Raw genomic sequence first — 288358 nt, 5'->3', positions numbered from 1 at the left:
ATCTAAATAAGCAATAGCTAATAATCTACTGTTGTTGTGCTAATAGACCACATTCTGAGCTTGTTAACAATTTGGTACAAATTGAATTGCAGAAAAGTTATGACAGAGTAAAAGAGAACAACCTAGTGCTCACAACCAAGCTTGAGCCAGCAAAGCTAGTAAATGATGAAAATCTTATGAACACCAAGGGTGGGTGAAAGGGTCAACTTTAACTTTCTGGTGTTAATTGGGAGATGTCTTTAATATTAGTGATGGTGACTCACACCATTAAAATGATGGGAAGAGATGCAGTGCATTAGATGCCTTCCAGGGTCAATCACTTTAGAAGGCAGAAAGCTGAGATAGACAAGGAAAGTGTGCTTTGTAAAAGCCATGTATTTCTGTCACTGGGTTTGCACTACCACAGATTTTTGATTTTGGGAGTCATTGTTCTTCTAAATGTTCATCTGGCTTTAAATGTAGCCAGACATATTCTGCTTCTCTAATTTCCCAATCTGCATCCAGTCATTCGAAATGCAGCAAAACCTGGCTCTAAATAGAGATATTGAAGAAATCATTGAATATCTACCTCTCCTTAAAAAAACTTTACTGTATCTTAAGATATTGATTTCTGCAATGAACAGACAAAGTTGTACAAGGCTGAATTCCCAAGTTCTCTCAGTCACATCCATCTTCTTGTACATTAGATTATTTCTGCCAAGCTGGTTATATTTTTTTCCAAGCAAATCCTAACTATCAGGGAGGTCTAACACACTGTTCCTTTACCATCAGTTTTGTTTTCAAACACACAATGGTTTGGCATGACTCCAATCACCACCAGGTGATTTTTGGCCCTTGCCCTTTTTATTATCTGGTATCTCTTAGGGAACCACAGATGAAACCAATAGAAAAGGAGAGAAAAAGAGAAAGCAGGAAAAAAGAAAGACCTTCTCCTTTGCTTTCCTGGTAATGTGACATCTTGCCCTCTTGCACTGTATATTTTTGTCCAGCTGATGCTTTGTCCTAGTGGAATCATGGTTCTAGTATTAGCTCCAAATGGTAGGCAGGCATTTTCATTAAAAACAATTACTATTTCCAAACAGGAGCTGGTTCCTCAGTTCCAGCCATTCTTGCTGTAAAACGTTCAGCTGAGAGGAGCAGATTGTTCCTGCTGAAAATGAATGGAATCTGGCAGGAAAACCTCATGTTTTTCCAATCCTAGTTTTTTACAAAGAAAACACTGGGATCTTGTTGAAAAATTACAATTGTTTTGGTGGGCACATTATTTTTCTCAATTGAATGCTTTCCAGTTCAGGAGACAAGTTTTGTGCATATATATGCACATGTGTGTTTGTGAATATATATGTATATATCTGCACATATACACAAGTTTTGTATCTAATTGCTATGTAAAAAAAGACTAATAAGTCAAGGAAGAGTAAACACTTTTTTTTGTTATTAAAAAGCATTTATGCAAATTGATTTTTTTAAACAGCATCAACATTATGAACCTTCTAAAGAAAGTCAATGAGTAAAATACTATATCATAATAACAGCTAGTCTCACTTTTAATACTAGGAGAAGAAAGAGGCCAAGGTGACTGAACTGTTTATCCCTTGGTTGTTCTCACTAACTTTAAAACATTGTCAGACTGAATTATTCTGATGAAAATGTCAAAGGAAAGAAAACAGAAAAGACTATTACATTCACAGAAGTAACAAGCTGCGGAGGTCCCCATATTGGTCACCTGTGTAGATGCTGCCATTTGGTAATAAGTGATTTTGTTTACCTCAGACAGAAGTAGATAACAGGTCAGGCTGACCTTGTGTTCATATGAGCATGGAAACACCTCCTTCTATTAGTAGTTTTTTTCCCTTCCATACAAAACATTCATCCCAGACAGGTGGGGTGCTGGTGCATCTTGTGCCTTGAGAGCACCCTCAGAGCTTAAGAGGACTTCCCAGGCAAAGCTCAGCTCACCATAATAGCAACAAGGCGTTGCAACCTTCCAGTCCACCTGCCCTGTCAGGTTCTGACCCTCTGCACCAACAAACAGTCAGGATCCTGACACTTCAGCTGTGGCATCTCCACCCAAAACCTTCAACACAATTCAAATGTCTTGACCTGCACCTGACAATCAAACCCAGAACTGGACAGGAAAGGGACAGCAATAAAACTTTCTCTACCAAAAATATGCAACGGCCTAGTACAATAGTAAAGAACAGCCCAAGAGCTGATCACTTCGAGGACGTGCTGCCAAACCCTCTGATGCAGTTCGATCACACCCGCAAATATAACAAGTCATACAAAGCCCCCCTGGATTTTCTGAGGCTGAGAAGTTGAGTCTCCAGTGAAGCCAACTGTAAACCACTGATTTTCACTAGCCTTTTAAGTCATCTTTTGACCAAACACCAATAAGTCACAAAGGTAACTATAATGGAAAGGATGACAGTACTACAGTAACTGCTCATTTTGAGTGATCACCTGCCAGAAAAAGGAAAAATGAGAAGCATTTCCTTTTTCTGTTATTGTCCAGCTAGGAGAATTTGTGTCCCTTGCAGTTGTTCTTGCCCCAGATTTCATCATTAGAACAATAAAATCAGGTAAGTTTACAGCCAAAAAGAACCTCAAGAGATCTGCTGGCCCAGCTTCTTGCAGCCAGGCAAGATGAACTACACTTAAACCTTGTCTGATGGATAGCTGTTGAATTTGGACTTAAAAACCTTCACAGAAGTGTCCAAAATGTCCCTTGTGAGTTTGCTGTTTCAATTGTTTGTCCTGGAAACAAGCCTGCATGATCTACCCACTCAGCACAAAAGCTACCACAAAATGAAGCGTAGCGTTGCTTCTGCATTCTCTGCCATCTTCTGGTCTCAGTACACTGCTCCATCAAAGCCCTAAGACCTCCCTGGGTGAACAGGGGTCAGCAGCTTCCCATTGTGGGTCTGTAGCACACTTACCACAATCCCAGCCTTAAGATCCCAGCTGCCTTGTGTTGCACAAGGTCCACAGTTACATTGCTCTGATAGGATAAGGCACTTCGCAGTCAGAATTTGAATGGCACAAAGTACATCGAACAAGTTCACTCTTCTTCTCATAATTTAAAATTAGTCACTAAATAAGGTGTCAGCAGGCTTCCCACAAGGATCCAGCTGTTAAGTCTTTACTGTTGTGTTTTCTTTGAAGTCAAGAGGAAAAAATTCTTGTTTGCCAACTTATAATTCAAAATATGCCAGAAGAATCTTCTTTCAAACAAACAAGATGCAAAAGAAATGCTGGCACTAAAGTGGTGCAGTCTTGTGAATTATGGAGTTATGGAATCATTTTGAAAGTAAATTTTATGATACATAAATGTTCATGTAAATAAGATTAGATTTCTTCCACAGAGGGGGCAATATAGATCAGAGGTATGAAATGCTGTTTATGGTCAGCCATCAGGACTGTTTACTTTGTACATAGATGTGCAGCACACAACAAAAAGAGGACATTCTAGTGTTGAAGAACTATCTAATAAAAATTAGGGGAAACCTTCTCTTTTTATTTAATATAGATGAGCCCAAAGTCCTGCAACTCCTACTGCATAACAAAATTATTTCTGTCACTTGCAAATTTAGACACCTGCCTTTGTCAGCCATTTGCACATGTAAGAGATCAGAGCAGGTATTGCTCAAATGAGTCAGTCATTTTCTTGGGAAATAAATTAAAGCTTGATCCCTGCTGAAGGAGTCCTTTTGCATTGTTCCAGCAATTTCTTTGTATTTTCTATTTGTTTTGGTTTTGTCTGTTTTATACCATTCTCCAATTATTTAGCCCAACAGCATCCATTTTAGAGATGAACAACATACTGCAGGGGCATTAAAATGGCACACATTACATACCAACCCATCAGTTTGGCTCCATACACCAGAGCATTCACCAGCACCTGAACACAGGTGTGACCACCAGGGCCTTGCAGTTACATGTGGAAAACACCTAATTGTAAGTCCTGGTTCTGTTTTCACTTTGTGTATGTAACCACACACACATATTTTTCTGTGAGCACCTAGTAGACCTAAGGGTGGCTCTTAAATATAAGTGCAGAGAGGCTGTATCGAAAGTTGGGAAGTTTCCTATTTGAAATGTCGTTCTGAGGCACTACCAAAAGCAAAGAAGACAACAAAAGCTACGCTAAGGTAGAAAAAGCCAGATGTGGCTGTTGCAACACGGCTGTTATGAGATACCTCCCACTCTCTGAAGGTACACTGAGCACGCAGCATAGGAACATATTCCTGGCTGACAACCCATCCCACCAGCAACCTCAGCCTGTGGCAGCAACTTTGTGGGAATGCCAGGACCAGCAAAGAAGGGGAACAAGGAAAAGCTTTTCCAACATGAATGTAAGACCCCAAAGTTTTCACTTAACCTTAAGAAAATATTTGGTTCAGGCAAGCTGTCAAACCCCATATAGCCTTCTATCCTTGCCAAGGTTCTTCCTGAGAGTAATTCGACTGTAGTACCTCCCTGTGCACAGAGCTCTGTTAAGTGGTGACCTTCAGCTCACAAAGGACCCACAAGGTGATGGCACTCTTCTAATGACCTAAACTATAGGCACGTGTCCTTCTAGTCACTCAGAGTTTAATGCTCACAGCCAACTCTACACCTCCTGTTTTTTGCTTTATCTTGATCTGTGGGCTATGTAGCACATGTGAGCACTCCCCAGTTCGCTCCAGGACAAATATCCCAGCTGAAACCACAATTTCCAGTTGTATAAACTAATCTGGCTAATTTTCCCTTTAACAGTTTAAAGAGTGAGGAAGCATAACCTGTGAAAAGGAGGGTAGTAATATCTTTTATGGACACATCTAGATTCAGAGCATGATAAACCCTCTGCCGCCATAAAGGTGAAAAATCTGCAAATCCATAGAGCTCTTCCATCCCCTGAGTGGAAGACTGAGTTGTTTTCCTGCAAGATATCTCCAGCCCTAAACTCGCAAGGAAAACAGACATCACCAGTCCTGACCCCACTGAAGTCAAAGGCAGTTTTGTCATTGACTTTAACAAAACTAGGATTCACCCTAGGGTAAGGGGCATTGTGTTTTTCAGCAGCCACTCATGTGGAAATTTTGCTTAGATGACTGACTGCCTGGAAGGTAGCGGTGCTAGGCCACAAAATACCAGAAATGTTTCTGTTAACCCACATACTTCAGCACTTGAAACTGCAGATATTGGAGTACACTCTTGTCCTCTAGAAAGAGTATGTTTCTATACCCTTGGCTCCTTTACTCCACCTGAAGCTGGTTATGCACCTGGTGTACCTAACCCGTTGTTCATCAGTGCTACTGGGTCTGACTGTTTATCAGGAAACATCAGAGAGTTTTTATGTTCTCACATTGTAAATAATGTGACAGACCTTGAAAACATAATGTGTCTTTTTATAGCTACCGTATGCATTGTGAATTATAAAAACTCCTGAAAATAGAGATGAAAATAGGCTATTGCATTCAAGTTTCATGTTGACTCAAATTCTGATTTAAAAATTCACTTATAATGTATGTCCAGAGCACAGGAAAATGGATAAAAATATAGGAAGTTGGAATCAAAAGATGAATCCAAAAGCATGCTTAGAAAATTCCTAAACTAATTTCAGGAATTCATCTGGTACTTAGGCTCCAGGCTGAATAATCGTCTGAGCTCAAAAGAACTAACATATTTGTGCAAGGGTATTTCAAAAATTTCTCTGAGCTGTGAGTCTGAACAAAAGTTCTTCTTATTTGTCATGGTTTAACCTCACTCAGCAATAGAAATGAGACAAAAGTCCTTGGGAAGATTGCCTGCTTGTGTATTGGCTTTTCAGTATAAGTCCCACACTTGGTAACATGCATATAAATTTGTACATATGAAGTATGGTTTGGCATTAAAACTGCCATGAAAATCCACACTGTGTAAAGGTAAAAACAGTATTGCAGTACAATAAAGCTTATGCTTAGCTGAGCTGATTTTACCTGCTCTAAATAGAGAGAGCCTCATGAAAATAAAAAATAAAAATGAGTGATGAAAGGTAAGTATCAGAAAATTCAGAGGAATTGTAAAAAAAAGAAGGAAAGACCAAGAGAGATCCAAATTTCAGGCTTTGCTTCTTGCGCTTCTTTCTAATTTTGAAGCATCCACAAAAGCTTCCACCAGCTTCTTTCTATTTCTTCAGTCTAAAAATTAGAGCTGGTGTCTATCCACAGGAGAAAGGGTTCCTCACAAAATTTCCACCATTTCCTGCTTCTCCCTTCTTTAATGGGATCTTTCAAAGCACTCTTGTGCTCCCTCTTTTGGGCCAAGCCATGATGGTTCAGCCATCTAAAAAATTAAACTTATTCTAGTAGCTAAAAATGAGAGGCCTGCCCCACATAAGATGTAGTGGATGCTGAATTCTATGGTTCTGAAGTGAGCCAAAAAGAAGCTTGAGGGTAGAAAATGAGTTGACCTCCTTTGCTGCAGCTGCCTATAGGCATTGCTTTGAAGGGTAGAATTTATGGCCATAATTGTTCCCATGGAATGGGAAACTTTCCATAGCTAAGCACTGACCAGTCACAGTCTTGTCCAGTGGAGCTGTCCTTGGCATCAATTATACCAACACCTTGCACTCCTCCAGCATCATCCATCAATGGATCTTAGAGACCATTAGAGTTCCCAGAGAATGAAGGGATGGAGAATGGCTCAATGTCTTCTTCAACAACAAAATGTTATTTTTGTTTTATGGTTGTAAAGCTGAGGGTAGAGGAACCTGAGTGACCTTGGCCCAGACAACAGGGCCAGAAAGAACCTCAAATTTCCTGAACACCATTCCCAAAGGACAGGAATGGCCACTTGGCTCCTTCGTGTTCCTGCCCTGTAAAGAATTTTTCCATCGCCATGCAAATCAGGGAAGATACTCAGACATCCCTATCCCCACTTACAAACTGCCTCTCTTTGAGGTATATTTTATTTCCACTTTCCCTCTTTAGCTGCCAAAGAGCTTTCTACCTCAGTAGTGGTGCCTTATAGAGCAACGACAAAATCCTGCAGTACAACAGAGCAGAGGTTCTATGGCTAAGACAACTGCTATTTTCATCAATTCTTCAGCAAACCAGCTGATCGTAAAAGCTATTCTTGACTAGCCTGCCTTTGTAACACCAGTCACCAGGAGAACACAGCACATACTATTGGCTGTGGCCCTCACTAAAAATACACTGCATTCTCACACAACAACAGAAACTCCCACCAGGGCCAATGGACAGCAGACTAAAAACAGTAACCAAAGGCTTTAAATTGCACAAATTACAAAGGTAGAAGAACTGAAAGCAGCATGCCACTAAAAGCCATCTGCCATCTTGGCCCGCCCATGTGTCCCTTCTCCCCAGCAGTGTTTTATATTAGTAATGATGTCTCTGTATTATGTATGACATAGTCTCTGCTGCTTTGAGCAAGCAGTAATATAGATGCTCCTTCAGTCTGGTGTTTTGCATATACACATTAGCTGCGGGAGCAGAAGATCTGCCTTCCAGTCTCTCTCTGGATATAATTCAATTGGAAGGTAATATTCACATGCATATATTCTCCAAATCACATGTACATGCTGTATTATCAGGACCCCCATGTACATTAATAATACACAAAAATACACAGAAATAAGCATGGATTCAGCCATGATGTAGATTAGATGAGACAAGAATGGACAACATAGAAATACAGGAAGAAAATCAGCAAATGGTTAGTCTGATTATGGGCCTGTTTCCAGAATACGAAACATGTTTTGTTTTCTTTATGAATTACTTTTATTAGTAGGTTAATTACTTTACCTGTCATTGAAGCTGTCATTTATAAGGGTCTTTGAAGCGAATTCTCAGAAGAGTTTTGAAGGAATAGAAATATGAAGCCAGCCATTGCAATTGTCTGAAAGAAGCTTCAGAGATGGATGTGGAGACGAGGATAGGGCACAGCAGTTCTGTAAGGAGAAATACTCAAGATAACTCTCAGTGATCAAATACAAGAGCAAGAAACAATCTCCCAGATTAACACACCCTGTGAAGGAAAAAAAAAGTGAGAGAGAATTTCTTATCCTAGGAACGGTAACATTCTTATCTGTAAAAACTGCTTTCACTTCCTGAGCTAACAGGCTAACTCAGGTATTTTCATGTAGCCCTGCAAATAACATCTGAGCCAACAGCCTGTACTGAGAAAAGACAATGACTGGGAACCAGAGAAAAGACAGAGGAAAAGGTGAGAACAACACAAGTGAATAGACAGACCAGATTATTAATCAGAGGAAAGAGTTTATCAGGAGCTGGTTCAAGTGAAATAACTACTTTTGCAGCTGACCTCGGAAACCACTGTAGGGAAATGAAGCGAGTTATTGGAAAGTTGGTGGAAAAGTTTATTTTCTCATTATACAAGTTCATTTATTCAGAGCATTTTGCAAAATATTCTGTGTAACCCACTTTCTCAGCTGCTGTACATTGGAAGTATGTGAATACAGAACAGTTTAGCTGGGGTTCAGCGAGTGTTCCCGTAAGATACAATGCTTGCAGCACTGCATTACCACATGACTGTAGATGTTAGTTAGCTGACCTCCAACTACCTGTTCATAGAGACCTCCCCCTGCTCCAGTAAATTCCTCAGCTTTCCCAAGGTCACTTGCAGACACCTTGACAGACATCTATGCAATTGTGAGGTTCTGTAAGGGATGTTCCATCACCACAATTCAGCCCTCCTCGGAAGACAGGTTGAAGACACTGGATGTCCAGGAGATATTCAGGGTGAAGGCAGGGAGAACAGCACATAGAAGAGGTGGAAAGATACAAAAGCAGAGGAAGGAGGAGACAAAGAAACTGTACAGAGAGAAAGAGAAACGGAGAGGAATTACGAGAGAAGAAGGAAAACAGAAAACCAAAGCCTGACAAGTAGATCAGATGTAACTGTGGGGAAGCAGCAGCTGAGGGAAGAACAATGTCTGCAAATAACAGGAGAAAGAGATGGCCCCATGGAATAGTTAAGCCTAGGAGGAACCAGAGAGTGGAATGAGCTGTCCAGGTTCAGAAAGACAACAGCAAAGAATATGTAGTAAATATATTATTTTTTTCTCCTTGTTAGAGTATTTATCACTGTTGGAGCAGACAGATGATAGCATACAAGAATTGTTCCACAGCTGAGTTGGGGATCCCAAGCCAGTGTAATCTGTATTTGAGCATAGGATGTTATATAGTAGCAGACATTCTGATTTTCAGAGGTCCTGAGCTAGTAATCATAAATCTCACACCATCAAAGGCAGCTGCTTTCCCCTGAAAAGCTGTCCTGCAACAATGAATGTTATTTTACTGAACTTTTACTCATTATTTGGATGCATCGGGCCTCATCTCAGAATACTGCTGGACAAGAACAGCTATTTGGCTAGCACACAGTATGGGAATAAGGAGAGGGGAATCTCTTCTTGGAGGTAACATTTTTCAGGTATTCTCCCAGGCAAGCTGCTCAACTGTGTGGTGCTTCATACTTGTGAGATGAGAACACCTAATTCTATAATTCCCAGGAATACTGGCCTAGGTGTACAAAGTGCAATGAGATCCCCAGAAGAAAGGACTAATTTTAACTCTGGAGGGTTGACATTTACTTATTTTTTCCAATCTGCTGTTTCTTAGAACTGCAAATCCAAAGGGATGGGATGGTGCAGGCAACTGGCGATATCATTGTCACAATAGTAACATCATGGCACAGACAGCCCCAGCTCATAAGGCAGTAGGAAGCACACGAGTTGGTACATAAAAAAGGACTGGCAGCACAATGCAGTGTGTGGATGCCAGATTCATTGCTCACTGAAAGCTGCATTTCCAAACCCAGCATTCGCCTCATGTCTGAGTTCAAGTTGACTGTAATAGGGGAAAAAAAATCAAAAAAAATTCTAAGCCTGAGAATTTTTGTTGCTCTTGATCCTTGCAGCACAAGGAGGAAAGTAGGATTTTTGCACTGAAATACCATTGAAGAGTTGGTCTGAACTGAACTTTCTCTTGGCATTCTGGCTGCTCCTGCCTTTGTGAAAACTATCAGGCAAGAGTTTGTTTCTTTGAGAGAGATTTAACAAAGCTGCAGACATCCATTTTAGCCAAAGTGATTTCATCTGTTTTTCCTCCAAGGCTGCCCAGCTGAAGAGTTATCATTAGAATTTTTCTCATCACAATTCCCAGTAACTGGTTGGTACCAACCTACTATTCACTTCTTCCAGTCCCTATCCAGACTTGCAAACATCAAACAATTCAGACATTGATCAGAAAAAAATAGTATAAATAAAAGCTAGCAGGGAAAATAAAAAGTCAAGCTACTCCTCAGAGATCTGTAAACTGAAGGTGTACACCTATTTTTCTTTGCACTGGAGGTATTTAAGATAGAGCCTGCAGGCTACTTCCTGACTCCTGGGGATGCTGAGATTCAGACTCATGGTTTGGCCTCATTTTTAGCCAGGATAGCACAACTACAGGACAGAAGAACTGCTTAAGGATCTAATTACAGGACTGAAAGCCAGGAAACTATGAATATCAACATCATCATCAGAATTTTCCCTTGTAAATCACTTAATTTCAATGCCTCCTCATTCCTATGTCTGCATGAAAACAAACAGACTCGCCTACTCTCAAATTAGTCTCAGAGTTACTGACAGAGAATCCCTTAGCCCAAAGTGCAAATTTGATTCTTGAGCATTTGTCAGGAGTTCAATATGTAAAGCACTGAGATTAGAAAGACGAATTTCAGGCAAAAGGGGACATCTTCTCAGGAACTGAAGAAGCTTCATGGAAGCCTGAATAAGTTCAAACTTGATCTTGTAGGAAGAGAAGTCCTTCTCTTACCAGCTTGAGATTTGTCTTCTTTAGGTATCAATGGACCAAATCCGGAAGAATTTTCTCTCTGCCATTTGAAAAGGCAAAAAAAATTTTATGGAAAATTGTTCATTCAACAGTCAAAACATTTTTTGTTGGCACTGAGAAAAGTAAGAAACATTTAGTAAAGATGACCCAAGAAACAGAAATATTTCACTTATGTACATAGGGCATTATTACTGACCTGAAAAACTACATGAGACACAGTATTGGACAATACACTCTTAGTCTTTAACTCTCATGGGGTATTACAAAGTGTTAATGAGTGGGCTGTGATATTACAAGCTGTGCAAGCTTAATTTGAGATAAAAAAAATTGCAGAATAAAAAGAAAAAGAAAAAGAAAAACAAATAATATTAATTTTTAAAAAAATGCAAGTTTTTCAACCACCATCCATTTTTATCTAGTGAAAGACTGGCCCAAAAGATGTGATGATACACCTGATGTGGAGAGTACAGAATGCCTCAATTGGTAATCAAAAGTAGGGAGAATCTTTGAAATTCTTAACGTAAATTTATTTGGCAAAATTCATCATTTTTAAGGGTACGTTGCAAAGTGACTTTACTTGAGGTAAAGTACAGTTATAAGCATATGTTTGAACAATGTAAAAACATAGATCATCAATCTACCAGCATCAGAGGCATCCTGATTTACCTAAACCAGTTGCACTTCCAAAAGAAGTGTCTTCAGGATGATTAGGTCCTGTCCATACGCAAGAGGAGCAGCCAACTGCAGTGTCATTAACACCCCTAAATGAAGCGGGAAAATCAGGATGATGATGCTGGAAATTGTGTACAGCTGATTTAAATCCTAGCAGCATTTGCTTAGGAGTGAAAATAACTGTAGAAGTCAATTTGAAACTAACTGAGAGTGTGTTTCAAAAATTTACTTTTCATCATGTAATGTTATATTTGCAAAGATACAAAGTATGGAATACCAGTGGAGTGTAAAAATCCCCTTGCACATTTGGAAAGGGATCCATCTTACATCAGTGTAATGTAAACAAATATAAAACACATAACAGTGCAGATCTCTTCCTTTTTTAAATGAGCTGTATTCCAAACCACAGAGAGGTAGTTAATAATTCCTTGAAGACATCCCAGAGAAGCAACAGAAGTAAACTTCAAAACAAGATATACTCATTACTTGTTGGAGAAGTGTTTGCTGAAAACAAAAGACTGATTCCTCTAGCAGTGTTGGAAAAAGACATGGGCATTAAAATAAAACACAATATTCAACATGGTGAAAAACATAAGCAAAAAGCAAGAGATTATGTTCTGGCCTGAGATTAAGTGTTTAGATAACGAACAAAATAGTATATTGTGATACACTTCATTGCTCCCAAAAAGCATAAGCAGAATGCAAGGTTACAAAATCCCCCCAGAAATGCAGACAGGCTAACAGGAGACACTGCCAAGCATGATAAAGTATTTGCAGTAATCACTACTCTTAAAAGCACAGAAAGAAAGAGTCCAAAACATTCACAATTTATTGGGGAAAACACCACTTGTTTTCCAGGCTTTCAGAGGGCCCCCAGTAGCTGCTACCTCAGCCAAACTCATGTAAAATTATTAAAGAAAGTGAAAAAAGATTAAACTGAAAATGAAAGGTGAGTTAAAGAGTCCTTAGAATAAATCAATAAATAAATAGTAACCAGTCACTTGGATTAGAAAATGCATATTCAAGAGCACTTAATCAAAGATGTTACTAAGTTACCTGTAACCAAGTCCTCAATTCTGCCTCAGTATCTGGAGGAACAAAAGGTGAAAAATGTGAAAGCATCTATGCTTCCTAAGGGCTCCATGGAAGACTAAGGGAATGACAGACCAGTAAACATGACCTCTGCAGCAGATAAATATATAGAAATCAAAATAAAGAATAAAATTAGTATACGCATATAAATATGATGTTCTGGGGAAGGATCCAACAATTTGTGCAAAAAGGAGTCCTACCTCACAAATTTATTAAACTATTCAATGAACATATGGCCTAGGACACTACTGGGTCAATACAGTGTCCGCTTGCAGTGAACCTAAGCATCCCTAGAATAAGTAAAGAGTAGCAGGAACAAAACTGTACAATTAGTTTTGCAGATGGAAAAAGGTTTCAAATATGTTGTTCACTATATTCATAAACAACCTGGGAAAGCAGTACAAGTGAGGTGACAAAGTTTGCTGATGATACAGCACTACTCAGAACAGCTTAAGTTGAAGCTAATTGTGGAGAGCTTCAGAAGAGTGTCGTGAACTAAGGTAAAACTCAGTGGTGATGAATGCCAGCTGATGCACGTGGGGGAAAATAACACTAGTTATAAGTACACAATGATCAGCACTGCACAGGAGAGAAATCTTGGAGTCACTTTGAATAATTAGAAAAGGTCATCTCAGTGTTCAACTGCTGCCAGAAATGCTCAGAGGGGCTTTTAGGAATCACCAGGAAAGAAGATGAGAGAAAAAAAAGAATGGGAAAAAGGAAATTACCATCTTGCTGGATAAGTCCACAATGCACCTGCATCTTCAATACTTCTAGTCTCTATCTCAGAGCACAGAGTGCATAGAAATGTTATAAAGAGGGGTGGAATAGCTGACCATAGGCACAGGAGAGATTTTTTTGCAGTGAGGAACAAAACTGTAGCTCATCAGACTGGAAGAAAGACAGCAAAAGAGGGATGTGATAGAGTTTACAAAAGCATGAACGGTATTAAGAAGGTGAATGGGGAATGATTATGTTAATATACAGAGCTGGAGGCACTCCGTGAAATTATCAGGTAGAAAAATTTTAAAAAATAATTATTCTTCATACAATACAAATTGTGATATTTGCTGTCATGAGATGCTGTGAAATCCAGAGGTATAAATGGGTAAAAAAAGGGATTAGAAAAATTAATGGAGAAATAAATCTATCAGGGACTACTAAATACAATGCAGAAAGTTTCTAAAGTCCTGATTGCTGAAAGCTTAGTGGGTAAATCTTTAGGATGCCTCCGAGTTTTGAGAAGGTGATGCTGTTATTGCTTCATATTATGGCTGCTTCTCAAAGGTCACAAGTAAACACAGGGTATCTCTTATGCTGATCATGTACTCACATAACAAAGAGATGTTCTCTGTCCTCAAAGATATATGCTGTGCTGTGACAAAAGCTCTAGAAGTCAGGATACTCAGCTCCAATTTGCTGCTGAATCAGAGAAAACACAATCTGAATTTATAAACACTTTGCACCTTGATTTTTTGCATTTACACTGTGGGAATTACAGTGTCTGAACACAAGCTCCAAATTAGTTGAAAGGTTTAAGTGAGCAGAGACTAAAAAGGGAAGGGGCTTTTATTTTGGCAACATTTTTTAGGGCCTGCCTGTAAAATACAAGTAAGGTACTACTCATTGGAAACTTCCCATAACTACTAAGACAGTCTAATGTCATCAGCCCTAGCTTTAAATGGCAATTTTAGTTATAATATTGTAAACAATCCCCTGTATGGACCAGCGAAAGTTAAACAATATTGCTCTATTACATAGGCTAATAATTTTCAGTGTGGTTCCTTGTACTAAGTAATCAGAAATTGTGGGATTGGACAAAGGATAGCAAGATCTTGTAAAGGGGATGACTCCCAAGAGTGTCAATAAGATGTATTTAGCTTGGACTTATTTTAAGAAATAAGAGAAAAGATCAACCATAAGAATACTTCACACAACAATAAAATCTGAAGTAGCAAATTTGTAGTTCAACTGTGTGAATGAAAGAACCATCTCAGGTGAGGACTGATGGTGAGTGAACTGTGGTTTAGTACATAGTGCACAAAGTAGGCTCAGCTGTGGTTAATACACCAGTGAGGACATTATGAAGTGACTTATATGCTAATTCTGCTAGGCACAGGAAAACCATGCAAAACTGTAAGCTCTCAGAGAGCAGCATCTGAGCACAGCAGCTTCCAAGAGGGACACTTCCACCATCAGCTGACACCAAACAGGCTTCATTGAGCGCAGGGATTTTCTGGCAGTGACCACACTCGAGTGCAGGGAGTGCTGATGAAGGATAGGAGCAGGCACTCTTTTCCAAGAGAGATATTGGAGCCAAGCTTGAGTGTACTCCCAGGCTGTAGGACCAGAGGTGCTTGCTACCCCAGGGCTGCAAACATGGCTGGACACAATGTGAATGGGAAGCAGTATAAGGACCTCTCTCATTGGCAGCTTGCCAATAGTAGCAGGCAGGACACCCACAGAAGTTTAAGTTAACATGAATGCCTGTTTCACTCATCATTCCTGGGTACTGCTGCTGCACATCCAGAGCTATGCTCTGTTCCCTGCTTCCAGGAAGAATTTTCGGGTTTTGTGGCCAGGAGTAAGAGCATTAGCAAGTTTCAAACAGACTGCAGGTGATGTATGGAGAAATAAGCAACTAAGGAACTGATCTAAAAGGAATAAAAACCGTGTAAGCTTCCTAGTGACAGATGGGGAAGTAAAAGAAGGAGCCTTCTGCTATATGTCACATCTTCTGTCACCTCTTGCTCTCCTCAACTGATGCACATCATTCTCTGTTTCCTTTTCCTGATATCACTTTTTTCTTCCTGACAGATAAACAGTCACCACCTTAGATTCCCCAGAGTGGATTCCAACAAACGACCTGGAGAAAAAGGTTTCCAAGCTTGTTAAAAATGCCTTATGCTGCTTTGCCCTTCCTCTATTTGGTTTGTCTGCCTTGCAAGGCAATACTTGTTCTATTTTCAAAGATGGAAATCATTAAAGGCAGCAAACAAATCAATAATGATAGAAGGCAATGGAGAAATCGGAATCTTCTTTCAGTCTCAGGACCATTTACATTTTCAAGAGAAACTTGAGTTCATGTGGATAAAAGCAATATATTGAGAGAAATTCCATCTGATGCAGAGCCTGAGCAATGAGTAGAACTTGTAGTGCCATGCTGCTTTTGATCTCCTATCAGAACAGAATGTCTCATAAGGGGGAAAAAAAAGATTTTCCATTTCACTGGTTCTGGGGTGGAGCACATAGTGGCCTCACATTTATCTGCAACAGCATTAGATAAAGGTTTTGATACAAAATGTGAAGAACCTCCATTCAGCTCAAATCTCAATTATCCTCCATTGACTTGGAGCAAAACATACCTATCATCTGTCATAAATGTCACATGGTCTGAAATAACTAGTGACAGCACCTTGAGTCTAAGAAAAGTCTTAGGTATATTGTGAGAAGGGAAAACAAAAGCTTTCTTCCATGGGAAGGAGCTATGTCCTGCAGTCTTGCAGTACCTCTCTCTCCATGATTCAGCCAGCACCTTGATGTCCTCTCTAGCTCCCTCTTTCACTCTGCTTCCTCATTTACCTCAAATACCACATCCATATGAAGTTTAACAAGGGCAAGTGCTGGATTCTGCACCTGGGATGGGGCAATCCCGAATGCCTGTTTGGCCTGGAGGAGACTGAGGGGAGACATCATTGCAGTCACAACTTCCTTGTGAGGGGGAGAGGAGGGGCAGACACTGATCTCTTCTCGGTGGTGCAGTGACAGGATCCGAGGGAACAACCTGAAGTTGCGTCAGGGGAGGTTTAGCTTCGATACTAGAAAAAATTTCTTCGCCCAAAGCGTGGTTGGGCACTGGAACAGGCTCCTTGGGGAAGTGGTCACAACACCAAGCCTGCCGGAGTTCAAGAAGCCTTTGGGCAAAGCTCTCAGGCACATGGTAGAATTCTTGGGGCTGTCCTGTGCAAGGCCAAGAGTTGGAATTTGTCGATCCTTGTGGGTTCCTTCCAACTCAGAATATTCTGGAATTCTGTGATTCCAGAGACTCTCTTTCTAATTCTCTCAAATATGGGTACATGGGAGGTATGTGTACATCTTTCTTGTGCATAAGCACAGCATTTAAAAATATTCATGCAGGACCAATCTAGGAATATTTACAATATAGATTTGAAGTACAGATATAGGCATTGTCATGCATTTTTCAATAGTTTCATCTGGACAACCCCTGCAAGCACATGAAGGTTTTGACTGGCAGTTTCAGAGTTGTGTATTAGCATTTGGGAAGCATACAGACAAATCACAGGCACAGCAGAGCTCAGAGCAGGCGAGAGAGTCCCAGCCGCAGCAGGAGAGAAGATAGAGATGAATGAGAGAATACTTCTTATTGCACACAGGAGTGGAGTTCCCAAATTTTGACCCTTGTATTTTTACACCCTTCAGGGCGAGCATCCCCACAAAATGCACTGGAAAAAAAAATGGCATTTTGGCAAAGAAAACCTAAAGAAGACAGATTTAGAGTGCTACATTTCAAAACCACATTTCATGTTGGAATAGGTCTGCTCTCATTAGGGAAAAGGAACCTATTTTACAAAGAAAAGCTCACAAGCCATGCCGGTGTATGTGGCAGAGAAAAAGAAAGAGGACCATTTTCAAGTTCAAAACATCATACAAAAGCAAGGTCATGTTTGCAGCAGTTCTGTTGGGGTTAGGTTGCATTTAGTTCCAACAATGCTATACATATCAGACATTAAAATAATACCTCACTTGATCTTACTCAATAGAAAAGACAAACCACACAAAACAGGTGCTAGACAGCGATGCAGCCTCCCCATAGTTATCTGGTTTACAAACAGCAAACTCTTTAGCCCTATTATTGTTCTCTCATTTACCACATTCTAGCTCCAAAAGGCACTCTAGTTCTCTAAATTGTTAGCAGCTTTTATAGCCAAAGATAAGTATCCATCACTTTTAATTTTCATCGTTGCATCTGTTTTGTCATTTAGCTGCAGCAGGTTGTATTACAATGATTAATGAGGAAATGGATACAAACATTTTTATTTCAAATAACAGCTCTCGGACAAGATCTGGAAAACAGAACCAAGCCATATGATTGTAAAAAACTAAATAAATACACACACACAAACCTAAACAAGTGGGCATTATGCCACCCTAGAAATACAAATATCTCTAACAAGAAAGAAAAAGGTATATTTTTCACGTTTTCCTGTGTGATGGTTTGTTTGCCTGTTTCTGATGCGGGAGGGAGGGGAGTGTTTTGTTTTACAATTAATTTGCCCCTTTTTATTTCACATAAATGTCCAGCTCAAGTGTGGCACATCAACAAATAGGTTCATTTATCTTTCAGGGAAAAGCCAAACACTGCATTTCTATTCAGAAAAAGCAGCATATATAAAATGTACTGCTAAGAGCAGAGGCCTTTAGCATGAAAAATAATAATTTTTATTGCTCTCTCTAGGACATTTTCTGTAAACATAGTTTATCTGTAATTATATTCAAAAAGAAGTATTATTTAGTGTTATAGTTACCTACAAACCTAGAAGTCCAAAAAATATTTTACAGTTCCTGCTGTATGCAGAAAAGAGTGTGAGTGTTTTTTGCAGAAAGCAGAAAAGTCTTTCAGATTAAACCCCCTTTAGAACAATCCTTCAATTAAGAAGAATTACTTTAGTTTCCTTAATACTGGTATTACATTCATTTAGTTGTAAGATTTTTCTAGGAAAATGAGAAAATTCATAAAAATACAGTCATATGAAACAAGTATTCATCTAATAAACAAAATGTGAAAAACGCAGATAAAGACTATAATATTAGACTGAGATAAATAATCTAGCTGGAGACCTCTTAGATTCTACACTTTCATGTCAATGAAGCATTTGGCCCACCGACGTATTTTTGCCTACTCTGCCAGGCAGGGCTCAGGCTCTGCAGGAGAATACAGCCGTGGATCTCTGCAGGAAGAGAAGACCTTTTTTTCCAAGTAAAATGTTCCCTAACTCTGCGAGGGAGGTTGGCAGTAGATCTCAAACTCTGGCCTGTCTTTTTAATACCCCTACAATAGCTCAGTTGGATTGAGACCAGCTGTTGGTGCATTACCATTTGTAAATGCTTAAAGCAACTACTCCTTGTTTTCTTGGCAACATGTACTGTGAAGGGGAAAAAAAAAAAAAAAAAAGCACTTTCATTCAGACATTAAGAATTGCTAGATGCCAGCTTTGGCTTACACAAGCTATTGTTTGCACAGCTCCCCTCAACAAGTTTTTACCAAAAAAAAAAAATCCTATAGAGATAAATCGAGCTCCTAAAATTCTGATTTACACCATCCGCTCAGCCTTCATTGGAAACGAGATTCCTTTTTTAATCCAACCATTTAAGGTCACAGTTCTTTCTGGGTTTCAACTTCCACAATACCCCCACAAAATCACCCAGATTGTCTTAGGAATGAAAATTATAACTTTCATACTGTTTAAAAATAAAAGTGATTTTTTTTTTCCTGCTAATATAAGCATAAGAAAGAGGTCTAAAATTAGTTTCAGCATGGAAACTGTGGAGAGTGGGAAGACGGGAGAAGAAACAAAAATTACATTGGGGTTATACTTAAGCATTGAGAAATACTGAGAGTCTCAAAATACCAGAAGGATCCTTGACTGGGTTGCCACAGTAAAAAGAGCCTAGTCATAGTAGAAAACATACACCAACATTTATTATTATCATTATCGAGATGGAAACAGCTCCAGTGACCTTTCATTGCCTCATCCTTTCCAACCACCCCTACTAGAGCTTGGTGTACTGGAAGTGTCTAAGCATGAATGCTAGCATCTTGGTGGTTGCAGCTGCTAGTACAATAGGATTAATTTGCCATCTACCAACTCTAATGCCCTTCTGTTTCATCTTCTTTCCCCACCAGGGGCAGTGGTGACAGCATCTGTTCCACTGTTATTTTAGTGGCGCCTTTCATGCTGTTATAGTTAAAGGTCTGTCAGCATTTCCATTACACACACACACACACACACACACACACACACACACACGCACGCACGCACACATTTCTTGAGGAAAAGGACAGCTCAAATCCACCTGAAGAGGAAAAAAAAAAATTAATGCATTGGGGTTGAAAATTGTATGAGCGCCTCAGAAGAAAGTATTTATGGTATTATTTGAGAAACAGAAATGGAAGTACAAGAAGTTCTAAGTAACCTATTTTGCATTTATTTGTGGGAAATAATGGTACAAGTTGATATGGATTGTTCCATAACCTTAGAGAAAGCAACCACGCCAAAAAGAACACAAGGGGAAAAAACCTAAACCAGGTTCCCTACTGAACACTTCTTTCAGGTAACTAATTCAGATAATAGAATATTACTTTAATAGCATCCCAGACAAGATTTAATGAGCAGACCATTGATTGTGGGTGATCACCTCTAAATAAATAACAGGAGTCTCAAATCTCTAAGTTGAGAGTTGCAATCACAGAATCATCGAATTGTTGGGGTTGGGAGGGACCTTAAAGATCATCTAGTTCCAACTCCACTGCTATGTACAGAGACATCTTTCACTAGACCAGGTTGTTCAGAGCTCCATCCAGCCTGGCCTTGAACACTTCCAGGGATGGGGCATCCACAATTTCTCTGGGAAACCTGTTGCAGTAGCTCACCACCCTCACAGCAAAGAAATTCCTCTTAAAATTTAACCTAAACCTTTCTAGCTTGAAAATGCATTCCCCCTTGTCTTGTCACTACATGCCCTTATAAAAAGCTTCTCCATCTTTCTTGTAGTTTCCCTTCTGGTACTGGAAGGCTGCAAATAGGTCACCCCTAAGCCATCTGTTTTCCGGGCTGAACAAACCGATTTCTCTCACCCTTTCCTCACAGGAGGGGTGCTCCATCCTTCTAATCATCTTGGTGGCCTCCTCTGGACTCTCTCCAACAGGTCCATGTCTTTCTTGTGCTGAGGATCCCAGAACTCCATATTCCAGGTGGGGTCTCACCAGAGCAGAGTAAAGGGGCAGAATGAGAAGAACACGTGCTTCTGCAGGCATGTCAGGAACACTGACAGGTAAAGCACAACTCCCACCACCAGAAGTGGTTTGAGAACCTACACGTGGGCTCTCCCAGCCCCTCTGATATGTGTGGTATATAAAGGGTAATGCTTCCTGCAGGCTTTAGGACACGGGCTCATGCCACTGTTGCTTTGAGGAAACTGTTGCTCACATGCACATCTAACTCATGAGCATTGTTTTTTACCCACAAAAGTGAATAGGAAAAAAGCAGTGCTGGGGCAATTAGAGAACAGGTCAGCTTATTTCAGCAAAGAAAGACCTCTGGAAAATTATATGTATCAGGTAAAGCAATGCAGGGCTTCTTCACAGACCCCACAGATGTTTTCTCTCCTCAAGCTATGCCAGAATTTCCACATGAGATTACTTCATCTGTGCAGGTTTCCACCTAGTCCAAGAGAACTTTGAACTAGCACATCTCATCTGAATTCTCAAAATAAACACCCTTTTCCTTGACATGCTTCACTACTGCAGAGTTATGACTTTTGCAACAGAAGATAGGAATTACATTTTTCCAGAGATCTCTTCTTACAGAGAGAAATTCACAGAAAATTTAGAGGGTCAGCACAAGTCTTCACTAGTACTCATCACAGTACTCAACACAGGATTGATATAATCTGTAGTGCCAGATGTGAGCCTCCTATGGGTGAATTAAAATTTGCTTCCAGTCCTACCAACACACTACCATTTACAGCACTTTCTGTAAATCTCTTCAACATTTTGAAGTAATAGTAATGATTTGTCTTCTTGCAAAATACACAAAGGAGATTCAGAACTACTTGTGGATTTTCAAACTTATAACATACTGGGGGGAATACAGTTAAGTAGAAAATTTGGAGGCAAAGCTTCGAAGTCCTGCAAATTTCTTTAGTCACATTGATGGTAAGCACAGTCCAGTCACTGTGATGCAAAGTGGATTAAGAACATGCTGTTTCTTTTTCAAGTTACATTATCAAATACCTAGGTGTCCTTTGTCACATCACTTAACTGCTCTGCATTTCAGCATCCTCATCTGTGAAATGGAATAGGTAATTAAACACTCATGAATGCTTTGGGACTCTTTGGTGGAAAGAATTATTATGGTGTCTTATTACTGTGAGACAACACGCAATTGTCTCAGGTCTCTGTAACAGCTGAGCCTAAACGGAAAAGGAAAAACAATCTAAAAGCTCAACTGAGATCTTCTGCTCTAGCCTCTGCAAGAAGCAACTACTACTTCAGACCATTTTCCATGCTGGAGAAATTGTTCTGAGGTTGATCACACTGCAGTACTTTCAAAACTAATCTGAGATAGGATAAAAGAAATATCTCCCAAAAACATTACATTCATGAATGGTCAGAATTATTTAAGAGATGACTGAAAAGAGGAAACTCAAAAGAAGACCACAAAATATAAAGCCTTCCCCTGAGAAGAAAAAGCACCCTAAAAACAGCAGAAACCCACCCCCCACAGTATAGACAATTTCCCAAAAGCTCACGGCAATGAAAAACATTTTATATTGCCCCAAAACTTGCCAGCAGAGAGATCTAGGTTGCTACTGCCCACCTCACAGCACTGAAAAGGCAAGTGCCCAGTGGGTATCATTCTCCATTATCTCTCAAACCTTTGCCACCAGTGTACAGATAGAAGCGACGGAAAAATGAAAAGTGTGTATATTGTAAGCGTTGGTTAAACAACCCCACAGTAATTCTTATTTGCTGGAGGTTTTAGAGAGCAGATGTAGGATTGGCAGGGGCTGGGAGCTGGCTATATTGTTCTAGCACATTTAGAGCCAACACAGAAAGAACACGGAAAGCTGCATTTTTTTGTGTGTGTTCATGTGAATGTGTGTGTGTGTACGTGCATGTGTGTGTGTTTGCCTTTTGCCATCAACTCATCTAAGGCTTCTTGGATTCACACTGACACATAACAAAAAAAAAAAACTAGGTTGGTTCTCTTCCAAAAGAAATATGACTTATATCAGCTGCTGCATGAGAGTCTCTCAATTGCCACTACTAAGCTGCCTATTTTGCAGTAGCAAGTGGCCATGTGCTGTAACACACTGATTGCCTGCTTTGGTGGTATCGGTTGCTAGAATAAGGGCAAACAAATGGGGAACCAAATATAAAAAGCAGCCAGCAGCACTGAAGAAGCATTACAGCTGCCAGGCAATAACTTAGATAGTTACAGCTGCCATCACCTAGTTCACGCAAGCTTTTTAATATCTTTTGGCAGTGCTTGGTGTCACAGCACAAAAGGAAAGTTGGCACTTCCTAGCATACTTTGTTTGACATAACTGTAGGCAGAACCCAGCTGATACCTTCATCAATGTGTATGTGTTTGCTCTTAAGGTACGTTTTAACAGATCAAACATTGTTTTTCTCTTTCTGTTTCACACACCACTGTTAAATCATAGGTTGGGAACTACACCAGATAAATGGGAAAGAGCTCACTAAGCTGGAGCACATGGCCAGTCCCAGCAGCACCTCAGATAAGGAACACAAAAAAATCCTGAAAAAAAAGAAAAATATAGTACAGCGGGAGGGGCTGTGGAGGGAGGTTTAAAAAAAATAAATATACTGCTTTGCCAAAATGTTCTCCTGCCTCGCCAGTAGCAGCAGCAGCCTCAGAGCCAGGCCAGATTCTCTTCTCCATTTACCGTACTTATAAAAAACCCACAAGCACAAACACATAGACCATCACATACACATAATTAAAGCATCGACATCCCTTACTGTGATTTACAATCCACACCACCAGAAGTACACAGGCGCTCCCAGGATTTCATCAGTGTCTCATCTGGTGCTCTTGGCAAACCCAACCTCTTCCTTAGACACAGTGCAAGCTGCACCTCGTTCTCTCAGAAATGGGGATGCAGAGCTTTTCCCCTAAAGTGAACTAGAGAAGACGGGCACTAAATGTGTCAGCACTGGGTGATTTGCTGCTGTAGGACCTCATTTTGCAGGAGATTAATAAAAGACTAGCCTGCAGCATCGACTCTTGAGACTGCTTTCTATCATCACAAGCTTTCTATGTGGCCCACGAATTTGGGTTACAATATTGTACAAGGAACTGGACAGCCTCTGCATAATTATATTATTTTACAGCTCTGAAAAGCAAATATACAGAGAGACAAGAATCTGGTCCAAGGTGCTTCCATTGGTCATGAACAAAGCAAGCCCATAAGTGTCTACCTGAAGTCAGCCCGGGGTTCTAATATTGTATTGAGTTAGTTTATTTGGAATTCACCCCATAAAAGGCATTTACGTTTTAGGCCTCTGGTACTTTAATGGCATTGAAAAGCTACAGTATTGAAACAAACAGTTTCACAAGATTTTTCAGGTGTAACATCACCAGGAAGAGCAGCAATTAAGCTGACAGGAAATAAAAAAGAGAGAGCAAATATCAATATCTTAATTTGAAAAATAGGGAACTCAGGCACATGGATGTGAGATGGTTGTTCCAAGCCTGATGCAGACAACAAGGACAGGGACAAGAAATGAATGTCGATCATCATGGCTTCACATTTAGCACCTCACCTCACAGGCCAATTGCACCACTGAACCACAGGATGAAGTAGGCTTCCCTTCAGGCATCCTGTCCCAAACTACCTGCAGCTCCATGGAAGCTGAGGGCTTGAGCTGAATGTGGTTGGCTGAATCCAATTCCAGAAGCACCAAAGGGATATTCAGGGGCATGTTTTCCTAGCACACAGTATCTATAATTGTCATTCTTTAGGTAAATCAGATATTGACAACTAAATGTAAAGACATGCCAAGAATCGCACCAATCTGAATTAATTATTGAAGCTGATCTAGGAGCAAACTGTTTAAATGGCAACATACAGTACAAGTGAACTGAATGTGGCTAGGAGTTGATAAAAATGCATATGTCAGGCCAAGATAAAAGGTGTCCTGTGGGAAGGACAAGAAGTTTTTCTCTGGGACCCCAGGTGATCCTTTTGCAGAGGCAGAAAAGTAAAGCTGATCCATAAAACACGCACGTGTCCCTCCAGAATGGTCCAAGCTATGAATACATTTTGGAAGCTCCTAATACACTGCATAAAGAAACAATCATTCATGTACATGCACACAAAAGGACAGTCCCAGATTTACAGCCACCCACCAAGGTAGAACAGGTGGCTGTAATGTAGTAAAAATGTATTGCAAGGAACTTGTCATGAATTTTAAAAGCAAAGACGCCTACAGACATAATAAAACTGATGTGACATTCAGTTAAAACTAAAGCTTTCACCTATCTTAATAAAATGACAATGCAGGGGAATTCAAGGAAAGGGACCATTCCCATCAGCCCTCACAGAACAAAGTGTTTCACTCAGTTTGTGCAAGTAATGTCATTGATCTCATCAATGGCATGGTGTACACCTGCCACACGGGTAGGAAATCAGGAGCAAAGACACCCAACAAAATCACCCCAGACAATTGCTGTAGAAAAGAAATGTTTCAAGGTCCTGGCAAAGAATGTGGAGTCCTTTCCTTCCTCTACCACAGGATATGACATCTTCTTTTCCTTGATTATTTTACACATTTAGGAGGTGCTAATTTCAACTGTTAGCCAAGAATTGCTTCCTCTTTCCTTCACTATGTTTTTAGAGACACAAATTTGGAAATACTAGAAAGTCCAACTCACTTCTCAGTATCATGGGCACAATAAACTGATGGATTTCTCTGATAGCCCCAAAAACTAAAGTGGGGAAAGAAAGAAAACCTAGATTTAAATTTTGCAGGCAAGATATATCCATCTCTATGAAGATGGGGATCAACAAGTTAGCCACTCTGACAGCAGTTTGTCATATCTTTTAACCGGGTTCAAAAAAAAAAAGCTCAGGTGCAATGGAATAGACAGCAGAAAGAAACTGAGATAAAGAATGAAACAATGATAGTCAATGATGATAAACTGGTTTCCTTGCTAACTATATTTGTAACTCCAACAATGGTGCTATTCTTTTCGTAATGAAGAAAAAGTTTGATAAAAAGTTATATAATTCAGGCATACAAACCAACATCTGTTCCATTGGTAAAACTGAATCCATGTCTTAATGGAAGATGACAAACATCAAAAGATTTGTAAATGCTTTTAAACAGCTTCTAAATGTTTATAAACTTTCTCCTAAGGACAGGTGAGCTCATAGTGATGAATTTCTATCCTCACATCTAGGCTTGGCTGTATGTAATTACCTAATAATCTTTGTGCCTGGAATAACACTTGGACTCAAGAGACAGAGGGCACAGGGGTAAAGGAAAGAAAAAAAAATATTATTAAACCTTGGGAATGATACTTGAGTCGTTGAGCACTTAAGTGCATGTGACCTTTGCCAAATGCATGTGCACAGTTGCCACAATTGTACATGCCATCCTGACTGCTTCCAAACATTATGTTGGTAAATAGCCCCTTCGTTTTGAAAGTTCACTTGAATGTCCTCTACTGGCACCTGAAAATTAGGTCTTCTGATACCTCTTGCTGCCATTTTAACCATTTTGGGGAGTCCATTGAAATTCCAGTATAAATTATGCTCCATCCTATAAAGGGTACCCACAAGGAGTCACTGTAAAGAAGTAACTGGGGTCAACACCTAAATGAAGGGTGTATGCACCCTGTCATTATGAATCTCTGATCCTGAGCAGGTCACGTACAGGAACTGGCTTCCTCCCTCCTCATACTCCCAGATTTTCTCCCAGTGAATTCCAGGATTTGAGGATGAGCATAGATGATGCTTCGTTTGCATTTGGAAGGAAATAATCCTTCTGATAAACCACTCTCTGAGATGGGGGCTGCCTGTTTGCCTGAGTGTGTGAAATGCAAGCCTTCCTTGCCTGACTGAGGCAGGCTTTTCAGTTGGTGCTCAGTACTGACTGATGGAAGCACTACAGCTATAGCACTATAATGCTCACAAATTTTCCCCTCTGCTGTCTCTTTAGGCCATTGCCCCAAAGGCTTTCATGTTCCTAAAGCTGTCATTTAAAACATTTGTGAATCAGGATGTGTGGACAATAGAAGAAGCTGGTAGAGCCAGGGAGTGCAGATGTGAAATAATTTAATCAACAGCAATTTTTCCATTTACTTCAATGGGCTTTGGATCACCCGCCTCATGAGTGGAACATGTATTGAGGAGGAAGCAACCCGAGCCAGATAAAGAGCCAAGATACCAAAGTAACAGAGTTCCACCAAACAAGAGAGTCCACAGCAGCTGCAGCTTGAGATGTATGATGTAAACACGGATCTAGACTCAGTTAGCAAACTGGGAAAAAGATTCAAGAGAAAATGGAAAACAAGCAAGGATTTAGCCATCAAAGGGCAGAGCCAAGAGTTACTACTAAGAAATTTTTTGTGGGAGGAAACATGTTATATAAAATACTAGTAATATTCAAAGAGCTTTTCAGAATGTATCTGAGGAGGAAATGAAGGCACAAAGAAACAAAGTGAAAACGTCAGAACACAGATTTTTTTGCCAAATCAGAAAAAAAAGCCTAAAGCTTTTTATTCCCTATATGACATAAGTATCAGGCTATGATACTCATTGTAATAGTTATATCACACTGTGGTGCTGAGATCATTGTGTGCTAGTTGACAATGCTTGCCCTAATTGGTGCCATTAAGTAATAAAATAATAATTGTACCTCAGATCATTGGCACTTCAGAAATGTCCATTTCCAAGCACAAATGGATGTGTGTCCCTGTGCACAGTTCAGTGCTGAAATGGTTAACACCATGTATTATGTGTCAGTAATGAAAACTAGCACTCAAGCAAGGAAATTCAAAGCTGAGGCTGACACATCATCGTTAACGCAGCCCTTTGTGCTTAGCTACCACAGGAGTCTTGGAGCAGCACATGGTGTTGTACCCCACACAATATGTGCTACTACAATACCGCATTCACAACACAATGAATTGAGGTCAAGTGAGTGACCTTAAAAAGAGCTTTCTTTTAATTCTTTAAAGAAACACCCCATGATATGTAGGAGCCCATTAAACAAAGCTGCAAGAAGATACAGTAAACTTTAATTAGCAGTGAAGGCAATAACCTCACTTTATACTTCATAATTTCTCCCACCATGTTTTATTACATGGAACAGTCATTTTAGTACCTTTGTACCTAAGGCAGCATCCATGTGGTGTGGAAAGGGATGTGTTGTTGGATATTTATTGTAATGGGGCTTCATGTGGTTGGAGGTCAAAGTGTAGGACTTTCATTTGTACATCACTGCTCTACTATCTGCTCATGTCTCTGGGTAACCTGATGTTCAAACCTTTTGTAAGGCAATTGCTGAGGAGGTTGTTCTTATTGTTACGAGAACTTGGAGAAAGGATGCTGGGCCCTGGCTTTGGCACAAGCCTACTGTGTGACATAGGGTACTCCGCCAAAATTTTTTATCACAGTGATCTCAGATGCTTCCATTTTTAGGGGACTCAGGTGCAGCTCCTAGGGTCTGGTCTCAGAAAGCCTGGAAATCAGTAGTTCCTTTTGGCTTCTCAGGACCACTCAGAACTAAGTTTGGAAAAATCGCAAATTTGTCTCCCCACAAATTACGTGCAATTTTTGAAATATTGCATTTTAGGTCCCTTCAAAACATCCCATATCAAGTTGGAATGATATTTTCCTAGCAGCTTGCAGGCTGAGGAACACTGTTAACCTTTCTTTGTCCTTTTTATGTTAGCTATTTATCTGATAATGGAGAATAATACCTGAACTTCTTGGGGAGATAAGGACATTATCTGCATTTTACTGGTGGAAAACTCCAATACACGGAGCTTCTGGGCCAGAACGACAGCAGGGCTTGGGAAGCTATATGCAGCCTGCATGGCGAAGATATAAGCTCAGAACACCCAGGAGTCTTTTGGCACATTAATCAATTCCATTACATTATACCCAGTTTCTACAATTTTGTTTCTGTGCATGCCTAGAATAGGCTGTCTTGAAAAGACTCAGTCACTCAACAGTGATCAAGTACTTTTGCCCTAGCAGGCATACACACACCTCCATCTATCTCAGAAGATCATCTTGCTCTTATAGATACCTTTGGAACATCTGCAGGAAGGGGCTTCTGTACAAAACCATCATTGCTCTCCACTTCTTATACTCCATGCTACAGGAGGTAGGCATGCCTAGCAGTGATGGCAGCACTGGATTTCTATTACCTGCTTCCCAGTCTTTGCTACACAACCTTCCTTTCCTAAATGGGTGTGCTAACTACTGTGTTACAGTTGGGCTACTTTTACATCCTTTTTCTATCTCCATTTATCCTGAGTTTTACAACAAGAATTGCTTCAAGAAGAAGCATGTAGGGTGTCAAAGAATCACAGAATCATAGAATATGAGTTGGAAGGAACCCACAAGGATCATTGAGTCCAATCCTTAGCCCTGCACAGGACCATCCCCAAGAGACACACCATGTGCCTGAGAATATTGTCCAAAGGCTTCTTGAACTCTGTCAGGCTTGGTGCTGTGACTCCCTGGGGAGCCTGTTTCAGTGCCCAACCACCCTCTGAGTGAAGAACCTTTTTCTAATATCCAACCTAAACTTTCCCTGACACAACTACAGGCCATTCCCTCGGGTCCTGTCACTGGTCACCACAGAGAAGTGTCTGCCTCTCCTCTTCCCCTCACAAGGAAGTTTTAACTACAGAGAGGTCTCCCCTCAGTCTCCTCCAGGCTGAACAGACCAAGTGACCTCAGTCACTCCTCATACGGCTTCCCATCAAGGCCCTTCACCATCTTCATTGCCCTCCTTTGGACGCTCTCTAAGAGCTTAATATCTTTCTGATATTGTGGTTACCAAAACTACACACAGAACTTTAGGTGAGGCCGCACCAGCGCAGAGCAGGACAATCCCCTCCCTCAATCAGAGTGCGATGCTTTGCCTGGTGGCCCCCAGGACGTGGTTGGCCCTCCTGGTTGCCAGGGCACTGCTGACTCATATTCAGCTTGCCATCACATCCTGCCTAAGACTAGCTGATAGCTTAATGTGTAGGACCTAATCCTGACAGAAAAGAGATGCAGGAATTAAGGTAAGAAAAAAGGAAAGTGAACTCAGATGTCTTGGATGAACGCATGAACCAACAAAGTATCAGATAAATTATTGCTGTCTTCTTGTTGGTTCTTGAGAGAAAAGTCAGACACTGAGCTAAGCCCAGGTACAGAGAGGTGACAAATAGCGCCAATTAAAGAATCTATGCCCGGAGGGGAGCACCTTGCAACAGCCAGCTTCCAAGCTCCATATGGATTTTATAACAAATCTGCGTACCTACCTTCAGGCTGCTAATTCCACTGTGGGCACTAGGCCACTGAAGATAGGTGTTGTGACACTTGGTATTGTGGCACTCAGTGTTGTCATATCTGTGCAGTGGGGCCAAAAGACCTTGCCAAAACTAGTGCAGAAAATGCGCCAGAGGGATAAAAGACACGAAACCCAACATCCCAGTACCATGACTGAGATTTATACACTGGATCAATCTTCTCTTCTTGGATCTTATTATTTTTTCTTGTACATACAGTTGCAAATAAAATTCTGCTCGTAAGAGTGGGAAGTGACTAATGCAATCTTCCCTAAACCTGTCTCCTTTTGATGGACTAGTTCCTGGTCCATTTAGTGCTTTCTCATTATATAACTACTTTTGCTAGGTGCTTTTCACACAACAAAGAAAGTAAAACTGTTTAAAGGCAAGAAGAGTTGGTAACCATAACACCCAAAAGCTACTGGGAGGCCTAAGAAGCAAGTCTAGGAACTGAGCCTGTTTTAATTCACTTGCTTATGTAGATTTCAAGGTGATGCTGCCATTTGGCATTCATTTCTGGTTTTAAGAAAATTAAGATTCCACCTAAACACAGAATGTCAATATTACTTTTTCAAAACATACATGTTTGATGTATTCTGAAGTTAAAGGTCTGCCCATTTCCTTACGTCTCTCTGAAAACGTTTGAAAACATCAACATATGCAGTATCAAATAACATACCATAACGCCTGATTCCCTTCCCCCACCTCTATCCTTGCTGCTTAGTACCTTATTTTAGGAGGATATCATCACAGTCTACAACTTCCTCATGAGGGAAAGAGGAGGTCCAGACACTGATCTCTTCTCTCTGGTGAGCAGTGACATGGCCCGAGGAATGGTCTGTAGTTGTGCCAGGGGAGGTTTAGGTTGGATATTAGAAAAAGGTTCTTCACTCAGAGGGTGGTTGGATGCTGGAACAGGCTCCCCAAGGAAGTGGTCACAGCACTAAGCCTGACAGAGTTCGAGAAGTGTTTGGACAGCGCTCTCAGGCACATGGTGTGACTCTTGGAGTGTCCTGTGCAGGACCAGGAGTTTGACTCAATGATCCTTGTGGGTTCCTTCCAACTCAGCATATTCTGTGATTCTGTGATATCACAGAAAGACTCATTTGCTGAGATGGCCTGAGAACTTAAAAGATAGACAGGTACTTACCACCCTTCTTTTGAGTTTGCTGATGTTTTGCCCTTTGTGGAAGAGAACTTGTCCTGTCCAGATCATAGCAATCAGGATCCAGCTATATTCACAGTCCCTTAGGAAGAGTTTAGAAGACCACAGTCCTCATGAAATAACAGGATATGGGTATACTTGTTCATCTTCTACATCGGCTGAAGGCCAAACTCATCATAGCTCAAGCATGGACACATCTGGTTCTACACAGGAACATGTCAGGAGCTTCAGCCAGCTGCTAGCCACACACACACAAGGAGGCATATACACACACACAGCCTGCAGAATTTCAAGAGACATGATGCAGGTGGTTGGAAATGGGACAGAGAGGTTTCTGGATTCAGAGCCCCTCTAAAGACTGTTTGCTCTAAGCAGGACTGACATCACTGAATCCACTCACAGGTCTGCCCTGGCACAGAAGTTTGAGTGATACCTTGCAGTCTCAGGTATCTGCATGCATTCAAAATAACATGTTTAGGAGAATATTATGATGTGTAAGGAAATCAGAAAGGCACTTTTAATAATGTCTTGTCCACCACTCCAGCTGGTATTACTTAGCAAGAATGCAGTAACATACCACAAACTGTGATATATACCCACCAGTCTTGCACTGAAAAGAAGAATGTCTCCCAGAGTGCTATGATTAATTACACAAAAGGCAAAGACAGCATTATAAGCAGGGAGCTTTGAGGTTAGAGAAGAATACAAGAAATGTAACCTGTAGATGCTATATACATCTCTTACTTCATTTTTAGAATTACTCAAATCTTTCTGCTGTAAGCCATTCAAGGATTAAAATGAGTAAGGGAGGAGAAAATAGGAAAATATATATGCTGCTCCTTTCCCTATTTTTTATTCCTCCTGACAAAATATAGTTGAAACCCTCAGTAATAATAATGGATGAAATATTAATAGTCTTTTTTTCAGTTCCAGCAATTTTAGGGCTGTGGTGCTGTTTGGCTCCACCTGACAAAAATATTGGAAAGCAGCACCTAGAATAAAACTGGAAGGTCTATACAATTTTTCTTAAGACACTCCTTTAAGAGGTGAGGCATCCTCACCTCCCTCTGACTTAGAAAAGCAGAACTCCTGAGCATCTGGGAGGCTACACACCACAACTAGCACATCAACAGCATGTAGACTTGCCTTAACAGCAGACAGAAGAGGTGCAGCGTGCTCTCACTGACATGCCCTCACTGAAGGCTGAGCAGGATGCTCTGTTCTGGCACAGGCTTCTGAATGGCCTTTGTAAAGTGGCTCTTGTTTGAGTATGTTACATCAGCCTGGCTACGCAGTGACTAACACACAGATAATTGTCACAACTTTATGACAGAGGAAAGGGCAAAATCTAGACAACCCAACACAGACACAAAAGGTGTGTTGATACAGAAGCAAACGAGAATATTCAGCAAAATCAACACAAGGTGTGTTAGCATTTCTTTCGTAGGTTAGACCAAAGGGATAGCAATGACTAATTTTATTTAGTTTTATTTATCTATTTATCTATTTTGCCCACTTAATGAAAGGCACTACAGTGACTCACTAGGTGCCAAGTGAGAGTCCTATTGGGATGAACTTTTTAAGATCTGTGTTATGTGCCTTAATCTTTGTTGCAGTCTCAGCAGGCCAAGTACCCAGATAGTAGTTATCTCACTGTACAAAAAAATATTTGTAGGACTCTACAAGAGTTGCAAAAACACCAAACAAATTCCACTATAAAACAGCATCATCAATAACTCCCTTTCACACAGCACTTTCATTCCTAGAAATTATTAAAATATACTCATTTTGGTACATCCTTGATGCAACGCTACCAAATCTAGCTGCAGCAAATTTACATCAGGTATGATTTTGGCCCTAGGGCAGCATTCAAGAAAAATTCAATGCTTAAATACACCAAGAGGAGAAACAACCAATCAGCTCCAGAAATTCCAGGAATGCCTTCCTCTCTGTGTTTTCCCTGTGTTTTTATAGTATATTGTTGCGTATGAGTTACAAATATGGGAAAACACTAAAGTTGAGCCAACTACAAAATAAGCTAATATCTTGTGTTTTCTAAAAAATGCAAGCCTAATTAGAGTTTACGTAATTAAAGCTTTCACAGTTATAAAAAATACAATACATTCATTTATGCAAATCTGCCACTGAGTGCGATTTCAGTAAAATACCATGTAATGCGCATAACGTCAGAATTCTGCTTACAATTGAAGCGTCTGCAAAGCAAGTTCTCCTCCTAAATTTCAGACACATGCACTGTAATTCTCTTGCATTATGGATTTAAAACTCAGATTGCTTTGTCTTCATTTTAAAATGATTAGCAGTTTACATTGGATTTATGTGCTGGCATAGCCTTTGTATCATTGAACAACTACAAGCTGATTTACAAAAGCCCAGATACACTATGTGTATATCTATGTAACTACAAAGTAATATGTGATGGCAGGCATACCCAGCAGACATAATTTATAATTAAGTGATTAGCAATATAAGCCACTATTATTAATTAATGTGTAATGCTGACATTGTGCTTGGGGCTGTATAAACTACAAGTGTAAGGCAATCTCTGCCTTGGAGTGGCAAGAGGCTAAAATGACAGGCACTGTCTCCCAGTCCCACAGCTTCTGGGGAGCTGGGAGAAGAAAGCATCCAGTGGGAGTCCTGAAGCCAGTTCAGCACAGCCAGAGTGGCCCAGCCAGGCACAGGCCACTGCAGCCTGCCACAGCTGCTGACACCTCTGAAATAACAGCAGTGGCAAAAGCTAAGGCTCCTCTTCTCTAGTTCAAAAACAACCAAGAGCAATATATATACATAAAGGTTTTCCAGCCTCTATAACCCTGAGGCAAAGACCGAGGCAAAAACTTAATACAGAGGAAGGTAGACCTAGCCGTTGCCCCTTGCTTGTTGGGGAGCAAGTGGGGACAAGCCTCTTTGGTGGCTGCACAGATGACTTTTTTGCTCCACTCTGTCACTCCACAGAGTTGAGATTAGCTCTTGGGAGCAAAAACCTGACTGTACTTCCCAAAAGATCGAGAAGGATTCAGAGCATACAAGGCCCCCCAATACCAGGACAGACAGATCTCATGAAACAGCACCTAATGTACATTTGGACAGGACAACAGAAGGTGGTTCAGAAATATTGCCCAGAAAGTGAGATGTCACAAACAGAGCAGTTAAATAATCAGGATATTTAGGAGCACAGGAACAGCTACTAAATGTTGGAGACTAGGACTGTCCACATAGAGTACACATTTGAGTTTAGTCCTTTCTTTTCGATGTAGATTGGGACTTGAGCAGAAGAACATAACAGAACTACTTCTAGTTCACAGCACTCACACTGTTGCTCTCTCAGTAGTCATATTTCCTTGAATATGCAGAAGAACAAGAGGTGTGAAACTTCTTGCCATGAAACCAGTACAGCTCCACCAATGGCTAACACCCAAGAAAGAATAAATATCCATTTCCATATAAAGAAGGGTGGAGAGAATTTTTAATACCTACCCTATGAATTACCCAGGTGAAGCAAATACTACTGAGTTTAAATTTTTGGGGGGGTAATCAGGCTTTGAAAAACAAGTCTAACAGATATCATCATTAGTTTTGAAAATCCTCTGCTTCTTCCATGCTCAGCAGTCTAAATGGGAAAAAATCCAGCCTGGAAGTGTCCTTCATCATTATTTACATAGAGCCTTACCTGCTCTTTTGTTGATAAATCGAAAAGCTGTATTTGCAGCAAAATAATGATAATATACAGCTGCATGGACAGATTACGAAAAGCAAAGCAACCAGACAATTATTTACTGTGCCTCTGTAAGACAGGCACTAACTTTCTTTACATCAACAACTTTTAAAACTGTCACGCAGCTTTTAATTGCCATTAATAAGGTAGAGATAAAGCCCTCTGGGTCTTAATCCCATCATCATGGTGTCGCAAGTTAATGATATGTTAGCCAGTGCTTTGTATCACTAGCTTACAGAAGGGTCAGAATGAACATTTCATCCTAGGCCATCAAGACTGTATTCCATGGGTAACCTCTAACCTGTTGGGGCTGTCAATCAACGAGCAGTATGCATGAACACCATGCTTCTGGTAAATCTCCTTTCACACCTATGAGTTTTGTCAATTGTCATCCACTATTAACAGCTCTTTCAGTTGCTACGACTAGACTAAGTTACTAGATCTTTTTAGGACAGCAGAGGGTGACTGGCTATTGATCTTATCTCAGAGAATTAGTGATCTACTCATGGGTTTGGATACATGATGGCTCTGTGAAAGGTAGAAGATTGTTTGGCTTGCTTTGAAGGACCTCAGAAGATTACAAGAATACAAGAACTGTAAGAAACCTGTAAAATATTAAAGGGGTTATCAAGGAAACAGCTTCAGATGGATTTAACTAAGAGATGAACTGGGATCATAAAAGTCAAGTCATGGAAAGTAGCTGGGCCCCAGTAATGAGCAGGACCTCTGAAAGGTATTGTCACACAGATAATAGAGATCTGCATCCAACCTACCACGAGATTCATTGGCACTTTGATCGGATCTATGTCTCCTGTATAGGTAAGGGCAAACAAAGAATCCAAAGGAAAGGCCATTTTCCCTGCTTGCTATTGAAGTCTTTTTACAGAAAAAGTACTCTGGAGACCAGGGGCTCTGTTGAATAGTTTTACATGGGAAATAGGACTGGAAGAGTCCTCCCAGGTCATCCCCTGCTACGTCTGACACATCATATCTCATTGATATCACAACATCACAATCTCATTGATAAATTTCTCAAGCTTTTTCTTGAAACCACGTAGTTTTCTTGCCCCTGTGACTCCCAATGGAAAACTGCTCCAAAACTTCACATTATTAAAACCTTCATCTCTTTTCCAAAGAACATTTATTCAGTTGGCTACTATCAATTGTTCCTATGGCATTCAATACACCCCTAAGTTAACCAGTTCTCTCTCACCACTTACTCTGATGATACATTCATAGGAAGCAGTATACCCATACTCAGTTTTTGTTTTGCTAAACTAAAGACACAGTTTTTTATTCCCCATTTCCTATCTCAATTTAATATCCCTTTTTCTATACTCTGTCTTTTTCTGGATGTCCCCAGTGTCTTGTACAAAAGTAGTCAGGAATCCCACGTTTCCTGGATATGCTTCCCCTGATGCAACATCCAGGGGAACATCTCAGGGAATACTTCCCTTCCCTGCTGTTGTAGAGAGCCAGCATTTGTCAATCACTGTGAGATTCAGCAAAACACTTCTCTGTTACTTCCAGCTGATGAGCCTCCTGCTCAGAGCAAAAAAACATCTGCATGACCTTGTGGTTTATTAGTACTTAATTTTATCTGTTTTTCATTTCTCCCATTGTCAGGGTCAGTCCTTCTCTGAACTGTCAAGGCCTCTTAGTTTTCTGTCCTTTACAGACTTTGTATTTGCACAGAATTTCTGCTGTGGCTACAAATAAAAATGTTCAGACAGGTCAAAAGACTATCATTAATAAAATTGGCTAGTTACTATTCTTTTCCCTTGGCAGTTCTTTCAGCTCAGTTCTCGGCAATATTTCCATAGTCATTTCTTTACATTTATTGTGCCATATGTTCTCCAATCCAAATTATTTTCTTTCACAGACCACTGTGTTAAACATTTTACAGAAATCTTGATGAATTAGAGCAACTATATTTCTCTTGGTCTCAAACTCAGAGAAAGGTATCACAGGAATCTGACACAATTTATCTTTGGTAGGCTATCTAGTGCTATAGTATTTGTTAATTAATCTTTCTTCCAACAGATCTACACAAAGTTCAATGTCCATGTATTATAATGCCAACAAAGGTCAACTCCCCCTAATCTCACTCTGCTAGAAATTAAGAGCTTAAAAAGTTAGTGACATTAGTACAAAAAAAAAAGAAAAAAGAACTGATCGGCCTTGGAACATGAGTCATAATGTAAAACCCTTTACAGTAAGATCATTTATAGAGATTCAAAGGATTTTCCATCTCAAAATTATAATACTATTTATCTAGAATCAAAATCATTTGAAAGGTCCCACCAGCCTTTGACATGTTTTGAAGTTTATGGCAGGAAGTATCATTGGTCACTGTTGTTGAGCTAAGAAAATATGGTTCAGTTGCATTCAGCTTCTTGCCCTGAAGTCTGCAATGAGAGTATAGCAAAATTTACTATGTCATCCTAAATCATCTTTAACTTTGCCTCAGTATTTATACCTTAGAGTAAATATCTTAATGGAAAGGAGACTTAGCAAGGAAAGAATTGCCCTCATTATTTCTTTTGTACATCATCAGAAATCCCAGATGCCAGCCCCGCTCTAGTTATGACCTTGTTCTGCAGGACATTACAAACATCCACAGAGCCCATGCTGCTGTGGGCCCTTTCAGACAGCTAGTCATGATGTCAATGGAAGCATAATAATATGGACAACTGGCTAAAAATTACATTCCTTTGTGAACTCCACTGTCTCACCAGGTCAATTTAATTATTCAGATAAGATTAACAAAGAGAGAAAAGTGTACTGTCATTAGACACCAAACCATGCACCACATCCCTCTGGCAGGAGAGAGGATGACTTTGACTAAAACAGAGCAGAGAGACTTACAGTAGGACTCTGGATGTTCTTCATGACACCAAACAAGTCACTCAAGTTCTTTGTGCCTCAGTTTCCTCACCTGTAGTCTCCATCACGATAGTTCACAAAATCACAGACTCATTCTGAGACCCTTTTAGATCCTTAGATGAGAGTTGTTAGAAACTATCATTGATTCAGCAAGTATGGTTGGAAGTAACAATTTTGTATTTCAGCTGAGTCAGTAAGGCTGCACCTCATATAAAGTTCTCAGCATAGTAGTTCTTAAGTTTTTAGGGAACCTGAGTTAGAGTCTTGTTGAGGTAGCTTGGAAAAAAGATAGCAACGTGCACAGCACATTAAGTGTTGCCACATATTGGAAACTAGTATATTTAGGTGAACATGAAGCTGACCACAGACAGATACCCCAAACCCTGACAGAACCAAATGGTGAGAAATACAAGCATTTGCTAGTTGCCCGTAGGCCCAACACTATGAAACGCAGGGCTCAGTTTCTACAGCATCCATTCATCTAACTCTCAGTACTGATTCACTCAAAGCTGCCTAAAAAGTCTAAAACACTATCTTTACAGCTATACAATTTCTTTATTAATTTCTCAGACCTGGGCTTGTGTGAAATCCAAGGGCAGCCACTGAAAACTCAGCATGTAACTTGTAGACATGTGGAGTATGTTTGACTGTCTTCCTGCTAGGTGTGCATAACTCCTGTTATCCAGTCTTCTCTAGAGAAAGAGAACAAGAGGAAAGTTCATTGTTTCCTCAACAATTTGCAAGAATATCTGAATTAAAAATTGAAGTTTTGTCATTTGCATGGCAAAGAGAGCAGGGAAAGAGAGGAAGTATTGTTAGGTACTGGTAATGTAAAAACATAAGTATGCTGTTATTTATGTAATTAGTTATTGCTTTCACTATGGGTGCAGTCTTAATGGTTATAGTATTTATGTATAATTACCTTAATATTCACTGAAATTTCCAAGTAGCTCCCTAATTAACTGTCTCAAATATATAATTACATTGCATCTTTACGCAAGACTTGCCTAATTAATGTAGTTACACCACTTCTTTGTGAATGTGCATTATTAAATGCTCTTCGCATCATTCTTCTGACTTCTTGTAATTCACTCTTTACAAAAATTAAGACCCTGAATTAGAAACCTTCATGAGCAACCAGCTCCAAAAGCAAGCGCCAGATGATCTTTTCTTAACAAAAAACAAATCTTACTAAGCCTCATTACCACTCCCTTTAACAAAAGCTTTCCATCTGGATCTGAAAGAAATCCCAGGTACCATTGTTTTTTAAGAGGGCATAGAAAACATGTTATACATACATTTAAAGAGAAGACTTTGCTGCCATCAAGGGTCCAAACTCCTGGACTTCCTAACTCATCCAACAAGCCCATCTGGTAAAGGAATCAGGTGACAGCATGATAGCACCCCAATCACTTGACAGTGTCAGGTGGCATTTTCACAATACAAAAAAGTAACAAGAGGTTTTGGGAGACTGTCATGATTCTCCAAAACCATGTGTGATACAGTTTTAAATCAAGAGCTTTGAAATCCTTTCTGCCAAGTGTTCCACCTCTGTGCTTGGCACACTTCCTGCCACTCCAAAGTGCCTTGCATGTCACAAGTTACCAGTGTATCACACCTTGGGGGCTCTTGCTCTAGCACGCTCCATGGGCAAAGGACTGAGCGCCACCATCGATCAACAACACATGTGAAGGGAAAGTTTCTGCTCTAAATAATTTAATTGCATTTATAGATTGAATTCCTCTGATCCTCAGCATCCTGGGCACCTCAGGTAGTGACCTCAGAAGAAAAGGAGTAAGAAGAAATTCTGGGACCTTGTCTTGTGTAAAGTTTTTCTCAGGGGTCATTTATGCCCAACTTCAGTTGAGGACTTACAAAGCTACTGAAGTGGCAGAGAGGTTAGGCCAGTGGAAGTTTCTCTAAACAGTAGATGCACTGAAAAGTAGCAGAGCTAAGGAAAGAAAACTAGCAGAGCTCTTATGTGACAGATCTAAATCTGAATTCACCAAAAGGCAAGAACAAGATTTATCAGTCTGGAGCCAGGCCAGATGCCAATGAGGAATTTGATTCTGCTAGTTTCATAGGTCAAATTTCCCATACATGGACTAATGCAGCAAATCCAGTTGGCCATATGGGCATGACAAGCCTAATAGTGCATTCCAGAAGCAGTGGACTTAGTATGCACATGTGGTCAGCTTGTTCAAAGGCAGCATATTTTTCACACCATGGGTCTTTTGAAGAAAAACAGTAGAGTATGCACCACAGACATTTTCCAAGGATGTATGTACTGGTTAACGGGTTACCCTAACAGCTGGGATTTGGTGAAAATCTTCCCAAGTGTACTTGTAGACTCTACAGTTAGTGACCTCCACCCAAGTGGAGGAAGAAACACGCTTCAAGAACATTTACTTAGAAAATGTTCACTTGCAGAACTGAGGTGAAGGCTGACAGAACTATGACAAAAATAGTTGCTGTCCATTCCAAATAACCTGGTCTTTAGTCATCCCTTTCCAATGTGAAATTTGACTTGACACATATTTAAGGCAACTAAATCTCAGAGGTAAATTGACAAAACCTATGGAGCTTAGAACCCAGGTTTATCTGTATTTACTGTTGTAGAGTTTTCAGCAACAAGCTGTCAAAGATAGGCAATACAGGTATGTAAAACTAAGGAAATCATCCCACTTCAGCTCCCACAGCAATCACTACATACTAGTGCAAGGATATACTACATACAAACTGTGCCATATGGGAAAATAACCTGACCCTGATAACTCTGCTTGGATATAGATACAATTACCTTGGTAAGCAAAGAGTAGGCATGGCTGAGCTTTACTCTGCAGGCTGACATTTTCAGGTGTAGACATACACATTTAGGCACCTAAATAGACAGCCTGACTTTCAGAAGTACCAATCATTAGGAAGTTAGAATAAGAGCTACTGTGTGCACCTTCAAATATCCTGCCCCACATCCTGCCATTTAATAAGTATATCATGTCTTTCCAAGAAGTCCATAGCCCTAAACTACCTATATCAATCAAATCTGTGCCTAAACAGGTTCAAGCACTGAACAAATATCAATTCCATCATTGCTAGCAAATCATTGCTATTTTAAAAGGGCCTCTTGCTTTTTGAAAGAGCGGATGCCAACTCATACACTGAATGGATACAATAATTAATCACTTTGTATTGCAGTATTTTAGGTAGATGTTTAATGTATCAGTTGAATATGTTTCAGCCAACCTGTGATGTGTGACATGTGCATGGAAAATGTGCTATCATTCCAATGTGGGGTTTTTCCACTTGCCTTTTTTTTTCAATTCTGTAGTACGCAAAGAGTTACTGAAATAGCCAGGCATACAACATCTGGGAGACAAAAAACACACACAGGAAAATGCAGCAGAAGGGGGAGATTCATGAAAACAGGAAACATTAATGGGGAGAGTGAAAATATGTCAAAACAAAGAAGGTAATAGACTGTCAGAACGAATGAGTTCACAAATCGGCAGAAGTTCCTCAAGAGCCTTCAGAGACCAGCAAGGTGACGTATGGCCACTCCTGGCACAAAAGGACAGCAACCTTTTTAACCTGCATTTTGCACACAGACGAAGGATGGTGGTCTGCCCACAGACATGATAGTTACACAGGCCCTTTTTATAAGACTGTGCCTTGCTCTGATAGGAAACACCAGCATTTAAAGAATACTGCTAATAGCAAATTCAGATGCTTATGGCCACAAATGCCCAGCACAGGTATTTAGACCTAGTTAAACCATCATTCACAAACATGCACACTGCTGAGGCCTTTTTGTTTCAACTGTGCCCATAGCCTTTTCCCCAACGTTGGTACAAACAGCCTTTTATTTGCCTAAAGCTTTGCCAGTGCTTCTGTACTTCCAGGTAGACAAGAGTGTTTATTTGCATCCTTCACCTTCCCTCGTGTTTCCATTTAGGACAGTTTAGTCACTCACTCTGATGCTATCAATAATATTCTGTGCATTGGGATAGTTTCACAACAGAGTAAAAAGTGGTAAACACCCAAAGTAAGCAGCTCTCACTCAGACTGAGCACTGTTCACCCAAGCTCAGGCAATGTTTCAGTGACAAATACAAGCGTAGAAATCAGGACATGGTGCAACTTGAGGAGCTGTGAAAGCAAACGCCATTCTGCAAGAGATTACACGGACTTTAAAGCCTGTCAAAGCAAAACTCCCCCCGCATTCTGAGAGGACCCTCAGATAGAGTGAGCCTTTGTAAGACATCATCAGCTCTTGAATCTCTATAACTTTAGACAGAAAAGCAGCCAGGTATCGTCTGTACAAAGACAAGTTCCTTATGTGGATTTTCTCAGTCTTCTTATCTCAAAACCATCTAGGAGGATTTCAACTGAGGAGATGAGGTATCGCAATGCTTTGTAACAAACCAAATCCCAGCCTGTGAGAAATGAAGGATGTGAGGGCAATTTAAAAAACAAAAAGGCCAGCAAAAAAAACCTACAAAAAACCAGTTCAGTGTAGCCTCACCCATTGGTTTTCTTTATCACTTGCAACAGATACGTGGGCTCTCCCCATTTCACGGTGAATATTTCCCTCACACACAAAGGCCATTTAGATGTGTAACTCCTGATGACTTTCAAAAGAGAGTAAGCACTTAAATACATTTGTACCTTCAAAAATCTCCCCCTAGTGACACAGTAGTAAAATTAAGCCTCCAAAACTTGCAATGAAATGCATTCACTGGTGCCCTGTGAAGCGCCCCAAATAAAAACCACACTTGCTCATGGGAATGAAAGCAGTGCACAGAGCAGGGTGTTGCTTTTGCTTTTCCAGCATATCTAGCCCTCTTCTGTCTTCACTGACAGGAAGGAGAAATGATTCTGGTACATAATTTGCCCTGCCCAGGGCAAGGGGAGCCATCAGATGGACCTTACTTCTCCCCAGGGCCATGATGCTCCTTCCCCTCTCACACAGGGAGAGGAGTGGGGAAACCTTGGGACCAAAGCTACGGGAGGCCATGGGCACTGTGAAGGGGCTACTGGGAGGACAAGGAGGACAAGATGGACACTGGTGGTTGTGAAACAGCAGTTCTAGTCAAAAAATTTCATCAGCTTCAGTCCCAAAGGTTGTCATATGAAGGGCACACCATCTTCATGAATCTGTATTATTACATAGTCTCTAAAAAAGACTATGGGAGGTATCTCAGGTTTTTTTGGAATTGCTGCCCTCAAGGGGCAATGCAAATAGTTGTTAGCTGCCAGACTTGTCAAGAGGTGGATCTCCAGCTAGCCTCCTTGGAAACTGTGAGCTTGAGCTCTCCCTCCAGCCCTGCAATTGCACTGCCATTCCCATGGGTGTTTTGTTTTACTTCAGAAAAATGTTAAGGTCTTTTACAAATTCCAATTTTGGCTTCAAAGGTACCCAAAAAGCCTGCATTGTGCACTCAAGACCTAAACATGATTGCAGAGTAAAGCAGCATTCCTGGGCATCTGTCAGGCTGCAACAGATGTTGGGCCAAAGGATAAATGAACACAGACCCTAAAAGTTCATTGTAATCCAGGACCGCATCGTATTACATAAAGACCTGACCCTCTCTTACTATAGACCCCCACAATAATCAGGCAAACAAGGAGTACCCCACCTCCCCCAGATTAAGGACCTATAGCAGCTGCCAAGGCTCTCCCATAAACACACAGACAGCAGCACGCACTTCAGACCCAGCGATCAGAAGGTACGTGTGACCCCGCTCCAGCCCCTGCGAGTGAGCAGTACCGTGGCACAGTAACGTGCTCAGCGGGACGCCCAGAAAGTGAATCCCTAGCCACACATCTCATTTTTATAAAGTTAATGTTAACCATTACCTGAAAGGCAACTCTTCCACAAAGTGTTGATCATTCGCGACAACAATGAAATTAGGAAACATAGAGAGGTTTTGAAGAAAAAAAAAAAAAAGCCTCTTAATTACATACAGTGCTGCATGACTTCACAGAGCAAAGCTTTTCTTTAAGATCTTAAGACCACCCACAAGCATAACACATGGCCTGGAACCTGAAGAGAATATCTGAACAGGGGTCTCAGCATAAGGATGGGAGGAGGGCAGTTTTGCTTGGGCATATGCAAATGTTTGCTCTACTGGATCAAATAAAAATTAACTATTTGTTGTGTCTGGTTATCATTTGTCAGAACTGAGGACTGCTTGGTAAAGCAGGGAGAAATAAACCTTTAAAACCTGTGATACAGGAGGATTATTTGTCTGTGTAAGGCTTTAGTCACGGGGTTTGGTGTTTTATGTATGGATGTTGTGTGGGAACAGGACAACAACGGCTTTGTTCAACTCGATCATCTCATCAAACAAGGCTAAAAGAATAAAAGTTGGGCTGCAAGACTAAATGGATATGATCTGAATGCATATTTGTGTTACATCTAATACAACTAGCATCATAGATGAACAAGATCAAATAAATGGTAAAACCTGACAAAGAGAAGAATAGATGGTGTGTGGAGCCATCTGTTTTGGAGGACACCCAAATCTGTCTGAATCAGGAAGGCCAAACTACCAGCTATTCTAAGATCCTCCATTCCAAGAGTGGCCTAATACGCAACTACACAATCAGCTTCTCTCACCATCACTTTGGCTGCAACTTTTTTGTGCAATTAAGTAATTTATTCCTTTCTTCATCCTCCTGATTCTAATGAATCCAAGCCACAAACAAGCCCCAGTTGCTCCTATTCAAGGAGTCTGATTGCATCTGGCAGTAATTGCTGAAAATCCTGAAGAGGAAACAGGGAAGGAAAGCATATTGTTTGTGGGGGTAATAGGTGAAGACCTGCCTCTCTTGACCTATAATACATTAGTGTCAGTGAACATTTGGCAGCCTTCAGATGATTAGCAATGAAGATGAATCAAGCAAAAAAAGAGGTAGAAATCTGCCTCATCTGAATCGCCAGAACTGCATAAATTTGCATGTTGATTAGCTGTTCTTTTGTCTGTGTTCCTAATTATTATGACACATTATGTCTTCATCATGCAAGATTCTGATCTGTCTTGTTCAAAATGCATGTAGAAAAAAGTGCTGTTTATTGATTCAACATGTAACTTTAATTTTTATGTTTGCTTTAATTAAATACATATTTGATTGCCTTTGACTGGTGTCTCAGATTTTTTTAACTCTTATTTACTTCATCCTGTTGACAAACAAACAGGTAACCTTTCTTTATTCTCAGATCACTTGCTGATTAAAAACCTCCCCACCCCCATCTTCGTCTTCACTCACAACAACCTTTGCTTCTTGTTAGAGAAAAGAATACCAAAAAAACTCCTTAGGTGGTGAAGTGTGATATCTACAGCACTGAGCAGGATTGCAAGGACCTTAAAAGAGTTAATGATAGCAAAGAAGTGCACCTGCTACAGGGTCAAGGTAATTTTATTATACCATAGATTCATCAGCAACAAGACCTGTAAAGGACCTCGATGTCCAGACCTTCTGATGCACAGGATTAGTTACAATGGGCCAGATCCTGCACACATATTTTTTCATTTTCATTGACTTTCATGGTAGCAAGACTAAACTGCAAAGTTCCTGACCCCAGATGAAGTCCACACCATCCCATTGACTCTCCTAACTGATTCCAACAATCAGGACACTGTTCCTGGGAACTGGGAAACTTGGAACTGACATTTACTCCTTCAAGATTTGTTCGAGTGGCTGTAAGTAACCAAATCAAATCAAAGCCAAATCAAAAGATAATATGTAATCTTTAGTTGCTTTGACTCAAAATAAGTTTCCAGAAGTTTTTCTTTGTTAAAAAGAAGTACTAGCAAAAAAAAATAAATTGGCAAATTATGACACTATTTCAGCAAAACATTTTATTCACTCAAAAAAGCCATAGTTTAATTTATATTTTATCTCTTTAATTTTAATTTTTTAAATAAACTGGAAGCAATTTTGAAAATTAAACAGTATTTTTAGTTGTGAAATCAAAGTGTTTCATTAGAACACGTTAGAATTTTTAGAAATGCTGAAATGAAACAGTCTTTTTTGGCATTTTTTTTGCCTTTTTCATCAAATTGAAGCAATTCACTAAAAGCAGCAAAACTTCATGACTCTCTTTGTTCAATAGAAAACTGCATGTTTCAATCAAGATCTCAGTTTCAGATTAAACATTTGACCATCTCCTCTGCTGGTTAATGCTAGTTTACCTTCATTACACGTATGCTTATTGTGAACTCTGACCTGTTTGTAATGGGGAAAACATACTTTGCTGGAATTTTTGTTTGTTAAAAAAATAAACATAGTCAGTACTGCAATTTGGAAACAGCTTACAGATCTTCTCAAATAATTCTTCAGATTGTGAGTCCAATACTAGGATCATCAACATGAACTGACTTCCTCTGAAAATAAACATTATATAATTGTGTTTTAATTTTCTACAATTCACCTTTTGGAGATAAATAGTGAACAACCCATTAAATTTTCTCTAATGTCAATAAAAACGTGCCAGTCGCTGTACAGCTATTAATCAAAACTGTGCTGATAAAGATGCCTGAAGGTGAAAAAAGCTGTATATTCGAGCAATTGGTTTAGCTGTTATTTTTTACCATCATACCCTTGCCAAACCAAACAAGATTTGAAACAACAATGCCTGCCGTTTTTCACTGTTAATGGCACAGGATTGGCTGCAAGTGAAATCAGTTGCTTGGTACCCACTAATCATCTTGAAACACAGGTAAATGTAAATCCCTATTTCTAAGAATATAAACATGTAATTAACACATAGCTGCAGAAAAGCTACTCAAACATAAAGACTTAAAGGTTTTGACATTAATCCACAAGGCAAGAAGGAAAACGTTGTTGCATATTGAGGCTATTCATGATTATTTTCTTTCGTTTGGTCCCGACATGATGATACACAGTAACCAGCCCCATGGACCTCCATTACAGTACTGACATCCAGAAGTAACCAAGGAGCCAAAAGAAATCTCACACGTAGACATAAATAATGATAGGGAGCTAAAGTGAGGCAGCTAATAGACTTTCTCTTTCTGTAACTCTCTTCTCAAGGCACTTCAGAACACACTGATCTGCACAGACAGCTCTGGCTTACTCAGCCTCCACAGCAACCAAGCACAGCCGGAACGGCTGAGCGTGCTGCAAGATGGAGCAAAGCACAATGGACAAGTGGGTCCTGCTGCTGAGGGTTATGTGGTGCAAGGCAGCACTCCTCACCTCTGCCCTGCAGCACTGCCCTGAGGATGGGGCACCCACACAGTTGCCCTGGGGCCAGGAACACCCCTGCTCACTGCCATCGCCAGGATCAGCGCATGCATCTACTGCAGGTGTCATAGCGGACACCTGGTTTTCATTCATCGCAGGAGAAATCCTACCAATGAATGGATGCAATGCTGTCCCCTCCCACAGTCCTTTACTACAACTTATTTAACAAGAAGGGACTGTGACTGCCCCATTAGTGGAACTCCACTCAGCTTCATTGCAGGATCCAAAGACCAAATAGTTTTATCTTCTGTAAATACTTCCTCTTCCCTCCTCCCCATCCTGTGAAAAAGCAAAGGTATTCCTTTACATATGGCCAAAGTTATCTTCATTTTAAAATCCTAGAAAGTGCTATCACCCATCTGATCAGAGGAATAAGTGTTTACCAGTGTGTTGACAGGACAGGGCTTCTGGCTGCAAGGGCTCCACCTCAGAGGTCACTCTGTTCCAGTATTCAGTTGTCCTGGATTTAACCTGGCCATGCTGTCTGGCTTCCTCATGCTGCCATCTGCCCAGGGTTGTTCCAGAGTCCAATCCAGAAGGCTGAAGTCTTGAAAGAGGGAAGACGGGGAACACCAGCTGAGGAATTACCAACATGTTGGGAATTGTCACCCAGCCTTGAGGAAATCTACCCTGCAGACTTCAGTTCTTCCTAACCAATATCCAGGAGGGTTCCCAATTACCAAGAAAGTTCCTATGGCTTCTAGCCAAAGGCCAGCTTAACTTAACCTGCTAGAAGTGAATCTTTTAGATCTGTCACAGTCTGGATTCAAGCCAGGATGTGGAACTGGAGCTATTCGAGTGGCATTGATGGATGACAACCTCCTGTCAGTGGAGAGAGGGCAGACATCCATCCTCATCCTCCTTGACTTTAGCACTAACCATGAGATATTACTGTCTCGCCTGATGGGTGGCAGAAGACCACAGTAATAAACTAAAATTATTTTGAGTCACTCCTGCTGGTACACAACTCGTGACTTCTGAAGAAGTGTTATCTCCAGCACTACACTCTTCTCTCCTGTGGAATCCTGATCTGTATTCTTTGTGGTGCCTCCCTGTGTCTACATGAAGCTGCCGGGTGATATGGCATGGACTGAATTGCCAGAAACAGACAGCTCAAATACAGCTACACCCAAATTTCTGTGTATATACAAATACTGCTACCACCAACATGGCAGTGAAAGAAAGGCAACTGGTTAAATCCAAGCAAAATAGAGGTAAGACAGATGGGAGACAGGAAAACATCTTTAAGAGCTTGTCACTTGAGTGCACTATGCCTGGTGTGATGGTGCATTTCCACAATTGTTGTGTTGGTTTCATAATTTAGGAGTGCTCTTGGATTTGCTACTGAAGCTAAGTTTTCCCATAGCGACCTCTGCAAGAAACACTTCTTTTCCGTTGGTTAGAAGGCTCTGTGCCACCCTGGCAGGTGATGACCTTGTCTCTGTTATTCATGGCTGTGTCACTTCTCAGCTGGACTATAGTCATTTGAAATATGCAAACATGCAGCATTCATGCTTAGAAAACTTCATTTAGTGCTGTAATGTATCTCTTCAGTGACAAAGGTATATCAAACCTGGCATTGGGCCTGGCACCAGCTTCCCACGGAATTGCTAATTGAGTTCATGGTCATCGTTCTTATCATCCTCGCCACATCTAACACTGTATAAGGCTGCAGCAAAGGAAATGTCTGACAGATTTGCTCCACCAGCCCTATGAGCTCTCTGCAGAAAGAATCACACACATCTGTCCAGAGCCCTCAGCCTGTGGATCGAATACCTTCAGGGAATGCAAACCTTCACCAAACTTCCCCTCCATCCTATGGCATATTTGACTTGCACAAATAATAACATCAGAAACACAGAAACAAGGTGCTCCATTACACCCACTTCTCCCTTAGAAGGACGGTGGGAGAGGGAATCAATCCACAACTGATAAATGGATACAAGGCTCACTGGATGGTGCAAGGAGCTGGCTATTATGGAGATGACCCACATGAGTTCATTGCCCACTTAGCTCAATACTGACCTCAGCCATCCACAACGTTGGACTTGTCATGCCTAGGAGTTAACCTGGATCTGACTGGAAAGAAACCAAACCTGTCTCACCCAGATACTAAAGCCTATTCACCATTTCTCTTTTTATTTTATATGTTGTCCATGTTGTTCCAAATAAGGAATTTGCATTAATTCTATGCCTTGCCAGCTCCTCAGGATAGATATTATAATTGTTTAAACTGAGAGTTCATACTTTCTTCTCAGCAGAGTAAACGTGGTTTTAAAGGATGTTGGCAGGTCATTTGGCCTTTAAAATCATGTGTTCTTCCCTGAAGTATGAACTTCAATCCAAATATGATTTTTTTAAGTGGATTTTTCAAGTGCTGCAGTATTTTTAAAGCATAATTGTAAATCCCATCTTCAAATACTGAGCTATCTCCAAGTCCTGCAATCAGAAAAAATCACAGCAAACGATGGTAAGATGGTAGGTCACGCTACCAGGAGGCACATGGAAATTATTTACAGTATAAAAACTTGGAAATATAATGAAGATCTGCATAAAGGATGAAAGCACTTTGCTTAGGAGCAGTGTTCACTGAAATTCACACTGATTAAATTATTGTGGCAACAGTCACTTTTTAGAGGCTTCTTCCCCACAGCTAACTTACAAGCCATTCATAATGTGGCTAAATATGTCTGTATCTGGGGAACTGAGCGTTGTATCATGCCTAATTTTTTTGCTGCAAATACTCTTCAACCTCAAGAAAGATTCATGCTTGTTCCATACTCAGATTTCTACCAATATAATGGTCAGTTAGATGTATTTATTTTGCCAGTGTATTCAAAATAGTATAACTCCTAATGTACACCAGAATATTTACACAGTACGGCTCTACTTGTATTATAAGTAAGAAATCACCAACATAAAGCATCTTTCTATCAATTAATTGCACTCACACAATGGAGGTTGTGTTAATTTAACCAGGCTCAAATGATCTAAGACAGATTATGCAAAGCTTGCTTAAAGTGACTGCAGCTACCTGCCTGTGATCTTCCTTGGGGAGAGGGATCACCAAAGTTCATGTTAGCTGGAGCATTTTCAATTATTGCTGTTAGTGTGACTTGCTGAAATTTCAAAATCAAATGAGAGGGGGAAAAAGGACCAAAGGACCTTTCCTCGTAAAGGTGACGAGACTCATGTTGAAACTTTGGAAGACAGGAGTTGGCCAGAAAGTTTGCTGGATATAATCTACCCACTCAACAGAAGAAAGCGCAGGATCTGGGGGAAATGGTGCTTCCTGACTTTCCCATATCCCTGCATAAGGGCTGTACACAGCTTTATCCACCATCAGTCTGTCAGAATTGCAATATCTCCTTCTCCTCTCTTTTCCCAAAGCCTGGAACAGATCAGAGAGTATGCGGCTGTTTCATCCCCTATAATCTTGTTATTTGGTTCCCAAGGAGAGGAGAGACCTCCAAAACTCCCTGGCACAGGCCATGGCCTGCTGCCCCCAGCCCTGAGGCAGCTGGAGGGACCCTCACCTCCTCCAGGGGCCACGGCCCCCATGGAGTGGCAGAGAACAAACCAGGAGATTCACCCACCTCCACCCTCCCTTTCTGAAGCTTTGGGAAGGAAGGGAAAAACACAAACCTGAATCACTTCAAGATCTGATGAGCACCACTGCCACAGGGACGTTGGCCAGGGAGGGCAGTTAAGCATTCTGAGGGACAGAGTTACAGGCAGAAATACACACCAATGAGCGGTTGGCAAACTCCCTGAAAGTGGAGGACTCGAGGGACACTTCAGCTTTTCTCCTCTCATGGGTCCTGGGACCCACAGCCATGTCCAGCAGGGAGACACATGACGGTGGCAGTGACATGGCTCCTGCCATCAGCAGCAGTGAGAGAAACATCGCTTTGGGGTACAGATTATTGTTCCTCATATTCCTTTGTTTGCCATTGTAATCTCCGCAGTCATTCTCCTTGATAAACAAACAAGTGAAAAGATGCAATGAGGTGTAAGAATAGATTTGCACAGGGCAGACAACTGAACATTTAATTTATTTACCTCTCCTAACAGATACCTGGGGTGACATTTATTAATAAACGGCATTATCAGGTGTCTGATATGTAGCTCACAGAAATTAATTACCCAGCCCATGGTAAAACCATAACAAGCCTGCAGTGCTGTAACATTTGTGCTAATTGAAAATGAGATAAGTGCTGTGGGTGCAATTTGCATTCAATGCAGTGTATTAATTATCTTCAGTTCTCTTCATGATAAATATACCTGACTGAACCACTCTGCTAATTTACTGGGTAATAGAGTCATAAGTGGATTCCCTTAGGTGACCAACTACAGGCATCAGGCTCTTTGCAACATCAAGGCCTTCCCCTTTCTCAAGCACTTAAATGGGTTAGCAAACATGGATCACATTTCTTGCAGGCTGGACTGAAAGTACACAGCAGCAAACACTTCTTGTGACCGCACAGCTGCTCAGCAGGAAATCAGGGAAGAACACTCCCTCACCACAAGACTTCTGCACTTTGGGAAGCTGAAGAGGAGCCAGTTTGCCTCTGTCAATAGCACACCATGGTGCTTGATGGCAGCTCCATAAGGAAAGGCTTTTCAAACCCTGCTCTTCACTCCCCCCCACTTCATTTCACAGTCAGGTTATCATGGGATTTAATTACATTTTGTGTGAAATATAAATTAATTGACTCTTGTAATACCCATAGTGATCAGGAAAATTCAGATTTAAAGATACTGTGTAGTTCCAGTAGATTAAGGCACTAATTGTTCCACTCTCACCAACTATGATTTATGTGGGGATCAGGTTACAAAACCAATATGTGCTCGAGTTAAAGCTCTGTGGTACCATACAATTAGGGCTAAAGCTTTTTGTAAATGGGCCCAATAATGCAAAAAAGCTCTTTGCTAATCCTGGTCTTTTAATTCAGAGGTCACACATTGTCTAAGGCAACCGCTTATACTGTATGCAACCACTGTCCTTTATTCACCCTCCGCCTGTGTAGCTTGGGTATCTGAATTTGCCACTAACCTTGGACGTGCTGTTACTAATTTCAGGGTAGGTGATGGCAAGGCAAGAAGATCAGGGACAGCGCTTTGCTGTGCTGCCCCTGGAGCAGCCTGGGCACATCGTGACTGAGAGGTGATATCTGCCTCCCCCAGCTCCCCTTTAGTGCGCAGGCTGTGGTTGGGGTCAGCTTTTGGGCTCTGCTGTCAAGTAAGCAGACATCCAGGGCAGCAGACGGATGGAGGTGACAGTCACTCTCGCAGCTGAAGGGGCCAGGAGGTGCTGCAGGCAAGGAGAAGGGGCAGCAACAGAGGAGGATGCACATGCTCTGCTCCCCTTCAATTCGCCTACCCCACAGCCAGCTGCACTTTGTTATCTTCATGCAGATGGGTGCTTTTCCATTGTTTTGTCCTTGTTCACGGGGTGCTAAAATTCAGCATCGTTTTCCCTACTAAGCATTGCCAGGACAGCTCTTCACCACTCTCCATCAAGTATCTCCATATTGTGAAATTGTGCTTACAGGATAGGAGGTGGCATGGGATGGGCACGCGGTCAGTGTGCCACAGGAACTGAAAGGTGAGAAAGATTAATTCAATGCCTGAAGAATCAGTTTGCTTTTTCAAAAGATCATCTAAGTGCGAAAGAACTGGAGAGAAGGTTTGTGTCTGCCAGAGACATGTTCACACATTCCCTTCTAAGACAGACAAGGCTCTCCAAGCTCTTACTCTGTCTGTTTCTAAACACATGAACAGGAAATACAAGTTAGTTTCACGAAACATTTCGGGTGGCTGCTCAAATACTCTTTTCTCCTTAAGTTTGGTCAATTTAATACAACAGGAGAGCTGGAACATTTTATAACTATTTTTAAGGTTCTGATATGATCTGTGCCAGAGACCTTATCAGTGACACCTACAAAGTTATCAATTATATCTCCTCATCCCTTTCTTGTTCTCTGGTAAGGAATTCTTTGGAAAGATAAAAGCAACTCTATGTATGTGCCTGTGTGTTAGCTTAGCAGTATCATTTCACTCAGATGATAGCTAAAAGTCAGGATATTTTTCTGATTTGGTGGGCAGAGGGAATAAAAACCTGCTGAAGTACTGGTTCTCCCAACCCAAAGCTTTCATAGTTATATTGCTACAAGGACGGCAGGGCCTATCTGATGAAGAGGGATCTTGTAAGGCTGGAGTACTGCAGTGGCTCCCCAAACCAGAGGGAGGGCAGAGTTATCCCACATACACAAGAGCTGTCTGACATCACTGACTCCTGAAAACTGCAGCCACCTTTGCTTTACCATCCAGCCCTTACTATGTCCAAGGCCCAAGCTGGGCTCCTCTCAGCTGTAACTCCCCATATGGACTATAAATTAGTTTTCTGGAGAGGGGAAAAAAGGTCAGTGGGGAAGGGAAGCCACAGCACATCTGCAGTGCCCAAGGACCCCCAGTGCAGATGAGTGAGGCAGCATGCCAAGAGAAAAGTGCTGCAACACCTGCATCTCTCACCACCACACAGTCCACCTGCATCTCTTACCACCATGGAGCCCAGCAACAGCTTCAGCAGTGTCGCAGCCCATCCTGGGGTGAGCAGAACACCAGTTGTGGTGTGCTGCAAGATTGTCTGCATCCTCCTCCCTTGGGCAACCAGGACACAGCAGAGGGCAGGCACACAGCTTGCCCAGAGGTGCCCTGCTCTCCTGCATCCTTGTTTTGCTCTCAGAGTGCCAGGCCTCACTGCCTTTGCACAAGTGCAGTGGATAAAACACTTTCCTGCTTTTTCAGGAAAGCCAGTGCTGCACAGAGTAGGAAGTGAGATGCAATAGAAATTGTGGCAGGGAAAACATGAACAAAAAAGTCTTAACTTTTTGTGTGAAGCACACATTTGCTAAATAGAATCCTAATGGCATTATTGTAGCTAAAAACAGAGACTTGAAAATGCTGTATACATTATTATGTTCATTATCTACCAACTGCAAGAATGCTGTGCTAAAACTAACTCAAAACACCTCAGGTAAGGTAATTGCTACTAATGGATTTGAAGTGTGCAAAATTGAGCGTTATTACACAGACATCACATTCTCAACTTGGTGGAGCCATTGGATATTGTAGTTACCAGCTCACTCATCTCTCGATCGGGGAGAGATTTGAGGAAAAGGGCAAGCTCTCTTTCATTCGGCACTGGAAGGGAAATTCAACAACATGATATTGCAGCCGCCTGTTTGCACCTCTGTGGTTAAGATGGGGTCAGTGCTTGCTTTCTGAACCACTGCTTCAGAAAAACATCTACAAAAATTTGCTCCAGAGTTAAATATCTCAGGAAAAATCTGAAAGTAGGCTTTGCATTTGTAAACTTCTGCAACTTGTAGGTCAAAAGGAAAGAATAGGACAGGGGACTGAAAAATTATGAGGGGACCCAAGAGTCGAATGATATATTCTAAGGCAAATTAAGTCCTGGCTCTTCAAGATATCCTAAGCTACTATAAAGCCCTCCTGCCTAGAGACAGAAGACAGAAAACAATTTTATTAGACTCTCTTCTATGTAGGGATATGCCTGCAGGTCTGTGACTGCAAATCTGAACTTTGCCAAAGCCCAGGTGTCTTTGAAACAAGAGACTTGATTCACCTGCTAGAAAATCCCATATAACAATATAACTAATACATTCGGTTTGACTGATATCTTGGCTTTCAGGGAGGGTAAGATTCATTTTTTAAATGAGTGACTCTGCATAAAAATCCATTATTCCAATTTAACTGTTTGTAGCTACATCAGCAGGCCCCAGATTATCCACAAAAAAGGGGTTATCAGGACTTTTGCTCTCTTTCATGAAAATGAAAATTAAACTCCACCAAAGCCAATGCTTTTCTAATCTTAGAGAAGTTAATATCTTACAAATTATTTTGTTGTAACACAAAAGCTACGAATTGGCATCTGGATAAAGTTATGTAAACCATCATCATTTCAGTGAATATATAGAAAAAATATGTGCCCAGGACCAAGTAAGTTTCAATTCCTTCTGATTATCTTGGGGAAAAGAAATTAAAAAGGCTATGCATGAACAAGATTAAAGCAGTCTCTATCCTACTACAGAAAGCACAAAGAAATTTGAACTCACAGCTGCAACTGAAGGCAATGGGAGCTATGCTTTGAACAGATAACAAACTAAGTCCTCTGAAAAATCAGACCACGCATCTCAGATCAGGAACTTAAAATTAGCGAATACTTTTGTACTTAATCTCTTTCTGCCTGAGTTCTTCATCATGAAATGGGGATAATACTACCACCCAACGCCTCACTGCAGTGCAGTGGAAATAAGTTCATTAATGTTTATGAAACATCCAGTTACCATAGTGATGAGTTCTATAGAAAAGCCCATGTGGAAATTAATATTTCTGTCTTCAGAGCAGGGTTTGAATAGAATACATTTAGTAAGGCCTGGGGCCACACAATGAGGAGAAAAGTAAACAGTAAATAACTTGTCATTGAAAGATAAAAACAATAATCAAATCAAAATGGCCTGTTAAACAAAATAATTTTTATCAAAAATTTTCATTTCCATAAAATGAAATTTTATTCTAATTTTTTTTACCATTTCCTTGTTAAAAAATACAAAGTTTTTTGCTTTTAACTTTCACTCTAGTTTTCTGCTTTTGTCCTTCTAGCCTGGAGAAAAGAATTTTTTTAAGGAAATTATTTAAAGAATCTGGAAACCACTATCTTCAAGTTTTCAAAAATCAAAAGCTTTACCGGTTTGATTTGACAAAAAATCTGAAAAATTAGAGACTTTTGTGAATTTAAGATTACCAAAATGTATTGCTGAACAATCCTGACCCATTCAATCCAGCAATTCTCCTCATCAAGTAAGTTTGCAAAGGGAGGGATACGGGGTTTATATTTTGAACCATAAAATCAGGTACCTGGTTTGGTTGGTTGCTGATGTATCAGGTGCCAGTTGGGGCTGTCATATTATCATGCCAATTAACACAACTAATCTCTCAATTTGAGTCATTAACCTTCTCGTAACAAGTAAATAATAGGCAAGCACAAACTTATTCTGTGTAACCTGCAAAGACGAAGATGAGAAGACATCCATTTTAAGAAAAGAGATGACTCTGGCAGAAGAATCTTAACAACAAACTGCCCTGAGGGCCAATGGCATGTTCTTATGGCAGGTGCTGGATGACCAGCAAGCACAGGTCAGGGATATGCTTGCCCAGGACTATACTTTCCACTATTTCAGGAGCCACTGTTGAAACTAGAAGCCCATTTTTTTCCCCTTCAAGTTGTTTTGCAGTCAAAGACACGGTATTTCCTTTAGGAGAGAACTTTTGCCAAAAAGCAAAGAAGAAAAATCTGAATACACCTACCTTTCATTACTCAAGTCTTTCTTGCTCTTTTCTGCTTTAGTCATTGCCTTCTCACATATTTTTGCAATTGTATCAAATAGAAGTATCATAGAATCATAGAATGGTTGGGTTGGAAAGGACCTTTGAAGGTCACCTAATCCAACCCCTCTGCAATAAGCAGGGACTTCTTCAGCTAGACCAAGCTACTCAGAGCCCTGTCCAATCTCACCTCGAATGTTTTCAAGGATGGGACATCCACCACCTCTCCAGGCAATCTGTTCCAATGTTTCACTGCTCTCATTGAAAAACTTCTTCCTAATATCTAATCTGAATCTTTTAGTTTAAAACCATTAGTCCTTGACCAATCACTACCTGTCCTTCTAAAAAGTTTATCCCCAGCTCTTTTGCAGCCCCTTTAGGTACTGGAAGGTGCTGTAAGGTCTCCCTGGAGCCTTCTCTTCTCCAGGCTGAACCCCAGTTCTCTCAACCTGTCTGCATAGGAGAGGTGCTCCAGCCCTCTGAACATTTTTGTGACCCTCTTCTGGACCTCTTCCAACAGTCCCGTGTCTTTCCTGTGCTGAAAGACACAGGAAAGTGGGAGAGCCTTCAACAGCAGCTATTTTTCAATTCGTAACAATGCTCTTTTCTGAAAAACGAAGTTTTAAAATGTTGTAGAATGACAGGATTGAGGCAGGGAGAATAAACTGCTGGAATTATTTATTATGTTCATTTATTGAATTTGATACCAAGCTAGGTTCCTTACCTGCTTTTTCTTTCTGATGAGTAACACTGTTGTTCTATTAATTACGAGTTATTTTAAAACTATGATTAATACTTTTAAAATATATAATAGAATTAAAAGAATGTATTTCTCATGCTCTTATACAGAAAGCAAAGGAACCTGTTCACTCACTCTGAACTTCCACAAAACTGAAACTCCAAGGCATGTGGCTACAGCTGCTATGAAACCCTGGTTGTCCTTACTTAGCTGTGCTGGGAGGTGCCTCTGCCCCCTTCATTAGCACAGGGTGACTCTCCTACCACACACAAACTGCTGCAGAGCTCAGCCTGGGAGCCAGCACTCCAAGCAAAAGACAATGTTTCTAGTTAAGCACAGCGTCAAATGGGCTTGTGCAATGCACAGTCAGAAAATCCCCTTAAAACCAAGACATTAACAGGATTTTAAAAACCATAAATAAATATTTTAAACCCAATAAATTTTAACAACAGTTCAAGCAGATCTAGTTAAAGCTGCTCAACTAAACAAAGGTAAGATGCGTATAATCTTTTACATATCAAAGCAAAGTCTGAAACTAATTGGACTTTGCAGGGAACTCCACACACAAGAAAACTATTTCACTGTTCTTTCTTATACGTATGCAATTTTTAGGCAGGCAAAAAAGAGCAGATGCTCAAGTCAGTGAATACTGATTTTATTTCAGAATGCCTATGTTTCTATATGGCACCTAAAGCTTCTACATGGCATCTAAAGCTAAGGAAGCATCAGCATTGTTTGTGCTGCATGTTTGCCAGGACACGCTGGGAGAGAAAGAGCAGCTGTGCCTGGACCATTAAGTATCCTATTATAGAGGTGGCCCTGCCTCTCAGGCAAGGACCAAACAAGCCCATGGCTATGAACTTGTTCCTTTGCCACAAACTTCAGGGAACTTCACCAGGATTACAGAATCTTTAAAGGTTTCCTTTAGGAAAAGCTCTTCTAAACTGAGGAAGCCTAATTATGAGACCCGAGTCTGCTGCACAGAGCTCTGGCACCCAGAAATTATATGAGGGCCAATTGCCAGGACTAAACATTTAACACATCAATAGGTGTTATATGTTATGCATCAATGAGGTGTACATCACCAAAACATAAAGACCCAGCAAGCCGACAGCACAGCCATCAACCAGAACAACACAGCCATAAAATCCTAATTAGCCTCATACACGTGTTATGGACATTTTTATTTATTGACACGGTCAAATTAACAGGCAGCAGCATTTATTTTTAATGATAGCTTTGAAATCAGCCCAGGAAAAAAGTTAGCACTTATGCTCAGATACTGCATGCCATTTCCATTTAGCCACATGAATGTATATTTTAAAATAATAATTCAATATTATCATTCTAATTAAGTTACCTTAAGCAGGTAAGAGAAATCCAGTTCTCAATCAATGCATATCTTGTCTGCCCTATTCCCAAGCTGAACAGGCAAACAACCCAGCAGGACAAACTCAGCAAGCTTCATGGTTTTAAGTGTGTACAGCTACAGGCCTGATCCCTGCCTGCTAGAAGGAGCAAATTCTGACAAGTGGAAGTGAGAGTGTCAGGAATACAGAGTCTTTCACTGAACACCACCAGCCAAGGCAGTATCTAAAATGTTGGTGAACAAGATTGGATGCCCTCAGAGGAATACTTATTTATATACTTCCAATAAGCAGGTGCTTTACTGAATATAGCTGTGGCTATAAAGATTTGTGTCGGTCATCAGAGAGTGGCAGATTGCTGTGAAGCAGACAAGATGCAGTGGCCATTTCATATTGGTGCTGGCTTGGCCACGCAACAGTTTACAAAGCAGGAGGGAATATCTTGGCATATTTATTATTACAGTGGGGAATTTAGATAGTAACCCTAATGGCTCCTTGAGACAGGTAAAGAGAAAGGAACTGGGCAGCAGTACAGTTATCAACTGGGTTAGAGAAAGCACACAGAGTAAAGGATAATGAAGAGCATTTTACCAGGTATTTTAAGCAGGTTTATATTTTGCTGAAGACAGTAGGAGTTTTTTGAAACTAAGTACTTGTGGAAATTAAATCATTGCTTCATGCATTTAAACTGTACTCGGTAGAGGTGTCTTCACAAACCAGATTTTTCATTTTAAAACTTCTGATTTACCCACTTTAAACAAGGATATTTCAGAAACGCAAAGAAAGACTGTGTGCAATGGCTGAACCAAGCAAATTGCATATTTTGCATTAATTACTATAATGTGCTCTGCTTGTTGGTAATTTCTGTTGTATACAAAGGATGACAGTTGCAAAAAGTACCAACATCCCACATTCAAAAGAGATTCAGGAGTCTAATTGCATAGTCCAAAATGCTGAGACATTTACAAAGTAGAACTTGAAATCATCGTTCACTTCATTGTACTACAAAGCTTTGCCCTAAATCCTGCTCTGTGGCTTAGGTGTGGGCTGAAAATTGGAGAAAAAGGAAAGTACTTTTAGAGGTTCGTTGGTTCTTTGGACTTGGCATTCAAACATATGCATGCAGATAAACTCATCTGAATCTATTAATAAAAAAGATTTTGTTTTTTTGAGGGAAGAGCAGGTCTGTAAGCTTAGCTGAGAAAAAGTTTCCACAGTGTTTTTAGTAAAAAAAAAAAAAAGAACAGGTAATGAACAACACACAGTGAAGATGGGAAAAGGATCAAATTTCTGCTCATGAGAGAGAAGGCTGAGGGCAGGGTAGGCATGTCGGGCTACAAGAGCAGGCACAGGACAGGACATGGACAGGCAGGGCAGCTGTCCTGGCCACTGTCTCTGTGGGGGCTCTGAGAGGGGCTAAATTACTGTCCCCAGGGAGCCTCTCCATCCTGGCCAAGTCAGGATACATTTTTATAGCCTTTCTTCAAGTGATAGCAATACTGGGGGGAGGGTCAAAAATGTGAGGGGGGAGAGGAAGCAGTTTCCAGTATTTGTCATTATTATAGGTTATATATACAGGAAGAAAGTTAATTAAGCTTTAAAAAATCCATCACACATCAATGGGTGCATTTTAATGAGTACAAAAAGTTGAGGTGTTTACTGCCAATTAAAGTGGTTTTTAAATAAGCATTAATTAACACAGAAATTCAGAAGAAAGTTATACCTTGTCAAAGAAAGGCCAGTGCAGTCTATGCCCACTTCTGCTCCCATTCATACTCAGATAGTAATTACCACCAACCCTATATTTTCCATAATAATGAGGACAGGCTGTCATGGCTGTCAAACAAAACATAACAGGAAAAAAAAAAAGGTGCTGCACAAAAATACTCTTAAACTGAAGTAAACTTTTTTTTAGAGTCAAAGCCACAAGAGATAGCAGTGAGGAGTAAGGCAGCAAGTGGGGCAGTCAGACAACCATGCCTACACTTGGCTCCTTCCCAGGGAGTAGAGACTTTTCCACATGGGATGAAGCCTCCTCATACGGTCCAGTTGAAGAAAGACTGAAGAAAGGTTAAGGAACAAGCAGTTGTTTCATCCCTAGCACTGCACCTCATGTAGGAGCTGGTTCCACTGTGAAAGCCAGAGGAGTTGTTTTTTCCCCACAAACAAGCACTGACAGACTCACTCCTTGTTTCCCAAAGTCAGGTCAAAGCAACCACTGCAGAAAAGTTCAGTTTGAACGTGTACTTCCAGTTGGTGCAACTGGTGGCATGGAAAACAGTACAACTGTCACTTTTGTCACTTCTTGATTGTTTAAGAATTTCTTCATAACTGTTAGGAGTGTCAGCTCTACTTCAGCTAGTGTTGGCCCCTGAGCAGTGAGCAAAGGAAGTGAATACTCCCACTGTTAGTCAGGTATGTGTTTAAATATCATAGGAAAACCTTCCCTCTCCTGAAATGCCTCTTAAGCACCAAATAAGGTTTTCAGACTGCCTTACTGAAAATGGTTGCTTTCCTCAGTTCTCCAACTGTGAAGGGACAAGAGCTGTACTGTCTTTTCAGCTGATAGCAAAGGCAGGTCCCATTCGCAGTACCCTAACAAGTTTTGGACAAATCTTTGGTGTAGTGCTTTTAAAATTAATTAAAAAAAAAAAAAGGTAAAACAAAGAAATATAGACAAGTATATGATATGCACAGATACTGTGTCCCTGACCCTTGGCACTTTGCTGGTGTGAGTTGTGTCACTCAGACAGTGTGCAGCCTCTCTATAGTGCCTTTTTCCTATTCCACATCCTCAGGCGATATCTGCAGTGAAATAAAGAAGGAGAACATTAGAGGCCATGAAAGTGTTGTTAAACTTAGCTGGACAGGGCCTTCAGATCTCACACTAATCTTTCTAACATATCTGATGGGGCTACAGAGGAATATTTTATTGCTAGAAATAGTTGAGCGATTACTTCAGAGAAAGGACGGACGTAACACAAAAGAGTTTCCAAGTACCGACAGGAAGGAGTGTTGCTCATGCAAAATTCCACATTAGGCTCTACAAAAATAATGAAAAAAACCACCGGTCCTTGTGATGTCTGAACTCCCCGACACTGATATATGGACAGGGGAACAGAGGAGGAAAAAGACAGAGAGAGCAAAGCAAATACTCTAGGATGCTTATGAGCAGAATACAGGAGCCAAGTGTCACAAGGTGACCCTTTGTGTTTGCACTGAAATTTGACCACTCCACACGAAATTCCTTTAACGGCTTTTACCTGGTTTGAGTATTGTTTATAATGGCTATTTCTCACAGCATTGTGACATTTAATTCTGTTTAATCAAAACTTCATAGAAGGAGTTACAATTCTAATTACTACAAAAACCATTGTAACACACTTACGTTTTCCTTAGATGGATTTGACCCAGCTCTGATTAAGGGCCATAATAAATAAGCTTTGTGCATACAGAGGCACATCAGGAATACAGCTTGCTTCACAACAAATGACCTGCACACATCCAAGGAAAACGCTCTCTCCACGGTGACTGCAAAAGAGCCCTGTCACATCCCATGCTAGAAAACCTCTCAGACTTCCTGGCAGCAGAGGTGCCCAGTGCTCAGGGTAGATCTGCTGTACGTCATCCTCTGGGACTCCCACCGCAGCGACACCTGGACACCAGCACATGGGGTTTTCATCATTCAGGAACAAGAAAAACAAGGGAGAAGGTTGTTGTAGATATAAATCATCTACATCTTTCTTACCAGGATGAGCATGGCACTGGGCTGGGAAGCACCTGGTACATAAAGAGAGACTGAAGAGCTCAATCCCAGCATGATCAATAGTACCAAACATTGTGGCTTCAGCCCCATTTCTTCAGGCTCTCTGATGTGAGGCTATTTGAACTGTCAGGTCTCTAAGGATATTCCTCCCTTCAGGCTTGCAGATGCGTTGTACAAGACCATAATGTAAAGACAAAATATTGGTCTCTCTCTGAACACAGAACAGGATTTGTTCTCTTATCCATCAGACTCTTGTTTTGGTGTCCTTCATCAGTTGGTCCAATTCATATTTGGTTGGAATGGGGACAACACTGGCCCCACTACTAGTAGGAATCATTTGTGCTTTGGGTTTTATACCATGAAAAAAGTTAGCCTCTATCCAAAAATCCTGTTTAAAAAAACAATGGTAACAACAGTCATAATACCGACAGCAGGGTTCAAAGGTGGAAACCTGAAGAAACCTGAGCTTCTTTCAGCCATCTTCTGGAAGCTCTATGGACCCAGCTCTGAAGGTGGACTCCAAATTCAACCAAATATGTCAGATCACTGCAGTTAGTCTTTTATAATGATGAAATATGAAAGACAGAAGGAAATTTTTTGTTTAAAAAGGCCTATGGCTGAAGGTTGGCTTATGCCCTAAGCTGAAAGTGTTTCTGTTTCTTCCACAGCTCTTAACTATTTTCAAGGTGCTGGGATTTTTTAAAATATCTCTCATTCCTCTAGAAATACTTTAATAGCCAAATAAACTTGTACAGCTCTTGAGCCTCGATATATAAGTTATAGGGATATACTAAAAAGAAGGGAACATGCTTTTTTTAAACGTGTATGGAATGAAAGCCAACATTTCTGCAGCAAACCACCCTTTTGGTGGCTAGGAGACAAGTGAGAACCAAGTCCCCTTGGAAAAAGACCGAAAAATAAATGAGAGTCAAAACTACTGTCACGTAAAAGATAAAAACAACATTCAATCAATTAGCTGGTTATAAACAGAAACTCCCCAGGAAACATACATATGGAGAGAGGAGGAGGAGGAGGAGGAGGTGGTATTCCCTTGGAAGTAATGTAGGAGCTGTCCAGGCTCCTAATGCTTCGAGTGAAGCTGCCTGGTCTGGCCAACAGGCAAAGTTATGCCATACTCATAAGACTATGTTTATGCTGGTTTTTTTAGTTAAATCAATGCAAAAAAGGTATCTGTATTCTCTGAAATCAATGGAAACCTTACTTCTTCTGTATGCTGATCTCTGCAGCCTCATCAAAAATAGATGGCCAGGTTAAATGTCCTTCCATAGGATACAAGTGTCATCACACAAGTGTAAATCCCATTATAACTAATGTCTTGCACCAACACCAGTACCTAAAAAATGAAAATGTCAGACAATATTGGCTTCCCCTGCACTTACTAGGAAACTGATAAAAAGTCTCAAAAACTGGCAGCACCATCAGATTCAGCTCTATCTGTAGTTATAGCCATAGGACAGACAGCTTGCCTGTTGCCGACCACTTCAAGCATCCACAGCTTTATTTGTGATCCTGAAAGAAGTGTACATCTCCTTCACAGCCACATAAACATACAGTGACTGATCTCTCTAGAAACCAACTTGACAGTTTAAATCTTTTGCCCAGCTGAAGAATAGGTTCCCCTTTCAGTGAGACCTTCTCTTTTGGTCACCTCTCAATAACATAACCTTTGATTAGAAAATTACTCACACACCAGAAACATTTTGAAAAGACCACAGAGGTGCCACACTGTAAAGAGGGTCTGAAGAAAATCTCAAAAGGCATCTCTCTTTTTTCCCATTGACTGTGTGGCAGAAGCCCTGACTTACACCACTCTGCTTATTTAAGTGACAAAGGTCAACTCAAAATTTCCAAAACGGAAACGAATCTTTAATTTTAGATACTACATTTCCAGAGATGAGGCCAACAATGTGACAAGATAGTATGCTAGTATGAAGGTGGATATTATTGTGAAATGGGAGGGAGGTCAAAAAGTCACCCTCTGAGCTACGGACAGGAGGCAACCAGTAGCACAGGTTCCATACCCCCGTGCCAGAAAAGCCAAACCAAAACACACATCCTCACGTGCCTTCACACACATGCTGTAAACCAAGGTGTGGGACTCCTATAGGGCCTGTGCCAGTGCTGGTGTCACCTCCCAGACAGGACCTAAGGTCCGCCAAGAGAGCTGCTACCTCTATTGTAAAACCAGCCTGCCAGATTTTTTATTTGAAAGCCAAAAATTACACACCTTTTAGAGAAAAAAAGAAAATCTAATTGACCATAATAAAAAAATAGAGTAATCTATTTCCAAGAGGGTTAGAATAAAAAGACACCCTGAAACCTTCACGTGAAACAGCTCTAAGCATTTAAAGGTTTCTCATGTGTTGTATTGTAAAACAGCAGCTCATTCTTTTCAGAGCAGCAGAGGTAAGAGCACACAAATGATTAAACAAGCAGGTTTAACTATCTTGCACTGACGAGGAATTTGTCAACATGGGCTTGGTATTTATGCAGCTCTGCAGCAAATACTGTACGGCTGCAGGAGTCAAACAGCTGTCTGTCAATAAAGCTATTCTCCTCGCTGGAACATAATAGCACAGACTCAACATGACCCTCAGAGGCATCTTTAAACTGCCTGGCTGTCTCCTCCTTCCCCATCCCTCCAGAGTCCTTCACCAGCAAGCTCTGAATTAAAAGGGGGGCGTGGGGGGGGGAAGCAACAACCACATATTAGAGTCTTTTCTGTCCATCTTAATATTAAAAGTGACTTAACCCTGGGCAAGTCAGCCTACAAGCCTGAGCTAAAACAAAGTTAGGGAAAGACAGCTTTGATTCACAGCACGTGATGGGCTACTGACAATCCCTTTTAATAGAGCTTGCAACATTAATGTAGCCAGAGCCACATGTGACACCCATTAGGGCCACGGAGAGCTCCCACGCATATATTTCAAGGAAGCAGTAGATTCCCCGGTCCCAGAAGCTGTCTTCATTACAAAAGTCTAATGCATTTTTTATTATTCAGCCTTCAGTGGAAATGTCACCTTTCTAAAGCAAGCTGTTATCATGTGTTTCCCATGCCAAACACATGGCCTCTAAGGAGAGGGTTTTATCTCTACATTTTTAGTGATTTGTATTTCTCTTTCAAGGAGCTCCATGCCTTAAGGCACCTGAAACGCTCACAGCACAAGAAGGTGAGGTTGCACAAGATCCTGCTGAAGAGGACAAAATAAAACCCAGGGCCAGGAGTCGGCACGGCTTCCAACAGTAGTCACTCTACCCGATAATTCACCTCCTTTAGGAGATTTAATTATTATCCATTTTCTTGGTTAGGACCATATTCTCAAAGAAGCAGGGCGCCCACCAAGCGCTGCCGCCGCCGCATGACAGGCAGTGGCACAGCCAGCACCACTGCCCCGGCGCCTGCCAACCAGCCAGATGCTGCCACATATTGGCATCTGGGGCCTGGAAAAGCAACTGCAGTCTCCGTTTGGCGGCGAATCCTGACCCCGACGACTGAAGGAGACAAAAGGAAGATAGACGGGAGAGGGGGGCGGAAATCTCTCCTGACAATTTCGCTGGTAAAGATTTAGACAAAAACCTATTGTTTCATCCCTCTCCAAATGAATAAGTTTTGGAGAGGAGAAGAAAAAAAAACCCACCCAGCACATTCTAAATGCTGTCAGAGTCCAGGGTGCAAGGACAAGGGATTATTTATGAAAAGAAATAATGAGGAAACCAGATGCCTGCCTTTCTCAGCCCTCTGCGCTCCAGTCACTCTAACGGGGCATGTGCAACGCTGCTCATCAAAGACTTCTCAGCCTTAAAACGCAGAGCAGGCGCTAACTAACTCTTCCCATCCCTGCCACTTTGCAAAATGCCCTCCCTGTTTTCCAGGGAGGCTCACACAGTCCACCAGCGGCACAGCAAGGGCTGAGGGAGAAGAATTGCAGACCTCAGTCCAGCCAGGGACAGTAACAGGACAGCCATATTAACTGCACCCACCAGAATAGCAAATAAAATAAAACAACACAACACACACCACCACCCCCCAAAAACACACAAACAAAAAACCAAAAAAACAAAGAAAAAACAACCACCACACACAAAAAAAATCAGAACAAAAGACCAAAGAAAGAGAACAGCTTATTTCACTAACACGAAGGCTAAAACTACATGGGAACACTCAACGTAGGAAAGCAAACAAGTTCCCTAGACCCGTTTCCATGAAATTGGCTTCTTTCTGTAATTGAAGGGTAAGCTCCTGACTCCAGCAAAGCCAATGTGAAAACTCACAGTGATGTTAATGGGACTGGAACTTCACACTGCGCAGTTATTTTACCCTAGAAAGGTGATTAACTCAAGACTCTGCAGTATCACAGAGCACCTGATGAGGGACCTGCAAGAAGCCAGAGCAGCTAAGGTCCTTCTCATGGGAACTTACTTCATCCTGCCTGGTTTGCTGGGCCAGGCAGAACACCATGAGAGACCAGGGGCTGATCGCAGAGGAGTTCTCTGAGGCCAAGGCAGGCATGAAGCTGGAAAGGAAGGAGACCAAGGCAGCAGAGTAGCAAATTTTCAAATCTGGAGAAAGGATATATGCCACTTGGCTCATGATCCACACTGCTGAAGTACCTCCTCTCCATGCCTGGTTCGTAAAGCAAGATTATGAGCTGGCAAATGTCAGACCACAGAGCACAAGCAAGACCCCAAGTGGAGCATAGCTGGCCAGCATCATGCTCTAAATCATGGTGCAGCACTGGTCCCTCTCATGGAGGCTCCTTCCTCGTTATCCCACCACTGTGCAAGGTGCCATAAAACTCCCATTACTCACAAGCTGCTGGGATAACCAATTTCCTAACGCTTTTACAATCCCTGTGCTTTCATTTTGTGGGAGTAATCCTCTCTCTGCTTTCATCACTATGTGGGGACAACAGCTGTATCTAATAATCTACTCCTGTGTCCCAGTATTTTGGGGCAACATTTCAGAATCAAAAGCACAGAAAGGGCAAGAAAATCTCTGACCAAGGCTGAAGGATGTAACACAGGACATGGATGAAGACAGCTGGGCAAAGCTAGAAAATATCCTGGAAATAAATAGCTCAGCTATGGAGGGGGATGGGAGAAACTGGCAGAAGTGAGGTTGTACCAAGGCAAAATGTCTCTTGCCTCCAAGGCAAAGCATAAAGAGGTGAGCAAGGCTAAGAGATCACTGACCTCAACAACATCTGTTCTTTCCTTGGCTAGTCCATCTTCATCCAGCTCTACCACTTGCCAACTGGCTGGTCTAGCTTTATAGCCCCCAGAAGGAGTTCTCCCAAACTTGCCAACTTTAGGATCTCAACAAAAAAGTATCAAGGTAACCACCTGCAGCCTTCCCAAGAGGACAGCAATTCCCCACTGCCCAGCCTTGCACACTTCCCCAGCCCTCCCGTGCCTCACAGTACCACTGCAGTCATCTGGCAGCAGCTCTAATCCCTCCTGATGGGTCCCTGGGCCAAGAAGACAGAGACAGAGCTGTCTTTGGAGAAGGAGAGCCTCTGCTCTGCCAAGAGACAGTGAGGTCCTGTTGGGGCAGCACATCAAGCTGTCACCCGCTGCCAGGAGTCTGGAGTGTCCTCTCTGCTGCACCCTGATTAGCCTCCTCTGCCCAGCAGCAGGGGTGCAGGAGATTTCACCGCACGGCCCTAGCAGACAGTGGGATCACTTCCATCGCTTTGCCCCTCAGAAGTTGAGATTTTCTTTAGGACACTGCAACCTTTGGGCCAGGGCTCCACAGCTCTGCTCACGCAGATGGCTCAGGAAGCAACCAGCCCTCCACCGGCCCCGCGGCGCAGCAGACAGCCATGTGCTGCCAGTCCAAACCACTGCTGCCAGCAGCAGCTGCTCGGCACCTTTTATACAAGTCCCATTCCCCCTCTGGGAGTTGGCTCTGCCACCCCTTCCCAAACAGCAGCTGGAGCCACACAAGGCACCCTGTCCTGGGGGCTGCCTCAGCCCCTCATGCACATCCTACACCCTCGCTGTGGCTGCCAGGCCTCCGCAGCTGCTTGGCCCAGTCCCTCGCTCCCCCATCTCACCCCCTCGCCCCTTCACCTAAGCAGAAGCTGTGCCCCAGCTGGGTGACCTTGTCAAGGCACTTGTCCTCCTGCAGCACCCGCATACAGTCCAGCCCCAGAGGTGCAACTACACAGAAAGTCCTCAAGCATTCGGGATGGCCAAAGCCCCAGGTCTGGTCTGGTCCTCACTAAGCCCCAGCCTACCATTTATTGGTGGGCATACACTAAACAATGACCATTAACGTGCGTGGTGCCACATGCCGCTGCAGAGAGAGAGCCCATGGGAGGTCTGGCCCACCACACCAGGCAGGAGTCTGCTGGGCAGGAGCATGGCCAAAGCCACACAAAATGCCTCTCCGGCAGCATCTCCAACAGTACCCCAAAGACACCATGCAGCGAGACCAGGCAGCCCTGACATAACAAGCTGCTGAGGTGGGGGACTGGGCTGCACTTAACAGGGCGCTGCTGCAGGCAAAGAAATCCTGTCCACCAAACATCTTGGAGTCTGCAAAAACCCATGGAGCTCTGATTTGAAAGCTACCTACAGCTCAGAAGATGCACAGAGCTGAGGGCCAGCTGGGAGAGGTGCTCTGCAGCCGCAGATGCTGCTGACTGGATGAGGACATTGGGGTGTTCAGACCCAGACAGACCAGTCGCAGGCTCACACGGAGCGTGTGGCCAGGCAGCAGCCCCGAGCCACAGCGCTCAGCTCACAGCAAAGCCCTCACAGAAAGCACAAACCCAAAGAAATCAACAAATGTACTTTTTCATTTTATTGCTAAAATCCCTACCATAAATCTCACCAGAGAGGAAGTTTCTGTTTCTCCAGCTTCCTACTCAGTGTCCTTGAGAAAACAAATGACACCACACTAAAATAAAAAAAAAAAAATCCCATAGTGGTTTACTTCACACTTCCCTGTACCTTGTTATGCTGAGTGCTTCATTTAGAGAGGGCTGACCTCCCCAGCCTTCTTCATCCCAGTGCCCTTCGCCGCAGGGACACACCAAGGAACAGGTTTAGCACTGGAGAGAGGAGCCGGGTGGATGTTCCAGCGAGGGTAACCCTGCCAACTCAGCATCCCAAAGGTGTGCGGAGAGTCAGCGTGACAGTGACTGCTGTCTGCGAGGTGATTTTCAACAGGAGATATAGGAGCGCTGCTACAAGCACAGAAGCTGCGAATATAGCCATTCAAAGTTATGCCCCTTGCATTTCATGAAATGCAATTTCTTCTGTGAGTCTGGGCAGGTTCCTTGCCTCACCTCACAGCAATTCCACCCAGTGGAAGCCTTCAAATATTTTGTCTCCCAGTTTTTCCTAGTAGGACAAAAGAACATTACAGAGTGGTTCAACTGGGTGCAATGAATTACCATTTCGAGACGCCCTAAGCGTGTCATCTGCCTTAGCTGAATACCAACAGGAGAATAGGTAAATAAATCTACAGGTTTATTTTACTGTGTTTTACATAAACCATCACTAATTCCTGTGAACAAAAAGGCACTGATTTGTTTTGCTATTAGTCATTAGGTGTAACAGAAGGAAGTGGGAATGGATGGTCAGCCAAATGGAGATGTGCATCACAGGGCTTCAGAAGAGGCACCAAAAAGAATGTATCTAGGACATTTCAAGTCATTAAAGCCAAGGGCAAAAAGCATTGATCAGATAAGAAGGTGAGTCTTCAAGAACTAAACATAAAATTCAGAAATGCAAAGTCTGAATTAGGCTTGAAAGGTTTTGTTTATTAAAGGAATACATGTAAACACTAATACAACATAATGCATGTTCAAAGAAAAAAAACAAAGATAAGAGGCAGGATTGTTTTTGTGCAATAAACTCAAGACTGTGCTTCCCTTGACGAAACCATTAGCTGAGTCATTGGTAACGTTACAGAAACCTGTAGCATCTCAAATGTTCATTTCTGGCAAGTCATCTTGCCAAGTGTCCTAATCCTTCCACTCTCTGGGGTCTAGATTTCCTCACTGCTAACATACTTGAAAAAGAATATTTTGGTGTCATTAATTAAACTGAATGCTTTGCAGTGAGAGTGATTGGTTGTCTGGTTTCTGCTAGAACAGGGTTTTCCTTCTGCTGCTCACAGAAACCAGCTCGTGCTCCTGCGCTGTCTTATCCTGCCTTTGCTTGCAACCGGCACACAGGCACAACCTGAACAAGGGAGCATTTCAAAGGAACATGGAAAATACTTTTTTTTTTTACAGTTATCACCAGGTATATGCAATGGGACAGATCAACACGGGCAACAACATTATCTAGTGGTTAGGTTAGAGAGGCTCAGGGATGGAGTCAGGTGGTTAAATGGAGGGAGGCTTCCCTTGAGCAGTGAGCCCTCTCCAAAGTCACAGCCAGGGCAGTGCTGGAAGGAAGCTCCGGATCAGCTTGGTCTCTGCATTAGAGATTTCCGACCCGATGGGCGCAGGAAGTTGTTCCTGTGGCTCACCTGAGGGAGTTCCTGTTATGAAGCCAGAGGGTGGTAGGTTGAAACACAGTTTCTGAAAGTGATGTAATCTTGGACAGCACTCCGTAGGCAGTGATACTAGTGACCTGGTTACAACCTGCAGTGTTGTGACAGCCCCTCTGCTGGCCTAGCGATCACAAGAAAGGGAAGACAAAAAAAAAGAAAAAGAAAAAAGAGGGGAGTGGAATAATTTAAAAAGGAAAAAAAAAAGTTTCCAGATTTCCTTTGTTTAAGTGAAGCATTTTCCTTTTCCACTTTATTTGAATACACCGACTGGTGTCTAACAGATGGAGATTGTGCAGATGCACTTTTGGGAGTGCCCATAAAATACACTGCTAAAATACAAATGGAGGGATACTTTTTTTTTTTTTGAGTTGTAAATTCAATAATCATTGCTGTCACCTCACTTTCCCAAAGGAATTTGCCCTTTGTTCTCCGGATAAAGCTGGGGAGAAGAAAAAGAGAAAAAAAAAAGAGCGTGAGCAAAGGGAACATTTAGGAAAAAACCCACAGATCCATAATCTGTACAGGTATTGCAGTACATCGGGAACCCATGCAAGCATGGCTGCTTAGCAGTAACAGCAGTGCTCAGCAAAATATTCTGCATGTCCTGTATTCTTCTCCCATTCTCCAGACCTTTCTAACAAACAAACAGGTCAGCTAATTGGCTCATGCCCAAGTCTTACCCACTAGGGTTTGCTCAGAGATGTCACTTAGTCATTTGGCATGAGCAAATCCCAGGCTTCTTCCTGTTCAAGCAGCAGAGTGGGTGAAGGCTTTCTCTGATTTATTAAGACTATTAACAAACAAACAGGGGAGTTCAGAAGCTTCCTCAAGCACAAGAACATGAGCAGAAAGGTTTTTTCCTGAAGTATCAGCTAAAAATAGGACACTTAGAGGAAGTAAAGTTCATTAAGTGATAAAGCAGTGGCTGCAGTGATGAGAGAAGAGTTTTTTCCTTTTTTATCTATACATTTATTTAGTGTTACGTTTTCTTGCTCCTTATGAGAGTGCTAAAGCAGTGTTTATCCGGCTGAGGAAGAGATTTCCCTTTCTGTAGTGACTTTATAGGTAGCTCATCAAATACAACAGAGTCAAGAGTTTTAAAAGACATAGCCAGCCAACAAAGTACAACATCTGACAGCATTATTTGCCTTTTATATGCTCCTTCCAGAGTGGGAAATGATATGCTATTTCAAGACACATTCCACAGTATTATGCAACAGCTTTCTTAATTTTTAATGGATATATTATTTTTAATGTCAACTTTTGCATAAAGCATATTAGTATTTTATTTAGCATATACCATTAATAAATTATTTGTTTCTTCTTTCTCCACCCTCCCAAAGAGCTGCACTTAGCATAGGGAAATGGTCTATTGACACTATAAAAAAATACTTTCAACTGGCACAGTCTGTAGACACTTCCAACATTAGACAAACCATCAGGAGGACATTCCTGTTTCTACTCAGCTGAACAAGCTGGCAGTGCTAAACATGCTGCCCAGGAGTTGCCTCACAAACCTCCCTTTGATGAAAGGACTTACACACACATAGCAACCAGTTGTCATAAAAATAAGTCAGCACCCTGTACAACCAGTGATTCCTGTTAAAAGTGTTCACTTTTGGCCCAATTGCTCCAGCATCCTTTAGCCACCACATCCAAATGGTTTGAGACATCCAAAGGAAGCAAGTAAGGGTGCTCCTGTGCCAGAGAAACTTGTCCAGTTGACCTGAGTTTGTTCAGAGGGCACGTGTCTCTCATCTCTGCAGATCTGCCCATTCTATAAGGGCAAAAAATGGATGAGATTTGATGTCTTCAACACCAGCAACGCCAGCACCAAGACGCTCCGCAGGATTAAACTGCAAAAGCTTGATATAAAAGAAACATATATATGATTCAGTGAGTAAGAACAAAAAACAACTGCTTAAAAGTTCCAGAAAGGTCTAAGGTAAGGGACATCCTACTGTTTTCCTGCTCTATGAATTACTTTCAAGAGTGCAAAAGCATACTTGAAATTCCTAAAATCAAGTAAAAGGAAGAAGACTCTCCTTTCCTTGAGTCTCAGTGTTACAGTCTTCAGAGACTACTGATCACAGCATGCAATTCCCCAAAGCACTGCACACTGGGACTTCATTTTAAGTGTAACCTCATTTAAAAAAGAGACAGCAGCAGCCTGAGCCTGCATCAGTAGAACTCTGGACACTGCGTTTGTTCATGTTAACCTTTGCTCACACCACTGCGTTCTGGCTACATCGGGGATAGTGGTCTGTAACTTTCCATTTCATAAACTGTGAGTTGGTACTAAAATATCAGGATAACATAGCCAGTCCATCTATTTCCTAAAAAAAAAAAAAAAAAAAAAAAAAGTTTTAGAGAGTCCTACAAATGGCCTAAAACTGAAAAATCAAAACCCCAGTGAAAGAAACAAAACAGTGTAATGGTTTAATGGAAATTTCCTGAAATTCAGCACCTCGTTTGCTTTTTAGTTGTACATCACATGCTGAATTCATGTGAAAAGGAAATCACAATATTTACATCTGTTTAAAGATACCAATCCATATAAAAGGGAATGCAAAGATAAACTCCAAAGAGACTAATAAAGGCACACAAAAATATTTTGCAGCTTTAGAGAACTGTTTATACTCTATTCAATTACAGCCAGTACAAAGGCACGATTTCTTTCTTGCAACAGCTATTAGGGTAACTTCTCCCAGTTGTCACTTGGAAAAAGGTGTATTCATATCTTGATGCAGTCAACATCTAAGAGAGCCTACATCCATAAACATAGGAATTTTCACATTTTAAGATGGCTCAGTTATTTGCAGTCATAATGTCACATAGTAAAGGTAACTTGCTGACAGCGAATGGTGCTGCTCCAGTATCTCCCACAAGCCAGCACACACACACAGATGCAGCCAGGGTGCCTCTGCCTTCTGCTGAAATGCAAGAAGCACCAGCACAGGGAAAGTAAGCATGGTCACTTATTTTCTGGAGTTTGTCCTTCCAGCAGAACTTTAATCTTAGAAAACAAGTGCAACACAAACTGCAACTATTGAAAAGTCACGTTGCATATGTTGTTGGTAGAAAAACCTGATGGTGCCTGAAAAAAATATTGGGTGCAAAATACCAAACAAACATTAAGAAATGCCCAAAACCTCATCTTTCACCAGAAATAAAGAGATCTCTGTTTTCTTAGACACTGGCTAAATGAAGAAGGTGTTTACAATTAAGTCACCTGGACTGGAAGCCACAGCAGGAGACAACTCCTGACTCAATTTTTTGTATAGCTGAACATTGATTCTGGAGAGTTATTCTGTGATGTTTTGACCTGTTTACCCTTGGCAGTGGGGGGAAGGAAAGTCACAATGACAAATTGCTATCCATGCCAAGAGAGCTCTCTTCCTTTTCCTGACAAGGCTTCCTCAACAATGAATGGCAGCTTCCTTGGATAGTCACACAACAAAAATGTGATTTACTGCTTCATACAGCCAAACCTCCCCCAGATAAGTCACCACCCTACACTAGACAGCTTGACCTAACAGGCACTGGGGAGAAAAAATTGGCCTTGTAACATAGCTGCGAGTGGCAGAAGTACATTTGCTACTTAAACCACAAGTGGCAAAAGAGACACTCTTTGGCATATGTGATAATAGGCAATACATTAGTCTACCGTGAAAAACAATCCTACACTGGCAGGGAAACATGAACGGGACAACTTCATTTGTCTTCTCATCTTAATGGGAAGAATTCCCTTCATTAAGTGTTGTTTTGCTTTCCCTCAGCCATTTGTGTTCTATAGCACCTGTGGGTAAGGGTAACAATTTGCTACCATCTAACAACATAAATGCAGATTACATAAAAATGGGATTTTTCTTCAGTCATTTCCCTTTCTACCTTTGCCAGAAACACACAGACACATGCTTTCACCTTCAGTGACTTCATGTCACCTAGTCAAAATAGGTGGCATCCAAACATCTAGTTCCATTTCCACTAATCATTTCACAGTAATGGCACAGAAATCTATCTGTCACTGGGTCTTTTGACTCACTGAATTTTCAAAATCTCTTTCCTTCGTTTTCCTCAAGAACTACTTTTGCCACTCTGTTCTGTTAAAAACTTCATCTAAGTGTTGTCATTATTTATGCATCAACTAGCAATATATTCTTCAAAGCCAAGCAGCACAGTTCACATGTATCACTTATTCTTCTCAAGTGGAACAGGTCAGATCTAGACACCACTTCCTCACAGTTACATCAAAATTAACTAGAAGGAAGATCATACTACCTGAATTTCAAGACCCTGTACTGGAAGTTCAGCCATGAATACCTAACTAAGAGTAAACTAAAACCATCAGACAATACTATTTCCAGTAGGCTGAAAATGGTGTATCAGTCTGGAAGCTTGTCTATATTTTACAGATTTCTACTCTGCCTTTCATCCAACCTACCAGTTACCTTCTCACTACAGAAGTCATTGTATTCACAGTACTTTTCCTAACAAATGGCATCCAGAAGGTTTCCTGGAGAACAGCTACAGATTTTCAACCGCGCCAAGGTCATAACTTCTAATCAGTGTGTTACAGGTTTCATAGTACTTTGAGTTGTCTTTCTGAATTGGTATAAAAACTTTTTAGATTAATTCATGACAAATATTTCCACAAGCATTTAGGGCAGAACTTCTAAAATGCTCATGCATCACCAGCAGGTGTTTCCAAAGCACTCAGCATTTGCCAAGCTTGTTCTTTGAAGAAATGGCAAAGCACTCTAGTTTTCTACAGACACACCACAGGCAGGAGAAGTCAAACGTTTCCAGATGCAACAAGACAACTGGGCAAAATTCATCAGCCCTGACAAAAGAGCCATCCACGTTCCTACCAGCAGCTTTCTCTTTCTACATTTACTTCACCAGACCAACTCAGGTAGGTAAGTATTTGTCCCATCTACACGTGTACATATAGAAAACAAATTTTCCCCTCACTTACTTGCTGAATCAGTGATCTGGCTTCCTTCGATACATGGTCTGGTATACTCAAAGAAGTGTGAGTATTTATTCCTGATGGATGGCACTCAACCAGAGACTGGAGAAGAAAAGGAAAATAAGGGAAAAAAAAATCAAAACAGGCAAACACAACTATTAATTTAAAAACTGTAGTGTTGGATTATCTCCTAGTATACATGCAAACAGCTGAAATTTCAGTGCTTCCTAGCATGAGGTACTGATTTGGGGAGGAATGTCTACAGGCACTTATGTCCTGCAGATACAGCTGTAGAACATTTACGTCTTAGAGCTTCTGTTCTATTTCTCAAACTTGAAGAGTCTGGGAATTTGGTGGACTTTGCTTCTTTGTTCAGAACTGCAAACCAATCTCCGGTTTGATTTGGCTGAGCAATCCTTGTGTCAAAATACTGAATTAATGTCTAACAGCAACATATGGCTTCTGCGCAGTCCCAGGAAATAATACTGAAACTAGTAGAGCAAAATTTTTGTAGAAGTACAGGTGGAATGTTAGAGAACTTTGATTTCACTGTGGTTAAGAGGGCAGCATGGTTTAGGTTCTTTTTTCAGTCTTGAGTTTGATAAGGCTTTACCAAGCTGTTCTACTGAAGCTTGAGCATGTCCTGTTTCTTTGGTCTCAAGACTAAGTAAATTGAGAGTACTCAAGTTGGCAAAACACATGAGAGAGACAAGCAAGGGAACCATAACTGGGCATACCACTTGTGAGAAACTACTGGCCAAGAAGTCAGTTTTATTAAGTAACTAGCCCCCAGCCTTACCTTCCCAGTGAGGAGTTCAAAAAGAATGGCACCCAGGCTCCACCAGTCACAGGCTTCTGTCTCTTCTAGGATAGCACCAACCTCTAAACATGAGACATTTCAATTAATATTAAAAAGGTCAGTTACTCCTTCAAAATTAACATATATTTACAAGGTGACTGCTTAATGCTGACAGAACATATACTAAATACCACAGAGCTTTCATTATGCCTGCAATTTAGTTAGCCCTTTAGCCACCTACAGATTGCATTGTTCAAACACAGCAGCACTATACATTTCATGCATAATTTGCCTTTTCCATGCACACACAGGCACTTTCAAGACTTCTAGGCATTACAGTTATGATTTTTCTATACTGGACAAAACTGGACAGCGACAGACAGTAAAGCAAAACATATTTAGAGAATTTACTGTGGTCAGAAGAGCTGGACTGACCAGAGTGGCCTGAAGTATCCATAAAAGCAGCACAAGAGAGGTTGTAATAGCCTACTGCATGCCTCAATTTTGTCTTAGAGGGCAGGATTTGTCTCATGGCTAATCTATTCCCTTTCACTGGGATCACCACAGGAGGCTCTTCACAACAGCCACTCTGGTCTCAGACATGTTAAATCTATTTCACATAGCATAACCACAACCAGTAACTATGTAACTATGTGACAGCTCAGCCCAAACTGTACCTCTGTATGAAAAGTTGTTTTCCCTTGCACCCAGCAAGCACCCAACACTGCTATTGCTGTACATGCACAAGGGACAGTGGAGAGGGGAGATGGGAGTGACAGAGATATTCAGTAGCATGATGCATGCAGAAAAATTGGCCTTCACTGACTCAGGGTTTAAACCACAAAAATTATTAAATACAAATACACCACGCTGTCTGCTCTAAAACAGGCAGAAAAACAGATTGCAACGAAGATGAAATCTTCATTTTGACTGTCAAAAAAATGCAGAAGCTGCACTAAAATAGCTTTGGTGGCAAAAGCCACACCAGCTTCCCAGCAGAGGACAACAATTAGCATACAGCCATAAGCTGTTGCTGTGAAAAGCATTGCGGCATGTGTGGAAAAATCTTGCTCATCATTTTATGGAGCTTAGCATGAGCATGGCCAAGGAGAGCTACAGATGAGTCACTCTCCAGGGTCAGGGAGAGGAAGGTGTCAGTCCCAGCCCTCCCCAGATGCAGAGAGGCACACACATGCTGGGCACAGGGATGTGCAGAGGGCTGCCCCCTCGGGCAGCTGCCACACAAGCTGGAAGATGCTCAGCACCTTACTGAACTAGCCTGAGGTTGTCACTGCAAGAGCAACAAGGAAGGATGGCTCAGACATTGTTTCTTTAGGTAGGACATCCCTCACATTGAAAAGTTTACTACAGTTAATGGCCTCTGAATGACCAATACATCACTACAAGGGTGCCACACATCAGGATTTATTCCACTCCCTACAGATTAATACTCCTATCAGCATCAAGAAACTTTTACAGAGATATAACAGCAACCACACGAGGAACTGTATCAGCATAATTACATGCATTTTTAAAATGTTTTAAGATCTCAGGCAAGCATCCAGATGAAGCTGAAGCTATGGTAAATTGAGAAAATTTGTGTAAAAATCAAAATCTGTTCTTGCAATTTATTTTTAAAGCCCTTCAGAAAGGCAGACCTTGTAGTTAACTGTGTTTTAATAAAAGAAAAACAAAAAAAAAACCCAAAGTTGGGCCTTTCCACACAAACCAGCTGATGAAAGGTTTTCATAGCACCTCTCAGTGAAACCTACTGAATGGAAATGCCTTTCCAGTCTGATTGTGATTTCCTAGTGCTGTATATTGCAATAATGTACATTCAAAAACAAGATAAGGTGAATGAAGAGTAAAATATAAACCCAAATTCTTTAGATTTCTTTAGAGCAGAGCTTTCTCCCCAGCAAGTGATTATTTTTAATTGAATTCCACATTTATTTTAAAATAAGGACAACAAAGCCAAAAATCAATTAAGATTGACTATTACATTCTCAGTTCCTATAATACCATTAACTTCCCCACACTGACACATCTTAAAATTTTAGAATAATACTGCCACAAAAGGAGATAAACCATTCTTCCCTAAAGACATTCAGTGGGGATGGCCCTTATGAGTTACAGCCCAATAGAAAAAAAATATTGTAAAAAAAAAAAATAATTCAGAGCACAGGAAAAAGAAATTCTGCCAAAAAAAAAAAAATCTCAGTTTTGGTATTATTTCCTTTTATTTTGTCAATCACAGATGCTGATTCAGTTCTTTGAAGCATCAAAGTTACACTGCCTTCTTTCACAGAATCACACACTGTTCATTACAGGATGTAATTTTCTTCACTGATGAAGAAAATGGACAGAGTAAGAGTCAAAAAGTAAACTACAGTCCACTTCTCCAAAATTCAGCCTCATATTTTCAACTGTAAGAACACTTTCAATATATGCCCAGCCAAAACAAATGTCACTACAGTTCTTTTATCAGAGAAGCACTGAACTCTTCCACCCACTTTTGACCATGACCAAAATGACACAAGTGGGATAAATCAAGAACAGTCAAGTAACACAGATTTCTCCCAGGGCTGAAGGGCTCTGGCTGGGTTCTCAGGCACACAGCATAAACTGCACGACAAGTCATCTGAATCAACACAGAACAGAAAATGGAAAACTCAGCTGAGTATCTTTTTTTACAGAAAATAGATTTTAGCTCAACTTTTTTCCTATTATGCAATGTCTGCTTTCCTGATGCTTTCTCTAGGTTCCAAAGTTTCCTTATTTCAGGTTAAAATAAATGTTTTCCTTAAAAAAAAAATTAAAAAATGTGTATACTACAAATACACATGTGTTGTTTACATTTCTTTATTTCAAACAGGTTACATTACAATCATAGTAAGTTCAGGATACCACATCAATATTACTGCATTTTATCTTGACTACACATCATGGGAAAATCTAGAAACTATAGATTATTAAGTGCTTTTGAGGGACACAGAGTAGCTGGCTAATGTAATATACCACATAGGGCATATGCTTTTTTTAAAGCTTTAATATTACAATAAATCTGAACTACAATATCTGCCTTCACCAAGAAAACATTTTCATCTCGATCCATCAGCAAAGTAATTTAGACAATAAATGGTAGCGACACATAAGCTTAAGTAAATAACACAGGGATATTTGTGCCAAATCTTTCCTTCATGAACCTTGAAATCAAGGACCTTACCCAGATTTGTACAAAAATAAATGTGTGCACACATGTGCACAGTGTTGGTGCTTCTAGGAACAGTCGTACAAAATTTGCAGAAAAAAAGCATTTATATCATCCTCAAATAAAAAATCCTTTTAAACCAGAGAAATAATAAAGTAAGGTGAAGAAAAAGTCAGTAGCTCTTCCAACTTTACTGCAATTTCACTAAAGGGAAAGCTTTCCTCTTTCTCTCTTCCTGATGCACGGCCATGACATCCAGCACCAAGTAGCACAAGTCAACAGCAATGTTAGATTGCTGCACAAAAACAATCCCAAGAGCAGTCACTGGGATAACTGAAGGGAAGGAAATTTGTAAAATGCTATCAGTTTAGACAAAAACAGATGGGACAGGTAAACACCCTCACTACCCTGCACTCTCCTCCTTCCAGAGCAGCTGGTCTCAGCCGAAAGGCCATTTCTTTATGGTTTTCATACTTATCTCAATATTTGCATTGCACACAGTAATACCTTACTTCCTGATAAGGGATGCGTAGCTGACAACACTCTGTATTTTAAACTGAAGTGCCAGTTCTAAAGTAAAAAGCAGAACTTCACCTCTCCTGAACACACACCCTCAATAAAGTCATTGATGGTAAACCAAGGCTCATTTTCTCATTCTTTCTACAGCACCTTAACTTGAAATATACCTTTCATGCTGAAGGATTTCAAAGGCTTTTACTACCACACCTGCAACATTTTCTTCCAAAACCAGTTTCCTACAGGGCTGACAATAAGGCTTCACAACCAGCACACACAAATACTAGTTAACATGAAAGAAGTCAGGCTTAAAGGAGGACTTAGACATTCAGTGCACAACTCAGGCCAGACGGCTTCCGAATCACCAAGAACAAAAACTTGACCAAAAACTTTGTTGGACAAATGGTAATATCCAAAAAAAAAAGCATCTCAAGTCAGCTTACATGACAACAGGCTCTAGGTGGATGTACTGTTTCTCCAGACACCTAGGAGTCAGGATGGGCTTTGCACTGAGATGGTTTTCTTGGAATTAAGAGTGGATTGATAAGAATTCCAAAACCTGAGGAGGTCCTTTCCCTTACCCCTCATTTCAAGCAGAAACACCATACTTTCAAGTATCACTTCTGCACAAGGAGACCTCTATGAACTACCACGAGGTGTCTGAAACTGTTCAGGAGGAATTGGACTTGTTCAACATCCTGAAAACAAACACAATGTTTTCCCCTTCTGTGGACATTAAGATAAACAGTATTGCATGAAAAACCATTAGAGACGCTTTGGAAATTCTGTTTACCTTACATTCATTTAATTTTAAAAAATCACTATTTTATCATATTTTGATATCTATATATGTAAAGAACCATTTGCAGAGAGTCGAGTAAAGAGTCCAAGCTAATTTACTCTCAGCAAACTCAGTCAGCCAAGATATTGTAAGCTACAGTCACTAAATAACACATCGCACGAGCAATCTGGCCATAATGCTTTGCCTAAAATGTTTTAGCAATTTATAAAACACAGTATTTAACCATCTATAGTTAAGTATAAGAAGTTTATCATGGTCTTTAAACAATAAAGTAGTGAGGCAAGTCCAATGAACATCTGCTAAGATCAAATGGAGTATGAAAATAGGAAGTTTCATCTTAAAGTTGTTCAAAAACACATGAGCATCTATGTTCCTCTTTGGAAGAAATTTCCTCATGCCACTAAAAAAAAGAAAAAATAACAGAGGGAACTGTGTTCTTTCCTTCTTTTAGCAGCCCATGATGGAATCAAAACTTCCTCTTAATCATGTGACTAAAGAGACAAAGAAACTTATTACTGCTCTGTTATCAAAACAAAGCAAACACTAATTAATCTTTCAACTAGCTCCATTTATTTTCACAAGGCATCTTCTACACTGTCATCAAGTTTTAGCCTCATTTGTAACAACAATTAATAATAATAAAACACATAAACAAACCCAGGTAAAATACAGTTTCTTCTAGAGTTAACAACTGGCTTTTATGTCAGCCAGACTAAAACACCAGATTTTTACAAATCAACAGCTTTGGTACATCTTACTGCTTATTCTAGTTACAGAGCCTATGAAAGACCACAAGAAACACGTAGTGTACTCACAACAAGCCCGAATGCCAAATCACATCAGATTCTTTTCAGAAAATACCTGATTCTCTCCCCAGACCTATGCTTTCAATTGCCTACTCCAAGTTCATGACATTTTGCTGTTCTGGGAGCAGTCAGTTGTCATTGTTTTCTGTGGGACACTCAAGTGGTTTTGGAGAGCTGTCCCACTCCAAATGGTTGTTGTAAAACTGTTACTCCCAGCCTCACAATAATCAGTACTTTTTCAGCACCTCCAGACCACCTTTCCTTGTTATTCAAGCCAGTCATATTTTTCATGCTAGTTTTTAGTCCTGTTTCCTATTGCCAGGGCTTTTTAAATCAGGCTAGGCCATCCTTCTGATTTTGATGCCCAAAGCTCCTTCACCTGCCCAGTGTTTTTCTTTTTAGGATTATCCTGAGACATTAATGTCACACAAAAAGCTAGGACAGAGTCAGAGATAAAAAGTAGAAAGTCCAGTCTTCCACTATTAACCACAAGATCAGCCCACCCCTCGACACCTCTCAGGGTCAATGGCACTTTAATCTACCACAGTTATTTTCCTTCTTAAACAATCTACTCAAATTAAATTACTATAATGCAGAACAGCAGATTTAATGAGTGCCTGCAAACTCCTATTGAAAAACACATACACAAATAACATGCAGGTTTTCCAGCATGTTGGTAAACAGAGGCAAATATTTTTTTTCCTTATTCAGTAAATAAAAATTATAGCATGAAGGCTAATAATAGCAACCTAGCAATTTTTATTTTCATGCCATATATTTTAGGTTATCAGTTGCACTTTGCATCTGTATATTCAATTGTTTAAGAGCAGAAGTGACATCTTCATTTGGGAGTACAAAAATCAGGTTGCACATTAAAACGTTTTTGCCCTTTCTTTGGGAAAAAATCCTGTACACACAAAACCTTCATTTTGCTTAGGTTTTGCATTATGAACAAGTAACAGCAGGTCAGATAAAACCAAATTTACCACTTATTTATGTGTAGGTTTCTGTGAAGGCTAGTTTGTGTAAATAAGGCTTATTTACACAAACACAGCTTATGAAAGGATCAGAATAATACAGTGCATTACTGATGGCCAGTTTACTACTTATATTTTCTGTGAAGCTAAGACCCCTTTGGTTTTAGGATCTCAAGCAGCAAATCTCCAGTTTTTATTAAACACAGTCTGGTGAAAACTCGTTGTTTAAACAAGAAAAAAGACACTAAGGGTAGCCCAGTTCTGAAATCTCATCCTCCAAAAACAGGGATGCAACAGAACGCATCCCCGCTGCTAGAACAAGAACTTGGAGAGTGTAAATAAAACATCTCATTCACACATCATATTTACACAAGATGTTAGACCAGCAAGCTGCTTCCACAACATGACATTTCTCAGGTTAGTAGAAAAAGTACTTTAGAGATTTCTTTGTGAGTAAATTCTCAACTTCATCTGTTTTAGCTGAAGACAGTCTTGACTAGGCTATGCCTATAGACAAATGTCTTTCTCACAAGTATTAAGCATACTATGAAGGGTTTGGTTTTTTTCAAAGTTACCGATTTGATTTTAAAAGTCAAGACTGGCATACAATTATTACTGCATTTAAAAGTTTAACAACTCTTTATATTTAAGATCACAATGTTGGCAAAACCAATCCTTAAATAACAGAAGGTGATCATTTGCATTTCAAAATTCATCTGTCTTGCTTTTCCCTCAATTAGACCAAAACATGTTGATTCACAGGTTTGTGTGTGTGTGTGTTTCTTTTTTAAACTTATTTATAGAGCAGAATAATGGCCCCCCTGCTAGGCTGGCATTTGCTCAAGTTTCTGTCCATGTAAATTGAATCTGTTACTGGAATTTTCCCCCCTTCAGAATACCAAGGCACATTAACCAAGAGATAAAGAGATACATTGCTGATACTATCAGCCACCAGGCAGGTGGATAATGCAAGGGATTTTTTGTTAGTTTTTCTGGGGATTTTTTGGACAAATATGTGATAAGAGTTCTCAGGGGGCATGGAGAGCAAAGGGCTGTTTAAACAGAAGTGAATCATTCTCATCTGATCTACTAATAACTTTGTATTCAGATATAGCTGCTTAGCACACTTTAAAACATTCAGAAAACAAAATTTAGTAAAAAGGTTTAGTTAAGTGAAAAGTTAAAGGAAAAAAAAACCCACATAAACCTCACAATAGTCACCTTAGCCACATTAACACAGGAGAAATTCTCAGTTAAAAGTGCTTAATTTCTTCTTTAAAAGCAAATAGGTTTTTCTTGGCCAAAACCCCCATGGTTTTACTTGAAGTGGTGTTGAGTTTATAGGTGATGATTTATAATCCATCACTTCCCTTGTGGGTTAGAGAAACAACATTTGACTTATCATAGGTGAACAGCAAAGATTTAGTTTGGCCATTAATCAAAGTATAGCACGGGCACTACTTTTAAGCATCTGCAGACAGCTTTGTTGTTGCTGCAGTTGGTTCAGCATGAACTTCTTTTTTTCTTAAACTGAGTAGAACTATACAGCAGTAAAGTGTTATCCAGCTTTACCAACAGATTCAACAGCACTATAACCCACCACGAACGACTCTGAGCTTGCGAGTACAATTCTCGATATGCAAATCATTACAAATGAACCGCATCTTCCATTTCCAGTTCTTAGGAGAAGTCGGGCAAATTAGCGCCAGCAAGTGCGACAGCAAAATCCATTAATGGTATAATGCCACCTCCCGTCAGCAGAGGGGAAGTGCTGCTCCTCGCAAAGGACGCAGCCCTGCTTTTAATTTATGGCAATTGCTATTTCATACAAAAGTAATTATATTGCTCGCAGGGAACAGCATACAGCTTTTTAAACCATCTCTTCCCTCATCTTTTTGACACTTCTGCATTTATAATGTGTGCAGTTGTTTGTTCTTTTATACATACATTGCATAATGTCTTTTCGACATATGCTGTCACACTGCCTCTCCACTTTTCGTAGGATAACAAGAGCTGAGCAATTCCCTGCTATTTACCATGGCAGAGATCTGATCACTGTTTCTGTACCAATATTACCTTGCTTTGCTTTAATGCAAGGTTACACTCTAGTGTACTGAAAGCCTTAAACACAAAATCCTAGATCCCGCAAGCAAGCTCCACATAGGTGGACCTCCATTCTCCCCTGCGTCTGAAAAACTTCCACACTAATACACTGCTATCCCTACCCCATCCAGGAATTAGTTTCTGATACATAAATTGTAGAATTAAGATTCCATGTTCTCTCCTTCAACCCATAAAACAACTTAATATTTAAATACATCCTCATGCACTTCACTGCAAAGCACTTTATAACTCACACTGTAAAAAAGTAACACCTGGTCAATTTAAAAGATACAACTGTTTCAAATACATTTCTACAATTTTCATATAATTCTGCAATACAATTTTGTACCTATTTTAAATTGAAATAAATCTGTTTAAATTTCACATTCATACTCTTCTTTTTCTGCCTCCAAAATTTGTACCTCAAAAATCAGTGCAGAAGAAGAACTGCAGCCCTAGACTCATCATCTGTTCTCAGTCTCCAACACCAGACCCTAAAAGACACCTTCCCTTTCCTGCATACTTCTAAAGAGTGCACTTATTTAAATAACAAAATGTTGAAATCAGGTAGCATACAAGTTACCATATCCAAACCCTAATATATCTCAAACTCTGTTTAAAACACCAAGCTAAACACATGGAAACAAAATTCTACAAGCCAAGTTCCACTGAATCCTTCAGCCAGGAGAGAAAAGGAAAGGGAAGGCTGATGACCCAGAGGTAGGGCAACACAGCATATAATACTGAAAACCCCAGGAAAATTCAAAACAAGATAAAGACTCACTTTGAGTCAGCTCATTTAGTCACTGTGTTTTATTATGGTAAATCATAAGACCTGATGAAATTTTGTGAAGATCACTTGTTCAACCTCCACAAAACTACAGCCCTTCCTTCAGCAGAAAAAAAACCCGTTGTGAGAAACATTTATAACCAATATTAAAAAGCAACTTTAAAATAATATAAAAACCCTCAAACTTGCCAATTTCTCTTAGTGTACTGAACTGACACACAAGTATAATCTCAAAATCCTTATTCCAAGAACCAGCCTGAGGAGCAATGTTGTCATGATAAAGGGGAGACATGGGTTCCAGGGACACAGTACACTCCTTAAAACAAAAAAAAAATTAACATCCAAATAAGGCTTTTTTCCCTGTAACATTGGAACCCAGAGAAAGTCCATTGACATGATTATTTTTTAACACTGCCAAAAAGTTCTAAAGCAACATTTACTAGCAGCAGCAGCCTTAAGAAAGCTGCTTTGGACTCGGCTATACACCATTATTGAATCCTTGCTCATAACAGAATGGCACTTGACTCCAAAATATATTTTGTGGTGTTAATTTATATAGGGGAGCATTACTCCCCTATATAAAAATTAAGATGCAACAGCTACACCAAAGTACAAGTATGCTTTGCAGAGATAACATTAGGATCAAGAAATATGAAAGGTAAGAATCACAGAGCAGGATCAACATTTGCATTTGCAAATCTTCAACTTGTAGCTCGCCAGTTACAGACACACAAAGCAAACTACAGCTTGGGGTAGGGCAGAGAGGGCGGAGAGGAGAGGGCAACTTAACCAAAAAAAGCCCGGATGGATACCACACCTGTGCTGTGAGGTGGAAATAATGACATAGTGGAAAACTTTATTCTTGCATTTGGGGACTTCTAAATATTATTTCAACTGCTCCCTAAACACTTAATTACTGCAGGAGTTGGCTGGTTGGGGCTTAGGGGGCAAAAAAAGCCTCTCTTTGGATCCTCATTAAAGTACAGAAAAATTAAGCTTTGACTTTCACAGCTCATTAATGATGACAGGGTGGGAAAAGGCTGCACTTCCATCTTTGCTACTACTCAACTAGGGAGTGCTTTGTTCGAGGCTGGGTTAGGGAGGCAGGAAAACACCTCTTTCTAACAGGTTGTCATGCATGTTAGCAACCAGGACACATTTCTACTTAACAACCACAAGAATTGTTGGGATTCCCCAGTTCTCTTGTTCTTGCATTAAAGTGGTGCGAGGGTAGAATAAAGGTGTTGGATTTGCTTTGATAGGTAAAAAGAATTATTTTCTGTAATACCAGCCCTTTTGACTTGCACTTGGATAGAAAATATTTTATTTACTATTTATCTCAAGAAGCTGGCATTCAAATTTTTGCTGAGATCCTACCCCCTGTATGCACGGAGACAGTTCCTTACTGCATTTCAGTTGTGGGACAAAAACAGAATAAACACCTGATGCCAAACTAAGTTCAGAGCTTCCATTGCTGGTAACTCTTTTTATAAATTTTCTGAGCACATTTGCAGACTGAACTTGAGGATTACCTGCATGCCAAGCTGCAATGCCTGGTCAGACCACACACTCAGCAGAAAGTTATGTTGGCATTTCAAATTTGGAATAAAGAAGTAGTAATTTCAACTCTAAAAGTAGCTTTTCTAAGCTAGCTATGAAATTTTTAAAATATGAAGCTATAAGTGAAACACCTGATTTTTGGCTGTCACTACCATTTGACCACTGTATTAGCAGAAAATAAATTGGAAAAAGGAAAAAAGGGAGGACTCAGTTTCTAAGTGCCATCCTTGCTATGAGAGAGATCGATTTTATCACCCTCATGATTGATGAAAGGAGTTCTAAGAAAAGAGCTCTCTAAACTATTTCAAAGCCCACCGTAGCTCATCAAAAATGTCAGAGGCATCTCTAAGCCTATTAGGGTTGTATTTTTCAAACCACTATGGTTCTCCCCTTGCCCCCCATGTTCTTTGCAAGTATAAATTTTTGTATTTTTAAGGCTCTTTGTGCCATCTTTTCAGTTACCAAGATGTACTTATGCACAGCAAAAAACTGCAGGAAAACAGAACATTCCTTAAACTTGCTTAAACAAAACATTCAATACAATTACACTTTATGGAAATGACATAACAAAAACCACCACAGTTCAACAATAAAGCAGTCATGAGCCCTGTAGCTTTTTAAGACATTCAGAAAAAAAGCAAAGAAAACTCAAGTACTACATGATCTTGAGCTCTGTGCTACAGAGACTCCATGAGAAAATGAAAGCTGCTAATCTACTTTCCATGTGAAACATTGTAGGTGATTGCTCTAACCTGGGGCACAGTACATTCTCTCTATGGCATCGTTGTCACAGGAATCTTCAACCTCCCTCCACCTGCTAAAATACGTTAGCTGAATGTGTCCTAAAAACAAAACGACAGGAGAAATCAAAACATTTTTCCCTTCCATTTTCTGCAGAAGTGAACTGTAATTACTCCTTTTGTAGCTAAAAACAGTATCATTAAGAATAATGGCATCATTAAGTACTAGAAGCTATTACTGGGGGTGAATTTGCTGCACTGATAATGAAGCTCTAGACAGGAAATGAAGATACTAATTACAAGATAAAACGCCTACTCAGTTAATTGGAAGCAACAGCGAATAAAAAGAAATGCATTTGCAAAAGTTCCTGACCTCTATCATTCAATAAGATGTTGTTTGGGTTCAAATCGCGGCACACAATTCCTTCTCTATGCAAAGCATCAAGGGCTACAACCATTTCAGCTGCCCATCTTTGAATGCAATCCTCTGGGATATAAAACCTGGAGGTTATCGCTAATCTTTCGTCGAGGTCCTGAAAAATTTGATGTATTTCCTTCTCCCCTCCTCCTGCTGTTTTGTCTTCCCTCTTTGGTGCTGTCTTTTTACTTTCAGCTGCTGGTGACGGAGCCGAGTCTGTCTCCGCTTTCCCAATGTCTTCAGTTTGATTGGAAAACAGCAACACTGCTTCATTTCTTAATGTGTCTCTGTCCAAGCCAACATCTGGAGCAGCCGAGAGCGAGCTGGAAACAAATGAACTCTCTTCTTTGCTTGTCATGTTTAAGGAGCAGGCTACAAGTCCTTGAAACAGAGCCCTGTCTTCTGAACTACCTACCTCTTGGTCAGATGTAAAGAGGGTCCCAAGAGCTCCCTGAGTGACACCACTCTCTCCATTTGCTTCCTTGGGGGAAGGATCACTCACTTCTGGTGCCACACGATTTGGCTCTGCAGAATTATTTAATTGCAAGACATCAGGTGTTTCTAATAACTTCACTTCCGACACATCCCTATCAGTTTTTGTAAACTTTGTTGGCCCTGACACTGCTGCCTCTTCTGTCTCATCAGACATACCAGGTAAGTTTATTAGGAGATCAGGCCTTCCTTCATCAATGCTATTTACATCATCAAAAGCAGCATCCTTAAAGGAGATAACTGGCACAGAGTCATTTGAACCTCTGCTTACGGTGTCATGAGGTCTCACACCCATTTTGCTTTCTAGGGCATCCAAGCTTCTGTCATGATCTGGAACAGAAAACAATGGCTTCAAGGGCTCCGACTTCAGGTTATATAATTTTTCTCCAAAATCAAGCCCCAGGAGCTCACTAGCGCTGTCTTTGCTGTCTATCCTGAAGAGTTCCATAGGGCTGTTCTTTGATTTAGTTAATGAGTCCAATATCCTAGTAGGGCTAGCTATTTCTGGCTCAGCATCATCGATGAAAAGCTTTCGTTCCTGAGGTACAACCTGAGACATGAAGCTATCGCTGCCAACAACATTGCATTTCTGTAAGCAGCTTCTCTCTTTGGTATGCAGATCTTCACTCCCCAGTTTAGCCACTGGTTCCTCATTTAGAGAGCCCGAATCAACTTTTTCTTGCCCATATTCATTGCATAATGTTAAATAACTAGTAGTGCACTCTTCTTCTGAGCTGGATCCTGAGTCCATCCACTTCAAACTCTCTTGGCCATCTTCCTGGTTGCTGCTGTCATCCTGAGAGCTTGGTGTTGGGCTGCTCTTCAGTGAGACCACCTTCAGCATGCTCTCCCCATAGCTTTCTCTGGAATCGGTGCTGCTGCCAGTTTCTTTAGGACTAGGTGTTGGTTGTTCCAGGTAAATTTTAGTTGAACTGGCTGTCCTGGGTTCAGGAATTTCAAAGCTCTCTTCAGGACTTCTGTTTAAGTACTTACTGACATAAGACCACAGTTTTCCTCCTGAAAAAAAAAGAAAAAAAAAAGGGAAGGGAACTCTTAATTTCACTCAAACTAGAATTGGTTTCATTATGAAACAGGAAAATATTCTCACTGTCACTATGCACTATATATCCTTATGCCCACAAAGTTGGAACTGCTACTTCAGGAGGAAATAATTACAGGGACCAACAACTTGCCTTTTAAGTATATTTGTATTACTACATAAATATTTAAAGAGCTGTATCTGAGATTAAGCTGATGCTTTTGCGTTTTTAAACTTCAGTAAATTTTTATTTTGGAGTCTGTCTCAAGTTGCATGGTGGTTACTACTCTCCATCTGCTGTCTCAAAAGAAGCAAAAACTAGGGAAGATCAAATGGTTTAGGGCCCATCACCAGTTCTGCCTACAATGAATAATTCTGTATCACAGCTCTAAGTTCATGAGCAACATCAGTGGAAACGTACTAAAAACTAATTAGCAAGTTCAGCAAGGGGAAGGGAATTACCTCATATTAGCAGGTTATCTTAAGGAACTGTTTATCTCTTTGAAGAAGATGGGTTTTTAGTTAAATATTGATATATTTCTCCCATTAACTTCAAAAAAGTTTTTTATGCTTTGCTGCACCACACAAGAATTTATCAATACTCTAAGTTACACTGGCAAACAAGTTCCTTCACAGCTTCTAAGAAAGTTACAACTCCAAAAGTAATAGTTACATTTAAAAAATACAAAATAGGACTCTTTATGTTTCCAAATACTGTTCATATTAAAAAAGCTTACAGATTTCAAAACATAATTTGAGCAAAATAAATCAAGAAGTTACTGCATCTCTTGCCTGTGCCAAAGAATTTGGCTTAAAGCTAGAAAGTCTCCTTTGATAACTTAAAGAAAAATGCAATGTCAAGACATTTCAATTTAAAAGATAGTACAAAAATTCTCAAAAACACTAGAGTTCTAACAAAATCTTTGTAGAAGAAAAAAGTAAGCATCCAGCCCACTGGGCATCTGCAAAGTTTTGGGAGGTTGGGTTTTTTCTTACTTATTTGGATAAAACAGAGTTTTGTATTTTTCCAAATACAGTCTCTAGTAATTTGGGATTTTTTAATGCTCTCTGTATCAGGTAAAATTCTTTTAAAAAGTACAATAAAAAAGTATTTATCATTGCCTAGGAACAGGTTTTCTGTATTCCCAGGTATTTCAAACGTAACTTATCAAAGGCAGAAAAAGCTTGACACTAAAATTAATTTGAATAATATAGTGTGGAGTTTTCCTGCCCTCCATCCCCCTGGCTAAGACAAGACTTGTTTTTAAACAGGGAAAAAATCTCACTGGTTGTGGTGAAACTAAGTATATTAAAAATACTAAGAGGGAATTCTAACACCTTGAGTCCAACAGTAAAAATGACAATTTAGATCTGTTAATCCACATAGTTTCTGCCATAAACTACAAATGGATTTAGCACCAGGTCAGAACGATCCTTGCCGCCTTCTAGAAGATGATGAGAAAGGATGCCAGGTAAACGAGCAGGAGCAAATGGAAGGGAGTAAAAACTGCTACACTGACCACTGTATTGCATAAGCACTTTAAATACTTACCCAGAGATATGTTCAAAATAGCCCCAAGTGTGCCCTGCCACAGCAGCAAGACACAGATCACCAGTCCCTCCCAGCAGAGCAGCAGCAGCAAAGCAGGGCAGCGACTGACTGAGCTTGCTGGGACACAAGTGACCTGACGACCTGTGTCAGCCAGACCAAGGGCCCTGGTCCTGCCAGAGGTGCCTGACGAGCAGGACCTCACCTGTGTGAGAAGCTGTGAGCCTGTGCAGACTCTTAAGATGAGGCTGCTTGCTTTAAATATGACACGTTGCACGGGAGCTCAGCGGGGCAAAGGCGCCCTGCCCTGCCTTCTGAGCCCTGCAGCTTGTGCAGGACTTCAGAACTACTGGTCTTAAACTGATTTGGTTGTTCATCCCGTAGTCACCGATGATTCTTTTCTATTATTACACTTTTACACTTATTCATGCTTCTGCTATGAAATGGCAGGGAGAAAAAACAACAGAAAAGAGAATAAGAGTGAGAACATACATATATATATATATATATATATATCGTGCAAGAGTTTCTCCTCTTTTCCACACTCTCATCCATAATAATTATTTTCCTTTAAAATTTCAATTAAATTACTTTAAGTAACATAATAAAATAACTTTTTTCAATTTATTAACTATGCATAGAATTATTCAGGTTCACTTCATACCAAACAATAAAATCTCATTTGACAACCACACCCCTGCTGCCTTCAATAAAAAATATTATAGTCTCCCCATCCCACCTGCATTAGATTAATTAGTACAAGTTAAATATTTCCATCTACATATTACTAGTGTTTATACTTGTGCTTCACAAATTTCTTATGAAAACACAAATCTCAGGTTTCAAAGAGACCATGACCCACAAAGACTCACTTAAGATTTTTGGAGCTTTGGACAATGCCTGGCACAACAGTCCTTCAGGTTGCAGGCAAGGAGTAAGAAAAGGTGGAGGCCTTGCCTTGAGCTTTGACCCAGAGATGCAGAAAGCTCAAAATGTTATTCCTGTGATCTTCTGTCACATTTTTTCCTGGGTCATTACTGAACACCAGGTGTGCTTTTACATATGACACCTGAACAGCTCTCACTGACCTAAAATGTTTTGTAGCCCTATTCTAAGGTAAGAAAGGGTTGGGGTGCCCAGCAGTAAGAAAAATGCAAGAATTATCCTTGCACAACTTAGTTTTACCTATTGACACGTCAAGCTGCTCTCAGGATGACAACTGTCTTCTGCTCCCTCCACCTCACTTCAATGCAAGATTTCATGCAACCTCCACTAGATTTTGGCCTCTACTCAAAGTCTTACTGCAGCTTAAGAAAGGAGACCCAAGAAGAATTAAGGAAGGAAAAAGAGACACATCAGAATCAATCCTTCAAAAATCCACAGAAAAAACACTGGAAGATTCAACATAAAAGTTGCAAAAGACAAAAAAAAATCTCTTTATTCTTACACTGTTTGGGAATTCACTGCCTACTTATGAAAATAGATAGAACTGCAACAATAACTCATTTTCTATTTGCACATCTATTATCTTTTTAAAAAAAAGTTGCTTATTAATAATGACTTGTATTTATCTAGAAATCACAGTTGAAATGACTACTTACTGCAACTCCAACTTAAGAGTTAAATGCAAGTAAATAAAAAAAATTATTATGTCCAAATATGTTTACATACAAATATTTCAAGAATGGCCTCCTGGTCAAGTGGAAATACGTAAATAAATGCCATTCAATAATTGTGTTCTACATGGAAAAACAACCATTTTAGTCCTTTTTGAAAATGTCCAATCCAGGGTCAAACAAAAGTGATATTTGTATCTGCGTATGTAATTATGTCTTTATGAATGACATACTAATAATCTTTCCCCCTCTACCCATGTGTTGTGTAAGATCAAGAAAACCCATTAGCAAGCCATGCTAATATAGTATCAGGAATCTATAAAAACTAAAATTACAGAAATCAATCCAAACAAGTAAGCTTCAGTCATTGTCAAATAGTCCAATAGACTAAATAACTATAAAAGCTACAGTATAAAGCTAAAGTTTACTAGTGTTTAATACAATTTCAGAAGTTCAATATTAACACAACAAATTATTAAGTTTGTTTTGTACTACCATGAACTGATTCTACAGCCAGTATATCTCCCTCTTTCTGGTTTTATTAGCACATGAAAATCATCAAGCTCTACATTCTTCTGCAGTTACTCCATGAAAAATTTCTTATTAGCAGTGTCATATTTAACCAGCATTTCATACTCTGGCATTCTAGAGGTTATACCTCTGCTTCTAGAGGCAGAATCTAAAAAGTTAGTGTCCAAAATAATCAACAGGAAATTCAGTACAAAGTGACCAAGTGATGAAGCTGACTAGGAATCTTGTTAGTTCCATAATATTTTTATAATCTTTCAAACATTTCTGCACCTTTTTTGCTTATTAATAGCACTTGATACAGGAATATCAAAAAGAAAATACAGGGACTATACAGTACATGTCACAGGATAAAATGAAACCTAACAAATCAGCAAATTTAGCTTTCTAATCATGTTTTTGTTCTAGTTGACAAGAAAAATTCATTACTAGTTGGATTCTTCATCACCTGGTGCTCAGTTACATTTCAGCTTCACATCCTGAAAGACTGGCTGACTAAGGAGACATATTCCACAATAAATCAATGTCTTTTGCTAGCTTGGCCCACAAGTTTTCTCTGAAGGATAATATATTCCAGTTTCTGCAGAACTGGAACGCAGCTAAGAATGCAGGAGTCACTGTACTTAGGAAATCCCAAACAAAGTCAAAGTGAACAACCTGGGCTTCCAAATAACTGTAATCTGATAGGAAAGAAAAACAGAGTATTGAAAGACATCTGCTTGAATTATTCTCCAAAACTGGGCCCAGCTCTCTACATCACCACATAAGAATTTGCTCATGGCCAGGAATACCAATCCTAAATCATGCACCTCATGCGAATTAACAGCCTTCCTCGCTGGAAAAGGAACAATTTTATGATTTTCAAAGAATCACTGTCCTCCTTTTCACTAAAGACATGCCTCCTGGTAAACTTCATCATGTTAATGCAATGACTACATAAAATTAGGCTTGTCCAGTTTCTAAGCCAAAAGGGAACCAGACACACAGGCACTGCCATGGTACAACAATGTTTCACAGCATCCCAATGGCAGCCACAGTGGAGCTGCAGCGTACACATGAATGGGAACCTAATCTCCTGCCTAATCTCTAACATGACAGTAGTTACAAGCACCAGAGTCATATATATACAGCTGTTTCCACTGCTGCTGGTGAATCTCTGCTACAAAGTTTGCTAGTTTAGGCAAAGCTCCCACTTCAATGCACTTGGAGCAAAATTTCAAAGCAGCCTCCTGAAAAAGTGACTTGCCAAGGACTATATCACCTTTCCTACATTTTCCGATTCCTGTCAAATATTTACAGCTAGTATTATCTGCTTTCCTAACAACAAATCCCCAGCTTTGCAAGCCAGAACACTACTGTGTTGCTGTCTATCAATTGCTGCATGCAGCAACCCTCTTCAGCAGGAAGTTTCTTGAGTGCTCTCCAGATTGATAGGAACTCGGGCTTGTTTATGCTTAAAGAGATTTGACAGCTTCTAACAGCCACTTAAACTTTGATGTCCCATGGAAGCCCCCCAGCCTATTTTTGAAGCATCTGTTTCTAAAATTTCTGGAGTTAGTAGTGCCAAGAAGAAGCGAGGCCTTATTAACACCAGATTGGCTCCCTACCACACTAGAACTTGCCAAGTGCTTTCCAACAAAGCTACAAGATAACTTTATGGACTTTTGTGCTTCTGAGGCATCCTTGAAGCCTCCAACTGTGGCCAAGAGAAAAGTCTGTAAGAGAACTCAAGACCTCACTCACCAATTCTGAGCACGTAACAGTATCGCGATTTACCAAAAAAAAAAAAAAAAGTAAAAAAGTCTTAATCTTGAGTCTGTGGTCAAGCTTGCAGAATTCCATACAAAACCCAGTAGTGCTGCACTTAATAATATAATTAAAATCCACTATGAACAGGAAACAGTGAGCTGATTAGCAAACATATGTTGCCCACACATAACATTCAAACCTCTGAATTTGGTGCCCACTTAAATGAGTATTTTACCCTTGAACCTTACAATGGTGGAGCTAAGATACCTAACATCATAAATCAGCACCACTTATAAATTTGACTGGCAGAATCTTTTTTCCTGTTGGAATAGAATTACTTGGAGTATGAATGTTAAGAGCGTTCATAAAGCCACAAAATAAAATTTCAAGAGACTATTACTTAAAAATTAAAATCCTAGAAATTTTTACCCTTTTCCAACATTAACTGCAAGCACCTTCTCTATTTATTTTTGGTTTGAGACGGACAAAATTTTAAGATTGCTTTATCTCTAGGGATTCCCAATATTATTATCCTTGTAATTTAAAGGATGAGTGCTACTTATGTAAGAGTGATATGATCAAGACCATCATCAGTGGGGTGAGCAAGACTAGCCCCTGCATACAGTACAGCATAATTTTAGCCCTATTTTATTCATGCTGTATTCACATAAAGGTAGAAGCCTTTCTCCTGAATCACTTGCTAGCATCAGTCTCCTGGGACAGGGTGACGTGCACTGGCCATTGCCACAGTTAGGGATTTGGGATCACACCCTACGCCTGCAATACACCTTTTACATGCATTTTCAGGCAATTTACTCATCACTTTGTACCCCAGCTATTCCTCTTTACAACACAATATATCACTCTTCCTCTCCCTTTGCCTGTTCCAAGCCCAGACAGTAAGATCATGAAAGCAGGAGACTATCCTTAATGAAGAAAACCTTGTTAATTCCCTGATAATCAGGAAAAAGTGCTTATAGCACATCATAATTTTTGAATGGTTTGCAAACAAGAATAGAGGTTAATCCATTTCCAGACTACTTCCTGCTTTACCAGAAAGTGAGGGAAAACCTTTTACAGTTCACAACTTACACCCAAAAGTGTCCAAGTCAAGTGAATCCATGTATTGTGTATCACCAACCACAGCCCTCATCCACATCAAAATCCCTTCTGGTCCCTGCAGCTCTCCCCTTCCACCCCAGCACAGCCTACCAGTCCTCCATCCTCTCTGCAATGCTCTCCCATTTCTCCCATGCTCCTTACCCACTGTTCTTCAAAGCTCTCCCTATAGGAAGTACTCGTATCTCATCAGTGCTCCTCTCCCAACTCCACCTCAAAATAACCCATCTCCCTCCCACTTGCATGGCTTTGACCCACAGCTGAGAGAGAGGCAGCACAGTTGTGGCTGTCTCCAAGTATGTGTTTCCTGTCTGGCCAGCTGAAATGAGGATGCTTTACAGACACCACCTTCACTGCTGGCAAATTAAACAAATGGTGTGGGGTGCTGCACAAGGCTGTGTGTTGCACAAACCTGATTTAGAAGGCACTTAGTAAATTAAAAATCCTTCTGCCACAGAAGTCAAAATGTGTTACAGCCAACGTTGGTAAAAGCAAGACATTCAGGCAAAGCACATTTCACTGAGATTTCTGACCATGTCAAAGATAACCAGAAGAAAGGCATTCCTTTTTTAAGGATAACATCCCATCTATTCCAAATGTTGAGCTGAGGTTTCTATTCTTAAACGATAGAAGTCTGATTATGTAATGTCTTAATTTTTGTCACTGTTGTCACAATAAAATTATGACTTCCAGGAGATCATCTTTGACAACTGGTCACATTAGGGCTTAGTTAAAATTTTTGTTCTTACATCTGACACATCTGCCCCCAAATTCCACTACTACTTCACCCACTTTTCCATTTGTCTTGAGGAAAAATGTTCTTCCTGAAGAGAATTTCAAACCTGTAGGTCTTCAGAAACTGCAGAAATATTAAGAACAGTTTTTTTAATTATTATCTTATCCTGTCTCCAACCTTTTGATTACGCTAGGTTAAGAGCAGTTGGTATCTGACAAGGGTTGTGGGTGAGGTTTTTTGTATGGTGAGGTTTCTTTGGTTGTGGATTTTTAAAAATATTTTTTCTCCAAACAAAATTTATCAGCTTATGTGGAGATTACAGTTCAGGTGAGAGTCTCCAAGCTATCCTGCCAAAACACACACACCTTGAGAAAAGTAGCATTGTACAGAGCAGCTTTGTAAATTCTCAAAATCACCATCAGGCAGTACTGTAATGTGAGGCTTTTCTTCATGCATCACTGCTCATGGCAAAATCAAGTCACACATTGCAGAAACAGTCACTCATTTTGCAAAGTTAACTTTAACTGGTCTCATATGACAAACTGTTCATGAAAAAGCCAAAATCTAAGTTACTGGGGGAAAAAAGAAATAATATTCAATGTAATAAAATTATCTTTTCTATCAGTCAGCTCAGTTCCTTCACATCATCCACTGTGACTGAATTATTAACATGTCCTAAAAAAAAGAACTATTAGCAATCCCACAATTTACATTCTCCACTCATTCTAAACAAATATGGGTAATTACATTTAGGGAATATTTAAATCCAGGTGTTAGAAGAAAAAATCAAAATGTAATTATTTTGTGCCACCTGTTCCCTGTACATTTAACAGGAATTTTATAAATAGTTTGAAGGCACAACTCTGTGGTTCTGCTTTGAACTCCTGTGTGATGCCACTAGCTATTTTCTTAAAAATCCACATCAGAATAACTATGCAACATTAACCAACAGGCAAATGTTCATGGTATTTAGCAGAGCTATTAAATTCTTGTGTAAATACTTGTCATTTTAACTATAAGATGCTGAAAAGATTAACTATCCAAAGTTTACAAAAGTAGCCAAAGACTGTATCTCTGGGAGATGACTGTAAATAATGCAGATAGTTGTTGCTTTCAAAGTACTTCCTCTTCTGTAGAAAATAAACAGTTGGAAGCTTTCAATATTGCTACAATTCAAGTAACCCATCAGGATTTGAGGCCATTTGAAACGGGAATCAGATCCACCGCTGAATGAGAGGGGAATAAGGGGGAGGGACAGAGGAAGGGAGTGTGGTGTCTTACATGACATCTCTTAGGCACACTAAAAATATTTTAACTAGATGTATAAGAGATTAATTTGACAATGAAATGTACCATTGATTAAAACTTAAACCTTTGACTCTTTTCAACAACGTGCTTAAATGAGAGACAAACCTTCCGCATGCTGCAACACGAGAAAGACGGACTCCTCGGAGATGATGTACTTGTGCAGACACACCATGTTGGGCACACAGCGGGGGATGATGGTCGTTCTGCTCCTGCTGTACTCACTACTTTTCCTTAGACCCTGACAGAGAACAAAAAGGTCAGTTGTACCCTCAGTTGCCTTTGGAGCCTGCTGTGCTCTGTGTTTATCAACCAAACTAATCTATCCGAGTTACTCTGGGCTTCAGAGAAACCACTCATCTGCTGCTCTATGCCCCTCGGTCCCCCGAGGCTGTGCTGATGGCATCTGGCGCATTTCCAGAGAACAGAAGATGGCACAAAGCTGCCATTAAAATCAATTACATGGGTCAATGTTTTTATTAGAATCTCTCTCAAACTAAGTCATCAGGATGACACTCAGTTATTTCCCTGTGACCTTTTTTTAAAATTTTATTTTTGTGTGTGACCAAAAGACACTATTAAAAAAATTCAATTCAAATTCTAAAGACAAAAGAATGCCTTAGTGTTACAGGTAATCCTCACATTTCCATTTTACTTTACTAAAGACAACAACCACCACAACAAAAAGCAAAGGAAAGGATTAGTCTCCTTGAGAGGCAATGATTTTTGGGAGGTAACACAGAGATGAAGTTGCCAGAAGTGAAAAAATTGACGTGGGAGGGTGAAAGGGAGGGGGGAGAAAAAGAGAAAAAAAATTATGTCAATAGTGTGACCTATTACAATATTGATAAACATAGGCAGTTAAATGGGAAATTCAATGTTACTCTATCTGCCAGTAGATAATGTGAGGTTCTAATATAAAATATTCACAAATAAACCTTTCTGAGGAACAAAGGGGTTTGCTGTATCCTGCACATACTTCAGAAAAACAATTTCAAAGGCCAGATGCACAAAGTTAAGGCAGGGTTGTAAGCCAAATCCAAAGCAAAGTTACAAAATGTTAACGACTAATTAGAGCTTCATGTTTGGGATACAGTTTTTTTCAGCCCTTCCTGCCATCAGCAGTGGAATTCATGTCAAGGGGAGCCTGAAATAATGACCACAATAACAGTACTCATAACTAAACTAATTCTCGGCATCACAGATGCTCTGAGCATATTGGGATCTTGATCTGAACACTTTCTGAAACATAAAAGAGTAATGGGAAAAATTTTATTCTGACCAATTAACTATTCACTAATTCAATTGGTTAGTAACATTAAACTCAGTTTTCACAGCCTACTGATGTAAAACATAAGGAAACAATTTTGAATAAGCCCAGTCATACATTTCATCCAGAATCCACTTCGGCCAAGACCATACTCTTCAGCTAAAGAAGACCAAACACAAAGCACAATGGATGTACTTGGGTTAAGAAGATTTTTCACCTTCATCAGCAGCCTGCACGTGTCCTGAGCCACTAGGGCTTTACAGATGTTTTATGCAGCACACTAAATCTCTGATTCTTTATCAAAGCCTGCTAAGGTGTTGGCTGCAATAACCAGTGGCAACTCAAGTGACTAAACCAGCACATCCGAGCACTAGGGATGTTACAGAAAAAGGAAGGGAATGCAACTGAATACCGGCAAAAAGAATTCCAGTGCCCTTAATAGGGATATATGTATTACCATAACAATATATTGCAGGCATAACTCTATATAGTACATACAAATTGAGCTTTGTGTGGTGGTGTAATTTAGGAGGCCATATAATAAAAGATTATTAATAAATAATAAAAGATTTTACTCACCTTCAATATAAAAGTCTGCTGTGTTCTAGTGTCCATTACAAGCAAAACCTAAGCAAAAAGTATTCAGATAAATATTTAAGATTCATATGAGTAAGCTAACAAAATATAGATCTTAAATCTAATGTTGAATATTCTTAAAAAGAAAGGGTTATAAGCAATGATTTTAAAAAAAATAAATAAATTAAACCCCTGCAGCACACAGCCTTGATAACCACGGTTTTTTCCTAGGAAAGAAATATGACTGAGGCTATAGATCTCTAGTATTAATGTAACAACAACAACAAAAAAGAGGATTTACTTAGGGAGAAAATTGTGGATGGGTTTGCTGCAGAGACGAGAACACCTACAGCTGCAAATAGCATCTCTGTTAGCAGTGCATCACCTCTACTGAAAGCACTTTAAACACGGCAATGAGAGAAGCACTAAACAGCAACTACACTCTTAGCAATCTGCATTTGTTTATGCGTTGAAAACAAAACAAACAAAAGTATCTATGTGTATATACATTTAGGAAACCGCATCTTTAGAAAGCTGGAACCCTCCACATCTCCATCTTCAAATCACCCTGGTCAGGAATTAATTGTTTTCAAACTCTGAGAACACAGATGTGCTTGAAAAGCACCAGCTGCAAGACAGCCACACGAGCAGCACAAGCATGAGCTCAACCCTCCTCTAGGAACAAGAACAAGAGTCTGTGCTCACTGTTTATTTACAACATACATTGTAAACTTCCAGTATAAATATTCACATACAGTTATACTAAAATATTTAGGCTGCAAAATCAAACTTCTAAAGGGCTTCCACTGCCAGCACTGGCGTTACCAAACTCTGAGTTTAAAAGATAAGATGAAGCAACTCCAAGTCAACAGACAAGGTGCAGTGCAGCCCAAGACAGCTCACATCAAAAAAAGACTTCTTGCAGAGGAATGACACGTCAGGAGTAACAGGGTGTTGGATTCACCAGGTCACAGAAGGGCAACACAACACACAGTCTCCCTTATCTCCCTGTTGTGTGGGGCAGCAATGCAGCCATGCCCTGCTATCTCTGAAAGGGTGATGTCTACCAGGCTGAAATGCTGACTTTCCTCACACCAAGGGAACTGTGGGAACATCTGTCCCACGCAGTGCCCACAGCAAGGTGAGGTGGAGACGTGCCAAAGGCCCAGCAGTTGGGCCAGAAGGGAGCTCTCCGGGGGAGCTCTCCCTGTTGCATCTCAAGCAAGAGATGAAGAACTGAAGTCTTTTCTAAGCATTTCTCGCTCATCAAATTTCACCAACAGAAATAAAGTCACAGGCACCTCCATCTCAAAGATCTCTTCTTTTACTAGAGCTGCACACAATTTTAAAATCTGGTTTATATCTTCTCACAAAAATACCCAAAACCAAAACCAATCAACCAAACAAAAACAAACACACACCCCCAAACATACCAAAACAAACAAACAAAAAGTACAACCACCACAACTAAACCAAACCAAACAAATAAAAAAGCCAAAACAAAAAAATCCAAACAGAACTTGGTGTTACTGAGATTTTTTGACAAAGGAATGACATACAGCTTCCATGTCAAGGGCATGGTAGGGAAAGACAGATATTCCCAGACCACTGAATTTGCCTAACAACTCTTCAGGCCTCTTACCTGGGTCTTCCAGTAAGAGTGAAAAACAGTTAAATAACTAACTGTACAACTAGTTTTGTTATTCTTGCTTAACCAAAAGATGTAAAATTAAAATTTAAAAAAAAAAAACAAAACCACACACCAACCAACCAAAGAAAACCAACAGAACAAGAGAAAAGTAAAATCCACTTCACAAGAGGTGCCAAAATAAGATAAAAATGGGTTGGAAACATCTATGTGTTTATAGTCACTTTCCTTCCTCTTCTCCCAAGTTTGTTTGTACCTACACTGTTCACATTGAGGCAATAAATACGAGAACATATGTGATTTTTTTTTAAATGTGCCCTTTGACTGTCAATATCTCCCAAACAGGTGTTGGCTAAATGATTATAAATTGGCCTCTGGATACACCTCTTCAACTGAGCCGTACAGGACTGGCGATAATATAATTAGACCTAAAAACATCAGGCTGGTGAATGCTTTCCATCTGTTTGGCAATAATGTTTAGTTAACAATAGTCTTTAAAAGAAGCACCTTCAACTTCAGTTCTTAAAGTTATTTATAGGGCCATTCTTAACACACCAGCACTCTTGCTAACAAGAGCTTTAGCCACTTGGAAATTATTAGCCATACGGCTGTATATGAAAAGGAATAGCAGCATTTAACATCTGTATCTCTCCAGATTTACAAGCATCAACCTCATTTGAAGTCATTTCTTAATGAACAGTTCCATGGTCTGTATTAATATGATAGTTGCATGCACAAAGATCATAAGAAGCCAAACATTTTTTTAATACCAACAGTAGGCCAATCAGTAATGAAGCTGTCAGCATAAAGGACAGAATAATAGCTTCTTTAACCCTCAAACAGGATTTGTTCAATTGTAGAGTAGAAGACACCAATTTAAAAACTGCTCATGGGTTTGCTCACCTTTATAAAGACAAAAATCTAATTTGGTACTAATTTGATACAATTGTCTTTCCAATAAAAGGCTCCTAAAGCCATCTTTTATTCCATGATAAAACAACTGCTATAACTAAAACTGTCATGAAATAATTACCTTTGATAGCATAGCTTATTGCACAAATACAATTAATGTATTCCTCCCTTTCATTTTTCATACTTGCTTATCAGCACTGTATTAGCATATGGTGCAACAGAACAGATTACTGAGCCCTCGCCCTATAAGACGACATATAGGATGAGGACCAGTAACGCGAACAAAGCAGACAACAGGTCCCTTTAGGGTTGGCTTCATCTGCTGTTATATTATAACATCAAAATGGATGTAGCAGCTACAGTTTTATAACTCTAATAACAACAACTGGTATCAGTATGCCTTTGAGGTTAACTACCTAGCTGGACTAGGTTAGACATACCCAGTCTAACTAACCCAGGTTCTTTTCTTCTGCTTCCCATCAAGCACCATACCTTCCCCAAGTGACTAACATCTCATCTACAGCTCCACTTCATTTCATGGCCAATTATTTCTTTGTTGATTCAATGTCAACCTTTCTGCAAGACTGTTTCTCTCAAAAGGGATGCCAAGAAGCCCCAGGAAGAGCCATAAAAGTAACTTTAGAAATTCTTCTAGTGATGTTCCATTTGGCCCTGGCAGACTGTGGACTTTACATGGACCTACCAAGTCAAAAACCTGCTTCAGGGGAAAGCAGCCTGCATGCATATTACAAAGACGTGGTTTAACCAGATTCTTTCAGATAATTAAAGGACTACATGAATGAACAAACTGCTATCAGAAAACTGACATTTCAGAAAGGGATAAGTCCAGGAAAGAGGGGGTCACAAGTATATTTGATTGACTTTTATCATGCATCCAGAGCAGAGGAAGGTCAGCAGCTCTTGGATGCACTGCCAGGCTGCTGCAGAAGGGCATACCTGTAAGCCTGCCACTGACCCAGATGCCAACTCACTCTCCTCACCTCATGCTTTACAGCCAATTTCTAGATAGTGGTGCAACAATTCTTTCCTGTTGGCATTCCTTCACACTTCTCTCCCACTGCAAAAGGGGGTGCTTCAGTAATTCTTTTTCTAAAATTTCTTTTTAAAATGTAAAGTGACAAGTCTCCACACTAGTGGTACAGTGGGACAAAATGGAATTCCACAGAGCATTCCCTATGACATAACTCTTATTCTCCAGAGTAGATCACACAGAGATGCTGGGATTAGACCAGGTTGCTTCTAGCTCATATAAACTGATGGAACCTCTTTCACCAATGATGACCACGGAGTAACTTGTAATATTTGATATCTCCTAACAGTGAGCTGTCGGCTGTAACATTCAGCATTCTATCTCAGAGAGGAGGGAGAATGCACAGCAGAGCATTCCTGGCCACTTAGCAAACTACACTGGGACACAAAAAGAGACAAGGCAAAATCCTATTTGTAACAGTAATGTATGAACAGAGACAAGGTCTACATATCACACTGGCTTTCATGGTACTGTTGCTTATTCTTTCCTAGTTTTTTGCATTGATGACGACTTCAGCATGGTCAAAAACTCTGACATGCAAAAAGCAATGACCACAAATAAATACCTAATGTAAACAAGTGTCTTCAGCAGCACAGACATCCCTAATTTTGTACAAGCCCTTGAGCTCTCGGGTACATCCCAAAATACAAGTGAACACAGCAGCACTGCATGACAGCATCTCAGTAAAGTGGCAGATAGCAATACCCCTCCATGATGCCAAATAGGATTTTCTACTGGTGAATTCCTTTTTTTTTTCCTTAAGTCAAGGGTTAATTCCAATGCTGACAGCAGCTACTTAAAAAAATTAGCTTCTTAGATTTGATTTACAGCGTATCCAACAGCTTAGTGGAAAATAAATTAAATTCAATTCAATATAGTAGGTACAATTAATTGGAGAAAAATAAAATAAAACCTGCCTGGTAAATAACCATAGTCTAGCTTTAAGAAAACAGTTAATTTTAGGATCCTTTAAATGCACAGAAATTAGCAAATGTTTCAGTATGCTAATTTTTTTTAATTAAAAGATATTTCTGCAGTAAAAGCTCTTTCATATGCACTACTGATTCTTCATCAAACGTTAAGTTTCCAACTTAACACCAGTATAGCCGGTGGCAGCCTGAAGGTTTACCATCTGCTGCCACCCAAAGTCACGGTGGCCACCTTCAGAACATATGCATCAAAGCCCTGAGATAAGAGACTGAAGGAATACTGCAGAAGTCAGCATAAGGGGAAGCACAGACCCAGAGGCAGGCAACAGGCAAGTCACCAGGAAAAAAGAACATGGTGAACCATTAGTTACCCTACCGAGCAGCCAACCAAGGTCGCGGGGGACGGCTCTGGAAGAACTGAGGGCTGCTCTAACTGCACTGCTCTCCTGTGGGTGGCTTTAACATAAACACATAAATCCTGTCACGCTGCAGACATTTGCTTCCCCAGCTCCCCTTTCATTTCTGGGATTTTTTTCCCCTTCCTTCTCCCCTGTCCAGCATCTCATACTGGTTTTTTTCTTGCCTCCACTCTTTCAAGACATAGTTCAGAACATATTTGTGCTTTTTATTTACTTCATCAGCCTTTAACACTAATCAAAACAAACACATTAACACATCTGCTTGCAAAAATGTAACTTTAAGTTCACTGACACAATTGAAAAATAGCTCATGACTGATCAAAGAAAATTGAATAGGATCTCTTACTGCAGTACCAGACAACAGAAAGATTTTGAAGACAAACCAGAGCTAAGGGATTACTTTAAAACCAGCTCCATTTTGTTATTAAATTGCCACTCTACACTGAAAACACATCATGTAATAATGTCACCAGTGGGCCATCTATTAATTCTGGTCATTATCTGCTAAACAAATGTACTTTTATCACAGGATAGATACTCTAACAGAAGTCCTACAAACTTGAATCTGTATCAGATGATCATCTATGATTTTTTTCTTGCATTTACCCCACCAGTTGGAAAATCCAGTTACAGGTTGTGACAGACAACACGGAACGAGACAAGCTGTCCACCTGATCCTAGGGGTGAGTATTTGAGACCACGAGAAAACCTCAGCAGGGTCTGGCACACAGCTGGTGCTGCTCTCAGGACACAGTTGCAGTGATGAGGCAGAAGAAGGGGTGCAATTCACTCTCCTCAACTGTGCTGGCTGTCACAAGGCTACCAGGATTAAAAGATCTGCTTAGCACAGATTTATTCTTGTCACTTTTCAGATTACACCACCCAGACTCTCACTCATCTCCCTCTGTCGTTACAAAAAGAGATTACATTTGGCTAATATGTATGGAAAATGTGATTATTGCTTATCCTTGTACCTGTGCAATATGAATTATCTTCAGTTTGCAATTACTCCTCCTTTCAAACCATTATTCTAAGGAACTTATAGCTCGTGTATTCTATGACTTGTAATAATAGTGTACTTATAAGACAAATGGTGCAGCTTTAAATAATGAAAATGCTAAGAAAGAAGCATATATTCAAATTCAAATTTTTAAATATTTTAAGTTGGTTGGTAGCAAAGAGGAAGGTCCATTTTCTTAGAGCAAAATAAAAACTGGCCAATAAATTAAAAATGGTGAAATATTAACCTAGAAAATATACCTGGTAGGTTTTACTAGAGAATGCATTTTAGAATATGAAATGCCACTGACATCGTACTAAGCAATTTTGTAACAGTTATGAAGATAAACTTAAAATAATTTTGATTTAAAAGAAAATATCTCTACAAATTATTTCTTTCTGGAGGCCAAAAGATACATATAGTTTGGCCTGCACAGGAACATCCAATATTTTAATTTCTATTTTCTAAAGGCAAGGACAAAATTTGTGTTACTCTATCAAATCTTAAGACTGTTTTATGTCAGATGAAATAAAACATTCACTAAAGCCAAAAGAAATTTTAGTGAGACAAACAAGAAGGAAGCTAGGGTTATACCAACAAATACTCAGAAACATTCAGATTAGTATAAATGGAACGATTTCAGGAAAACAAGTGGCAGGTGTTTGAGGGCAGGGAAGAAGGGACAGGACTCTTACTAGCTGGCAGAGAGACTGTGTTTTAAAGTTCAGTAAGCTTTGTTACGTGGGGCTTGAAACCTGACTGCAGTTAGGAATAATCCCACAGCAGCAGGGAAAAGAAGTTAGTGAGCCAAGAAATCAGTTTTGCCGATAACTCCGTAGTTGATTTGATTTTGTAGGACTTGGCAAATCACTTAAGAAACGACAAGGTTATCAAAACAGAAAACCAGCTAAGTTTATTCGTATGAATAGTTACTATTATTACTCAGTTTCAGATTTTCAACCATTTTTTCCACTGCTATTTTCCATTATGCCATGTTTGTAAGTTTATTACAGCTCCCTTCCCCCCACACCTCTCATGCACACACAGTCACTCATTCAAACCCATAAGATGATCTAAAGATGCTTGGTAGAGTGCACCCAAGAGCCAGGTGAGAGAAAACATCTGCTACAGTCAACTCAGGTTCACAGCTGCAACAGTCTTTAATCTCACCTCAAAAGGCCAAATATTTAAGTTTCTGACAAATACTAACAGAACATAGTTACCTACATCCTATGTTATTCTTGCACAATACACATGCTGCCTTAAGAAGAGCCTGTTTCTCCCACCCTCTGATTAAATTCTATTAAAGCTAGCCATAACCTGTTTGAATTCAAATATGGGTCTGCACACTATGCACGTGAAGCTGACATACATGCTAAATACTTCTGCTTTTTGGCAGTGCCACTCATCAAGCAGAAAAGCAGTAATCACACTTTATAAATAATTAATAATACTGAGTTAGTTTTTCTGCATGGTTTTTAAAGTCGATTCACCAAAATGTACAACCACCAGAATTATGACTTCTGAAGATAGTACAAACAGCCACAAAGAAAATCTATACTCAAGATTAACAGAATTGCTTCCAGTTATTAAAAAAAAGTTATCTACCCACAGAATCCTTTTCAGAAACTCCCAAAAGAATTTTAGCAAGGCCCTGAGGAGAGTATTTTATTTTTTAAGGTTTCATAATAAAGCTTGACAAATAGTGTATTGGACAACAAGCTCAAATGTACAGACATCTGTGGAAGAACTGATCACAGTCACACCAGTGCCAGTACGGACAGTGTGGCTTGATGGGGGACCAGGGGAGGGGATAGAAAAGACATAAAAGACAGTCATTGGTTACAGAGGCATAGTTATTACTTAATGCACTCTGCTTTCAAGATGAATCTTTAAACTGAATGAATCTAAATAACAGAGGGTTCTAAAGAATAAGAAATTGGGTTTGAAACAGCATTGTGAAGGTATCCAGCAGCACCATAACAAAGTCGTTTCTTTAGGGGCCAGTTGTAGCTTCAAAGGAAAGATTTGCCTAGGGCAGAAACTCAGCACAGAATCTGCAACCTTGATTTTTAATTAGGCAAATTCTGAAAGCAAAACTCTCTCCTATTCCAAAAAGAAGTTTTCTGCTTTAAGGTACATGAACTGAGAAAATAATTGATCATTCTTGGTTGGTGATAACAGCAGCTAAAATATTTAGGTATTAGTTTGTTTTCAGTGCTGTACCTCTGTTAACACTAATGAGAGCTTTGCTGCCCAATCTGCAGCACCTCAGATTCCACAACGTTTGCAGGACAAAAGCCACCTTTATCATTACATTAAACCTTTATTTTCAGAAACCTACTCACAGGTAGACTCTTAACATAATAAACATATAAAATACCTGCAAACACCACCTCATTAACTTTTGACACCATGAAGTGAGCAAACACAGAAGCAGCAGAATTCAAGAAAACTGCTCTTCTCAAGCAAAGTGTAGGTTCTCTTTGGTCTACTAAAACAGTCAGATTTGTACCACAGCCTTTGCAGAAGAACTGAAGCAGAAGGATGGGAGGCAAGGCACAGATATGGTCATTCTTCTCCAAATTTTCACAATAATTTAAGGAGTTTAATAATCCTAAAATCTCTAACTCCCTCGGATTCAACAGAAAAGGGTCAACACAACAAAAATTATTAAGGTGACAAGAAAGGTGAAAGGGCAGACAAGGAAAGAAAGATTGCACATTGGGAATAAACTAGGCTAAAATTAAATATCTAATCATTCTGCCTGGTCTAAAACAGGTTGAAAAACCCAGAGTTTCAGGTTGCAACAAGCATTTTGTCTGTGAAAATGAAGCCAACTCAAAACACTTCAAGAGGCTTCAAAAAAAAGAACAAAGAGAGACATTACTCTAAGGGAAGGCACTGAACCTTTCAGCATTTGATGGAGGGAAGGTTAACAGTTGGTTTTCTCGAGGCAGCACTGTAGCAGGCAGACACCACTCTGGGCTTCAGCAGTGGGAGAAAAAGTCTGCAAAGCAACCAACACCATTTCTTAACACAGTGTGTTTGAGCCAGTCTTGCCCAGGATTAGGCAAGCCAGCAGTTACAATCCCAGTGGCTCATTACTATCCACACATCCATGTTCTGCTGAAACCAAAGCAGCTATCTCAGGGTTAGAATAGGAGAGTATTTTCAGGCAAAACTCTGCGTGATGCTGAATCAGTTACAGCCTCATGCCCAAAGCAAGGCATCTTCAATGCTGGCCACAAAAATCAAAATCCATTTTCAAGAACAAGCATGCTATGTCATCTACTTGGCTCCAGTAAGTATACTTACACATTGATTTGGATTTCTCCATGATGTGAGCTTTAGGGCATATGCAAGCAGAGAAGAAGGCAAATAACAGTGATGGTGAGGAAGGAAGCGAGATGGTGCTTGAAACCAAAGGCAGGGGCATCATCTCCATCACACAGACACACATGCACACTTTTGCTTCATATTCACGAGCATTTTGTGTATGCATTATCAAACCAAATAGAACATGCTCTGGACATCTGGGCTTAGATCAGTTTTTCATTTGGCTCACAACATTATAAACACCTAGAAATATAAGGAAAAAAGGCAGCATACTCAGAATAAGATTAAGTTTGTGACAAGGAGAATGTGGAAGCAGGAACGCAGAGTACAAAGACACCTGAAAGAATTTCCCTTTTCCATACAATAATTAAACATGAACTCTGAGCCCTATGATATTGTTTGCACACAAGCACACCAGTTGTATCCATAGGCCTATTGCTCCTCACACACATCTCTGCACTACAGATCTTTTATTTTGTCATCTTTAGAAGCCTGATTCTTCCCAACTCTGCTTCAAAGATCTGGACACGTTTAGCTCACACCTGGAACACTTACTGAAACTCTGCTCAGAGAGATCTAAGGAGACCTGGTACAACCAAGAACTGCAAAAGCTTCATTGTGATCAAGAATCTTCTCCAGTAGATGTTCATCATTCTTATACAACAACAGAGATACTGAGAAGGTCTTTCATAATCCATTTCCAGTACTTCTGCAGGCTTACATTGTCAGACTAATTCACAAAATCCATGCCTACTGCATCCATTTAATGGCTACTAATTTAGCTAGCACCTACTAATGCAACAGATAGGTGGTCTTTCCAACCTGTCTCTGATATGTATACAGAGTGAAATACAGGTTAAATTCTGTACTTACGACTGAGGAAAGAAGATACAATGAATATGAAGTCAGAGCTGAGAAAACCTTGTGTGCTATAAAAGCAACCATAATACCTAAGGTATATAGCCCTCTGAGGAGAAATTATCAACTTATACACACAATTACAACAAAACAAGCAAAGAAAACCAAAAATCAGTCCCAATAGCTAGGGTCAGTCCAACAAGAAAAAGAAACCAAGAAATACAGACCTTAAGAGATAAGCTACAGGTTTTCTGATGCAAGTTACAAATGCACCACCATCTCACACACAAACCACGGACCACATTAGGAGCTATCAAAAGGTAAAAGGGACTTGCCACAGCAAAAAGGAAACAAGCCATTACGGTCTGCCTTAGCCACTGTCCCATTGCTGAATAATAATACATCATCTTAAAAGTATTTGGTAAGGTAATGCTAATCAGTGTTATCAAAAAGATGCAACAATTCTTCTGGTCTCTTAATTAGGCTTGCAAAAACTCCGTATGGTCCTTTACTGTTTACAGAGGGGTATTATCCTGGGATTTTGGAAGACATTATTTGCATGACTCAAAAATAAGCTTGGCTTCATTGCTGAATCTCTGTCTTGGCAATACATTTCAATTCCAAATTCTCAGGGAAGGAGAACAGTTGTATGTGTCCCCAGTCCCCATTTCAAGTAAGAGTTCAAAAGTAGGAATTTCTATCCTCCTATATTTTAAGTATCCACCAGACTGTTCAACTGAAAAAACATCAACTCGTCCTTACCCCAGTATTGTAACTATGACTTCATTTTTGAAAAACAGGCCTCATCCTATTGAATGCCACCAAACATGTACCTTATCCTTTAGCTCAAATACATTTTGCATGACCTTACATGAATTGCTTAGATAAAAGCCTTTTTTTCTTCTACTTTTGTTATTTTAAAGTGCAGATGCATTTGAGTCATTTTCCCCTTTTGTTTCATATCCTTAAGATCCACAGCTTCAAAGACAAAATGTCAGCATGCAGTCGATTTATGACTGAATTCTTGAAGAGACACTGAAGAATTACCTTGTCAATCACCCCAAGGACTCTGAAGGTCTTCAGTTCCTCGGCAGGGCTCCTTAGGTTCCAAGAGGGCCTTGAACTTAGTGATCCTGGAGGCTAATGGAAGATATCAAAGATTATACATCAATCAGGGTGGTACTTGAAGGAAGACTGCCTGCTGAAGCAAATGCCAGGCCGAAGGAAACTAAATTTATCATAAAATCACAGAGAGTGAAGATGAAAGGAGAAGTTTTCTGTTTGTCCTTAGTGGGGGGAAAAAAAAAACAACTTGCAAGTAAATAAAAGTCGAGATAACAGTGAAAACAAAAATTTAAAAAACAAAAAAATAATGAATTTTTATATTTGCTATGCTTAATGGAACCTGGCAATTGATTACTCGGTTCTTACCACATCATAATAATCAATCAAAGCCTTACAGGTATTCTGGGTACAAAATAATTCAGAGATCACTGAGGAGGAGAAAGCAAATTAGAGGCTTTTAAAGTCTGAAGAACATAAAATATAGAATTATAAACAGGGTTCTCTTGCTCTCTGGTGAGTTTTGTGAAATCCATTTAATAATAAGGTGCACAACAGAAATTATTCCTAAAACTGCCTTAGAAAAAGGTAGCTAGCTACATATCATTAATCTAGAAATTAACACCACAGCAAGAAAATTGGCATGTGCTAACTATTCAAGTAGTTAATATGCTAAAAGGCATGGATTTTTGTCCATGTTATGTTTTGCAGTTTTTCAGAGCAAACTCAAAGCTTGCATCTCCAAGGCAGGAACAGTATTTCAAATGGAAGTCTTCTGGGACAAAGACCAACCTCTTAAGCATCCCATGTACCTCTGGCATGTTAACAATCATTTTCAGAAGTTTCTGGTTGCCAACTGAGAGAATTCATTAGATCTTCCTCCAAAAATTCAACATGCAGCTTCTACTAGAACCTCTTCCTCACAAATAAGGTAATTTCATTTGCAGAGCTGTTGAATGCCAAACTCCTTTTAAGCATAACCTGGCCTCCCCAAGTACATTTCTATCACACAAAGGTGGAAAGGAAGAGGAAGGTGAAACTCCTTGATTTTTAGGCTTCTAAGACGTAAAAGTTGTTTACTTAATTTGTCAGCATCCTGAGACAATATGTAACAGTTATGTCACATTGGAAAATGGCTGGTAAGCAATTATGCTGTGGATGAAATGCTTAATTATCAGGGAAAATGAAAATTTTTCACTTGTGATCATAAACTCCAAGATGCTGAACTAGGCAGTGCCATTTGCTCCCCCCCTAGTTTTTCCCCTCTGACATCCTTACTGCAGTATCCTCAAAGGCCAAAGCCTTTCCCAAAACTGAGCCCCTTTGTGTTGCCAGTCAATAACCTCTCCTTCCAAATTCCTTCCTAAAACTCAGTACCTATTTAAGCATTGCACACAAAATCCAAAAGAAAGGGTTATAAATACATGTTCAGAAAGCATGGAGAAAAGTGTGCTTTTATGGGCTCAATGTTTAAAAGAGTTCATTACTTATCTTCATTTATTTGTCTAGATCTCATAATTGTTTCATAATGTAAACACTGTCAAGCAGAAGTACCAACTGCAGCTAGGAGAAAACAGCCCAGAATCTACAATCTAAAACTGAAGGCTGCAGCAGGAAGAAGAAAAAAAAAAGAACACTCTGCATGAACTTTTTTCTCCAAACCTAATTTACGTTCCACATTCTAGTAAGCTGTTAAAAGCATTCTGAGAATGTGCAATTTTTTGGCAATAATCAAATATTTCCTTTGAAACAAAGAGTTGTGCTAACACTTATTCATGACAAGATATCAAAAGCATTCTAAGGAATACATTAAATGGAAGATAACAATTCCAAATCCTCTAGACTACTATAAAAGATTTCCACTTTTATCTGCTTGCTATTACATTTTATAACTATTCCTCAATAATCAAGCTTTTAAAATTCTCTCTTATGAATAACATTTCAACCATGAATTAAGTTCATACATCTCTACAGAAGTTAATAGTTGTCTAATAATGCTATACAATTAGATTCCTGTACCCATTACATCTTAAGAGCTCAAAAAAACCCATTATTTATATTTTAGGTCCTTCTCTAATGTATGACCAACGGTGGCACAGTCCGCAATACTGTGTACACACACTGTTTTTCATATATGCGCTCTACAGTCACTTCTTACTTTAAAAGGATTTACAATCACATCTACATCTCCACAGCTCCCAATAGCTTCTCCACTTTTATCAGTTTCAGGTTATTTTTTGCCCTTTACAGTACTTTGGTTTCACTGTTGCAAAGTCTAATAGTAGAGCCCAGTGATGGGGAGGCATCACATTCTGTTGTGAGGCAAGCCGGAAGCAAACTCTAAATACCCAATTCCCAGAACTGCAGCAATTAAGCACTCTATGAAACCGCCTGCTCCTCTGAATAGAGTAAAAATCCAAGCTCAGCATCTAGGCAGCAATAATAAAAATAACTAAAAAACACCACTCTCATCAAAAACAGAGGACCAAAAAAAAATAATAATACAGGAAGGAGGGTAACAAAAAATCAAAAGCTTTGTTTGCCTTTAGAAATAAGGCATTTGTATTCTAAAGAAAGTGGTAGGTTACCTCTGCCTAAAGACCTTCAACATCCTATCTGAATGCTTGGCATGCTGCACAGGTATCCCAGGATCATCTCTCCTGCGGTCAGGCCCTTTATTTCCAGACTACACTCTGAGCTGCACTGTTGGATTTATCTGAGTTAGGATTGGCATCACCAGTTCCTCTCCCACCACCACCCTTTGGCCAGCATCATGTGCTAATTGCAAATAGAAAAGGATGCTGACTGTGATGTCTCTGCAAAGACTCAGCAGCTTGTGGCCACCACCTGCCTTTGGAAAGCTCTAATTTTGCAAGCCACAAAAGGAAATGTGGCAATAGCTCTTGCCTCAGCTTTGGCATCATGGTCAGCAGTTATAAGAGCAGAGGAAGAAAGAGAAATATACCACCAACCAGGCAAGAGGAAGGGCCTCTCACATTAACCTCATTTAAGGTAAGAGCACTTTCGTAGCCCAGTAACACAAACACCATTTGATGGGAAATCATAGAATATCCTGAGTTGGAAGGAACCGACAAGGATCATTGCATCCAACTCCTGGCTCTGCATAGGACAATCCCAAGAACCACATCACGTGCACATCTCAGGCTGGGGTATACCAGCACCTGTTGTGGAGTTCCTTACATCCCTCTACTTCCCAGGATGCAGTGAAAAATAAGGTCCTGGTCCTCCTTTGGTTACACAAAGCAACCCTTGTGCTCCAGCAGTGATGCACCTTGCACTGCCCCCTCAGAGCTTTCTCAGCACAACTGCTGTTTTCCCCAGATCTCCTCTAATAAAATATTTTATCTTTATTTTAATCTCTTCATTCTTTCACCGAGAAAGCTCTGCTAATTTAACTGCTAATGCTGCCACCTTTGACAGCATTCACCACAGATCCTCAGGATAAGAAAAAAGAAAAGAACTTTCATGAACACCAGTGCAGAGCTGCACATCAAAATACGATCTCCCCTTGCCATTCAGAGGTCTGAGACTGATGACTTCAATAACTATCTACCTGTAGCATAGCCAGATCTTCAATGGCAGCAAGGAGACGCCTTGTTTTGTGGCAGATACATTGCCTCATGGGTATGAAAGTGCTTCCAGTTCTCCTGGTGTTGCCCCATCCCAGCCCCTTCCTACCTGTGCATCAGGAGAAAAGCAGGTTGCATTTTTGCCTGCATCTGAACGACAGAAAACTACAGTGTGCTTCAGAAGGCCCTCAGTGAGAACCAATTGGAGAATGCATCTTCCCTGAAGCTGGGACACACCTTGGATGTGATCTTGGAAGCCTTGAGACTGAATTTCTTATTTTATGTTAAATTTATATCTCACAGAACTATGGTACTGCATTTTCTTTATACTTCATGTAATTTTCATGCACATTTAATGAGAATTTTAGGAAGATATCTTATGAAAACCACAAAGAATGAAAGTTGCTTCTTCTGTTTGGGCATCGGGTTTGCATGTACCTCTTGTTAGTAAATTGCTTTGAAAATCAAAAATAATTGACATTTTAAAAGACAATAGCTTTCATAACAGTGCAAAAAGAAACAACTCTGAATGTAAGAAGTTAGGCATGAGTAGAATCAGAACTAATTTCAAAGAGGGAAAAAGTATGTTTTATAAAACTACCAAAGTTAAAATGGACCCACAGCCTGTACAGACAGCTGCGCTGGGCTTTGCAGCTGACAGCTATGTCAGCTATGTCACCTTTCTGACAGTCAATCCAGCGTGATTCAGAGGTTGTTGCTACAGCCCCCTTTCAGGTTTGGAAGTGGCTCCCCAGAGCTGCTACTTATAAAGGGGCAGAGAAGAAAATGCAGCTTGAGAACGAGCAAAATGACCCACTGCTGCCATTACACAGTGCTCTGGAGCGTTTGTCGAAGAGAAGGTCCTGGAAGCTGCCATGCTGTGCCAAAGGAGGAAGAGACGGACAGCATTTGCTGCAGTTTGTTTTTCCAGAAGGTCTACATGTCTGTTTACAAGCTCCAGAAGATGTCCCCACATCTCCTACTCTTATGGGTCACAGCAAGGCTTTTCTCAGTGTTTACAAGACTCTGTCAAGTGAGTTCCCAGTTCACGGTCACAGTTGCATCAGCTCCCTGTGTTTCTTTCCAGCTTTAAGAAATCTTCTATCCATCATTAAGCCCTCTATCCACAACCTTTTTTTAACAGTGCCAAGGGTTCTCCAAACACCCTCTTCTTGTGTTTCTCTCTTCACCACTCGCACTTGCCAGCAGCAGGGTGGTTGCTAAGGATGCTATCCTTGAGGGTTACACTGCTGAATTTTTGTTGAGGCAAGAAAAGTAACAAAGTACTGTTGTTCTTTGTTTGGTTTCCATGGCACCAAAGATAATTTTTGCTTCTCAGCTCTGAAATGCCAGACTTTTTCCTCTAGGGAAATCTGGTCTTCAAAGAGGCAAGTGTCTGGCATTTCCAGCCACGAAAGAATGGCTCACTTTCTCCTGCCCCAGGACCTCAGAGAAAAGCAAGCCACCGTGCTTTGCCTTCATGTGGTGTTCAGATGGCAAATGGGTAGCTTGGGGTATGGGTAGTGGGCACAGTCTTTTGAGATTGCTGCATGTGGCTCAGCACATGGCTGGCAGCCTGAGCCTTTGGGAGATACAAGAGGCTGAGAAGTGCAGGGCAATAACCCAACCTGCACTTCTGAGCTTCTCTCTTCCCTTGCTGGACAGTTCCCTGGCCTGGTGGGTGAAAAAGAAGTAGAATTCCATGTCTAGGAAAGGCATGTGAGCCTAGTTCTGATGCTGATCACCATGATGGTTCCTTGTAAGGGCACAATAGGAAACACAAAGCCATCTACAGCAAACGTGGGTGACAAAGCAGTTCTGCCTGGTAACATCACATCATGAACAAGAGCACCCAGGCTTGTCTATCAGTCAGACCTCCTCCTGCAAGGAATGGTCTCAGCATCCTCACTGCCCTTGACATTCCCTGCACTGAACCATGCTTACCATAACAAAACTGCACTCTTCCAGTCTTAATAGGGCCCAGGTCCTGCACTAACCTTGTACAACATGGACTTAGTTTTTTTAGGAGAAGGACACAAAGTATCTGCATGTCTCCATTCCTAAGAATCACATTGCATATAAGTGCAGGTCATTTCAGTGCACTTATCACTGTCTGTATGAGGGGGAAAAATTCATGCAAACTCTTAATTTAAACTATATTGGGCAGTACAAAGAATAAGCAGTAACTACAGTGCAAGAATTCAAGTCTGTTCAGCAATTAACATGAAGGAAGAGTCACATTCCTCATGTTCCTTAAGCCACTTAGCCAAAGCACAGAGCGTGCCAATTTTTTGTGGTTCCTACCTCTACCCTTAGAATAACTTTTGGAGAGAAGTCCTTCTCCTGATTAACTTTCAGCTATCAGCTCAGAGACAAGCTGTTCCTCAACACAACCATCATGACCCATCAGTACCATCTGCCCTTGATGTCAGAAAATTCCAAAGCTCTAAGATAAAAGTAAAATGTATGCATTATGAAGAGCAGCAAATAAAGGACATAAAAATAAATGTACAAACTTAGGAAAAAACCAAAACTAAATCATAGAAACATGGGGTTCTTTTGTAAAAATGAGAATCAGCCAGGTGCAACATCTTGCTTGTGCAAAATCAGGTTTGCCATAACTTGTCCATTTTGATTTTCAGCACAGAATGGTTTTCTATTCTCACCACTTCTTTTTTCTTGTCTTATTCCAATTAAATCTGCTTTTCTTTGGATCTGCAAAGAAGGCATGTGTCTTAGTACAGCATAAAAGAGGAAATACTTTACCTCTCAAGTTCACATACAAAAATGCAACCTATTTCTTCCTCCTTCTCAACCACAATTAATTTTTAAACTTATAAAAAGGCAAAAATAGGTTGCTTGTGGTTTTTTTTCTCTTGTTCTGCACTTTCCAAACACACTGAGGTTTCCATTCAATATAGATTTTTTTCCCCATTTTCAGGGGCGTTTGACCCAAAGAAAAGAGTACCTGGTAGGAGTTCATATCAGTCCAAAATACTAAATTGTTCAAAGTACAATTCATAGCAACAGCAAGACTCCAAACCTCACAAAATGTATCCCATTTGGAACATCCTCAAAATTGTACTTGTGGGCTCTCAACATAAAAAAAGCTACCCTTACAGAACAGTGTCTTTGCTTTTTTAATTTACTTATTAGACAGATTTTAGAAGCCTTCCCATTTTTGCAGCAGTGGTCTCCTTAAAGCACTTTTAGATCTGTGCAAAGTAAGATGCAATAATCTTCTGCGCCTTTTGTCCTCACTTGATATTAAAGTAGAGAGTCAGGAAGTTGGTAGCTTTTGTACTTACTACAATAGGGCAGTCATTGACAATCACAGACAGTTTAGCATGACTGCGGTAAAAGTCTAAAGTAAGAACAGATAAGTCCCAAAGGAACTGTTTGGGGAAGGGCAAAGTAGAAATTTATTGAGGGTATCTTGGAACAAGCTGTGTTTGTCTTTTGTGCAAGTACAGATAAGGGTGTTTCTGCTCAAGAAAGTGGGAATAGTACAGAAACTTCCTAAAAATCAAGGAGTTGATCATACGAGCATATCCAAGAGAGACATTTGAAAGGATCAGGAATAACCTTTGCACAATTAAGTACTTACTCTGTGGAAAATTCATCTGACCTCTTCTATCATGTGCTTGACTCACTTCTGACACACCACTATGTGCTAAGCTGAAGAAACCAACAGCTTTCTCACTCCCTACAGGGCCAAGCAATATTCTCATGGAAAAGTCAAATTAAATGTTACATTCTAATGTGGTTTTTTGCTTTACCTTTAGATTCTTTAGTATGATGAAAAATGTTTACCTCATCAACTGTAAGTAGCAGGAAAGCATGTGAAAACCAGCCCTGTATTAAACCAAAAATTCTTCATAATGTTATGAAACACCAACAAGAATCAGAAAAGAATGGCAACTTAGCAAAAGTGTAACATCAAAATACTCCTCAGGCCTCCCAAAAGAGAAATTCTAGCTAGTTTTTGAACCTTAAGCTTGAATATGCTTTGCTAAAAGACAAGACAACTTAATTATAACAAATTTTGGTTTGAAAAAATAAATTAAAGCCTACCATAGAAACAGATGCATCTTCGGAGGACTTATGGTAGAGACTGGAAATTTTTTCAGCGCGCATAAGATATTCTGCAGTCTTCCTTTTCACTGCTTCTCGACGAGTTGGACTTGATTCACCTCAATAGAGAAAAAAAAAAAAAAGTTATGTTTTCCACAAAGAGACAGGTACTAAGTAATCAAAGCACATGACTACTTTGATTCTACCTTTTTGATTTCCTTTGGCTTATCCGTAATGAAACCTACAGACATACATCTTCTAAAAATCCAGTACTATGATCTCAGAGTTCTACAAAAATAACAATTTAAGCCTTGCCATAGACTAAGGTAAATAAAAAGCCTTACCTAATATTTCTGAGATTTGGTATATGTTCCTATGGTAACATAAGTAAGAACTAAAACAAACCACTGATCCAAATGTCATATTAAAAAAGCAGAATCAATTAGGAAAGACAGAATAAGACATTTACAACAAAACAAAAAAGTTATTTTTCCCTCAGGTTTCCAGTATGGACTTTCCTAAGTACAAATTAAGTGTAGAAATCATATTAAAAACCAGAAGGCAACACAAGAGACCCCAAGAACTCTTGCTCACAGCTTTCCAATGCTAGCCATTCCTTGCCTCTTGACTTAGGGTAACACGGGAAGAAAGGAATAAGCACTTGCGCCAATTACTTCACTTCCCAGATGGGAAGTGAATAAAATAACACCACTGTGTTATTTCTAATCTACCCAGACTCTTACAAGAGGTGAGAATCCCCCGATACCACACAAATTCTGTATTCACTCTAAAACTTACAGTTTATATTTAGGCATTCACATCATGAGCAGTATAGTGTTATAACTGACTCAATTTGTGATGACAACGCCCAACCAGTCAACTGCCAGGCACAGATAAAAAGACTGTGAGACGCAATTGTTACAACAGAGACTGAGATTACTATGCTGAAAATAAGATAGAGACAACTGTCCTAGAGGTAGAGACTTCATACAGTCCTGGCAGTCTCTTCCAGCCCTAACGAAGGCCATCCAAGACTTGCAGAAGCACAGCCTTGACTGCAACGGGCTCTGCACTGCCAGGTGCAAGCCAGCACCCCTCAAACTGATGCTCCAACAGGGCAAGGAACCGCAAGATTATCTGCCTAACAGCTACTCAACATGAAAGACAAGGCAAGAAACAGGAGAGGTAATAAATTAAACACACAAATCCTAACCAACAGCAGATAACAGTCAATAAGGAAGGCTGAAACTCCTAAGACACTGATCAACGGGCCATGAAAGGAACATGAGTGTAACCTTGAAGGAGTTTAACCAGCAACTTGGTAATTGATAACGAAAAAATAGGATTATTGTGGGTTATCAAGAATGAGTCTCATAAAAAAGAGCAAGTTTATTATGGAATTTCCAAGGGAGAACTTACTGTGTAAAAGCTTGCATTCAAAACTTACTGTGGGAGGTTCTCAGGGGGCAATTGTGGCAATGTGTAAGACATTGTGAAATTTTTAAGAGCATGACTGAAGGGAGGGTCAAGGTGGATGTGGGGCACAACCATGAGAAAAGAGGTGGAAATTTCATGGGTAAATTGTGCATAAGCAGGCTGCTAGTGAATACGCTAGTCTGACTGAACCCTGTATCTGAGCAGCGCCTGTCTCACCTTCTTAGAAAACTGTTTCTCACTATTCTCTGCATTACTATTACTGTACTCCTTATTCTCTGTGTATAAGATACGCCAACAAACTTCAAGACCGATAAGCAGGCCAGTCAGACACAGTGTCTGAGAGCTAGACCATGGACCTTGGGGAGAGCTACCAGAGAGAGCTGAACAGCAAGTCTTTCCCTGACCAGCAATAGTTCAAAAGACATTGGGTTGTTCACGCTGCCAGTGGTTATGCAGGTGCCTGTAGAGGCCATATCCTTCTGCCTGTGCCAATCCACCTGTGGTGAACCATGTCCATACAGAGCATGTGTGCACACATGCAAGCCCCTCAGCAACTTGCACTCAGCTTCACAGCTGGCAGGACCTGAAGAAGAGATGAGCTGCAGCCATGTATCTCCAGCAGCTCAGGGCAGGAGGACTCGCTCTAATCCTTCAGTCAACCATAGCTGGCTAGCTTGAACCCTGGATGGGTTAAATAGGCAGGTTGTCTCTTCAGTTTTCCCAAAACACTTTCTAGATGGCAGAGAACAATCAAAAATTAAGTACAATATCTCTTCAGAAATTTCATGGAGAGCTCCTCCCTTGTAAGCTATCAGAGCTGCTGTTTTTCCCCTGCCCCAAACAAGAGAAAATGAATCATTGCTTTTGCTTTAAACAAATCTTAGAGTGTGAAGACGGCACAGGCACTTTTTCACTTTATGTTGCCATGACGTGCCACTAGTCATTCTGACCTCATTATAAAATAGAGATTCCCACTTTTTTCATACCATGACTAGAGACTACCCGAACACATGGAACTATCACACAGACTCCATCAAGAATAAGCAGAAGAGACTTCGGATCTACTCCAAATCCTGTGGTAAGTGATCTATTGTAAATCTTACTATGCACCTCACAGCAGGAGGAAAAAGTGCTGTCACCTCCTTGGATAGAGACTCAGAGCCCTGCTCTGCAAAAACCTTCATGTACACTTGGTTTGGGAAGAAGCAGGACAGTCAGAAATTCAGTGCACTTTAGCATTCAATATTACAGATATGTATCGATTTCTCAGTAATTTCTCTCTTTCTAAAGACAGAGGGCACTTTGTACCTAGATTCCACTACATGAGACTGCCAGTCTTGTTCCCATCCAGGATTTAAAAAAAAAAAAAACAAAACATCACTCAACTGTTTGAACTTGAATTTGTCTTTATCAGAAGAGAATAGATACACAGTATTTTTTTATAAGTGTGTGTTGCAATTCCTTAAAACGTGACTAACGTTCTTACTTTCATCTCTGCACATAATGTTAATCCACCATAAAACTTTCTTGTGCCGATCCACTGGTGAGCACCCACATTCTCTCTGACACACAAAGTGGCAGTCGCTCAGGGAAAACAAGACAACAATAAAACAGCAACAATAAACTCTTCGGCCAGTGTTTCCTTCAAGCAGACTGGTAGAAAACTGCTAGGTTAGTGTCTAAGGCTATCATAAAAGTCAAGCTTACTGCTTAATTGTTAGTTATGTGTATTTACTTTGGATGTTTATTGCCTTTTTTCAATGCTTCAGTAATTTTACAGTAATTAACGCAAACAGGCTAGGATGTCCCCTTGGAGCTGTCTTTGTTCTCCCTACTTTCACAAGACATTAATTTCAGTTTTCCTTCTACTTTTCCTTCCTGAGTAATTTGTTAAATAACATTTGCAAACTGTTGCCTCATTAAAATCTTTAGCCATAAAAAGGGTGTGGATTCACTAAACAAGATTTATTCATCAAGTTCTTGCATCTTATTTGTGAATAAGATCATTAACAGTTCAGTCTCTGAATACTTTAACAGGTGAGTGTTTAAGAATTGGATTTATGGAAATAGGATTTTGGCTTTTTATTCTTTGCATTAATTTAACCAAGAAAATGAAAAAGACTACATTCCTATACAAATTCCCATTTAAACAGCCAATATCCCACAAAAATCTGTAAATAAATACAGGATATTAATTTAATAAACAAATAAACGCTACTTTAAAAGCCTCAAACACAGGGAGTAACAATAAAGACCCCATTAAACTCAAAATAATCTTTAGCATTTATGTCAAATTTGAGGTTATAGAACTCTTCACTTAAAACCAAATAAATCACTAAAACAAAGTACTAGAACAAATCCTTATATTTGACAGATGTTAAAGCTGTGATTCAGACTTTATGCATTATTTTTTTAAAATGCAATGTTACATTTTGCCATGGAATAGTGTTTTTAGTTATGCAAAATGTATATTCTCAATAGAATCTATTTTATTTTATAATACATTAGGAATAATAATTTATTTCTAGTTAGGAACTTCTGATTTTAAAATTGCTTGAGCATACTGAGCTCCTATTTCCATTCTGTGGTTAGTCCACAATAATCTAAAGAGGTATCTCTCTAATTACAATTTAAACTTGAAAGGCATTTTTCTTTAAATGGCAGCAAACAGGAAATGTTTAAACTGTGTCAAAGCCTTTGATGAATCTTTACAACTGCTCATAAAAGATCATCCTGCTTAAAATAATATTGATTTTTCATTTATTTTCCTAGATACTAGAAGATTTATGTTTCATCTGATCAGGATCAAAGCTTCTCCCCTCTCCTGATCACTGGGATTAAATCAGCAATGTCATTTTACACATTTAAAAACTACACTGCTAAAGCAAGATATAAAAGTGCAGCAAGGCTGATCATAGAGACCTCAGAATAAAAACCCCCTCAAGATTCCCCGTCTCTCTCTCTCCCTCTGCATTTGCTACGGAGCAGCTGTGCCTCACACAGATTCACATGAATGAAAATATTAAGGCGAGAAACCACCCACTTAGTTTATTTTCCATATGACTTTCCTGTAATTATTTTGTAAACTGTTCACACAACAATATATAAAAACATCTGCAAAAACAGGTAATTAATGTGTCAAGCCAAACTAATGCATTTTTTATGGTGTCCATGCTTCGTCAACTGTAATTATAACTCTTTTTAAGCAAATGATGATGTGTTTGTTGCAATGTGCAAGTGGTTATTTTAGATGCTCTGTTTACTATTACTGCAAACAGAATATAAAAACTCTACAGCTACTTTGTTGCACATATAAGCCTTCATCCACATAAGCACAAGCAGGCTGCTCCCTCATTTTCCAAAGGCTTGGCCTATTTCAAAGAAATAAAAATATCTTAAAATGAAAATTGGCTTTGGAAAGGCTGACCAGGCCACCCACTGACCAAAGTAACAGTAGCCAGGAAATTAGGACAGCAGCCAATAATTTAAAATTTTTCTTCAATTTTTATTTCTAAGGATGGCTCAGGCATGATATATTTACAAAGACAGACATTCCTAACAACATTCAATTTTGAGGGTTGAATAGAGGAAAACCACAAATATCAGAATAATTGTGCCATTGAGTTCATCTGTGACTTGCCTGCTCGTTTGCCCATAGTCCACTGACTTGAATAAAAAAAGACAAAGCAGCAGCATTTCCACAATGTACAGACCAGTAGCATATACTTTTGTTTGCTTTGTGCTCAAAAAGTCTTTACTCACATCTCAGAGCACATCAGAAGAGGACACACCTTTGAGAGATTAATTAACTCAATGTCAAAGTGTTCAGCTCAGTTAACTGTTTATTCATGCATCAAACCTTCCGCAATTCTATCACGTAGGAAAATTACTTACATTCAGATATTAACAGCAAAAAGCTATTGAAAGGGGGCCATATCCAATAAACAAACAAAAAACCAAATAAAGAACACCTGGGCAGTAAAGACCATGGAAAAAAACTGCCCTTTTCCCCAAAATAATCTGGGGTACTAACAGAACACATCTCAGACACGCAGAAGTGCTGTCAAACTTCCTCTGCTCCATAGCTAATCTCCTCCACAGATCCAGGATAAAGTCCTGGGGAAGATATGCCTCTTACAGGACAGTAGCACAGATTACTCTAGTTGCCACTTGCCACTACCATATTAAAAAAAAAAAAAATCAGTAAATCACAGTAATATACAGTAAATCACAGTATGTAGCACCCACACAAGAATTCTAGATACTCCTTCCTTTCTTTGTGCCTGACCACTTCCACATCATCCCCCTTGAGGTGTTAGAGATTCTCTCAGGAAGAGTCAATCTGTCAGGGCAACATAGGTGGTCTCCCTACCTAACCAGTTGTTTGGCCAGGATGGGGTTATTTTCACAGAAAAGGTAAGGCTAAAAAGTTAGCATTACCTGTCCCAATCCTCTGTAACCTCCTCTTCCTGCTTTTCTCTCAGACTTACTAAAAATATATGTGGGCTGCCTTTATTTAAAGAAGATATCAGAAGAGATTTGCTCCAGGAAGGAATGTCCTCTTGCAGAACAAGCTACAAGGAACTTGTGGGAGACTGCCTGTTGTGCTAACCCCAAACTCCATGTTCTTAACAATTTAAACAGTAAAACTTTCTCTAAATACTGAAATCTTCAATGAAACATTTATAATTGCCAAATCTAACAGCTATAATACCATTTTTTATTTTTAAAAGTTTCTTTATCTTCTTCACAGTCTTCCTGCACATATCACCCAGCTGGATTGCTGAATTTTTCAAAGAATTGCTCTCTATAAAAATGCAAGGGAGTAAGCCTTAAAAGATTTATTTCTTCTCACAATGAAAAGAGGTTTAGCAGCACCTTCCTTATTAGTGGGTAGCCCAGCTGTTATTTTTGCCTAATTGGTTCAAGAGGACCTCTGTTCTTCTTAGGGCAAACACTTCTTACATCATGTGAAGCAGACTCCTTTGTCCATAATAGCCAAACAAAAGCTCAGGCACACCATAAATGACAATGCGACTCATAATCCAGCACAGGTTTGTGATGACTTTGGACACAGCTTTATAACCCCAAAATTTATTTCAGGAAGGGGAAGAGCTGCTGATTTTGGAACGAGTCTCCACCAACTTTCACAGGAGAGTGGGTAACCTTTAATTTTCAAACAATTACTTAAGTGAAATGTGGCAGGTGCTGAGGTAGATGGACACTGCAGCATCAAGGGAAGAGCTATAGATTTTAGCAGTAGGTGGGAGTTTGGAAATGTGAAATAAGCCCACTAGCTCATCGCCTCTAGTATGCTATATATTATATTAACAATGAGTTCCTTTGAGGTGGTGGTCAAATTCTGCAGCTGAAAAAAATCCTGTAAATATTAAAAAACAAGACAAAGGTTAAACTCATTACAGTAAAACAGCTCGAGGTGATCTTTTTTCCTCCTTTTTTTTCTTAACATTTTGAGAGAGCCAAAATTTATTAAAATGCAACACACTTATCAGAACCATTTTCTTATTTTTTGAAGATTCAGAACAGTACTGTACTCTATCAACCAAAAAGAAAAGCCACTTAAAAGTTAAACCTTTCATGCTGAAGCACAAATTTGTGACAGTGAGAGAGCACCTACAAATTCTTCTTCCAGCTTTCCAGTGTGCTCATAACTATTATGTCTATATCTTATATACATCGTCTTCACTGCAGGTTGATTAAGACACTTACAGATCTACATTTCCTATGAAGTTACAAGTTCTGCATCTTGTAGAAAACCTGTGGTTACATACCTGTCATGTAAATGTCTAGGTAAACATTTCTAGGTAAACATTGCTCCGGGGAAAAAAAAAAAAGTTGGCATTTATGCCAAAGTTAAGACTACATAGAAGAATGGTGTGGGTGAAATGTGTTTGAGTGGCCAATAAAGCAGGAGTCAGTAACACTCCAGATAATAAGAATTGTAACTTTCCAGAAATGCTAACCAACAAACATCTGCTTATAGAGAAACCCTCATGTTAAATCCACAAGGTGGTGGCAGCTTTTTATGTGCTTGTGTGACTAACTGGAAAAAAAATAAAATGAACAGTCACCCAGCACACATTATTTCAGGGAGGTAAAGCTTAACTTCCCACCTATCTACTAAAACTAGAAGTCTTCAACAGCAAGGTGTTTCACCAAAGTAAGACTTAATATGAGAAATATCCTTGAACATTTTTCTGTTGAACTATGTAAGAAGGGAAAAAAAACCCTGTAAGCATTGCAAGACAGAAGGACAAGCCATGGCATTCTAGAACAGATGAAAAAACACTATGGTGACAGTATCAGCAGGTCCTTCAGCGCAAGCACCACAGGAACAGGAGGAAAGCACTGACAGAGCAAGGAAAGAAGTTGCTCAGGCCACCACCACAGAAGAGGTTTCCAAGTTCTCTGCACTCTTCCTTCTTAACTAAAAGGACAAGTTCAAATATGAATTATAGCCACAAACATTCCTTGCTTCAGAGCAGAGGGAACCCAGGCACAGAGATACCTACAAGTAAGAACAGTTTGAAACATAAAGTATTGCAGGGAGGGAAAAAAGAAAAAGGCGGATGAAAAACCAATTATGAGATTCATAAATCCTGACAGTCTAATAGTTCTCATACTTATGTATTAAATACAATTCATATGTACTTTTATATACTACTATGGGAAATGGTATCTTTCCCTGAGCAATCACAAAAATCTCTAAAACAGAAGAGCCAGCGGCAGGCCTTGTAGAGATCAAACCTATACTAGTTCTTCTATGCAGCTCTGAAGCTAGAGGGGCTATTTTAAGATACTGGTAGAGTAAAGAGAGAAAGAGGACAGGAAAAGAGAAAAGGAGGACGTGAAAAGAGAGAAGCTGCATATACAAGAACTGTTTGGGGGAAGGAATCAGAGCACTGATTATCATACAGCATCATGCCCTTAAACATACCTATGCATTTTTTTCTATTCCAGCTAGTAATTTGCCTTAATTCACCTACACTGTCTGAGGCATTTAATTCTGCAGCCAGGGACTTCAATTTCCTCACCTGAGGACAGAAGTGGCTCTGTAACCCAGATCAGTCTGTTCTGTCTCCACTATGTGCTGGAAGAAGTGTGTCAACCCTACTAGGTCTTCTGATGGGAGGTAGAAACTCCACACAGCAACAGTCAAAAAAAGATTAATGCACTTTGCAGCTAAGTGCTGGCTAACAACAGCTGAGACAAAAGGCTGTGCAGGCAGGAAGAGATGTCTGTCAAAGAGGCCAGGAATAAGCAGCAACCTGGCAAGGTACTCTGCTATGAGGACAGATTCAGAAATCTTGGAAAGGTCAGATGAATACCAAGCCAATGCAGCTAGTTGTGTGCCCCAGAAGACAGAAGAAAACAGATTTCTAAGGCTCATATGGTCACATATTAATTAATTCTTTAACAGTCACATGCTAAGCAACCCCATTCAGAGTCATCTCTGCATCAGACCCTACACATGTTGGCTTATAGGTATTGCTACAGTTCACCTTTACGTTTATTGCAAGGCTCTAAGCTGTGCAGCAGGTATTTAACCTCAGACCTTTATCAGCCTCTTGGTGCAGAGAGGTCTTGCAATTGAAGTGGAACTTTGTCTTAAGTATTTACATAGCTGAATCTGGCTGCATATATACAGTAACCAAATCGAGTCAAACTCTTAAGTGAATGGCCCATATGGGGATCAAACCCACAACCTTGGTGTTATTAGCACCATGCTTCAACCAACTGAGCTAATCTCAGGGTCAGTAATGGATTCTACAAGACTAACCTTGTCTAAAGCTCTGTATGGTCTGCAATGGGCTTGGAAGACAACACAGTTATGCACAGCTCATAGCCCATAATAATATGTGTTTCAGCATCACTGGCAGCACACTGGGATAAGATGGCTCTTTTTTTCACCAACCACAATATTTCCAACATCCATTCCTAATCTAGCTGCTTATCAACACACAAGTCCTCTCACAAACCTTTCTTCTGAAGCAGCAGCTGTGATTTCAAGAAGCACTAGGAGAGAGGGAGCACTTTGTATGGTTGCTTAAAAAGCTGACCCAAATAGTCCTACAGCATCCCCACAGTCCAATAGCAGGAAACAGAGATGGTTTTCAGGCTCCTCAGGTAGGAACCAGGGCAGGAACTTGACTGGTTCCAGCCTCAGTGGAAGTATAAAACTACAACAGCAAATAAGGCAAGCGATGATATACCACAGGAGCACAGAGGTCTGAGATTAGGCAGGGGAGAACTACAGTTCCATCAGTCAACCTGTCACCAATCTTGCCCTGTGAGGTCCAGCACAACGTTCAGGGTTTCCCTGCAGACATCAGCTCACACCCCAGTGCACCTTCTCAAAAAACAGGTCTGTTGTTTCCTTAAAGATGTTGCTCCAGTCAGGCACATCTAGTGGATAGCTCATGAAGTGTCTAAGAGATTGTTACTATCAATGAGAAACACTACTCAGAGAACTTAACGAGTGAAAAGAATTTAAAATAGCTACTGTGTGGTAACAGAAGTTGTCTTCATAAGTGTCATTCAACAAACAAGTAAAGGAAGCCAGAAACACGCTGGTGGAATGCCATGGCTGTTTCCCTTTTCATAAAGTACTGTCTTCTTGGCATTCTGTCAAGCATGCTCCTGTTTGCATCCCTGGCTCCATCACAAGTTCAAATCATAGCCCATCATAATCCCAGTAATTAGACACAAGTTGGTTTGTTTTCAGTATATCCAAAAATATCATCTAGTTGTCCAAAGTATTCCCAGCATTTCATTGTATATGCATTTCTGGGTTAAAAGTCAAAGTCATTTTAGCAAGGTTCCAGTAATTTGTGTAATTTTTGTTCCAGCTCTGTTTACTGGATAAACATTAAAATAGCACAGAGCAGTGAAAAACTGACATTCACAGTCTGCTTTAAAAGGCATTAGCAGCTTATTTAGAAGTTGTAGATACCTAACACAAAACACAGATACCTGGAATACAGTTTGTGGCTGCTGTGACTCAAGAGGAATCACATACTTCATGCAACAAGGTTCATGCTGTCTAAACCAAATAAATATTCGTTCTGCCCAGCCACAGCTGCTACACATGTGAAAACAAACATTCCAAAACTCTGAGAGAGTAAATGGATCATCTCCCTTCGGATGTTAATGAGCAATATGGATGGACCAGCAACGAACATATTCGCTTTCTAAACCACCTGGAAGAGATCCTATACTTTTCTACACGAATTAGACTGACCATATTGTGCAGCATTGTTGCTTCATCAGGTGCCTGAAGGTATTGAAACCTAGCAATAAGCAACAGAATTAATTTTGTGTTTCTCACAGATCCATAATGGATATAACTGAAGAATAGTTGAAGTTGAAAAAGAGGAGCAATTTATATAAATAGGACTCCCTCCTTTATTACAAAAAATTCTTTCCACAATTTCAGCCTCATGATCTGTTTTTGTCCTAATGAAAACTATGCCCTACACCAAAGTCAGGGAAAGCACTACTTTGCATAAAACACAGCTAACTTCCAGCCTAGAAGTTGGTGGCTTGCTATTGATTAGTGCATTTTTTTCCATCACTAGGCCTGAAGCAATGCATTGACCTCAAAGTGCTCTGACATGCTAACAAAACAAAGGAACAGCTGTAATTGTGAGTCAAAGTTTCTATCACCTAGTATACTTGGTATGCTTAAAAAGGCTGAAAATTTGAATTCTAGGCGGTTTCAGCTCCTGGAGAATTGTTTAACCATCCTACACAACCTTTACAGACCTGTCTTCCAAAAGCTCCAAAACTCTGCACACAGCAATGAAAATACATATGTACCTTGCACAGGATAATTAACACTACCATGCTTCTGAGAGCGTGTGCACACAGCTGAAAACAAAGCGAAGATGGTCGTTTCTTTGGTGACACCTGCCTCATCCAGCATTAGTGCCATCAGCTCAGAGAGCTGGAAAGTCATCAGGAACATAACAGGTTCAAGTGTGCTCCAACTGCCTTTTCAGAAGCCACCTACTTCAAAACAAACAACAGAGGTCTATAAATTTGCAGTCAGAAACTTACTCGAACACGATTTTGATGAGGCAGCCTTGAGAAGTAGACTTTGTACCAAGCCTAAAGGAGCTCAATTTTTGGATACATCTCACCAGCTTACAGAGGTATTACATTTCTGAGGTAATGCAGTGTTTCAAACTCCAAGTTCCAAAACCAGAGGATGGGTGATGTTCCTTCACCCACACCACTCCGCGGGCTGGTTGCATTTCCCCGATCCCAATTCTTCCGTGTCAATTCCTATTTCCTTGGTGCCACCACGTGGCAAAAATCTGTATTACCGGTTTCAATGCAAAAAGCCACCTGCAGACCATTCCACAGGCCACACATTCTGCTATGGCTGCACACCGAAAAGCAATGACACTTTACACGGGTCTAAGTATGTATGAACACTCTGTTTCACTTTCAGCTGTTACTAATACTTATTTAGACAAAATAGCTTGAAAATAATCAACGGCAGAAGACCAGAAGCATTGTGTAATAATTGCACCATCCTTATCTCTGAAAGGAGCATGTTATTATCCATATGAAATACATAACCAGGGGTGTTTAAATAACTGATTACATTATGGGTTTGTCGTTTTTTATTGCAACATAAAGTGAATATTCACATATCAATACTAAACGTAGTACCTTCACAAAGTAGCTACATTAAAAAGTTTTGTGTGTCTTTTGAGGTTGTTTTTTTTACTGTCCTCATAGATCCTGAGAAGGCATATATTTTTAGGAAGGCGTTTGAATCAGCCCTGTCATGATAAAGAGGGCATCACTGTCTCCCTGCCAGCTTGCAGAAGCTCCAAGGAGAATAGGACACAAAATGAGCTGGATTTACCCAAATTTAGTGCAAGTGTCCAGCAGAGGATAAACATTCATTTGCTTTCCACCTTCACAGCCATGAAGGGTAACACAGAGAAATGAAAAAGAAGAGCTAACTGCTAGGATCTAGCCTGTGCACAATTATGTTCACAAGGGATAAGATGCCAGTTAAAAAGTAACTTATTGCCAATATTCCCTCTTCTGTGCTTCACAGATGAATGTCAGGGACTGCAAAGGAAAAGTTGCAGGTGCTGCCTACATGTCTCTTCATCCATCAGGAACATCTACATACATGCACAAATACCACTAAATATTTATTAATAACACCTGTACTATTTGAGTGGCATCAAGAAAACAGGGCAGAATATCACACTTTCCTAAGACATCCTGAATTTCTTCCTAGCCTGAAAAGCATGGATACCAGTGAGTGAGAGAAGAGGGTTAACAGTCATCTGAGGAAGCTGGATGAGTGGCTACTCTGCAGCAAAAAAGCAAAAGTTCTTGGAGGAAATTCTGGGAAATGCAAGTAAGAAGCTCAACCCACTCTGGTTTAACATGTTAATATGCATCAGTTGGGCAAGAGACCTATAATACATGCAAGAAAAGCCTTTCACATCTTCAAGGTAAACATATTACCATAACGATTACCAGAGATTCAAAGCCAATCTGTTTAACCACTGCCACAACCCAAGTATGCACAACAGTTACCACAGCAAAAGGGACGTATGATAGCCTGACTTGGGTTCATGCCCTAACAGTTTGAAACTGTTTAATAAAGAAGCTTTTGAAGTTGAAATTTGAAGTGTCGGTTCAAAACTGCATCATGGCAGCCTTGCATCATGGCAGGAAGACAGAACTGATTATGACAAAACAGGATATCCTTCAGAAGACCGTAACAGGTCTATGAAAAAGTACATTGGCAAAGAAAGAATAGCTGGGCTCTCCAACAGAAGGATTGCCAGCACATTCAACATCAAGAATGAAAAGCATTTTGACAACACATGCAAGAAAAGACAGGATGCTATTGAAAAGCCACAACAAGCAGCAAAGCAGCAACCCTACTGACATCACTGAGACTTGAAAAGAAAGAGGTGGATTTACGTTTGCCAAAAAGTGTAAGACACTTTAAGCAAAGGCTATGCACATATCTTGGCCCACACTTCTAGTTCTCATCAGTAACCTGTAAATTATTTTTTGCCAGAACCCATTAAATCAGCTCAGCAGGTAACTTCCATTCCTAGAACTGTTCAGAAGGCCTGGATCACTGCTGTGCATCACACCAAGATGCAGCAAAGGCTTCTGCTTGTGTGTGCTTTGGTACATTAACATTTAAGTTCAGATCTGGAGCAGCATAATGCATCTGTGCTGTGTGCTGTCAAACAAAGCCACAATTCTAATCTTACTCATTTGATCTGTGTGGGACAGAAGCACAATACACAGACCCTGAATTCACTCCAGGAAAGAACAAATATTTTCCTGTGCTTTATAGTCTTAAGCAATTGTTGGACAAAATGCAAATATATGAGGTTATCACTTTAGATTCTCAAGAACTAGAGAAGGAAGGGAAAAAAATTGCTCCCTCACTGACAAGCTACAAGGAGACTACACAGAAACCTGCATGTAGTTGCATCTGTCTGTTAACAACAGCTTTTGCACACATACTAATGTGCCAGTCTTTTAATAAAGAAAAAATCCTGTTCTCCTCTAGTAATGCAGGTATGTAAGTTTGTATGCATCCTTTAGCTAGAAAAGGAGAACAGTTTAGTGGAAAAAACAAGATGCTGTGAGCGAAGAGTAATTCTAATCCTGTTGTGATTAGGAAGCTAACCTGAGTCTGCCTCTCCCCATGCATAAAATGGGGATAATTAATCCTCACTTAACCATGTAAATTAAATAATGTTTCAACAGCGCTGCAAGTGCCACATATTAATTAATGCCTAGGTAATAAAAAGGAAAGAGGCAGGAGCAAAGCACTTCGCTACCTACCTGCAAGTCAAAGGTTGTGTTGCAATTTTAAAAGAGGAGATATTTGGCACTTGCAAGATGAGACCCTAAATTACTATTCAGTCTTAGAGAGAAAGATTTCCCTCTCTTATATGCACACAGCTATCAAGTACATGAAAGCCAAGCACACATCATTCTGCATTTCATATCACCTCTTTGCAACACAGTAAGCTGATGTTAACTAAGGAAATGCCATAAACAAATACACACAGCCAAAGATAAGACAAACATAATGGGAAGATCCATACCTTGAACACCTTCCAGAAGCAGATCAACCCCCTTTCTATAAAAGCTTAAGGCAGTTTCATAATCTTCTTCCTCCTCCTTCTTCAAGGCCAGTTTTATTAACTCGCCTGCTTTCTCCAAGTAATCTTGTTTGCCCGGCTTGGGTTTTAAGCTTCCAGTAAACAAACTATGGCTTTCCCTCTCTCCTTCGGGTTTGCTCCACTCCTGCTCAGGTGCCAGTGTGCTCTGTGCTGGGGGTTCAGAAGTAACGCAAAGGCCAACAGCTCTACTGGGAGAACTTTGGTTGGATGCCATTCCATCATCTAACTCAGCAAGAGAATCTACATCGACTGTCAGAGAGATCAGGTCGCTGTCACTGGAGAAGCCTAAAAGTCAGAAAGGCATCCATTACTTTAGATCTCTCATATACCTTAGGAACCTTCAAAATTCTTTATCCCTTCCAAAGGTTTAGCTTTTTTTTCATTCATGCAGCTTCCTGAGACCGTGCCCAGAAACTCCCTGCCTGTTTAAGACAGCTTTCTGTCTTAAAAAGCTTTTAGTACCTATAGAAACATGCTTTTTAAAATTAACTACAAACTCTGCAGAGCAAGGGGTCTTGAATTTAGTGCTGAGAATGAAGAGACCAACATCTAACACCCAGCTTAAACTTTCAAAGCCAGTTCACCACTGGGCTTCAGAAAATTACAAAACTAACTCTTTCTGTGTGAGTGCTATTAGAAAAGTCAATCAGCAGGAGCCAAATTACTGTTGCAAGAAATCCCAACATACTGTTTAAATCAGCAAGGGGAAGCATCCAAAAACAGTAAATTAGGAGTTTGAATTAACACAGTTAGTGTCAGCTTACGTATCATACAGTACTCTTAACTCCCATCTAACACACACAGCCTTCTTTCATTGCTGACACGTGGTAAAAGGAATTAGGTAACACCTCTTTCACTGAAATCTGAGGTAACACATTTAATTTTACATTTGCTACAAGTCAGTATATCTTTGCTGCAAGCTGACCTTCAGTAACTAAACCACAGGAATTTTGCAAGGTTACTTGGGAATAAAAGGCAACAAAGATATTTTACACACACACCATTTCATTCCATAAGGATTATCATCCACAAAAAGCATTCACTCAATTATGACTTTCAATTAGGCCTACTTAAATTCCACAAATGTAACAGAAACAACTTCTAGATCTCACCTCCACATTCCGATTGGCTCGTAAGTGTCACGTCGTCGAGCCCACTTAAATCCTTCCGAACTGAAAAGAACAAGAACGACAAAAATGTTTCTGACATCCTTTGGTAGAGCAGATTACACGTGCACTTGCCATCAAAATGTAAGAGCACAACCCTCCTACAGGTAAAAGTACATAATATGAACCTGCTTTTTGACTGGCTATCAGAGATACCCATTTGGTAACACACCATTAAAATTGTGACAGTGGTATTAGATTTGCCATTTCTCACTGCTTCCGCAATTTTAAAAACAAAACACGCGTGTTTGCTTGGGGGGGGCAATTCAAACCTACCAACTCACCTAATTTCAACAGCAGTAGGATCATAATCCCTATCTCTCACTGCCCTGATGATTTACAGCTAAGGAGACCTTAAAGAGGAGAGCCTCCAAGGCTGGGATCTACACACCACAGAAAAAAAAAGAAGTCAGCTTTCAGTATCAAGTATGTCGTTCCAGAACAGTACCCTGCATGAGACATACTGAGCTACCCACGAATTTGGCAGTGCCACCTGGATATCAAGTAGCAGTTTGTTTTATCACTTGGCACATGTGCCCACTGAGGCAATAAAACAGGCAACAAGGTCAAGACATTTAGCTATCTGTACACACAGAGAAAGTAAATTCTAAGCTAAAACCTGGTGTCTGTTTTCTCCCGTATTATTGAGTGAAGAGTTTGTCCACATTTCCAGGTAACATGTTCTGATTTATATTCAAAAAGTATGTGGCAGCAGCAAGAAGCTGACTCGAAAGCGACTAACACTTTCTTGTTCATTTTGCAAATGTAGAGTTATAGGGAATTTACAATTTATGGAAGAGGAGTAAGAAGGCACTGTAGAAATACTGCTTTTCTAAAGGCCAGCAGTATCTTTAATATGAGTGAGAGGAAACAGACATGAAGGAGAACAAACTACCAGCCACTCTTTGTCTGATAAGCAAGGGACAGTCACACTTAGGGACCCAAGACTACTTGAGAGGAGGGGACAAGGCACACAGAAGACAATGCTCCTGATCTTCTCATGGAAGGGACATGAAGTGAAGTGTCCATGCAGAGAAGAAAACTGCCTGTGTAGCCCCAAATCTGGTAAGGAAGAAGGAAAACTCCCAACAGAAATGTTGGAGGAAGACAGAGGATACATTAACTAGGGTAATAATAATGGGCCCCTTCACCTGCTCAATTTAGGGACAGCAACAAAACTCGGGTGTGGAGGACTTCGAATTCAATTACACTTAGAGGAATTAAGTGGTGGAAGCAGAGCTGATTGGTGGATAAAGGGTGCAAATAGAGAGCATGAATGGAAAGGCTGGGGTTTGTGGGAAGGTTGTTCTGGCCACCCAGACTAGATGAATTAGCATCCATCCACACAGTAAATTTCACACAGACTCAAGTTCCCTCCCCTACAGGCCACACAAAACTACATTTGCTCTTCTTTTGTAGCCAACCTGACCAAAAGCTGTCCAAACACAGCTAGTATGGCACAGAGCCTGAGCTAATAAACTTTTCTTAAGGTCAGGTTTAGAGCCCAGATCTGGCACCACACAACCACAGTCATGGGGTTTCCAGTCAGCTCATGGAGCGAGAAGGGTCTGAACTGCACAGGCTTACTTCTGGGAAGATAATGTATACATGGTAAAAAAAAGGAGGGGGGTAAAAATAAAAAGAGAAATTAGCTTCCCGATGAAGTGCTCTAAAGAATCTGATAATTGGTATAGAAAGACTTATGGAGAGGAAGTTGGACATTTGAATGTCATCCCATGCACTCAGAGAGGAAGACAAAGCGCTTGTTTTTCAGGAATAACAGATGAGTATAATAAGGCTGAAATTGAACATAAGTTTCTGTTCTTGTCTCTGCCTTATGAAATTTCACCAGGAATCTTAGGAGTAAACACAGTTTCCAAAAATTTTTGGAAAGCCTGGGTAACCTGGCCTCTTGAAAAGGAGATTTTCTTAAAAGTATGAACTGCCAAAACATTTTTACAAGCAAGATAATTGTTGCTTATTTTGGTACAAAAACATTTCTGCTACTGTCAGTTTGCATCTCCTACCATTAATGTGCACACCTGCTACAAAAATAACTTTGTCTGAAAAGAACAGATAAAAGAGAGAAAACACGACCCACCCTTAAAAGCAAACAGCAGCACCTGTTGGGAACTGGGTCTGATACTTCTCAGTACAACAGCCTGAAGGAGCAGTGCCCACGTGGAGGCCCTTGAACGCTCACAAAACATAGCACAGTGAACCAGTCACAGTTAACTACCATAATCAGACTGGGGAAAAAATCAGACGAAGGCAGGAAGCCCTGAGGAGAGGTAGGGAGGAGACTCAAGGCAGAGTATTGCCACTGCCACCACTGCCATCTAGAGGCCTTAAAGACAGATGTTTCCTTCTGTCCCCGGCTCTCCCCCCCCCCCTCCAAAATCTGGTTTCAAACATAAGAAGAAATGAGCTGGACGACACATAGGTTTTTAGAAAATATAACTCCACAAAAGTCTCATTCAGCATCTTGAAGTCCTGTGCTCATGGTCGTTGCAAGTATCCCGTAAAAGCACTCCAGCAGATTCAGAAAGGTATCAAAGAATTTTTCTACTTTACAGCATTTTTTCTTTTCAGTATTTAATCTCACATAAAGGAAGTGATTTTCTTCTTCTAAAAATGATGCCCTTGTGAATAAAGAATAGAAACATTCACATTAAGCACTTATAGAAGCACTTTTTCTTTTATAAGGCACAGTGCAACGTGAGTGCATTGTCAGAATTTTAAATTTCACAGAAATCATGCTCCTTTAAAACTAGTTAGTGGTATTTATCATAACTATCCTCTGTAATTAAACAGCTCTATGCCTTTCCCTTCACAGAATGAAATATCGTGAGAACATTAGTTCATAAACATCATAGAAAATACTACAAAATAAAATGCAAAGCTCACTTCTCATATATAATATATTGTACATCTGAGCACAAAGTTATTGACACAGAGAGATCCCAGTGGCAAGTCATACAACCTCAAGGAAAAAAGAAACAACCACTATTACCACTATTAGAAAACACAAGCAGTTTTCATTATTCAAGCATTTTTTTATCAAAGCAAGTTCTACGCCAGAAAAACCAGAGGACATTTAATAGTTAAGAAAAAATCCCCTCTCATATAAGCATAATGAGTGTTTCTATAATAATGTGTATTTATACACGAGTGCAAAACAATTCCAATGGAAAACCTAAGGATTGGAGAAGAATTTCTTAGAAATCACAAGGACCAAGTGTAACTCAGGAACACATAAATATCTGAAAGATTGCATGGTACACAGAGAAGTTTAAGCCAGCACAGCCTCCAGAGGCAGGCAAGAAGCCCCAGTACAATATTTATTTGGGCTGACTGACCCTTCCTTACAGCTATACTATTATTTAGTGCAGGTGAAGTGCCACTAAAATTACTCTACATGTGGGATCCAAGCCAGCATGTACATCTTTAGAAGCAAACTTCCAGAGGTGCAGACAGAGCTCTGCTGATCCCAAGCTCTCTTTCATTAATCCCAGCTCTGACATATCTGCCATACCAAGCAAACATAAACTGGACGGCAGCACGCTATAAACAAGTATGGCACTTGTCATTTATGAGCTGCTTTAAAACAGAGCACACTGTAAGGACACATGAGAGAAGAAAGCAAACCTTCAGAGCTGCAGTCAGACAGATTGTCAGTCACAGAGTCAGAAAGAGGCTCAACAGGACCAATCAGTTCAGAGCCATCATGCACCTCTCCACCCTGAAAAGGAAGAGGGAAAGGAATTATTTAGCTGCTGTGCTCTATGGAAATTCTCATTATATAGAAGTGATAGTCAAAATTAAATTTCCTAACCAGTGAATGCTCCGTTACTTTAGAGTTAATGCATTTAAATAAACTATATAAGCCTGTAAAATTAAACAAGGACTTTCAGTTAGGTCATGTTTGGTTCCCACAGGCTGCCTACTGATCTAAATTGTTAGCCCACTGCAACTTCAGAGTTCTGCAGCAGGTCTGCCTGCACACTCAAATCTAACAGGAAGAGAACAATCATGTTCCTGCTGTCCTGTGTCACTTATAGTCTGTGCCATTCAGTGGTGCTCCTAAGCTCAGCAGGTCCCTCACACAGGACTGTTTGCCTGTCAGACTAATGTCCCACCCATGACCCACTGTCTTGAGTTCAGTCATAGTCACGACTGGACAAAGATACCAAGACACATTATTCCCTCTCAAGCCTGAAAGGAATCAAGGACAAGTGAAGTAATAACAGGAATAATTACTTGCACTAGAAACCACATACATGGGGTTTTTTTAAATTTCTGCTTCAAATCTTGGGTGCACACTTTCCATGGAACTTTAACAGAAACTGCACCATTTTCAAGGCTGTGTTACATACAGACACTGCTAATCTGTCTTGAACTAGCCCAGCACATTTTCAACCTAGCCAGCTCATTCTTTTGATACACACAGCACTCCCTTTAGTTGTTTCTAAAAATTTATTGTCCAAGTTCTCTCTCTCCACAGCTATTTGCACAAAAATCTGAAAACGAACAAAAATCACCCATGAACAGAGCTAAAGGACACGGGCTGAGCTGATCAAAACCCAAGGCTCTCCTACAGGAAAGCATAACACCACATCAGCTAACAAATGAGCCTCAATTATTACATTTGCATAATTCCCCTTGTAGACATAGTTGCTCCTAAAAAAGTTAACGTTTTTCTAGTTTTATTCATTTCCTTGCAAAGCCAGGAAAGGTCCATTGGGAGGCTAAAAGTAATACTTTTATTAAGCAAAGGGGCGGAAGAGAGCTCTGAAAAGGTACCCAAAAACACAGAAGTATTTTCAAAGAACTGAAAAAATGCAAGTGAAAATTAACCAAAAAGTAAAATATTCTAACCCAGTCTCCCACTTATTGTTGCCACTAATGCTTAAAGAAAATTATTTTAAGTATTATAAAGAACTCTGCAATAACTTCAACATGAAAATGAGAATTTTAAGCCTCAGTGTAATTTTGCTTTTGCATATGTATCCTTTAAATATACTTAACACATTCATACGTTTAAGTCCCATCTCAGCCAGATGAGTATTTCCTTAATTCCAGGGAGTTACTATTATTGTTACATGTAAATTTATGCTTATGAGTTTGCAGAATGTTAGACTAAGCTACTGAAAATAAAGAGGTTTGAAGGAACTATTGAAAACAAACTGCTTCAGCTGTAATAAAGAGGAAGTCCATATCAATGTATTGTTAGATACGTTATGGAGAGTGGTTTTCATGACATTGTACATGCAGCACGTTGGACTAGTTATATGCAAAATTTGTTGTCATGGACCTGAGTCCATAAGAGACCATATGGAAACAGTCTAAACAGTCTTCGTTCCTTTAGTTTGAAACTATAAACACCTACTTAAAATACAGAAACAATGACAATATTTTATTACTTCCCTACTGAACACCTAGATTCATCATCACAAGTTTTGCTCATCATTTAATGAAAAAATAAATTTTGAATCCCTTCACCTGAAGTTCCTGTAAAACTTTCCACCTTGTAGGGGTGTGGCATGGGGTTTTTTTTAAAGCCACATTTCTAGAGTGAACGGAAAACCCCCAATCCCTTCACAAAGCATGTCAGTTCAGCTCACTCTCACCCAGTTTATAAAGTAAAACAGAATCAGCACTATATTTTATTTACATCGGTAAGAAGCAAATACTTCTGCAAATGCTAACCAACCTTAAAAAACTCTTCCAGCTGTTTGCTGTTATAGAGAGCAGGGATATTGGCAGAAAACTGCAACAGATCTTCAGCACATTGCCTTCTTTCTTCAATCACAGTCTCATCAAATCGCCCTGGAAGAGACACACAGATTGACAGTTTTAGAAATAACTCCACATTTATTTTGCAATAATAACTACAACGGAAAAGAAAAAAACAAACGAGACAAAAGCAACCTTCTGGAGACAATGCCCTGAGTCTATGAAAGTCACTCCAATGCTTCAGGAGAATATAGCAAATCTTCAAACTTCCTATTCTCAATTGTCCCTAGAGTCCCGTCTTCTGCAATCCACTCGGATGATGAAAGCTGGCAGCTACGACAAGAATCCTTCGCCCTCTCATCGTAAGAATATGTGAGGCAACACTCTTGATTAGCCAAGAGACACTAACGGATGTCCAGTGTTATCTAACAATAAATGATACATGCACAATTTGACAATATGCCAGTCAGTGTCAGCCTTGATTACGGCCCAAATCCTGTAAGGAGCTGAGCAATCTTCACATATTCTCAAGAACAGTGCACAATATGAGCAGATAGTAAACAAAGTATTACTAAAAGCCCCCAAACAGATCATCAATTCCAAGGTGCCATTTATGGAGGAGACAAAGTGTAAGGGAGATGGTGAAGCCCTGCCACCAGGCACTGAAGCCTTCCTCTGAAGTAGTTCCATGCAGACAGAATCTTCATCTCCCTCTGGATTCAAGAGGTAAACAGAGCCGGAAAGCAGCTCATTTACTAAAATGTATGAGCCTTCCTTTTTCCCTACCCAGCACCCAAAACATTCCAATTAGAAAAAACATACTTAAAAAACAATCCCACAGTTCACCTGAAGAGATTTGCTTCTCAGGAGAAAACCCTTGGATTGCTACCTTACATTCACATCCTTCACAATTGCACATAACTTATTTTAGCTTTTTATATCAACATCACTTTGTTGTTGAAATAGTTACAAGTTTACAAAAGAAAAAGGGCAGAGGTTAACAGTAATAATTGAAGGAGAATAGAACAGATATTGGAACCGCTATACAGAGGGAAAAAAAGGACTGGGAAGACAAGTGCAAGAAACAGTATTGCTATAACAGCATGACCAGAAAAATAAGAACCACCTGTGACAGCTCTGTGGCATTAACCTTTGAAGAGGACAAAAGAAACATTGAATACAAAAGCAAAATTCATTTATACTTAGAGCAAGCAAAAAAATAATCCCAGAAGAAAGTATCAAAGCAGGATTCTTTCCAGAAATTCTTCAAGTAAATAGCTCCTGCCCATGCGGTACCAGAAAAAAGAAAATAAAACCAAAAAGACACACACATACTCACAAGATCACAAACAAAGCTTTTGGGGTTTATTTTTTCCATGAAAGAAAAGAAAAGACATCATTGAGCTAATTTTCAGCTTGATTGGTTCCGTACCTTGCTCACCCTGCCGTTTCAGCTGCACAAACATGATCAGCTGTACAAAAGAGTGAGCAACAAGCAAGCAGAAAGAAGGCAAAAGCAATGCTACCACACTGAGTGGCAACACTGAAATCAGGCTTTATTAAACTGCTCATCAAACTTCCTATGTCTTCAGAGCAACACTGAGGGTGCATTAGGGCTCTTGGTTCATTCCATGCAAAATTGGACATCAAAAAAAAACAAAAACAACCAACTTCTCTCAGCAAAGCACAGCAGTATGGGCCAGTTAAATGAATCTACAAAATAACACGAACACTTATAATGCAATACAAAATCAATCGTGAAGAAGCAAACATGCAACAATACCAGAAACAAATAACTTTTGCAAGAAAGTAATTCTGTAAGATATGTTTCCTCATTTACCAAAAATCTCTCCCCGTTCCAAGTTATCATCAAACCCAACAAAAACTAATTTTTCTTATCCATATCTTCTCAGTACTCCCACTGGGCCCCAGATAGGACACACCAGGATCAGCACTGCCAGGCTAACCAGTGTGTGTTCCCCTATTGCCAGGCAGCTACAAACCTACAGGTATGAGCTGAGCCTGCCTGGGTTTTTAAGAAGTGTCAGCTACAATTTTAGCAAGCAACACGTGCAATAGCACAGTTCTGCTATTCCTCCAGTGATGATCCATTCAAAACTTCTTATATACATGAAAGCCAAATGTAAATTCCTGTAAAGAGAATCCACAATTAATTCTGTGGAGCAGACTTGAACAACAAAATACTTGGCAAGGTTTGTGTTCATGTTTCAGTTAGTTTCTCACAAGACTTCCTATTGTACACGACACCAAGTTCTTAAATATGCTACTTTAATGTACATCGGCTTTCTGACTCACAGAAGCAATATCTGGCGGGGGGATTGTTTCTTTTTTGGCAGGGCTGGGGGCTGTAGGTTTTTTTATATTAGAGTACACTTCAGCAGTTGTTAGATAAGAGACATGATGAACACAGATTTATCCATATTTTGGTAAAATCCCATGTATAGTTAACATGTGGAAATACTTACAGTGTCCAACAACAACAAAAAAGGTAGTTTGAAAGTACTGAAGAAATTATGTTGATGCATGTTAGGGCAGGACACTAATCATGTCACAGAAATAGGTATAATTTTAACAACTGGATCTGTTAGGACATTTTAGACTTCCAAGATCAAGGCCACTGGGTTTTTTCCCATAAGATGGATAGAAAAGGTTCAAGTGAAGTACAGAAAAAGTCAGGTGATTTCTTTGTCACATCCATAACAAGTTTCCTGCTTTGACGCAAGCGGCTCTATTGCAACAGCATAAAAAATACACACACTTGCATTCGTATTAACAGCTGAGGTGTAAAGCATGCAACAGAGCTCAGTTCTGCAGATGTGGCAAGTCTTTAGTTGCAGGAAATATGGAAGCACAGCACAACACATTTGTCTTTAAATACATCTCAGTTCTCCACACCGTCTCCTGAAACTCCGAACGCTGGAGATGCTGCTCAGGTTTAACACTTCTACTACAGGTAAGTAGTACAACTGTCAGAACCACCAATGCTCATTTTGTAAAGTGCACTCTCTGCAAAACAATATGTAGGTGCATTATTTAAAGCACAGGTATCCAAAAAAAAATAAAAAACCAACCGGTTGCCAGCAACTACTGGCACTTCTAATTAGTAACTAGTTTAAAAATTGCAACAAATGTAACATCACCACAGGGAAGAAACACTGCAGAAATGTTCCCTCAATGCAGCTTGGAAACAAAAGATCTTAAAACAGATGGACCTTGCAGCTCACCACTAATGAACAAGACTGAAAACAAGTTTGTCAAAACCTCGAAATCTACTAAAATTATATTTTTCCTCTAGTAGAAAAAAATACTAGGACTTTTCGGAGCACGAATGCTTTAAACTAAAATAAATCATGTGGCAGTTACTATGTGTAGAAGTGAGATGGAAGGAAAAATTTTATGCTGTAAAGGTAAAATTTTACGCTGTAAATTGAAAAATAATTCTTAAACTGAAGAGTCAGACAGTTCTGTTCCTTCCAGCTATGTACCAATCATTTAAAATTCATTTTTACATTATCTCCACTTTCCTATATTCTTCTGTGGCTCAGTTTCATTCAAATGTAGTGAGGTCTGTTTTGTTTAATTTCAAAGAGTTTTTTTATAAATAACCGCATTGAATATTTCTGTGGATTTCCTTCTCTCACCATGCACACTGCAGTCACTTTTGTTCACTAAATACAATAGAAGAAGGATGTTTTTTAGAAAGGATTTCACTCAGTTCTGTCCTTGCTTACAGAGCTACTATAAAAACAGCTAACTTGCATTTATGGCAATTTAAAATTATTCAAGATATTAGAAGCCGATACCTTCTTCCACCTTGATTTTCTTTTTACCCCTCTCTCTCAAAAATTACATGTCTGTGGCAGTATTTGGTCCTGAAGTATCAAAAGCAAAATTTGTGCTTTGCAGACTGAGGTATGGCCTCCAGGGGAGTTTGATACAGTTTCTCCATTACTCAAGGCAAAGAGCCAGCAAACACTGCTACAGGATGAGTAGATAGTGGCAGTATTACAGTGCTGTCACATAAAGTGGTGGAAGAAAGGCTGACTAAACAACCTCAGTTTGGCACTGTCCAAACAGGCAGGCTTGATTATTCCAAAGTAATAGTAAATAGCAAAAAAATCCTAATCAAACAACAGCAACAAAAAAAACCACACCAAGAAGCATAACACACACAAAGAGGAGAAAATTAAAAAAATAAAAAATCATCACTCAACAAAAATTTAAAAAACAAAAATACAGAAAACCCAAAAAAAATGCTAGGGTGCCCAAAAGCTTATGCTGAAAGCATGCAAAAAACTGCCAAAAGCATACCAGACACTAAAACACTCTAAAATCATTACAAAAGGAAAAACATGAAAAAACATGATGCAATAGATGCATGCCAAAAAATGTGAAACACATGCTGGATAATAAAATATACCAATGTGAGACACAGAGAAAATGTGGGAAAATACGCTCTAGATGCATGCTTAACACTGCTAAAATATGTTACAGACAAAAAACCTGCAAAAATCAGCACTAGATACATGTCAAAACACACCAAACACTGCCTGGTTGCTAAAATGTGCGACACGCATCAAAACATACAAAAGCATGTATGACAATAGCAACAAAAACAGGCCCAAATCATTGAAAATGTGCAAATACATACAAAAGGATGCACTAGATGTGTGCCAAAAAATGCCAAACGTGCTAAACACTAAAAATGCTAAAAAAATATGGGAAGAAATCACAAAAAAGCAAGTGGCAGCAGGAGGCAAAAAAATAAAAAAAGCCAACCCCATGCTGAAGTGTGCTGTACATTTCAAACACATTAGAAACAAAATGACAATGGGAAACAACACTGCAGCAATGCCTGAGAAACCAAAAACATTCAAAAAAAAGGTGCAAAAACCTAAAGGGGGGGACAAAAAAGGAGCACATGGGAAATTAAAATTCATGCCAAAAGATGCCAAACATGCTGGACCCTCAGAACACCATCACAGTCAAGCCAAACATGCAGTGACAATGCTGTAAGAACCAAAACCCACACCAAAAAAATCATGCAACACCCAGACCAGAAACTTGCTGAAAATACAGCACATGGTAGATGCATTCAAAAAAATGTCAAACAGGTTGGGCACTAAACAGCACACAAGGTGCATAGCAAAGACATAAACACAGGCTGAATGCTAATTAAAATAAAAAAATAAAAAATAAAAACAAACAACAACCAAAAAAAAACACACCACCACACTAAACCAACTTGTAAACAATATGAAGAGGCCTGTTAACCCAAAAGCCTACCCTAAAACATCTTAGAAACTGAAAACCTTGCCAAAAACCACATTTAAAAAAAAAAAAAAAGGGAGCATGTGGTAGACTCATGTAAAAAAAAAAAAAATGCCAAACAGATGTCCAAAGATTAAAAACCCATTAAAATGCCCATGACAAAAGGCACATGGCAAATGCATGTTAAAAAAACCACTAAATATACTGGACACACAAAAAAGTCCCACCGTATAACTTAAAAATGCACTGAAAAATCATACAGTACATGTATGCTAAAAAAACCACCAAAGAAATCCAGGACAGAAATAACATCATAGCCATGCCCTAGGAACCAAGCCACACCTAAAAATGCCCCCCCCAAAAACCCAAAACCCAACAAACTATAAAGGATCACCAAACCCATTCTACAGAATTCAAAATGCCTCAAAAACGCTTGCAAAGCACACAGTAGATGTAAGGCAAAAAAAAATGTGAAACATGCTGGACTTGTTAAAAAATGACGAAAAATGCTTAAAAACCTGCAGTATATGCATGAAAAAAAGCTACACCTAAGAAATGTTGGACAAAAAAAAAAAAATCAAAAAAGCCCACATAAAAATGCTGCAGCGATGCATTAGGAACCAAAAACCATGCCAAAAAAAAAGCACAAAATTTACATCAAAAATCTCGACAAAGAGAGTACATGGTAGATGTTTGCCAAAAAAACACCAAATATGCTAGATGCTTAAAAATATGCAAAAAGAAAAAAGAAGAAAAAAAAAACAACAAAAACAACAACAACAACAACAAACATCACAACCACCACAGGCTGGGTGCTTAAAAAAAAACCAAAACAGACTAAAACAACTCATAAGTACCATGGAAATGCTATAGCAACCCAAAAAGCACTTTAGAAACCAAAAAGCTTACCCAAAACCAAACCAAACGCAACAGGATAGATGCATGTAAAGAAATGTCAAACACTTACCGGACACCACAAATTAAGAAGAAAAAACAACTTTTAAATGCTTGGGGGGAAAGGTTGGAAAGCAGGCAGTAGATGCACACCAAGAAGCACAAAACCCATTCCAGACAATAGCAACACCTCAGAAACGCTTCAGAAACACTCACGAAGCATTCAGTAGGTACACCAAAAGAGATGCCAAATATGCTGAATACATCGAAAAAAATGCTGAAAAATGCTTAAAAACCCAATGGATGTTGTGTGATATACATGTACACCAAAAAAAAAAAAAAACAAAACAGTACCAGTTTGTGCTGAACACAAAGAACACACACTAAAAAAGTTTCTTTTATAAACAACAGCACAAAAAGTGTGGTAAGGTGGAATTCTATATGGAGTCACACTATTTCACTGGAAATCCACACGTAGCTCATTCATGAGAACATATACATCAGGATTAAGTTAAGACCTGTAACGTCTAATTCCTTTTTGTCACTTGTTTCTCCTGTAGAGTCACAATCCACAGGTTTTGGTGAAATATTTAACTGGTATATGTAAAACTGATCTCAAAAGCCTATCTAGATAAAACTGACAATTGCACTCCAATTCCTAAAATAAAAATCTTTTTCGGTAACAAGCACTTGATACTTTACTGTTACTCATCACTAAAAATCAGACAGCTCATATATGAAAAACTTTGTTCATTGTTCAAGTGCTGTTCACAAAGCTAATACAGACTTTATTCTCCTGAAAACAGGGAATGTACCTTGTTAAGATATCTCGGCTACTATGTCTAACATGGAGGCAAGAACACAAATATCCCTGTTACAAAAATAAATAAAAGTATCAAGTGATGATACCAACACACCTACAAGTAAGTTGGGTAGCAAAAGCCCATGGAAAATTCCCATCCAGCTGCAAAACAAGATGTATTTATAGATACTGAGTTATCAAAGAATTTCAGCAGGTCAGGGAGAAATTATGCTTACCAAATACTATTGCTTTGGCAAAAGGTGGAAAGAGCTCTGTATGTCTGCATAGGTTTTTATGGATTTGCCAGAGATCTTTGTGCAGTTTCTTAAAGTCACTGTATCTCTTCCAAACGACTATCTGAAGCAGAGAAAGGGGAGAGAAGTATTAGTGAGGTTCATTGTTCCCATTGCATCACACCACAAATATACCTATTTAATCATATCACAGCACCAACTCGAGCAAATTTGTTTAACAAACACACACAATCTGAATTGTCAGCTGTAACAGGCATAAAAAAAAATGGTCATTATCTGTCCCCAACCCGCATTTTAGCAACAACACTACAGTGCATAGAAAAAACATTAAGGCAAAGCTGAAAAAAAGAAACAAGAGAGGCCAAAGGCAGCACTGCTTCGGTCACACTGAGATCCAGAGCTACATAGGGAACCAGTAAGAGAGGAAAAAATGCTGAATAGGAGTGTTGCACTGTCCAACATTCAACAGCAAGCTGTGCTTGGCGCAGCTGCAGGTGGGGGGAAGAGACACAACAACAAAAGAGGAAACGAGTGAAGAGAAATCAATACCAGTAAGGGATTCTTAAGGACAGCACATTAAGCACCCAGGACTACAAAACAGCTCTTAAAATTGCGTATGTAAAATGTAGATGTAAATGCAAGCCCCCATTTTAAATGGTTTATTAGTAGTAACGTTGATCAAAAAAGAATATATTCCTTTTGTAATATGGACAAAATCTCCAACTTTAGGAATGTTAAGACAGCATTGGTTCATTATACCAGGTTTTCCTGATCTATCCTTATCTAGTAGGTAAGGTATCTACCTTATCATTCTTCCAAGGTATCTCAGTCAGGTATCTACCTTATCATTCTTCCATTCCATTCTTTCTATTCTTTCCATTCAAGGAAGGAGAACCCAATAGGAAAATCAAGCCAAGGAAAGAACTAAACAACAAAATTTATGCTTGACTGCTAACTGGTTTGCTACCAAGATGAAAAAAAAATTAACAAAGATATTTTATATCTTGATCTTGTTTTTGGTCAGACTCACTAAGCCATCATAATAAACCTCAACAGTAATATAAAGCAGAACAGAATGAAAAAAAAAAAAAGAGAGAAACTGCAATGCATTCAGCAGTTGATTCCCCTGTTGCATCACTCAAATATCCCAATTAGCTTAATACAACTAACCACAATTTAAAATATTCCAAATATTTCTGAATGATTTAACAGGTTGACCTCTCATGAGCAATCATAATTGAAAAAGTACTTCTTTCAAGCAAACCAGAGTTAAAGTTAAGTAAAACATTTAGATTTAGCACATTTTTGTTGTTGTTTTGTTGGTGTTTTGGAGGGGTTTTGTTTGGGGATTATTTTTAAACACTAAGATCAGAGGCCTTCCGAGTTTCAGCAGATGCAAGCCCTACCTACAGAACAATGCAGATATGGGGCAAGATGACTATTAACAGTGGATATGCAAAGTGTTAGTATGGTGACACTCTATCCACCTTATCAACTCAGCTATACTGAAACTAGTAGTTCTGATTCAGACTCAGTTATTGGCACGCATGTTCAGGACTTAACTATAACTGGTACTTGGTGAAGTTCAACAAACGGGGGACTCTCAAGAAGGCCTGCTAGTCATTTTGCTATCAGAAACAATAATTTTTCAATTATGTACTTCTATCTAATCCAATATCTAGAAAGTGGATGATTAGCACTTCTTGAGCAGTGTACGTATAGCAAGTAAAATTGCTTAAGACGGTGAATTCTTTAAACATTAAGTAACTGTATTGTCAATATTTTGAGACAACGTGAAAAGCTGCCAGAAAATAAAAGCATGAGAGTCTGCTCTACTAAAAAAGCATCATTTTTCATGCTGCAAACAATCACCCAAGAGTCAAGAAGAAAAAAATAAATATCCATAAGTAACTTGCATAGCAAAAAGGAGTCAAGGTCATCCTAAAACCTTTCCCAAGCTCATGGAAAACATGCCTCTGCACACATGTGGCTCAGCAAAGTTAGCAGTTCCCACTCTAACACACTCATTAGAAAACAGATTTTGAGGAAGGACACACTGTACTTCGAGGCCCAACGAAGCACAGCAAGTATATCATAAAACATATGTTACACTTGTAACGCAATAAGGTGCTTGTCATGGCTAGAGCCAGTGGATCTTATTAACTCCTGCAACTCGTCTGTTCCACAATGAACAAGCCTTTCTCCTCCCTGATTAAAAAGGGGAAAAAACCCACCAGACTACCCTAGCTGCAATCGCCTTACATGCCATGTTGCCACCATCAGTCCCCAGAAACAAGGCAATTAAACTTCAGTATGACAGCCTTTCTGTATCTAATAACTCCTCACACAAAACTCCACGCTAATTTCTTTCATTCTTTTGAGAAGGAAGCCCTTACAAGGTTATCGTCCTTCCTGTCCCAACAACAACAGCAGGGATTCTATTGAACTGTAATTGGCTGCAGTGGGAGAGATGCTGTAGCAAAGGCTTGTGTCCCAAAGGGCAGCTAAAAGATGTGATGGAAAACTGGCAAGTAGAGCTGAGGTCACAGCACACAGACTTATGTGCAGTTGTACATATGTAATGTATGTATTAACATCACAGCAGTGACAGAGACTTCTGAATGAGGAGGCAGGCACAGCTATGTGGTCCTATCTGGGTGTGAGAAGGGGGTTGCATGACACAGATCCTAAAGCAATGGAGTGGTTGTGTGCACAAAATTATCTATTAAATTTCTAATCCTGGAAAACTGAGGTAAATTTATTTCCAGTGGGAGTAGGTTAGGGGCATATTCTTTTTCTTTTGAAGGCTGCCCACAATTCTATTTTTATCATAAGAGGCCCCTACAACAGAAAAGCTCCCAATTTATGGAGTTTTCTGACTACAATCCACCCTTATGGCAACTACCATCTAGGATATTCTTTTTAATAACTCATTATTTTCAGATGCTTGCTTATAACAGAATCACCCCACATGCTGCCACAAGCAGAATCATTAATTTGGTACAATGAAGGGTGGAAAAGGACAACCATCAACAGGTTCATAGCATATTTATGTCCTCTTACTGTCTAACATGGAACTCTGCGTGGCTCACCTACAGCCACAGACCAAAGCAATAACTAAAAGATATGGTTTTGCTACTGTGTCAAAACTCCTTAACATACATTCATGCAATACTCTAGCTGAAAGACACTTACAATGTATTTTTCTGATGAATGGGCTCATCAACAGCTGCTATAAAGTGTTTTTCCTCACAAATGAAGATTTAGGTAATGGCAGAATGTGCTCATGGGTAGGTTCAATTCAGGAGTCTTCCTGGAAAAGGTGAACATCAAGCTACAAACTACAGTAATGAAGCTCTAAAACTAGATCCATGATCATCTCTGATTCTGATAGGTTATTTTAATCTTCTAGACATTAAAAAAATTGCAAAAAGCAGGAATGCTCATGCTTGTCTGATTCTCGAGATTTCAAAAAAGGATGCAATAAAGGCATGTTAGGTCTATTAGCCACTTCTCACCTCTGCCAAGCCACTAATCAATAACTCATGTTTGACCACACAGAGAGACGCAATGAATTCATTTATGAACTCTTCTTTCATCATCTATGCAGGTTCTCCTCAACTGTAGTAAGAGACTGCACCACAAATCAAACATATGCATAAGTTACACAATGTCTGAAAAGCCATAAAGTTGTGCTTTTGAAGGAAGATTTTGCATGTACATAGTGTAATAGTATCCACGTCAAGTCATTACTCCAGATAAAAAAATCAAGAGGGGGGAAAAAAAAAGATTCTTAATCTAAAAAAAAAAAAAAAAAAAAAATTCACAACCCACACACACGATGAACTTTTTTGTATCAATAAATGGCTTCTGTGACAGACTTTTGAGGCATTTAAGAGGCACAAGAATACCACAGATCCTTATTCATAGACTTTTCAGAAGAGGCAAAGTGTAAGCAATTTTAAAGTTTTATCAAAGCATATCAGTGGAAAAATACTAAAGGAGACTCAGAGATATAGGCATAATGTATGACTTGCAGTCTAATTTCTCTCAACTACTCCTATGCTCCTCCGTTTTCACTCTTCACTAATAGACAGTAATGGTGTAGGCTTTTCAGTGAAGTGGTTAAAGAGGAAAAAAGTACCTACAGCTGAGACCTAAGACTTGAATTGTGGACTGATCTCTAATTTTACCAGTAGGAGTTAAGTAACCATCAATTTGCCAATTCCAGCCCCGAGAAAAGAGCTTGCAAAGTTATCAAAGCAGTTTTGTCATCAAAAGACACTTTACTCCCTAAGACTTTGTTTCAAGTCACGATTCATCACTGAGGGATAAAATGCAACATGTTACAGCAGCTACTGTTTTCAACTATGAGAGCTGAAGACAAACGGAAAACATACGAAAACTGTTCGCTCAATTACAATGACAAAACACACAGAAACTGCTAAATTACATCAAAGATGTTTCAAAAGGCATAGTGTGATACATAAAGACATTTGCGCAAGTTTAAACTGTTACCTCCTGGACATCCTCTGGATTTTTTCTTGAAACAATCTGAAAAGCAAAACAAACAAAAAAAAATAAGCAATTAGATTTTCGGTTTGAAAGTTAAAGAGTAACATATAATGATTTGTTGCTGAAGAGAAAAATCTGGAAAAAGGCAAACAGCTGCATGTTCCTGCACATTCAGAAAAGTTTTCAGGTAGTTTTAGAGAAGTCTAATACCCAAATACAACCTGGTGAGATATTTTAGCAGCAGAGTCAGTCGTGATCACAAAGCAAGATGTACATTCTAGGCAAAATGGCACAAAAGGCATCTCTCAAAACAAAGCCAGGTAGAGCACATCCTCAGTCGTCTCTCCAGCCTCTTCCTATTAATTCTTAGTAGGGCCACGTTACTCCAAATAAGCAGAGCTTGTTCAGGCTATAAAGCTTTTATAAAGCTACATAAGCTGCACACCACCTCACTCTAAATGTGAGTTTTTTCATTTACTAAGACAGTATTTCCCCTTTACTTACAACCACCAGTGAGCAGACACAGCCATCTGACTCTACCCTTGCGTATTTGTTTCTCCTTAAATACTCTTTGCCTAATTAATTATAAACGACTTTGTCCAAGGGAAGATTGCAGTAAAAGCGAGGCTTGGCTGCACACCATAAAGATGCCTCTATTTTGTCAGGGTTTTTTTGGTTTTTTTTAAAATAAATATTGATTGCAAAAGCCTTTGTAATCCAAGTTTTGAACTGGTCTTATAAACAGCAGTAAGAGCATATCCACACAAACATACAAACCAAATAGAGACATTTTCAATTCATAACTGCAATTATCTTGTGCATGTCAGTATGCCCTTCATTATAAGAGCCAAAGCTGTTTAACAAAATAATTAGTCCATTGTTAGCTAAAGCAAAATAGGGCATTCTCAATCCAGCTGGGACTATCCTCACAGTGGCACACCCCAGAATAATTGATGCTGTGAACAGGTGATGCGTGTAGGCAAGCACAAGGAGTCCACACTACCTGCACCCCAGAGACTCACACTCCATCCCACTGTACCACAAGCACCAGGCAGCTGTTGCTCTGAGATGGAAGTCACTGAATCTACACTTTCCTCTTGATACGTGACAGTAACATCCCCTTATATTCCCCACAAATTAGCTCTCTTCCTCCCTTCCATTTTTCAAGAATCCTTGCCAAAGCCTCCCAGATTTCATACCATCAGTTTACTACACAACCCAGCCACTGTCATCTTTCACACATTGTGGAGGACACAAAACAGAAAAGAGAAGTGTTATCTTTTCTAGCTATCCTCCAAAAGACCTGAAACATTTTCCTTCACAAGTCTAAGTTCTTTCTCTCACCTCAGCACATCAAAGTCCTCTTCTTCCAGCGTAGTCTATCTTTTGATAAAACCTTCCTCAACTTTTCCTCACTCTTGAGTAATCTAACATTTGGCAACTTTACCAAATTTAAACCTTGGTGGCTGTTGCTCTTTCATTGACTACCAGGCAGTTTATAAGTATAATTGGTGAAATATTTCTAACCTTCTTTTCTAATAGCTGGCGTACTTGATATAAGGAGCCTGTAGAGCTGGGGGATGAAAATATCACAGGCATGGCTACACATCACAGAAGAACACCAAAGGGCAGACACCAACTGCTTTGCTTTGCAGTTCACCTTTAGTTAAAGCCTTGCAACAGTTTTGGCAGCAAGGTAAGTTACCAGATGGGCAGAAGGAAACCCAGAGAGATGAGTAATTACCCAGCCAGTTAGTAAGAATCTGGAATAAAACCCAGAGGCCCTGTTTCACACTTGCTCTAATGTTACATTGCCTTCTATATCTACCAGCCATGCCAACTTTAAGTCAGTATGCAATAATTTATGTGTTGTCCTACTTTGTTCTTCACATCCTTTCCTGAAGGTCAATCATCTCAGAAGAGGTCTGCCCCTTCCATCCAACCTATAATCAACCTAGAGACTTGGCAAAGGCAACCCAATCCCCCAAATTTTCCATGTACTTTTTTAATCCTTCCACGCAGATCAATGCAGTCAGCTCCTTCCACAAATCCTTAATGCAAGCAACTTTAACCTATTTTTAAAAATATCACTAGGATACCCACCAATGAGCTAAGCAATGCACAATTACTGCATTAGGCTCTGAAAAACAGAGATCCTACAAGAATACTAACCATTGAGCAAAGTATTTCAGATTATACCATTCCTTGTCTGACCTGCAGATATCCAACATAACTCATTAGAATTTTAATTATCATTAATAATTGTAATCTTCCAAATCAGCTGAACTTTTATTAGTGGCCTATATTTTCAGATATCATCAAAGAATACTCCTCATATCACAACCTGCTAATATCTCTTTCTGTTCCTTAGCCTTTGAAAATGGATATTAAAAAGCCAATATTCATTTAATCTTGTCTGCATTTCCAATTATTTCACAGTTTACAAGTAAATAAAATATATATTCTCTGCTAAACAAACAAAACCTTCAAGAACAAGCTGCAATAAGGATAGACCTCCTTAGTACTCAGAAGAGACTACATGGGTAGTTATGCTGTGGGTCAGGTGTTTAGGGACATGCTAAACAAGTGCTTTCTCATCCATGATTATTTATCTATCATTGCATTGAAACACAAAATTCCTATAACTTCATTTCACAAAAGATTCACTCATATACCACACTAAGTAACTACAAATCTCTACTAACATGTACTGACTACACTAGATCTCAGTCAGAATGATCTTCAATCAACTGGAAGATCCACTTCACTTTTTTCCTGGTGGTCCCCTAAAGTTGCTGAGCATCAGATAAGCAAATACAGCTGGAGTGCTGTGATATCAAGCATGGAGCCAGATCACTGCAGGAACAGGAGGGAGGAATAGGAGGAAAGAAAAAGAGAGGGTACCTGGTATGTACATTTAATTATTTTTAAATCATTTTATTCTGCATCTAACTCCCCAAATCCTCACTTGAAGTAATACATAACAGAACCAGATAGTGCCCTACTGAAACAAAAGTTATTTATACTTTTACATTTGTGAATCCAAACCATCTTTTGCTGCATAAAAGCAAAATAATTTTTCACTTTGAGGATTTTAGCTATCAAAATACCGTAAAGAACTAATGATCTCTGGTCAGCTCAGTTTAATTTGGACAGCTCACAGACTGATCAGTGCCTTGCTCTGTACTAAATCACACGCAGTCAGTGCACCACCTGATTCTGCCCTGCCTCACTTGGAAAAGCAACAGCGTATCCACAACTTATGGGACAAGGAGAGAGAGTGACACCCCCAACTAGTTAGCCACAACTTGTTTTTTAACAATTTCACAGAAACCAAAATATCACTGAGAATTTTAACTGGCTTTAGTCAATAAGAACAAAGTCATCAGAGTAAAATAAGCAGAAGTCTTGGTTCATTACTGTTAGTCCCTAATACACATACAGATTTAGCCCATCGTGAGCTACTATATAAAGATGTGATGGCACTGTTTTCCTCCTTGCCTCTATCTCAAGAAAGGCTTTTTAAATTAAAACATCATAGGGGAAAACAACTCTTTTTTCTTTTTCTCTTAACAAATACTAAGTTTTATTGGACCAAAAAGAATGGTTTAAATATGTCACATAATCATGTTTGGTGGATACGAATATATATATATATTTGACCAGAAAAAAAAAATTAAAAATATTTTTAATTTCACAAATCATACATACTTATCACAGTCTAACAACCTGAGCACTAGAATATATATACACATATAGAACGCTGTATACTTTGAATTAAGGGAAGGATGCATATAAGCATATATTGCTCTTACAAGGAGGATGTCTATAGCTGCAGTAACTACAAGATCAGAGGCCATTTAAATAAACTCTGTGATGCTTTCTGATGCTCTCAGTATATCCCACCCTACCTGTGAGCTGAACTCCCACTCCTCTTGCGCCTACTTCCATATATTTACTTAGCCTCCTTCCTCTTTTTGGCTTAAATAGGTAAGTGGAGGAGAAAAGAAAGCAAGGAATTTCCCTAGGGGAAGAGACGGAGCTTTCAGCAAAGCTACCACACCAGCTCTCCCAATAGCCAGTGATCTGCAACAGCTGTCCTTCTTCTCTACTAGGCCTCGCTGATTTACCCAGACCCCTCCTGCCCAAAGGGGGGTGGACCCTCCCAGGCGCACACCGCCTGAGCATCCAGCCCCAGCAGCTCCGCGCTGCCGGCGTTGGCGTGCTGAGCCCACGGACTCCGCTCCCGAGCCGAGAGCGCCGCGGGGCCGGCAGGAAGGCTGGGCAATTCCACTGCAACCTATCCAAGGGATCTGGGGCAGAAGAAGGGGGGCGGAAAAGAAGGAGCTGGTTGGTTTTAAGCTACTCTCGCACGCCCTGCAGCAGACAGCAAGGAAACTGAGAGTCAATTGCAAAGCGCGTTTGAGGCCATTGCAACGCCGTGTTTGAAGCTACAAGTTTGCAGGAGGCGACAGAGGCTCGGCTCGGGAGGGGCCGTGTCCCACCTTCCCTCCCTCTCTCCCACCCGTGTCCCTGACAGCGGCTTCCACGTCGCGACCAGGCGCGTCGGGATTCCCCACGGGCGCTATTCCGCACACAGCGGCGGCTTTAAAAGATCGAGCACCGGGCAGGCCGGGGACCGGCGGGGGCGAGGGGCAGGGCGAGGGGCCGGGCGAGGGGCCGGGCAGCGGCCGCTGACTCACCCGCGCCGTGACCTTGTAGACGGTGTGCCCGCGGGGGTGCCGCCGCGGCTCGGTCACCGTGTAGAAGCGGGCCAGGTCCCCGCCGCGCTCCCGCGGGCTCAGCATCCTCCTCCCGCCGCTGCCCCCGCCGGGCCCGGCCCAGGCGGAAGCGGCGCCCGGGAACGCCCCGCCCCGCCCGGGCGGTGCCGGGGGCCCGGCCCGGGGAGCCCCGCCCGGGCGGGAAGGGACGAGCTGGGGCGCGGTGTTGGGTACCCCCGGTTCCTGACAGGCAGCGTGGGCGTGACCGCCTTTCCCCGGGGCTGACAGTCCGCACCGCACGGATGAGGCCGAGGTGGCACGGCCCAGTCGTGGCAGCGCAGATTCCAGGTGTTCTGCCGTGGGGATTTACACTTGGCAGGGGCTGAACGCCGAGCCCCTTCCTAACACAGGCGCCCCGTGGCCTCTACAAATCCGAGATGAGACCGTCCACCAACACAGCTGGTGCGCCGCTCCCAGCGCTCGTCGTGGGCTATTTTGAGATAGGCTGCCCTAAATCCATAGGCCTATAAAGCAGAAATGACTCACGGATTTTAAGGAGGAATGCTACCAGAAAGGCAAGTTTCATGGTTACTGAATCACCACGTTTTTTGTGTTGCGTCTTCTCCAGGTTCTTTAAGCTGTGCCTGGACTTCTCCCTGCAGATAGGCCCTCATGTGCACACCCGTCTGCAGAACACTTCGGCATGAGGAAACCCTTCAGCATTTGAGGTGCATTCCTTCAGTTCTAAGGAGCACAACTTTGTATTGCAAGATGTTCTCCTTTCGTAAGATTACCTTTGATTTCTTGTCCGTAGTGGGATCTGTACCAATGTAGATCTCACACTTCATATTCTATAAACTGTTAAGATTATTCTTTTCATCACTGTGTTTTCATTCATTTAATTGAAGATGTTAAAAAATCAGCTTTTCATTACCACGTTATTAATATCTCTGATCTCATGCAGGTGTTTGTTTTGCCAATCTGTTTTGACTTGGGAATGAGGGTGGATTTAAGGAACACAGACACCAGCTTTAAAGAATAAGTGTATGTTTACTACAGTGCAAAACAGTAAAGAATTACAAAAGAAACAGTGGCTTATGAAAGGATACACTTAGCAATGCATCTAATCATTACTACAAAGAAAATCTTATAGTGATTAAGAGAGAGATCCATCACCAGTTACCCTACAATATTTTACCATCATCCAGATCACACTTCAGCTGGGGAGGCCTCGATCACAGGCAAAGGTCTGGAGAATGTCCTTCCGCTAACTGGGAAATCCTACGTGCGTCCACTTGCAGGGGAGGCCTCCATCTTTGCTGTGAGAGGGTCCAGCTTATGTAGGGTTAAACAAGCTTACATCACTCAATTTGTGCAGAAAACAATCTGGCTTTCTTATCTCCTTAGTTTTCCCCTGTAGCCTGGCGAGGGCCCAGGGCAAAATCAGGGAATCAGTTTGGACCAACTACTGTCAAATGCCCCATGGCCTTGACCAGTCTCTAAATACAGAACTATGGCTACATTTATATCTCAAATATGAACCAGCTGCGACCATGGAGGCCTACTGCTTTCATGGCCTTGACTGGAAAAAAAGGCACATTTATAACCATACAGACCTTACTAATTATTAATACTATGCTGTGCTAAAAAACATAAATGTCTCCTCTCAAAGCATTATTAAGGATTATATAGCATCTTGGTTAATAAGAAGATATATGGCTAAATACAATACTAGGTTAAATATAATATCGGCTTGGAAAGTTCAGCTGTAGATCAAGTCCAGCTCAGGGGTACCCCCAGCATTACAGTCTTTGACTTAAAGAAAATACTTAGTTGCATGTCTTTGTAAAAGATGAGAGTTTTGTACTAAAGCTCATAGTATGCAAGTGTCTCTCCTTTGAGGATGACTGAGCTGCATTGTGAATCTTTTCAACATTCCAAATTATTACTAGGTAAATGAAAGGTCATCTTCATTATAGAAGATGACATTCATTTTCTGAGTTCCAGACCTGATTCACTTCTACAGATCTGGAAGCACAAGCTCACTAATGAGTCTTTCTAAGCAGCTTCAATGTGATGCTGTTTGGAAGTACTGCCACTGTTTCACCTCAATCTTTATTCCTAGTGAGTACACTGCCCTCACTCAATTCATATCTCAGTACAATGGAAATAGGTTCTGCAAACACAGAGTCAGGGAGGCAGGCATGAGTGGACCGGCCATTCTCCTCCCAGTGCTAGTCTGACACAAAACAGTTGATTTGACAATCCTGGAGAGCCCAGCAAAGTCACATCAGAGGAGCTCCACATTGACATGTTCTAGCATCCACACAAAGCTGCTTCTTTGAAAGGTGCTCTCCTAGAGAAAGGTCATTTTCTGTGTGAGAACATAATGACTCTTCCTAACATGTCATAGGACAGAAATAGTCCAAATGGGAGTTTCATAGCATCCTGACTCTTTTTTTTAATTACTTTGAAATTGCCAGCTACCAAGTTATTAGAAAGATTCTTCATCCTTTTTATCTCTAAAAATTGCTTGATAAGTCTAGTCTATTTTGCATGAGGAACATTTTCTTAAGGAAGGGGGAAGAAAGAGAACATTGATTGTCAGCAGCTCACTTGCCACTCTCAGTCTTCTGAGAGAGAAAGAGCATCTTTTACATCTTTTGGCAAGGTGTCAGCACACAGAACTTCATGGCATGAAGTTATATGTTATCAAAAGGAGCACCTCTGAGATAATTTGGTCTTGATCATCATTCTTTCAAAGCAAGTTTCTAATTCAAAAAGCTAAAAGATACACATCAAACTCCATTTGATAGTGACTGTTTTCTTATACCAGTGACGATGCAGTTGAAGTTTCATTGGAAGAGACTTCACAGGAAGAGATCTTCTGTTTGGAGTAATTTTAATGTACAAGTGAGGTGACCTAATCTGAGGATGTGAAACGAAGGGGTTGAACAGAATGACCTCAAGAATACTTTTTAATTTTCATCTTCTCTAACTTTATCTATAGGGACTTGCAGCTACAGATGTAGTGGTGTCACATCCAAAACCAAACAGCTGGTTGAAAATGCACTTGCTCAAGTAAGCAAGGAGTATTTTCTAGCACAATGTACTAATTGATACCATATGAAGATATCAATTACTTGTAGAACCTTCTAGTGTAATAACATGATTAGACAACTAGTTCTGATAAAAATTTGCTTATGAAATCGCACTTGCTTGTAATGCCTCATGGGATACGGCAGTTGTGAGGTTTTAATGGTATAAACAGAAATCAATGGGACTGAAACCATCATTGACAAATCCCTGCTGAATTATATAATAGATCTCATTTAAATTTCAATAGCCAACTGATGCATCCTCTGAGAAAAAAAATCCATCCTGAAATGCTGTCTAACTCAAAAGTTAGCAATTTGGTGGGAGTAGGAAGGGAGAAGTGGGAGTGAAGAACAAGACAGAGAACAGTATATTGCAACTGTGTAAATTCATGGCTGAATGAAGAAGGGCAATAAAAATTAACAGAGATCTTCATGCAGAGCAATAGAGTAGTCTGAAATTTTTCAGCATGGAAGAAGGAATAATGTGGGGGGACATGGTAGTGCTCTGTGAAATCATGAGTGGCATGGAGAAGGTGGATGGGGATGGACTGTTCAGTCTCTCTTAACACAAGAACCCGAGGCCAGTGAAGCTGGTATGAATGAGGTCATAAAATGAATAATAATAAAACAGACCTGCAGGACTCCTGTCAAAGGATGTTCCTGATGCAGAAAGTTTGCAAATTCAAGTCCTTGAGGGAGAGAGTCACTGAGTAACTAAAGAGACAAACATATCAGGCTTAGGAAATGTACTGAGCTGAAAACAGCTAGAGACAGGGAGAGTGTTCATTTGAAGTTTGCCCAGCCCCTGCACATTTCTAGGCATCTGCTGCTAACTGCATTTGGAAAACAGGCAACTGAGCTCAGTGGACCATTGATCTGAACCACTGTGGCTGTTCTTATGTGCAGTGTAATCAATCAAAGCATCCCTCGGTGAGTCAGTAGCATCCATTCGCTAGAGAGTTTCAGAAGCTCAAATGACTCATAAAATAATTTGGCTTCTACTTACAAATCAGAATTTGAAGATACCTAATTTTGAAAAATATCTTTTCACATGGTATAGCCAACCGAGATACACAAAATAATAATTAGAGTAATCCACAATTAAGTGTTCCTGGCTTATTAAGACTTTCCTAGGTCAAGGCAAGAAAATAAAATCTCTCATCAAAATCAGAAAAGAAAATCATCACTCAGATGAGAGACAATTTGCATCATAAGTTAATTTTGTTCTTATCTAATATTTTGTCTGTTACACAATTAACTTTCATGCTTATCAGCATATCTTCCTTTTCATTAAGGCTTTCCTTAAAAAACCTTAAAGCTTCAGTCCTTCACTACTGACACTTTGCTACTGGAATTACTACTGTGTAAAAACTTTTGAAGTGATAGAGAAACTTGGGTGACTTGTGCAGCTCAAAATACAGAAAATAACTCCATTCTATGTGAAGTCTTCTAAAAATAACAGCAGTTGTTGTTGTTCCTATAGCTATGGCTGTCTTTTTTCTTAGAAATATATGTAATACATAAGAATAATTCAAAAATGCAGGGAAGAACAAACAACAAAAATAAGTAGGTCTTGAAAATACAGTTGGGAGATCTTCGACTACCTCTGTATTATGTGACTAGTAGTTCTGCTCTCTTATTACATTGTAAAGAAAGTAACAGAAAATGGATGGGTATTTTTACTTTTTGCCAGTAACTTGTGTCCAAGAAATGGAAAACCTAAAGTGGATTTGACAAATTGTCTAAGTAGCACGCTTTTAACATCACTACATTATTCCTGTTCCAGTCTTCCCTACCACTCCTGGAAAAAACATCAAATGTTATTTAAAGTCACTTTTATGACAAAAATAAAAGGAATGCAGAAAAACAGTATTTTACTTGATTACAGTTCCTGCACAGCATCTGCACTATTCAGCACTATAATTTTTCATGTGTTGTACTACGTTTCCTTACAGTAAACAGAGCCAGCATTTACTCTGTCCTCAGAAGACCTCAAGAAAGCATTTTAACGGCTTATTCAAGCAACATCGACAGACACAGAGGATTGCTTATGCAGCTGGTAAGCAGCGGTGTGTCTTTCTGTGGTGTCTGCAGGGCAGGCAGGTCTCCTCGGCGAGCACCTTTGCGTGCATTTTAAAACCTGAGAACGTTAAAATACTATCTCAGGTGAGTGGGGTTTGGTTTTTTTTCTGCAAACAGTGAGCAAGGTGCTGCTGCCCTGACACAGCACCTCCAAACATACGGCTGCTCTTCCTTAAGTCCCTTTGACCCTACAGGGACACACGGTGATCCCAGGGAGAAGACTGCCTATTGAAACTATCAGAGAATCACAGAATATGCTGAGTTGGAAGGGACCCACAAGGATCATCGAGTCCAACCCTTAGCCCTGCACAGGAGCATTCCCAAAAGTCACACCAGGTGCCTGACAGTATCGTCGAGACGCTTCTTGAACTCCCTCAGGTTTGCTGCTGTGACCACTTCCCTGGGGAGCCTGTTCCAGCGCCCAACCACCCTCTGGGTGAAGAAACCACTGCACGATCACAGTTTTACGTCCATTTAAATGCTTCAAAAGCCTTTAGTCGAGCTGCCTACGTGGCGATTTTGCTGCGCTCTGGAGCGGGCGCTGCCGCGGAGCGGCACCGAGAGCAGAGCGCGGACTGCGGGGCCGGGATGGCGGCCGGGCCTCGGCGTCGGCTTCCGGACCAGACATGGCCGCGGGCCCGGCCCTCGGACTACAAGTCCCAGGAGCGAGCGGGAGGGCGCGGCCGCCGCCCGAGCGGGGTATGAGGCGGCGGGGCTGCCGGGAGCGCGGCGGGCGGAGCTGGCGCTGCCCTGGGGTGACCCCTTCGGGGGGCGCCGGGGCTGCGCGGGGCCCGTAGCGGGGCCCCCCTGGGCCGGGCCCGCGCCTGGGCCCGCCGGGAGGTAACGGGGCTCGGGGGGCGCTGGTTTCAAACACCCGCCATTAGGCCGGGCAGGGCCGCGGTAAACAAAACACAGCGCGGGCTGCCGCGTTCCGCTGCCGGGGGTGGGCGGCGGTGGGGCCGGCGTTTTGGAAGCGGGCAGTTTCTCGGCGCTTTTCCGTAAAACAGGTGTTTCAGGAGGCTTTTGTAAAGGAGCGGCGCCGCTTTCTGCTCCATCGTACGGCCGTGGTGTCCGGGGGTGTGTTTTGCTTATATGTCTGTCGGGCTGCATGTGATGCGCGGTGGCGGAAATAGCCTGTTCCAGGACAAGCTGGTTTTGTTGGAAGTTGTGTTGGCTATTAGCGTCCAAAGGGGGGCAGCGAAGATGGTGAAGGGCCTTGAGGGGAAGCCGTATGAGGAGCAGCTGAAATTACTTGGTCTGTTCAGACTGAGGGGAGACCTCATTGCAGTCACAACTTCCTCATGAGGGGAAGAGGAGGGGCAGACACTGATCTCTTCTCTGTGGTAACCGGTGACAGGACTGATGGAATGGCCTGAAGTTGTGTCAGGGGAGGTTTAGGTTGGATATTAGGAAAAGGTTCTTCACCCAAAGGGTGGTTGGGCACCGGAACAGGCTCCCCAGGGAAGTGGTCACAGCATCAAGCCTGACAGAGTTCAAGAGGTGTTTGGGCAACGCTCTTGGGTACATCGGGAGATTCTTGAGGTGGACCAGAAGTTGGACTTGATCCTTGTGGGTCCCTTCCAACTCAGAGTATTCTGTGATTCTGTATTTTCAGCTTATTTGCTAGGCTGAATGGCAGCTGGGAGGTTCTCAGTTCAGTTCAACTTCAGACATATCAACCTTTGTTATCTTTTGCTTTTAAGGGCAAAATACACCTTCTTATATAAACAATGAGGAAGCTAAAACAGATTATTGTCACTCAGCCCTTCTCCCTGCAATTTTGTTGAGACAGATTATTTTTTTTTCTTCTGGGAAAAAACAAAAACAAAAACAACACCCCAAAAAACCCCACCCACCTTATTTTCATTGTTTTAATAGCTAAGCTGTGGTTTGCCCTCCTGGAAAAGAAATGAGAATACAAATTAAGCTTTAAGCTGGTGCCAGAGATGCCATGAGAGTTAGTACCTTTATTTCCCTGTCGTGTTGGCATTGTGGTTTGAGCCAAGTCAGTGGCTTTCTAACAGCTTGAAGGAAAGTGGTTTTCTCATTTCTTTCATATAACCTTATGATAAAGTTAATGCAGCATGCAAAAATGACCTTTTCTAAAGGTCATTCTTCTGAGTGCTTGAAATATCTGACAGTTGAATTCAATAAGGCAGAAAATAAATAGTTATTCGGATGGATAGGGCTTGGACACTAAATGGTATTTATAAATCTGAAGGCGGGAAAAAGGATGCAAGATCACTTTGTGAAGTCCCACTTTGCATATCATTTAGATAAATGTTTAAGTATCTTGTATATATCTAAAAAGGTTTGAATATCTTTTGTGTGTTAACTTATTGAGAAGGAATATCTTTTGTAAGCCATGACCAGGATGCCTTGCATCTGCAGCCTTCTACAGGCAGATGTTAGCTGCATACAAGTAATGAAACCTCTACTTTTCTGGTAGACACTCCATGCTGCCCCGCCATGTGCAGAGGCTGGGCAGAGACTGGATCACCCACTGGAATGGCTCCCAGATCCTCACCTTGAACAGCCCAGTTTCCAGCTGTATGAGATGGGCCGGACACTATCCTCCCTGGGCCTCCTTTCCACTTCCTATCCCAGCTGATTTCTCAGCAAACTGGAGACTCCCTCCATTTCTTGGACCTTGGAGACAGTTTCAGAACTCTAATTGGCATCTTGATAACTACACACAAAGTTGTTGCTTTCACCTACCTAACCCCAGTATGAAACCTGAGGGAGAAGAACCATTGACAAAGAAGAGAAGACTCAGTGGCCAGCATGATACTTCAGCTTCTGAAGAGGAAACGAACTTCTCTAACGAAAAGGAAGCATCGTGTCTTTCTGTAGCACAGAATGAAGAAAAACGTAGCAGCAAGAAAGGTAAAAGATGCTTTTTGCTCATTTTCCTTGTTTATTTGTAATGCTAAATACACCTAAGGAATATTTGTAATGCTAAATACACCTAAGGAGTTTTTAGCAATATTGCGGGCTCCTTTTTAGTTACTCTTTTTCTTGGCACCCCTCTCAGAAAAACATCTGTCTTGAAAATGTTCCAGTTTTGTAATGCTGTTTGGTCTGTAAACTTGTATTTTGTGCTGTCAAGCAGTTTACTAGAACTAGTTTCTCTGCATCTGGCAGTAGAACACAGTCAGCTGGGTAAGGGATTGCCCAACGTGGGGAGTCTTGAACTTGGTTCAAAGAACACTCAGATGTCTGTCGCCAGATCAAGTCTGTTAACTTGGGAACTCTGTAAAAGCAAAGATTTGGCTGACTTGCTGTAGGGCTGAGCTGGGCTGGCAGTTGTGTAGCTTCATTCCTTGTACTCTGGCTGAGCTCATCAGCCCTGCTGGACCTGAATTGGTTTCTTTCCAGACCAGTTGAGTTACCTATGACCTAGATAACCGAGAATTAATGGACCGAGGTTTAATGGTGTTTGCTTCCAGTGTGATTGTGTGATTTTTGTATTTACAATTATATTCTGCCATTGGCATGTTCGCAAGTTTTGTGTCAGACCACGTGTGGCAGAGCAAGCAGCAAGTGCATTTATCCAGATAAATACAGTAGGAAGTGCAGAGTTGTCTACCCAGCTCAGTAGCAGACTTTAATGAGACTACAGTTCTGTGTTACCTTATTACAGATACAACCCTCTACATAGCATCCAAGTATTTTACCGAGCGAGTTTTGTGTATATTAACAGTTTTGTCTACTGTAGAGCAAACTGAGGGACACAGACAAAATATGGCCCACTTGTATAAATCACTTCCTTAGAAAAAAACCTGGAAGGTATATTACAACTGAAAAGGGCAACAGATGCTATCAGCATCCCGAAGGGAATTTTCTACACAAATATCCATTAGTCTTAGAAACATCATATCCATCTTTACCTGCTGAAGGAAGGGAGTTTGCTTTGTGCCTAAATTGCTGAGTCCTCTCTTAACCCTCATTGACATACCTTTATCTGAGAGCATGATTAGCATTGTGTTCCTTTTGTTCACATATTGTAAGGTGATGGTAATTAAAGGTGCCTGCTGAGGAGCAGTGGGGCTTCTCTCCCACAGTAGAAACAGTACTTAAAGCTTTGCTGTATTCATTGCAAACACTAGATAAAGTCCTGAATAATGTAAGCACACTGCTGAGATTTACTACCCAAACAGGGCAGATGGTGACAGCTATAGCTGCAGTCTGCCACTGGTTGGTATCACGGGTAACTGGACCTTCGCTTGCTCTCACGTGAGTTCAGATATAAAGGGTGAAAGGCATCTCTGTGCATGAGTTTTGTAAGTGGAGAAATACATATCTTAAAAAGTAATTGGATTCTTAATGATGGGCACTTATGGGATTATAAATTTTCATATCTTGATACTAAGTATGAAATTAGAAATGGCAGAAAGGCAAAGGAAGCCTTTTCAGAAGTTCTTGGTAATTCTGAGGCTTGTTAATTTTTTTATTTCCCAACCTCACTGAGGAAGGTTGGGTGCATTATTTGTTTTGGGATCCCTGTAGTGGACCCTGTTGCAGTTTATGGCTGAAGTTTACAGTCTGTACAGAGGCTAGAGGTGATTGATTGACTGCTAACCCTTTGTTAGCCATGGATAGAGGGATCAACAAGATGCCCATATGCTGCTCCAAAGAGTGCGTCCTAGACTGACATACACTGTCTCTGCTGAGGAGGTAGTGGCAGAACACAGCATAAGTCTCTCAACAGACTGGACTTGGCTTACCAGTTTGACAGCCCTTCTACAGGGAGTAGGGGGCTTTTGTCTGACTGCAACAATCTCCTTAGAATGGGGCCAGTTTCCCAGTTTCAAAGCAGTTGAAATCCAGGGCATAAAATGGTTTCGTGCTGTATTTTGGGCTTGGGTTTTTTTGTTTGATTGATTTTTTTTGTTTGTTTGTTTGTTTTTACTGATGCTTATATAAAGTTCATCTTAAACAGAGGGTCTAAATCACTGCTCATCAAATAAGCTTTTAGATTTGCTTAAGCAATTTGAAAGACTAATAGTTGTCAGTAGAATGATTTCTAAGAGCGGTAAGAAGTCATATGGTCCATTACATAACTTTTTTCTGCTTCATGTTTTTTTTACAGGAACCATCAAAAGACACTGGGAATATTTCTGTCAGCAGAGTAGAACAATGAAAATCTCTGAAAATAAAGAATCTGACCAAAGCAATAAAGGAAGTGAGGCAACGTTTGACTTTACGGTCATGTCCTACAATATTCTCTCACAGAATTTGTTGGAAGACAACTCTCACCTGTACAAACACTGCAGGCAACGATTGCTATTTTGGACATACAGATTTCCCAACATTCTACAAGAAATCAAACAGCTGGATGCAGATGTGAGTAGAAAATGAGCATGTGGATATTTCTTAAGAACTGGTAACTGGAGTAGCAAATTCTCCTTATATTGGGGTCTGGAAGAACACTTTGCTTTGGGTTTGGTTAGTTTGGGGTTTGTTTGTTGGTTGGAGTTTTTTGTTTGGTTTTGAGGACACATTGCATTGTTAGTGCATTGTTAGTCTTAATCAGGAAATCAAGTCAGTAAGCTTTTTGCTTCAGTCATTATTCAGACCAGCAAAAGTTCAGTGATAGAATCCAACCTGTTTGTGCTAGAAAACAGTACTGTAGTTGTATTAGAGAAACCACAGAAAAACAGCCTTGAAAAATTGAAAAATACAGTTATGTTGGTCCATAGCCAGGAATCTGGAAATTGAAGTCCCCTTCACGCTCTTCATTTCTTCCTAATAAATTTATACATACTGTATATATATATATATACACATGTATCTTTACAGTGACATACCTTAGAGGGCTTTCTGAGAGGAGCATCAGGCAGAGGGACTTTGGTGAGGATCTGCCTGGTACTATTAGAGGCAACAAGACAATTCTTCAGGAGAGAAGGGTTGGAGCTGAAGCCAGTCCTTCCAGCCAAGAGCAGTTCAGTTCAGGGTACTTGCTGAAGTGTGCAGAGCCACAGAGCACAGTACTGGGGTAAAGAGGTGATGACCTGTACTGCATGCACTAGTCATGGTGAGCAGCTGCTCTTAGACCCTGGTAGGTCCAAGTGCCCTTTCCACAGAGAAATTTCTTGCTAAAGCACATAGATTTTTAACTGTTTCAAACTGTTGGTTTGAATTGTAACCTGAAAGTGAAGCCGAGACTTCAGAATGTTGCTGGAGGTTTGGCTCTCCCTTGAGCCCTTGAATGAGCTGGTGTCAGCTGGGTGACTGGAGCCTGTTGCTTCAGTTCAGCAAGCAGGGGTTACTGGTTACCCTTTGGGAACTCAGTCCTTCATCACAGTCCCAAGGTGGTTGTAAATCTGTGTCTTATGCAGTGTGCAGGGAGAAGGCTCAGAACTCTCCTAATAGAATATTTTGAGGTTGATCTTTGGTTCAGGTTCTTGTAATATGGAAGCTGCTTGTCCACTCTGAAGTGTGCCATTGGCTTCTTCATCTCACCACTCTAACACTTAGCCCTCCCCTTAACTGCTGAGAATATATCAGCAGGTCATTATTTTGATTAAATTTAATCTCACATCTGAAAATATATGTCTGAGAAAGGGTGGGGGAACTTGGAGCCCTCTTCATAATTTTGAGGAGCATTTTCTATAGGAGAGTGAATCCTATTGTGGGATTATGGAGTCAAAAAGCTTCTGATTTATTTATTTTAATACCTATTCAGACTGGCCAACAAATGTAGAGATATGCTATGGTAATATTTCGATGTACTTAATAATATATTTTAATTGTAAACTTTTGCCTTAGGTGCTCTGTTTACAAGAAGTCCAAGAAGACCACTACAGAACAGAGATCAAGTCAAGTTTGGAATCCCTGGGTATGATGAAACTCTTAGGACCAAAACATCGTCTTCTCCCCTGCCCCAGTACTATTTTCCCCAAAAAACCCTTTCTTAGATTATAGAATCAAGTCTACTGTCCAGACTAAAGTGCCACAACAAGTGGCAGGAGCAACATGGCCTGAAGCTGGGAGAGGGGAGTGGGACTCCCCTGTTCCAGCACTGGTGTGAACTTAGAGGTCAACTTGCCCCACTTCACTGAGGTTGTACTACGTGAATTCATATGGTATGGGCGGGACAGAGAAGTATTTCAAAATGGCAAAAAAAACTAGACATTGGTTCAAGATTTAATTTTTTTTCCTTACATAGATAAGATCTCATTTATATCTACGTTTCATCTCTACATAAAGTGAAGAAATTGGCAAATCACTATTTTTAGGTGGACTTGTTTGAACTCCAGTGCTGTCATTTGACAAGTGTCTCAGTTTCCCTGTTGAAAGCTTACCACTTGCTCCTAACTGGATAATTGCATAATTTTGTAAATGTATTCGAGACCTTTGTTCTAGGAATGATTTTAGACATTGATTTATGACTTAGAGTGATTAAGGTTTTTGATTGGAATGCTTCACTGGTATTATTCCTAAATCATTCTGGTAAACATCCAGAAAAATCTTCAATACACAAGTCCACTTTTATGTGACTTGTGGGGGGTTTTTGTTGTTTTGTTTTGAGCTTTTTCCACATGAGGAGAGAAGAACATGGCTGGTATCTTAATGTATGTAGATGCTTATACATCACAAAAGGTATTAGACCAGGCGTCCTATCCCATCTCGCTTCATTTTAGATAGGACAGAAAGACTTCTGTGTTCATTTTTCTGTGTGAACTTCATGTAGGCTTTGGTACTTCAGACTGAGTGTTGGCTGCTGTGAGAAAAGTAGCATGAGGTGTTTCTAATTTTTTCGTTTTAAAATCTCTATTTATACTATGGTATTTTATGTTTTTAATTGCCTTTCTTGCAGGGTATCACTGTGAGTATAAAATGAGGACAGGCAGAAAACCTGATGGCTGCGCTATTTGCTTCAAAACTTCCAAATTTAGCCTGATTTCATCGAACCCCGTGGAATTCTTTCGCCGTGATATTCCGCTCTTGGACAGGGACAACGTTGGACTGGTGTTGCTTTTGCAGCCTAGATTTCACTGTAAAACTAATGCTGCAATCTGTGTTGCCAACACACATCTGCTGTACAACCCCAGGCGAGGGGACATCAAACTGACCCAGCTGGCAATGCTCCTGGCAGAGATCGCGAGTGTCGCCCCTCAGAAGGATGGTTCCTTCTGCCCAATTATCATCTGTGGTGACTTCAATTCTGTTCCTGGTTCTCCATTGTACAGATTTATAAAGGAAGGAAAGTTAAATTATGAAGGACTTGCTATAGGGAAGGTAGGCTATGCTTCTCACTTCTCACCAAGAAAAAAATTAAGAAGAGAAATATTTGAGTGCTGCTAGCATGCAGTATCTCTGATTATTTCCATTGCAGTGCCTATCTTAGTGCCCTCTACACAGCCTTCAAAGCAAAAGTTACTGTGGAGTTACTTAAATAAGCTTGGGTGTATTAACTGTGCCTTACAAAATATTGTTTCCACTTCCAGTATTCTGAAAGGCAAAACTCAGCAACAGTTGTTCGTGAAATGTAGTTATCCACAGGATGATTGTATCCCAGTCTTTAAGTAGGATAAAATAACTACTTAATCAAATACCTACTGTGGACTCCATGGGAGGATGACTCTTCCTTTAGATAAACTTGGTGTCTGGAATAATTGTAAGAGCAGAAATGCAATTAGATGCTGAACCTCAACTGTTTTATGTTAAATGATGTCTTGTTGTGAGCTCTTGTATCTAGCTGTTGGATGTGTCACATGCTATTTATCAGCAAGTAACTGGAACACGTACAATGAGAAAACACAACAAAATAATACCCCCACTGGTGTTCTTTGCTAGTGGGAAGTTGTTTCAAGCCCCTCTTTGACTTGACTTGCTCCCAGAAGAATAAGCATCTTGAAGCTAAAGTAAGTGTCAGCTAGGGAGCTCTATATGCTCAGCCAGTCCTGTCATGTTGCTAAAAATGTTCTTGGGTAGTCTCTCATTGTCACAAGAACTATCTGGAAAAACTGGGTAGCTGCAAAGAACTTGCAAAGCATAAACAAAGAGGATGTACATAAAGGGTGGTATTTTTACAGGGATTTGGCAAGCCTTTATAAAAGATTTATTCTAAGGGGCTGGGTCTTTTTTTTTTTTTGCTTTAAACTTTACAAAAAATGTTCACTTATTTCAGGTTTGTTTGGGGTTCTTTATTTTTTAAGTAAGATTTCTGTCTAAAAAAAAGCTCATGTTGTCTTTCTCAGGTCTCTGGACAAGAACAGTTTCCAAGGGGACAAAGAATCTTATCTATCCCTATTTGGCCAAAAAAATTAGGTATTTCACAAAACTGTGTATATGAAATAAAACAGCAACAAAAAGAAGAAAATGCAGGTCAGTTTCTGGGTTGACAAATTTTGTGAACCTTTGAAAATATCATTCAGGTAGCACTGAAAACCAGATGTTCTCTTCTAGTGGGGAAAGAACAGTGAGTCTTGAGCTTGCAAAACTTACTTGTTGGGCTCATTGGAGTGTAAAGTGATTTATTCACATAAACATTTGCAAAGTTGAATCTTTAGAAGATAATAATTAGAAATTGCCATTCAGGACTCGATGCATAATATTTAAACTCCTGTATTTGCATCATGAAAGCCAGTTGTGCTGTGACTGTGAAAAGAGAGACAAAGGAATGTGGCACATGTACATGGTGTGAACCTACATTCTGCTTCAGTGTTTATGTGTTATGGTGTTGGCACTTTATGGAGCAATTGGGAAAAGCAAGTGATTCCTTGTTGGGTATTGCTATATTTTTCATCCACCATTTTTTTCTTTGACGGAAAAAACAATTTTAAATGAATGGGACATAATTTGAAAGAGTCTTTAGAGGGGATCTTACTAATGGAACAGAAGAATTCAATCCAGCCTTGTGAATTGTATCTTGCCTGCTGCAAAAAAATAAGTGTACTTACAGATACTTTTTTTCTGTGGCTTTTCTTTATGTAGCTCTTCAGTATTGGTCTCAGCTATATCCTATTTTAAAATGTAAATTGAATGTATTTTTATTTTGCAGGAGAAAAATTGGAAGCAGCAAAACTGGACAACACTCAGGAGATTGTAGTAGCATCTGAAAAGTATGTGTTAGGGAAAAATATGGAAACCCTTGGCTGGTTATTTGGGGGTTGGTTTTGATTTTAGACCAAACTTGTATTTGATTCTAGACGTGGATACAAGATGCTCACCCAACCCAGTCTGCCCTTTTGGAAAAAAAACATTGTCCATTTAAACATGAAAAGGCTGATCAGACAGCAAAAGACTAGAACTGGAAATAATGGAGTGTGTGTTCTTTCAGGAACTTGCAGATATTATTTCAGAATTTAGGGGCAAGGAGTCAGTGCTGTTTAGAGGGTACTCTCTGTCTTCTTATTAAAGGGAATGCTTTTGACATTTTTTTGTCACTTCTTGACATAATCAAGTGTCCAGCTGCTTAAGTGATGGCACTTCCCTCTTTTATTGTTTTTGAGACACTGATTTATGGATTCTGTAATCCTATATTAAATCCTATATTACAATATGAAATTGGGATGAAGGAGGGAAAGGAACTGGAGAGGTCATAAAATCTTTCTTGTCAAGAGTTCTGTGGGAGCATCTAAGTTCTTTGAGTCTGAGAAATGTGTGGAGTATTATGGATTTGGTAGTACAACTCTCACTCAGATCAAAACATTTGCTTGTTAAACTGAAGGAGGAAGCCATGACTGGAATGCTGGGAAGGAAAACGTAACTGCTTTTTGAAAGGAAGAATAGATTTGCACTTACCAAACTGGAAAAGGCATATAACAACTGAGATTAGCTGAGTTGGTTGGAGCATGGTGCTGATAATGCCAAGGTCACAGGTTTGATCTCCCTACAGGCCATTCACTTAGGAGTTGGACTCAGTGATCCATGTGGGTCCCTTCCAACTCAGAATAATCTGTGACTCTATAAAGTAAGGCACAGAAGAAGGAAATTGCCCTAACTGTATGTGTATGATGTCAGGCTACAAGTTAGCTGTTTCTTAGCAGATGTGAGATCTTGGTATCACTGCAGATAGTTATATTAGAACTCTTGGTGATTCTTGGGGATGAAAAAGGTGAGCAATGGCATTTCTGAGTAAAGAAGTAGATAAAAAGACAGGAGGCCCTACGCTGTGGTGTAAATCCATAGCATGCTACGTGTTGAATGCTGCTTGCAGGGCTTTTTCCCCTTGTCTTAAAAGGGATGTCATGCAACAAGAGCAGAAATTATTACTTGCCCATGTTGTACCAACTGGCATGTTTGTCTCTTCTCTGAATCAGGCAGGTAACGTGCTGATTTTTTTTTTTTTTAATTGCTTCGTTTTTAACCAGAACACATTGCAGCTCAGGTTTAAAATGCAAGATGAGGCAGGTACAGCTCAGGGATGGATGATTTGCAGAGATGATGGAAGCAAATGCCTGGGAGAGAGTTCTTTTGCTGAAGGTGCAGTTTGCTTTCAAGATTGAAAAGACAGGTGAGGCAAGATGGGCTGAACTGAAGAGGAACAGGCAAGCAAGTAACCGGGAGACAGAAAATGGGAGCCTGAGTGGAGGAAAGATGACTAGACATAGCCTAATTTGGAAGCACTTGGTAGCTTTAGGGGAGAAAAAAAATGCTAAAAATCTTGATTTCTATATATGCTAAAGGGCCTGGTTAGATGAGTTCATGCATGAGTGTTGCTTTCATATAAGCTGCTTTCATGGATGTCTCTACCTGTGTGTCAGGGACATATTGCTGAATGAGAGCACATGAATGTTTACAAAGTGTATATGGAGGTGAAAGCTACCTGTAATTAAAGTGTCAGTTAAGCCAGTTTGGATAAGCTCTTAGGTATCTGCCTTTTATCTGCCTTGAAAATACTGCCTGAATTTTGCCTTCTGAGGTTTAGGCCAATCACACAAAAGGCTATTGCTTGCATGAGAGAAACACTGGTTTGCATAATCCAGATAATTCATTTTGTTTGTAACCAGGAACTATTTGCTATTTCTTCATTGCTTACACCTTGTAGGACACACAAGAAAACAAAATTATTTTCTTTGATTCCGCTTTAGGTTGTCTTCAAAATTGCGGCACCATTTTAAATTGTCTTCAGTCTATTCTCATTACCTTCCTGAAACTGGGGTACCAGAAGTAACAACTTGTCATTCCCGAAGTGCTGTCACTGTGGATTATATTTTCTATTCTGCAGCAAACGATGACACTGCTGCCCAGCCAGGTAAAGAAACCAACTTTTCATTATTTTCCACAAATGCTATATGAGATTAAGAGAAATGTAGTGATAATTCAATCCATATGAAGTACTTCAGAGGTTCATGGTGGTGCTTTCAATGCCAGCTGCTCCCTGAGAAATGTGGCTGGCCTTGTCAGCTCACCACAGATGAACCTGTAGTGCCACACAGGGCAAACGTTTTACCTGACTGAACATCTCTGTAGTTGTCATCATGGAGACGAGACTTGAGGGTACAGAAAAGCAGCAATGTAAGTACCACCTGAGAAATATTGCTGTCAGTAGCTCAGGCCAGACCTACAACAAAGCAGTATTTCCAGTCATCTAATCAACAACCTGCTGAGCAGCAGCTTAGGATGTGCATTAAAACTGATAAACGAACTGTTTCTTGGCAATTTACTTTTCAGCTTGTCCTGATGTAATTTCTGTCAAGTAACAGACTCCGTGGCCTTTGCTCTGAGCATGGTCACTGACACATGCCCAGTTGTCCCTCTCTGGTTTGCAGTTGCAGCTAAAACTCACCAGATGGTGCAAGAAAGTCATGGTATCTCTGCGGGAATTTCGTGATGGGGAACGCAGTGTTTATCTATCCTTTACTGTGTTTGTACTCGAACCGTGGGTACTTCTGAGCAGTGTGCTTCCCATGCCCTCATTAGTTCTGTGTTTTATGCCATCGACAGAGGTCATTCCACAGTGCAGCGCTATCAGATAAATGGTTCTGCAGAACTCAGAGCAATGAAAGCTGGATTCTCTTCCTGCTCCCACTGTAGATTGCAACTGATTTTTATAAATTAACATTGTTCTCAGTATGTAAAATTAAAATACCACCTTCAACTCTCATACCTGAGTGTTAAAATTGATTGAGTCAGTTCATGAAAGTCTCATTTGTCATAACATGCACAGTAAATGCTGTATTAATGTAAAACAGTAAATACAAAAGCTTTGACTGAAAAACAGGTATGAGAAGTATTTAAATGACTTCTGAATGCCATGTGTTCTAACAGAGTGCGGTGTGATTTCAGAGTGCATTCCTGCACAAAATTTAATCCTAATTCACCTGCTTATATATTTTGTTGCACCATCATTGCCCCGGAAGAGATAACAGCACTTTTTTCTTTCTGCACTTGTTTTTCAAATAGATTCTTCTCCCCACATCAGAGTATGGAATGAATTTACCAAGTAGTTTAAACTGGTATAGTTTTTTGTCACTATGTCTTAGAAACTAAGTAATGGTCTAGATTTTCAGTTTTTTAATGGGCCTCTGTATTAAAAGTTGCCACTGTCTGAACAGGTGAATATTAAATGTGGTCTGGGTTGACTGTTGTTTTTTTTTAAAGGGGCTTTTTTTGAAAATTTTTTGTGCTTTACTCTGTCATGCTTAGCCAAGTATTTGGTTTGGTGTTCAGGATTTGCATGTAATCAGGGTTCAGTATCTACCTGAGTCCTGCAGAGCACAGTTTTGCTGGTTCCAGAGTGTTCTGAGCTGACATTAATCACTGCACGCAGACCAAGCTCTGTGGCAACAAACTGCTCCTTTGTAGACATGCAGGTGCTGCCTCAGATGATAAATTTGACTCAAGACCCAGGTGGATGTGTGCTCTGGAGCTGCCAAGACATCTTTGCAGTAATAATGCTTTTCTTCAGAGCAGCAGTTGACAGCTGCTGGGTTGTTAGAGGGCTGGAAAGCTGGCAGATGGCAAAGGATGAAGCTGTTGATCTGAGGAGTTTAGCAGTTGCTAGATAGTCCTTTAAAGTATGTTTTATGGTAAGCCAGTACCAGGCTCAGCCAGGAAGTTCTGAAATTGCTGATCACTTTCAGACAGAAAGTATTTCTGTCAAAAGTGAACAGCTGCTGTTTGTGCTGGTCCTGAAGGCACTCAGCTTGGCTCGGTATCATCTCTGCACTCTGAAAGCAGTAGCTAGGGTTGACAAATAGCTGTCTCACTTGACTACATAGCTTAAGAAGTCTAAAAGTTTGACACATCATGAAAGGATCTCAGTGGAATTTCTTGACCAGAGTTTAAAAAGCTGGTTGTTCTTTGCTGATGGGCAAATTGCGCCTGACAAATTTAGTGACCTTCTCTGGCAGGGTTACAGCAGTTGTGCATAAGGGAAAAGCAACTGATATCACCTACCCAGACTTGTGCAAAGCATTTTACACAGTCCTGCAAGACAGCTGGAGAGATGGATTTGATGGGTGAACCACATTGTGAATTGGTGGGAAACAAACAGTTGGGATCAATGGCTTGATGTCCAAGTGGAGACCAGTGATGAGTGGCATTCCTCAGGGATCAGTATTGGGACTGTTGCTGTCTAACACCTTTGTCAGCAACATGGACAGTGGGATCGAGTGCACCCTCAGCAGGTTTGCTGATGACACCAAGCTGTGTGGTGCAGTTGACACACTGAGGGAAGGGATGTCATCCAGAATGACACTGACAGGCTTGAAGTGGGCCCATGCAAACCTCAGGGAGTTCAACAAGGCCAAGAGCAAGGTCCTGCCCCTGGGTCAGGAGAACTCCAGTATTAGGGCGGGGATGAATAAATGGATTGAGAGCAGTGTGGAGGAGGACTTGGGGGTGCTGGCTGATGAGAAGCTCAGCAGAGTCCTGCAGTGTGCTCTTGCAGCCCAGAAAGCCAACTGTATGTGGGGCTGCATCAAAAGCAGTGTGGTCAGCAGGTCGAGGGAGGTAAGTGTCCCCCTCTACTCCACTCTCATGAGACCCCACCTGGAGTGCTGTGTCCAGCTCTGTGACCCCCAGCATGGGGATGTGGACCTGTTGAAGTGAATCCAGAGGAGGCCATAAAGATAATCAGTGAGCTGGAGCACCTCTCCTGTGAAGACAGGCTGTGAGAGTCAGGGTTGTTCAGCCTGGAGAAGAGAAGGCTCTGGAGAGGGACACTGTACAAGGGCAGGTAGTGATAGGACACAATGGAATGGCTTTAAACTGAAAGAGAGTAGGTTCAGATTAGATACTAGGAAGAAATTCTTTACAGTGAAGTGGTGAGGCACTGGAACAGGTTGCCCAGAGAATTTGTGGCTGCCCCATCCCTGGAAGTGTTCAAGGCCAGGGTGGATGCAGCTCTGAGTAATCTGGTCTAGTGAAAAGTGTCCCTGCCTCTGGCAGGGGGTTGGAACGAGATGATCTCTAAGGTCCCTTCCAACCCAAACCACTCTATATAATTCTGTAATAAAGACAAGGTTGTGAGTCACCTTCCCCTCTTGCATGAGCAATAGGGTGTTTCGTCGGGGGGGGGGGGGGGGGGCAATTATAGAAATAGGTAGCAGGAAATAATGGAGGAAGATCCCTTTCTTATGATGAACAGTTAGAAAGACTTTCATCCTTATGAGTAAGAGTTTCTGTATGACCTGCCTGCTGGAGAACTGTGTGCTTGAGAATACAGAAATAAAATGTCATGTGAATCAGTAGCTCTAAAAAGATAATTAATTTTGCAAGGGTTGGCTCTGTTTGCAGTGCTGTTGTGCTAAAGTATAGGACTGGATTATGTGAGGCTTTTTTCAGGAGAGTTACAATGAACAAATACATCCCTTTTCTTTTTTACCTCCATTTATCTCTCCACAAAATAGTGTCCTTCTGAATACTTGGAGCTCTACTGATTATAAGCTCTACTGTGAAAGTCATAGTAAACAAGAAGAATTTCTGAACTTAGTGGTGATCTTGCATGGAACAATAATAACGTCAGATTATTGCTCCCATACTGTTTTCCTTTTTCTACATATGTATGAATGTGTGATAATTAGCCCACACTGATGAACATTTCCTTTTGTTGTGTTTCGTTTTGTTTTTTTAACCAGGAGCAGAGGATTCTTTTCATGGAGGTCTGAAACTTCTTGGCAGGCTGGCACTTGTAACAGAGAAAGATCTCTGGACTGTTAATGGTCTTCCCAATGAAAATAACTCTTCTGACCACCTGCCATTGCTAGCAGAGTTCAGGCTTATTGAACGGTAATACCCAAAGGACTTTTTGTGTAGGTAAAGTTACCTTCACCTTCTCTCTTCATGGGATGATTATTATTTTTTTTTTAAAGGTTAATTCAAGCACTGCTGGTTCGGTTTAAATAACTTTGCCTGCATGCAGATTTGTTAGTGTTGTGTAAAGTAGACTTTTTAAAGAGACTTTTTTTTTTAAACCTTCAAATTACTTTATGAAGTCTTTAAGGCAAAAAATAAAAGATTTTGCATTAACTTTCTCTTTGATAAAGGAAAACATCTGTGCTAGACTCAAAATGGCATTATTTTTCATGGAGATGTTGCAAATGTTTTTTATTGTTAATCATAGTAAAAAGGACTGTTCTGAGAACTGTGTGCTTCTTCAATCAAAGGGGAACATGTTTGTGCGCCTGTGACATTCTATAATGAGCTGAAAATAATGTCTTACTACAACGGTGCTCTGGACACTTCTGTCTAAACACATCTGCAAAGGAATTTGTTTAGAGTGTAGTCAGTGCAGAGGCTGCAAGATTGAACTTTCAAAGGAAGAAGACAGCTTTGGAGTAAGGCAAATATTTATGCTTTTGGAATTTGCTTCTTAAAATTCTAAAAGCTTAAATATGGGCAGCATTCACTGGAATCTTTTAAAAAATATTTGAAATAAAACCAACCTTAACGAGCACACTACCTTACAGGAAACTTAATTAGTCTACTCTAGGAACAAAAAAAAAAACAACAGTTCTTGACATCATGAGGCTTCATACATATGGAACAACTGGAGGACAGGGTTTCTTTTCCATTTTAAAAATGTCAAGTTGTATCTTGAAAGGACAGATCCTGAGGTATTACATGATCAAGACTTTATTCTCATGATGGACTCATAAACATTCTTTGCAAAATACAATTTACAAGGTAATTAAAAAAACACCAAAGACTTCCTGCATAGGAAACTGAGAGGGGCTGAAAACAGGTCAAACTACATGTGGATATGTACGTAGAACCCACTTAAAAGTAACAAAATTGCATTTCAGTTTAGTGCTGGAAAACCTGCACCCATGTTCATGAAATCACATTCAGATGCAGTTGTCTCTCAGGAGCACTTGTAGAATTTTCACCTCTGTTCCCTTTTCCTGACTACAGACAAACGACTGCAATTACTTTGTGCCTTGAGAATAATGCAGGAAGTACAGTGGTAGTAATCACAAAACCAGCTGAATTAAAAAGTTCCTCAAAACCTAAAACATTCAGCTTAAATTGCTGAGATTTGGAGGGGGCTATTTTACTCTTAGGTAGTATCAGTTAAAGATATTTCTTTCACCTGTTAACAGTCAGGTTAATGCTGACTACCTCTGATACTGGGTGCTGTCTGATTGCAAGTATCTGAGTAATCTCAAAGCTGAACCTCATATCTAAACAGATGCAACAAATTTCTGGTTACATCCAGGTTACAGCTAAAAACATTGTTCAATTGTAGCAACTTTTACAGTCTGTGTTAAGAGCAAGAATAAAAAAAAAAAGTAAGTCATTAAAAAAAAAGACTACAATGATATTTTTATTGAAGTTTCATGCTGTGCATATACAAGTGATGAAAAAAAGCCCAAAGAGTCATGCATGTTTTCTACACTATTTGACCACTTTGCTGTCACTTGAACCACACTTAAGACAAATGGCATCATAAGCAAATTTCAAGAGAATATTTCAGCTGAACGTCAAAACAAGAACCAAAAGCACTTTGTCAAACACCTCTACAGCATTAAAAAGCTTCAGTGTCAGTTAAGAGAAAATAAATTGTGCTGGACAATAGTAAAAACTATATACAGACATTACTTGAGCTGAAGTAAACCATGGTTTCATAGAAAAAACTTGCCACATATCAGATAATCTTGTGCTATAGGATACAGCTGATCAAAAGTTTTTCCACGTCATTTTATGCGTGAGAAATTCTAAGGAATACATGAAAAAAACATTGTTTAGGTCACAAGACACTGGGCAGCACAAAGTTTAAAACTGAAACTCTGCAGCTGATGTCAAATTACACAATAATTTCTACTAAAAGAGTATTTCCCTCTCTTCAAATTCACTCATTAACTAAAATAATCCCTATTGTGAACATGGGAGTGGAAAAGTTTACAGAAAGAGGGATGGGAAAGGCCTCCCTGTAATTGATATGGTAAACTTGGATAAAGAAGAGTCATACATTTGAAAAGTTTTCTTCTTTGACCTTCTGAAGTCTAACTGGTACAAAGCCTTTCACTGGTTGTAGAAGGTTGCAGGGTCCTGGTGTTTTTCTTCCTGTCCTAGGCAGGTGAAATTCATTGACTTTTTTGGGCAATGAGGTTTGTGTACAAGCAGTTGTCTCCTTCTGTGTTCATTCATTTGCTGGCTGATACAAGTGTTCTAGGAGCTTAAATCATTCCATTTGAATAAGCATCATTGTCTGTTACAACGTCCTGTCTTCACTGAGATCCCAAAAAGTGCGTGCCCAGGAGTGGAGGTACACAAGGCCCATGGCAGTATCATCTATAAGCACAGCACAAAGGGTAGAGGCTGGACTTGCACAATAATCCAGTTTATGTTTAGGCACCTAATGAAATATTTCCAGGAATGCAGCACTCGAATGGCTCCAGAGAACTTCACTAATGTGAATGGTGAACCCCAGTAAGTCTTACCATGTCACTTGAGAACGCTGCCGTCGGTCACAGGTCCTTAGCCAAGTCTTAGAACAAAAGGATTGAGTTGGAAAGAAGCAGAAAAGCTTGATTTGCAGCTATTTTGGACAGACTTCCTTATTCAGGTTTCACTAAGCAGTGAGACCTACAACACATGTAGGAAAACCCCCTTACAGCAGCACAGCAGGTTAACTTCAGCCTGCCATTTCTGATTTACTATAAGATGACAAAGCATCACCACTGGAGACTGCTCAGCCTTTCAAAGACAAGGTTCAAATTTACACACAAATGTGGAAAGAAAAGCACAGAGACTCAGGTTAGCAATTCTGACAGTTTTTCCATTATTCCAGGTACATATATGAGAAAAAAACTGACTAATAGGTGAACACTTGTCTCTCCAAAACAGCAATCTCTACGTTTTGTGCTTTAGCAGTGTAGTCAGGAAAGACTAAAAGCTTGTGACAAAAGTATAAAAAAAATTATGAAAGTTTAAAAATCCATTATTCATCAATTGTCATCGTTTAAAAAACCCCAAACCTCATATCTTGCCTAATAAGATGTCAGTATTAAGAAAACACTTGCATATTACTATTACTTAACATCTTTCAGCAACATGCAGAAAATAATACAGGTGGCAGTAAAATATCCAGTGCTGTTTTAATACTACCAGAAATGCTGGGAGACAGTACAAATTAGTGAGAAAACAATAATACTGACAGTTTTGCATATCTATTAAGTCTAGTGAGGTAATGTTGATACTTTAAAAACTTATGCCACTTCTGCACTGCTTGCTTTTATTGCTGAATTAAAGATTAATACTGAATATGATTTTTCTTTTAACTGCACTGCACCCCAGCACATCTTAAAACTAAGATTCCTTAGTTATTCCAATGCTACTACCCAGCACAGTGCCAAGTTCAATTAACACTTGTACAGGGAAATGATATTTGAAGAAACTCACACCACAGAGTCACCTGCTACATGATGGGAGGGGAAGAAAAATCTCCTATCCTGGCAAACCTAATTTTAGGTTCCCTTTGCTGATGCCTTGTCTACAAATTGAAATAAATACTGCCACCAAAAAAAAAAAATCCCCCCCTTCTATTTTCTAGGTAAAACTTTTATTGTGGGAGTACATAAGTTAATAAATAGTCCATTCCTTTTCCTTTCCAACGGAGTGCAGGTAAAGTGCAGTGGGAAGCAGCAGGAAGCCCTCTGTCCAGTATGGCTTTGTTAGATGCGGAGCTGGTAGCCCACCTCATTGAGCGTCGCCAGGTCTCCTTTCTTGTCCACCACCGCAGGCCTGCGAGCAAAAGAGGGAAGAGGGCGCTGCTGACCAGCAATCCCATGCTGCCACAGGTGTGGACAGCACAGTGGGAACACAGAGAAAGGTTCACTTCAAAACAGGCCTCACTACTTCTAATTTTCTCATCATAAGCACGATCCTGCTGAATCTGCCAAAGGAACTAACGTGATTGAGCTACTTGTGTGCTGCCTCTGAAGCCACGTGCCAGTGAAGAACAAGCTGTCCCATGCTTGGGTCCATGATCTGAGCCTGGAAGCACCCATCCCTGACTTGAGACAGGGCCTAAATGAGTAGACAAGACTAGACACATTCCACCTAGTACTCTGTCATCTACCCCAGAGCAGGATTCCAGCTTTTAGAATAAAGGTGAAACAGCTGAGAACAAACAGGCAGGGCCTCTCACATGGCCACTGTGTCTTCTCTCTGAGCCTGCCCTTTCTTGGCTAGGTCTGTGTGAAGGGCTAGAGCCCCCCGAACAGAAAACACAAGGTGAACTCCTTCAGTCTCCCCCTCCTCTCATTTCACAGAATGTTCTGAGTTGGAAGGGACCCACAAGGATCATCGAGTCTTAAGTGAATGGCACATACAGGGATCAAACCCACAACCCTGGTGTTAGTAGCATTATGCCCTAACCAACTGAGCTAATCTCAGGGGTCTCCTGGCACCCAACATGCTGACCCCGCCCAGCCATTCACTTGAGCAGTCACGCACACGCAGATGCTATTAGGTCATTGAAGTCTCTCAACAGCCTGAACCAAATGAAACCTTGAGCAATCAGTCTATCCCTATTTAGAAAGCAGTGGAAAAGCTCCAGCAACAGTTGGCAAACCAAAACATTCCAGCTGACTTATAGTCTATGGAAGTGTCTAATCTGAGTTTATTCCAGGCTCCTAGCTGCTTTCACACTAAGCTGTATGTTTGCTTTTCTTAAGGCAGATATTGTTTAAAACAAACATTTCTCCTAGTACTCTACAGCAGGTCTGCTTCCTTGCAGAAACACAGCTAAAGCCCAGAGTAGTACAATGTGAGGCTGGTAATGGCTCCAGTGCTTTCCTACAGCTCCTCAGACCTGGCTTGCAGCTCTGTGCACTCACTCTTTGCTCATTATGCAGCAGCTGTGACCCCTGAGTTTGCACTGCCAGGCTGGTGCTTATCTCCCCGTTCCAGCTGCCAGCCCATTTCCACGGAAGCTGCTCAGGGCAGCCAGCACGGGCTCGGGAGAGGCAGCTCAGGAGAGGCAGCATGCCACAGGCAGGCTGGCAGGCCAGGGAAAGCCTGGCCCTGCCCATGGAGTGTGCTGGGTGCATGCACTGGTGGAAGAGCTGTACAGCTGCAGCCCTAAGAGGTGAGGGTGTACAGCTTACACATACACGCGTATGGCAGAGCCTCCAAAATCTTTTTTTAATTCTTTGATTCAATAGGGAATTTTTTGATATTTATTTTTAAGAGCAGAACTGCTAACACCAGATCTCTGCTGAGATTCTACACAGCATTTGAGAGCTGGGGACATTGCTATGGACAGCTAATGCTCTTCTGCCTAGTCACACTGAATGAATGAAACCTGTTGTTTTGCCACTTACCCAAGCACCTCTAATAATAACCTCATCATCTTCTTTGCAGTACTGCCCTGCACCCTTGTGTTTATCTCAGTTTGGAAGTACTTCACAGATGTGGAGTCCTCACTCGTCTCTCTCAACTTGCAAGAAGGAATCACACTTAAAGAAATCACTGTAAGATAGTTTGGATTTTTCACTTTATTCCTTCAGAGCAGATGGGATTTGACTAGCCAGTAAACAAGCTACAAGCTGCATCCATCAGAGCTTGCAGAGGAGTCAGAGACCAGCAAAAGATGCCCTGTATGAAATTTCCAGCATCCTTCCTCCCTCCCTCCAATTTATGGATGCTCTTCACACCCTTTTCTCCCTTTAATTAAAGCTAGAATATGGTTTTAATTAAAGCATGTCTGGATGGTTCTACCTTCTCTGACTATCCAACAGAGATGGGGAGTCCCTGCACACCCCTGGTGACATACCCATTTCCACCCACCCATCCACCACAATTCTCTGTAGCTTCTAGCTACAAACAGACTGTCCTCCATGAGGTTTGGGAAAAGACAAGAATTTGTTGGACCAGAGGCACCACAGATCCCAATCTTCTTGGCTGGCAAATGACCTTACACCAAACCTGTCCTCTGAAGTGAGGGACCTCTGCTGTACTGGCCTGTCAGATCACACCTCCTGTCCAAAGTGCCTTGACCATGAGAGGTGAGCAAGCTGTGCCTAGTTGCTGAGTACACAGTATTCATGAGTTGTCTGCACTGGATCTGCCTGATTTTGCACATCCTTACATGATCCTAATATAATCCTGCCTCCTTGCACATCCTAATAAAACAGACTAACAGAATTTTCCTTTCAACAGCGACATTGGGCTGGAAGCACACAAGGCCAGTGTTGCCATGACACTCCCAGAGCACACATGTGTTAAGTCTCAATATGAAATTGAAAGGAAATAGAGCTGGTGAACTGACATTTAGGAGCAGAGATTCTCCAGGCTGCTGCATGACCCTCCCGCTTTGGGACTTCAGAGGATGGACAAGTGGACACAGTAAAGCTTCACACTTACCAGATTCACTCCACCCTATATCCTCTGTATTCATGCTGTCCCCTCTTAGCAGGATCACACCAGCTGTGGGCTAAGAGCACATGGACTCTTACATAGCTCAGTGAATGAGCTGCAATTTGACCACACACCAGCCTCCTAGACATGCATGTACTGCACAGTGCATCACCACCTGCTTCCTGCAATGTGCCCTATCTGCCTTGTAGCTGCATTTCCAGGCTAAAAGGCTATCATGGGCTTGCTAGCAGCCACCACCTAATAATCTAGTAAGGAACCAAGATAAGAAGTTAAAGGTTTGAGGCTGTAAAATCCCCTTCTGTCCTGAAGCACCGCTTCAGTCTTTGTCCTTCATAAACAATCCAGCAAAGACATTCCAGTTGACCATTCCAGTTCATATATTCTTCAGTGGGAGATTTTTCCCAGCAGGCCCATATAATTTTACTGTTGACAAAACGCAGGCTGTAATAACAGCTTGTCATCAGCAGGTGAAGCCTTTCAAATGAATGTGTTATACAGCCCCTGCCAGCTCACACTAGAGCAAAACACTTCTCTCCCCCTCCCCTGCAAGCTTGGGAAAGCTGCAATTACAGCATGTGAGTAAGACATCCACAAAGAAACAAAACAAAGTGCTGATAATCACAGCCATTCTTTAGCTAGGATTCCAGCCTAAAGCCTAGCAAACCTGAAAGCCTTTCCTCTTCTGTGTGTAACACAAAGACCTCTCACTCCATCAGGTTCTCGGAGATCCATCAATATGCCGAAGAAAATACCCAGTTTCTCCTCTTGTATTTCTCACCCCGTGTCAACTGCTGTACAAGCTGGTGTGTGTCATTCAGCTCATCCCTGATGAGGGGCTGCCATTCCCCCTTCAGAGCTCAGAGATCATCATGCTACAGCTGGGTCCTGGATCTTGTGTCATGGTGACTCAGGGTTTGCTCTAGATACAGAGCAACACAGCAGGTAACAGGTGCTGAAGCCACTGCAAGGCCATCCATACGTCACTTGCCTTTCTGTCCTAGAAAAGCAAAGCTGCCAAGGAGGAATCAGTCACTGCAGAGCAGCCACATGCCCAGCAGCTCTCTCAGGAAACCAGCCCAACTGGAGAGTCTCCAAGCTCAGTGAGACACTCCTCTCCATAAATACATAATCCACTCCAGCAACTGCAGAAACAGTATCAGAAACCCAAAAATGAAACTGTCCCTCAAAAAGAATCCAGGAGGTAAAAAAGCCTAGAACAGCTGAGCCCATTACAACTATAATTATCTATGCACTAAACAAGGAGCTCTCAGTGATGAAGCCCAAAGTACAGCATCGTGGACTGAGTGTGAATTCACATGTAAAAATAAAAGCCTGCTGTGAAATCATGTGCTGCCAAAGTATCTTGAAGTTATCTTTAGAAGGTTAGTCTAATGTCTTTGTTAGCTGCTTTAAAATAAATAAATAAGTGCTGAGACAGTAGTCTGGGAGCCTATTTAAAAAATGATGATCATAAATATGTGACTAATCCAGGTTACATATAGGCTTTCACAGTCGTCAGGTTCCTGGCACGAGGCAGTATAGCTAAAACTCAACTCTTCCACATCTAAGGTAAGGGAGTCTGAATTGCCAGTGGCTGTAAAAGGCCTGTGATCTGGAAGCTCAGTTTTATCCATTTAGAGGTATTACATGCAGTTAGTCAATGCTTCCCTACACAGCTAAGAAACAACTATTAGCTACAACACAAAAGGGAAGTGGTCTGGGATTTTTTTAAGGTGATTAAAATCAAAGAATGCAATGCAAGTGATGTTTCCACTTTTGAAAGAAGAGAAAAGGTTTACTTTTCTACCATCCCAGTAAGTTGGACAGTCCGAGGACCCTGCACAGAGGGGTCATCGGGCAGCAGGAATGCCAGGAGACCAGCAGTACCAGCGGCTTCTGGAGCCTCTCCGGTAACAAAGGGTACCTGGGGCAGTTTTGCTATATATGCCACTGAGCATGTAAGTTTTGTACAGCAAAACAACGCATCATCACCCTCCATTTCTGACCCAGCAGTGATGGTGGCAGGAATACTCACGATTTATCTCTTCTGCATGCCCGTCTCTGAGGGCTCGCTTGCCTTCGACGAGGGGACAGCGACTTACCCCGTGATCTCTCCTTCATCGGAGAATGGGCACTTGAGGGTTTCAGAATCTGTGAGAGATGGGGGAGGGAAGGAAGTGGCCTTCAATAAAGGCAATGATTCACTGAAAATAAAAAAAATTAAAATAAAGGGCCTCATACAGTAGCAGGGATGGCACACAAAGAGCCTTCAGTCCCTTGGGGCTTATTCAAACCCTGCCCAGGTTAAGAGGAACCCAAAGCTGTTATCATGTGATAGCTGTTCTGGGGCCTCCTGCAAAAATTCAGTGTCACCAATTCAGTTCCCAGCTGAATACTGTCTCATCCACGGCTTTTTTCAGAGCTGGCAACAGCAAAGGATAAGAAAAATGACTTTGAGCCTCAGCTGAAGGAAACTCAGGCAGCCAAATCGCCCTCTCCAGCTTTTCTCTACACAGAGGTGACCATCTCTCAGGCTGGCAGTTGAACTCTCTGACAGTGAGACTTTTCAGCAGGTCTCCACCTTGCCCACATCTTCCAGGCCCTCGAACCCCAGAAGGCCATCAGCATGACACCCGCGCTTCAGGCTGTTTTAAAGACCTAACTCTTCAAAGTCAGCCCCCTCACAATAGGAGCCCTCTGAATCAAGTGGCTCAAATTCTGAAGTAACTCAAGGGAAAGGTCAGATGCAGGGCCTTCCACCTTCAACAGTTCAGGGCTCTGGTCCTGGCCCTGAGGCGCTCAAAAGGACTGGTCTCAACGTCACAGTTCAGCACACAGACAGAGCTGGTCCCTCTATCAAAAGCAAGTATAAAATTCAGTCACCCACCCACCCATATGGACTTCTTCAACTAGAGCATGCTTCAGCTGTTTGCTCTCTAGGTAGTATTAAAAGTGTATGAATAGATTAGAAGTGAAAAGAAGAAAAAATGTAATTACATCAGTAATCAAGACCACATTCTTAAGGTGATAGTATGATACAAGACAGTCCTCAAAACTCCTTGGCAGGGCAGGAGAGATGGCAGCAGAACACAGGGGCTACGATGCCACTGGAAATGTTCACCCCAAGGTCAGGGCAAAGGGGCAGGTGCCTCAGCCAAGAAGGCACGTGGCTGCTACGTAGGAGCCGTTCTTTAGCAGGGAAGGGGACAGGAACCCAGAATAACTTGGACACGATGCCACATACCTCTCCACAAGAGCCAGAACCCATACTTAGCAACACACCTGCTCTGCTCTCACTACCAGCAGCAGGCTGGAAAGGCACCAAATCCCCTTCCACCACGACCACAAACAGCTCCTGGCCTATGCCAGGCTCAGAGGCACGGTCAGGGACACCCCTCATCCCCAAGGGCAGCCAAAATCTCCTCCACCACCCTGGCAGCCTGCCCTGTCTCCCTGTTGTTTCTCTCTGAGCTCTTCAGTCCAACCAACTGGCAGGGAAGCATCAGTCTGCCAACGACTTGCTTTACTCACCTTTCCCATGTAATCCACTTTGTGATTTAGCTGAGGGTGGTGGACATCAGGCAGCACAGGGCAAGCCCACTGGCATGCCCTGCAAGGAGAGGCAACCACTGACACAGATGTCCTGTGGCATCCCTTGCAGTTCAGGTGCAAAGAGCAGATTCCTACCTGTTACCAGGCTGCCCTTCCCACCAGTTCCAGCCCCAGCCATGCTGATTCTTCCCAGCCACATTCTTCAGGAGTCATTGAGAAAAGCAAAGTGGGAAATAGGTCCTTGATGGCCAGGGACAAGTATGGGTTCAAGTGTTTTTTAGGCTGAAGGGGAGATCCTTGAACTAAATAGCTACAAGGGTTTGAAAATGCACCAAATCCTGGGGGAGCACCACCAAGACAGATTTAAGCACACGCCCAGTCCACCTGATATCTGGTTCATCTCAGGCTGGGATCAGTCTGCTGACACAGGGCAAGACCCATCTCTGGGGGATGGGACAAGGCACAGCTGCCCCTGAGCCCACCACCCAGGTGCACAGGCCTACCTTCATCCTCATATCCCTGGCAAACTTCTCCAGCTCCTTTCTGACTTCTGTGCGCATCATTTTGGATACATTGAGGACCAGCTGTTTCCACTCGATGGGCTGAAAGCTGTGCGGCTCGTGCGGGACGTATAATCCAATTTTTACTTTTTTGACTGAATGTAAGTACTTTTTATAGGAGTCTTCAAATTCAAAGATGAGGTCGCTCAGAGTTCGGTAAGTTAGAGGTTTGTCCATCAGATCTGATCGTCTGCTCATGCCCAGCGAGCCGTACCGGCCGTTGCAGTAAATCCCAAGCACCACATGATGAAAATAGTTCCCTGAGAAGTGGGTTTTAAAGCTGATGGGGAATCGTTCCACGGAGGGCTGCCCGTTCGTTAAGTATCTGATGTGCACTGCGTTAAGGCAACAACAGCGCTGGGAAAGGGGCCCTCACAATGACACCTGTAAAACATCTTCAGCAGTTTGGTTTGATTTTTTTAACTGCCAGGGCAAGGGCTTTCTTGCAAACACAGATTTATTCTCACTCTGATCCAGAAACAGTCAGTGCTGCCAAAGCCCATTTCATTGCTTGGAGAATAAGACTCAATGGTTCAGACAGGGAAGGGCCTGACTATTAACCACACTTAGGGGGAAGGGAAAAAACCACAACACCGTTCAAGTCAGCATGACTAAAGAGAGACCACCCTGCCTAGATCTGTGGGAACTCCCCCATTTGATACCAACATCAAACTCCCATCTCCCAAAAGAGAAAAGTGTTTACCTTTCATGGGGGGCTTGGTACGACTCAGGTTACTGAGCCTCATTTTCTCACATCTTCAAGTACTATCAAAAAATCCAAATTTATTCCTCTCCAAGGTGACAGCCTGCCTTCCCTTCTGTAAATTGGCCCTCAACATTGCCACTCCTCATACAATAGTGGTTTTGCATGTTACCCTTATCACACATTGCTGAGATGAACAAAATCACCAGATGGGTAATTAGATAAGCACAGAGACATGGTCAGGAACAAATGCTTTCAAAAAGCAAAACCTGTCCCCGGAATCACTGTCTGCCCATTTCAAATGCAGCACATGCAGAGTCCAGGACCGAGCTCCATAACACTGTAGTATGTGATCTCAGATGGGAACTACGTGCAGGTCTGGGGCCATCTCCTTGGGAGGCTGCTGGCCCGTGCCAGGGAAAGGACCATCTGAGAATCCCTCATGCAAACAGCTTTGCGTCAGCACTTACGTTGCATGCAGCTCCCTGCTGCTAATACCGGGACAGCTGAAACTCACTCTGGCTCCACGTGCTGGCACCTGGCCCTTGGGACAGCAGGTGCCCTTCCCCTCTGCAGCTGAGGCCCCCACCCACGCCTGGGGAATGGAGGAGGGATGACCAGAAAAGGCTGCAGCAAGACTCCCCAGCCTGGGGTTACTCCAGCCAGAGGCACCTGCTGCAACCCTGAAGCCGCCCCCGGAAGCAGATGCAGTCAAGGCAGTCAGTCAGGGTGCTGCCACTACAAATACACTGCCCCAAAGGGCAGTGCTGCCAGGATAGTGCCAGGGTATCCTGACAGATGGAGAAGTGGTATTACATTCTACTGGAGCTGCAGGAACCAGCTCAGACCGGGATTTTGCTCTGGGGATCTGCAGCATCCCCTCCTCTCTCCACCCCATACCCAAAAAGGGTAGCGAAACAAGAGCCACTGCACAGCTGAGATGTCCTGGGATGTTACTGTGGCCAGCCTTCCTCCCCTGCCTGCATAGCATGGCTGCCTGACAACTGCTGGGAAGCTGAGAACAGAAAAAGCCTTTGTACCAACACCATAAAACAAAATTCGGGCTCAGTTCTGGTTCTGACCAGCCTGACATGCCACCACCTCACCCACCAGTGCAACTCCCAGGGATGTTTATCCCTGCCCACCCACACCCAGTGTTTCACCTCTTCTCTCTACAGAGATGCAGGAAAAGCATCCAGTGGCTCTCATCTGTCTCTAAAGCATTTTCTCAGGAGAGTATTTCACCCACCTGATCCCTGTTGAATTTCACATATTCAAACATTTGCCCCCCAAGTGAATGCAGAAACCAACTAATAAGAGATTTATGAACTGCCCAGGTCGAGCAAGTAGTTAAACAAACAAACAAAAAACCCAACAGTCAAGAAAAACACATTGGCACAAATCTTTCAGAACAGCCACAGGAAAGCTTTTTGGTTCCATGTCAAACAAGTTTAACTACATTCAATGCTAGATGTCATCAGCTTTAGCAGCTTGGAGAAAATGTAAGAGAGGGTATAGGAACGGACAACACTACGGGCCCAGCTCACGGTGCACTTCACTGTCTGCAGATCATAAGCCTGGATCAGCACGCAGAGCACAGACCTCCCTAACACACACACATCCCTCACTCAACCAAGGCTATATGCACTCACCTCCTGCTCACCTACATCAAACACAAACACCCTGCAGCAACTGTCAAAGCCCACCCCGCTATCAACTACATCAACGCAGAACAGAAGCAGCTCTATTTGCCTTTGGTGGTCTCACTGGATCACTGTTGCCTTAGGACTAGGTCCTCCAAGAAAAAAAACATGCAATCAGTAGAATTAAATAAATTAAATAAATTCACTGCAAAGCCAGAATTGGGGCCCAGCACCATTATGTCAACTGGAAAACTCAGCCCACAGCCACCTCATATAAAAGGTCACCTTGCTTCAGGCTTTAAGAGGAGCATCCTGTGTACATCAAAGTCATGTTACAATAATTTGTGTCCTACAGATTCTTGCAAAAGCCCATTGTATTTATCATTCTATGTAACTGACAAAGCAGTATCTTTTATTAACACCTGTGAAGCTTTCAAACATCGCCACTATTTTTCCCCCTCATTATGAAAGAGTTTTCTCTCTGCTCCCCGAGTGCCTTTCTATTAAGTCCACACAAAGCTTTGGTGGCCACCTGCTACACATACACACTTCTGCCACGAGGTCTCAGAGAAGTTGCAATTTAATCTCATTAAATACCAAGTAGGAGTAAAAGAATCTTTTGAGGGCAGAAATTACCCACCATCAAATAACCCAGCAACAACTGCTGTGGAAATTAACCTTTAGGTACAGGTTGCTTCGCTGAGCGATAGTTAACGAGAGTCCCCACCCGAGATGAAATACACAGCAAACGGGTTGGAAAGGCACGTCAGATCTTCCCCTCCGTCCATGCATCATTATATATCTTTTCCTTTCTGCTCTGCCCAAGGAGAGCTGTATTGTGGCAAACAAAAGGCAACGACACAGCAACGCCGCAGCTGTAATCACACTTTTGAGCCAGGACTGTAACTGCAGGATGGAGAGTCGGGGAGTAAATTACATGCCACAATAGCAAAGCAGGGCAGAGCAGGAGAGGGCAAAAGTAGCTGTAGTGAAAGCTCAGTGGCCTCTCGATCCTGGGTCTTCACATAAATCAAAGCAGCAGAAAAATAGTATTGAGGGATACTGATCTCCTTGGAGGTCACATAAGAGGGATTATAATCTTCTGGCTAGCCACCTCTTGCCCCAATATCCCTCCTCTTTCCCCATACCCAGGATATGCACCAGGACAATACCTGGAGCTCCACTGAGTTCACAGAATGGGTTAGTATGGCATGTCCCCATCCCTTGGAGATTCCCAAACTCAGCTGTCATGGTTTAACCCCAGCTGGCAACTGAGCACCACACAGCTGCTCACTCACACCCCCACCAGTGGAATGGGGGACAAAACTGGAAGAGAAAATTGTGGGTTGAGATAATGGCAGTTTAACAGGTAAAACAAAAGCTGTGCACACAAGCAAAGCAAAGCGAGGAATTCATTCACACTTCCAAACATCAGATAGGTGCACAGCCCTCTCCAGGAAAGAAGGGCTCCATCACACTTAACAGTGACTTGGGAAAAAAAAGGCCTATTAACAAGTAGGCTTTCTTGAGCACACCATTACTGCTAGCAGCCAGCAGGAAGGGCCAGATTTCCCATGGCAGCATGCAGCTCCTAGGGATCTGCAAGTCTCCAAACATACTAACCTCTGAGCCACAGGTTGTTTTGCTTCCCATAGTCCCCTCGCCTTTACCACCCAGGCTCATGCACAACCTAGCATGGATACTTGGGAGACGTTCAGATCCCAGACTCAAGTACAAGCAAGACCCGGGACACAAAACCTGCCCTTTGGCCATCACCTGGATCTTCCTAGGCAGTAGGGAAAAGTGAAGCAGTATCCTTAGTCAGTTCCAAAGGGGAGAATTAGTTAAGGTGTTAGCTGAATAAACCCCTCAGTTTTAAAACTCTGGAGCAGAAAGCATCTGGATGGGTTTTCTTTAAATCTGCACACTCGCATAATGACTCAAGCAATGGCCTTCTGTGATTTAAGGTTGTTTTGGTTTTTTCTTCTTCATCTCCTGGTGGACTCTAAAATCAACATCCTACAAAGAAATCCCAACATCTTGCTCCCAGTACAGACCCTCCCCTACACAGGTAGCCCCACTGCAGAGCACAGAGCAGGTCTCAGCCAGAAGAGAGACTTGAAGCCCTTCACCTTGTTTACTTGCCAGCAGCAACTTTTAGAAAAAAAACGTTCTCCCTTGCTTTTTTTTTTCCCCTTATTGTCCTGGTTCCAGCTGGGACAGGGTTCATTTTTTGCAGTAGCCAGGAGGGGGCATGGCTAGGACACAGATGTTATTCTATAACACTTCATGTCACTGCCGGGGGCAGGAAAAGGGACTCTCTTCCTGGGGGAAGGGGGTCCTTCTGGTCAAGAAAATGTGGTGGACAGGACAGTCAGTGTAGTGTGGCACTGGTCCTGGGCCAGAGAGTGGTGGAGTGGCATGACTGCAGTCAGGTCCAGCTCAGTGAGCATTTTGCAAGTGAATCACCCTCACTTTTGTTATTAATACTGTTGCTGTTACTGTTCATTTTCTTATCTCATTGCTGTTTCCAGTAAATTGTTCTTATCTCAACCCATTATGTTTGCGCTTTGTGCCTCTCAATTCTCAACTCGGTAGGGAGAGGGGAATACAGGGGAGTGAGAGAGAGAAGCCATGGTTTGGAGAGGCTCAGTAGGGGCACTGAACTGAGAAGCACCTTTCCTAAATCAGGACACTTATTACCAAATAATCAGAGCAGGATCTTTCAATGTGGCCAGCACCGTGTCTCTGGGCTTTGAACACTGCTGGAACTCTGTCTTAGAAGCTGACAGCACCCACCAGAGAGTAGCTAGCTCCCCATGGCTAGGTGAGCTCAAGTAACTTGCTACCAGCAGTTTTCCCACCACTGCTAGGAAGCACAGCCAGCTGTACAGCAGGTGAGGGAACACAGCCCACCTGTGTCTAAACCAGCTTGAATGGGAGTTTAGCCTTTGACAAGGTGACAGGCCACAACTGTGCAAGGGATGTGCCAGTGGCAGGTGAGGAGACTAATGCTGTCCCTGCACTGTGCCTGCAGCACCAACAGGGACCCAGACCAACAGAGACCACTGGGGCAGGGGACATGGGGAGACCCTCCTCTGAGCCCCAAAGGGAAAAAGCCCAAATGTTAACAGAGCACACCAAGGCCCTGCAGAGCCAAACCAAGGCCTGCTCAGGTTCCAGATGGAAGTGCCAGCATCAACTGTTTGAGCAGCCCAGCCCATCAACACCGACGCCTGAGTGAATCTAAGCACCAGCTGTCCCAGTGCCCAGACTCATAAGTGCTTTTCCAGCTGCAAGACAACTCAGCACCATACCTAACACTGCTGCAAACCAAAGACAAAAAATGGAAAGCCAGATGAACCTACTACTGAGCAAATAAGTGCCCATTGCACTGCTTGTGCTAATCAATTTGTTATTTATTAGTTTGAAATTCTCCCTTATTTAAATCAGACAAGATGGCATGGCAGTGCCTCATATCTCAGAACCCAGCAAGGGTGGGTATAGCTGAAGTCTGGTCGAGATGAGCACAGAAAACCACAGGGTGTCTGGTTCTCTCCTCTTCTACCACCCACATGGGCTGGGGAGACACAAGCAGGTGCCCCAAACCATCATGGCAGGCTGTGCCACTGGGCACCAGCAAGCTGCAGGGATGATGGCAGGCTGGGGAGCGAGGAGGCAGCTTTATTTACACTAGCAATGCTGAAGCTGCTAGCTCAGAGTGAGGAGGTGTAACAGGAGGAAAATAAACCTCAGCTTCAAAACCATCAGATAAGGCTTCAGTAGAAACAGAAGAGCTGTTTTTCTGAGCAACCAAGCAACTGCTCAGAGGGCCTCCAACCACCAGCAGTAAACACTCAGAGAAGTTTCCAACCACAGCCTGGAGTCAGACGGATTTCCCACAGGCTTGGGACTGCTCACTCTAAGGCAGAGTGCTACCGAGCCCATATATAGATTTTGTCTACACAGAGGGCCCAGAGTTCCCCGTGGCAGCTCCAGTGTCCATGGAAGAAAGGCCTGAGCATCTGGTTCAGACTCCCCAAGTGGGACTGCCAGGCTTGCATCCCTCATTTTGAGAAACCTACTCTCCAGTGCCTGGCTGCAGTCAGAGGAGACTATCATAAGATTAGACCGTGACAATGCAAGCAATTAAAAGCTCTCTCCCAGTTTTTCCCAGCTACCAGAGGGACTATTTCAGCAGGATCATCCCTTCCTGCATTTCAGATAACAAGTGGGTTAAGCTGTAGACAAGGATGCAGGAGACAAAGAGGGGCACTACAAGGACATCAGTATCCTGCAATAACTGCAAGAAACTCTCCCCCTTACTGAAAACATTTCATGTTGAGGGGTGTACCTGCTAGGCTGGAGGAGCTGGATGGACCCAGGTCTCCAGTGGTGATAACCATCATCCACCAATTAAAAGCACAGAAGGTATAGGAGAGCGTGTATATATATATTAAATATATATATATATTTTATGTATATGTGTATTAAATAATTTCTCCCTCCTGAGACACTTTTGCTCTCCTCTTCCTTGTTTAATCATATTATTGGACAAGGGCTCTAATACCCTGCATGGGTCTAACCATTACCTCACATGAACTGGGAGAAGCATGCTGAAGGCAATGGGAGTGAGTTACATTCAGCTGACGCAGACACGCTCCACAGGACACCTTGAGGATGGATGCCCTGTGCCACTTCTCTCTCCCCCACTGCTATTTTGCTCTCCACATTCTAATAAAGTGAATACAGCATGCATAAAATTCCCTTGGCACTTTCTGGTTTACTATTGCCTTTCTTGAGCTCAAGTGGATTAGATCTTTGCTCAGAAAGAGTGGGCTGAACGCACCATTACTCAGCTGATTTACAAATGAACTGAGAAATGCCCTGGGGAAGACAGCAGGAGGAATGATTCTGCTTAGGCACTGACAAGCAGATCATGTAAGCAGAGAGATATGAAGCCAGTTCAGACAGCTACACAGAGAAAAAGAGCTGTGCAGACTGCTGCAAAATAATATGGGAAGATCTGTACGAGCTTTCAGTCATCTCACAGCAGCTGCTTCCTTGGTGCATGCAGACAGGGTAGCTCAGTATTTTAACTCACTGTCCTATAAAAACGCTTCAAGATCTAGTGCACAGGCAATTATGCCAAACTTAATTCTGCACCAAGAGGGATTAGGGAAGCATTTTATAAGAAGTCACATAGTAAAAGGCAGCTGCACAAGCCAGCGAGCAGCTCAATTAAAATGACATCTCGCTAAGCCGCTCTGAGAGCTGGCCCTTGAATGAAGGCTCACGCCGAGGGTCCGCTGGAGTGGGCTGTGCTTTTTTTGGTATCCAAGCAACATGACAAAGCCTGCCAGCACATGAATTACAAGCAGCACCTTATTTCCAGAGATATGGAATGGAGCCAGAGGTTAACACACACAGGCAGGGCTGCTCAGCTCAGGCCTATGTGAAGACACTGGCTGAACACTTAGGAGATGGTAAGCACACCTCTTCTCTGGAAGCCACCTGACCTTGGAAAGCTGCTGGCCTCATCATGTTTGCATAGGGAAGGCAATGCTGAAGATCAAAATCTCACAGCTGAGAAAAACCAGCAAACTTCTCCACGTGCCATGACAAAGATGCCTCCCAAAAACCCTCATGGTGCACCTGCATGACAGTACGAGGTTTTGCACAGGCTTCGTACCAGCCCCTTTCCAGACACACATATTCAGATGGCCCATCACCTCACCATTCTACATTCTTTGTGTACCCACATCTCAAGCAAAATACATGGGTTTTCTATTGCATGAATCTTTTAAACTTTAATGCATCTGTTACTGGACCACCACCCAGCAGACAGTCCCTGTTCTCACACAGAGACTTCCAAGACAGTAAGTACAAGTCCTAGAAAGACAAGCCTGCCCCATACTGTCCCCTGACTAAACCTTCTCAGTTTAAAAGTCTAGCATAAGTTTGGGGTTTTTTAAGTAGCATCTAGAGACAGAAAGATTCATACAAATCTTAACTCTGAAGAAACTTCAAATGACACCAAATAGTATAAAACATAGTTTTCAACTTTTTTGTTTCCCTCACTGCTCAAAAAAAAAAACCACCAAAATCAAAAACCACCAAACCGAACACAAGTCAGGTCTGAGGCAAGCAGAAAAATCAGCAACGCTTTTAGATTATCATGGTGCCCTAGTTTCAGCTAGGGAAGAGTTAATTTCTTCTCAGAAGCTGTTACAGTGCTGTGTTTTGGATCTGGAATGATATTGCTGTTGATAATACACTGATGATTTGTTTCTTTGCTAAATCGGGTTTATCCTAAGTCACAGATTTTTTTTTTTCTTGTCTCATGCTCTGCCAGTAACAAGGTACACAAAAGAAACTGGGAGGGAGCATAGCTGGGACAGGTGACCCAAACTAACAAAGGGATATTCCACACCATAGAATGTTATACTCAATATATAAATTGAGGAGAGTTACCTGGAAGGGGGGGCCGATGTGCATTCGGGAAAGGCATCGGTCAGCGGGTGGTGAGCAATTTAATTGTGTATCACTTGTTTTTCCCTTTTTATTATCATTATTCTTATCATTTATCATTATTACTGTATATTAGTTTATTTTCAACTACTAAACTGTTCTTATATCAAGATACAAGTTTTACTTTGATTTTCCTTCCCATTCCACCAGGGTGGTGGGAGAGAGGGCAGGTTGAGTGAGGGGCTGCATGGTGCTTAATATCCAGCTGGGCTTAAAACCACAACACGTGGTTATCTGTAGGCCACTAATCACCTTTTGTTCAAGTGTTATGGGGAATAATCAGTTCACTACTAGAAGTAGAGCACTGCAAGCCACACTGACACTGCAAAGTAGCATCAGCTCCACCTGGGGATTATTTCCCCCACTGCTTTCATCCCCAAATAGTTTGGGACACAACCCTGACACAAGGACAAGCACAACATATCCACTGACATCATTTCAAGGGAAAACAGTTGATGTAAACTTTTTGGAATTGAGGAAAGCTTTCAATACTGTCTCTTGCATTATCCTCCCGGACAAAATGTCCAGCACACAGCTAGAGAAATACATAACACAGTAGGTGAACAACAGGCTCATGGGTCAAACACAAAGGTTTCAGATTACATCAGACTGGCAACCGGTCACTAGTGAGGTCCTGCAGAGCTCCATTTTGAGGCCAGTTCTCTTCAACATCTTCATAAATTACTTGGATGCAGGACTCAAAGGTATACTTAGTAAGTTTGCTGATGACATGAAATTAGGAGGGCTGTTGACACCCTCAAAGGCAGAGAGGCCCTGCAGAGAGACCTTGACAAATTAGAGAGATGGGCAATCACCAACCATATGAAATACAACAAAGACAAGTGCTGGAGTTTGCACCTGAGACAGGGTAATCCTGGGTCTACATACAGACTGGGGAACAAGATGCTGGAGAGCAGCACCATGGAAAGGGAATATGAGTCAGCAGTGCCCTGACAGCCAGAAGGGTCAACCCAGTCCGGGGGGGCATCAGGCAAAGCATCACCAGCCAGTCAAGGGAGAGGATTGTCTTGCTCTGCTCTGCACTGCTGCGGCCTCACCTTGAATGTTGTGTGCAATACTGGGCACCACAATATAACAAGGATATTAAGCTATTAGAGTGTCCAAAGGAGGGCAATGAAGATGGTGAAGAGTCTTGAGGGGAAGCCATCTGAGGAGCAGCTGAGGTCACTTGGTCTGTTCAGCCTGGAGAAGAGGAGACTGAGGGGAGACCTCATTGCAGTCTACAACTTCCTAGTGAGGGGAAGTGGAGGAGCAGGTACTGATCTCTTCTCTATGGTGACCAGCAATAAGACCCAAGGGAACAGCATGAAGGTGTGTCAGGGGAGGTTTAGGTTGGATATTAAGAAATGTTTTTTTTCACCCAGAGTGTGGTTGGGCACCGGAAGAGGCTCCCCAGGGAAGCAGCCACAGCACCAAGCCTGACAGAGTTCAAGAAGCATCTGGACAACACAGGGCCAGGAGCTGGACTTCAATGGTTCTTGTGCGTCCCTTCCAACTCAGAATATTCTATGATTCTATGATTTCTGCTTCTGGAAAGGCATTGTTTTGAGTCTTCTGTTGATATCAAGCCCCCAGGACCCCATCCCTCTAGCTGCATGCAGACCCTCCAGCGTTTGCAGGGGAAGTGCTGTCAGCCAGAGCCACCTTTCAGCTCATACTCAAGGCTTATCCCTGGTGCAGAGGGAGCAAAGTGGAGCCACAGCAGCACACCACAAACCTCCCAGCACAGTGAGGACTGTATCCAGCAACCAGTCTGGCACACCATACCCTTGCACTTGCTCAGCCCACATCCTGTTCCCACTCCCCCAGCAGCCCCCCCTCCTCACCAGCCAACAGCGGGCACTACCTGCCAGGCTCTGCCAGCTCCTTCTCCCACAGGAGGGGGCAGCAGCAGCAAGCAAAACACTGCAGAGACATCCCAGAAGCTGGTTTGTTTTCGGGGCTTATTTTCAGTTGTGTTTTTGTTTTAAATCAAACTTGATCAGTTGTGATGAGATTTATCTGGCAACCTGTTCCTGTAGCCCTGCCTTGCCCTCCCCTGTAGTGGTTTAGGATGGTGCAGGTTGATTTATCAGTGACAGCAGAAGAGGGTCAAGAAAGGAGTCAGCCTCTAAATGAAAATACTTCCGGGTTTTTTTCTGAGCCTGAACAGAAAGCAAGCATTATGTTAAGATAAAGCTTAAATGTTTAACTATAATACACATATGTTTCTGCACAAAGCACAGCTGTGGGTTGAGAGACAAAAACTAACATGACTTGGCCATGTACACATCAAAAACCAAGAACTGAACCCACGCTCCTCAAGTGTTACCAAGCTCCAACAATAACCAACAGAGAAATACTAACAAAGAAAACAAAGATTGTGTAGGCAGATACTTATCTGGGCACTTTGGGTCAGATCCTGACATTATGCAGATTACCAGGGCAGAAGGCAAAGTCTGCACAGCCAAATCATAACACTTGTGAACTGGGCATACAGCATCCAAATTCCTACCAACAAGCCCAGGTAATTCAGCAACTTGCTGACCAATACCATGGCAGCTTACCAAGCTGCTGGCACTCACCTTTGGCTGTGACCCTCTCAAACACCATTCAGGAAGGGCAATATATTAAACAGCACTGCAGCAGACAGGCATGTGAAAGGATACATCCCCAGGATAACTGCTTCAAGGCATTTGATAGGTAAGGACTCCCTGGTCATTTCTCTTGCTGTCTCCATTAACCTAGAACAGAAACAAAACAATTTTGAGTCCTTCCATCTAGAGCAGTTGACTGGAATCAAAGGGCCTTCTCGTAGACTAAGGGCCAGGCGCCTCCAGTTCTCATCTCTGCAAGAGCTGATGAACTTGATTATCCTTTCCAGTGACTTGCCAGAGCCCTGTTGACTTCTGGAGGATGACTGGGGGGAGCAAAAACAAAAAAGAAAGAAAAAAAAAAAAAGATGTTTGGCATCCCAGTGCCTTCCAGCCTCTGAAGATGGGTTGAAGGAATGCTGCCTCTCCCAGCAACTCCATGAGCATCACTTCAGACTGTAATACAAATCCCTGTTGAACTGGAAAAGCTGGCAAACATGCAAGCTCTCACAGCAGGACTAAGAGTAGCTTATTTTCAAAATAACCCTGCTTCTCTTCTGGAAAAAAAAAAAAAAAAAAAACAAAACCAAAACCAAACAAAACAATAACAGGGGAGAGAGGATGGTTACATGATGGCCCCCTGAAAGCTACAAATGCCTCTGTGAGTCTATAGCTATAGCTGGACAAGAATGTAATGCCTTTTTATCACACCCTTCTCTACAGAAAACTCTACCAGCACAGACACTTCACACCACTGCAAGCTGAGTTATTGTCTTGCTGCTGCTCCTCACCTCCTGTGGATGGGGAAAGAGGCAAAAACCGCACCATTTCCTGCATGAGTGCAGGAAACTATTATGCCTAGGATTTCGCAAGTTCAGTTTAATTACAATCTAGACTATCTTTGGAGTACAGTTATCTGACAGGGACAACATTGTGACAAGAAACAAGCTCAGCTGAGAAAGATGTTGCCCCAGATTGATACTGTACCATTAACCAACTAGGTAACCTATCTCCTTCCACAAGCAGATCCTGAAATCCTGGATAGTTTAAGAAAAATACTGGAAGGAGACTAAAAAAGGCCAGAAGAGCCACATCCAATGACACACCCGAAAAAAAAATGGCAGCTAAAAACTAAGCCAAATGGATGAAGTCTGTTTTGAAGTCTTCTCTATCCATATCCTTTCCCTGGGAAGAGCTTTGTAAACAAATCCCTACTCTAAGGAAACACAATATTAAATGACAAAAATATTTGTATTAGAGAAGATTATGAAAATATGCATCTGAAATCATCAGTCTTTTTCTCCCACTTTCTAATTCAGCCACTTCATGCATTTTAAACCCTGTATTGAGTGCAAATGGCAATACAGCTTCCACTGCTATTACAGTCTGTCACAGCTATTCCATGTCCCATTTATCCAAGTTAGAAATTATCTTTTCATTTGTAAACAACCACCCTTTACACTCGGCCTTCAGTACAGAAGACTAATTAGAGTTTGCCGGCCTCCTACACACTCACAATCAGCCACAGAAACCCCACAGAGCACAGAGCAGCTCCAGCAAGGGCACACAATGGGATTCCTTCATCCCCCACAGTGGCTCTTCAGTGCTGGTCGCAGAAGGAGCTCTGCAAAGCCCCAGCTCCATCCGGAGGCGTTACATGTAGGTGATGCACGGGAGGCATCCCACTGGATTGCCCATCTTCTAAAGTTAAGAAAAAAAAAAGTCATAGCTGATAATGAACACTCATCATCAGGAAAAAGCTCTGAGTTGTTAAGCTATTTAGCTTCAAGCCATTTAGTGTGACATATGCCTGGTTAACATAATCTGAGGGACAGGGCCAGCACCTCCTCCTCAGGTCTGCACCTGCGCTGGCCCTGCTGCCTGCAGGCACACACAGGAACCTGCACCCGGGTCCAGGAGCTGCAGCAGGTGCTCCAGACCAGGACAAGGATGAGGATCTGTGCAAGGGGAGCATCAGTCAGGAGGCATCAGCAGTGGTCAGTGAACAAGTGTCCATCTGCACTCACAGGCAGGTCATGCCCTCGCACACATCCATCCCACAGTCCTGGGGAATACTCCACAAACAGTTTGCTTTATCTCTGCATGGATGATCCAGTTCAACAGCCACTTAAGAGTTTTTCTTCCACTTTTAACAAGCTTGAGACAAAGCATGGCCTTAAACCCTGTGTTTGCACTGGAAGCAGAGCCTTTGGAGAATCCCCAAGCCACTGCTCTGCCCAAGGTAGCATAAGCCAAATCTAAATCACTGCTCACAGACAATTTTTCAACCCACTTTCGACTGGCTTCTCAAAGGCCTGGGAACCCACCAGCTAATCTATCCTATACTTAACCTTGCATCTAAGAAGGTCCCCTAATGTTTAAATTAAATCTTTCCCCTTTTTGCAAATTAAATCAGGAGCTATTTCTGCTCTGCACAGTGAGCATGGAGACCATTTATTATCTCTCCTCTTGCTACAGACGTTTGGATATGCAACAGATTATAATCCACCCTCTCCTCAGTAAACATGAGAAAGCAGACACCAATCTTTTCTTTTTTTTTTTTAATCCTTCCCTCACTCCCCCCAAAACTTCCCCCTTAGGTTATGTTTTCTATACCTTTCAAACAAAAAGTTTGCTGCTTTGAATTTCAGAGTCCCTTCAATCAACTCACTTCTCACAGTCCTTCAACTAAGTCCACCACAGCAGAAAAACACCAATTTCCTTCTGAATCCAACTTTCAGTGCATTTTTGCAACCAAACCAGTGTGCTGTTGGCTTTTTCCCTCCTGGCCCACCCTGAATAGGTTTTTGTGGGGTTTTGTGGATTTCTTTTGCTGGGGGGGTGGGAGGGGTTGAGTTGGTGGGTTTTGGGGGTTTTTTTAGGGGTGGAGGTTTTTTGGTTTGGCCTTTTTTTCGATAAGTTTTGTTTGGTTTCTAAGATCAGCTCCTTCTTTGCAAAATTAGCCTTTTGTTCTCCACAACTGGCTACTCCCAAAACCCTTCTCTGCATTTGCCCTTACTAAATTATCTTCTGTTTGTTCCAGTCCAGCTTTCTCCTATCCTTTGAGATCACTTTGAATCCCAACTTCACCTTGCAAAGCTTTGTCACCTTGTCCAGCCTGGACTGTACACCATCCATTAGCAAACCATTAGTTATCCATACCATTAATAAAAAGCCCTTTGAGCTGGGACAGACATGACACACCACAACTGACAACCTCTGCTGGGCAAGAGCAACCTATTGGTAAGTACCACTTTCTACATGCTGCTTTTCACCAAGCTGGGCCCTTATGTTGAATAGTGTTATTTAGACTCAAGGCCCCTGCCTTATCCTCAGGCTGCCAAATGCCATACTAAAGCAAGGAGTTATTACACACAACTTCTCTCTGACTGACAAAAGCTCTTACACTCTCACAGAAGAAAAATGTGAGAAACAAATTGTGCCGAATGAAATTAATGTTGCCTTTCCCTTGAAACTGCAGATAAACTCAGAAAGTTCCCAAACTTACCTTTTCCTTCATTGTTTTCAAAGGCTGATATCTTTGCCTTCCCCAGTTTCCAAGAATACCCATCCTCCCCATGCTCTCTAACACAAGTACTAATGGTGGGACATCACTTGTCAGTTCTCTAAGAGATAACAAATGACAGAGCATTCAGTTCATTTGAAAGTAACTCATGACAGATGCTCTTTGATTTGTCCTTTCCCCCTTTTTTTTCATTCCTAAATTCTTACCATGCTGTCTCAGATGTTAACAGGGACCAAAAAGTCCGCACAGCTAAACTCATGAAAGAAGATTTAAGGAAGGCAGAAAAGAATTTAAAAAATAGCATAAAGCATTTCAATTTCCTGCTTGAGAAGGGTTTGTTTCTGGGATTTTCTTTAAATCTTGACAGTTACCTGAAAAGATTCCACATGTACAGCTAATCTTTACAACCTTATATCACAGAACTCGCCCACAGTCACCCTCTCCACAGACCCCAGTGAGCATGAGGGCAGCCCATCACTTCCAGTAACCCAAGGGAGACTGCTGCAGTCAAAGACAAGTGTCATGCAGCTTCCCTCTTTGTGGCACTTACAACACTATCTAAAGTCTGCCACACAGATCTCTATTCCAGACCACAGTGAACACTTCTGCCTCTTACAAATGCAGCCAACAGCACAAGCTGCTTGTTCCTGCCTTGAGATCTAGTCCTTGGCAGATGATGATATTTCTTTGTTAATTGATTCAAATTTCTTTCAGTGTTTTCAGGAGCCCACCTGGACTAACTCCCTTGCTTTCTGCAGGAAGAGAGGGCCTGTAAAGGAGTTGGGTTTGCCTCTTTAGGATGTTTTCTGTTTAAAATGTCAGTGTCTCCAGACAACTCATGGGAAGAATGAATTCCTTTTGCTCCCAGATTTTTCACTCAGGCACCCAGTTTCACATACAGGTTAGAAAAATCTTCAAACCTTTTAGTATGCCCAAAACAGGAGAATGTCAGAGCTGGTACCCGTCACACTGGACTCCTTTCAGAGATGACCATGCTTAGGAGAGGCTGCCTATTACCTTCACCAGAAAGACTACCATAGACTTCAATAACATTTTTAATTAGTGAGATCCTTCAGCACATTTTCCACAAAATTCTCCTTTCCCAGACCCCTGTGCTTGCATGAGGTGCACAAAATCTCCCTCTCTCAAGCTTTTCTAAAACTCCTGGCAGTTTTATTCATGACAATGAAGCCAAGAAAGAAGTGAAAGGGACCAACAGGATTAAAAGGAGAAAAAACAGCAGAGCAGATACTGATCTCATGAATTTTCTCAAAACCAGTCTGCTTCAACAGCAGAAGCATTTCTACCACATGCTGCACATAGCACTGTATCTGTAACATTCCCCCTTTGTGTGAGAGAGAAGCAGATGTTCAAATGCCTTCTGCAGTCTATTGTCTGGAAATGGTATGAGCCTATTTTTCTCTGCAGCCCCATCAGGTTTCCTTAATAACACAGTGTGTTGAAACAGTATAATTTCCTTCCCCCCTTCCCTGTTATTTGGTTGCACCGTTCCCACGTGACTGCTCCTCTCACAGTCTTTTATTGCAATTGATTACCCATCATATCAGCAGTCACTGAATGTCTCTCCATCCTCACACAGCAGCTTCAGGGCTGCAATTCCTCAAAGACTCCAGAACCTACTCAAACATCAGTTTTTGCTTCAGTTGTAGGTCCCACTGATCAGCTGGCACTTAACTGGAGGGAACAGTACAATACCACACTTCCCCAGATACTCTCTGCAGGACAAAGGTATTTGTTTCTCATTGTGGCTCACACCTGCATCTCAGAACAGAAGCTTCCAGAGGGCTTATCATCCTTGTAAAGCCAGTAATAACATCTTGTTGACATTGCATACACAATTACAGAAGTTACTACATATCCAGAAATACATTTTTTTCCTGAAGTTCTTAAGTGATCTAAGCTTGGAAATTTTTAAAATAATGACTATTTCAATTAAAATTGGCATTTTTTATCAGACCAATTGTACCAACAGGAAGCTGTAATATAGGTTTGACCAGCATAATCCTGCATGGGAAAAGGAAAACCAGCCCTATTGATGCCTGAAACACTTGTATCACATGCACACACACATTCCATGGATCATGAGAGCTGAACTCCATGGAGTGCCCTTTACCTTTACATCACGAAGCCTATGAAGGTCACTGTCCCAGGTCAGGATACCTGTACAGTCTATCAGCAAAGCACTCCTATGGTGGATGTAGCTACACCTGTAAATCTGCATTTTTGTACAAATACAGCAAACTCAGGCAAGGTTAGACACAGACACATTTTCAGTCACAGTCTGCCAGTACAACAAGAATACCACACAAAGTTTACAGGTTCACAGCTCTACCACCCTGCTATGCACACAACTATGCCAACAGAAATCTAACATTTCCAAAAGTGTTATCTGTAGTCAAGACAAATCCATGGAGTGTCTGGCAGTCTAGAGTTAAGCTGACAATAAGAGTGACTTTTTCTTAAAGAGATTTTAAATACTGAATTATAGCAAGACTGTGTCCATTAATAACTTCCTATAGATAATTTATGCTTGTCTTTCTACATGCAGCCACACATTTTTATTTTCTCATACATCACACTGATGCTGGCACTAAATCTCTGTAATATCTAGTTATCCCTCCATAATAGAAAAATTCATTAATATGCCCCAGCTGCTTTAGGACACTTTCACATGAATTTATGAATATTCAATTTCCATCTAGTACTCAAGCTTCTTTGTGTCCAGCCACTGCTCTCTTGAAGAAAGGCTGCCAAAGATCTCGTAATACTCCCATTAGCTTTGAGCCCTCGCATTATGAAATAAGCAATACGTTTAGTATCAATAAAGCTCTGGGAACAGTCTCATTTTTCAAGAGCCAGTGGCAATTGGAGGCATTTAGCATCTTGTCCAACCGACTTGCAAATGCAAACTCTGTCTTGCAGCAAAGTGAGGCCTCTCACACCACAGAAACTTGCTCAGAGCAGCGCTTTGTTGCCTCAGTGCAAGGTGCCTGTTGTCACCACGCTGGAAGCAGATTTCTTGCAAAGTGGAACACGCCCCCCAGAAAAAAACCTTGCAGGTGTAGGTTATTTTTGAGCTTTGATGAAAACTGACCTGCACACCAGATGAAGGAAAGGAAAGCTTTCAGGCACAACTCAACATTACAGGGCAATCAATGCATTATTCACACTGAATCACAGAATGGCTGGGGTTGGAAGGGACCTCTGGAGATCATCTGTCCAACACTCCTGCTAGAGCAGGTTTATCTAGAGCAGGTTGCACAGGATCATGTCCAGGTAGGTTTTGAGTATCTCCAGAGAAGAAGACTCCACAACCTCTCTGGGCAGCCTGTTCCAGTGTTCTGTCACCCTAAAAGTAAAGAAGGTTTTCCTCATATTCAGATGGAACTTCCTGTGTTCCAGTTTGTGCCCACTGTCCCTTGTCCTGTCACTGGGCACCACTGAAAATAGTCTGGCCCCATCCTCCTTGACACCCACCCAGGTAAATTTAAAAAGATCAGTTAGTTCCCCTTTTCATTTCAGTATATTTGTATTCAGTATGTTACATTTACTTCTCACAAAAGCTAATTGTATCTTCATGCTATCTATTCAGAAAAAAAATCTCAGCTAATCAAAGTTTGGGTCTTCAGAGTATTATGTGTGTTTAGGACACATGACCCTTTAAGTTCACTTCCTCTTGTATTTGTTTGACCATAGTAAATGCTAGTATGTGAGTACACAATTATCTGTTTACTTGAAATCTAAACCTAGTTTCATAAAAATGACAGGAACTTAAGATAGTCTTATATGTGTTCCCCTTCTCAAATTTGGAGAAACCAAGACAGGGCAAGCATTTGAGCCATACTGCAGCACAACAGGATGTGGGCAGCACTCCCATCTACACGATCAAGGAGCAAAGCAGCACAGGTCTTAGGACCCTACACTGTGCAAGTCCAGCATACACCAGGTTCAGACTACTGTGCCTGGAGATCTGGCTGCAGCTGCCCTGAGGAGTTGGACCATTTCCAGGGGTACTCTCCTTAACTCCATAGAAGTCCTGCAACCCCATTTCAAGTCACTCACAGAAGTCCTAATAGCAACAAAACCAGGAGAGAAGTCAGACACAAGTCCCCAGACAACACATTAAGGCAGATAATTAGAGGAAATGGAGAGGATCCAAAGCCAGGAGTAGGTCTCCAGCTGTGAGCACTGTATTGGTTCCCTTCCAGGAAAGAGTACCCGTCCTCATAAGCCAGGCTTTCATCCAGCCCAGGAAGATGACAGCCTTTTAAGTGGTAAGTGCTGAACACAATTAATTTTCATCTTCCACTTCCGTGAAAAAAAGTAATGGGACAAATTTAAAAATGAGCGAGCTTCTGTAAACCTATCTATCATTCAAGGCACAAGATTTGTTTTAAACTAGTTCCACCAGAGCAGTGAACATTAGAAAAAGGAAGTGGGAAAAGATTGCTGTCAGTAAGATGAAAACCTGAAGCACAAAGCTGGGGTGGGAACTGGAATTTACAGTGATGGACCATTAGATTAATGACAGAGAGCTGAGGAGAACTAGAGACAGGCTAGTCTACAGAAGTAATTATATTCTGCTTATCTAAATTTCACCCTAAAATAAAAGCATAATGTTGTCAACATCACTTCCTGCCCTAACCTGCTAATTTATTGGGTTCTATTAAAGAATCATCCTAAGTCTGACGCAGTTCTTACATGCAAGGGACCCCAGTTCTCTGTTGGCAGGCTCCCTGGGCACATGTTCATACTTGCATTGCACAACCCATCACCACCCAGCACAGGAGTCCACCACATGGAAGGAAGAGCAAGATGAGAGGCAATGGGAGAACACAGATGCAACTTAATACAATCCATTGTGAGCCTCCAGAGGAAAGGACTGTGCCCAAGATGTCAAAATTCCTACAGCATTTTTCAAATCTGATCTCTTCCAACCATCAGCAAAGGGCATTACAGCACAACCAGAATATCAGGACTTACATAGTTTTCATAAAAGCAGCCCAGCCCTCCCAACCCAACACCAACAAGCACAAAGTTAGAGTTTTCCCACCCCGTGCATGCAGTTTTGGCCTGCAACTATGCAGCTCCCACACAGCTGCCAAGCAAGGCCAGCCCTTCCACTCAGCAACATACACAGTTTTGGCCCTGCCAGAGGAGCCGTGGCACAGAGGAGACAGCCCTCCCGTGCCATGGTGCCACAGATGCTTAAATGCCAGGTGATCAACTGGCATGATGTGGGACAAGGGCACTAGACCAATTCCAGAGACACTTACCCACTTAGAGGTCTGCTTTTTCTGATCTCGAAGAACTGTGTTCCTGTGTGATTATATCTGAATTTTCTCTGTTAAAGGAAAGTAACTTGAACAGTCAAACAATAAGATGACAATGCTCTAATGGTGAATTTCAGTTCTCACTTCCTGCTGAAACATAGAACAAGCAGTAAAAGCCATTGACTCTCAGAGATGAAACCCTGGCATGTGAAATAAAGCAAACGTTTTACTTGTCTTCTTGTATGATCTATTAACCACCATCCGGTGCAGAGTCAAGCAAAAAAGGTTGTCCGTCTAAAATGATACTCAAATTTGGCATTTGAGGGTTATTAAGTCACTTATCTCCCAGGTCTCACTCACTATTGGGTTACAAGTTTGGCCACATAGCTCACATATGATCTGTAAACCAAAACCATGGCAAGTGCATCCATTTACACTTCGGAAATAGAAATCATTCTCTAAAAAACCACAATGCACTTGAAATTAAAATAACCAGCTACATGCAACTCAAGCTCATTAGTTAACACTATGAGGATAGGAGAAAAGTTCATCACAAATGACCTCTGCAGACAGTCAACCAAATCTCAGCACCACTTGCCTAGAAGCACAAGCTACCATGCAGCAGCATCACCAAAAGCAGCCTCTTCCTTGCTCCTCAAGCACAGCTGTTCAAGCAGCAATGCAGTAAATCAGATCAAGATACCAATCTGTTCAGTAAAAACAAAACAAAAAATGCAACAAAATTAGAAAAAGAAGAAACTAAAAAAACCCAAGACTATTCACTTATATTTTCTAGGTTATCTTTCCAGCTAAATCTCTTTCCTAACCTATTTCGTAACATGGGCATTAGAATATTCATGCCAGTAAAATTGTAGTGGCAATACAAGAGCAGAAAGAGGTTACCCCATGGAGGCAAAGGGTGCCTTGCAAGGCATAAATAGCACAGCTGCTGGCTGCATAACCATGGTCTAAATAAAAACTCCAGCTTGCACCAGGATGCTCTGAACTGACTTCAATTAGAGTTCAGAGTTCTCCAGAAACAAGGTTTTTTTTCCCCTCCCGCCTTCAAAACCTAATTCATGAGGCCCTTTCAGGGTGCTCTGAACAAAGCATACATCCTCTTTCAGCCCTCAAAGCAAGCCCAGACACTACCCCCCAGCCCACTTTGAAGCTTTTCTGAACACATATCCAAACTTTGTCCCCTGAGGCCTGCTCCTGCTACATAGCAGAGTGCAGGATTTCAAAACCACTGCAGGGTGAGGTAGGGAAAAGTACCATTTTTTGAGTTCTATGCGACATGGTATCCTCTTTGGCACAAGTCCAGCAAGCAACAAGCCTCTTGTCCTGCCCAAGTGGCCGACATACGGAAGAGAAAAGGAGCACCCCCCTGCAGAGCAGGAAGGCCCCAGCCTCCCTCCCCACCGCAGCTGCTGCGGCTCCAAGCCCTGCTGCTGCCTTGATCCCAACCACTGCTCCTCGGCAGGCTAACCGCACCTGCTATTTTTGGATGCTCTTTCAGCTGCCACCCATATCCCTTCTTAATCCTTACCAGGACTTTACACTCATTCCTCATCCCCACAGCTTCCCCACACACACAAAAAGGGAGAGTTCAGAAAAAAAGGAAACCAGAAGAGCAGCATCTGGGCCAGCAACCTTCTTTGATATTATCAGTCAGCAAGGGAAACAGTCAGGAATTAGGCATGGGGCAGTGACAGGGAAGCTAGATAGATGTGTCCATCCCTGATGAACACACCAGGCAAGTTCCTGTGTCAAAGGCAAGCCTGCCCACCTTGGGGTCAGAACAGCTGCTTATGCCCCTCACCCCAATGACAAGCACTTCCTGCAAGCTGAGCACACAGGCAGTCCTCAGGGAGCCCACAAGGGCTTCCAAGGCAGAGGGAGAAAGAGTTTGCCACAACACTGTCTCCATTGCTTTATGACAAGATGCCATATTATTTCTCCAGACATCATGATCCAATCATAACATCCGCATAAATCAACTTCAAAATAAGCACTTCTACTCCCACCAATGCCACTTCAGTTAAATTTTTCAGTATCATTTAAAGCTAATTACATCTCCCAGAGGACTGCTATGACAAGCTCAGCGCTGCTGGTGCTATCACAAATCCTTGGAGGCGTCCTTTTACCCCCAAATGATCCCAAGCCCTCATAACCAACTAATGCTTCAGTTAAGCTCCTGTTAACTCATGCCAGGCACAAGTCAGCCTTCTCTCCAGGAACCACACACTCGAGAAGGATACTGCAGCATCTTCATGTAGGTCTGTATTGCCTGAAGCCATTCTGGGATTGACATGGAGAGCTTGTAGTTTGGCACAGGTGGCACTGAGGGCTGGACACAAAAAAAAAAAAAAAAAAAAAGAGATAAAGAGGTTAGATAGTTACCACTCCCCGCAGAGCGGATAAGTGATTTACTCGGGCAGCGGCATGTGCTTAGTGCAACGCAACGCGGCAGCACAGATGGCTTAAACCCCACGTGAACTGAAGCATCAGGCAAAGTCATCCTGCTGACAATGGGGGCTGCCTGTGCACCAGAGCCAGCCCCATCCCTGCCGGCACAGAGAGCCCAGTGCAGGCCCCCCCACGGCAGGCTGATCATTAGAGCCACCAGCATCCCTGGGCAGAGGATGTGGGCAGGCAGCACAGAAAGCCAATGCTTCCCATTTTTCCCCCTTAGCACAGGGCAGTTTGGATGAGCAGAGTCCCAGCACTGGCTCTGCTGTCCCCCCTTCCCCAAGAAGCCATTTCAAGTCTGATTTTTGGTTTCCTTTACCACAAGAGAAAAGGAGACAAGGATCCCAGGCTGCATAAATTCCCATGTGCCATGTGTCTGCAGCAGACTTGCTGGGCAGGGAATGCATGGTACCTAGACCACCTGCGACCCAGATATTTAATGATATTAAGACACTTAAAGATATAGACTGGCAACATAATGGGATTTTTCCAAAATCTCATACGACATCTGCTTGTGCCTAAGCATTTTAAGAATCCAGGCCCTCAATCCATGTTTAATCCCCAAAGCTATGTGGCTCCTGAGCCTGCAGCCAGGCAGGAAAGGGGCACAGCCTTGTCCCAAGTCCCATTATTTTAGGGGTGACATTGCAAAATATGGGATCAGCAGATATTAAAGTGGGCAGCATGGCTAAAAAGAGATTAGTACAATTCTCAAAAACACAATGGAAGAAACAGTTTATTTGAATATTAATGCAGACCCAAATTCAGGAACCAGCAATTTGGGTAGCCGTGACACAAGATGCAAAGTAAAGCTTGCAGCGTTTGTGGGCCCACATCATTGCTACAATAGTTTGAAACGCATAAAGTGACATATCTTTGTCCTAAATACAGTTCAAGGCAGCAATCACAGGTAAGAAGAGCAAGTTCAGGTGATACAGGGTCATTTCCGCCACACAGATCTTCCTCTCCACTTCCAATCTCCACTTATGAGGGAGGGACTGTGCCTTTGCTTTCAGGGAGTGAGCACCGGTAATACCAAGGTGACCAAAACCCAGCATTTACTACATGTAGCTAGTTACAACAGTCAAACAGTAAATACACTTATGAGAAAGGAAAAAAAAAAACAAAACACCAAATTAAAAAAACCAGAGACTCCTACACTACTGGAACACAGAAAAGTACCGTAAGCAGCGAGCAGATGGCGAGGCCTCCAGCTCGCTCCCGCCATTCCGGCCCCACACGGGCCTGAGCACACACATGGGCTTTCTCTCCTCACCAGCGGGAGTTACGAGCAAGACTCAATAGCACTTCTTAATCACGATTTCCATGCCTAAGCTCTTCATTAGAGGTATTTTTTTTTTTTGGTTTCACAAGTTCCCTTCTCCCCCAGCCCCTTTGGTCTAGACAAATTATTCACCTGTCCCTCCTAGCATGAAGGCAGACCTGGACTCAACACACCAGATGAGGTTTGAGTTTCAGGAGCAGCAAGGAGCTGATTAAGGGAATTACAGCAGGGTTGTCGCACCTTCCCAGGGCTGGCCTGCTCCAGTATAAACACTCCTTTTCTTTGAAGATACAGAAGCTCTTAGGTGCATGTTTTGCACTTACACAATACAACAAGACAATGGGAGCCCCAGTCAGTGAGAGGCCCAGCTGCTGCAGAGGCACAGACAGCATCCTTTTTCCAGCCCTTGCACAGCTGTGGGACCCAGGATGCCATAGGGATCACACCAGCGTGAACAGATGTGGCCCTTCCTGTAACCCAGAGTGGCCACCCTTACCATAGGGATCAGGTTTGGACCTCCAGGTAAGGTGCTCCCCATCTCCAAGGTGGGTGATACATCATCCAAGGAGCATGATCATGTCAGACACCAAGGTATGATCTGGTAAAGAGAACCACGGTTTTCCCAATGGCTGACACATAACTTGATTGTTAAAGTTACCTCAGCAGGCCTGCTGAGCCAGGAGTCCCAAGTCCCTCCAGATCTCAGGACACGACAGAGAAGCCATCAGTCTTTCCCCACACAGGATATTGCACTGCTCTCATCTCTCCAGTGCAACTGGGCAGTACACAAACCGTGCCACCAGCCAGGCCAGGCAGAGGACAGCCACCTGCCACTCCCACTCCTTCTATACAAAACACGTTTCCCGCCCCCCAATTCCTGCCCCAGCTGCAGGAGTACCGATACTGAGCACCCACCCAGCATGGAGCAGAAGCCAGGGCTGTAGGACACCACCACAAGCAAAGGAACGTGTAGCATTGTTGCTGTTGAGGCTGCAGCTTTCCAGCTAACAGTGTGCATCCCAGCTCAGTGGCAAGGCACTGGTGAAGATTTGTAGCAGGAGATCAGGGACGTCAAGAGGAACTGCAGACACAGCACTACAGATCATGAATTTGTGAAGCGAGGGAAACTGAGACGAGGCAGATGAAAAGCCTTGACCTTATATCAGTACTTCCAAGCAATAGCAGCTCCAGAGATCCAGAGACAGTAAAGCCACTGCAGTACAAGACCATGTGGCAGAGCCGACACCGTCGTCCTATGGCTGGAAATGCTGTAGTCTCAGTTCACCACAGACATCCTGTGTGAAACTGGTCTTGCCCAATTCTACTGTCTCATTTAATGACCATAAAGTAATTTTCTACAAGCTCACCCTGCAAGTACATTGTTAGCTAGCACAAATGAAGCTGACAGGCAAGAGCCCTCAAAGCTGGTTAGAGGTTTAATTCATTAAGATCTACAAGTATCTCCGTGATCACAGGACACGTAAAGCATTGCACAGTCCTTCCAAACCATAAGCCTGAACTCTTCCCAGAGCTCAAGCCAGCAGTCAGAGGTGGGACATCCCTCAGGTTCCAGAACTGGCCTCCTTGCAGACAAGCCAGCTTTTTGAGAGGATTCTGCCTCTTGAGAGAGATGCAGCTCTCCATCTCTGCAGTTTGCTTTTGTTCCAGTAAGGACAACCTCACCAATACGGTAAGAAGCTACTTAACTGCTCTGAGTGTATGATTGCTGAGACTAATACTAAGATGATTAGAGCAATCAAGTGGAGCTTCTTGATGAAAACTCTCCCCATCACTAGGGATTAAGAACAGATCAGATGCAGAAATGGAGCAGCTGCACTCACCACTCACTCAGCCTGAACCAACTATGAATGCAAGCGGATTACAAATCATCTTCTCACAGACACAAGTTTCTCTTGTCACTCCCAATCAGCAGTACATGGTCTTTTGTGGGGTGGCACATACCCAGCAGCACAAGTCAATTAAAAAAATCTGTACCACTGTTTAAGGAACAAGTCTCCCCTCACATTTCTATTCTGAACCAGAAATTACCATCATCACTTTAGCAATCCACTATCACTTTGTGGCAAAACCCCCTGCTCCTAACCTTCATTTGCTCACTTGATCTGTGTTGGCCCTAAGAAGGACCAGGTGGTCCTCAAACTGCCCTCTGACCCCAGAGGTTCCAGGCTTAGCCAGCAAGAGCTACTTAGTCACAGGGGTCACCAAGTCCTCCTGTCCCTGAAGAAATTAATCACTGCAACAGGGAGTTTCCTTCCAGACAGTACTGGAGGAGTACAACTCTTAAATCACCCTCCACTGATCACCAACAACAAATGATTCTGCCAAGCAGATTTCAAAACATTTTTTGTCCAAATCGACTTCATGCACACATGCCACAGAGGGTCAGGCCAGTGCTGGGAAGTAAGGGATGGAAGTTAAGTCTAGGGATTGCTTTGCCATCCCTTAACACCAAACAGATCTGCAGGTTGTCTAGACTACTGTAAGACGGTCATGCTGCTGAAACAAGTTTTACCCTCTCCCTGACCCCTTCAGTTCTACCTCAAGCCCTTGCACAAGTACAAGATTAATCACACTAAGGAACCACAAACAAACTCAATACAACCAGACTACTCTTTAGCTGAATCTACTCCCCTATCCAAACAAAGGCTGGTTCCAGAACAAGGAGAGTAGAACAGAGAAAAAGAGATTGCCCCTTTTGCACTTACACTGAACTAAACACTGCAGAAGAGATAAAAGGCTTTTTCAGCCTGCATCTTATTTGACAAGCACCTTCTCAGAAAAGCCCTACACAATACACTTTCAACTTCTCCGTACACAAAAATTACTTTCTACCCCACAGAGAAAAGGCATATACGTATATAAATATCACTGACAATCTGGACTGTGACAGCACCAGCCCGACCATCTCACCCCAGCATGCAGAGGGGTGCAAATCAACCCCGACTTCAGTGGTCAGCTCAGATTAATGCTGCTTGATGGGAGGAATGAATCAAGCTCAAAGTCTGCCAAAGCAGAGAGTGTAAAAGACACTGTGATCAGTAATGCGGCGCAGTGGTGAGAAGCCTTTGAACAACAGCAGGTACCAACATTTCATTTCCTCGCTGGAGGAAAAAGACTTGGGTTAGGCAGAGCTGTTTGGAGCTTGTACTGAGGAACGTACAAGACAAAAGCGTTTGGAATCTTTCCACGTACTGGAAATGAAATGCCTGAGTTTTAAATTTCTTGTTACCCTTCGGGCGCAAGGCTGTGTTTTAGAAAATGCCTGTGTTTCAAAGAGCTGAGAAAAACGTGATTTAAACTGCACAAAGCACTTCGTTCAGTTCCTTTTAACTCTTGCTTTCTACTTTTTCCTCCCCAGGATAAAAAAGAGTCATTTTCTTCCTACTCGTTTCCCAAGATACCAACTCCAGCCCCTAAGCATCCCGCAGCCCGTTCCGGACGCTTTCGGAGCGCAGACGCTCCAGCTCTCTCCTGGCTGCCCCTCGCAGCCCCGAGAGCACGCTCTCGGCGGAGCTGTCACACCCTCCCAACCCGCCCTCGAGCCTCCCCGGCCCCTGGACGACCTCAGAGCTAGCAGCCGCGGGACCTCGAGGTTCGGGCTCTGTGACACCCTCGCGTTTCGCACGAGGGGGACGCGGGGGCTCCGCCTTACCCGAGCCAGGCGGGCGGCGCTCCGGATGGCCGCGGCTACGGCGCCGCCGTCGGGATGCACCCGCTCCACGTGCCCCCACATCCGCTCCCAGGTCTGCCCGTCCATGGGGAAGCCGCTCTTGTTCACCAGGAAGAGCGACCCGCCGTCTCGCTGCTGCTCCTGCTCCTCCTCCTCCGAGCCCCCGCCGCTGCCGCTCCCGCCGCCGCCCGCCGCCCGCGGCTGGGCGCTCCGCGACCGGCCCCCCTCCTTGCCGGCCGCCGCACGGCGGCTGCTCCCGCGGCCGCCGCCGCCGCCCGCCGCGCCCGTCATGGCCCCGCGGCCATGCCCGAGCCCGGAACCGCTGCCGGGAGGTGCCCCGCGGCCTCGCCGCCGCCCGGTCCCTCTTTATATAAATATATATATATATGTATGTATGTATGTATGTGTGTGTGTATATCAGGGCCCCTGCTCAGCGGCGGCAGCGCGGGCGCCCCGTCCCGGCCCCGCTCCCCCCGGTACCGGCCCCGGCCGCGCTGGGGGCGCACCCCGCGCCCCGCGCCATGCCGCGCGCTACCGCGCGACCGCCGCCCGCCGCGCGCCCCCATTGGCCGCCGACACAAAGAGGGGCGGGGCCAGCGGGGCGGGGCCGGCGGAGGGGGCCGGCGGGAGGCGCCCCCTGCCGGGCAGAGCGGGCCGTAGGAGCCCGGCGGCGCGGCCAGGGCGGAATCGCCCGAGCCCAGCCGAGCCCGAGCCCAGCCGAGCCCAGCCGAGCCCAGCCGAGCCCAGCCGAGCCCAGCCGAGCCCAGCCGAGCCCGAGCCCAGCCGAGCCCGAGCCCAGCCGAGCCGAGCCAGCCGAGCCGAGCCGAGCCGCAGACCGAACCCAGCCGAGCCGAGCCAGATCCCGGCCGAGCCCGAACACAACCGAGCTGAGCCTAGCCGAACACAGCAGAACCCAGCCGAGCCCATCGCAGCCCAGCCCGAGCCCAACCCAGCAGAGCCTGAGCTGAGCCCAGCCCCGCCAAGCAGAGCCAAGCCAAGCCAAGCCCGAGCCGAACCGTGCATCCCGGCCCACACTGCATGACGGGAGCCTGAGAATCAAACTCTTCATCAGAGAGAGCTGGGCTGTTCCATTCTTCCCAACAGAGCTGGACAATCCATTGCTAAGGACTGAGTGTTAAGGTGGTGGCAGTGAGATCCCAGCCTAAAGGCAAAGCGCTCCCGAGGGAGGCACCAGGGCTCTTGTGCCCGGCGGGCAAAGGAGCGCCCCAGGTCGGGTAGACAGCTCTCTGATGCTGCTGCCATCTCCAGCACTTGGCTGCTCCCTGATGGCTATACCCTCCATGCTCAGAGGGTATTTTGCAGCTCTCTATATCGAGCACAAAAGTGTCAATGTAATGGAACTTCTGGAGCTAGAGATGACTTCCCCATCAGAAACAAACAGTCTGAAAAATGTTGCTTCCATCCCCTACCCATGCAACTCAAATACTGCTGCCACTCTGATCTCCTCAGTTCCGAGACATAAATAAATTTCTGCAGTGCCCTAATCGGCTTCCTGAAGGCTCTCAGTAGCCAGGAGTGTAGGCTGAGTTGCTAATCACTCTCTGCAGGAGTCAATGTCTCTGTGAGTCCTACCAGTAATCCTCCCTGCTGTACCCTGGCCCTGTCATATGCCAGAATCTCATCAGGAGGTTTAATGAAAGGGAGGCCCAAGAAAAGCTGTTCCATCAGCTAAAGCAAACTAAGAGCTCCAGCTTACATGGCTTGCCAAGTGTCAGCTTTCAGCCCAGGAGATTTTGGTCTAGGGAGCCCCTTGAGCTGAATATGGGGGCTCTGTGTGCAAGTGGCAACACAACCTGGGGGACAGGAGGAAAGGTCAGAGTGGATTCAGAGCTGCTGTGAAGCCTTCACATTCTCCACTATGTCCTGCGTTTCCCTCATCGTCAGGCAAACACTGCAACTGGAGGGCAAATATGCCCCCGTGATGGCCAGAGGCAATCCACACACACACACCCCACTGGGTTTTGAAGCAGGATCCCAGGGTAAGCACAGTCTCTCCTCCTAGAGCACAGATGAAGCTGCACATCAGCAAGATGTGAGAGCACCAAGATGAGTTCCAGATGGGAGCTGATGAAGCACAGAGACCCAGAGAGGCTGCAGATGGCTGCAGACATGGAGGAGAGGGCTCTCGAGGAGCCAAGGGAGGCTCAGGAAAGGCAATGTAAGGAAAGGAATGCTGAGGAAGTCTGTAAGTTCACTGGAGCAGAGCCAGGGGAAAGCTTGAAAATCATTCAGACCTGGATCTTGGGACTAATGGGACTGTGCAGGTGGTGGCATCCATGTGTGAGCAGCCCAGGGGCACATTGCATGACAGAGCCTGGAGCGCTGGGATTACACAGCAGAATGTCATCACTGAGATGCTGATACACAAGCTGGCAGTCACGTATGTCCCAGAGCCTTGTTCACTATTGGAACAGGCAACCATGGTGAGGCTGTCACAGCCTCACTCAGTGCTGCTTCACTGCCCAGAGCAGCCAGGAGCTGTCAGATCATGCTTTCCTACACCCACCCTGAAAGGATGAAGTTTAGAGTGATGCTACGTGCTTTGCAGTTCAAAGCCTCCTGCATCTACCACGTCAGGGCGTGCTCCATGCCAGAGGGATTGACTCTCCCTGGCCAGACAAAAAAGGGGTATGGTGAGGTTGGGACACCACAGCTCTGTCCATAGCAGCCCTTTGCAGCACTCAGACCCTTTCCAATCAGGACTGAAAGAAAAAGAAACTATTACCAACTCCTTCTTGATGCTCAGGATGAAGAAGGACAATCTGAACTCCCAGAGGTCACTTGATGTGTCCAAGGCCAGCTGTGGGCTGGACAGGCAGGGCTGAAATTAGCTGAGGTCCTGAAGCCAACAGCAACTTTGGAACAACAGCCTAAGGAGATAAAAGTAGAATCCCCAAGTCCCAACAACTAAGGGAACATCTTAATAACCCTCTTGCCAGCTACAAATTAAGAATAAAAATAGAAGAATGCTGCTCTGGATTAGCCAAAGTCCTCCCTGGTATTAGTTACAAACAGAGAGATATTCAAGATGAGTAAGAGCAGGGTGAGATATGCAGCATGTCCCCAGCATTCAATGGCTTTCACTTCATGGGATCACCTAATTTTGATACCGTAACTCTCAGCAGAGACACTTTGCTCCCCACTCTGTTCACAGCTCTTACTCTCACACCAGATTCCTGCCCAGCTTCTATCCTGGAGCGCAAGACCTTTTTGACTTTGTGGTCACTTTGTACGGATGTACCTTTCTAAAGCTAGCTCTGAACAACACCTCAAACCTACAGTCTTTCTCCTAACGTGGGGCATGGTGCTACCACATCTGCTTTCTGGGTCAAAGGAACTAATTTGATCATAAAATCATGTAAGAGGGTTTTAACCTTCATTATTTCCAATTGCAGACTCATTTAAATGCAATATTCAAAGGGCCCTGCAGTGCAATTACAAAATCAACTGTGGGAAAATTAATAGCTCTTAATTGTACCATGGCAGCAAGGTGATATTAGCACTGGCACTTTTTCCAAGCAGACTTCTCCAAAGTGTCACCCCCCCAAACCCCTCAAGGAGCCCCACTAGCCCCTTCCCCAGCATCTTCTTGCACACAGCAACAGATTCAGCCCTGCCGTGTAGCCAAACCTCACTGCCCTCTGATGTTCCTCATGGACAGAGGCAGTTCATTGATGTATTTATTTGGGCTTATTTGAGAAAACACTTCCTTTATTACCCATTGTTTCCAAACAGCGTTTCTTGTGCTAGGAGCCAGCAGGAGAGGGTTTGTCTGGCCAGCAGCTCCAGCCTGACCCAGCCTCAGAACAGGGAGCTGCAGCCAGGCTGGGAATGGACCACCAGTGTGATTAGCGCCTGTGAGGACTCTTGCACTGCCCATGCTCCCACTTTTCTGCTTTGAAATTCAGTGAGTTCCTGCTCTGCAGGTCTTCTGACAGTATGGCTCCAGCCTTTTGTAAGATCTTCGTAAGGCCTTGTCCCAACTCCACTATCAACACACCTGTGTTAAAATACTTCTCACTGTGAATGGGAATGCTACTCTATGCTGCCAGGGCACATAAGGGAAGCACCAAACCCCAGAAGTGGAAGAAGATCAGCAGCAGCACTGCAGCTAAAGATGGGGTGGTTGGCAGACTGCCGTTGACCCTGCCCTGCCTGGCTCCTGGACTCCTTCAGACCGGGCCATACGGCAATTCTCCTGGTCCTAGTCCACACCAGTGCCCTTCTCAGTGCCATAGCCATGCCACAGATCTGCTCCTGGTGCATTTTCTTTGCTGCCTCTGCAGGCAGGCAGTGGGGAGCTGGTCCAGCAGTCCACTGGACCCACACTACTGACATTGCTACAGCCCCACTAGGGAGAGCTGAAGATTTCTTTTGAGCAAGAAGAGGGTGTTCAAGTCTTCTGCTGTCCAAGCCAGGACTGGGAAGCAATAGCCAAGGAATGGTCTTACAGCACCCAATCAAAAGCTTTCTTTCCATCAGGTAGATGACAACATTACAGTTCTGGACCTGGGTTGTTTTCCAGGTCACCAAAAGTGGAGTGACGTGCTCTGCACTCACTGAACGTCCCTGTACCAGTACCCAGGAGCAGGTCAGTTACTGGTGGAGCAGGAAATATGCCCAGTGCCTCCAGCTGGCAGTGGTCAAAAGCCTGAAGCCTGGGTACCTCACAAAGTGTTCCCAGGCTGGGCACGCTGTTCTGCTAAAGCTGGGTCAAGTGATCTTAATGGCTTTTTCTGAACTTAAGAACCAAAAGGGCAGCTGCAGTCCCAAATGGTTAATCATACAAAGGTGCTTTAGTTTTGCAGGGGGAAGCAGAAAAACAGAGGTCAAGAAAGTTTGCCTGCTGTCAATGAACTGCATTATTCCTATGCAACCATGAGCCCGTTTCCTGGAAAGACCATAGTGACCTCATTTGATCCTTGAAAAGGAAAATAAAATTTGTTTGTTTGGGGCTTTTTCCTAAATTGGACGTTACACTGGAAGGGGATATTTTTAGTAATGAAATGCAAGGTCAAACTGCGATAAGGATGTAACCATGGTAATGTGGGAAGGGCTGTTGATGCAAGGTTGCAGAAGTGATTTGCGTAACCACTAAGAACAACTTTATGTATTCATAAAACTTCCATGTGATCACTGGGAAAATAAAAATGTGAGGCAGACTTAAAACAAACAAAAAAAAAAGCAAGTTACAAAAGGAATGCTTTGAGGGCATGCTTCCTTGGAGCTTTCCCCAAAGTAACCCTTTCTGGGAACTCTTAAGACTATTTATTTTACAGTGGTTTAGCAGAAAAAACAGCCATCAGCTGATTTGGCTGAACCAATGAAGAACTTCAGCAGCATCTTTCAATTTCTGCATGAGCAAGTCCAGGACCTCCTGCAGTAATTCTACTGCAACAAATTGTTACAGTGTTTATTTTAGATGGATCTAACTGGGCTCCAGTTGTCCTCAGACTAATCCAACAGGCAAGATTTTCTTGTATTAATAAAGATCAAAAAAAAAAAAATCAAAGTGTCAGGAAAAGCCTATAAATCAGGCCTCCCCCAAAACTGGTTTGCAAGTTTTCACTTTCCACTCCCCATTGGCAGGTCAGCATGTCCCACTTGGCCTGACTGATCCTTTGCTGACAGTGAAATAGCCTCTTCCATACTTACTATAGTCACCTCACTCTGGTCTACAACAGATAGCACCAGATACAAGTGAAACTTGTTTCTGAGGGGTACAACATCAGCGTCCCTTTGCTAGCCTACCTAATCCTTGTCTCATTGCAAAGTTTCAGTCTCAAACATCACAGTAGCTTGGGAAAATAATTACATCAAAACAGATTGCTGTGAAGGTCTTACTTGATGGCATATCACATGATTTGGTCTCTGCAGCAAGCTCTGCTTATACAAACAAGGAAACACTAATGCAACATTCCATAAATATCAACAATCCATTTTTTTTTTTTACCAACTACTTCTTTAACCTTTAGTCAGAGGGTAAACTACCCAGCACAATAACTTTTTTTTTTTTTTCAGTGGAACTGCATAATAAAAATGCAGGGAGTAAAGAAGGGTGGTGGCTGAAAAAAATCTGCTACTAGAAGTGAGATTTTTCAGCAATCATCCACAGCTACAGCCCTTGTTACAAGGGAGCTGCCAGTGGCAGCACCAAAGGTGAGAGTCAGGACTTACCTCCACTGCCACGTGAGCACCTGAGTCATCCCTGCCTGCGTGGAGAGAGGAATGTACTGCAATAAAACCCTGCCTGCTTAAGGTTAGAAGCATAATTGCTGATGCTGTTCAGAAATAAAATAATCAATCTAGTCCTGTTATGGGATACTCTGTGCCCTCTATGAACAGTATGATACTAGTTAGGAAACGCTCTGACCAGATGTCACCCTTACATATTAAAATTCCTCAAACACATTTTCTTTCTAGGAAGAAAGAGAAGTGGACTGAAAAAGTTATTAAATCTAGCAGTAGAACATATCACAAGCCCAAAAAACAGCCTTTGAATTTAGATGCTTTGTGAAACCTGCAAAGAGAAATGTGTGATGTTCTCAATACTGTGGTACAACAAGGTGTCATCAGCTGATGATTTCATCAAACAGTTTTTGATCTGAAGCATCACTTCAAGCATCCCTAGGAAACTGCTCCACAGGTTAAGAGTCCCCCTTTCTAGAGCATGATTGAAGAGTAATCAAAACACTGCAAGAAGCACCTGAAGGTGACAGTAAAATTCAAACACTGTGGTCATTTTATAAACAAAGTTCTTAAAGGAAGCATAGTAATCTGGAGCAAAATTACTTTTTCTTAGTCATCTTCATTATTTGCCATCACAGAAATGATACTCATTGTCAGCACTGACTTGCAAAGTCAAGCCTATAGAGCATTTTTTGACTTTGGAATCAAAACTGGGAATGTTGTGTGATCATGCAAACTTGGAGGAGGCTCCATAATGCTCTCTGTACTCTTCCTGCACACAGATATTTCAACCCTCATGAGATTCTTACAGTTCTAGCCTGAGCAGCTGGAGTAGGTCAGAGGAAAACCGTGGGGCATTCTGTTCCCCAAAAGCCAAGGGACCTCTGCATCTCCCCTGGCAACAGCCTGGTTTGGATAACTTTGTTAAGCTTCTGAGCCTTTGCAGACTCTTCTACTTTTTTGAAGCTTCTGTGGAGCAGTGACAAGATGCAAAATCATGGGATTTCTATCTCGGCTTTAGGCAGTGGCCTCTTAGTGAACTTCAGGTTTTTAGCATTAGGGCCCTAAGGAAATTTCAGTTGTTCACTGGGAGCAGAAGATAACACAAATTCAAGTCCCATAGAGACAGTTAATCATCCACGGGTGAGTCATTCTCACCCCAGTGGGACAGTGCTGCTTCATTCCGCACAGGATGTACATTCTGTCTAATGGCCGTAGGGTTGTTCAGAATCAGCTGATGAATTATTCTGAAGAAATCAAGTTGCCTTCCAATATTTAATGGAGAAAGCAGCATGCACAGCCTTAGAAACTGTGCTGTTATATTTTATGTTCTTTTTCTCTTGGTAGCAAGCTGGATAATTTGATTTCTAAAAAAATAACTAACTTTGCACTCCTCTGCACTCCCTCTTTTACCTTATTCAAACTAGTGATCAGCATCCGAGAAACCTCAGGACTGCCCCATTCTGAGAAAAGAAATTCGGAACTTTCTGGTTCAGCCTAATGCAGTCTAGCAAAACTGAAGCCTTCAATACTTCCCTGGGATTTTTCCATCTGCATGGAGTTTATAGCTTTTGTAGGGTCTTGTGTCTGTTTCTGGAAACTTGTAACGCAAGGCCACAATACTGACAATGCCTTTTAGACATTATTTACAACCTTTTGGATGGTCTCAGCATTATTACAAGCAGAAGCAGTTTACTGAGAAAACACTGGAAAATAGCATCCTAGAGGCTGAATTTTGATCCCTGCTATTAAGCAGACATTAGCCAGTTATTCACAAATTACTCACAAATCAATAATTATGCCTAACCATTGCCAGTACTTAGCCTTTTTTTTTTTTACTCTGACATACCTGCTGAAGTCCTTTCTGTAAAGTTCAGGATATTATTGTTTTATTTTCTGAAAGTTGTTGTTTAATAAAGCTATAAATATTGATTTAGAACATAGTCAGATAAGGTTAGCTCATTGTGAAGTACTACCAGAAGGAAATCCAGCAGGCTTCTAAGAAAGCTTTCAGCCCAGGAAGCAGCTGGACTATTAAGCGTCTGCCTATTTTATCCATACACAAACCACATCCCTTTCTGGAAAGGGTAGCACTTGTTAGCTTTGGATAAACAGGCCCTCCTCCCAACTACAGAAATGATTATCTGACTAATCATAGTCAGGGTGGATTCACATCTTCCACTTACCTGATGAGGCTTCTGGTGTTTTCTTTCAAGAAGGACTGAGCATCTGATAAAAAAAAACAAAACAAAACAAAACAAAATAAACAAACAAACAAAACAAAAAATCAAATAACCAAAAGAAATTTATTTAAGACAATAATAATTTTCTGGGGTTATTCCTTCCTAGCTGCAGGAATGTTTAAATTACAATGCTAAATGGAGATATTGCCTGCAGATTTCATAGAGGAACATGACCCTGTAGTCATGGTTGTAAAATGAAGAACCCATCTAAAAGTTCAACCCAGTGTTGAACTGGAAGTTAGCATTTTTATATAACAAAATATATAAAGCACCTGCAACCTCCTTCTGTGAAGAATCTCCTATACAAAAATAGCTGAGAGAGAATCCCAGTTTTGTGGAGAAGTGAGATTAAAAAACCCTAAACCATTTTCTTACACTGACTCTATTTTCTTTGAAGCAGGTTACTCAAACTTACCTGGTTCACAGCTGATGTGCTGGGCTAAATGTCTGAGAGTAAGTGATAGATCCCTTGCAGAGTGTTCACAAGGGTTCTGCTGTGCTCCCACCGAAGACAACCCTGGGTTTAGAAACAAAAGTTGTGCCATAACTGAAGATAATGTCTCACTCTATCCTCTCTAAGAAGTTAATCTACTCTCTCTCCCCAGATAATCTCTCTGCAACCAAGTGCTTTGTTAAAATAATATTTGCACTACCCTCAAGAAGCTGCCTTTGGATCGCTCTGCTTTAGGGGTTAACTTAAACTTCCTTTTCCTCACAGACCTTTTTCAAAGCAAAGGAGAAATCACTACGCTAGAGTGGAGCAACTCAGCTGTTGCTAATATTTAATTCCTTCCACGCCCTGAGAAAATTTCTCTGGATGCCAATACTCTTGTGTAGAATAAATCTATAAATCTACATACATGCACTCTGCATGTACATGTGCATGCATGTTTATTAATGACACAGTAAGTCATTAACTTTAAATTCCCCTACATTAAAAGGCAGCTTCTAAGGAAAAAAAAATGAATCATTTTTAGATCATCAGCTGTATCAGCAGCTATCAAAAATGCTAATCTTGGCTTCAATCAAGTTTTGCATTATACACTTTATTAGTTACATATAACAGTAAGTAATGATGCCATCCGCATATACACATACAGACAATATTGCAATCAGAGGATATTCCTAAAGAATTTTTAATTTTCTCTTGAAACAAAGAATGGTACAATAACAAACCCGAAATATTACAGCAAAAATATTTGTTATCTTCATGAGTAGAACAAAGACATGAGCAGTAAATAACATGGGTCTTACACAAAAATACATTTCTTTTAGGAATTTTTTTTGCTTAATTCATTCTAGTTCATGTATTAACACCACTTTGCCCTCTTTGCAGACTTCAGACTGAATGTGGTGCTGGGAGCAATCACATGGGGTACAATAACAGCTTGTGGTCCAAGAAACATTAGTAGCCTATAACACTTAAGAAGGTGGTACATCCATGTATTGAAAGACAGCAACTAAAAAGGGCACACATTCCCAATTACACAGGAAAACTAGTGAGTTCACAGAATGAAAAATGAAAACAATAACTGTTTACAGCTTAACCCAATTTCACTTGGTTGTAGATGCACAAGATAGTCCAAATAATTCTCAAAAAAAACCATTTTTTCATTAGGCAACATGGGCTGGCAGCTCTAATTACACACTCCAGTGATTGTCTCTGAAACAACAGACTGCCTTGAACAAAAGAGATGACTAAGAGGATGAAGTTAGGAAAGACCTATTAACCTGAATTGTTTCACATTAATTCTTCCTACTTCTTCCCTTGTTCTTTCTTCCTTGTAAAACACAGACATTCAGCAACAGAAAGAGATGTTATTAAAGACAAGCACCCATCTACAAAATACTTGCTCTGAAGGACTTATCTCAGTCCTAAGCTTAAGAAAGCTCCTGACTGCAGCAATTCCAGACTATGCCTTACAGATCTGATATTTTCACACCCAGGCAACAGAAATGAGGGGTTTAAGGCCATGTTAGGAATGCTAAATAAAAATGGGTCAATGTTTGCTGGATCTCTCCCACTTAGGTTATCAAAAGTTTGACACGGTCTGGAAGAAATGCAAAGATAAGAGCTATTTTTAAGGCTAATCTCTGAGTCTTGTAGCTGAAGGTTATCAATTGCACACCCTGGTGGGCCCCTGGGAACCTGGGGGCAGTCCCCTTGCTTACGTTCCATTACATAAGTTCTCTTTCATCCTCTAGAGCTCTCTCGAAACACTTAAAAGAAAAGCAAATTGAAAAGCAAAAACTGATGCACGGGATTGGAATGCTTCTCCTCACTTGGTTTCTCACGCCATCCTCTTGTAGTTGACATGTTATTCCATTCATGATACAATTACCTCTTTAAACCGTTATGATTTTTAGCACCCACCTCTACTCTTACTGGACAGCTGAGCCAGGATCTCAAGGCTAAGAGAGTCAGAAACCCTATTTCCAGTGCCAGATGGATGTGGAATTTCCAGGCTGAGAAAGTTGGAGCTGCTCAGCCTGGAGAAGAGAAGGCTGCATGGAGACCTCATAGCAACCTTCCAGTATCTGAAAGGGGTCCTATATAGGGAAGCAGGAAAGGGATCCTTTGTCAGGAACTGTCAGGAAGAAATTTTTTACTCTGAGGGTGGTTAGACACTGGAACAGGTTGCCCAGGGAGACTGTGGATGCTCCAAGACTGGCAGTGTTCAAAGACAAATTGGACAAGACCTCGAGCAACCTGGTCTAGTGGGAGGTGTCCCTGCCCATGGCAAGCAGGGTTGGAACTAGATGATCTTTAAAGTCCATTCCAACCCCTTAACATTCTATGATTCTATGTTTGATTGAGTGGAAAGCAAAAAACACAAAGCCTCAACTACCCCAAATTTGTTTCTGCCGTGAGCTAGAACCTCAGTTTCTTGACAGATGATAAGATTATTGCATAAAATACTGGTTTGCTCTTTATTTGTTCTTTATTTTGCTGCTGAGCCTTTTATTTAAATACTTTATCACTGCCTGGAAATAGCTCCCAGGTTTCCAACTTTCAAGCTCTTTTTAAATCCAGGATATAATTAAGCCTTTATTATTAGAAATATTTTCTTTTCAGGGACCCAACAGGGTTTCCAGCATGCCAAAATCTTGTTTGAACCTTTTCAGAGGGTAGCCAAGTAATTTGGCAGGAGATAAAAACACAGGGAACCAAAACTAGAATATTTTTTCAACAATCAGCTGAACATAACTAAAGAAACTGGAAACTAGTAGTGAAGAAAGGAATTAAAAATAAATTTTAAGAAAGAAAAAGGCTCCATCTTTGAATTTGGACAGTGTTTATCGGAGAGGTTAGCAAACATTCTGGATACTGCCAAAGACTTTCTACTGGATATTTGAAAACAATTCCCCAAAACTGCAAAAATATTATCTTGTTAGGATTTTGCAACAGCAAAAGTCAAAGCAACCAGGGGCCATGAACATAAATATTTTCTGAATCTGTATCTTGCCGAAGAACACAAATATATTTTGGCACACATTATTATAAATTTTCCAGAGGAAAAGCCACCCACATATATCAGAAGGGAGAAACTTTCACTTTTCTCACTCAGGCTGAAAATGTGTACATCCCTTGATGGGGCAGTTTATACCACTGCAAGTCATTAAATGTAAAGAACTGACATAATGAAAGCATCTCTACTTCCACTCCTATACTCTTGCCTGCCATTTCAGTATCCGTGATTTACTTTTCCTATATTCAGCTACCTCAGTAGCAGACTATTCTTGAGCTCACCTCTCTAGGACCAGCAAGGCCTGCTAGCACTTGACCTGGCAAAGACACATGGACCCTATTTGGCAAGTGTTCCAAGCATGCTTAGCTTACTCCGATAGGTCTTTCCATACAAAATGTTTAAATCAAGATCATCAAGTTTAGAGGCTAAGTTTAGAAACATAAGTTTTCAGGATCCTTTTCATACAAAAGGATTCTCTAAGTCTACAGTGAAACAAGGAAAAGAAAAGCATCTCACGATACTTATTGTACTGAAAGGCTATCTTGGAGTTTGGTGTGGTTTAACCGCAGCAGCCAAGCCCCACACAGCCACCCGCTCACTCCCCCACCAGCAGGACAGGGGAGAGAATCAGGAGGGTAAAAGCTGGAAAACTCATGGGTTGAGACAAAGACAGTTTAATAGGGAAAGCAAAAGCCATGCACACAAGCAAAGGAAAACAAGGAATTAATTAACTGCTTCCCACAGGCAGATGTTCAGCCATTCCCAGGAAAGCAGGTCCTTGTCACATGTAACAGTGACTTGGGAAGACAAATGTCACCACCCCAAACATGCCCCCACTTCCTCCTTCTTCCCCACACTTTATATACTGAGTATGGTGTCATAGGGTCTGGAATATCCCTTTGGTCAGTTTGAGTAACCTGTCATGGCTGTGTCTCCTCCCACACACTCATGCATTCCCAACTTCCTTGCCAGTGTGGCAGTACAAAAAGCAGAAAAGGCCTTGGCTCTGTGCAAGCCCTGCTCAGCAATAACAAAAACATCTCTATACTATCAACCCTGTGTTCAGCACAAATCCAAAACACGGCCCCATAACTAGCCACTGTGAAGAAAATTAACTCTACCCCCGTCGAAACCAGCACAGAGTTAAATAGTTCCCCATACTCAACTGTAACAATCCATGGAAAACTTCGAGTAGGATTCTATTCTACCTTCTGGATGGCACTACATCTGTGGGAATTTAAAGAGACAGCATCATTGATGGCACTGAATCTGCAGGCTCAGCTTACAAACTGCTAAAACTTAAATGTTTGCAAAAAGTCCGCTAGCTCAGGTCTGACTCTTCCAGTAATAGTAGGACCTCAGTATTATTGTAGTGCTATCAGTTCTGTAGGTGTGTAGGTAAAGCACAAGGTAAAGGAGAAACTTTTCAGAAGCCCTACAGTGAGAAACCCACATCCCAAATTCAGATAAATGTGATCACAAAGTGAATGTTAACAGTCTGCTCATTTTGTAGCTAAGATGTATGTATAAAAGCAAATAGTTGATCAGACAAAGTGAAAATATCACTGTTTTCATTTCAGTCATCCTTACAGCTTTTAACAAACTGCAAAAGACATGATTTAAGTTATACAAGCACAAAAATTTCACGAGACAAGTGATACAATTCATAACAAAGAAAAATAAATGCAAAAAAGGATAGAAAACATTTTCTGATATTCCACATATATTCAGAGAAAGTTTAACAGACAAAATGGAATTTCTTCAGCAGCACTGATTAAACTCAAGATGAGGCAAAGATCTTTACAAAGTAAAGGCACCAGCTCTTTGTAAACACGTACTCTTCTCGCTTTAACTGAGAAAGCACTCAAAATATTCCATGGAGGAAACCTATGTGGTAGTGTTCCTTATTGCCTGTACTTCACAACAGAGATATCAAAGGCCTTTCTCCTCCGTTTCACTATATTTAATATGAAATGTTTTTTCTTCAATTTATCTAGTGGGAAACTCTTTAAACCTCCCCAAAAATGTTACAATGAACGTATGAGACAGTGTTCTCTCTTATCTCTGCCTTCTGATACCTATCAAGAAGTTTCAAGGCAAAAGAAATGTCAGATGCCAGTATGAAACATACACGTCATCTCTCGTTTTCAGTATTGTGCTATCAGTTTCCCAGAAGGAATCATTGGCTTGTATTAAAATACAGATACATTTAAAATAAAAAAGGAACTCGTGAACATCCTCCTGCTGTGCAGCTCCCTACTCTTTGACTTTTCAAACGCACCAGCAAAGACTGAGCAAGAAGAGAAGATTACATACTTCCAATCGTGACAATTGTACTTCAGGATTCCAGATTTTTTCAAGTATGCATCCTGAACATACATGTCTCCCTAGTGTGGAGAGTGTTCACACAGTTCTTTACTAGTGAAACTGCAAAACTTGAAAACCATTAAAATAAATATTCCATACAAAGATGAATTGTTTGCATCGTGGGCAAAATGAACTGAGCATCTTCATAGCTTCCACCACACATCTACCACCAATATCAACAAACACATTTTACTACTCATACACACAAATCCAGTGATTATACTAGTTCATATTGTTCCATATCCAACCAAACTTGTGCGTTTCTAAGTCACCTTCCTTCAGCTTTATAAAGTTGATTGAATTTTTAACGTAGTGCTTTCAGATTCTACAGGACTGTCAACTGGTACCTGGGGAGAGATAAAAAAAAAACAAAAACACACAAACATAACAGGAATTAGGCTGTTATGCAGCAGAACTATTCCCAACCTCAGTATTCTTAGTTAATTGTTAAGTTAGACTCTAGTAGTATATCTAGTCAATTAGATCAATTAAGCAATTATAGAAAGACCTATTTTCCCTTCTCTCTCTCCCCTAAAAAAAAAAAAACAAAAAAAAAACCAAACCCAAACAAAAAAACCCTTAGAATTTAGTTTCTTAGTATAAATTTTATGGATTTATAGCATATAGATGTTTGGCACATATGGATTAACTTCCAGTTTTTTTCTCCATTACATTTAAACACTGTAGAATCTTGATGATCAAGGCTTGGTATCAAAGTGCTATTGTACATTACTAACACAGACAGTTTTTAATTATTTATGGTAATACCAGGGCAAAGACTCCAACTTTTCTTATATCTTGGCTAATACAAATGAAGTTGTGTGACAACCTAGGCTAATTAGGAAGGTGATAACAGAAATCAGACGAGTCATGGGCCACTGCCTTTAAGCAGCATATAAGCCCCAAGACAGCCCCAGCTCAGGCCTACAGGATGCCACACTTTGCACACACAGCTGCACAGGTTTCAGGTTCAAGTTAGCTCATACAGCACCAGTTTGGAAGTTTCTGAACCTCCTGCAGACACTAACTGCGTGCAGTTGATCACAGATGATCAAAAGCTGCTGTACATGTAAGACACCTACACATAAAAAGAAGTATGACAGAGGATCTTGCAATATCTGACTCTAAAAAGTTGTCTCATGTTTTGATCCACTGAAAAAAGTTTTTGGTGAGAACTTTATTTCTACTAGTAACTGTGGTAATTTGGAAAAGTTGCTGAAACATGGTCTTGGAACCTCATGAACAGCAGAAAGGGCTATGCTCACTCTTCATTTAAATTGAGAGGGTGCTTAGCATAAGAACAACCCAGCTCTTTATGCAGCACAGTACAGAAACTGCAGCATGGCTTTTATTCAGCAGACTGACTTCACTTGAAGGGACTGCAGATATTTTAAATAAAATGCGTAGTCTATAGGATGGCCTCATAACTCAATACACAAAAAGGTTTCACAATTTACAATGGCACCTGCAAATATGAAAAAGCAAGATTCAAGCAATAAAATCAAATATTAATATTAGCCACTTAAAATTCAGGAAAATCTGGGAGCAGAAGGTACTTTAGGGGTTTTTCATGGGAGCTAAGGGAAAAAACAGATATCTGAGGGCAGCATCCCATGTGGCTCTGTTGTTCCAAAACAGCATGGAAACAGTCATAAGATTTTGTATTTACTCTTTTGCAGTTAATATTGTTATGCCAATAGAAGCCAAGCATTCAAGTAGGTAATACAATCACAGAGTCACCACTTACAGCTTTAACATCCAAATTCATAATCCCTGAATTCACATTGTGTCTTCGCAAATCTGATTTTATTAAGGCTGAAACAAAAAAAAAACGAAAAAAGAAAGCTGGTTCACAACTTAGCAATGACATGCATGTCAAGGGAAATGATTGCACAGTGCAAGGACATGAAAGCTGTTTTCAGCACATTTTCAAAATACCTGTATTCACTCTTTTGCGATTGGAACTCATTGCCCATTTGAACTTGCTCCCCACAAAGCATACAAAGCAGAAAATGACAATAAAAGCCTTTAAAGCACAAGTACTTAAAGCAAAGCTTGATAGTTTTAGCACTTTCAGCACATTTGGAAGTATCAACATGCGTAAGTCACTGGTACAGTTCTGGAACACATCAGCAGTTTCTTGCATTTGGAAAACTGCAAACTGCCTCCATTTATGCATTTCTTTCCATTTACCATCCTACTCAGGAGACAGATATCTATGTCTCAAATTCAAGGCATGACCCAAGAAATGGATGCCAAATGGCTGTTGCTATATTAGCAACATCATCCTTAAAACCTCCACATTTTTACATTAAAGAGTAAACATTAATTGTATTTCTAATTAATTACCTGTTAAGATAATGCCCACAAAAATCCAAGCACAAAGAAAGAGGTTTCCTGCACGAGGACTGTAGTCTGTTGTGAGTTTTCCTTGAACAAGTGTAAAGAGAATTCCAAATATCTACAAACAAACAAGTCAGTTCGTCAGGATCACACAGAAAAACGTCATCACTTTACCTTTAAAAGTTTCAGGTCACATCTTATAGAAACCAAATTACAAAAAACAAGGGCTACAGCAACACAACAGAAACTTAGTAGCCAAGTCTAAGAAAGCCTTCCTAGACCTGAACATAGTGGTCTCCCCAAAATTACTTTGCTTGAAGAAATAAAATGATACAACCTGTGCTGATGCATTAAGGAGACCTGAGGAAGTGCCTTCAGACTCTGGGTATGTAATTTCCACAGCAAATTCAAACCCAAGTGGAAGATAGCCAGTCATGAAGAACCTGTTGAAGAGGAGAGTAAAAGGATGGCAGGTGTGGCCTTCATCTATTACTACAGCTAAGAAAATCTAACATACACATTGGGTATGAGGAACTAGCTGGTACTCTGAACTGTCATGTTTTCATGACAACATAATTCAATAATTCTTTTGTTTCCTTCATTCCCTCAACAACATCCAAGAATTTTAGCCAATCCTCTCTCTCTCTTTAGGACAAAGATGTTTTAACATATTTGTCCTATTTCCCATAACCACCTGCATTCCACTCCATACATACAAAACAACCTTTTCTGACCAGTCCACAAGCCACTCCATAACTGAAGCCAATTCCTTTCAAATGAAAGACATACAGAATCATCATCATTTGATCAGCACAGATATCCATGCTGAAGGACAAAGAGAGACTATCAGTAGGGAGTGAGGCTGTACACTGGAACATCTGCTAGAAGCTGCTATGGAATAAGCTGAGGGGACTGACAGATGACAGGAAGAGAAGGGGCTTAATGCAGTTGAGTTGTCTCAAGACATTTCTGGCTTTACCTGGTCTGCTGTGTCAAAATACAGCACCATTCCCTCAGCACCTTTTGAGGGTTTTAGACCATGTATCTATGATGAGAGCTCATGCTCTTCTGAGTGATCAAAGTAACCAGCATGTTGCTTGGGCTATCAAAGTAGAGATTAATCAAAATGCAAAGAAGCCAGTCTTTCTAGATTTGCTCATATTCTAATCACTTCTCCACTGGTCAGCAGGAAGCTGCAACTTTACTGCAGACAGCTTTTTGAATTGCAGCCAAATGAACTGACCGTATAGAGACTTAGGTCCATAAAAATGTTAAATGAAATTTACTGAAAAGTGAGTTACTTTAGATTTATTCTGATTTAACGGAAGGTGAAATCCTAGTAAACCCTACCTGTACTGTGAGCTATAGGCGTAGGTTGAGACCATGGTGACAGAATACACAGTAGAATCATCTAATTAAAACAGTTAAATACTGTTTCTGAACAAAAGTAAGTCTTCTAATGCTCTTTAATTGCTCACCCAAGTACTCCTCCAGTCACGAACACTACTATAAGGTATCCGAGGTCCAGGGTGAAGGTAAATACCAACATCCCAATGAAAGAGAGAATGTAAACAATCAAAGTAGTTTGCCTGCAACCCAACCAAAAAAAAAAGTTAACATTCTTAACAGAAGGTCATAGCACATTACTGAAGCGTGGAAGAGCAACATAAACATTACTGACTCTCTAACAACAGACATTCCAAAGCTATAAAATTTGCTTCATCCAATTCTGACTCAAACATAGCATGCAATGAGAATATACTCCTTCCTGACCTCTTCAGTGCCTTGGTTATATGGCTGCTTCACTCAAGGCTCAAGACACTCAGTACTCAGACTCTCAGAGTGGACAATCACAGCAGATACTACTACCTCAAGACTATTTTAAGTTCTCTGCTATGTTGTACCTCTCAACCATTCTGCAGTGCTGCCCTTTACATGACACATCAACACAGGAGCAGCCAAATTGAACACTCTTAACAATAAAAGTCAGCCCACTAAGAGGCAAGTCAAACAAATCTCATTATAATGTTCTATTTATTTTAAATCTGGAATAAGGGGTGTCATCCAAATTCTTAAAGCACATATTTATAAGCCAAAACACATGCAGAAACAAAGCCAATCTACAGCATTAACATCCATTAGGTTTCTAGAGCTCTTGCACATAATGTGCTATGAGTCACAGGGGAGAACTACTCCATCACAAACAGTGCTCCAGGCCAGTGCTTGCTGCTGGGGGCCTTGAGTGTTGCACCTGGGAGCTCCTAGCCTCCTAGCTGAACAGAGTTCAGCTCCATGGTCACCTCCTGAATTAAAGCTGATGTTATGCTTACTAATGGGACCAGGAGCAGTATAAAAAAATTGAGAATCCATCACCTGTCCATCTTGCAAAACAATGCAGAGTAGGCTTTAAGCCTTTATGCTTTCCTAGGAGAAGAAGCCCCCTGGGCCACCTGGCCATTGTATGTAGGACTTACAGTGCTTTCCTCGTTAGCCTTATACTCCTGAAGAGACAGGGGTAGATGGAAAACCCCTTTGCATCTTTGCATTCCTCTCCCTCATTTCTTTTGGCCAAGAACCAATAAGAGCCTCAAGTTTTCACTGTAGCCTCAGAAACTTGCGTCCATCAAGGCCACTAAAAGATCAGGGATGAACTGCATTTTATCATCAGTTCATTTCAGCCCTTACATTGCAGTATTTTTCGAATGCAATTGCAACACTCTCCTACCCCTGACCCCAGACATGCCTACCCACACTTACTTGTATGTTTTAGTGTAATCCAGCCACAAACCACAAATAATCGAACCCACCATTCCTGCCACCACCAGTGTCAAGCCAATTCTCCCAGCGTTCACTTCTTCTCCCTTTCAACAAATATTTATATGGTGCTCATTAATAACTTGCTTCCACTCAGAGTCAAGTTCAGACCTCATGGCAGTCAAAAGTGCAAACAAACATTTCTATGACTCCCATAGCAGTATGGTACAAGAAACTGTAGAGATGTATAAAGGACACCAAACATCTGAGCACACATAGCACCTACATAATAACAAACATCACCTCTGCAAATGTACAGTGAAAAAAACAAAAAGACAAAGAAGATATGAGAAACTTACCTCATAATGAGTTACTATCATCTGGTTTAATAACGTGGAGACAGAATAAAATGTCCCAGTCATAATACCTGCAGTACCAAAATAAATACTTCAGTCATTCCAGGGGTAGCCAAGCAGATCTGCTACCCTAAAGAAATATTCTTCTGACATTTAAGACCCATCATCAGAGGCAAAACCTTTTATTTGTCAGGTGAAATCTCTTCGCTGGACCTATAAATGGTATTTTGCATCCTGCAAGATTTCCAGAACCGGCAGCTGAATAAATAAAAGTTTGATACTCCCTCCCCTGTAAAAAACCACCATCACAATTAAAACTCAGTGTGCTTTCAGCACACATTTGAACTGTTCTGCCAGACTACAGCCGGGCAGCATCACTTACCATAACTGATCAGCAAAAGTAGAAATGGAGTATTTTTGAACAAGTTAGTAATGGACTGCTTGTAGGAATAATCCTCAGGAGGTTTGGTTTGCAGGACTGCTTGAGAGTGACTAGGAGGATATTTGGGCTTTTCTTCAAACACTAGGGAAAAAGAAGAAAAAACAATTTGGATTTATCTTTACCAAACTAATGTGGGGGTTTTTTTGGTTTTTGTTTTTTAAGTGTTTCAGCGCAATGATTTTCAGAAGACTGGCCTGTGATTCTAAGACTTCCATAAAAAAATATTCTAGATTTTGTCATTAAAGGATCAAGTCACAGCCACAAGTCACATCTGATTGCTACCAACAATCTGAACTTTTAGATTAACAGAGGGAATTCACATTGTATCATAATGTCCTTGTAGCAAAAAAAATAAGAGAACTAAATATTCTGAAAGACGTCACCCCATGTGAAGCACGACATACAGTGAAGTGGTAGTTGCTTAACTCTGGCACAACAGGTGAGTGTACACAAATAAACTGGAGAAAATGTAACCTCAAATACTTTGAACAGTCACATGCTTTAAGTGAGATGTTGTTAACACTCCCTATGGTCAGCATTTAAATTCCAGGAATGAAACACTTACCAACTCCTGTTAAGAAGAACAAAAGTGTGGACACTATTGCTGTTCCATAGAACATGATGCTGATGTTATGTGCCATAAGATCAATATCATTAGGTGTATTTGGAACCAGAACAGGTGGCAATAAAAACCCAATTGCAGTGCCAAGCTGTAAAGCAAGAAAACCAAAAATAATTTTTATGTTCATAGGGAAATTAACAGAAGTGAAAAGTCTTACCAGGTAGAATTTAGAATTTTTATCATAATACGTATTAATAAAACTATCAAGGTAAAGTGTTCCTTTGGTATCATACTTCTGAGCCATTTTCTCTTGGTGATGTTTTACAATCCGAGCCTCCATAACTCAGGTTTTAACCTTTTCATTTCTAAATTAGATTCCAATACTACACCTCGTGTATATCTATACTACACCTGGCACATATCTAAGAATCTTTCACAGAAAAACATTGTGCATGCACATAAATTTGTATCAGTCATCCTGTAACTGAAGGGCTGGAGTTGACAGAAGACTCAAGCTACTTTTGTAGAAATGCTCTTCTCCATTTGATGTCACATGTATTAAAGAGACAAAAAAACAAGGACTGAAATTTTGGGTATATATATAAAGCATTTTAAAACATGAAGAAACAACCGTCTTGGACTACTCTCCAATTTCTCTCTTCTGCTCCTCCAAAACTAAACTGCTTTTTAAAGTGCTAGAACATTTATTTTGTAATTAAAGAACCTGCATCTATTTTAGGTAAAATAAAACAAAAAAAAAGACTGTTGGAGTAGTAGGTCTAACACTTAGAAAGTACATTTAAGGTGTGCCACAGTGCTTACAAAGCATCCTTCATGCATATCCTGATGTGTGGTTTGCTACCTTTTTTTTCCCCCACAGACCATCAGATTTACACAGTATCCAGTGGTCACATAAAGACTGTGTCTCTTTTTGTCCTCACCCTTCAGTATATAACTCTACAAACATGAGCGCAGTACACAGTTACTTTTTTTTCCTCAAGGTATGTTTTTTTCTCCCCCAGTAGGAGCCAATACAGCACCCACAATATTCCAGCAAAGTGGAGTGATGCCATTTTTCACCATTTACATCTAGAGAGGTTAAGGCCAGAAGGATCAAGCATTCCAATGACTTTGGTGTGCCTTGCTTAAGATGCTAAATTGAGGCAATCTGGCACTCCTAACAACCCTTGGCAGGTACATCACTGCATTCCCAGTGATTTGCGCTGAACTGCAAATGATCAGCATCTAAAGAGGTAATGGGTACAATCTGATTTTTCATAACTACCCTGTCCCTCCCCTGCCTGCAGTCCCAGCCCTGTTTGCTGCAGCTCTGAAGTTACAAAAAGTTTCTGATAAGAAATCGCATGACCAACAGCACAGTGGATTATAGCAAAATGTTCTGTTACATAGTTCGCCTTGTGCAATTAAATAAATACACTGAGACCCTAACAGAATGTGTATAAAGAAGTGAACTGCGGTAGAATATACAGGTAACATTACTTCTAATTTCTGATTTGCCATCTCACTCTTTCAATCTAGCTTTTGAGGGTTTGGGCGGGGAGGGGGGGAATTTTTAGTTTGGTTTTGGAGTTTGTTTTTTAAGAAAGCAAAAACTGAGAAGAGAGAAATTTCCATGTTTGACACCATATCAGATTTCATGCGTCACAAGCAGGACCAGGATCTTCAGACCTCTGTAGCACAGAGCTCTGAGGTAGCAGAGTGTGACACAGCTGCAGAATAAGCCACTGTCCTCTGCACAGGACTGCTGGAGGGAGACGAAACACACCTTGTCAGTGCATTTCACAGGTTTTTCCCTGGCAGAGGACCAGTAAGCACTTCAGCACACTGAGATCAGTTCTACCTTCTGGAGGGGAATATGCCCCAGAAATAACTATGACTTATTTTGTTCACATTCTCTTCCTGTTTCCCTCATCCATCTTTCTCGTGGTTCCTATGCACACAATCCCACCTCTCCTACTCCTGTCCTGCACCACTTTGACCCCCTCATCTCAGCATCCAAACAAAGCATCAGTTTCAGACTTCAAGTTGGATCCTTGGCACTGTACTGCAGAACTAAAAACCCAGTAACTTCTTGGTACTTGAGAGGACTGGTGCATGTTTGGAAGAGTGGAAATTTAGCTGCCAAAGAAACCTTTAACTTGATTCCAGGATGTAGATCCAAAATTTTTGCTCAACTGCTGAAACAACCAACAACGCCTGAAATCTTCAGTCCAAAGTGAATAGTTGACTTGTACACTGAAAGACCTGAATGCAAAAAACCATTGTTTTGAAAAAACTGCAAACAGACAGGTATAAGCTAATGAGCAACCCTAACCATAAATACGTAACATTAATGAACTGCGGTAGAATATACAGACAACATTACTTCTAATTTCTGATTTGCCATCTCACTCTTTCAATCCAGCTTTTGAGGGTTTGGGCGGGGGGGGGGGGGAATTTTTAGTTTGGTTTTGGAGTTTGTTTTTTAAGAAAGCAAAAACTGAGAAGAGAGAAATTTCCTTGTACATTAAAGGTACCGTTGTAATAATCCAAAGTGGCACAAGCATAAAATCATTAGACTCACATGAGAAAAAAGAAATCCCCCACTACCTTAATCAAACTCTACCTAGGACCTCAGCCTGCACCAGTGACGCTGATTGGAATCTTAGCAATATTTTGCCACCAAAAAAAAAAAAAAAAAAAAAAAGCAGGGACAGTGGCACAGTGTGAGAACAAGGCTATAGGAGGAAAAAAACCAAGTATCATACCTGCACCTGTGCTTTTAGATGCACCTGTTCCAGCTCTCTGAAACTGGCCAGGACCAGGGAGCTTGAGGAAATCCAGGACTCAGTTATCAGCTCCCCACAGTGATGTGAACTATCACAGCGTAACAGAAAACTTCACGAGCCACCAGGGTATTGACTACTGGCACCTGGCAATTAGAGGCCATATTTTAAAAAGCAGAAACTAATATATGTTGGCGCTGGGGCTCTTCATGAAAGTTCACATACTTCACACCCCTCCAACCGGGGGTGGATTCAGTCATATGAATCCAAATGTCAAAATGCAAGAGGAAGAGAAAGTGGAATAAGACCACTTCTGAAAAGGGTCTTGACTGGTGTACTCCCGGCAGCTGATGTGGAAGCGTGTGAGCTGCTACACGCTGCCACACGGCCGGGGTCCGGCACAGCGAGGCTGGCCGGGCAGGGCAGGGCGCGGCGCAGCATCACAGCACACTTGTCCCCACTCCCTCGTCTTTCCACTCTCCAATGTCGCCCCATAACCGCTTCCTGGAGAATACCTTTTCCCACTTAAGCACCTTATTTTTAACTCAATGCCAAACTCCAAGGAAGCCCACTTCTCGAAAGCCGCCCTTGCTCCCCACCGCCCCTACCTGGTTGCCCAGCACAGCCACGGCGCAGGCGGTGGAGACCTCGGTGGGGCCGAACCAGACGGAGGCGATGCGCGACGGCAGCCCCAGGATGAAGACCTGGGCGATGGCACAGACGGCCTGTGCGGCCAGGGTGAGGGGGTAGCGCTGGGGGGCCAGGCTGCCGCACTTGAGCCAGGCGCCCAGCGCGTTGAGCCCCGAGCCCAGGAGGGCGGTGAGACGCAGACCTCGGGCATCCAGCAGCCAGGTGGCCGGCAGGATCAGCGGCACGTAGGCCACCATGTAGACCATGGAGAGCCAGTCGATCTGCGTGAACGAGACGCCATAGAAGACGGCGAAGACGTTGCTGAGGATGCTGTACTGGATCCACTGGAAGGCGTTGACCAGCGAGTAGCAGCTGAAGACGGCCAGAACCACCAGCCGCCGCCGCGACAGGCGCGTCTCCACCCGCCCGCCGCCCGTCGGCAGCATCGCCTCGGCCGCTGCCGGGGCTGCGGGCTGCTCCTCGCCGCCCGCCGGGGCCGCCCGCCCGCCGTCCGCCGCCTCCTTGCCGGGCAGGAAGCCATTGCAGCGCGGCAGCGGGGGCGCGGCGGTGGCTGCCGGCATCTCCCCGCTCTCCCCCTCCGCCTCCTCCTCGCCGCCGTCCTCCACCATCTCGGCCGTCTCCCCACCCAGCTTCCCCGGGAGCGGCGGCGGCGGCGGCGGGCGCAGTCCGGCTCTGCCGGCCAAGGTCACCTGGCTCCGAGTCCGCTCCGCTGCCGAGCCCACGCCGCCGGCGCCGCCGCCCCGCCCCGGGGCCGGGCCCCGCAGCTCGGCAGGGCGGGCGGGGCGGGGGGCGGCCCCGAGCACGGGCGGGTTTCGCCGGGCGGGGCGGCACTGCTGTGGCAGAGGTGATCTTAAAAAGCTAGTACTGCAGCCCTGCTTGCTGGGAGGCTGTCGGGAGTGTGGATGTATGTATATACATCTGTATATCTCTCTCTATATATGTCTACATATATAGGCACACATGTATATACACATCTATATATATATACATATATACATAGAGGTATTTATTTTGTTCACACCTCTGCTCCCATTTTCTTGATCCATCTTTCTCACGGCTCCTATTCACACAATCCCTGCACTCCTGCTCCTGTCCTGCACCACTTCAACCCCAACATCTCAACATCCAAGTGATGTGTGTACATATAGATATATATATATGTACACGCACACACTTCTTTCAGTCTTTTAAGCTGAACTTGGAAGGGTTGTCCCCATGGGTGACCGAGAATCATAGGGAGATGGCAGCGGTGTAAATAATCCCCATGACATCCTCAAGGAACAAGCAACATCACTTCCTTCCTGTAACCATTTTGGTGTCTGGTGTGCCTGACCCAGGTCAGGCTGGGTGATCACAGACCAGTGCTTTGTGGCTCGTTCCTTGCTCCTCTTCCTTGGCACAGGTCAGGTCGCCTCGGCTGCTGCACCATCTGTGTCAGACACATAGGCCACACCACTCCCAGCATGTTCTGAGAAAATCCCTGGCCTTCCTCTGCCACAATAAGATCCCTGGCCATCCCCTGCCATAATAAGATTCGTCTCTTCACAACAGTGATGTAGAGAAATGTACTGGGGTGAAAAGAGATGGATGGGCAGAGACGGAGACCCAAACTGAAGCAGAGGGTGGTTAGTACAGTGCATCACCAGGGTGTGTGCATCCACCCCAGCCCTTCATTGCCTCCAGAGCCGCAGGCAAAACATTCCTTGTTTCCACTCAACCTCTGAAATTTGATTTGACACATACCCCAGAAAACTGGCCATCTGGCCTTGTGCAGAGGCGGGTAGATATCACTTCAGCAAGCAATCTTCCCTCAAACCCCACTCAGTATGTGCCTGCACAGGAGCAGTGTCTGGCAGCCCCTGTCACAGTCTGTAATTCTGTTGCTGCAGACAGTGTCCCCTAATAAAAAGACAGATTGTTCTCCAAAGAGCAACAGGAAAATATAGAAATATTTAATTTTGTTAACAATGTTAATAGTATTTTACTGGTTTCTGTGGGAAATCATTTGGCGTGTGTTCGGCAAATAACACATCGCACATTGTTCACGGGTATGTCAGAGCCTAATCAGATCTGTCTGTGTGGTAGATATGCTTAGCCACCAGTCTTAAGTACCCTCATTAATTATGAGCTGGTATTTTACTCAAGATCAGTTGACCTATGTAAGCCACAGTTCCTGATCTTATTTACAGCATGAATACTAATATGAACACATGCTTCGTACTATTAATTTGGCTATGTTTTCTTTCCCTGAGCACTTAGCTGAGCAACGGTAGTGATGATTGCAGACACCATGGATTTTTAGAGACTACTGGAAGTATATCCCGAATTTGCAGATTAGAGGTATGTGCTAGAAATTGGCTCTTTAAAAATAAAGTTACCCATGACAGATTCAGGCTCTTCTTGCCTCTGTCATTCATTCCAAGAAAAAGCCTGATTTATTTCTACTTTTCCTGTGTAAGATCAGATGCTGGGTAAATTTCTCCCAAATCCTCTGCCTGACTTGACAGTTCAAGTTCTATATACTGTAGCAATGGAGCCTTTTTCAAACACAAGTTCAGGAGAAAGAAGTGTAGTGGGGTCTGAAACAAACAGTGTCAAAGCAACAGAATAGCTGGCTTTCACTTCAGGAACGTATGTCCATATTATACTTTATATGCTGAAAACGCACCTGTGACTATGTCTGTGCTAGTACTTCCAGCAGTGGCTGTTTATCCCTGGCACAGGCTGTAGCTTGGCTTTAGGGTCAGGAAAAGTACCATGACACTTTGGTTGGGTTGTATAAATGTAGCTTTAACATCCTAAATTACTCTTGTTCTTTTGGAAGAAGGTATAAACATTGATCTACATCCAATTTTATTTAACATTTTTTCCCACCGAATTTTGGATGACCTCGAAGTTCATCCAAAGATAACATTTACTCCTTAAAAGCAGAGGAAAGTAGGCTTTGTTCTCTCATTCTTTTAGTGTGGTTGCACAGGGCTCTATCTTAGGTCCTGTGCTTTTCAATATCTTCATAAATTACTTGGACCCAGGACTGGAAGGAAGATCCTGCAGAGAGATCTTAACAAATTAGAGGACTGGCAATCCTCAGTTGTATGAAGATCAACAAGGGAAAGTGCCAGATTCTGCATCTGGGATGGGGCAACTCCAGATGTACGTACAGACTGGGGAATGAGATGTTGGAAAGGAACCTGGGGAATATGAGTCAGCAGCGCCCTGGCAGCCAGGAGGGCCAACCGTGTCCTGGGGGGCATCAAGCAAAGCATCATCAGCCAGTTGAGGAAGGGGATTGTCCCTCTCTGCTCTGCACTAGTGCAGCCCCACATTGAATGTTGTATGCAATACTGGGCACCACAATATAAGAAAGATATTAAGCTATTAGAGTGTCCAAAGGAGGGCTTTGAAGATGGTGAAGGATCTTGAGGGGAAGCTGTGTGAGGAGTGGCTGAGGTCACTTGTTCTGTTCAGCCTGGAGAAGAGGGGTCTGAGGGGAGACCTCATTGCAGTTACAACTTCCTCATGAAGGGAAGTAGAAGGGCAGACACTGATCTCTTCTCTGTGGTGATCAGTGACAGGACCCAAGTTGCGTCAGGGGAGGTTTAGGTTAGATACTAGGTAGAAAAATTTTCTTCACCCATTGGGTGCTGGAACAGGCTCCCAGAAAAGGGGTCACAGCACGAAGCATTTGGATGATACTCGCCAGCACATAGTGTGACGCTTGGAAATGGCCCTGTGCAGGGCTAAGGGTTGGACTCTGTGATCCTTGTGGGTCCCTTGAAACTCAGCATACTCTGTGATTCTTTGATTCTGTTATTCTTTTCCTACTGTTACACCCTTGGCTGCATACAGCAGGCAGAGCTGCTGCCAGCTAATACGCTCAGTGAAAGGTTTGAATCCAGCCTGTGCTAGAATGGCCGGCACACCTTGGGTTTCACTGCTACAGTGCCCACAGAGTATCACCTGTCTTCTCTATCCACCCAGTGGTTCAGCACAAAACAACATCATCTGCTTCCCACATGGAAGAAATAACTAGACACCAGGGAACTGTAGATAAAAAGAGGTGAAGTCTGGTAGTGGAAAGAGCACCTCAATGACAGCTAACTCCCATAATGAGAAGAGGCATTTTTTCCAGAAAGAAACAAGTTTATTTACAGCAGATCAACGTGGAGGCAAATCCACCTTTGCTACAGCTGCACTGGTCTCAGTGAAATAAAACCAGGTTGACTTCGATGAGGTGCGGCCAATACATTTCCATCCTGGGAACATTTATCTCCAGAAGTATCTTCCTAGACAAAAAAAAAAGAAAAGGCAAACCAAACTGACAGCATCAAGGCAACACCTTGATACTTATCTTCTGTCTTTTGACACTGCTGTATTTCATCAGCTTCACAACCACTACTTCTGATTTATAGCCATTTGTATGAGAAGCAGGGCCAAGGACATAGTTGCCCAGCAAGAGAATGTTAGCCCATGAGAAATGTCTATGGCATTAAAATGTGAGTCCCTGGATTTCTGCATTTCATGGACAATTTATAAAGCTAAAAATGGAACACTGATGTCAAGGTTTACAGCATAAGTTTAGCTTAAAACTGCTGCTCTCCCTTCTAAATCTACCCTCTAACTGAAAATTTAGGCTCTCCTGAATATTCCTATTAGTGTTAGTGCCAGAAATTGCTCAGGATACCCAAATGTTAGTGAAGTTGTTTTCCTGAATGCTGTGAAAACGCTAAAATATGTTATGTATCATGCAGTCACTGGGAAGCAGGTGATACTAATTTACTCCATAGAAATTATTTTCTTCTACCCAAATTCCAGAAGTCAGGTAGGGGCCAAGCACTCAAATTTCCAAGTTGGAGAAAGTTAAAAGGCAGTTAGAGATGCAGTATCCTTACTTGTAGTGGTGTTATTGTTCCTCCTGTAGGATATGGTCCATCAAAAGAAAATATATTTTCATAATATTTCTAAACTTTAATTTTATCTTGCAGGAACTGAATCTTTGTACAAAAAAAAAAAAAAAAGGCTCAGAAACAGCCTTTTTGTTTCAGTCCAGGGAATTTCACAAAATAAAGGAAACTCAGCTACAGCGTTGCTTTCAGGGTGTAATTAACTTTCAGATATCCCTAGCTGGGTTATTTCAGTGGTATTAATTCCTAGTTAAATCCTTCTTACAAATCTCAAAATGTTATCTAAGCCCACCACCCAAAAAACACATGTCAATCCATCTTTGTAAAACTTGAGACCAAGGTTAGGAGTCTGAAACAAAGAGATAGGATGATAAGACTTCCAGAGTTTTCTAGTTTTAATGTTTCAAATCAAGTACATCAGTCTCTAAATGAAACAAATTAAACTTTATTTATTTAACTCTTGGTTATGATTTTCAATGCAAAAATTGACCTCTTCATGCAGAGAAAACCTACATGGCAGGAGTCCACCAGGTACTTGTCTTCCAGACGAGTTGTTTAAACAAGAAAACGACAGCAGTTTAAGAAAGGGATTTCAGAACAAAAGATCTGAAGCTCCAACTGGGCTAGAAATGAACTATTTTAGCAGGATATTAAACAAACTTCAATAAGCTGCACTTGAAAGAAATTAGTTGGAGAGTCATATGCCTTAAATATCTTAATTGAAAGCTCTGAGAGAATGCAGGGGAAAATGTAAACATCCTCTTCCTCCTATGCAGTCCTCATTCCAGCAATATTTGCCCAGTCTCCCCATAAGATAAAGTCATAACCCCACCTGAAGAAAAAGCACTTGCAACAGAAGGCACTTGTCTGAAATTTGTTTGTATCTATCTCCAAGGGTTTGCCTGGCCACTCCAATTTGGGAATATGACTGCCCACAGTAGGTATGTTTGCCAATGACCTGGATTCAATTTTTGATGAACTGACAGAAATACAGAAGCGTACTCTTAAGTATCAGAGAAAAGTTCTGAATTTAAAATACGTGTAGTGAACTCCTCTACTGTAAACAACAGACTTTTGTGTTTCTGAGTGTCTCAATCCACGCAAAAGTTGCAGAAATGTACATCTGGTACTTCTGTTGGGCTGCCATCTGGTTTTCTTTTTGTAGTCAGCTATCAATTTCATATATGTAATGGAATTTTACCCCTGAGTTTCCTACCAAAGCAAGCAGGAAAAACATACATATGTAAAATAAATTTTGTGTACAAAAAAATAATATGAACAAATACAGTAGGTAAATTTATTTGATTCTTATTCTCCAAGATTAACAGGCTCTTCATATATTACAACAAATGTAACTTCCATCTGAATCCTTTATAAGCAATGAGAAAATGTGTATACCCACAAAAAAAAATTAATAAAATGCATAATCTGCAGAAGAGTTATCTTGGGTGAACATTCTTATTTTTGGTCAGCACTCATTCCCTCAAAAGTTATTAAGTTTGGGGAAAGGCTTGGAGGCATTTTCATTGTTACATCACAAACTCCTTCAGCTGATATGCCTTTCACCACAGCAATCTGCTGGCAGGCAATCCTGATTTGTTGGGTTTGTTTCTTTCCTAAAAGATAATCAACAAAGCTATTTTGTGAGAAAGATTGAGTGACATCAACCTGACCCATCAAAGGGCTGTGGGACAGAAGTGATTCAAGAAGCCACACAGATGCTGCCAGCTGCATTTTGAGCAAGCTGGCTCTACACCTGGGAGATAATGCAGGTTTCCACTAACACAATGCAGTCAGCAACTCAGAGTATAAGAATTCAGTAATGTGAGAGGAATTACTCCATAAGAGTTTTCTCTGCTGGCTCTAGCAGGATCACAAGTGGTGTTCCATGGATGCAAAGTCCCCTGAGAGCTCCTGCTCCCTGCCCCATCCACATAGGAATATACAGCAATGTTGAAGAAATTAGCTGGAGAAACCACCCTTCAGAGCAACAGGGATAAAATGTTTTCTTCCCTTCTAGGAGATCTCAGATCAGAGTTACAACAAAAAGCACTATGCTCTTGAAAAAATACCACAATGTATATGTCTTAAATTACCCATTTCTCTTTTGCTACCTGATTCATTACAACTTACCTGCCTGGTCCATGCATGCAGATCCTTTGAAAATTAAATGGAAGGGACATTCCATACTAGGCCATTAAGGGCCTAGTACAGAAATGTGCTTCTATTTCAGAGACAGATTGCTCACCCAAGCTTGAGAAATGTTGCTGCTTTTACTATTGAGGAAAACCAAACATTTAGTAACAGCTTGAAGTTCCCAATTTCTCTCTGAAGGGGTTATCAGCAGGAAGGGAGCCACGTTCTTTAAACATCTACATCTATTCGATGGGGAATGTTAACTCAGCTTAAATAAAAATCAGCAGGAATTTTTTTGTTTAGACTGAATAACAATAAAAGATGCCTGCCCAAGACCCTGGCTGTGAGAGTAAATTATGGCAAATGCATTAACATTCTAACAGTTTTAATCATTTTAACAGGAAGTCAGACAGACAGACAGACAGACACTGGGGACTCTCCTTGTTGGAGCTCCTCTGTTGGGAAAGCACTCCAAGTGTTCTCTGAAGACCCTTTTGAACTGCTGTCTTTTGCAGCACAGCTACAAGATATAAACTGTTCCAGATCAGCTGTAAACCCAGAATTTCTCACAGAAAATTCCCCACCTTTTTATTATCAAGAGAGGCAAACTCAGTGCGCCTATCAACCACTGGCCAGTGGACAGCTCCTCTGCCAGGACAACCCCAGAGCATCTAGAGCTTTTTGCATGTGAGTGACATCATCTACTTCATCCACATGTTTAGAGAGTAGGGGAGAGCATGGCCTTCTGCTTCCACCTCCTGCCTGCACAGTGACCAACTCAACACTATGCCCAGCTCGTGATGGCACCACAGGGAATGGAGGGCACTCAGCACCTCCAGCACTCACCCAGCACCTGATATCCCTGAGACATCCACAAATACATTTGTCGGTGTGTTTTACTGGAGCAGCAGTCATATGATGTCAGCCCAACAGCTGAACTGTTGCCTTATAAATTGTTTCTCCGTCTTGTGAGAACCCTGTGGCTCTTATATATAGAATCACAGAATTTATTTTGGAAAAGACCTTTAAAATCATCGAGTCCAACTGTTAACCCACCACTGCCAGGTCTGCTACTAAACCGTGTCCTTAAGTGCCAAATCTACATGTCTTTTAAATACCTCCAGAGAGGGTGATTCAACAACTGCCCTGGGCTGCCTGTTCCAATACTCAGGAATCCTTTTAGTGAGGAGTTTTTTCCTAATATCCAACCTAATTCTCCCCTGGTGTAACTTGAGGCCATCTACTCTCGTCTGCATCGAAGCAACCAGGAAAATGAACATGACAGAATAGCCCATACATACCGGTTCTGCCAGAATGGCATTCAGACTGTTTAAGTCTTTGGAGATAATCCTGTATTTCCAATTAACTGCAAACACAGGGTGAACAGAGTATTTGTGTCCCTTAAGACTTCAGACAGTACCAAGTTGAGGCTTATAGCTTTTAGAAACCTTGGGAGGGGAATGAAGTGGAAATAACTTGGGTTCTGGGAATAACTCTGCTTTGAGTGCTTATTCCTCCCTGCTGGCTGTACAACAACCTTGGGAGCCACACACAGGACAAAGGTGATGCTAGATGCCAGAAAGCAGACTCACAAAGCTGCTAAAAGGACACAGGGCAGTTTAACACAGGTGAAAAACCAGCACAGCCATGACTCTGCTGGCAGCTTCAGAGTGCTGCGCTCAGAAACAGTCCTGCATCCCTCCTCTCAGCCTAAGGGAAAGGACAGAGAGAGCTCATTATTGCCTCATTTTACTCTGACAGATTTGGCACTCTTGATGACTCTCCTGTCAGCTCAGCTATTTCGAGGAAAAACGTCTGAGTGCTGGAATCAGAAGGCTTTGTTGCCCTTGTCCCCCATCAGGTCAGAGAGTAGTGATGGGGCAGCCAGAGCCTGGGGCAAAAACAGAGCTGGGTGATGTTGGGATGGCTGGTGGTGAAAGTGAAGCTCACACTGCTCCCTGACAAGGGGTTGGCTTGGGAGAAGCTGCATTTTTTGAGGGACCAAAGTTACTTACATGTTTGGGAAACTTTCTTTTACTTGTAAACATCAAACCACTTCACCAAGAAAGTCATACTGAGCTTTCTGTTGAGAAGTGTGAGACTGTTTGTTTTCAGCTGGGAAATACAGAAAAATAAATGGGCCTCTTGTTTCAAAATGAGCAGTTTTGTTTGAAAACCCCATAGCCTGTTAGGAGGCTTAGCTTCAAACTGCTATGTGACTTGTATTTCACGTGTTTTTTTCCAAAATCAAAAAAATCCCAGTATTTCGTTCTCACTCCAAAGGAAAACACGGGCATTAATATGCTTCATGGCATTGAAGTTATCCCCCAGGTAGCCACAGCCAATCCCTCGTCCCTGCTAGTATCACTTTTCCTTCTACATTGATTCAGTAGTGAAAATGATAGTTGGAAGAGAAGGCAAAAGGCCAAAGCTCATGCAATCCAGTTATAACTCTGCTAAAATGTCTTCCAGGAACTCTGCAAGGACTATACTGATCAAGCCTTGTAACAGCGAGAGGAAAAGAAAAATAATAGCCAGAGTAAAAGAAAAATAATAACCAGTTTGTACCCTTTCCAGAGTGACAGACTGTGTCCTAGCAAAGTTACGGAGCAGTATGTCCTGAACATCTGTGATGTAGGTAAGAAAGCCAGGGAGCTGGGATCACGCTGCAGAGTTGAGCAGCCCAAACCCCGTGTACCAGGTTTTCTTACAGCAGGACAAGAAGACTTCAAGATTATAGGCAGTACTAAAGCCAGCAAAAAAACCACAAAGCTTGGATTTGTCAACCCTGCCCTCCAGGTGTTGAAATGGCTACTGAGATTCCCTCAGCCTACTGGTAGGTAGGCAAGGACCACCAAATTAACTTACCAGTCACCAGAGGACAGGTAATGGGCACATTTTTCAGTTAGCACCTGCCTGGTGCACAATGGGACTTGCAAATACAGGAAAAGTCTTTGCTGCAATAGCTCAGCCTTTTTTCTGTCCTGATGTCTTCTGCCGTGCTCTATTTTAAGGTATGCATAAACCTAATTGGTTTTAGATGAGTGGAAAGGATATATTTTTCCCCATTAGGTAAGTAAAATTTGGAATATATGCATCTGCCTAAAATAATCCCCAGGAAGAAAAAATATTTCATGAAATCAAACTTTCCTATCCTAATTAAAAAAAACCCCACACTGTACTGGGTAATGCTGGGGCAGTAGCTGTTTTGTTCCACTACCTTCACCACTTGTCCCCCACAAAGTTACAGTACTTGTCTCTGTTTCACTAATTTTCCATCTGCCATACTTGTTCAGGTGGACTTTGCAATTCCTTATGTTACTAGGTCAGTACTAAGTAGCACCCTGTAGCCCCTGGGGTGTAGAATCACAAAAAGAAGTCTCCTTTGGGAGAGTCTTGGTGAAAAGGCTAGGAAGTCTCCCACATCCTCACCAGAAGCACAGTCAGAAAGGAACAGTTTTCTAGTTCACATTTGACAAAGACACCATGCTCGTAAATGTAAGTGCTTACAAAGAATTGTTATTTCTTTCAACTCAAAACACTGAACACTTGGATAAACTCAAACTTCAAAACAACCATTAGTGTTCTTTAGGGAATGCCTGTGGAGCTGTGATGCAGGAAACAGGTGTTGAGCCCAGTTAAAGTCCTATGTATGAAGGAGACACTGTGTGAACGTTTTCTGGCTCACACTGGCAAGCCCAGTTGTTTTGCTGTGCCAGCTGCAGCCAAGGGCTCTCTGCTGCTCCTCACATTGCTGAGGCATAGACACAACTCATGAAGTCCAACCCAATCCACACAAAAAGTCACCTAAGACTTAACAAAATGCGATGAACTTCAAACTGTGGGGATCTGATGCTAGTTTAATTTTCTCAGGAGAGTGGCAGAAGCTTTTAGCAATGAAGCAACAGAATAAAAGACAGCAACCTCCAAAAGGCAACAAACCTGGAAATATATTAATATAAGAAAAATAAAAATCAAGACAATGTGATACTAGCTATGAAAACAATCCTGGTAAAGATCTAAAGTAACTTCTCTAGCATCCCTACCATATCTTCATTGAAGGAAACCAGCGTTTCAGACATCTGACAATATGCTCCCCTTTTAGGATTTTGCAACCTTCATTTTACTCCTGTATGGGTATTTAGCCAGGAAAATAAAGTTTTGGGTTTTAATCTCAACTCATTTCATAACTATCCATGAAGAGGAGTGTAAGCAGCCAGAGATTACAATGAGTTACATACAACTTCAGACAGTTTCCATATAGTCAAATCAAGCAAGATCTGGTTGTGCAGAAATCAGAGCAGATTACCTCACCAATGGTCAGTAGCTTATCTTTGTGTTTCTTGAAGAGCAGGACAGATTCCATGACCTGTAATAAACTAGCCTGTGTGTTTTGTAAAGACTGATGAGTGCTAAGCTGAGCCATAGCAAACAAAACCACACACAACTGTATTATTGTGCATCTTGAAAAGCAAACCTTGAAAACGATAGTCCAGGACAGAGGGGATCAGTCTACTGTGTTACTAACAGCTTCTGAAAAGCCTAATTACTCATCCTTTTCAGAACAGAATTAAAAGATAGATTCAAAGAGGGTTGGAGTGATGTTGGTCCAGGTAACTCTGCTAGTGAGCAGAGGAAGAAAGATCCCATTCTTCCTCATTTGGTTGAACTGAGCCTCATCTTCTAAGAGCTGGGAAATCTCTGAGAAAGGCATTTTAATAGCTCTCTGGCAGCCTGGTCCTGAGTGGTGTCCTTTCCAGAGGAAAGGCAGTTGTCAGTGCCAGCGAACAGGTCTTGTTGAACCAACCTCCCAGACCAGTCCCATGAATCACTGTCTTTTCGGCCAAGCTCTTCATCACTTTGGGCTGTTGTGCTGGTTTTAGCTGGGGTAGAGGTAATTTTCTTCACAGTAACTAGAAAGAGGCTGTGTTTTGGATTTGTGCTGATCACAGGGTTGATAATGTAGAGAGGTTTTTGCTATTGCTGAGCAGGACTTGCACAAAGCCAAGGCCTTTTCTGCTTTTTGTACTGCCACACCGGCAAGCAAGTTGGGGGTGCATGGGAGTGTGGGAGGAGACACAGCCAGGACAGGTGGCCCAAACTGACCAAAGGGGTGTTTCAGACCGTATGACATCATGCTCAGTATATAAAGAGGGAGGAAGAAAGAGTAAGAGGGGGGACATTTGGAGAATGCCATTTGTCTTCCCAAGTAACCAATACACATGATGGGGCCCTCCTCTCCTGGAGATGGCTGAACACCTGTCTGCCCATGGGAGACAGTGAATTAATTCCTTGTTTTGTTTTGCTTGTGTGCATGACTTTTGCCTTTCCTACTTAACTGTCTTGATCTCAACCAAGAGTTTTCTAGCTTTTATCCTTCTGATTCTCTCACGGGTCCCACTGGTGGGGGAGTGAGCAAGTGGCTGTGTGGGGCTTGGCTGCTGGCTGGGGTTAAACTCCTGTTCAAGAGCTGCACCAGCCGACAGCACACAGACACAACAATTCTGAATACACCTGCCCTCAGCAATTGTAAAACTTCACTGTGGTCTTCCAGCAGTGAGACCCCCACTGATCCGGGACAGAGGCTAGGAAGGAAGGAGACTTCTGATCCCTGGGAGATGAAAGCAAGACAGCCTCTACTGTTCCGGTGAACCTCAATGCTGTCTGCCACAGGGTCAGCACTTACCTTCCTCGAGTTTTGCCCCAGCATTCACCCTCGTATACCACAATATGCATTCACTAAGACAGCAGGGATGGAGTGACACCACTGTGTGTAGCTGCACCTCTCCAAAAAACAGGGCAGCTTAAGGATGCCAAGAGGCAGCTCTGATCATCCTGATACCACAGTGTTGCAAAATGTGGAATCTTTTCTTAAGAAAGGATATTCTTGGATGTTTGGATCTTTGTATACTTTCAAGCCTAATCAACATGGAAGGAGATTTAATCCATGAAACAGATAGTAGCTAACAAGCAAGCTCTTAGTGATGTCCAGGTGTTAGAAAGATAAATTACTTGTCATTAGAATTGCCTTGTTAAGATTTAGGGCTAAACATCTCAGACCTAGGGGAACACAAATAATGTAGAACTTATAGGCCACAAGGATATTTGGAAGAGCTTCCAAGATAAGGCAGAAACTAATAAAGACAACAACTGTGCTGGATCAGCTCCGACTGGGTAAAAGGTAATTCTGACAGGGGGAGAGCACGACTGCCAACTCATGGCCCACTGATGCAAGAAACCCACCAACCCAAACAAAGAGAAAGGCTCAGAAAGCAGACTAATTAGCATGAGAAGGGAGAGGATTATTAACCAAGAGAAGATAGAATAGTAATTACTAAGAGAAATAGGTAACTTGTAGCCAATGAACATTCATGCCATTGTTCGTTAAGATGTATAAATTAGCAAAAAGTTTTGGTAGTTGTCATGCTGGCTTTGTGAATTTGCCACCTGTCACCCCTTTCTGTGCAGAACTGTAAATAAATCAAATACCTCGACTCAGTGTGTGGATTGGCCCCTTGCACACTGCATGACAGAACCTGTTTTGGGACAACAACAGCAGCCTCCATGTGCTGGTCAAGAAACATCATCTTTGGATAAATGGCATCACACACACAGAGATTGTCAATGGATGTGCTACACTCACTGGGAGTGCAGAAGGGATTATTTCTGAAAGTGCTAAGTTCTGCTTGTTTATATTATATACCACAATAGCCCTCTGCACATGCACATGCCATTGCTTCAAATCAGCACAGAGGTCCTGTGTAGTATGGAGCTGAGTTTCCACCCTGACTTTTCCAGGCGGAATAATGATGCCTAAAGAGAAGGGAAGTTATCTAGAGATGCTTTGATTGGAACTCCCTGCATGCTGCTCCCTTTAACTTGTTCCATTTTTTCTCTTCCCTACCCTTTGTTGTGCATCCAGAAATGTTCTGAGCACAAAAATACTCTCTCTATATATTTACAGTAATAAGTCAGTGCCAATCAGCACTTCAAAACTGCCCTCTCCAGGCAGTGCACTTCACAAAGGCAGTGCACCTTCCTGCTAGATAATCCCAGGTCCATTTCACAGGTTCACCAGTGGTCATATGCTGAGCAGAACTAGGAGGCTCCAAGCAACAGATCCAATTCTGTCTGGAAAACATAGCATCCAATATATATCTACGGAATTCACTTAACGTGGTCATGCTGTCCCCTTGTCCACACACCTTTTGGAGATACAAAATTCCTACAAGGTTTGTGAGAGTTGGTTGTTACGTAGATGACACTGACCCCCTTCATTCCCTCTCAAGGCTAGCAAGAGAAGTCACACACCCAGCTGCTGGGTTTGATGCCAGCAGCCATCCAAATATGATCTACCCAGACTAATCTTGCCTAAATGACAATCCAACAAGCTCAGGGAGGCAACATGGAAGAGAGAATGGGAATTACAGGGAGGTCAGAGGGACAAAGAAGAATACCAAGGTACTGTGGGGGGCAGAGCCCAGAACATACATGGAGGAGCTGGTGGTAGCATGGTAGGGGTTTGGGAGACACACAGGGAGCTGGAAATGCAGCACTGGGGGTGCTGGGCTGTAATAGAAGCTTACCAGGACACGAGTAGGAGATTGGGATTGATGTGATGAGGAGATCATAAATCCCTGGGGCAAAAAAGCATTATTGATTGTGCTGCTTGTGAAATAACTTCTATCAATATGGGGCCATGTGCTTTATCTAAGCTGCCACTGGACACTAACAAGGTACCAAGCATCTGTTTACACTCTCTGGTGATAAAGCATACAGCCCTGGCACAGCCAAAACAGTGGATGCAAAATCTGAATATGCATATTAAAGAAGTTAAACATGGTGTCCACACTCAGTCACAGAAATAGAAAATACATGTGGGAAGGAGCCAGGCACCTCACCTGGAATGTGGCCCTGCACTGCCCTTTTGCTCTGCTCCAAATTGGATGAACCCCACAACATGCAGTGATGGAGTCAGGATACCTTTGGGGGGCAGGAGGCAGCAGGGACATGTCAGTTATTATTCCCTGTCAGCAAGCATGGCCCAGGTGCAGTAAGTGCCAGCAGCTGCAGAGACCTTGCAGCAGATGGAGAGAACAGTGGTCATGGTGCCACAGGGCAGGGCTCTGCTGCAGTTCAGCACTATGGGCTCTGTCAATAGGGACCTCAAACAGCTCTCCCCGCTCTGCAGTCAGGCTTTAGCATCAAACCCAAGGCACAGTCCGTGTGCTGACCCAGCCTGCCTGCCAGGTGGTACCTCTGAGGCTTCAGGGGTTCAATCACACTGCCAATACCAACACTTTTCCATGTCTCACACCCTGCATTTCCAAAACAGGGGGATGTGGCCCTGCTTCCCCACATGTCAGTGCTGCTCCAAGGTCTTTCAGGCAGCTGTACTCACTCCTGCGCCAAGAAGCTGAAGGTTTGCTCAGCCACAACACAACACTGGTGCTCTGCTGTGGCAGGCTGGGCTCATCTGTGTGCAGCCACCAGCCATGGACATCACACTGCCTCACCTGCCCTTGAAGGCAGTGTAACTAGACATATCGCCTCACCCAGACATCACAGACAAAGTCCATATATTTTGTCACTTTGGTAGGACACCAGATATGTCCCCAGGCATCAGTGCAGAACTTGTTTGCTCCTCAGACAACATCCTAGATCCTCCTGTTCTGCTGATGTGCCACTGCTCTACACCTATTTTCAGCTTTGCCTTAAGTTCCTTGATGCCACCTGTGCACCCACTCCATACAAGTGCTCCATGTGCCAGAGGCTCTCTGAGGCAGCCAAGATGAATATCAGCAGTGCCCATTATGCTGTTTTCTAGGGCAAAGAGAGGCCCTTGCTCCTGCAGATTCCTTGTCCCAGTGCCTCATCGTTTCTGCTTTTGCAGATGAACCACACCACCACTTTCACCAGCAGAGCCAGGTGGGGTAGTGGCATTGGTCTCCTATGTTTGCATTAAGCAGCCCATGGGCAGCATCTCTCTGAGAACAGCACCAAGCATTTGGGGAGATGGGTATCAGCTCCTGCTCCAGGCACACGTTCGTTAGGGCCATGATCCTCACTGTGGTTTGTCACTGTTTTGTCATTCACAGTAGCTCAAAGTGGCACAAAAATTCACCAGCCCCTGGAAGAGGCACTTTGCACTCACTGCATGGTGGGGCCGCCACACAGTGCAGTGAGGGTGATGTCCATGTCCTGAGCTGTTCACACTGATAGAAATGCCAGGCCCAGTAGGGGAAACGAACAGATGGATAACCACCTGCTGAAAAGGAAAATGTTGATACAACTAGGTGCTATGGCAATTTGTATACTTCCTTTGATCTCAGCTTTATCTTTGTACTGCATATAGAAAGCAAAGAGAAAAACAATTAAGCTTTATGCTAAACCACTGAGTTCCTCAAATTCATTTTCCTGCTCCATAATGGGAACAGAGGATCGACTCCCAGCCTGCATTAATGAAAAAAACAAACACAAGCATAACTTCATAAGTGATAAAAGTTGCATTTCCAGGCAATTATTTATTTGCTTTTGCTTCTACAGAGCCTATCTATGCATTGCATAGGAGTCTGTTGGAAGCACCTCCAGTAAAAGTCTTTAGTTAATTTGTTTAAACTCTTATAATAATAAACAGCAACATTAAACAGCATTTCATCCACTTGGCCTCATAACCATCTCCTCACTTGTTCCCATGTTGAAGCCTGGAAAAACTCATTATACTTTGTCCCAAAATTCAGCAGATTCAGGTCCTGTAACTTCATGACTGAAAACAAGTTTCAGAAGAAAGACCCTGGGAGGATGATCCAGCTGCAGCCTTCCAAAGACTATTTAAGTGAGCACAGATAGAGTCCCTAGACAAACTCTTAGCTGTCAGGCCTGAACTCAGAGGAAATTCAGAATCTGAGTTCAAGTGACACATGCAACCTTTTATTTCTATGCCCACTCCATTCTTAGAAGTCACTTGGCCTTCAGGAAAAATCACTTCAGTGTTGTTCCCCAGGAGCCCTGCAAGCAGCTTGGCATGGGTGGCAAAAGGGCAATGCCACCAGCCCGCCAAGGAGTCACAATTTCAGTGTCCTTCCAACCCTTGCTGCTGATCCATGGTGCTCACTGAGCAAAGTACCTCTGCCACTGACAATATACACTGATCCAATATTTTGTCTCTATCAGCAGATAAAATCCACTTTAGAAGCTCTCTATATCTCCAGGCTGTGCATCTCAGCCTATGGAAAGTACCTTCACATTATTACTGTCACCCTGTCTCCCCCTCATTTCTTTGCCTTGGGGTTGAGCTACACACTCACTGTAAGCCCTTGCACGTGTGGGAGTCCTGGGGCACACAGTGCATCTGTGTGCATTATTTTAAGCCTGGAAAGAGATGTGGGGCTTTTTTTTTTTTTTCTGGCAGAAGCTGTAACAGCCAGAGCAGCATCAATAACAAGTACTGACTAACACACAAGGCACTCTGAAGGCATTATTTATGTCAAAGAAATCACAAACCTTTCTTGATTTTTCTATCACACCACGTGCATCCTGCAAGGTAGAGAGACATGAGGAGTCACGCAAAGTGCAACCAGATCTGCTGTTTGTACCAGATGGTTATAGGTATCAGATGGAGCTTGGGACCTACCACTTTCCATATAGCTGCAGAACATCTGTGCCACTCCAGCTCTCTCAGTGAGAGGTCACCAGGGCCATTTATGTCCCCCAAAATTAATGGCATAACTGAAAACAAAATTTGGGTCCCCACTAATTCCGTACTTTTTCTCTCCTTTTTCCTCAGGTTTCCTGAGAGCTAAACATGCCATCCAGCTAAATTTGCACTGGGTCCTTCCTCCAGTACGTCCTTGACCACCTCAGTGTCTTATGCTATGTAGGAGGGGACATGGTTTGTTGATACAATCTGAGAAGCTGCAACAGGGTTCAGCACACACTGATATTAAGGCCAACCTTTGTGGGGATGGAGGGCTTCGTGTTGTACAGCCACACGGCTCTTCCCCAAAAGCCATCCTGACTTCCCAAGCCCCTCGGGACTAGGTATTAGCTCAGGACTGCAGGCAGAAATGCAAGCTCTTTGCTAAATTCTCCTTTCAAGGTATAGTCACAGGATGACTGCTGAGGGATCAGTGATGTTTTCCAGCTTAGAAACCCCACTTCCTCTCTCACACACATTAGTGCCATCAGTCCTGAGTGAGCACCTTAAAAAGTTGGGCTTCCTGTGCAAAGTAACAACTTTATTTTCAGTGCCTGCTGCCCGCTCCCCCAGCATTGACTGCAGGGGACTTTGGCACAGCTCATAGAGCAAAATGGCACCAGGGAAAGGGTGCTGCTTCTGACCCTTGTTTGGTGTCAGGGATGCCAAGGCAGAGTGGGAATGACACTGCATTTTCCTTTTCTGGAGCACCAGGCCATCTACTCCATGACTTAGCTGAGGCGCCGCAGGTCTAAGGAGAGGACAAAGTCGGTCTGTTCCGCTGTGGGCTCTCTGCCAGGCTCGCCCTACCCACGGCTGCTGCAATGCCAACTTTCTCTGGCCCAGGGGGAAGCAACTCCGTGTCTCCTTCCCAAGCCCCAACCATACTCCCAGACAACCACGAGCACTGCCAGACTCTGCTGATGCAGGGACCAGGGGCACAGGCTGACCCACAGAGCCCCCACAGCCCACATGGGACTGGCCACCCTTGGCAGTGCCATCCCAGATGGGAGCTGCAGGATGTGGGCATGTCCGCAGGTTTTTGCAGCACTGCAGCAGCAAAAGTATTCAAATGCTCAGCCAGGTATCACCCGTCTACAAGGCTAAGCCCAAACCAGAGCAATGCTCCCTGCAGAGACAGGGATTTTGAGCAGTCTAAATACTTAATATTCCCCTTTTTGCAAAACTAGTGTTTTCATGCAATGCTGAGAACTCCATAGAGAAAAATAACTAGGTCAAAACTCCACAAACATTTGGATGCTGCCTGACTTCTTACTCGGAGCATCTCCATACATAACTGCATTCCCAAGCAATAGTGGGAGCCTTCCCATCACACAGGCAGCAGGAAGCATGGGTAAGGCTGCCTGGTATCACATGTTTAGTATCTCCAATGACATGATTATTAATCATTAAGTCAGTTGCATTAATATTCTTAAGACTATTGCACACCTGTTCCCTAGCACCATCTGGAGGCAAACTTAGTCCTCCGCCCAATTTAGTGGAAATGGTGCCTGTAGATCCAGGATAACAAATGGCTCTAACTCCTCCAGATCAAACTCTCAGCAAAGATTCAGGTGTTTGCTGCTCTGAATACATGTTGTAATACAGACAAATCATGCAAGTTTGGTCGTTTGCTGCAGGCCAAGAACTGCTTTGGAACGTACGTTTAAACTCAGTACGCTAACTCAGGTCAAAAAGCAGAACAGCACAGCTGTTCTGATAAAGACAGCAAAAAACCCTCCCGACCATGCGGTTTTAAGAAACTGAGGAAAACAACATAGAGGAAAACAAAACTTCAATATGCATCACTTACATCACAAGCTTTTTCTCCTTCTTTTATTTTTCCCCGTATTTGGGAGCTGATCCCTTCTCTAACCACATGCTCCTCAAAACAGGAAAAAACCCCAAATTCTTGCCTTGCAGTCCTCCACCCCAGAAGGCAGACATCAACATGATTTCAGAACAGGGCATTATAGAACCATTTTGCAAAGGGGCAATCAGTAAGAAGCTTAAACTGGGAAGAAAGAAAGGATTCCAATTAAAAAAAAATCACACAGGCACATGAGACATTAAAGAAACGTGCCCAGATCTTAAAGCCAAACTCTTTCACCATCAGCTGCTATGATACATGATTTTATACCTGAGATGGTTATGGACTAAGTCAGTACTTGTGTATTTTCTTGGCTGAGCAGGTAAAACTCCCCATAGAGACAAAATCTCCACTTGCTTAGTGGCTCTTAGAATAATTAGGTGTTATGCAAAACTCACCTTGTTCAATTGCTGGTTTATAGTCAGCAAAATTCTGATCAATATTTCGCAGGCCCACATGCACACAGGTGCTGTGAGGGAGTACAAGATTCAGCTTTTAGGACACTGGCCAAAGTAGCAGAATCAACCCACAGCAGATGAAGTACTTGTTCAGAGACATGAGAGATGCAAATGAACGCCACGTCTTTATCACATTCAAGATATTAGTATGGTGCATACCAAAGGTCTTTGAGAAATTCCCTATTTTCACCCTATACAGCTACATAACACTGCTCACTTCTTGAACTTTCCAAGAGCAAAACTCCACTTTAACACAAGATGCATGTTGGTTTTATTAATTACAATATAAATAATACTTTCTGCAATATCATATGTTCCAGTTTCTGAATCTATATCCGAAGAAAGTTCTGAAGTTTGGGGAATACTTTTAGTGCATTCTGTGTAGTCACTTTTATAACTTCTTCAACTGGAATTCCTTTAATTTTGGCAACATATTCTGCAGCAATGTAAATATTTTTGGGTTCATTTCTCACCTGAAAACAAAGAAACAAACCAACCAAGTTACAGATCCCTACAGACCACAGGTGTTTCAGAGTCAGTACTTCCTGACACAACTTCAGTCACATTGTGGCATGAGTTCCAGAAAAATTACACGAATCTGTTCTTCTTGATTACATTCCCTCGGTAACCTCTTTCACCTCTTGTATCCATGCTTACACTACTTCACTCTCCTGTACCAGTAACTGACCTCCATGAGGTGTGGGTTTGGATACACATACACAGAAGTCCTTCCCCCCTCATCATTTACCTGTTTTTCAGGCCCCAGAGCAGGAGAGTCAGTTTCCAAGCACATATTTTCCAGAGGTAGCTGTTTCACAAGCTTCTGCTTCTTGAAGAAAATAAGACAGCTATGAATTGCTTTATGTACTTAAACCCGTGGGAAAAATTATGAAAGGAGGACATCTCCTGCATTTAACAGCAACATCAAAAGACTTCGGTGCCACTGCCTGCACTTTAGCAACAATTTCTGAATGGAAGCAAGAATACCAGGAGCTGCTCAAGAAGTCCCTTCAAATTAGGATTTTCCTGTTTCCTAAATATCTGAAGTACTGTTATCTCAACACTGAACCCATTGTTACTTATTAAATCATGCAGTTATATAATAATGCAGTTATATTGCAGTAAACACACTGCATTTAGAGCTACCAATGCAATTTTGCTATTCTCTGTGTATATATGTGTGTACCTTTGCTTTCCTTCCTCCAAGTTCCCAACCTCACCCCCATCTATATCCATCCCTCATACCTCCTCCCCTTGAATGACGCCTTTTCCTTTCCTACATTTCCTGAGCTTATGACAGAAAGTGATGATTGTGCAGGATGGAAACAGACTGCCACCCCAAAATAAGAGGTTAGCAAAGTTTGTAGCAGCCCAGAACAGAAATTAAAAGAGCAGTCTCACCATATAAAGCACTGAATCTGAACAATGCCATCTTTAAGCAATTTAGCTGCTTCTTTACTTGTGATAATCAGAATTCTTCATAAGTCTGCAACTTAGCCAATTGTGAATGGATTTCATTTAGAACAGAAAGTGCCCCAGCTCTGAGACAGAAACTAGTTGTTTTCCATGTGTCATGTCCCTACTTTAAAACAGTACAGTGACAGAAGCTGCCAAAGAAGAGTTCACCAGAAACCACATTAAATGAGAAGAAAAAACCCCCTTGTTTCTCAGGAACAGCTGAGTTCTTTTAGCCAAAATTTCCCCTCAGAAGCCTAGCTAAGGCAAAAGTCCCAGACAGAAATTCAGCCAAAGTAAAAATGTGCAACTGAAACTTCTCCTGAGAAGTGTCAGGTTACAGTAACTGTATGCAGCCACTGCTGGTCTCATCAGCCATCATGATAAGCTGTCAGCTACTACCTCCAATTCCCAGGCACTGAGAAGGAGCAGACCCCAGCTGCAATCAGGACAAAATGTTACCTGTTCACTCCTTATAATGGAAGGAGGAATGGAGAAGAAGTATCCAGCTTTCACCCCTTCCATCGCTACAGATGGCTTCCCATCAAACGCATGGAGCAACACCTTTGTAGCACCTTGGAGAAATGAAGCAAAACAAATGATCAGCAGGGTTACAGAGCAGGGCTGCTATGTCAGCTTCCAATGGGACCTTGGTCCCACAAAGAATGAATACAGAATATCTGCACTATTGCTCTCAGATTTCAGGCACACAAACTGAAGTGAAGACATGGTACAGCTGAAGAAATTCTGTTGACAAAAGCCATGACAGAGAAAATGCATTAAAAGCATACCTTGTTCCTTCAAGAGATTAATGGTTGGTCTTCCAGCTGAGCGGGAGTGAACATTTCTGCACAGCAAGGAGAAGCCTGGCATTAGGAAATTCAGCCAAATACTTTTTTTTTTTTTTTGCAAACATGAACAAAGTAACAGCACCTTGGCACGGAAGTAATTAATCTGTATTACACCTTTTATCAGAAAAAAACCCGGAGATATATGTATGAATCATTGTAGCTAGTGAAGATATAGGGACAACATAGCAAGGACAGGAAACAGAAGGCGACAGTATTGAAGTGTAAACACAGGGAAAATTCTATAATTAAATCTTAAACTGGAGATTGACTGGACACTAATGCCAGTTTAATCCATCTAAGAAAAGTTCTGTGGGCACTTAGTAACTATAAATCTTGGGAAATATTTCCACATGTTACTGAGATGTGGCAAATTCTCCTACTATTATAAATAAAACCTACAAAGGTAAATCCAGTCTTCTTGCCAACTCGATCTGCTTGATCAAAACCTGTCTTTGTCCTTCCTTCTGTTCATCGGTGCTGGCAAATCTGGGAGTGAAATCTAGTCCAACCTACAGTACAAGAGGAGAAGGGAAAAAAATGAAATAATGTTTTTATTTATATAAAAGCAAAAAATGCTTCAAAATTGCAAAGCATTTCAAAGTATGTATACTAGAGACTGAAATTAAAACAAGCTCAACTGTAGCTTAACTCAGAAAAAAATCCATTCTCAACCATAAGCTCTTCCAACTGCGAAAGCATTTGTGGGCAGATAGTTACTAACAAGGATATTTAACACTTTAATCTGCAATTGGTTTTTTGATCTAAACACGTTCAGGCAAAATTTAAAGTCTGTCAAAGCAACCCCCTTCAATTACACCAACCAAAGTCTTTTATATATAGTACAACATGGCAAATTCAGCTACAAAGCTCTGCCAATAACTGCTTTTTCTGCAGCCACTGCAGAACCAGATATATGTCCCTCCAGTACCAACACACAAACAAATGCAGTCTACCCTAAAGCTTTCAAGCTTCAATTCCTTTATAAACAAATGTTAGACAGGGGACAATACGTGGATACAAATAGATGAGGGATCAAAAAAAAGAACTGTACAAGTCAGTGAGGTGTACTGAAATCACAGCTTAGCCTAACTTTGTCAGGGAAGAAGGCAGGAAGGCTCTGCCTTCAGGTGTAAGACGATACAACATAATTATGCAATCTTCCTACTACTCCACCAACATAAATTCCATTTATTTTCTAATAATAACAAGGAAGGAAAGGAGGGAATCAGGCAAATCTATGGAGGAAAGCACATTAAGAGAATTACAAATCAGACTTAGTGCTTGTTCAGACTGAAAGCAATACTTATACTAGCATACACAAAACCAAGCATTCGATAAGTTTTTGTAATTCTGGTGGCAGCTGCTGCTGAAGAGGTTTAAACAAGCTGTGGAATTCTACTCACTTCTCCGATCCCCACCAATTTGTCTTTGTAGAGTTCTATAAGTGGCAGTGCAGCATCCAGATCCTGCGGGAACAAGTTAAAAATGCCTTTACAAGGGGGAAGGGTTATGAACTCAGCATGATGATTAAACTGTTCTTCACTGTTCTTAAATTCTGTACTTTAGAACTTGCTATCATTGCAAGTTGTGCAGTCAGATTTTAGAAACCTTCAGGATTTGACTTCTTTACTTAATAACCCTTTTGTCATATATGTATATAACATTTATTTGAAATACTCCTAATTTCTAGCTATCTTTTCGCACTAGCAGAAGAGGTAATTAAAACAAGGCCCATAAACAATCCGATAAGATTAAATGGCTGCGAACAGCCAAACAGCTCCCTGAGTTTTTCAGGCTAAGGTAACAAACAGTAGCCTTCCAGTTCCCATGTTAACAAAGGGACATCTGCAAATGCTGTTTGCCGTAAGCAAAGCACTCACTCGGGATTTTTTAAACTGTTTCACTGCAGTAATAGGGCCAGATGACTCCAGTGAACAATTCTGCTTTAGGACAAACCTGGGGTTTGGTCCACTGGGTCTCCTGCATCACAGGGAGCAGAAAAATCACTGGGCAGAACTGAAGGTAAATCAGGCAGACTGGAGCATCCTGTCGTTTGTCCTGAAAAGTCCCAGCCGTATTTTATAGCCTGCGTTTTACCTTCAAAGTAACACTGCGCTGCTCCTCTGGAGAAACTTCTTGAACGGGATGAACGCCCAGGCATGGCAAAACAAATCCTGGGAACCTAGACACGGAACAGGGATCGGCAGTGTGAGAGACCCCAGAGAACCCAAGTTTAAGCCCGAGAAACCCCAGAGAACCCAAGTTTAAAGCCAAGAAGGGCTGGCCTGATGGAGGAGGAGGAGAGCAGCGCGTCCCCCGTCACCTCCCGCCGAGGCGCGGACACCGCGCCCGGGACACGGGTGGGCGCCGGGACCCCCCAGCCGGCCTCGCACCTCTCCGACAGCTCCACGACGCTCCGGAACTCGCCCGCCTGCTCCGACACCACCACCAGCGCCGACACGGCCGCCTACGGCACACAGAGACCCCCGGCCTGCTGAGACACCCCGGGCGGCGGGGCCACGGGGGAGCGGGCAGGGGGTCCCCGCCGGCCGCCTCACCTGCTCCGCCGCCCGCACCACGGTCGCCACGTCCTGCAGGAGACACGCAGCGTCTCAGCGCCCGGCCCGCACACCCACCAACCCACCCACCGCCACCGCCAGCGCCGCCCGGCCGCCGCGCCTCACCGTGTGGAAGCAGGGCGCGGCGAGGTGGCAGTGACAGTCCACCGGCCCCGCCATGCCGCGCCCCGGGGGGAGCGCCGGGGCGGCCGCGGGTTCCGCTTCCGGGCCGGCATTTTCCCCGCGTCCCCGGCGGGAAATGGCGGCGCCGCCCGGGCCGGGGCCCGGGCCGGGTATGGATGTAGAGGGGGCGGTGGCGGCGCGGCGGGACCGGCGGGTGCGGTGCTGCTCGCAGCGCAGGCTGCGCGACGTGATGGAGCTGTGCGCGCCCTTGGTGCGGGCCGTGCTGGAGGGACAGCCCGGCGGGGCCGCCGCCGAGGGAGACGCGCTCTGGGTGAGCGGGGAGCGGGCTCGGCCGGTGCCGGCACAGAGCGGCCCTGGGGCCGGCCCTCAGCCAGCGGGGCGGGGGAGGTTTTCGGGTGTTCACCCCGAGGTGGCCCTTCCCGCCTTCCCGAGGGAGGGATGGAGGGATTGAGGGATGGATTCCAGCCTCTCCTGTGTCTTGCAGAACTTCGAGACGGCGCTGCGGGAGAACGTGACCATTAACGGGCAGCCCTGGGAGGAGGCCACGGATGACCCCAGCCCGCCGAGCGGTACGCGCTGGTTTCCATTGATTTCCTGCTGGGCGGGTTTGTTTTGGTTCGGTTTGGTTTTGCCCAGAGGCAAAGGGTGGGGTTGAAGGGGGAGGTTCTGCCTTAATGTACGGAAGTAAAAATTCGCTACTGGGTTAATTGGGCGTTGGAAAAGGCTGCCCAGGGAGGTTATGTAGTCTCCAGCACAGAAGGCTTCCAAAAATCAACTGGACCAGTCAACCTGGTTTGAACTGGGTGTTGACCCTACTGTGAGCAGGAGGTTTGAGTCACCTGCTGAGGGCCCTTGCAGCCCTGAGTGTTTGGGGCATTGTCCAAGGTACCTTCCTGTCAAGGGACCCTAAGAGATTGTCTGTTGCTGCTATTTAATATACAAATTAAGTAAGTATTGAAAATTATTGATGTATAATAGTATATAAACATATGTAATGTACACAGTGTGATTGTAATGATTGTCTTTTAAATAATATTAGTGGAGATTCTTGGTAGTCTGGTGTCCAAATAAAGTTTCAGTGTGGTTCATTTGCTCACCTGTGTTGGTATGAGATGTCCTTTACCTGCAACTTGATGCTTTTTACAGTTGCATAAAGCTAAAAATACAGATATAGTGAACTAACTATGGAGAAAGAGCTCTTTGAACTGGTTTTTAGTGAGGAAGCTTTGAGCAAACCTGGGCTCTGAGCAACCTGATCTAGTTGATGTCCCTGCTCATTGCAAGGGGCTTGGACTAGATTACCATTAAAAGTCCCTTCCAGCCCATTCTCTGACTCTATGAAGCTTTTGTAGTTGTTGTTCTAGAATGACAGAACTCCAACTCCTTTGACTACAAGGTCAAAAATGCACTGGTCTCATGATGCAAAATGCTAAACCGAGGTACTGTCATCTGCCTGCAGCTGGCATAAACAGATGTAAGGACTATGTTGTGCTTTTTAATTTGGCAAAAATTTACTTGTGTGCCTATCTCCGATGTGGTTTGAATCACCAAGAGATCTGATATTTTGTGCCTTCCATGTTTACGTTAGCCAGTGGCTCAAGTCTTTTTTATTTATACTTAAATGATTTCATGGTGATCCTTGAACAAACAACCAAAACAAACCCATAAACTCTTAAAACCTTGATTTTGCCTTTCGGAGGTTTGCAGCGACCTGATTGTGCACAGAGTGACCCTGAGAGTTCCTTCTACTTTCTTCTATAACTTATTTTTTGCAGTTTGTAACAATGATGTGTGATGTCAGGAAAGTGCAGGCGTTTACTTGTCTAAATTTTGAGACTAGTTTTAAAATAGTATCTTAAGCTTTTAAAATCGTTAAGTTTAATTTGCAATCTTGGAGAAGTTAGGTCCCTTTAGTAGAGTAGCAGTAATAAAAACACTATTTCACAGCTGAAAATATGTTTTAGGTGTTTAGTCTGACCCTGACATTGGAAAATAGAGCTATGAAAGGTAGCTCCTACTATGTTTTCTCTTGGTCCTCGGGTGTTTAAAGCAGGCATGTACATATTTTGCAGATTTGTTGTGACTAGAAATTGTAGATGTTGTCAGGATGTAGAGTATTTCCAGGAAGTGTGTTTCATTAAGGTGGCATTGTATTTTGTCATGTTAAACTGTATGTTTGTGCTCTATGTGGTATAAAATCAATCAGGCTTCAAGTTACTGCTTGTACAGCTGGAGTTTGTTTAATACTTGTAGATCATACAGATAAAGCATTTTTCTTTCTGCATCTTGCACTGCTTTTCTTCAGCTGAAAAACATGTGATCTCAAAAGACAGCTATTTCTTTTTAAGAGTTTCTTCATAGATTCAGAGTTCATAGAGAAATACATTTTTTATTTTTGCCCAGATGATTCTCCCCCTTCATGGCTGCAGCTCATTTACTTCAAAATAACTGGCCAGCATCAAGTTATGCTCCAATTTCTGTATTGCCTTAACAAGGAGATTCAAGACATATATGCATCTCTTTGTTGATAATAATGCATGATTATTTTATTTCAGATATAATTTTTTTCCTACAAATTAGTCTCCAAAAAAAAAATTGTAGGAGAATTCCTGCAGCAACTTTGTGTGTTTGTCATTTTTAGGTTCCAACATTAAAATTCTTGAAGATCAGTTTGATGAACTGATAGTAGAGACAGCAACAAAGCGTAAACAGTGGCCTAAAAAGATACTGGTGCATGCTATCCAAACCATGAAAGCTGAGCAAGAGATGTTGGTGAGTAACCTAAAATTTTCAGAAAAACTTTGCATATAGTAGCTGCTGACCATGCATAACTGGAAGAAATAAATCATCTAATATTGACCTTTAAGCTCCTTCCCATGGTTGCTTTCGGTTATTTGTCATATAATTAAATGGGTTTGTTGCATTAATTGGTTCTTCAGTAAAATGAGGATTACTACAAAGCTAGGAGTGAATTGGGTCCGTGGCACAGTTCAGCGAGTTACTTAAGCAGATTGTTTCAATCTGGTGCCTCATGATTTACAAGCCAGTATGCAGCTATTGTCACATGTTTCTGAAGTCCTTGCCCAAAGGCTGGTTGAAGTGCCAAATGTTACACTACATACAGATAAATAGTATCATGCACAGTGTATGGTGGTTACAAAGAATGTCTGTGACTTCTTAAGTGCTTTTTGCTACATTGTAACATTTTGACACTCAGTGTAAAGTTATTACTGACATTAAACAACCCAGTCCTGTCTTTGGTTGCTAGATTTCTTCCCTGCAGTTACGTTAGGCCTACCATTTGCTTACCTCCTGATTAATTAGGATTCCTTTGGCAAAAAAAAAATGGGACAAGAGGCGAACACTGGCACAAGTTGCCCAGTGAATCTGTGGAGTCTTCATCCTTGGAGAGATTCAGGCTCTGAGCAACCTGCACCAGTTGGCCCTACCTTCTGTAGGGTGTTTAGAGGCCCTTTCCAACTTCAGTTATGCTGTACTGAAGAAGATGGGGATGCTTTTCCAAAGTTAAGAGCCTGCATTGCATTTCTGAGGACTAAAACCAACAAACATTAACTCTCTAGTTAACCAGGCAGAGATGATTTACAGTAAGGAAAAGGGCAAAAGATACATATTTGTCTTAAACCTGAGATATCATAAAAGGCAATATATGTTAGAAAATCTGTTTTGTCATTATATCAAGTGTGTTAAACAAAGTCAGCTCAAATAAAACATGCTATTACGGAACATCAAGATTTAGCAAGGCAATTTAACTTTTCTGCAAAAGGAAAGCTATGTGCTACCTGAGTTCCACAGTGGATTAGTTATTTAGAATGCCTCTCATGCTACCTTTTTACTCTTGCTGATCTCTTCAAAGTTTACATCACTCTACAGCTAGATTATTTCAATTAAAAGTGGCTGCAAATATAGAAAGTTTAGTTATCTCTCTGTAAATATGTATAGAAATAGAGAAAGTTTAGTCTGTCTCTGTAAATGAAGTGTCTTTTTTTTCCTCTCAGAACTACTTCTGTGAAGGTACTAGTGATTTCTCTGCTTTTGGTTGAGGATGTTTTGTGTTCTTTCTTGACCCTAGCTAACCCTGTGGTGCGTGTTTTCTGAGGCATAAAGAGCAACTATGAAGACGTGGTTTATCTGGAGGGAACTACTAATTTATGGTGGTGATCTCCATGTAATTGCCAAAGCAAGAAATCACCCTGTGGGTTTTCAGTCAATATGTTCTCTAGTGTTTGAGGCTAATGCAAGCAATGTTTGTTCTTCTGCTGAAAAGATGTGTGAACTTTGAAAAAATTTCTCTGGGAAAACTACAAGGAGGAATTGTTTTTGCTTGAAGAAGGTTGAGGGACAGCTCCTGAACTGGAGAATACTAACTTGCTGATGATATGACTTGTGTTCCCACATCTTTGGTATTTTTTCCTTCTTCTCTGTTAGTTCTAATTCCACCTTTAATATAGCTAAATATTGGTTGTGTTCATTTATTATTAGTTTACTTCACGTCTCAATTAACTGCTGTCAAGTCACAAGACTCACAGTTTGTGAAGCACAGTGTTCTTACTTTTGCATAAGTAATTGCAGGGCTAGAATGAAGTCATTTAAGTCATTTTCTTAGCTTTTTGTCTTAATGTACCCTTTGTTGGAGTTTGTGCCTCTGTGAAAGCATGCTGGTTTTGTGAATGGCCCCTTAGAAGCCAGAGCAGCTCTTGTTCCTCAGTCATGCAGCAGGTGGCAATGCTTCTTCTGAAATGCTTGGATTTCAGTTCTGCTTTAATAATTAGAATTCTGCAAACTAAAGCAGAGTCTGGAGATATGTTAACAGAGAATGTAACTGTGTTAACCAGAGTACTGTTTTCAGTAACTGAACCTCTAATATATTCTTGATGTAAATAATTCCGCTACTGTCTCCATTGTTCTGACTGCTGTGTGTATATTAGGTATCTGTTAAAGCAAGAGGGTATTTAAGAATTTTTCCCTTTTTTTTGAATATGCAGAAGCTCTACAAGCCTGTGGTAACACCAGAAGAGATAAGATCTCAGCCTTCTCAAGGTAAAGGTTTCCTGGGGACGGCAACTGTACTGAGGAAACACTGCCTACTTACTGGCTAGCTATAAATGTTTAAAAAGTTTTCTTTCTTTGAACTTGTTTAAAATTATTGGCTGTTAATATAATTAACTAAAATAGCTACAAGTTTCTCATAAAGGAGTGTATTGCTGCCTCAGTTTTCTTGTGTCCATTTCTCTTGTTCTAAGTGCAGTCTGCAGTGGGACACTGTACTTGAAGGCAAAAACTGGCCACTCTGTGTGTGTGTATTGGATAGGAATTGTCACAGAGCTACCCCCAGTAGTTTTCCTTACTTCTTTCCTTCACCACTGGTGGAGGCCAGATGGGGAACTAGTTGGATCACTGACATTATACTTTGGCCATTCTTGTGTTCCTTGTACATGAATACTAGAAATGCTTCAATCTCTCTTCCTAATCAGACAGTTTCTTCAGGGAATTGAAAGCTGCTGTGTAGTACTCAGTGATGGCAGCGTTGACATCGCTTGCAAAGTAGGAGTAACTTGCAGAGTAGGACACAGATTTTATCCTGCCCGTGTCACATGTAAGGGTTGATGAAAGCACAAAACTGCAGACAGCATCATAAGTTTGCTGCATGCTTGTGAAAGATGCCTTGTACAAAGTCTATGGAACAAGGTGGTGGATTTGGCAGTGGGTGATTGGGATGTGCTTTCTTGAGGCTGGCCTTAAGAAATGGAAAGTTTTGTGTTGCCTGTTCCTAAGTATGAAAAAATGACAGAATTTGCCAGTGCAGTTCTAAGTTGAAAAGCTTGGTTAAAGAACCCTCACTACGGATTACTGCCAGGATGTAAAGCTGGTGTAACAAGCAGTGGTGCTAAAAGTTTGAGAAGCTGAGCTTAATCTTCCAGTTCTCACCCTGCTAATCTAACTTCATTCTAAGCATCATTTCCTCTTTGTAAATGGAGACATTGCTTCCAGAAATGCCAGCCTGTGCAGAGCAGCTAGTAGGAGTGTCAGTTCATATCTGGGTTCCAAGATCTATGCTTTTCTGATGTGAATTAACTACTTCTTGAAAGTTAGTAGCAGTTTGCACTATGGTGTTGTCTTTTTAGGTTTGGTAACAGCAAAGTTGTAGCAAAGATAGCATAGAGTTTGTGCTGAATTTTAGTATTAGGTACTCTTTGGGAAGTTTGTGTATCCCAGTTTAGCAAGTACAGTGGCCAGAAACCAAAAATGTTTAGATTACTCAGTACCTTTCGTTTCCTTTTTTCATTTCCCTATGTTTTGGAAAGCCTTGAACACTGAGGAATATAATGCCATCTATGTCAAGCTGAACTCCTGCAGGCAAATTTCATTTAACTGTGTGTCAGCCTTTCCATGTAATAATCCAAATAATTACTTCTATTTTTACTTAACTCCTTTCTTGCCATTTCATAGCATCACCAGTTTTCTCATCCCAGCACTCTAATGTAAGATTGCTTCATTATGGATATAGCTTTCTTTTAGGGAATGTCCATGCCTCTGGGGTGTGTTTTATGAGGCTGCTGTTGGACTGTTTATTCTTCTAAACTCTGATGATACATTTTAGTATTCATGTTCATATATGGATTATATGTTCCTAAACCATGTCTGATCTGCACATTGGACATGTTGACAGTTTAACAAACACTGTCTCTCGCTGCTCACCACTTTTCAGCAGGGAGCCACTGTAACCCTGTGCTAGAATACACTGACTGACTTAAATTATCTCCAGCAGCAGTAGAGAGATTGACTTCAGAGTGGAATGCTGTGTTTAACCCTGACAGGGTTTAGGGGTGTGTGCACCCTCTAACACTGTGTCCTGCTGCAGACACTAAAACCCTACAGAAAAGTAATCGGAGTGGAGATGAAGCTGCTTAGTTCCCAGAAGCACACTGGTCTGCTTATTTTAAGTTTTGTGGATGGTGGAGAACATGCAAAACAGTTTTATGATAGCTGAGGGTTTAACTCTTGAATAAAGAATTATTGTGTTGATGATCTTATCATATTGCTACTGCAATCAAATATATACCATATTCCTCCCCGTGTTCTCCACCTGCTGCCAGCTTCAGTGTTACTGAAAGCTTCTTTCCCCTTCCCTTTCCCCTTCCTCTTTCCTTCCTAATTAGCACAGCAGAATTCATGCAGTTTGTGTTGTTTATGCTTGGTTCTTTTTGGTGGTAATCCTTGGTAAATTAAGCCAGAAGAAAAAAAGTAGCCTTTATTGTAAAAGCCAACTTGCTGGATTTTTTATTTCCCCTCCTTAAAAGGATTTCCTTCATCTCATTTTCTCCACAGTTGTGTTTATTCGCCTTCTTTTGTGTGGTTTTTATCAAATGTAATGTGAGCTTGAAAGTTTTGAAAACAAATCTTTTTGTATAATTATTTATTTCTTAACAACTGTTCTCTTCCTTTATGTCAAATAATGGCTTTGTGTCTCATGATTTGCATAAGCTGTAGGTTTTCTAGGGAAGAACTCTGTGGCTTGTCATAGTTGGGACTGCTAAACAGTACTGCATTTTGAGTGATAAAGAATAATACTAGTGAGATAAAGCATATCAGTTGTCATCCTCAGTGCTATAATGAAAGCCATGTGCTGCAGGTTTAAGTTTTACACAGGGACTCTACTGCTTCTCTGTCCAGTTTCTGATAGCAAGTACTGGGGGGAGGGAGCTGCGTTTCGGAAGGTGATTTGGGCTTTATGTTTTTCCGTAGATGCTCACATCGCAGATCTGAAGCAGGTGGCAGAAATGGTATCCAAACAGATCAGCACAGCAATGAAGGTGAGATCTCTGTGTGCTCCAAGAGGACATGTTTTTATTTTCTTGATCTGATAATATGTCACAAAACAGGCTTTCTAACTCACCCTCATGATAGTTTTTTACAAAAAAGCCTCTGTGTGTACTTCTGAAGTAGGTACAACTGCTGAAGTTGTCTATAAAGCATTCCCTGTCACGTGGTAGTAAGGAAGATTACCCTGTGGCTATAGGAAATACTTTTTACAGAGATTTTGGAACCTGCAGCATCTGGAAAATAACACATCTTTTGAAGACCTGTACAACATCATGTAGAGTGTGACGTGTTACTTCAGTACCTGCTTAGGCATCAGCTCTGGTGTTCCTGTGATACTTACTCTGCTTAGAGATGTCATGAGGGAACACTTAACCTTGGCATACTCTTTGCATTGCCTCTGGGCACAGACTCTTGTCACCACTGGGGTGGTAAGTCTGCATTCCCAACCTTCACCTACCATCCTAAGGATCATCTCTGCAGACACGGAAACTTTTGTCCCTGTCAGAATCTAATAAGCATACTTCATTCATTGTAACTGTTACTTTTCCTATGTAACTTGAGATACTTGGGTTTGTTTTTGCAGTCTCTTCCAGCACTCACAGAAAGAGCAGAAGGTCTTTCTCAGGTGTTTACTTGGCAACCAACCTTGGAACTCTGCAAGCTGCGGCAAGAAATCTTTGCTGGTGGCAAGGCAAAGGAAGAAAATAACGTCCAAAATGTTGTACTACCAGGAGAAGTCACACCAACAGACGCTAATACCAGTAAAAATCCTTATGTTTTGCTAAAAAGAAGAAAAGCTGCAGATTCACCAGAAAGGAAGCGCTACCCTCTTCGACGGAGGAAGATTGCTCTCCGTGCGTGAATTTCTCATTTTGTCTTTTCAGTTTGGAATCTCAGTTGTACTCTTGTTCCGTTTGCTCCATCGTTTCTCTTAAAACTTGTCTCCTCCAGTGCTGTGTATGGAGCTTCCTTAATTAACCTTCAATCCCTTGTATTTTGTATCCTTCAATATTTGTATTTTTACTGTCAGGCTGATGGTGTATGAAAGCCTATGCATACCAGTAGCATCCAGCAAATGTATCGCCATTTAGCTCTCATTTTTTGCTCTTATGTTGCAGCACTTAGCTCGAGTCCTTGCGCTTCTCAGAGTTTGTGTGCATGCTTTATGTATGTGGGCAGTCTTTAGGAAACCACTGAATGCTCATTTACATTCAGCGTGCCTCTAAAGAGGTTGGAGGATGTCTAGTTCTCCTAATGCACCTTCATTAATTACTGAGTCGTGTGGCTTTCATTTTAATAAATGAATTCACACTGGACCATATTGAAAACACCAGATTTCATAGGATGTTAGAGTTTTCAGAAAATCCATGCACAAATGTGACATTGGTCCCTGCTATTCTGCCTTTCCTGAATATAGGTTATTTAGGCTTATTTATAGTCATATTTGTTTAAACTTGGATTTTTAGTAATTGTATGTATTTACTTGCAATGTGCTCTTCTAAATAGAAATTTAACCATCAACATTTTAGGGTGTGATGTTTCATTTCATGTAATCCAATTATGCAGTCTGGGGGTTTCCTGGGCACTGTGTCTACACATTATAGGATCTTGACTTGGGTCGTGTATGCATTTCTGATGTTTGACTAAACTCTAAAGATCAGTACAGGGTACCAGTAAATGGTATTCAGTTGAGCTTGCTCACTTTTGTTTTCTTTACCCATCAGTACCTAGAGGATTGCACAGTATTACTAGATTGAGCATTGTGCCTTAACTATTTATAAACTTTTCTGGTTTATAGTTCCACGTGCTGATATGTAACATTCCTTACACAGTAAATGGAGGGGGTTTTTAGATGCTTTATTAATGAAATGTACTGTGGTAAGAAGATAGGTCCAACCCGATGTTTGAGACTGAAAATTCTCAATAGAACGTGACAGATTTTAGCATCGTTATTAGACTTGATGTATGTAATCATATGTAAATATTTTCCCCGTCATTCTTGTAAATACAAATGTGTGTTTTTATATGAAGTAAATAAAATCAATTGAGGAAGATCAGAGTTTCAGATAACGTTGTCAGTTCTAATCCTGGAATAGATGGTGACTGAGCAGTGAGCGTACTTCAGAAGACAGTTAAATTTTGGCTTGAGTAACTGAAGCAGTTCCATTTACTGCCTTTGAACTCATGGCTGTTATTAATCTCAGGGCTACAAAGCATCTAATGTAAGAGAGGACAGGATGTGAGAGGGACTGGAGGTGCAGAGTTGTGGAACGTGTGACTGAGATGGCTTTTCACGCAGCAACTTGCTATTTTAGCTGCTTTGAGTGCCTGTGCTCTGCGGCGTTGAAAATCCCCACCATGGCTTTCTTCACCAAGATCCACCGATACTCTTTGAGTGTTCCCAGACAAAGTGAGCCCTGCAGGATTTTGCATGGCTACCATTATAGTACTTGAACATTTTCTCTGTTAATAGGAAGATTCTCTGCTCTTCTCTGCGAATAATAGGTAAGTACAGAAAATAGGTGCATCTCTTTGAAGGAGTCCCATCAAAAATGCCCAAGGTAGGACAAAATCCTTACAAAATACAGAGAGAGCACTGTGGATGAAGACTTAATAAGAGAATTACTGGATTCATGCTACAGTGTGTGTTCATGTTAAGAGATTGTGGGATAGTTGGTCTGTGCAGGATTTGAAGTAAGTGGGAATGGATGCCCCGAGCTAGGGCAGCTGGGCTTTGTTCCATGGCCTTTGTTTCAACTATACTGAGTGGAAAAAGAAAACAAATGCATCTGGAACCCCTGGCCAAATGAATAGTGTAAAGAAAGATAAACCAGTCAAGATTCTAAGTGCAACATAAAAACTATGAATTTTAAAATCTCTTGATGACTACTTTTGGCCAAGCAGCACTAGAAGGTGTCACAGAACTTCCCTTTAAATACAACTTCTGTGATGAGCTAAACTCAACACTTGAATATTCACTTGAATGTTCAGGTGGTTTTCAAATGGTTATTAAAATTTTCTACAGCCACTGATACATGCAGCTAGCTGTGCCTGGGATCTGTTCTTCCCACTAGCAGAAATACACAAAAGACTTCATTTTTTCCCCATTCCAGTAGCCTTATGTCCTTCAGTTAACTTTTCATAGGAATTGGCAGTGTTGTGCAAGACAAGTGTCTAATCAGGCTTCTACTGAAATGTCACAACATCCAAACTTCTTATTTTTAACTTGGGGCGAATCAGTATTGCATCAAGAAATGTCTGGTAGTTTTTCTTTATATAGCCTTTGAATTTTGTAAGACAGCTCAATGGCGATGGATGCTTGGCAACATTTGCAAACTGAGTTTGCATTTCTCCGCCTTTTGGGGTGAGGTGGCACATCTCACTGTTCGTTAGTATGTGCTGTCTGTGAGGTGCTTATTGCTGGTGAGGCTGGGCCATCCCCACCCGAGAAAAACTTGGAAATTGGAGCAGTATCCAAGCACACTTTTGCTGTGTATGGTTTCTGAACAAAGGGGATTACAAATGGTGCAGGGAAGCTCCTCTCCTATAAATCTTCATGTGGACACTGACAGCGCTCTGAGATCCAGTTGTGATCTGTGCCTTTCTCTAGAAGAGCCATGCTGTGCTACGCTGCAATCAGTGACTCTAGTCTGTGTGTGTGTGTAGGCTGCTTCAGTGCAGACAAAATTCACTGATTAACTGCCATTATAAAATGTAAACTCAGCTGACTAGGCTGCTTTCTGGGTTTGTTTTCTCTCCTGCACAGAAACACTCTGCCTTTACTGCTGCACTACCTGGAATTACTGTGTAGGCATTTCTACAGATGTACCAGAGATAGCTTTAATACTAAGTAGAAACTTGTTCCCACAAGCAAATTTTGACTTGTCATTTCCTTTGCCATTTGTTCTGAACAAGAACAGACTATTCAGGCTCAAGGGTACTGAACCCCTGGCTTGTCCCATACTTGTGGTGTCCTGGAAACCTTATTCTGCAGCTGCTGGCTGCATGCTTGGCAGCACTGCTCCTAGAACAGCCCGAGAGCTTCATGTGGGATCAGTTCTAAAGTCTCTCTGTGGAACAGGCTTTGTTGTCCCACAGATCACACTGAAGGGCTGTTGAGGTGTTTCATCTGCATGATTCATGGGTTTTATTGCAAAAGACTATACCTGTTCTCTGAGCTGACAAAAATACCAGCTCCTAGTCCTGTTAATTTCAACTGTGCTTTAGCTACAAAGGCAGCAAGAGTTCAGTTGCTCCTTTTTATGCAACTGTCCCGATTAAGTCTCTGCTTGTGCCCACACTTCTTTAAGTGCATGACGTGTAGTTAATGCAAAATTGGACTGTTTCACTGTTTTGAAGGAGCAGTTGAGAGCAATTCACCCTCTAATAACTCACTGCCTGGTGGCTAGGACTGCCTTCCAGGAGATGCCGGTTTGGATCCCCTCAGCTGGAGAATGGCACTGAACCCACACCTTCTGCCACCTCCATGAGCACCCCCTTGGTGAACATCCTGCTCTCGGCATGTTAGATGACAGAGGAAAGGAGAAAAGAAGCAAAAATGATTTTAAAGAAACCAAGGAACATCCTGTATGATGTGTGGGAGACCCAGTGCAGCCTGGGGACGTAGCTGAGGTCAGGGTATTTTGGCAAGGGTGCCCATCGCAGTTGTGGTCCCCATGGCTATAAGGGTGGGAGAGACTCACAGCTTCTCAGAGCTCCTCTGGGATTGGAGGAGCTCTGAGAAAGTGCAAAAGCAAAGTTGTGGGTAGCCTGGAAGATGGAGACACAAGCTGCTTTGAGGTGGAACAACTGGGGAGAAATGCTTCCCACCAGGGAAGTCATGCTCAGGTCTTTCAGTCATCTGATGATCCCAGAGCCTACCAGGAAACCTGTGGCAGAGTGCAGACTTCGGTTTGACTCTTGGACTCCCGCGCAGCACAGTTCTCTCACCTTCAGCATGAACTGTTAGCCAGATCTTCCTGAAAGGATAGTCTGTATTTACTCACTTTTCAAACATTTTAACCTCATCTTCGTCTAAGCTAGATGACTCAGGCTTCTGAGGAAACCAGAAAAATAGGGAAGTATCTGATTTATTAAGATACCTGGGGCTTTATGACTGACTGCCCTGCAGTTTGGGGGCGTGTACCCTCCTTGCATGTCCATGTGTTTGCCCCTGTCAGTAGAGCACAGTCAGGAGGGCACATTAGTTACAAATACTGCCGTAGAGCATGGATGTTGTTGAAGTACCTGTCAGTGCAAACATCCCTTTCAGAGCAGAAGGCCAAGGTAACAGTGCAATTAAAATGCAAGGAAGGTATTCAGAAGGGTAAAAGAAACATTGTTAAGTCTGTTAAAATACTCTCGACAGAATAGCGAAACAGAGAGATTTTTGTCTGCAGCAACTGTGTTTTCAGCAATCCCTGTCTGGCTTCGCCTTTACAAGAAGTCTGTGGCATTTCCTTATTATTTAAAGGAACAGGGCGAGTAGCGAAAGTGAAAATCTCTTTATCCCAGCACGGATGCCGTGTCCTCACGCCCACGACCCCGGGCTGAGCCGGCTGTCCCGTATCTGGAGCTCCCGCCGCGAGCCGATGTCTCAGGAGCGCGGCGGGCAGGAGCGGTCGGAGGTGAGCCGGGAGCGGGACACATGGGGGGGCACAGCCGGCTCCCAGGGGGGCAGCCTGACCTCCCGGCACCGCCGCCGGCAGGAAATTCGGGGAGAAGGGAAACTGCGGGGAGCTTATTTCTTGCAGGCGAAAGAGCGAGTCGGGCCGCCCGGAGGGGCGTCGAGCCCAGCCGGCCCCAGGGGCCGGGGCTCTCCGGGGGATTTACAGGCAGCTCCTGCCCGGCAGCGCCGTGCCCCAGGGGTGCGGGCTTTCCCCCGGCTCCCGGGGGCTGAGCAGCCCCGGCGGTCCCGGGGACTGGACGCTCTTGCCGTCGCCGGGGGCTCAGGCCTGGGGGCGAGCAGTGCGGACCGGGGGATCCGGGCGGCCCCGGGGTTCCCAGTTCCGCGGGCGCGGCGCGGCTCCCGGCGGGCGCCATGTGAGGGCCATGCGGGCGGCGGGGCGGCAGCTCCGCCCCCGGGCCGGGGGGTGCCGGCTGCCAGGTGCCGGGGCGGTGCGTCCCCTGCCCTGTCCCGCCCCAGCCCGCCCTGTCCTTCTACTCCCTGCCCTCCCCTACCCTGTATCCCACCCCCCGCGGGCCGGGGGAGCCCTGCCGGCGGCTCCGCAGCGGCGGGATGTCGTGCGCCGTCCCGGCGGCTGCGGCGGGGGCCAGCGCGCTGCCCCGGGGCGCGGCGGCCGAGGGCAGCCAGCAGGTAGGGCCGGGCCGAGGGGCTCTGCGCTGCAGGCGGGCGGGCACATGGGGGTGAGTCACGCCGGGCAGCGCCGCCTCGGGGGTGCCCGCTGCTCCTGGCCATCGGCACTTCTTTTCCCGGGAGGCGGCCGCGGTGCTGGCTCTTCCAGGTAGGAGAGCGGGCGAACCGCCGGCGGTGCGCGGAAAGCTGCCAGCCGCCGGGGCAAGGCGCGGTCAGAGGGTTTTCCACGGGCGCAGGCATCCGGGAAGGGAGCTGGGCTGCCCCGCCGACAGCGGGCGCGGGAACAGCGGGAGCCCGGCTTCCCTCCGCGCTGCTCGCACCTCCGCCCCGTCGGCAGCGCTGGGGCGAAGCAGGTGTCAAGTGCTGCCTGCTGGGCAGGTTCCTGCCGCGGGTGCCGGCGGTGCCCACGTTCCCCCATCGGCGGTAGCGCGTGTGCCCGCGGGGCTCTGCGGCTTCCCCCCGGGCAGCCCTGCGGGCTTCCATCCCTCCACCTCGGGTCCCACCTGTGCAGTGGGTCAGGGCGATGCTCTGCCCTTTGCAGTGACTATGGGATCAGTGGGATGCCGGCGGTCCGTACTGTGAAATTTAGAGTATATGCTCGTTCCCAGAAACAGTTGCACACCTGAATTAGGGCATCTCCATATGCACTTTAAAAACTAACAAAGTGTTTCTGGCTGATGTGTTCCAGAGTCATGAAGAAGATGACAGGAAGGTAAGGAGAAGAGAAAAAAATCGAGTTGCTGCACAGAGGAGCCGGAAGAAGCAAACTCAGAAAGCAGATAAACTTCACGAGGTGAATGGGTACTTGGTGTTTTGCAGGCACAGCTCGGGTATTGAGCACAGGACTTTACAGTAAATGGGAATTCTTAAGCAGGTGTGAGCCAGTCTTCATGTTAACCCAGCTCAGAGAGCTGTGGGTGTGAGGCAGAGACAGGTGGGCTGTGGGATGCCTAGCTGGGAACTCCCAGATATTGATGCTCCTGTTGACAGTGCAGCTCTGCCATCAGGGACACTACCGGGGAGAGAGACATGGTCCTGCCCTCACCTCAATCTCCCTCGTTTGCTGTTCCTGTGACCACCCAATGAATGGGATCACAGGCTTCCTCTGTGCTGAAACATACCCATTTTCCTCTGGATTAGTGTTAAGTTTGCCCTATTTGCTGTGGTAGTAGATGAATCCTTGTTGTCTTACAAGGGAGAAGGCGATGGAGGAGGAGACGACCATGCAGTGGCAGTGCTGATCTGAATCAGTTCTATAACTATGGTGCTACCACGGCCACTAATCAACATGGTCCCCAGAATACACAGTTGAAAAGGACTTGTAGGAACTTTATCACCTGCAACTGTGAGAGCTTGGCTCGATTAGCTCTTGTACTTGTATGCTCTGATAAATAACATTTTATGTTTCCAAAAAAAAAAAAAGTAACTGATTCTTCTAGAAACTCTTAATATCACAACACAGTGTAGCTTTCTTGTGTCCCCAGTACAAACATTGGAGGACAGGAATCCCCTTTCTCTGGTTTTGGATGTTGCCTCACACAAAAATGCTTCTGTTGTAGCCAGGTCAGTGTCAGCTTTTGGGGTGTCAGTTTTTAGGGTAAGTGTTAGTTTTGCTGCTGCAACTGTGGCTCAGTCAGTTGTTCAGCTCTGAAGGTTCATCACAGGCTTTTTGTCTTTCTCAGTGTGGAAGGATCTACCAACAGTCATGAGAGACCAAGAGGGACAACATGGGGAGTTTTGGGTTTGGTTTTTCCCAGATCTCCTCTGAGTCAGCGCCTGAAAAAGCCAGGTGCAGAGTACTTCTGTAAAGGGGTAACCCCTGGCTTTTTTGGAATAATTTCTGAGCCCTGTGCCATACTGCAACCTCTCAAATATTCCTCCTGGACCTGAGCATCTTCCTTCTGCTGGGAATCTTCATTATCAGGCACACAGGTTTTCCGGCTGCAGGCAGATCTGGTTGAATAGGCATTCATTCTTAGGAAGAACAATTTGATAGTCTCACCCCTGAAAATGGGACAGAGAAATGCAAGAGTAACACATTCCAAAACTCAACCCCATGGGGTTTGGGGCAACAAGAGATGAGCACAACCAGAATCAGTGTTGGACACTTGGCTGGAGTTTGGGTACAGTAGTGTGTTAGGAGAACTGTGCCTGTTTTACTCTGTGTGTGAGAGGAGGGGTGTGAGGGAGGGCAAGGAATCCAAAGTTCTGCTGCAAAGGGTAGCAGAGGCAGTGCCAGGCTGCCCAGAGGACCATTGCATGAGAGGCTCTCCCTCCTGCCTGAGAAACAAGCCTTTTAAGGCATGTGTAGGCTTTGAAGTTTGCTCTGAAGCTTTCCCAGGGAGGTGAGATTGAGTGAGTGTTGAGCCTTGGGCCAGCAGCGAGACACTTGCAAGTTTTCAGTGGGCTGACTCTGAACCTCTAGTTCTCTTCTCTTTGGGATGAGAAGACTTGGCAGCAGGAACACTTGAGACATGCAGTTATCAAAAAATGTGACATGGGAGCCTTGCATCCATCACAGATGCAGGCTGCAGAGCAACTCGAAACTCCCCTGCAGTTAGCAGCAGCTTATTTATTGCCAGAGAAGCCTTAGCTCAAAAGCAGCACAGGTCAGGGATAACCAAGGCCTTGTGGTGACAAAGTGAGTCTGGCAACCAGCTGGCATAACACTCCCCTCCTCCTGCTCCTGAGTTCTCAGGCATCTAGGCAGGGAGCTACAAGCTCTGGCCAGCCTGGAGGAGAGCACTGGACACCTTGTGCTAGGTGTGCATCTCAACTGGCTCTGGGGTAAATGGCTTTTCCCTGCACTGGCCCAAGGCAAGGGCTGCTGTTTTCTCACCAGCAATGCCAGGCACCGGGTTTTCCCAGCATCTATCTGCAGTCAGTGCTTTCATTTTCTCTGATCTGACAGTGCAGAGTCCAGCTCAGCCCTTCCCAGCAGAGGCAGCCCGGGGCTGGAAGGGGACACAGCTACGCATGCATGCCTGCAGCCCTGGGCTACTGGGGGACTCCTGAGGGCCAGCAGCACTTCCTGGTTTTCAGGGTCACAAGAGAAATTGCAGTGTGGTCAGGGCACAGGTCATAAAGCACTTGCCCTGTTACAGCACCCAGGCTGTGTCTGTCTTTCCTTAGCATTTTGCATGTTGTAGTAGGAAACCACACAGTTATGTGAATGTACTCAAGGTGGAAGCACTGAAATAAATGTTTTGACTAAATTATTTTTCTTTCCCCTCCTTCCAGGAATATGAGTCTCTTGAGCAAGAAAATACCTCCTTAAAAAGAGAAATTGGAAAGCTAACAGATGAAATGAAACACTTGAGTGAAGTGTTGAAGGATCATGAAAAGATCTGTCCACTATTGCACTGCACCATGAACTTTGTGACCATACCACGGCCTGATGCACTTGCCAGCTGCCTGCCAAGATGAGTGCTCTCCTCAATCACCTTTAAATATGATGTGTGGAAGTGCCATTTACAGGACTGTTCAAGAACTGCCTACTCATGGTGCAAGTCTTCCATCTAAGAGGTCTGGACTTGACCACGCAGCTCTTCTCCACGTTGAAGTGTTATAGTCCTCTGAATCTCAGGATAACACCAGTAGGAAAAAAGATAATTGGAAGAGCAACTTCTTATTTGGTAGAACCTCAAGCCATGGTTTTGCATTCAGAAATGTCAAAGTGCCGTGCAGCCCACTATCAAGCGATGGAATGTATACAGGGAAAAGTGCTGACCTCGGACTGGGATGCCTTTCTCCTGCACGTCTGCTGCCAGTGACCCTTTGTAACTTGTCATCCATGTATATCATATTCTGGCTGCTGTTTTTTATCTGGCTAAACACGTTTGGTTAATAAAAGCCATGTCCCATCTTTATTATGTTCTCCAACTTTTTCAATAATCAATGTCTTTACAACATCTCTGTTTCTTTGCTGGTCAAATCCAAAGTCTAATGCTAATCTTCTCATCAGTTGTTCTATCATTTGCTTGTCACCTTTTCATTTGTTCCTCTTTTGAAGTGTGTGTAACAAAAGAGTTTTCTTATCTATTTCTTTGTTAACCCAAATCAGCTCTGCTGACATTAGTTCTTGGAGTGTTTTATATCCCAAAATATGGCTTGACCAGTTTCTAATGCTGATTGTCTGCTCTGTGTCGAAGAAAAGCAGAATTAGCTGGTTTTCACATTGTTTTAAAAATCAGATTTTAAAATTTACTCTTTTTAGGCACCCACTGGAAATGAGCAAATATCTTTATCCTTCCTTCATCTTGCTTATTGCTACTAAAAAACTATGACCATGGATAGAACAAATTGAGTTCAGTAAGCATTTTGAGTTCAGTAAGCATGTGTCCACCCTGAAGGTGGTTGATAACTGCTTGCAAGAAAAACTTTGTTTTCTTTAAATTTTTCTTTTTAGTTACAAAAAAGAAGTATGACAATGTCAATGGGAAATGTACAGAAAAATGTGTTTGCTTTCTCTGAAGATTCTTATTAGTGTCAAGCTCTAGAAATGTGAGTGCTGTAGCCTGGAATCCAGCAAAGAGGGTTTTTCTCATAGTATTTTCCAGTCAAAGAGCGTCTTTGGATATAAAAAGCTCCACCCCTTTGCCAACTCTCTCACTTCAGCATTTGGATTTTTTTTAAGTTCAACTCCTGGGATTAATTTCTCCCCTTGCCAGGATCACAGTGTTTATCAGCAAAACATGATCTGAAATGTCTGATTTTTTTTGGTTTTGTTTAAGCTTCTTTAGTAGAATGTTGCATTGCTAATCACTGCCAAGGTAGAACTGGGGAAATGATGTAGTCAGCTCTGCCTCTTGGACATTGTTTTAGGCTAGAAACTGAAGATAATAGGCATGAGCTGTTGACTTCTTTAAATATTTCGTTAGGTTGTTCCCAAAAGAATTCGTGTCACCCTTAAGAAAGGAAGCTGTCTTGAGCATCTTCATCAACACATCCACATTCATTCAGGCCCTGGCTGCCACTGTGTAATTTGGGCAGAATAGAGATGTAATGAAGAAGGATGAAATGTAATGAAGAAGGTGTAATGAAGCATGATGGAAATTAACAACGTTCACTCTGGAAAAATTCATTATAGCTTAGGATGGAGGCAGAGGGAGAATGTCTCACATCTCATAACTGGGTATACATCTGTCTAGAAACTGACTCCAGTTTATCATTTGGCATATCCAAGTTCTACTGTACACTCCTCATCAGCAAACACTATTCTTGTTCTGCCATAAAAGTTCTAGTCCATGATTTCTGCCTTGGAGTGTACAGAGGAAGACAGCTGAATTCACAGAAATGTTTTGTGATGGCAACAGCAACCCAACTCCAAGGTTATGTTGCTCTTCTTTGGAAGAACTAGGAGCCTTGCGTGGGCCCTCACTCTCCCCAGTTTCTTCCCACAACCACAGGGTGTAGCTCTAGCCTGTGGATCATTTCCATTACTAACAGCCGGCTTTGAACCCTCTGGAGCCTGGACTGCTTCTTCCTCCTTAATTTCTTGCGTCACTTTTTTTCCCCAGCAATATTTCCAAAGGGCCTTTTGCATCATTCTTCTGTTTGATAGATTAACCGAGGCATCTTGCCAATCAGGATACTGTGTGACTAATGTTCAAAGGCAGCTGGGATCCTCAAGTAAAAGAAGTGAGCAAAATGGGTGTCCCAAGGCAAATAATTCAAACATTTTGATATATTCGTAGAATTAACGTAAAGGCTGAATCATAGGTCAAAAAGGACAACAAACTGTTAAAGCACAGGCTTATGTACCCCTAAGCAATCGGTATGTATACATACTGATTACACTCTTTGCAGGAGCTGCTCATAAGAATATTGATTTACAGGAAGTCTCAAAACAGAAAGTATGTTCTGGAGCCTGGGATAATTGTTACGTGAATAGGGAACCAGAAAGGAGAACAGAAAGGAAAAGGCCCATTTGTGAAGGAACAACAGAGAGTTTTTTCAAATCCTAACCTCTCCTTTTGCAGCAGAGTATTACACCATCACAAAAAATGTTTCATACCTATATATGGCTAAAGTACCACTTGACATACTCTAGCTTCAGAAAGCTTCCAGTTGGTTTAACTTGTTCCCCACAAAAATGTGGTCTGTATTGCATTCACACGATTTTCAGAATCAGATATGTAGGGAAGATCTTTTATACGTTCGGGTTGTGGTTCATGTGAGGCATACTGTGAATTGCAGTTTTGTTTGTGGATGCTCATTGTAGATGAGGGCTGCTGAGAAAGCTGAATTTTGCCTCTTAGGCTCACAGAGAAGGTTACAGTTTGTCTAGATTCAGCTGGTGTGGATTTCTTTTTCGTATTTTCTGTGACCGATGAAGAAGAAAAATGCTTAGTGCAAACTTACCCACAGATAAAATTATTCATTCCAGGAGCAGACTGGGTCCAATTTGGTGATTTATCTATTAATTTCTTTTGGGGTTTGGGTCAGATTTAAAATTATCATATTTTAAAAAGATAATTTTAGCCTTCAAAACTAAAAAAAAAAAATCAACAGAAAGGCAAAGTCAAACTTCACAAAATTGTTTGTGTGAGTATAAAAGAGATCAATTGTTATACCTCAAGAGAGCTTATTAGAAAGTCTTGCTTCTTCCCACTGCTACTTTACATTCATGTCTGTGAACATCATGTACTCATCCAGAACTTTTGCTAAAAGTACATTTTTTAAAAAACAGATTTAAAACAGCCTATTCTACAGTCTTTCTGTTCTTTTCCCTGGTACCAGTTACTGTCATTTAGTGCTCCTTCTGCAACGCCTCTTGATCTCATCTGCATTTGGTATTTGCAGTAGCCTTTGTACAGTGCCACTTTTTTTTCCTTCTTCCTTTTTCCTTCCCTTCCTACATTGCTTGGTGACAACATCACTTAATGGAATCAGTATTAGAGGCTATCTCTACAGATTATCAAGGCTAATCTGTAGAAGCATATAGAAATTGCACTTCACTGGTATATCTTGTACATGATTAAAGGCTTTTATGTGTGGCCTGTTTGGTCAGTTGAATATTAAGGAAAGCATCTGTACAGTCTTTTAAAATGTACTTAAAAGTGATATAACCTTTACCCTAGCCTATAAAACCCATACTGTTTCCTGTCCATAGATGAATGCTTTGCTGCATGGCATTTGGGGTTTCCATATTTGAATCAGTCTAGAATTTCTGTGTCAGTGAAAGTGATAGATAAAACAACCATTAAAAAAAATCCCTTTTCTCTTCTTCCCATCAGTGCAGTGATATAACTCCTCTTACAGTAAGGAAACATGTCTGACAAGCAGGAGAAGTGGTGGGTTTATTTACTGTTACAAAACTAATGTTATTCTCTTTATAGGAGGGTAGGAATTTTCTGTTTGTAAACCCTGGATTACTGTCAAGTGGTCACTGGAGAAACAATTTACATGTACAGACAGCATGTGCTGTGGGCACGCATCCATAAGGGAGTGAAGGAATTCATTCTTTGCAGAAATGTGGAATTTACCTTGATTTCACTGGAAGTAGAAACAGTCCTACAGCTGCCTCAGGGGACATGCAGCACTATGTTTACTCACTGGGTAATATTTAACTCAAGAACAGCTACAGGCTGACTGGAAGTGGGCAATTCTTAATAAAGAAACCATAGTAACAGTCATCCACGGGATTGCATGCTCCATTTATGGCATTCATTCAGGTTTTTTTTCCTAGATGGCTCCTATGGAAAAAATCCATAGTGAT

The 288358-nt window shown here is 41.9% G+C and overlaps 7 protein-coding genes across 23 annotated transcripts; 3 read left to right on the top strand and 4 right to left on the bottom strand.

The window, feature by feature from the left end:
* Positions 1-70064: 70064 nt before the first annotated feature.
* On the bottom strand, positions 70065-157596 carry RPS6KC1 (ribosomal protein S6 kinase C1). 6 transcript variants are annotated; one of them, XM_051783941.1, is made up of 17 exons: positions 157394-157596; positions 152694-152729; positions 148158-148278; positions 140911-141026; positions 138846-138939; positions 135144-135203; positions 133954-134316; positions 119381-119499; positions 111702-111794; positions 100502-100549; positions 98761-98893; positions 88475-90028; positions 88114-88203; positions 76597-76679; positions 75804-75899; positions 72552-72690; positions 70065-71264 (listed from the first exon to the last, which is right to left on the bottom strand). In XM_051783941.1, exons 1-16 carry the CDS (start codon positions 157496-157498, stop codon positions 72580-72582), a joined length of 3222 nt encoding a protein of 1073 aa, XP_051639901.1. In that variant the 5' UTR covers positions 157499-157596; the 3' UTR covers positions 70065-71264; positions 72552-72579. The 6 variants fall into 6 exon arrangements, with proteins under 6 accessions (XP_051639901.1, XP_051639900.1, XP_051639903.1 ...); XM_051783940.1 differs by having other exon boundaries at positions 70065-72690; XM_051783943.1 differs by lacking the exon at positions 88114-88203 and having other exon boundaries at positions 70065-72690.
* Positions 157597-162491: 4895 nt separating this feature from the next.
* ANGEL2 (angel homolog 2) lies at positions 162492-184698 on the top strand. Of its 5 annotated transcripts, XM_051783947.1 has the most exons (10): positions 163209-163290; positions 165041-165477; positions 167684-167937; positions 169363-169432; positions 170414-170835; positions 171798-171924; positions 172601-172661; positions 174633-174796; positions 178626-178803; positions 184357-184698. In XM_051783947.1, the coding sequence occupies exons 2-9, from the start codon at positions 165048-165050 to the stop codon at positions 178778-178780; spliced, it is 1683 nt and encodes a 560-aa protein (XP_051639907.1). In that variant the 5' UTR covers positions 163209-163290; positions 165041-165047; the 3' UTR covers positions 178781-178803; positions 184357-184698. The 5 variants fall into 5 exon arrangements, with proteins under 5 accessions (XP_051639910.1, XP_051639907.1, XP_051639906.1 ...); XM_051783950.1 differs by lacking the exons at positions 163209-163290; positions 184357-184698 and adding an exon at positions 162492-162568 and having other exon boundaries at positions 178626-179131; XM_051783946.1 differs by lacking the exon at positions 184357-184698 and having other exon boundaries at positions 163266-163290; positions 178626-179131.
* Positions 182646-223835, bottom strand: VASH2 (vasohibin 2). Of its 5 annotated transcripts, XM_051783955.1 has the most exons (8): positions 223423-223835; positions 219971-220115; positions 212038-212126; positions 209780-209836; positions 201032-201106; positions 189429-189810; positions 187409-187524; positions 182646-182733 (listed from the first exon to the last, which is right to left on the bottom strand). In XM_051783955.1, exons 3-8 carry the CDS (start codon positions 212088-212090, stop codon positions 182664-182666), a joined length of 753 nt encoding a protein of 250 aa, XP_051639915.1. In that variant the 5' UTR covers positions 212091-212126; positions 219971-220115; positions 223423-223835; the 3' UTR covers positions 182646-182663. The 5 variants fall into 5 exon arrangements, with proteins under 5 accessions (XP_051639915.1, XP_051639913.1, XP_051639917.1 ...); XM_051783953.1 differs by lacking the exons at positions 219971-220115; positions 223423-223835 and adding an exon at positions 217207-217515; XM_051783957.1 differs by lacking the exons at positions 219971-220115; positions 223423-223835 and adding an exon at positions 217118-217141.
* A 3238-nt stretch (positions 223836-227073) lies between these two features.
* Positions 227074-242142, bottom strand: FLVCR1 (FLVCR heme transporter 1). Its single transcript, XM_051783952.1, has 10 exons — positions 241366-242142; positions 237975-238119; positions 237350-237490; positions 236971-237038; positions 236615-236718; positions 235336-235446; positions 234195-234300; positions 233864-233975; positions 233262-233329; positions 227074-231861 (listed from the first exon to the last, which is right to left on the bottom strand). Exons 1-10 carry the CDS (start codon positions 242014-242016, stop codon positions 231799-231801), a joined length of 1569 nt encoding a protein of 522 aa, XP_051639912.1. The 5' UTR covers positions 242017-242142; the 3' UTR covers positions 227074-231798.
* A 3403-nt stretch (positions 242143-245545) lies between these two features.
* On the bottom strand, positions 245546-266556 carry TATDN3 (TatD DNase domain containing 3). 3 transcript variants are annotated; one of them, XM_051782930.1, is made up of 10 exons: positions 266463-266556; positions 266337-266369; positions 266172-266245; positions 265876-265960; positions 265182-265244; positions 264178-264287; positions 263719-263774; positions 263390-263502; positions 262221-262301; positions 245546-245694 (listed from the first exon to the last, which is right to left on the bottom strand). In XM_051782930.1, the coding sequence occupies exons 1-10, from the start codon at positions 266514-266516 to the stop codon at positions 245593-245595; spliced, it is 771 nt and encodes a 256-aa protein (XP_051638890.1). In that variant the 5' UTR covers positions 266517-266556; the 3' UTR covers positions 245546-245592. The 3 variants fall into 3 exon arrangements, with proteins under 3 accessions (XP_051638890.1, XP_051638888.1, XP_051638889.1); XM_051782928.1 differs by lacking the exon at positions 245546-245694 and adding an exon at positions 261579-261945; XM_051782929.1 differs by lacking the exon at positions 245546-245694 and adding an exon at positions 261579-261945 and having other exon boundaries at positions 262221-262298.
* Positions 266500-275845, top strand: NSL1 (NSL1 component of MIS12 kinetochore complex). The gene is made up of 6 exons (XM_051782927.1): positions 266500-266790; positions 266965-267049; positions 269122-269252; positions 271484-271538; positions 274245-274312; positions 274906-275845. The coding sequence occupies exons 1-6, from the start codon at positions 266515-266517 to the stop codon at positions 275182-275184; spliced, it is 894 nt and encodes a 297-aa protein (XP_051638887.1). The 5' UTR covers positions 266500-266514; the 3' UTR covers positions 275185-275845.
* Positions 275846-279841: 3996 nt separating this feature from the next.
* On the top strand, positions 279842-284507 carry BATF3 (basic leucine zipper ATF-like transcription factor 3). 2 transcript variants are annotated; one of them, XM_051782839.1, is made up of 3 exons: positions 279842-279949; positions 281327-281431; positions 283879-284507. In XM_051782839.1, the coding sequence occupies exons 1-3, from the start codon at positions 279842-279844 to the stop codon at positions 284062-284064; spliced, it is 399 nt and encodes a 132-aa protein (XP_051638799.1). In that variant the 3' UTR covers positions 284065-284507. The 2 variants fall into 2 exon arrangements, with proteins under 2 accessions (XP_051638799.1, XP_051638800.1); XM_051782840.1 differs by lacking the exon at positions 279842-279949 and adding an exon at positions 280561-280638.
* The last annotated feature ends 3851 nt before the right edge of the window (positions 284508-288358 follow it).

Source organism: Manacus candei, unplaced genomic scaffold (assembly GCF_025592945.1).
Source record: "Manacus candei isolate 608988 ecotype Guabito, Panama unplaced genomic scaffold, ASM2559294v1 h1tg000017l, whole genome shotgun sequence".
Taxonomy (NCBI): domain Eukaryota; kingdom Metazoa; phylum Chordata; class Aves; order Passeriformes; family Pipridae; genus Manacus; species Manacus candei.
The sequence above is the reverse complement of the archived record's forward strand: the minus strand, read 5'-3'. Positions and strand labels throughout refer to the sequence as shown.

Bases quoted from the DNA above. Each gene is read 5' to 3' on its own strand.
- RPS6KC1 (XM_051783940.1), bottom strand. From the start codon at position 157,498: ATGCTGAGCCCGCGGGAGCGCGGCGGGGACCTGGCCCGCTTCTACACG. The intron at 119,500-133,953 runs GTATGGATCTTC...TTCTCTATTGAG, and splicing joins GCTTCTGGAAGGTGTTCAAG to GTGAATCAAGTCCAACTCGT. The intron at 111,795-119,380 runs GTAGGCTTTAAT...ATCTTCCATTAG, and splicing joins AAGATGCATCTGTTTCTATG to CCTCCAGGATCACTAAGTTC.
- ANGEL2 (XM_051783947.1), top strand. From the start codon at position 165,048: ATGCTGCCCCGCCATGTGCAGAGGCTGGGCAGAGACTGGATCACCCAC. The intron at 171,925-172,600 runs GTCAGTTTCTGG...TTTATTTTGCAG, and splicing joins ACAAAAAGAAGAAAATGCAG to GAGAAAAATTGGAAGCAGCA. The intron at 174,797-178,625 runs GTAAAGAAACCA...TTTTTTAACCAG, and splicing joins TGACACTGCTGCCCAGCCAG to GAGCAGAGGATTCTTTTCAT.
- VASH2 (XM_051783953.1), bottom strand. From the start codon at position 217,515: ATGACGGGCGCGGCGGGCGGCGGCGGCGGCCGCGGGAGCAGCCGCCGT. The intron at 209,837-212,037 runs GTATCCTTCTCG...GAGAAAATTCAG, and splicing joins ACCTACATGAAGATGCTGCA to ATATAATCACACAGGAACAC. The intron at 189,811-201,031 runs GTATCCTTTCAC...AGTGCACATCAG, and splicing joins GAAGCAGTTATCCTGGGGAT to ATACTTAACGAACGGGCAGC.
- FLVCR1 (XM_051783952.1), bottom strand. From the start codon at position 242,016: ATGGTGGAGGACGGCGGCGAGGAGGAGGCGGAGGGGGAGAGCGGGGAG. The intron at 238,120-241,365 runs GTAGGGGCGGTG...CTTGCTTTACAG, and splicing joins TGGCTGTGCTGGGCAACCAG to CTTGGCACTGCAATTGGGTT. The intron at 234,301-235,335 runs GTGAGCAATTAA...CCTCTTCAACAG, and splicing joins GTGACTGGAGGAGTACTTGG to GTTCTTCATGACTGGCTATC.
- NSL1 (XM_051782927.1), top strand. From the start codon at position 266,515: ATGCCGCGCCCCGGGGGGAGCGCCGGGGCGGCCGCGGGTTCCGCTTCC. The intron at 269,253-271,483 runs GTGAGTAACCTA...TTGAATATGCAG, and splicing joins AAGCTGAGCAAGAGATGTTG to AAGCTCTACAAGCCTGTGGT. The intron at 274,313-274,905 runs GTGAGATCTCTG...TTGTTTTTGCAG, and splicing joins AGATCAGCACAGCAATGAAG to TCTCTTCCAGCACTCACAGA.
- TATDN3 (XM_051782928.1), bottom strand. From the start codon at position 266,516: ATGGCGGGGCCGGTGGACTGTCACTGCCACCTCGCCGCGCCCTGCTTC. The intron at 265,245-265,875 runs GTAAAACGCAGG...TTGTTCCCGCAG, and splicing joins AGCGCAGTGTTACTTTGAAG to GATCTGGATGCTGCACTGCC. The intron at 262,302-263,389 runs GTAACATTTTGT...ATTTTCTTCAAG, and splicing joins CCATTATAAGGAGTGAACAG to AAGCAGAAGCTTGTGAAACA.
- BATF3 (XM_051782839.1), top strand. From the start codon at position 279,842: ATGCCGTGTCCTCACGCCCACGACCCCGGGCTGAGCCGGCTGTCCCGT. The intron at 279,950-281,326 runs GTGAGCCGGGAG...GATGTGTTCCAG, and splicing joins GCGGGCAGGAGCGGTCGGAG to AGTCATGAAGAAGATGACAG. The intron at 281,432-283,878 runs GTGAATGGGTAC...CCCTCCTTCCAG, and splicing joins AAGCAGATAAACTTCACGAG to GAATATGAGTCTCTTGAGCA.